Source organism: Camelus ferus, chromosome 6, assembly GCF_009834535.1.
Source record: "Camelus ferus isolate YT-003-E chromosome 6, BCGSAC_Cfer_1.0, whole genome shotgun sequence".
Taxonomy (NCBI): Eukaryota; Metazoa; Chordata; class Mammalia; order Artiodactyla; family Camelidae; genus Camelus; species Camelus ferus.
In genome coordinates, this window is record NC_045701.1 from 2,344,900 (window position 1) to 2,581,794 (window position 236,895).

A 236,895-nucleotide genomic window follows, 5' to 3' on the forward strand; every position below is an offset into this window, starting at 1 on the left:
CGCACTGAATGAAAGAAATTCCGCTACCCTCATTGGCCCGGGGCTGGGCGCCATTCCCCCGCGGGGCCGAGGGGACGCCGGCGCGCGGGTCTCCCTCGGGGGTTCCCACGTGTGGCGCTGGCCTTGTGAGCCTGCGGTGGTGCGAGTTCCCCAGGCGGGCCCGAGTTGTGTGTGCGCTGGGGGAAGGGCGGTGTTTGCAAGAGAGGACTCAGAACCCTTTGCTGAGCTTTACCTGGAGCCAGGTACTGTTGTCTCCTCTCCCTCCGGGAGCGGCGGTTATTCTCCCTAGTGGAGGGCCCGACTGAGAAGCTTCCCTACCTCCATCCCCTACGGCTTTGGCCAAATCAAAACAGCTGCCTTGGGCTCAGTTTCTTGTTTAAAAAACGGGGATGATGATGCCTGACCTGCGTTCTTCAGAAAACCATGAAGATCCTTGGAGATAGTGCATTGTATGTGGACAAATCGCAAGCAGGGTGGATTTCCACAAGTGAACGAAACACCTGTGTAACCAATACGTAGAGGACAACAGACCTGCACCCGAGAAGCCCCTCTTGTGGCCCCTTTTCGTTCACTTCTCGCCCCGGGGGAAATTCATCTTGAAATGCAAGAAGAGGCTCACACAGGCACTTCTACGTAGCCTGCTGTTGCCTGTAGCAGTGTAGCTATGAAACTTTCTTTGTCTCTTAAAAAAATACAAGGAGAAACTCAATGTAATGTAAAGTATTTTCATTCATCAGAGTATCTGCGAATTTCAATAATAGCTTGCGCTTACTGTGGGGGAGGCAACGCTCCAAGCATTACAGCGGTTTCAGTCATTCCACAACAACCCTGATAGGTACTATTATCTCCATTTTACAGATGAGGAAACTGAGGAACGGAAACCCGCTCATTTAATTTGCCACTGAAATGAAGATAGTCTTGAAAGTGCTAAGATGCTAAAACCAGAGAGGCAGAAACCAGTATGTGCGCTCATCCCAAAAGCTGGAAAGCTGAGTGGGTCTGCATTGCCCAAGCACACTCTTTAGGACAATGGTTTTTCCAAATGTGGTCCCTTGGACCTGCTTAATCAAAGTGTTACGCCGTGAGGCCCCAGACTCCATATAAAAACACTTTTGGGGTAGGCATGGTTGATAACCACTAGTTTACAGTTGAGGACACTGAAGCACAAAGACCTTAAGTAAATTGTACAAGATTGTAGTTAGTGGCAGAGGTTGGATTTGCACCCAGCCAGCTTGGCTAAGGGGAAGGAGTGTGTGTGTGTGTGTGTGTGTGTGTGTGTGTGTGAGAGAGAGATGGGAAGCAAAGAGAAAGGGAAGACTGCAGGCAGATGGGTTACCCCTCAGGGCTTCCACCAGTGCTTAGCATCTACCCCTGGAGGCAAATCTGTGAACTGTGGCTCCTTCCCTCTCTGTCCCTGATACCTCCCAGAGGTTCAGGTACGAGGGCATCCTTTTCTGCAGGGTTCCTGGGGGAGCACCCTGAGGGATGTCAGGTCTGGGCTTGGCGCCTCAAGCCAAGCGGAGACTGAAACAGTAGCCTTCCTGGGGAGAGCTGCCTTCTTCCCTGGACAGTGATTCAGACAAAGTTTGCCTTCTGCTCTTGCTCACCCGGAGATGTGGCATGGTGAGTGGGGTCCCATTAGGTGCCAGCTGGATGGATGCCTGGAAACCAGAGTCTGATAAGCTTGAGTTCAGTACTGACCCAACTTAAATCCCCCTCAGCTCTATAAGCCTCGGAGTTCTCATCTGTAAAATGGGAATAGGAATCAGGCTCAAGATGGTTACCAAAATTAAGTGACCTGAGGTCCCAGAGTCATCCCTCATTCCAGGAAGACTGTGTCTCAATGGAGATCCTATCAGAAAGGGGAAAATGGTGACAATCAGTACCACTGTCCTTGGATTCCCTGGGCCCGTCCAGCCTCGCGCCTGCCTGCCTTGTGACCACTAGAGGGTGTGTGTGGCAGTGCCCAGAGGGCAGGGCCTCGGAGCTTCAGCCTAAGGGCACCCTCCTAAACTGCCCCTCTGGAGAAAAAGCTCCAATCCCCTGGGGGTGCAGAAGAGGAGAAAAGTGGTGCCCCAGCCGCTGCTCCTCAGGTCTCCACAGCCAGGTCACTCACCAAGTAACTCACCAGGAAGTAACTCTAACCCTTCAGATTCAAATCTGCCCCCTCCCCATTATTCTGGTATTCCCCCAAAGCCCCTGGGTGCTTCCCCTCTACAGTGCTTCTCACAATTCATAAACTATGCAGTCCTGTATCTGTTCTCCTCTGCCTCTGGAATGTAAGCCCCACGTGGGTAGAGATAGTAAGAGATGGTGAGTGTGGCCACCCACAGCCCCACTCAGCGACTAGAGTCAGATACCATCAAATATATATAAGCTAATTTACATAAGAGCACCCACCCCCATTTCTTCTCCCTAGTCCCTAGCATAACAACTGTCACTTGGTGGGCACTTAATATTGACACGGTTAAATTAAAATCTCTTGCTCCACCAAGCTCCATGCTCATCATCATCCTATACCCAACATGCACTATTTCAGCAAATCCCCCCCAAAACACAGAGAGGTGAAGTAATTCCTCTTTGATCACACAGCCAACAAGTGGCTGAGTTGGGACTTTAACCCAGGGCTGCTTGAGATTAAGATATTAAGATATTGAGATATTAAGAGATGAATATTCATCTTCTTAATATCTGGTCCTACAAAAGAAAACATGGTCTTTTGCCCTTGGGAAGTTTCCACATTAGCTGGGAAGAAACAAAGTATGAAACAGCAGGAACCATACAAGGCAGAGGTTGCTTCTTGGTGGTGGGAAGAGGCGGGCTGTAGGGGGCCCTGCTTATGAACGGAGAGGTCCCAGAGGGAGTCTGGGCCACCTCTTGCTGTGGTCAGATGGATTGACAGGAAGACATTCATCCTAACCCACTTCACGGAAAACTAATGGGTAAACCAAGGCCTCACTTATTAACTCTCAGTCCAACTGGCTAATTGGTACTGTCTGCCCCTTTAGAAGGGGCAACTTACTTGGCCAACATGGCCCCAAATGGGGGAGCTGGGGCACCCTTCAGTGGTAGACAATCCTGAGACTTTGATGAATGCTGTGGACCCTCTCTCTCTTGGAAAGTGCCCACATACATGAATGGAAATTTGTATTCATTCATTCGACACATACTCTTTGAGCTCCCTTTGGGCCCCGGGCCACGTTCTAGGGACTAAGGATTGTGCAGTAAACAGAACGCAGAAGTTCCTGAGCTCAAAGAGTCTAATGGGCTTGGGGAGAAGAGGTCGGGTCCTGGACATGTGTGAGGCGAGAACCAGATGACCTGCTGCTACTTATTTCAGAGTGTGACAGAACGTCTGAACGGTGTACACACCTTATGGATGCTTCTTACTTCATTTTAAAAATCAGTTAACCACTTTTATTTAGGAGTAATATCCACGGAATCACAAATGCACTAGTTACATTTATCACTTTAAAATAAATCACAAAATAAGAAGTGTATCTGTGTATCCCCTGAAATTATCCTGATATTCACCTGGATACAGGCAATGTTGGGAACACCGGTTTAACCAGTTCCTAATCTCCCCTCCTTTTAGGCTTTTTTGTTTGTTTGTTTGCTTTTTACTACTTTCTCTCGGAGAGATGGATTTTTCCTGAGACCTATTACCATTGTCCCTATGAATCAAAAGCTGGCTTTCCTATTGCCACTCCAGGGAGCCCGTGCTTGGGCAGCAAAGAGTAATGTTTCTTCACCATGATTTTGTTGAACCCAACAGATCTGGCTTCAAATCCTGTTCAGCTACCTTGTAGCTGTGTGACCTTGAGCAACTTACCCAACCACCTACAACAACGTCCAGTATGGTGCTATGATTATTCCCAGGTTAGAGATTACAGATGGGGAGCCTGGGACTTCACTGGTAATAATAATATTAGGAGGTTATTTTGAAGATTCAAATGTTTAGCCCAGTGTCTGGCACCTAATAATTGCTCAGTAAATGAGAGCTATTATGAGTGAAATGAGCAAGGAGTCAGTCGTTACTAGGTTAAGCCACTGAACTAACAACAAATTATTTAATCTCTGAGAGACTCAGTTTCCTCATCTATGAAATGGGTCTGCTTGACCGTGGTGGGAGTTGAATGAATAAGGTCCTGGCACATTGTGGGAGTCAGCATCTCCAGGGAACCAAGTGAAATGTCCCTTCCCAGTGCTACTGGTCACACCCTGTGGGCTGCACCCTCCGCTATGTAAATAGCCTAAATGGGGGGGAAAGTATAGCTTAATGGTAGAGTGCTTGATTGAACTCCTGGGTTCAACCCCCAGTACCCCATTTTAGAAAAACAATAAATAAACCTAATTACCTCCCCCCCAACAACAACAACAAAATCATTAAAGAGCCTAAATATCTCAGAGTAGAACAGGGCAGGGAGGGGGGCCAGGGGAGATTCTAGGATCAGGAAAGGAGGGTGATTGGCCCAAGATCACAGCTGAGCTGAGGTTTTCTGCCTCCCAGGGCTCTTGCCCCTTATCCCAGTGCTTAAGGCTTCTTACCCCAGCTGCGCAGTGTGCACAGTAGAGGAGGTAAAAGGGCAGGCTTGGGGTCAGACTGCCTGCATCTTAATCCTGGCTCTGCCCCTTGCAGGGTGGCCTTGGTCACTTTACCTAATCTCTCTGAGTTTCAGTTTCCCCATCTGTAAAATGGGTTTAATAATAACAGTACCTACCTCATAGGGTCATTGCAAGTACTGATTGAGATAACGTGTGCGTTTAAAGCTGCTACTGTTACTCTGCTCCTTGTGGATGTCATGAGAGAGGGCAACGTCCTGCACATGATCAGCCTTCAGAAATACCAGGTGAATGAGTGAACAGAGGCAGCACGTCTCCTGGTCGTTAAGAGGGCTGGCGGCTGCAGCACGGAGACCAGAGTGAGGACTGTGGCATTGCTGCAGTGAAAGCAAATTGCCTGCACCCCTTCTTCTCAAACTGGGTGAGCAGGGGGCCCCCAGAGTCAAGGGTTTTTTGGAGGGCTAATTTGACTCAAAGATGTTGGGAAATTACTTTTATATTATATTGGTAATACATCCCATTTGATTAATTTTTTTTCATAGAGGTACTGGGGATTGAACCCAGGACTTTGTGCATACTAAGCACATGCTCTACCACTGAGGTATTTAACCTTCCCCCCAATATATCCCATTTTAAAAGGAAAGCTAACCTAGATGTATTAGGGACTAGAATGTAAAACTCAGGTCGGGGGTTGAACGGAGATGAGAGACTTCTGAAGAATGTTACAATCACTGTGAGCAGCATCGGACCATGACCCCAGACCTGACCCTAGGCATCCTGGAGGAACGTCACTACCCTCAGCCTTCAGGGGAATACAGGAGCTCTCATTTCAGACACAGTGCCCGGGAATATGGCTCATTTTCATCTTTGGCTGTAATTCAACCGCTTGTTTCTACTGGGCACTTGCTATGGGCCAAAGGCCTTTAGTGCAGGGAGCCTGCCCTTCAGGGACTAGGATTTTACTAGAAGAAATGTCAGCATTCAATCATCCCTCCACACCAGGGCCAGAGAGAAGCTTCTAGAATTTCCCTGTCACCACAAGGCTCCCAGACTGAGAACCCTTCAATGGAGCCTGTAACCAACAGGTCAAAGAGTCGCTTCCCAGCCCTGATAGGTGCAAGGCCCATCTCATCTCCCCTCCCACCACAAGGACCCTGAACAGGAGAAGGTCTGCTCCCTGGAACACCCCAGAGGTGAACTGCATCCAGACACCCAGCCTTTGCATGTGCTGGTTCACCTGCCCGCCATGACCTTCCTTTTTTCCTCTGAGCAAACATTTTCCCTCTCTCTCACGAGTGACAGGTCCGTGGCTGTCTTCTCTGCACTGTCCCGGCATTTGTACAGCCCTCCTTCCCGGGGCTGCGAATGAATCCTCCCTATCTGAGAGCCCCCACCCACCCCAAGAGCAAAGCCTGAGTGTTCCTCTGTACTACGAGCCCAGAACCCATTAGGTGCTCCAGAAATTGTCTGGGGAGAAGGGATTTCATTCAGATAAATCTGGCCAAATTGGCCTCCCCATGGAAGTTGTCCCAACTTCCCCTCCCTGCAGCCATGCTCACACCTGTTGACTTTATGCATACACCACGCATGCGTGCTTGCACATGAGGGAAATTACGTATAAATCCAATTACTTAATGCACAAGTGAAAGAGTGAGGAGTTATGCTCCGTAAGATTACTTTAAAAGAAAAGAAAAGATATAAAATAAAAAGAAAGAGGTTGGAAATAACCTTATCAATAGAGGACCTAGTTAAATCAATTATGGAATATCATCCAGCTGTTGAACAAGAATAAGGCAGCCTTCGCCATGAAAAGATCAAGATTTTAAGTGACTAAAAACAAACAACCTGATGAAAAAAATGGGCAGAAGACCTAAACAGACATTTGTCCAAAGAAGACATACAGATGGCCAACAGGCACATGAAAAGATGCTCAGCATCGCTAATTAATTTAGAGAAATGCAAATCAAAACCACAGTGAGGTATCACCTCACACCAGTCAGAATGGCCATCATCAGAAAGTCTACAAATAATAAATGCTGGTGAGGGTGTGGAGGAAAAGGGAACCCCCCTATATTATTGGTGAGAAGGCAAATTGGTGCAGCCACTATGGAGAACAGTATGGAGGTGACTTAAAAAACTAAAAATGGAGTTTAACCTATGATCCAGCAATCCCACTCTGGAGCATATATCAGGAAAAGATGAAAACCCTAATTCAAAAAGACACATGCACCCCAATGTTCATAGCAGTACTATTTACAATATTCAAGATACAGAAACAACCCAAGTGCTTATCAATAGGTAATTGGCTTAAGAACATGTAGTATATATGTGGAATACTACTCAGCCATAAAAAATAATGAAACATTGCCATTTACAGCAATATGGATGGACCTAGAGATTATCATACTAAGTGAAGTAAGTCAGACAGAGAAAGACAAATATGATATGATGTCACTTTTACATGGAACTTAAAAAATAATGCAAATGAATCTATATACAAAACAGAAACAGACTCATAGACATAGAAAACAAACATGGTTACCAAAGAGGAAAGGGAAGGGGGCAGGGATAAATTAGGAGTATGGGATTAACAGATACACGCTGCTATACATAAAATAGATAAGCAACAAGGATCTACTGTATAGCACAGGGGGCCAGGTTGAACACCTTATAATAACCTATAAATGAAAATGATATTGACTAACGATAATGTGTACTGTGTGCTACAATTTGGGTAAAAATTTTTAAAAGCTTATTTGCATAAAATGTCTTTGGAAAGACACACGATAAGCTGGTAAAGACGGTTGTCACTGGGGAGGTGGGGGCGATGGGAATGCTGGAAGCCGGGTGAGAGGGAGATTCACTTTTCAACCCAGACCTGTTTGATTTTTGTTTGCTCGCTTGTTTTCATCCATTCTATTAAGTAGGTGATGCTTGCACATGGTACAAAATCTAAACAGGACCAAAGGTTCGGTACAAAAGAAGCCTCCATCCCTCCCTGTCTCTCTCCCCTGCCTTTAGCCTTCTTTAGAACCATCTGAGTTTTTGCACCGTGGGCTGAATTACTCACTCAAAAACAATTAAATCCAATATTTAAAAATAACTATTATTAAATAGTCCAGTTTTGTTGAAGGAAAAAATCAACAGGAGAATAGTTTGAGGAATTAAATACGTGAAACAGTTCAATAACCTGCAAAGCAGGACATTAAGTGACAAATGAGTGACAAAAACAAGAAGAGGCAAAAGCAAGAACTGATAGCAGTGGAAGAGGGCATCCTGTCTTGTCCTGCTCTTGGTTTCCTGTGTGCACGTTGTCAGTTCCTCGCCAGACTGGGACATACTTTGTGATCTTGTTTACTTCCCAGAGCTCGGCATACAGAAGGTATGTTGTAAGCATTTCTTGCCTCAGTCCCCACTAGCACTGGCCACGCTCTGGGAAGGGGCTGAGGGACACAGCGGTCAGCGTCTTCCAGGGCCCAGGACTGTGTGCCGGGCTGCACCACAACTTCCATGGTCCTTAGACACTATTTTAAAAAATACGTATTAAAAAGTATATTTTACAAGTGTACTGGCACCAAGACAAATGTAATCCAGGCTGGATTCGTTGTTAGATATTCATCATTATGATTTTTTTTTCCTTCTGATTTCAAACAAAATGAAAAAGAAATCACCCTGTAGGCCCTAGGCTCTGTGTCTGCCGTACCTGGTGGATAAGTGGGCCCCAGGCCTGTGCCCTGGGCACGGCCGGGGTTCAATAAACAGGCACTGTTTCCGGGAGCAGCCTGGCCAGGGAAATGCACATGGGCTTCGGATGCCTAAAGCCTGGATGTGATCCCAGCTCCAACAGTTACCCACGGAGGCTCTGAAGGCCGTCACTAAGGTCCCCTGAGTTCACTTTCCTTCCTGCTGAAATGCAATGTTGAGATGAGGATTAGAAATAACATATATATGTATATGCCAGATATTAGACAGAGCGGGTGCTCTGGAGGTGAGCTAGAGAGGTGACTGGCGTCGATGACGTTCAGGAGTCTGGCTCCTTCAGAAGGAGAGGCGGAAGGAAGGTGGTGGGAGGAGGCACAGTCACCTGACCTACTCTTGGTACAAGTCTGGAGCCAAAAAAGAAAGATGAAAATTCAGAGCCAGGCTTCTCCTCAGGGCTTCTTGACCTTGACTGTGTCTTAGAATCACCTGGGAGCTTTAAAAAATACTAAAAACTCAATCCCTACCGCAGACCGAGCAAATCAGAACATCTGATGTGGGGCCTGGGTATGTGTTTTTAAAGCTCCCCTAGGTGATTCTAATCTGGGGCAGGGCTGAGCAGTGCCCCGGCCGTTCTTATGGATGGAAGGAGTGAGCTGAGGAGTGATCTGTCTTGTCCAGCAGATGACTTTCCACCCTAACAATCTCTAAGACCATGACCTCTTAGTGGCTGCCAGAGGTAGACTGAAAGTGGGGTCACTGTCACTTGCAGGAGGCCCTTCTGAGGCCCCGCATCCAACATGTCCTTTTTCTCTGGGACAGCTTCTTAAATTGCACGGCTTCAGGCTGCACCCAGCTTGGATCCACCCCCATGGGTGCCGCTCTCCGACCAGAACCTTGCTGGGCCTTGAGATGAAGGGGCCAGAACATGCTCCTACCTGGCCAGGGAATAATGAAGAAGACAGGGGACCGTCCCCAGCAAGCACTGAGTGGGCTTCTCCAAGGGTGGGCTGCAGGCCCCCTCCACTTGAAGACCTGGATGCTGTTAATCTGCCCTCCTGGGCCACCCTAGAGCCCCTGAGTCAGCATCTCCAGCTTAGGCCAGAGGCTGGCTGCATTTTTCACATGCTTCAGAGGGGATTCTCATGCACAGAAATATTTTTGAGTCAAGAGAAGACCCATATTCTGTATCTTGACTTGGGAGGGGGTTACACAGTGTACACATGTGTAAAAAATCATCAAGGTTCACACTTAACACGTGTACTTTATGCGCCCAACTCAAAAACAAAAACAAGAGAACCAACATACCAGGTGCCTGGAGCTTTAGGAAGGAGAATCAGGGGAGGCTACCTGGAAGAGGGGCTCTTTGAGCTCAGTCTAGACAAGGGGGAGGAACAGGCAACAGGGCAGATGGAGTTGAGAGGCCCATGGGGAAGAGACTTGTAGCCACAGCCGTGGGGGAAGCAGGTAGCAATGGAGAAAGTTTGGCTCTTGTCAGGCAGCTGCCTCATCCCCACCTAGCAACAGGGTGTCCTTGGAGGCCCACCGGCTGCTGGGGTCAGCATAGGTAGCCCATGAAAACTCCCAACTTGCCTCCGAGTACATCCAGGTCATTCTCCCCAACAAGACGGCATTGTTTGGGGGTTCCAATGCAGGGCGAGAGAAACAGAGAGCCCAATTGTCCCTGTCATAATGGGTATATCATTTATAATAATGTCAGCCATTAAAGGATTTTTAGTAATTAACTGACAGTGGTGTGCTATTTCACTGCATTTTTGCCTGCCGTAATGATCCTGAACTTTGCAAGACGGTTTTGAACTTGCTGGAAATAAGTACTGAATACAAAGAAGGGCGGGATCCGAGAGGGATAAGAGAGGTTGGACAAAATAGGGCTGTTCTCCTCCCAGGAAGAGGGGTGAGCTACACAGAACCAGGGGGACCTCAGGCCCGCTGTCTGCAGCCCACTGAGCTGCACAATCAGTAAAACACCTACCAGGCCAGAGTGGTGAGTCAGCTGTTTCATAATAGTGTGTTAAGTTGTGTTTTTTCAACATACCTTGTTTGCATGATATATACCAGAGAAATATGCCTCCAGTCTCATTTTTCTTGAAACACTTGACTGTCTTAGTATAGCTTTTGCTCTTTTAATTTTTAATAGAGACATAGTGTAGGAAACATTTCTTTTTCCTCTTGAGTCCACTAAGAAAAACAAAAGCCAACACAAGCTTAATGATAAATAGCAATTGATCACCTAAATTGTAAGTCAATTACATTTCAATAAAAAACAAAATTAAAAGGAAAAAATAGTAATTGACACTGAGTGCTGGAGAGGCATCAGGGAGTGGTGGGGTCTGTGGGAAACTGGTGAGCTCAGGCCCAGTGTGAATGACGCATCTGCTACTCCACTCCAGACAATCGGGACTGCAGGCCTCTGGCAGAGACTATTAAAAGGCAACCTCAATTCTTCCCCTTTCTATGAAAAGCAGAAGGACAATTTACTTTTAGTTGAGCAAATTTCATCTTGGGGGAAAAAGACAACTTTGGTTGGTTTGAACATAGTCACATGACTATCTTTATCCTCCCTCACAGTTAGTATAGCCATGTGACTAACTGGACAATAAGCTGTAAGTAGAAGTTTGTGTAGGAATTCTGGGAAGGCTGAATCAAGAGAGCTGGCTCAGCTGGAGTTCTCCTTTTTGCCTTCAACTTTTCCCTCTCTGGCCTAGAATGTGAATGTGATGGCTGGAGCTCTGGAAGCCATCATGGACCATGGGGCAACCTGTGCAAGTGGGAGCTATACACTGCAGACATCAAAGCAGAGAGAGAGACCTAAGCCCCTGATGGCTTTTTGAATCCACCTCCCCAGGGCTGCCTGTTTATCTCCTGGCTCCTTTTATATGAGAAAAAACCATTTAGCTTATTTAAGCTACTGTTATTTTGAGCTTTTCTGTTATAATCTGCCCAACTTAATCCTAACTAATACACCTGGACTCTCTATCACCAGCTAGTCCAATTTTTCAAATTAAGCCAGATTATACAGATATGTATATGACATAGCTGATGTCATACATGCTGGAAACCTTATAAAACTATTTTTAAAGTTGAACAAGCCAAACAAATCATGTCTAAGCTGCATTCAGCCCAAGGCTGCCTCCAGCCAGCCCTCTCTTTTCTGGGAACACAGTAGGATTGTGTTTCTCTACCCAACTGAACTCCAGTGTGTCTATGTGACTTGCTTTGCTAATGAAATATAAGCAGAAGTGATGTGAAACCCTTCTGGGCAGGTGATTTAAGAGCCAGTGTGCGATTTGCCGTATTCTCCTGGCAGCTGTTGTTGTGGAAGCAGAGCAACATGGAGCTCCCTACAGCTGGATCTTTGAGTGATCTGGAAGAATACAGCACCCTGATAACCCACCCTGTAGTATGTAAACATGGCTGTTGTAAAGCCACTGGGATTTGGGGGATGTTTGTTACCACAGCATTATCTAGCTTATCCTGACTGATAGGCCATCTGCACCCAGGATATTGACCATTGGAAATTTATAAAGCCCTCCTTCAGCCTGTTCCTCTGTGGGTAAAATTTCTTCATCTTTTTAGCCCTCTTACTCACTCTTTCCTTTTTTTTCTTTCACTCACTCATTCATTCATTCAATACATTTATATTTCAAATACCCAGGGAAGGGGGAGACTTCTATGTGGCAAGTCAAGTAATGGCTATCTGGGAGCTCACATCCTTCCTTTGACTGGATTGCTTCTCTTGCCAACATCCTTTTGGACCCTTTCCAAACTCCATCACATCCAACCTAGAGGCGGAAAGGGATAGGACAAGTGAGAGATGAAGGCCTTTGAGGGCAGCTTCTCAGGTCTAGGATTTCTGTTAGATAAAAGAAAAACAGAAAAACACTAATTTAACCTTTACTGCATCCAATGAGAAAATCAAGGCTCAGAGAGGTTGATTAACTTGCTCAAAGTCACACAGTTAGAAAGCAGCAGACTTAAACTTGAAGCCAGTTCTGATAACCTGCAAGGCCTATGCCCCCACAACTACCCTATACTACCTGCCTCCATGGAAGTCTCTTTACCGTCGTCATTGCTACTACCAGGAGCCATCTGTAACTACAGGGCAGCATAGCAGATAAGAGCTGATCCCCTACTTCTGACTCTTTCATCATAAACTGAAAAGCATTTGAAACTGCACCGAATCTGATTCACCTAGTACCGCCTGAGGTCAGCAGAGGAAAACAGGAGGACTTGCCTACAGTCTACAGGAGCCAAGAATGCCTGCACATGGGCTTGGAGATGGCAGATGGCAGCTATGTCCATTAGAAAGCTTTGGGCTGCAAGTAACTGGAAAGTCAACTCAGACTGGTTCAAACAATGAAAACCTTAATTATTTCATGAAATAAAAGAACCCTAGAAAGAGAGCTGGTTCTCAGAGCAGTCCCACAAGGTTATCAAGGACCTAGTTCTTTCTATCTCTTTGCTTTTCCATTCTCAATGGGTCAGTTTTGCCTTAGGCTGGCTTCCCTCACAGTCACAAGATAGCTGCTGTGGTTCCAGACATCACATCAGATACAATAAGGAACAATTCTCCTGGTATCTCCTTTCTAAAAGTAAAGAATCTTTCTCCAGAAACTCCCTAGCAGATTCCCCTCAAATTTCATTTGCTAGAACAGGGTCACTGATTGACTTAAGCCGGAGAAATGTCATTTGCTATACTTCAACAAAATTTTTTTGAAATATTTTTATTTATTTATTATTGTATTATTTAATTATTTCATTTTGGCAGAGGGGGGAGGTAATTAGGTTTATTTATTTTTGGAGGAGGTACTGGGGATTGAACCCAGGACCTTCTGCATGCTAAGCATGTGCTCTACCACTTGAGCTATACCCTCCCCCGACAAATTTATTTTTTTAAAGAAAGAAATTTCATTTGTTAGGTGGCTAAATATCTTCCATTCATCTTATCCTTCTCCACCCTCTCTGTGTCCTAATGTGTCTGGACTGCATCAATAGGCAACTTTACTCTCTGACTTCATTTTGGACTCAGCCAATAAGGGACACCAGAAAGTGCTCCCATAACAGGAAGAGGGGACAGTCAGGGTATTCAATCCCCATGTCCCCCATGCTGGGTTGCCATGGGCCATCTGCATCTTCCACCAAAGGCCACAGCTCCTGTAATGCAGCCTTCTCAGTACCACACCCTCTCCTGGTTCTGGTTCCTGCTCCCTCCCTTGGGGCCTTCTCATTCTAGGGGGTGATAATAGCTCCCCACCATCACTAGCCCCAAGTACTTCACCACCCTGCCAGCAATGCCAAACCCTTCATGAACCTTTGTAAATAGTCCTTTATCCATCTCTCTCAGTTGCCCAGCCTGAATGTGCTATTCTCTACTCTTCCCTAGAGCTGAGGATACACTGGGGTGGGGATAAAGCTCCCTTTGCAGTGTTGAATCACTGTCCCTTGGGCCTCTTACCAGAAGCTCTCTTTAGCACTTGACCCTCTATCCATTCCAAACAGCATGCATCTCCTTACCCCACCTGCTAATATCCCCCTCTCTGTCAAAAGCACCACCAACCATTCAGTCTCCCAGGACTGAAACCTAGGTGTTGATTTCCACTCTCCCATTGCACTGCCCTCAACCCACCCAATCCAGAACAGGTTCCACTGATTCCACCTCTGCTGTCTCTCTCCCCTTCCTCACTCCTACCCAACTTTAGGCCTCCATTGCTGCTCATCTGCCTCCTGACAGCAGCCTCCTAAATGATCCCTTGCTCTGATCCATGCCATTCCTTGCTGCCACAGGAAACGTCTTTACCCACAGCTCCAATCATGATCTTAGTCTCTTACTCAAAAACTTGCTCCTGATGCCTGCAAATTAAACTCCAGACACCTTAATCTAGCATCAAAATCCCTCCATATTCAGGCCCCTACCCAGCTTCCTAGCCTTAGTTGCTACCATACCCATAACCCTCTGGCTATTCAGGTTATATATCAATCAGCTATTGCTGGGTATAAAGTCACCCCAAGACCCAGTAGCTTAAAACAACTATGTATATTATTGCTAACGCGGCTAAGGTCAGCAGAAGTTCTGCTGATCTGGGCCAGGCCCAGCTGATCTTAGCTTGGCTCACTCACACATCTGCAAGCAGCAAACAGGTTGGCTGGGGGCTAGCTGGTCTAGGACAGCCTCCCTCATGTCTGATGGTTGTCTGACTGCTGGCTGGATGAAAGGAAGTGACTGAGCCAAATGTCACTCATACCCAGCAGGCTAGCCTGGTGATGTTAAGTTACCTGTTGCTGCGTAACAAATTACACAGCTAAAACCAACAAACTTATAGCTTCTCAGCTTCTGAGGGTCAGAAATCCAAGCACCACTTTGCTGTGTATCTTTGGCCCCAGGCATCTTACAAGGCTGCAAGCAAGGTATCAACTAGGATTTCAGTCATCTCAAGGCTCCAGTGGGGGAGGATCTGCTTCTAACTTCATTCACATGGCTTTTGCTGGCCCCAGGTCCTCACTGGTTGTTGACCAGAGACATCATTTCCATGCCATCTAGGCTCCTCCACAGGCCTCTCACAGCATGGTAGCTGGATCCCCTCAGAACAAGCCAGCAAGAAAGCAAGAAAGGGAGAGCAAATGGAAGTCACACGGTCTTTTCACAACCTAATATCAGAGGGTCGGCCCATCTCTTTTGCTGTATTCTATTCATTACAAGCGAGGCATGAGGTCCAGCCAACACTGGGGGAGCTGCCTAGTTACACTGCAAAGGGGAAACAGCCAAGGACGGAGAATTGTGTCTGCTTTTGCAAAGAACCACACACTGAACCCCAAAATGTCCTGTGCTTTCCAACCTAAAGGCCGCTGGGTGTACAGTTTCCTCTTTCTGTGTGTCCTAGTCCCACCTCTGCCCTTTTCCATCCTGCCAGTCTTCAAGGACCAACGCACATCCTGTATTAGTTTCCTTTTGCAGCTATAACAAATTACCACAAACTTAGCAGCTTAAGTCAAATGTTATTACCTTACAGTTCAGGACGTCTGAACAAAAATGGGAGTCAGTGGGCTAAAATCAGAGCGCTGGCAGGGCTGCAAACCTTTCTGGAAGCTATAGAGGAGAATCCATTTTCTTGCCTTTTCCATCATCCAGAGGCAGCCCACATTCCTTGGTTCATGGCCCCCTCACCCACCTTCAAAGCCAGGAATGGCTGGTAGAGTCTTTCTCACTCACATCACTCTGACACTGACCTTCTCTCCCTCCTTTTCTCACTTATAAGGACCCTTGTGATGACATTGGGCCCACCTGGATAATCCAGGATAATCTCCCCATCTCAGTCAGCTGATTAGACACCTGAATTCCACCAGCAGCCTTAATGACCCTTTGCCATGGAACCTAACACAGTCACAGGTTCCAGGAACTAGGACATGGACGTCTTTGGTGGTGGCAGCATTATTCTGTCTACCACCCCCGCTCTCACCCCCATGAGCAGTATTTATTGAGCACGTACCATGTACCTGCCAATGTGCCCAGCACTTCTTTCCCTGAACCATCTCATCCATTCTTCACAGCCCTGCAAGGAAGGTTCTATTAGCATTCTCATTTTAGAGACTCAAAAAGGTGAAGAAATTTCCCAAGTCTATCCTGTGAGTAACTGCTGGATACTGGAATTTGAATCCAACTCTGTTAGTTTTTTGGGGTTTTTTTGGGGGGGGGGGGGTTGGGGGGTAATGAGGTTTATTTACTTATTTATTTGTTAATGGAGGTACTGCGGATTGAACTTAGGACCTCATGCATGCTAAGCACTGACTCTACCACTGAGCTATGCCCTTCCCGCAAGTCTGTCCAACTCTGAAGCCAAGAGTCCCAACCACTTGCTCTTGCTGCCTCCTCTGAAGCCACCCAGCTCCTTCCAATAGATGTCACCCCTTCCCTGGGCTCCCATAGCTGAGTGATTGGGCCTCTCTTTTTAAACAATACTCCTCTAATCCTCTGAAGCGTCAGTTTTAGGCAGGCCACCTTCCCCAACTCGGCCGTCAAAGTAATAAGTAATTATTTAATGAAGTAATTATTTAATGAAAATCTACCGTGTGCCAGACCTTTCATGTACAACATCTCTGACACCCATGCTAAGGCAGGTCCTGTTTCCACTTCCCAGAGGAAGAAACTGAGGCTCAGAGAGGTGAGGGTCAGCCTCAGGGGTCATTAGCACCAGTGCTGGGAGTTGAACACAGGCCTAATTCCAAAGCCAGTTCCTGCCTCTGCAGCAGCAAACACCCACGGCCTTTGTAAGCAGGGCAGAGACGTACATATGTCTGGCTGGCTTTAAGTTGGCAGTACAGCCCGGTGGTTAAATTGGGGATTCTGGAGTCATCCTGCTGGGTTCAAATCCCAGCCCTCCCACCTTCTGGCCATGTGGCTTACACAAGTCACTTAACCTGCCTCTGCCTCAGTTTCCTCAGCTGTAAAATATGTAATGACAGCATCTCCCTCATAAAGGCCCTTGTGAGGACTGAATGAGTTAATATAGCTCCAGTGCTTCTGACAGTCAATGCCAAACTGCAGGCAGTCTGTAAGTGGTAGCTATTATTGTGGGGAGCCTGGTCAGCTGAGGGTCACACGGGGCCCCTGGCCCAGTGTCGGGCCATGTCGTTGGTCCTCTGCTCCAGCCTTGTTAGGCATCTTCTGTGAAACATCACAACCTACCTAAATGGAAGGTTATCTGGAAGAGCAAGAAAGATAAATGTTGAGAAGACACTTTATAAACTGTAGAGTGCAGTGCCCACATTGGCTAGTACTGATCTCTATGAGGTGCTTAACAATCAGGCTCGAAACCATAGACCCACTTGAAGACCCAGTGTCCGCCTTCTCAGTGCGGGTCCCAGGGGAACAGAGGGCTGGCAGCTGTCACATTTCCTCCTCCCCTCCCATCTCCACACCCTCCCGCCCCCATCCATCCTGGGCTGCAGGAATGCGATGGTATCTCAGCAAACAGACAGTCTGTTCCCAGAGGAGATGGGGCCGCCCCCAGGAGGCCCCACTCTCCCGGCCACTGTAAACACAAGGGTCTGTCCTCTTTATCAGCTTGGCTCAGCGGCAGCGGAGACAGTCTGCCCGCTGGAGAGTCGCTGCGGAGCGATAAGCCGCTGGGCCCCTTGTTGGCTGCCCTCCTGGGGCTGCAGCCGAGCTGCCCCAGAATCGGAATCTTGGGGCCTACACACCTCATCCAGGGGCTGGGGGGCTGAGGGTGGGGGGCTGGCTGCCCGTGCTCGGAGGATGTTAGCCGCTCAGATGAAGGAAACAAAGGCCCAGAGTTGTGCCAAGGGGCCAGGGCACCCAGTCTGCAAAGCCTCGAGGACTCTCAAAGACTTCTGAATCCATTAATTCCATGGCTTTGCAAGATGTCTTTATCTTCCTCCTCCTCCTCCTCATTGTCTTTACAGACCAGTACACATTGATGATAGTTTCCCATCTAGTGTTCTGCAATCCACAGTCCATTCAATGAACTAATGCATGTGAAGTACTTAGCACTGGACCTGGTAAGGACTCAGAAAAAGTTACCTTGCACAGGCCCAGTGTGGTACCATTCTTGTTGTCATTCTAGTGGTGCAGGCGACCCCTGGTGCCTTAAAATAATAATAGCTTTTATCTGGGACGGTCACACCTATTATGTCCTCAATTTCTCCACTGATTGGAGGTGGCAGATACTGGAGTGAACAGCATCCCCATTTGACACAGGAGGAAACTGAAGGGCCCAGAGAGGTGATGTGCTTTGCTCACCCTGCACAGCCAAGACACAGCACAGCTGGGACCAGCCTCAAGCCCTCAGACTCAAAATCTGATGAATCCTTTTCCATCCTGGCCACTGCCTGCCCTCGGCCAACCATGGATGAGCCTGGATTGGGTTGCTGGTCCATGTCTCGGATTCTTTCTAGGGTCAGACAAAGGCAGATCAAGATCCTAGGGGCGTGGGACTGGCTGGCAGCTCCTCTCCAGCTCCCACAGCACTGGAAAGCAGCAGTGAGTCGGTAGACCATCTCTAAAACAACCAGTTTTGGGCAGCAATGGACCCACAGAATGAGCACTTGGCCGGGAGCCCAACAGCCCTGGGTACCAGTCCCAAGTCTGCTGCTTCCGGCTGCTGACCTGGGGCTGGGCACTTGCACTCTCTGGGCTTAATCCCAAGATCTTTTTTATCTTATCTATAAGGTAAGTCACCTCCTCTGCCTGGGCTTCCTCCTCCCAGAGTTGCTGGGTGAACTAAATGAAATAGCACACATTAAAATCCCCTGGTTGGGAGCTCCTGATTAAAATGTCTTCTCCTCCTGATCAACTGACTTTCAAACCCCTGACCATCCTTCAGTGCCCAGTTCAGATGCCTCCTCTTCCTGCAAGTCCTCTCTGGTCTCCCAGCTGGGTACAACCATAGCCTCCTTGGACCTAACACATCCCTCTTGGGGTACCCCCTCCCTTGCATGAGGTCAAAGTTCAGGACTGATTTTTGTGGCATGCCCAGGTCCTAGCATAGAGTCCAGCACACATTAAGTGCTTAATAAAATATAAATAAACAAATGGACTACCGAAGTGAAATGGCCACTCTGTCCTCCCCCTCTGTCTACAAGGCTCATGTCTCCTCCTCTCCTTTGGACCACTCACACTGATTAAGACCCCTGAGTGGCAAGTCTTCTCGAATATAGCTTCCTCCCTTTGCCACCTCCTACTCTCAGCTCCAGATCCTCGCTTGTCCCTGGAGCTCCCAGGATTCTATCCTGACTCCTTGGCCTGGCTTTCGAGGCCCTTCCCAACCAGGCCCCAGTGTCTGCTCAGGCTCTTCTCTGGCCCCTGGTCCCAAAAGTGCTCTCTGTCAGAACCTTGCTCTCTGTTCCCCAGCACTCACAGAAAGATCTCTGCTCTCCCTGACTCTACCACCGAGCCACCGCCATCTCCATCTCAGGGACTTCTGCTGCCTCCTCCCTTCTGAATGCACCCCCCACACCCCCACAGGTACCCTCTCCTAGCCAGGGGACCTCCTGATGGCCTTTGTTTCTCATGAATGGGTCCACCATCACCTCCCCCAACCAACCAGCAGGGCCCTCACATCTCACCTCCCCCGCATCAGCAGGCTCTGAGTCTCAGGGTGGTGGAGGGAAGGGATGGGTGCTGAGCTGGAATCTGGGATATACAGAATGGCCCCCAAAATGTCTCAGGTTTTCGATTCCAACCAAATGACACTGTGGAAAAGGCACAGCTACAGAAACAATAAAAAGATCGTGGTTTCCAGGGGTTTGAGGAGAGGGAGGGAGGGAGGAATGAATAGACGGAGCACAGGGGATTTTTAGGGTTATGAAATCATTCTGTATGACACTGTAGTGGTGGCTACATGTCATTACGCATTTGTCAAAGCCCATAGAATGTACAGCATCAGAGTGAACCCTAATGTAAACTGTGGACTTTTGGATAATAATGTGCCCATGTTGATTCATCGATTCCTGTACCAAAAATGCCACACTGATGAGGGATGTTGAGGGTAGGGGAGTGTATATGTGTGGGGAGGGGGGGCTATGTGGGAACTCTGTATTTTCTGCTCAATTCTGCTGTGAACCTGAAACTGCTCTAAAAGAATAAAGTCTATTAAAATAATTATAATAATGATTTTTTAAAATAAATTAAAAATACATATATATAAAAGCGTCTTCTCTGTTTCAGCTACTGCTCTAAGCACTGTGAGGGGCAGGGGGAGGACACAGCAGTGAACAGACAAGGACCCTTCCCTCAGGGAGCTTTCATTCTAATGAAGGAAGCGAGGGAAACAGTCAATTAAACAAAACAAGTGAGTGAAATACAGAGCATTTTGTTCGTTTTATTACAGGTAACTTTACTATCATTGAAAGTAAGGGTTTTGGCTAAAAATAAAGCAGGGGTGCGTTTGGGGAGTGCAGGGTGGAGCTGCTATTTAAATAAGGAGGTCGAGGAGGCCCGCTTGAGGTGGTGACATTTGCTCAAAGAGTTGAAGGCGGGTGGGCTTTGAGGACCCTCGGGAACAGCATTCCAAGCAGATGGCACGGCCAGGGCCAAGCCCACTGCTTGAACTCACGTTCCCTTTTCTGTGCAGCCACGTTTTTCATCCCTTTATTTGGCCCTTAGCAGAGTTCAGGAGTGCCAGAGGAAGTTGTTTGTTTGGCCACTTGTCCTGCTGCCCCAGGAGCTCCTTGGGGCAAGGACCCTGTGATGGTCAACTTCATAGGCACCTCATACCCCACCCTGACATGTCCAGACACACAGACACCCAGACCCACACCCTCACGCCCAGACATACACACCCAAACTTGTATACAGAGACCCACACATTATGGCCAATAGAGAAGGCCTCGGTTATTGTCTATTGAAATGAACTGAGTGAAGAGTAAATAATAATTAAGTGCACCCAGCCCCGTCTAGTGTACAAAGGTCTTCCTTGTGCCTACTCTTTGAGCTTGAGAACTGGGTGGTCATTAAAGTGAGGCTCAGAGAGACCCAGGTGACCAGGCTGGTAATTGGTATTTACAATACTGGAACCCAGCTCTTCTGATTACCATGCCAATGTATGTTTTCATTTTTCAAAAATAGGTCAGATGTGAATACGGTACAAAATTCAGAATGTCCATAGAGGCAAGCAACCCTCTTCTCCCCAGTACAAAATTCCTCCCCACCCCCCAGCTAGGCACCCAGCCTCCTCCCTGGAATCAGTGCACTTACCAGTTGACTTCCAATGCAGACTTAGACTCCTCTCTCTCTGTGAAGACAACCTGCTTTGCAAATACGTCTGAGAGTATGAACACAGGCCAGGACCCCTGACTCTGGAAGCGTCTCCTCTTTGCTCCTAGAACCGAGGCTGTCTGGAGCCAGGCTTAGCATCCACTTGGTGTCCCCAAACCCACAAACCTCTTGGATTGATGACATGGTCATTGCATATCCCATATCTTAGTTCCTGGGGATGATCCACTCATTGTGAGGAACCCCTCATCCTCACGAGAGAGGAAACAGGGAATGAGGGAGAAGAGGGGAGGAGTAGGAAGTGGCTTGGGAGGGGGAAGGTGAGCACTGCAAGAAATCACACTATGCTTGAGTTTCTTTAAAATGAGGCCACTTAATGACCTCTGTATTCTTCCCCAGAGTTTCAAAGCTGATGGACCCCATGAAAAGCATGGAGCTGGAGGGGACCACCCCTATTGCACCCCAGCTCAGGCGCCCCAAATACACTCAACCACAACTGTGGAGTATAGTGCATGCCTTTCCTTTACTAGGAGCAGATGAAAATGAGTCAGCCATGGACCTGCTCCCAGGAGCTTATGGCCTAGGGGAGGTCTCACACACATATATCTCCGTGGGACAGTGTTCAGGGAGCCTTGGGGGACCAAAGGATGCTGCTTCTCCTGGAGTGAGTGAAGGAGAGAGAAAAAGGAATACACAGGGCCCCCAGCAGAGGGGCTGGCATATGCAAAGAGCAGGGACACTTAAGAAATGCTAAGGGGAAGTTTGGGCTCGGGTGGCAGAGACCAAACGGGAAGGGTCTGTTGTGGGTCAGAAGCAAAGGGCCTGGACCTCAAGGGGATCTATTTGAGTTTGTAAACGGAGGTTTTCAAGCAGAATTATGGCAGGATCTAAATTGTCTAGTATTTGGATCTTTCACAGACTCATAGTGTAAGAGGATGGGGTCGGGGAAGGAAATTCTAGAGGTTTCCAGGACACAGGATATGAGGGTCTGACTAACGTTGAACAGAGAGAATATATTTATAATGCTCTATTTCTTAAATAGGGTGATGGGGACACTGTTTCTATTCTTTTTTTATATGTCTGAAATAGTTCATAATGAAAAGGAAATTTTAAATAAAAATGACGAAGTCAGTGAATATAAGTTCCAAGAGGGTGAAGATAATAATTAATAATGAAGCTTGTTACGCACTTAATAGGAATTCCTAGGGCTTTACAAGTACACAGTCACTTAATCCTCGCAACCCTGTGAGGTGGGTGTTGTACTCCCAAATTACAGACGAGGGTAAGGCAGCATAGAGAAGCTGAATGTCTTGCCCCAAGTCGCCCAGTCAGTAGGATGGAAAGCAGAGATTCAGGGATCACACTGTTAACCAAGGCTTGTATTGCCACGAGGCTCCTGTTCACTACCACATCTCCAGCACCCGGCACACTCCACGTCTATAGTAAACCTTCGTGGAATGAAGGAAGCCCAGAGAGGTTCAGCAAGTTCCTTGGGTCACACAGCCCAACCCTTCAAGATTATGCCGCCATGGGGAGCCCGGCTGGTCCGCCTCCTGGTCCAGCGATCCTTCCCCGACTTGGCCACACCCTTTCCTCCTTCTCCTGTTCCTTCTCACTGTCTCCAGTCCCAGCCATGCCTAGTCACTCTGCCGGCACCTGGAGCCTGACTCAGCCAGACCAGCGGAGCCAGGTAGGCGGCCGCACTCGCCGGACTAGGCTGCGGGGAGGCGGGGCCGGCGGAGGGCGGGGCTCGATGGGGGCAGGACCTGTCGTGGGCGGGGCTAGGAGGAGCGGGGCCGACGCCGAGCGTACTGGCTCTGTCTACAGGGCTTAGCTGTCCCTTGCTCAGTCTGAGACACCCCGGTATTTGGGGCCCGTTTTCCAACCCCAAATGGCTGTGCCCTCCCAAGGGCCCAGGCCAGGTGGACCGGGAGGAGGTAACCCAAGGAACTTTTAAGCGCAGAGCGCTGGCTGCCATGGGAACCGGGGCCCAAGTGGGGAGCCATGCAGGCTTCTGAGCAGTGAGAGGGTCGACAGACCTGAACCTGGACGGTGACTAGCCATGGAGCGGCGACAGGAAGCTGCCTCAGCCCACCCAGACCCCTGCCTCCCTGACTCCATCCCTGGCTCCGCTGCCCGTGGTTACTCCTGACGTTCTTGCTCTTCTTGGAAACATTACAAGCCCTTTCTCACCTCAAGGCCTTTACCCTTGCTGTTCCCTTTGCTAGAAAAGTAGGAGAAGGAAACACTTGTAGCCCTTACTCATGTGCCAGGCACTGAGGCTTCACATATATTAAGGCATTTAATCCTCTCCACAACCCTATAGGTAGATAACTATTCTTACCCCCATTGTGCAGGTGAGCAAACTGAGGCATAGAGAGACCTGGCTTGCTTGAGGCCTCACAGTAGTGGCAGAGCTAGGATGTGAAACTGGTATTCAACTCAGCCTATTTGAATGGTTTGCCCGTCCCTTCACCATCCAGTATAAAAAGCCTCTCCAGGCACACCTCCCACCACTGATTACCCTCTGTGGTTGTCATCACAGCATTTGTGTCCCCCTGACATTTTGCATGTCTTTCTTGATCTCTGTTATCTGAGTTGTCCATCAGATTGTGAGTTCCGCTCCATGAGCTCAGGCAGGACGTTATCTCATTCACAGCTGCAACCTTTACTCCCAACACCACGCCTGGGACATAGTATGAACTCAGTCAAGGTTTGTTGAATGACTAAAGGAACAGGAATGTGGATGTGAGATGGGGAAACTCAAAGCCTCACTGGACCTCTCCTTTCCTGAATCCCCATCCCCAAGAGAAAGAATCCCTGCCTCCTGCTTTGTGTTCTGCATCTTGCCCCTGCACTTGTGGGCTCACAAAAGTGTGCCTTCCCACTGGATCGTTCACCTAAAGACAGCAAAAATGTCATGGTCATCTTAATACAAATAATAACTCACATTTTTTGTCTTTATTACGCGTCAGGCACTGTTCTAAGTGGTTTACCTGTGTGAACTCATTTAATCTTTCTAACAATCTTATGAGGTATGTACCACTCTCCCCATTTTACCGATAAGGAAACTGAGGCAGCGAGAGGTTCACTGTCTCGCCCACGGTCACACCCTTAGTAAAGGGCAAATCCAGGCTTTGGATGCAGGTCCTCCAGACTGCAAAGCTAGCACTCTTATTCCCATGCAGCACCTGGAGGGGCTGCTTACCACCGGGGCCCTGGGTGGAACTCTGGCCTCCTCATGGGCTGGCCAGCATCTCTTCCCAATTACCCACAGGCCTGCAGGGCCTCAGGGTCAGCACACAGCAAAGTCAACACACGGAGCGTTGGTGGACACGAAGCCCAAGGTGGAACCTATGGCTCTGAACGTGCTGGCGTGTCCAGTACAGGGGAGAGAGCTGGCAGGGCCAGAGCTCCTGGGATGTATTCATTTCTTATTGCTGCTGTAACAAATTGCTGCAAACTTAGTGGCTTTAAATGACATAAACTGGATTATGGTACAGTTCTGTAGACCAGAAGTCTGACATGGGCCTCTAAAATCAAAATATCAGCAAGGCTCTATCCCTTCTAGGCACACTAGGAACTCACTTCCTTACCTTTCCTAGCTGCCTCTTTTTATTTACTTATTTTTTGTGGGGAGGAGGTAACTAGGTTTCCTTTTTAAATTTTTTAAGAGGGGGCACTGGGGATTGAACCCAGGACCTTGTGTTTGCTAAGCATGTGCTCTACCACTTGAGCTATACCCTCCCCACTACCATTCCTAGCTTCTAGAGGCCTCCTGTATTCCTTGGCTAGTGGCCTCTTGCTCCATCTTCAAAGCCAGCAACAGCAGATCAAGTCCCCCTCCTCTCTGACTCTGCTTTCTTCACCATGTCTCTTTTCTCTGACTCGCTTCTGCCCCCCCCACCCACCCACCGCTCCCCTTGTAAGAACTCTTTTGGCCCTTCGAGATCATTGAGAATAATCTTCCCAACGTCAGGTCCCCTGAGAGTAACCTTAGTTCCATCTGCAAACTTAATGCTCCATTTCTCGTAACCTAACAAAGTCACAGGGTCTGGGAATCAGGATGTGGATGCTTGGTGGGGGAGGGGAGCATTATTCTGCCTCAGATTGTTCCTCAAACCACCTCATTCCTCAGTATCTGTAAGATCATTGAAGCAGCCCCCCAAAACCTGCACAGTGGGACAGTCTGGGCCTCTGTTCCCTCAAAATCCCTAGTGCTGGAGGCTGGAGTGGCGGAGGTAAGCAGCCCCTCCAGGTGCTGCATGGGAATAAGAGTGCTAGCTTTGCAGTCTGGAGGACCTGCATCCAAAGCCTGGATTTGCCCTTTACTAAGGGTGTGACCGTGGGCAAGACAGTGAACCTCTCGCTGCCTCAGAGAAGCCCCTCACAACCCACAGTAAGAACACATGGGGGTCGGCTGAGGACTTGCAGCCGATTGCTTGAGCAGAAGAGAGTGGCCCCTCAGAGCAGGTTTCACCTGTTATCAATAGCTCAGTAATCCCCAGTGGGAGGCCCCCGGGAAGAGACTCACATCCCCATTTTAAAGGGCAGGAAGGTGAGATTGAGAAGTGAGGTCAGAACCCGGCATCTCACACATGCTCTGAATCGTGTTTTCATTCAACCCAACCTTGCTTCTCACAGTGGGGTATTCGCCTCATCCTGGTAGCCATGGGCCTGGAAATCAAATAAATATGACCCTTCTCCCTCACTGTCACGCTTTGTTGAGCATAAGTTACCTGAAACACATCATCTTTATTTAAATAGCACAAATATTAAGTAATATCGTTAAACCAAATTAAATCAAGAAAATCAAGCAAAAGCTATTTGAATTTTTAAGAAAAAGATAGACCTAAGAAACTCAGTAAGGATGGGGCGTTGCCATGGGTCAAGTCTGCCGAACTTGACATTCACTTTTCTGCCCCCCTAATCGTGAGAGGCATATCAGAGAAGTAAGGTGCTCCGTGCACTGACAAAACACTTTTGCACACGTATGTACACGCGCGCACACACACATTGCCACCCTCCAAGTGTGACAAGGATATGGAACAATAGTTCTTATTTTCTCACACTGCTGGCTGGAATGAGAACAGTACAACCTCACTGGGAAACAGTTCAGCAGTTTTTTTAAAAAGTTAAACATACATCTACTATATGACAGAATCTTCCATTCCCTGGGTATTTACCAGTGAAAGTTTATATTCCTACAAAGACTTGTACACGAATGTTCATAACAGCTTTATTTCTAAGAGTAAAAAAACCTGGAAACATCCCAAATGCCCATCAGCAGATGGATAAACAAATTCGGGGACATCCATTCAGTGGGATAGTCAACAAAAAATGGAATGACCGATTGATACATGCATAATATAAATGAGTCTCAAAATAACCGTGCTGAGTGAAAGAAGGCTTTACACACAAGAATGCGTACTGTCTGACTCTGTTTACGTGCAATTTTTGAAAATGCAAACTAATGTATAAGGACCTAATGCAGATCGGTGGTTTCTGGGGGGACTCAGGTGAGGGGTGGAGAGAGAGGGAGAGAGGAAAGGATTACAAAGTGGCAAGAGGAGAGTTTTGGCCCTGATGGACGTGTTCATTTTCTTGATTATGGTGATGGTTTCATGAGTGTAAACATATGTCAAAACCTATCATGTTGTACACTGTAAGGACGTGCAATTTCTTGTATGTCGACCGCATCTCAACAGAGCTGTTTTTAAACCACGAAAGAAAGAAACAAAGAGATAACTCTGCCCTGGACTCTGCTTCCAGCACCCTTGCAGGGACGGGGACGAGGAGGAGGACTGCGCATTGTAACCTAATCAAAGCCTGGGGCTGGAAGGGCGGGGTGTAAGCGCGGAGCAAGGGCAAGAACTGAGATGAAGACCCTGCGGTCAGCCTCCCACGTGAGAGGCTGGCTCTGCCTTATCTCCAGTGCCTTCTCCCTCCAACATTCTTTCATCCTAAGAACTCCCCGGCCAAAAAAAGACTTCCTGAAATTGGGCAGGGCAGCCTGAGGAGGGAAGAACAATAGGAGGGCCCCCTGAACACTTTATCTTCTTTAACCCTCCCATCACCCCAGTGTAAGCTAGTGATGGAGGTCCCATTTTACTGATAAAGAAGACGGGGTGGGCTGGGGAGTGGGGACGGAGGCTGAGAAAGGTGAAGTGACTACCGCTCCAAGGATGAGAGCTGACAGCGCCCCCAGCCACAGCACACCCCCGGGGTAGGGGGGGAAGGCTCACTCAGGGGCTGGAGGACCAGTGGTGAAGTCTTTTCTCATCCCCAAGCACTCTTATTTTTGAGATGCCCCCTGAACACACACAGACACACACACACACCCCATATAAGGCATATGAATCCTACGGATCCTGTAGCGAATATGATTTTTACTGTGATAATTCATTTCATCTGCAGTGTTTTCGTTGCATCTAGGAGCCAAGATGTGTTCTTTTTCCCAGTTTCTAACATTGTCCTACGCTCTAAGGCCGAAGAGGCCCTATTTGTTGGGGGACCTTTTCAAGGGGTGTGATGGGGATACTGGCTTTGTGGGCGAGGAGGGGGAGAACCAGGAAGAGGCCCTGGGCTGGAATACGGGGGCGTAACTGGTTCCTGGGGGTAGTCGGGGGTGGGGTGGGGGGCAGTGCTCCCGCGAAGCCTGGCTTGGCACACAAGCTCTGAGGTCAGAGATGTCTGCTGCACATCCTGGCTCCAGTGTCATTCCTGTGTGCCTGTGAGCACGTCATCTCGCCTCTCTGACCCTCAGTTTCTTTTTCAGTGAAGTTGGGACATCTACCTCTCAGGGTCGATGACTATGACACGTCTGGTTGGATGGTATTCAGGGTCCTTTGCGTGTGAAGACACTGAGGACTCAAGAACTGATGTCTGAATAGGTACCAGAAACCTTGACCATTCAGCTGTATCGGCAGCCTCCTGGACTCTGCTGTTTCCCTTTAGAGTCATCTTACCTTATCAAATCACAAGTCCCTGAGTCACCCCCAGCCCCGTGGCCAGCTCCCCGGCTGTCCCCTCCCATGCTTCCTGTGACTCTCCTCCGCCCACCCACCCCCCCATATTGTTCCTTGCCCCACCACATTCAGGGACATTTTGTCTCCCTGGGCCTGGCGACTGTGAGCCGCTGGGAACAGGAACCGCTTAGAGGCCCCTGGTCATTCCCAGGAAGTCCATGTGGAATGCGAGGGGACGTGTCCAGCGGCAGGCGGCTCTGCCCAGCCTGGCCTCCAGCTTCCAGCCACTGCCTCCCCTCCCTCCCGCCCCACGTCCGAGGGCGGTAACAAGATCAGAACAAGGGACACCAGCCTGGCCTCGGGCCCTCCCTCTGTGCCTTTATTGTCACAATGTCACCCACCGTTCTAGCAGGGTCCTGGACATGTCATTAAGGTTTCTGGATCTAGGGTGGTCCAGGGCCTGAGGGAGGAGCCAGGCAACCTGAGCACTGGAGAGGGGAGGGGAGCATCGGTCAGTATAAGTTATTTGCAACATGTATATAAGCTCATCAAGGTTTTAACCACGGTCGGTGGGACGGCTGTGCCCACGCATGCCCACTGAAGGTCAGCCCTGCAGGTTCAGCCCCCTCTGCCTACTCAGGTGCCACCCCTTCCAGGAAGCCCTCCCTGACCCCACCAGCCAGTACTGGGGGCCCTTTCCAGTGGCTGTTTGACCCCTGTTACAGCACTTGTCACGTCATGACTCCCAACACCTATTCCCTTATCTGTCTGTCCCTTGAGATACTCAGGGGAGAGGGCCTCAGGCTCTCTTTCCCATCTTTAACTCTAGGAAAAGGGCTGCATTTTTATGTTAAATGAATAAAATGCATTAAATCAGTTCTGAACCAGTCAGGGCTGAGTCTACATCCCCACTGCCCCTCTCATGCTTATGGGCTCTTTGGCATTTGTAAACCACCTTGTGCCTCAGTTTCCTCCTCTGACAAATGGGGTTAACAGTGGCTGCCTAAAATGTTGGTTGGAACCATTTAGGCAAAGTGTCTGTCCTTCTCTTTTCACTAACCTTTAGGTGAATCTTAGGTGACTGCCTGTCACAGGACCAGACAGAGGCCCAGACACAGGGGTAGCTTTGGCTTTCTGGTTGGAGGTCTCCTGAGAGACCTTGCCCGAACTTGACTGCTGCTCCACCCCTCCTCCCTCTGCCAAATGCAAGACCCACCCCCTGCCCTGCTTGTGAACTCCCAGGCCTTGAATTGGGCCATTGACACATGAAAGGGTTACTGTCATTATAATGGGAGCAACTGACATTTACAAAGGGCTTTGAGAGTCACACACCTATTCCTAATTAACCCTCACAAGCACCCTGTAACATCAATCACAGGAGCCTCCCATTGTACAGATGAGAAAACTGAGGTTCCAAGAGTCCCATAGCATGAACTACAGGCCGATGACTAAGGGTGCTCAGGGATCCCGCCCGCACATTTGCATTTTGACCTGAAGGTAAGCCAAAGGCAGATGGAATGATTCATAATGGTGGGATTTCAGGTCAACCAGGTCGGGGAGGAAATGGAGGGATGGCGAGCGGGCTTTCCCAGGCTTTTGAAACTCAACCCCACAGGTGACCACACCCCCTCTGCCTGTAGTTCCACCTGGAAAAGCAAACAAATGTCAAGCCCTTGCTGCCTCCAGGCCAGGGGAGGACGCAGGGAGAGCTTGGCTCTGGATCTGTACAGAGCTGACTCTCCACCCTTCATTTTTATAAGTTTGGGCAGGGGAAGAGGCTGGGAGAAAAATCTGCTACTAATAAGGAAATCAATTAGTTGGTGTGCGTGTCACGAAATACTTCAATAAAGATCTGCCTTTCAGGGATTTTTTTTCTCCCCCTTTAATTTTTTCCCCTAAAGAGACCTGCTGGGGCCAGAACGGGTTTCTAGCACCCTCCCATCACAGGGAGGCTGCGTCTGGAGCTGATTACAAGATGGATACGCTCCGCTGCCCTGCTGGCATCATGGGCGCCCATGGGGTCCCCTCCTCTGCCTGGCCGGGCCACACCCATGGGCGGTCACGGAGGAGGGGTCGTGCCCACTCCAGGTGCTGATCAACCAGGCTTAGAAGAGGCTTCATGGCACCCCAATACACACGATGACACACATACGCACAGTCACTCCAAACCACGCCCGCACACACACGTCCACATACACACGTACTTAGACAGTCCAAATGGCACATACATGCACACACACAACTACACACATCCACTCACCCCCGAACACACATATACACATTCACATAGACACACGTATATAATCACACACACACTACACTCATGCATCTACAGCCACCCACACATAACCCTCCTCTCACACGTGCAGTCATCCCCACATACTCACCATCCCCAGCACAATCACACACCTAACCACAAGCAGTCACTCACAGAGTCACGCACACCCCTAGCTGCCTACAGTCGCACACACAATCACACACATGTACTTGATGTCAGCATCCAAGGACATCTGAGCTAGAACGGAACTTCAAAGCCTTCATTTCCAACCTCCCCTCACATGACCGGTGGGGAAACTGAGGCCTGGAGAGACAGCATGAATCGCACAAAGGGCGCCCCTCTCTCTTACCCACCCAGTGAAAGATGTCTTGGGATGAGAAATATCGACTAGGGGCTCCAAGGCTGAGGGAAAGCAAGAGAGAGAAATTCACCTGGAGCCGAGCCCCCGGAGAACTTCAGCCAAATCTTCTAGTGAGAAAATGTGAAAAAATAATCAGGAAGGAATCCAGACTGCCCCATAATTAACTCGACCCCTGCCCAGCCTTACTGGGGGAGACAGATCAGGCTTCCTGAAACTTGGCTCTGCCATTCCTTTGCTGGGTGACCTAGGGCCAGGTAATTCATCTCTCCGAGTCTCAGTTTTCTCAACTATAAAATGGGATTAAAACTGACCTCACAGGGTTGTGGGAAGGGACAAGTTAATGTCTCTGGAGCATCCAGCACTGTGCCTGGCAGCTAGCAGGTAATCAACCCAACCAACTTCCTTTTCCTTCAGTCCCTCATTCAGGTCACAGTTTTGCTGTGTGATCTGGGTGAGTCCCTTCCCTCTCTCGGCTCTGGACTCTCCATCTGAAGGGAACTCTAAGGCCAAACAGCAATGAGCTGCTTGGCTGAGAGCTGGTGAGCAGAGTGGGCCTAGGTGGTAACCAAGGCGATGGCCTGGAACTTGCCCCTGAGACCCTGGGCCTCCAGGTTCGAAGAAGGCAGAGCTACTGGCCTTCAGAGAGCAGGCTTGGAGGGGAACTCAGGCTTTGTCAGCCCCTGCCTGGTGAGGCTGGTATTTGAAATATTCTTCTGAACAGTTGAGAGACGCTGGGAGGTCTGAGGGCAAGCTGGGAGGAGGGATGCGGTTGCCTAGGAAACCATGTGTTTTCACTTTTCTGAGAGAGGGGGTGCCTGAAGAGGAAGGGCCTGGGGTGCACACAAGTTGGGGGGAGTGAGGGACAAGCTGAAGAGGAAGGGAGGAAGCCAGCTGAGAAGGGGCTGAGTGAGAGGCTTGAGGGAAACATTTATGGACCCCAAATGCCTGAGGGCAATTGGCAGACCCACAACCACCAAAATGCTTGCCCAAAATACAGATTCCCAGGCCCTGCCCAGGACTCACGAAGTGGGAGGGTAGGATGCTGAACATGGGAATGAAAATCTGGGTTATTAACCAGCTCCTGGCTTGGGAACACAGGAGGATATCAGGGGTATCAAATTAGAAAGAAGGACAGTGGGGCCAAGCCTGGTCTCTCTCGGACCTGGGTGTCCTTGTCCATAAAAACAGGGTGGGAGGAGGGCAGGGCAATCTGGCCCGGGGTTACCTTTCCATCTCCACGTACCCCGACCCCGTGCATCCTGCCACCACTGGGCCTCCTGGCCTTTGCCTGTACTGGGCTTTCTGCCTTTCTCCTCTGACCTTCGTCTGTTCGACCACCCCAGACCAGCTCAAACATCCCTCCTGAGTGCTGCCTGGCTTCCCTCCTCCCCTAGGACGCCACAAGTCCTGCTCCATCCCTGCACAAGCCTTTCACCACTGCCCCTCAGCCCTGCATGCCCCTAGGTGCCACCTGGCACCGCGGTGGGCAGGGAGTCTGCTGTTGGCTGCATGAATTCGGGACTCAGACTTACCTTCAGGTATCCCGGGCGGGGCTGACCTCCCTTACAGCCCCAGAGGGCAGGTTATACCACCTCCCCCCCCCCCCCCCCCCGTGCCTGCACCTGCAACCTCCTGAGTTAGTTCAGGCACCTGCAGCAGGGAGGGGGCGGAGAGGGGCTTTCTGGTCCTTTTCTGTGTATAAGATTCTAGTCCCCCCATCACCTAGGGGCCAAAGGTGGTATTTGGGGGGCACCTTAGAGAGAGGAAGTATTCCTGAAAGCAAAGATGGAGAGGGCATTCCAAGCAGACGGGAGCAACCAGAGCAAGGGGGCGGCTGTGCTGAGAACAGAGACCCAGCTAGAAGAGGGGACTCGCTGTCTCCGTCCCCACTGCTGAAGGAACCCAGCCGTCGCCGGAGCATGCTGGGGCTCAGCTGGCCCTGCCGCCTCTTTGCCCCTGGCACCCAGGCACTGGGAAAGGAATGCCCTTCTAGACCCGGGATGGGGAGGATATTGATGGGGGTTGACGGAGCGGCTTTGCCAGTTTCGTCCTCTCTAGGCCTCCAGTATCTCTTCTATAAAATGGGGATGGGGCAATCTCCAAAAAAGGCCCTTCGGCCTCCAAGTTGGCCAGTTCCTCCCACATCGGCTGCCAAAGGGGTGATCAGGGCCTCCCTGCCCCCTCGGAGGCCCCTGCACCTCCCCCCAGCAGCCCCACCTCCCTTACCCTCCCTTGGCCCAAGGGGCTGGGGGGCCCGCTGCTTTGCAGCGCGGGACATCCTTACCCCAGCTTTGCCCTCGGGGAGCCCAGAGGGACCAGCCCGCCAGCGTGGAGCCGCAGCGGGTTGGGGGGGGGGGGGTTCGGGGCGGGGAGGCCGGCCAGCCCGGGGCCGGCGGCGGGAGACAGCGAAGAGACGGGGCGCGATAAGGCTGCAGCTCCGCGGGCGGCCCCTCCCCAGCCCCGCCGGGTCTCGGGAACCTAACTCCAGCATTCGGCGGGGGTGGGGGGGCCGGGCAGGGCCGGACGCTGGGGCGGGTGGGGTGCACGGCACTCCCTCCGTGGTCTCAGTTGGGACCCTGCCCCCGCCTCCCGGAGCCTGGACGTGGGGGCCTGGGGGTTCCACCCTGCAGCATCCGACTCAGACAGGCCGGGGACGAGGGTCTCACCCTTGGGGGCAGTGGGGCCTGGGAACTGGGGCGAGCTAAGAACTTTGGACGAGGAGTCTGAAGCCAGCAGGCCCTCCCACCCCACTGCCGGCAGGCTGTCCTGAGCTAGGGGAGGGGGGCTGGCCTGGAGGGAGCTGTCCGATTGGGGTGCAGGACTGGAATTGGCTTTGCCTGTTTTAGGGGACTCCCCATCCTGAAATGATGCTACATGCGACCTTGCCCCTAGCCCACCAGGGGCTGCTCTTTAAGACTCCAGAGGTGGGCAAAGGTGCAGTTACCAGCATTGACTGGCCACACATGTGCCCAACAATGATCATTAGTATCCTTTGAAATGGAGAGACTGGCATGGCTTGAGTAAGGCCTCTGTCCCCTCTAAGCATCACACGCCATCCTTTGACAACTTCTCAGTCTATAGCTTGTCCTTGCTCCATATACTTCCTTTAATCCTGCTGTATCCATGTTTTCCTTTAATCCCTTTGTATCGGGTGTTCATTCATTAATACACATTCATTCAAACTGACTAGTCACTTACTCTGTGCCAGGCTTCGTCCCTGATGTGGCAATTTATGGAGGACACAGCAGAACTGGCCTCTGCCATTACAGTCCTTCACGTTCTAAAGAGAAAGACAGATAAAGAGCATAATTAACAACTTATTTACAGCTTTGAGGAGTATTTTGCAGCAGGCTACAATGTGAATAGAACAAGAGAATTGCTCTGTTTGGGGGTGGGTGAGGAGTTCAGGGGTACTTCCTTTAGGAGACAGTTTGTCCAGAGGTCCGATGGCTGGGCAGACCCAGGAGAAGAGGGTGAGGGTGTGGATCATGGAGGTCTCCCGTATGGAGGTGCTAAAGCCGGGGTGGGGGCTCCCAATAGTCAGAGAAGCTTGAAACAGGCCCCTTTTCCAGAGCAGAAGCCCCAAATATGAATGAGGAGGGGGATGAGGCCAAAAGTCACCAGAGACTGGTGGTCCGTGGTAAGGATGCAGGTGGGATGGCAGAGAACGTTAGAAACCTGGGAGTGCTCTGAGCTGGGGCTGTTTTTAAGAGCCCTCCAGCCACTGTATGGTGACTGGTTTGGAGGGCCGAGGACGGAGTGGGGAGACCAGACAGGAGGCGGCGGCAGGTGACCACACAAGAGATGCCAGGAGTTTTCTCAGTTGGTCCATCTGGCCTCTGCCTCATCCCTCCACTGAACTGCTCTGACAGGTTCATAGGTGACCTGCATGTGGCCAAACTCCACACACACCCGACCCCCCTCCCCCCCAGCACCCCTCCTATCTCAAACTCAACCCGCTCTTCTTTCTCCCCAGAGCAACAGCTTTCTAAAACACAGATGTGATCTGTCGTCTCCTCTCCATGCTGGTTCTCTGGTTCCCCGTCAGCCCGGGTTTCCTGGCACAACTTCCACGGCCTCAGAAGTCCAGGACTGACAGTCACGTCTCCCACCAGCTCTCCCCACCTCTCACCCTGCCATTCTCTAGACACACTTGCACAGGCTCTTTCTTCTGCCTGGTGATCTGCAGACTCTACTCAGATACCCCTCCTCCGGGAGGCCTCCCCTGATTCCTGGCTCTGTTAGTTCCCTGTATTTCGCCAATGTGGTGTTCGTGATGGGCGGGAAAGACAGAACGTTGCCCTTCCTACATGGTCAAGACTACCATGAGGAAGAGGACAAGTCATAGCCACAGAAAGATGGGACATCAGAGACAGATGGAGAGTTACTAGCACAGCCCTAAGCTAGACCAGCAGGCTGATTGCAGTGGGAGCCTGTTTAAAGCTGGGGACATCCCCACTGGCCCGGAGCCCTTCATGCCCACTGGACTGGCTTACACGGAGGTGCTGTGGGAGGCCTCAGGAAGACCTCTAACACTGCCCGTCTCTCATCCTGAAAATCCCGAGAGCTCCACTCCTTTCTGATAAGCATTGTCCTCCTGTCTTCCCTGATCAACTGCACACCCTCCGAGAAGGGACAGACACGTTGAACAGACACGTCTTGCTAGATCGCTCTTAGGGATCAACCTCCAACATGTAGCATCCAAACCTGATAAGCTGGTGAGCCGTCTAGGGCTGTATTGTAGGAGAATATTTATGTTTCAACCCTCTATGTACACAAAGCAGGACCCTGGTGAACCCTGCATTCACAAACACACGTTGGAGGGATTGCCTGGCAGGCTATTACTGGAGCGGGTGGCCAGCTTTGCTCTGCAGATAGCTTGGCGGATAACATTATTTGAAATTCCTTCTGTTATAGAGACTGGGATAACCCAAGGGGCCTTCATCTCTGCCTCAGCTCTGGGGTTGACAGAACACTCCTCAAACAGTACCGTGAGGGCACAAAGGGCCCTCAGAGCTCACCTGGTACAACCTCTCTTTGACAGATGGAGAAGCTGAGGCCCAGAGTAGGGCAAGGGCTTGCTCATGGCTGCAGAGCAGGCCAGACCTCAGGATCCCCGGCCAGCGTTGCCTCAACACCCAGGCCTGGAAACTTTCAGAATTCAGTGGAGCTGTGTCTTCAAAAGGCACCAGCGACTTTATATTTGGTTAGGTTGCAGGGAAGGAAGACTGAAGGGCCTCTCTTCAATAACTTTGGGATAGGGGTCTGCTGCTTAAAGAATGATACGGCTGGCCTGGAGGAGGGTGGACAGAGATGCCTAGAGACACCCAGAGCTGCAGAAAATGTCCCTGTGATTCATTTAAAATCGCTAGCACGCACACATACACATCCGGTGTTTTCGTTCAGCTGATTTTATTATACAAGTCTTCCATAGTCACTGAAGACAAATTAGACAATACAGATAAACAAAAACCAAGCAATGTAATTCAGCCCCAAGTCCACCTCGAGCAACCAAGAGGCAGTATTGTCAAGCAGCCAGGGATGCAGCACAGGTGTCTGCTTCGATCTGAGTTCACTCTTGGCAGCTGTGTGACTTTCAGCAGGTTGCTTAACTTCTCTGAGCGATAGTTTCCTCACTTATAAAATGGACTCTGTTCTAGAAGCAGAGCACTTAGCCTCATGCTTGACATGGAACAATCACAAGACAAAAGGCAGCTATGGTGATCCTCTCTGGGTGTGTGGCCTTCCAGACACCACCCGCATTTTTTAGGACAAATTGTTGAGAAAAAGAATTCACAGAATTGGGCCAAGAAACCTTCGAGTTCCTGTGCCACTCAGCCTCTAGGATCCTAGTATGCAGATGTTGGATTCTAGTATGTGGATGTTGGGTTCTGGGGCAGGGGCCTTCTTGCCTCCAGGCCTCAGTTTCTCTGTTTGGATTCTCAGCTCAGGGCTGGAACAGTTGCTCTTAGAGTCATATCTGTCTGCAGGCCAGGTCTGGTGGCCTCCAACACCAGCTGGACCATCTCTGTGCCCTGGCCCCTGGAGATGGCCAGGAGGCTGGCCCAGGTTGTTGGTGACCCGGGCAGCTGAGTGCAGTGAGAATCTCTAAACCATGGCAGGCCTTTCCCATCCCACTTTCCCAAGGCCGTCGTGAGCTTTTTTAGACTAAGGCAGCATTGTGCACCGTGGCAGGCCAGCCAAGCCAAATAAACGGGTGCACCCAGCCCTCCCAGCTAAGCCACATCAAATAACAACTGTAGGCCGATTACACCAAGATGCTGAGACAGACATCGGGGGAAGCTTTCCAGTCCACTGACCCTTAGGGCCTGGGGAAGAAGGGCCATAGAGATTCATCCACTTATTGACTCATTCGCTCACTCACTGGTTCATTCATTCAGCAAACTCCCAGCCCATTGTCTCAAAGTCAGGAATTGTGCTAGTGCCGGGGATTCAGACCGAGCAAAACAGCGCCTGCTTTCAGCTCGCCCCTGGGCTGGCAAGGACATAATTCCAAGAGGTGCCGTCAAGACACCAGCACTTGCGAGCTGTGATCCGGGAACAAGGCATGAGTCCTCCTAGCTTGTGAGATCAGGGAAGACGTCCCAGAAGCAGGGACCTTTGAAGCAGGCCTTGAAGGGTGGGTGGGAGCAGGTCAGATCTAAAAAGAGAGGTAGGACCGCCCCGGCAGAGCGTACAGCGCGAACAAAAGCTGTGTCGATGAGTTGATCGTTGAAATCACAGAGTGACAGAGTGAGCACTGGAAAAAGATGAGAGATCAACTTGTCCCGTTCCTTCATGCTACAGGTGGGGAAACAAAGGCCTGGGACGAGCCCAAGGGCAGCTGGCATTGCTTTGCAGGGGGAGGGACCTGAAAACTTTGCTGCAGATGACGTCAGTCACCAGACTTAGCGGTCCAAGGCCTCGAGGTTCAGGGGCAACTGGAGACCGGAATCTCGGGCCAAGCCTGTCTCTTCCCAAAAGACCTACAAAGAGACAGTGTGTGCTTGTTTCTCACACCTGTCTTTATTTGGTCAGTTACTTATCTTTACCAATATAATAAGCACCCAGGGACCTGGAGTTCTTTTCTACTTTTAGGTAGCAGAGAGGGCAGGAAAAAGTATGTTTGAGGGCTTTAAGGCAGATGTGAGGAAGAACTTTCTGAGAGTGGACCAAGCTGAGCATAGGAACTCAGGCCAGAGAAGAAGCCCCACGGGACCCAATCCTCTCATCTCTCTGAGCTCCCTCTCCAGTCCCACCACGGTGGCTGCCCTGCTACCCTCAAGGGAGCTGTGTGGCCTTTTCAATCATGAGAAGGGCCCGAAATTCTGGGGGTTCTCCTGGAGCCCACAGGGGTCCAGATCTAGGACATGGACCTGTTTGGGAGTCTAATGAAGACTGTCGACCCCATCCCAGAAAATTCCACCTGTCCAGATTTTATCTGCTGGTTCAGCAGGTCCTGAAGCCTGTCTGTGGACCCCAGTGTGGAGGGAGGAGGTTCAGGAGGACTGAGTTCCAACACGGTCCCCACCACTCACCAGCTGCGTGACCTTGAGTCACGCGACAGCTCTGGGCTTCGGTCTCCCATTATGAAAAGGAGGGTAAGAGCACCTGCCCCACAGGGCATGGCAGGAAATTGATGCATGGAAAGCACTGGGCACAGAGGCAGAGGATCCCTGCGTGTGCCCTTCCCTCCCTCCTGAAGGGCTGGAGACATAAAGAAAGAAGAAATGCCTGCAAAACTTCCCTTCAAAGTAGAAGGCTGGGGCTTCTGTTCACTCTTCAAGGCTTTCTGACCTTTCTACAAAGAGCACATGTCACGTGCATATAGAAAGGCTATTACAGGGGAGAAGGAGAACCAAAGAGGAATTATGAATAAGGTTGCCCCGTGAAGCCACCCTAGGTATGGTGGCCCTCCAGCCCCTGCCACCTCTTCGCCATGGCTCCTGTTCCAGTCACAGCACTCAGGCACACTTTTTGTGTATTTGTTCAGGTGGTTCTCTCTACCTGGCCCTTCCTTCTGCTCTTTTCCACTTGAGAAACTCCTATCCACCCATCAAAGCCCATCCCAGAAGGCCCCCTGCTCTGAGTTGGACAAGCTTCCCACTGCACCCAGCCTGCCCACAGGGCTTTGGTCTCCCTCCAGTCCAGGCCATCACACTGCACTGCCATTTGCCTTGACTGTTGAGAGCAAGAACCCAGGTCATTGCCAGCTGGTACCCTGCTCTGAGGTGTAGCTTTGTGACCTCGGGCCAATGTCAAATGAACGAATGGACAAGTGAGTGAGTTTTCCATGTCAAAACTTGGCTCATCTCATTGCTCATTCCCGGGAGTTTTTGAGAAGATGAGCATAACCTGATTCCGGATTTTATAGTAAAGCGTGTGCTGGATGGAACCAGCCAGAGAAGAGAGGAAAAGGTTGCGCTGAGGGACAAACTAACTGAACTCTAACTCAAGGCTAATGCTTCTCAACCTTTTGTTCATTATCACCCTCTGCCCCTCAGAAGCCTTTATAGACAGTTTCTCCTAATCCCTTCCCACTATAAAATTCTAATATCCCAGATACACTGTATGTCTGTTTAAGTACCGCATGTATAACCATGATTTTACAGGGACCAGTTTTTGCCTCCTGGGGACCAGGAAATGCCTGCTCTAGGGTGGACAATCATTTGTACTGTGGCCTTTAGCCTTCAAAACAGTCTGTGGGGCCGGCACCACTATCCCCATTGTACAGACTTGTAAACTGAGGCACGGGTGTTAGTTGTGAGTGGCGGGGCTGCGATGCACAGCCAGGACTTTCAGGACGCAGATCCCTTGACTTGCCTGCTGCCTTGAAGGAGAGGACAGGCAGCTGCGCGCCGCTGGGAAGGAGCCCTTAGCTGGAAGTCAGGCCCTCCAGCCACTTCCTGCTTCTGGGCCTCAGTTTCCTCCCTCCTAAGTCAGGTATCATGAGCACCCCTCAGGCTTCGAGCCTGAGCCTCGGAAAGGGAGGCTTTGGAAGCCAGGGACACTGGGTGGCCTCCCCTGAGGCAGGAGCTGCTGGGGTCAGGTGGAGGGAGGGGATGGCTGAGCTGCCGAGCCCAGAGACCCAGACGTCTGCTGTGCTCCTGGCTGGCGGCTTCCCAGGGGTGCTCGGCTGGGAGCCTGGCTGGCCCCGGCTTTCCCCAGGGCCTGATAAACCAGAAAAAAAGAAAGCACGCTGTGAAGGGAAGGAAGCACCAGCAGACAAAGGAGGGAAGGGCACGCTGATTCCATCGGCTCCAAGCCCTCAGCCACCCTGGCGGGCTGGGTAGGGCAGGACGTGCAGACGGGAGGCCTGGGGAGCTGGCGGCAGGATGCTGGGAGCCGGCTGCCCAGGGATCACTGTGCCCGCCTGTCCTGGTGTCCAAGCTGACTGGGGTGGGGACTGGGGCCAGGCCAGCGGGGATAGGCCCCTGCTCACTGGCCCTACCGTCTCACTGGAGCCTCCTCACAATTGTCCCCACGTACAAATGGTATCTTGGAGCCACTGATGGGGCCAAAGTCCCACAGCCAGTCAGCAGGGAGCCAGGCTGGGATCTGGTTCTTTGGCTCGAAACTCCATGCTCTCTCCCACCTCGTTCCTCACTCAAGCCTGCCAAAACCTGATTCTCTTGTCCACCCAGAACACAGAAATCAAATAGACCCAGCTCACGATGTACCGGACAATTTCTACGTTATCTGACTTAACCTCCGCAGGGCCCCTTGAGGTTGGTTGGGTTATCATTCCTCCTTTACCAATGAGGACACTGAAACGTAGGGAGCCTGAGTGCCATGCCCCGGGGAACCGTGATTGGAGTCCAAGCCCATGCTCCTTGCGGCTGAGTCTCTGCCCCTGTAGGGAGCAGCTCTTCCCTTGTCTGCGGGCTCCGGGGTCCCAGGCTGGGGGCAGGACGCCGCCTAGACCCCGGCCCCTGAACTAGGCAGCCTTCCCTCAGGGCTCGAAGGGGAAGGGCTGAGAGATGGGGAAGAATAACTAGACTTTTTTTTTTTCCTGAAATCAGTAACCAGAAAAGATACCCTAAAACCTGCCGACAGAAGCAGAAAAGGAGTGAAGCCTGGCGCCTCCTTGGGGACCCAGTGGGATGAACGACACCTGGGTGGACTGGGAATCTGCAGGGGGAGGCACAGCGTCCAGCTCAGCCACTTGCCTTACTCAGGACAGGGCAATGCATCCCTAGCTGGCCGGGCTGGTGAGAGGAGGAGCAGAGAGAATCTGGCCAGGGGCTCTCTTGCTTGGCAGTGCCGGGCCCCATCTTGAGGCTTCACCCGGGACAGTTGGGTTCAGCCTGAGGTTTTCAAGGTACGCCGGCCGCAGCTTTCATACACTGACTGTGATCCCTGGGGACCTTCCTCAAAGACTCTAGCCTCTCCCCGCAAAGTCAGAAATGAGGCACTGGAATGACTGAAACAGTGGAGGAAGGAAGGAGAGCAAACCTCAGGGATGTTAACAAGTGAGTCGCCGCCGTGGGCAACTGGGCTTCATCCTGCTGGGACCCTCAGAGGGCAGAACGCGGCTCAGACAGGAAGGGGAATATTATCCCCTTGTTCCTATCACCTGGGGCCAAAGGAGAATGATAAGTGAGCTGCAAGGCAAGGGGCCATCACTATACACCTGTTCAGAGCGAGCTGCCCTGGTAGAAGCTGGAATAAATACCCAGGTAAGTGGAGGGGATGTGAGGTGGGGCTCAAGTGTTACCTGACACCCTGTCCCCTGAGGCATCCCCTTCTCAATCAGAGGTCCCCGGGCCAGGGGTACCCAAGGATGGGTCAGACCTGACGCCTGCCCTCCAGGAACTCACAGCTCCTCACATAGATCGTCCCACCGGGAGACATTGACAAGCAGACCCACCATTCACACAGCACCTCCTGCGTGCAGGGTACCATCAGAAGCCCTTTAAGACAAAAAGCATCTCCATTTGGCGGAGTAGCACACTGAGGCTCAGGGGGGTTAAGGACAGTCCCAAAGTCTCACTCCAAGCCTGAAGCCTTCCCAGTGTTTCTGGGTGGGGACGGGAAGTACTGGAGAGTCTTAGAGAAGGGAGGCTGCCTGGATGAGGTGGTGCTGGGTCTGTACCTTGGAGGCCATGCACACCTCAGCCCCTGACTGCTCTCCGTGCCCTGTGTCTTCCCACAATCACGCCACTTAGAGTCCCCAGGAGCATCTCATGAAGGCCTAAAATCACAGCTCATCAGGCTGGAAGGGACGTGGGGCTGGCTGGCTGGCTCAAGTCCTCTGCCACCTTCCTGTGACAAAGCTGAGGCCCAGAGAGGGACGAGATGTGCCCAAGCTCACAGAGCACGAGGTGGAAAGCCAAGGGAGGGAACCCAGGTCTCCTGACTCCCAGTTCAGTGCTCCCTCCCACACAGGCAGCACCAGCCAGGTTCCCCAGGGCCCCGTCTCCACTCTCAGGAGTAGAGCTATCAAGGTGACTCAGGTTCACACCTTTTTTTCTTGTTCTATGGCTGAATCTCCTTCCTGTTGTGTGCTGGGCTCAAAGCAGAAAGTTGCAGGGAACTGGGAAAGCCTCAGCTTGCGCTGGGGTGCAGGAGGGGCCGTGGGTGAGAAGGGGGCAGCAGGGCAGGGCTAATGGACCCTGCATATTACAGCCAGGGAAAAAGCAACAGGCTCCCCCTTCCGCCCCTGCTACCCAGATGTCCCCCGCCAGGTCATGGGGCAGAGGACCCCCCCACTCACCGGGGCGCTGGGGTATTGAAAACAGTGTTGGTACTGAGCCTGTATGATCTAAAGTGCCAGAGATAGGAGCTGGGGGAGAATCCAAAACACAAAACAAACACATAACCGCCCCCGGAGGAAAAGTCCAGAGTCTGAATTTTAAACAGGAAGAACTAGGCGTCAGACTCAGAGGAAGATAACAGGGCCCGGCTGAGCAAAGAAACAACAGAAAAAGACGGAGGAAAGCCGGGGGAGGGTATTCCTGCCTGGAGTCTGGGCCTTTCCCAGATCTCCCTCGTCACCAGGGTGCAGGGGTGCCGGGATCCCAGCTGCCACACGGTGACGGGGCACAGCCCACCCGGGGGACCGTGGGAGGCCTCCTTGGAGAAGCACTTGGGTGTGCACAAAAGAACATGGCTTGGGAGTGGGGGCAGGCAGGCAGACCAAGGCTGGATCCTTGGGCAGGTGGCTTCCTGAGCCTCTGTTTCCCCTTTTGGAGAATGTGACTAAAAATGCCATCCTTGGAGGTACAGACTAAGGAATACAGGAATGGCCAGGGATGGGCACACAGTAGGGCTAATTTTATCAACCCAGAGATTCCCAGGGCCCACTGGCCCAACAACGGAGGACTCTCTCCTCTTTAGGAAGCAACAGGGGCTCCCAGGTCCTCACCCTCTGCAGGCCCTGGCAGCCTGGTGAGTCAAAGACAGTCCTTATGGGACCAGACAGACAACCTCTAACCCATTCGTCTGCTGGGACTGCCGTAATAAAGAACCGCAGATGGGATGACTTAACAGAAATGTATTTTCTCACCATTCTGGAGGTTAGAAGTGTAAGATCGAAGTGTCAACAGGGTTGGTTTCCTCTGAGGCCTCGCTCCTTGGCATCTCCCTCTGTCTTCACGTGGTCCTCTCTGTCTGTCAGTCTGTCCTGCCCGATCTCCTCTTCTCATAAGGACTCCACTCATTTTGGATGAGGATCCACCCTAATTATCTCCTTTTAATCTCATTACCTCTTTAGAGACCCTATCTCCAAACACAGCCACTTTCTGAGGCACTAGGGGTTAGAACTTCAACGTATGAATTGGGGCAGAATGGGGCCGGGGGGTGGGCACAGTTCAGCCCAAACCCCAACCACATGCCCCTCTGCCAAGTCGCTCCATTCCAGGCTGCATCCGGAATCCTCCATTCTGGCATCGGAAGGAGCTATAACCATCCTCAAGTCCAACTCCTGTTTTCCCAGAGACGGTAAGTGATTAACCCAGGTGACAGAACAAAAAAACATCCATCAGAGCCAGGCTCCTGGAGGAGGGCACATTCCAAGAGACAATGATCGAAAGAGGACAGTCTCCTGTCCCTCGGCTGAGAGCCCCCACAGGTGACACCATCACATCGCGGAGTTCGGCCAGCTCAGAAGACTGTGGGCTGGAAGGCTCAGGTGAGGGCAGGGAGGGGGACATACGTCAGCCTGCACCTTACTGGGAGTGCCAGAAAGAACACAGCGTGAGTTTGTGTGTCCTTCCTGTGCGTGGCCACAGCTCAAAGTGCTTCACGTGGATCAACTTGTACAGGCCTCACAGCAACCCTATGGAGTATGTGATGAGTCTTAGAAACATTTTCAGGAAGGGGAAACTGAGGACTGGCGGAGTGATGTGACTAGCCCGTTGCCACACCTCTGTGAGTGTGCGTGGCACTGCCGGGACTCCAACCCAGGCAGCCTGGCTCCAGGGACTCCCGTCTCAGTGGCAGTGTTTTACCGCAAGCAAGGTGGCATGGAATGATCCCTCAGCTGGTCATCCGACCTGCATTTCTGTCACTTGCCGGGGAGGCCTTAGGCCTCAGTGTCCACACCTGTCATAGGACAGATAAGATCAGATGCCTTGAGTCCAAGACAGACGAGCCCCTTCCCTCTTCCCGGCCCCTTGGAGGCCTTCCTCGGGTCCAGAAGAGCAGTCTTGGTCCTCGCTGCCAGGGAGCAAAGTCGCAACTCAGGGACCCGGGGTCTAGAGGCAGAGCAGGGAACGAGGCCAGCTGCAGCCACCGCCACCTCTGCGCATCCTCCACCGCCCACGCTGGGGTGGCCCTGGCAGGAGGGGCTGCCATCTGCTGGCTCAGCAAAGTGGTAAAGTCTTCTCTGGGGGAAAACCATGCCTAGATCACGGATCAGGAGGCCTGTGGGTTGGTCCTGGGTACGGCTGGCCCTTCCCTCCCCAGGCACCACCCCTGGTTCCCCCCCAGCCGGCATTATCAGGGGACAGACCTCACCTCCAGAAGGCCTCCGCAGCCTCTCACTCCACTCCCAGCTCCCCACCCGGGGCAGAGGCCTGGAGGTAGGAGCCTCGGGGTGGGACGGTGTCTGTCACTTAAATGGCTCCGACCTATGGTGGCTGCCTCACCAAACCACAGTATCCCCGCCCCAGAGAGTCCCCAAAGCCGTGAGAGGGAAACGGGAGCCGCACAGAAAGCTTTGGTGACGAGGAGACGCGTTACTGAGATATTGGCAAGTAAAAAAAAGAGAAAATTGTATAAAATTGTATAAAACAATATGTGAAATATTCTATAGTCTTCAACACACATATACATGTTGATATTTTAATACACGTGCGTAGAAAAAAGAAGCTTCACCAAAATGTTAACAATGGATTTCCTTTCTTTTTTTTTTTTTTGCTTCTGTTTCCTTATGCTTGTGGTAAGGTCTGTTTTGAGACCAACAAAAATTAATTTTATAAGTAAATATACACAATAGAGTAATGTCAAATACATATATACAGAGCTTGGACACTTCCCATGATAACCTCTCTCTTTGGACGATTGTAACCCCCTCTAGTCTTTTTTGAGTTCTCATCATGGACTTCACCCGTGCCCTTCACTTCATAATTTTCAAAGAAAAATCTCATCCATTATGTCAGTCCTCAGTGGGTGAATGAGGGCCGTGAGCACTAATGCATTATGCAGATGAGGAAACTGAGGCCCAGAGAAGAGCCGGGACTTGTTCCCAAGTCATCCTGCAAATGAGAAGCAGAGGGGGCTTCACCCCCTGCTTCTAGATCCCTCTGGACTATGGGGGGTTCCCTCAGGGACTTGGGGTGCCTGGGCCAGGGCTTTGGACATCAGAGGGCTGAGAGCAGAAGGCACTGGCACGGACTCTTCTGGACCCAATGAATCACTATCTTGCTCTGAAACTCTCTGCCTCAGTTTCCCCAACTGCAGAAGCACAAGCCTGGCTTTCTCCCTCTCCACCCCTCCATCTTATAGTGGATGGAGGGACCCCCCTCCCCCGGAATATGGTCTGGGTCTGAGCCACCTCCTGTTCTCTGTCGTTTGCCATTCTCCCCACCATTCTTCTTGGTGCCCACAGGGCGCCCCATTTCCCTACAGGGCCCTGGATCCTTCCTGGAGGTGCGGGAGGGGCTCACTGTGCAGCCCAGAGCAGCCAGCCAGTGCCCCTCTCTGGGCGGCGGCTGCCTCCTCCGTGACCCAGGAGGATGAGCGACGCGCCTGTCCGGTCCTGCAGGACGAGCATTAGCTGAGCACAGAGCTGCCCCAACAGAGACTCGGGCTAAGTTCGGGCAGCTCCGTGGCTGCACTGTGGACCCAGAGACAAGTCCGGGTAGATGACTGCGCAGGGCCCGGGAAAGAGCTCGCTCGCCACGGAACAGCCAGCAACAATACGGTACTTCTCTGGGCCTCGGGTTTCCTCTTTGTGAAATGGGAGGTCATTCAGAGGGCCCCAAATGGCCAGTTTGTATAAAACAACCACTACAGGAACCACAGTTTCTCTGGCTCGGCTCCTGGCCTGGGGGACGGAAAGGCGGAGGTAGCCAAGATCAACAGTGGGCTTACGTGGGCCCAGATACCCACTGTGACTGCTGTCCCCGAAAAACTTGCTGAAGGTTGGGTGCTTTTGCTGAATGAGATCCCCAGAGGGTACGTTTCAAGGAGGGAGGGGCAGGGCCATATGGGAGCAGAGCGCACCTGGCCCCAGGCCAATGTGGCCCCCGGGGCGCGGGAGCTGCCCTCTGGCTCCACACACCGAGCAGTGTGGCCACAGGATAATAATAGTGGCATTTATAACAACCCACACTATGAATCACTCACCTTGTGCCAGGAATGGTAAGTGCTTTATTAGGATTCACTCATTTAAACGTCAGACAGCCCTAGGAGGGAGGTTCTATTTTCATCCCCTGGCTTGCAAATGAGGAAACTGAGGCACAGGGAGGCCAAGGAGCATGCCCAAGGTGAGGCAGCCAGCAAGGGCAGAGCTGGGATTTGAACCCAGGCAGCCTGGTGCCAGTATTAACCCTTTAACCACTGTGCTGCACTGGCGCCCAGGAGACCCTCGCTCCCTGCCCCAGCGGGCCAGCCTTCCTGCTGCTCCTCTCCCTGTGCACAGGAAGCACTTTCCGGGCCTGACTGGGACACAACAGAGCGGGGGACACATTAGGAACACAAGACCAGCGTCCCCTTGTTAACCCCCACAACGGCCCCATGATGCTGCGGTGCCGTCTGTCTCCTCTTTATCCCTCTACGGGTGGCTTTGTGAGGCTGAATGAGGCGGTTGCCATCACACACCATGCAAACAGCATCCATCACTTGGCTCCGTGTATGTGAAATTGAGTAAATGGGCAGTGGCACCAGAGCTGAAACTTGAAGCCAATCATTGGACTTTAAGTCCAGCGCTCCTTCTGCTGTGCCCTGCTGCCTAGAAGGACTCACGGTCAAGACTGAGCCCCCCGGGAAGGGGCCAAGGGCATGGGCTCTAAAGCCAGGGGTCCAGACTGCCAACTATTGGTTGCTCTGGGCAATTTACGTCACATCTCAAAGCCTCAGGCTCTTTGTAAAATGGGGACCAGAGGGTTAATCTGCGGCTTTTAGAATTGTGCCCAGCACACCATAACACTCCGTGGGTGAGTTATTATCAGGGAGCTGCAGGAGAGAGAGAAGGTGAGGCAGTCAGGAAGGCTCCCTAGAGGAGGCAGGAGGACTGATGGATGGGGAGGAACTAGACAGACACACGGCAAGCAGGGGATTGTTCCAAATGGTGGTCATAGGGAAAGGGCACTGAACAAGGAGTCAGAAGGTTTCAGCCCTTGTCCCAGTGGCGCCACCAAAGTGCTGTGTATCCTTGGGCAAGACACACCCCATCAAGTAAAACAAGGCGGGCAGCTCAGATGAGCGCTCAGCCTGGCCAGTTGCCTGTCCTGGTTCTCACTTCCAGAGCAAAGGTTTGAAGGCTGGACTAAGCCAGGTGACTCAGGCAAAGGGGGAGGTGAGGCAGGGAGGGAGATCCTGGATGGACAGAGAGACAGCAAGCCAAGGGAGACATTTTGCCAGAATCAAACTTTTTCATTCCAGTGCGGAGAGCTTTCTCAGAGGAGAATTAGAGTTTCAATATTTTGGTTATAATGAATCTCCAGGCAAATGTTCATGGTGGCTTTGTTCCAGCGGAGGGACTGCTGGTGGCTTTTTTTTTTTTTTTTTTTTTTTTTGCTTATCTCTGTATGCTAGCATCTTGACAATGACCTGACTATATGTTGCTGTATGGTAAAATATATAATAATAATAATAATAATAATAATAATAATAATAATAATAATAATAATAATAATAATAATAATAATAAAAGCAATAAGTTTTCAAAGTTATAAAATTAATGGCAGTATTAGTTCTGATTCTTACTCTAGGGCATAAAGGCTTTCTTTCTTTACATGGACAGCCTCCCTGTGACACGGTGAGACTGCTCCTGGGCTGGTGCCAATGTCATCTCCTCAGTGAGGCCCTCCCTGATGACCTGGGGGTGCTGAGAGCTCACAGAGAGGGGAGAGAGGAGGCCACGGCCCGGCAGCAGCAGAGTAATCCTGCACTGGTGTGCGTCCCAACGAGACAGGGAGTTCAGCCAGGGTGCTCGGGACGGCGGTGACAGCGCTGCTCCTGCTCCAGCCCCCAGACTCCTCCAAGGGAGGCTGCAATCTGGCCCCAACTCCTGTTCACAGCCTTTCGTGTCCTCAGCGATGGTAACTAGCATGACCTGTGCTTGCTATGCTCCTGGCAACGTGCTAGTCTAACCACTTCCAGGAACCATTTTATTCAACCCTCACAACTCCCCTCTGAGATGCCCAGGACCCCTCTAACCCTTGCAGGGCCCGGGGCCCACTTACCCTAGGTCTAAGCATTTTGAAGTGATAAGTCAAATCAACCACGTGAAATGTCCCATCCTCCTGCCTTGATAAAGTAGCAGATGGGCCTTCAAAATGACTGGGAAGGAAAGGGTCACATTTAGGTTTCTTGACTGCCTCAGAGCTCCTCTCCAGGACTGGTGGCTCCCACCCCAGCCTTTCACTTCTCTTTCCACCACCAGCCCCATACCTCTACGAACAGAGGCCCCTAGGGCAACCTCCAGCCGAGGGGTCCTCACACTGGCATCCACGTCTGCCCTCAGGAGGACGGGCCCCTGGAGAGGGCGCAGGGCCACCTGGGAGGGAATTCTCAAGTCCCTGGGGCTGCAGTAGGGCTGGGGGTGGGGTGGGTGTGGGCTCTGGGCGGGCACATCCTCTGGCCCTTGGGGCTTCTCACTCCCTGAGAAGGACTTGTCCGGGGGAAGTGTCAGACCTTGGCATTACTGCAGGTAGATTCAACCCGCTGTCTCCATTCTACAGCAGGTCTCTATGCAGCCGTGATAGGGCTACCCCCTGGGCAGAGGGGGGCTGTTGCCCTAGTCTACAGAAAGAGCAGAGAAAGGATTGGGGCTCAAGGAGCTCCCTTCTAGGCTCACGGGGACAAAACATCAGAAGAAAATAACTCCAATGCCAGGCAGAGGAAGCTAGGAGCTGCGTTCAGCAAGCCTCTGTATTTCAGATGGGCTGGGAGGGCAGGAGAGGCTTTGGACCAGGGGAAGAGGTGGGGGAAACTTCAGGCAGAACTTAGAACACAAAAAAAGGCTGAGAACGAGCAGGACCATGTCCCTGACTTCTCCACCAAAATGGGGTGCCATCAAACCCAGACCACAAAGGGAGCGCCCTAAAGAGGGAAGCCCCACACCCCCAACTTCCCTGTCCTCAGCACTGGGTCTGTTCACCCACTCAACAAACATTTCTCGAGCTCTTGGCCATCGTGCGGTCACGCGCCGGGGCACTGGGCATGCGCAATGAAGGCTCTGCCTTCCAGGAACACCCAGTACCACAAAGGAGACAGACACACTCATAAATCAGAGCCCTATCTACACGGTCCTTGCAATTATGGGGACCCAGAGCCACATGGGAGCCACAGGGGAGCGACCAGTGCCTGGGAAGGAGGCAAGGGTGGGGAAGGAGGAGTTCCAGGGGAGGGGACAGAAGGGACAAAGGCATGGGGGCCTGAAAGACACCCCACCCAGGTTAGAGAGTGGCAGCGAGACTGAAGCAATTCGGGTTGGGGGGTTGATGAAGTAGATGGGGCTGGGGAGGCAGGAGTGCTTCAAAGGCCATGCTAAGGCGTTCAGACAGTCCCTCTCGGCAGTAGGGAGCCATTACAGGGTTTTTAACAGGGCTGTGAAGGCTCATATTGCATTTTGGAGAGTGGAACTTGGGGAATTCTGGAGAAGAGAAGGAGGAATCTGTGTGTGTGTGTGCGCGTGTGCGTGCAGGGGTAGGCAAGGCTGGGAGCAGGGGAGTCCTGTTAGGGAACTGGGCTCAGGGTCCTGTTAGGACGAAAAGAGGACTGACCCCTTGAGGGGATGGAGAGCAGAGCCAGGCTGGGGAGATAGTGGGAGGCAGGAGTCACAGAATTTGGTGACTGTCCCTGGGGAGTGAAGGGCCAGCAGGACAGATTCTAGCCTGGGTCCAGGTGGTTAGTTCACCCCTCTTCAAGAGCTGGGGCAGGTCTGAGGAGAAGTGATGAGTATGTGGTCAGACCAGCCTCGTGGGAGAGCCTACAGGAATCTGCGAGTGGTGGGGGCCAGTCCCAGGCCTCCCCTCTGCCCCGACTGTATCCCCCATCTCCAGCCTCCAGCCTCCAGCACTTCCTGTCCCAGCTACCCCATGACTAGGGGGGCTTCAAAGGCCCCTCCTCCTTCCCCCCTTCCCTCTCCCAGAACTACCCCCAACCCCAGCCTTGGTTTGGCCCAGCGAGGTCAGCCAGGCTGCAGTTTGGTCTTTCTGGGCAAGAAGCCAGGGGATGCGCTGTCTGGGGACCAAACCCAGTAGGAGTTAACAGGCCTTGGGGGACTTAGGCAGTGATCTGAGTGGCAACCCCATCGCCCCTGGTTGGACCTCTGGGATACAGGGAAGAGAGGTGAACACAGGACCAGCCCGTACCCCTTCCTCCCTGGGCTCACAGACACACGGAGTCCCTGGCCCATCCTCACATTTACCCTGAAGGGGAAGCAGGGCCGGCATGTCTGGCCCCATTGCTGAGATGAGGACACTGAGGCCCAGGAAAGCCAGATGCTGCTTTTCTGATCATGCTTCCCCTCTGGCTTCAGTATCCCCACCTCTTACAGAGGAAGTGCTTCAGGGCTCCTGAAAGAGAGTGGGATGGAGCCTTGGATCCAGCCCTGCTGCTCCCCTGCCCTGGGGTCAAGGACAAACCTTTACCAGCTGGGCCTCAGTTTGATCATCTGTATAATGAGCACGGCGGTGCCTACCTCCCCAGGGGCCATGAGGACTCCACAAGGGCGTGTATGTTACAAATACAGCCCAGATCTGGTACCCTGACAGGTCCATTTCCAGAGAGGAGGAATTTAGACCTCACATACTGAAGAACTGCCTGATGATTCTATAAGAAAAATACATTTTTTGGATGACTTGTATAATTTTAAGAAAATATCAAAAATTAATTCTTTAAAACCCCAAAGCAAGTCTGCAGCAGACCAAGCCCTGGGCCCCAGTCCTGGCTCTCCACACTCACCAGACACCCCCACCGCAGACTGACCCCTGGGAAAACAGCCCCGCCGGCTCCCCACCCCGGCCCAGTGCTGTCCCTGGCAAAGGGCTGGGGGCCACTTTCCCAGCAATGAGGCCAGCTCAGTCGGGTGGGACGCAGTGGCGACAGCTGATAAGCCGGCCTGTTTAGTTCTGTCTGCGGCAGGCCTGGGGGGAGGCCCAGGCGGCAGACAGTGTGGCTGTGGCCTCTTCCCCTTCCTGGGCCGGCTTGGTGCCCCTGGGACTGGCTCAGCCCTTGCCAGGGGGTCCTGCAGCCACTGTCTGCGGGGCCCCTTGCTGGAGTGAGCTGGGCGTCGGGGTAGGGATGGGCAGAGGCAACCGTGGCTGTTGTTTTAGGCTGTTTTCTCTTTTGGTGTAGGTATTACATTCTCTCCGTTTTAAAAAGCTCCATGGGGTTTCTAACCCTCATCTCCGGTGCCCCCTCCCCCAGGAGTCTCCCTAGAGGCAACCAGGGTCTAGGAGCAAATACACACTTGTGTATCCCCGCTATGCTCCCCACCCCCACCCTGAATACTTCCCAGTGCCTGCATTGGGGTGTCCTGATGGCCTTTGCCCGTGTCTCTGGGTACATCTTGGTCCCCATGGGCCACGTTCTCACTGGCCTCCAGCTCTGCCCGCCTATGTCCCTCTGCCAGGCACACTCCCCTCTGCTTCCCTCTCCAGCACCTTCCCAAGCCCCTCCTTTCCTTCTTCCATCAGCTCATTCTTTCTCATCCTCCAGGTCACAGCCTAAACACCCTCCCTCCAGAAGTCCTCCCTGACCCCAGGCTTCAGTCCACCCCTGCTCAGTGCTTCCAGGACACCCGAACTTCTCGGCCAGGCCGACCTGGGATGGCTTGTTAATTATCTGTGTCCCCACTGGACAATAGGGTGGCCGACCTGTCCAGCTCACCACGGACTTTCCCAATTTGGGCACTGATAAGCCCACGTCCCAGGAAAGCCCTCAGGCCCAGGCAAAGCAGACAGCTGGCCACCCTGGTAGATGCTGAGCTCCTTGAGGGCCAGGACGAGATCTGCCTTATCCATCCCAGTACCCCCCCCAACCCGGGTACCCAGAAATTCCATAAGTATTTGCTGAATTATAAAAATAATAGCCCACTTATGTAGCAATTACTCTGTGCCAGGTACTATTCTGAGCACCCTACACATACAAATTTATTTAATCTTCACAACAATCCAATGAAGCAGAGAGAGGCTCTAGCAAGATTAAGACACTTGCCCAAGGTCACAGCGCAAGGGTGGGGGTGGAGCCAGGGGTTCAAGGGTCTTCACTCTTGGCCACCCTGGGTACACGGCTGTTCCTGGGTCTCCTGGCCCGACCTGCACAGGCTCTTACAGAGAAAGTTGGACAGGAAGAAATCCCCCTCGGGGTTCCCGCAGCCCTGCGGTGGGCAGCCCTGCCGGGAACACAGGACTGGCCAGAGCTTGAGGGAGAGACCTCATGTTAGGCCCGTGTTGCTGGAGTGGGGGGTCCTCCTGGGAACCGCATCCCGATGCCCCAGGGCTTTGCTGCCAATTTGGGAATTCTCTCTGCGATTGGAAGAGGGGGAGGCTTGGTGAGGGAAATTAGGGGAGCAATAATCATTGTCCCCATTTTACAGGGGTGCTTACAGAGGGTTAACGACCTGTTTTCTGAAGGCCTGAGAGCTCTGTATAGCTGCCCCTTCAACAAAGGACCCCCTTTTGCTTTAAAAAAGAAAAAGGGCTGGGGAAGCCTTTCCTACACAGAAAGCCTCCTCTCCGATGTGGAGTCCTGGGGCCTCAGCCCTGGCTCAGGGTCCTTCCCACTCTAGCTGTGTATCCATGGGCAGGTTCCTAAGCCTCTCTGAGCCTCTTTCCTGTTTCGTAAAGTACCTACCTCATAGAATTGCTTGTGGATTAAATGAATTAATAAATACAAAGTGTTTAGAATAGTTGTGACACAGAGTGAAGGCTGGGTAGGCACTGATGGTGTTATTTCATGTTTATGTCATTCCGTCTTCCTATAAAGCCCTTCCCCACAGGTCCATGAAACACTCTGCAAGACTTTCCCGCCCCTGTGACTCAAGGCCACCTCTGTGTGTCTGAGATCAGGGGACACTCTGCACCTTAAAGGTGTAGCCTCATTCATCATTCACAGTGACAGGACACCGAGAATACAATCAACCCTTAACCTAATCAGTTACAATAAACCGTTGGAAACACAATGACAACGATTGTGGAGATCTGGCTGAGTGGCTTCTGTCAGGAGGCTGAGGGTGCGGGCACGCCTGCGTGGAGTCTGGAGCAGTCGGTGGTGATGAGGAGCGTGGGGGTCAAGGGTCTGACGTCTGGGTTTGGATCCCAGTTCCTTTGTGAGCTACCTGTGTGAGGCTGGGCTCAGGGCCGCCTGCTCCTCGTCTGGAAGATGGGGGAAGCAAGCACTGTCCTCACAGCGCTGTGAGGAAGACACGCTGGGGTGATCCACTCGAAGGCTCAAGAAACTACAGCTGTGAAGCCTCAGGCAGGTACTAGCTGGCTAAACGTCAGTTTCCTCATCTAGAGCTCTACAGGGGAGCAAATCCACCCAGTAAACCCAGCTCACATGGTGCTTTAGAGCAACGCGCTCAGCACGAAGCCGGGACAATGATGAATAGGAGTATGAAAAAGGACATATATATATATATATATTTATATATATATATAAAACTGACTCACTATGCTGTATACCAGAAATTAACCCAACATTGTAAATAGACAATACTTCAATAAAATAAAATAAAATAGACAATGTGGTGCTGGCATACAGAAAGACATATAGACCAGTGGAACAGAACAGAGAGCCCAGAAATAAACCTACTCATGTATATGGTCAAAGGATCTTTCAACAGAGATGCCAAGACTACAAAAGGGGAAAGAATAGTCTCTTCAACAATTGGTGCTGGGAAAACTGGATCTCCACATGCAAAAGAATGAAGTTAGATCCTTATCTTACACTATATACAAAAGTCAACTCAAAATGGATGAAAGACCTAAATGGAAGAGCTGAAGCTGTAAAACTACCAGTAGGAAACAGGGGAGAAGCTTAATAGTGTCGGGTTTGGCAATACTTTCTTGGATATGACACGAAAAGCACAGGAAATAAAGGCAAAAATAGACACATGAGATGGCACCAAACTTACAGACTTCCACAGAGCAGTGGAAACAATCAACAAAGTGAAAAGGCAACATACAGAATGGGAGGAAATATTCGCAAACCATGTATCTGATAAGGGGTTAAAATCTATAGCAAATCAATAGCACAGAAATAAATAAATAACTCAATTTAATAGAATTACCATATGATCCAGCAATTCCATTTCTTGCTATATGTCTTAGTCCTTTCAGGCTGCTGTAACAAAATATCATCAACTGGGTGGCTTATAAACCACAGAAAATTATTTCTCACAGTTTTGGAGGCTAGGGCTTCCAAGATCAAGGTGTCGATATGGTCAGCTTCTGGTGAGAGCCCTCCTCTGGGTCGCAGACTGCTGATTCCTCAATGTGTCCTCACAGGGCAGAGAGCAAGGAGCGAGCTAGCACTTTGGTTTCTTCTTAAAAGGGCACTAATCCTATCATGAGGGATGCACCCTCATGGCCTAATTACCACCCAAAGGCCCCATCTCCAAACACCATCGCATTAGGATTAGGGTTTCAACATGTGAATGTGGAAGGGCACAAGCATTTGGTCCATAGCAGTGTATATCCAAAAGAATTGAAGACAGGATCTGGGGGAGATACTTGCATATCCATGTTGATTACAGCATTATTCACAGTAGCGAAGAGGTGGAAGCAGCCTAAATTTCCTTTGAAGGACAAAATAAAACATAGTATGTATGTATACAATAGCATGTTATTTAGCCTTAGAAAAAGAAGGAAATCCTGTCAAACGTTACAACGTGGATGAACCCTGAGGACATTAAGTGCAATGTCAGTCACAAGAAGACAAATATCGCATGATTCCACTTACATGAGGACTCTAAAGTAGTCAAACCAGTAGAAACAGAAAGTGGACTGTGGTTTCCAGGGGCTGAGGGGAGGGGGAGATGAGACGTTCAGCTGGTTTAGAGCCTCGGTTATATGAGATGAAAAAGTTCCAGAGATCTCTTGTATAGCAACAGGCGTACAGTTAACACTACTGCACTGCACACTCAAAAATGGTTAAGATGCTAAGCTTTATGTTATGTGTTTCTCACCACAATAAAAAAAATAAAAGCCACTCTACTCAGCTATAAAAAAGAATAAAATAATGCCATTCGCAGCAACATGGGTGGAGCTGGAGATCGTCACTACTAAGTGAAGTAAGCCAGAAAGAGAAAGAAAAATACCATATGATGTCACTTATATGTGGAATCTAAAAAAAGGGGACAGAGACAGATGAACTACTTATTATTTATAACTTAGATGATTGATTTTTTGAATATGCGTAAGCACATCTGACTGTCCTCTGTGATTGGATTACTGTATTCTGTTGATTCTTATTTTGTGGTTGGCTTTATGCCTTTGATAACTATGTAAGTTTAAAAAGCTAAAGCTCTAAACCAGTCTTCGAAACAATGAGCAGTACATGCATGTAAATTTTTTTAAATGTTCAGTATATTATATATATGTATTTACATGAAATATGTTGTGTATGTGCAAATTATAACAATTCTACCTGATAAAACTGAAAAAAATGAAAACATAAATAAATAAAAGGCACAAATCTTAATAAAAAAAAAAATACTGGCAGGGAGATCCCCCCATTCTAACCCAATTTCTGGTGCTTGTCCAGAAATTTCCTCCTTGTAATCACAGCACACAAATACCACTGTATGCTTCACGGGAAAAAATACTCCATTGTTTTATCCTTGCAAAAGCAATAATGCTTATTGTCAAAAATGCAAACAGGAGACTGTGCAAAAATAAAACCCCCTGCAGCACACCGCACTGCTCAGAAGTGACCTCCAACAGTCCCCCACATCCCCTCCCACCCCTTCTACATATTTGCAAACACAGGCTATTCCTTCTCGCAAAAACTGAACCCACAGAGTGCATACCGCCTTGCAAACTCTCTTCTTTTGCTGTGCGAGATCAAATCGATTGAACTGCAGTTTTTCCAAACTACAACAACACATGCTGCAGTGGCAAACTAAAAGTCACAGAGATATGGGGACCCCGAGAGAGTGCCACCCCTCTTCTTCCCCCACCAGGAAATCCAGAACAGGCTGGCAGGAGCCTCTCCACGGGCTCACTTGCAGGGAAGGAAAGGTTCATATCCCTCATATTCAGAATTCCTACACGTGAAATGGAAAATGTCAAACTATAGAAAAATGGGCAAACAGATTGGCGGTTGCCAGAGGCAGAGGGTGAGGGGAATGGAGGAAGGTGGTGCAAAGGTCCAGACTTCCAGGTACAGGACGCGTGAGTTCTAGGAAGGTACCAGATGGCAACTAGAGTTAACGATGCTCTACTGCGTATTTGAAAGTGCTAAGAGAGCAGATCTTAAGAGTTCTCATCATAAGAAAAAAACAGGTAATTATGTGAGGTGATGAATGTTGACTAAATTTATTGTGGCAATCATATGTATATATGTACGTGTATGTATACATATATAAATATATAGCATGCATATATAATTATGTGTTACCCCTTAAATGTATACAATGTTATATGTCAATTACATCTTGATAAAAATGGAAAAAAAGAAAAATGGGCAAAACCACTGGCTACTTTCTTTTAATATTACACCCACTTTTCTTTAGGTTCATGCGAACATTAACCAAGTTATTTATCCTGGAGAAAGCTTGGGGGCTTACTTCTGTCTCTGTCTCTGTCTCTGTCTCTGTCTCTGTCTCTGTCTCTGTCTCCATCTCTGTCTCTGTCTCACACACACACATCACTTCTTTAAAGCACAAAATGCAATCATACTTCACACACTACTGCACAATTGCCCCTTTTCTGCCTGACAGAACATCACAGACAACCCCGCAAGTCACCGCATACAGATTCAACCAGTGCCTTCTCAGTGGTCCGCAGCATCTGCCAGCAAGGGTGCAACCAAATTCATCCCCCGCCCCCCATGCCCTGGAGGTGGACGCTGGGATTGCCTCCATGAAGAACACTACAGTAAAAAAATCTGTATTTTTTATGGCTAGCATTGAAATTGGGCAATCAGTGGGGCAAAGGGCAGGCCCGTTTCTATTTTAATCGTTAGTGCTTGGTGGAGAATGGTATCTTGTTTATGGTTTTATTTGCATTTCCCCAACAAATGGGGAAGTGGTATCCTTTCTCAGGACTGCATTTTCTCTTCTGTGAAGTGGTTTTGCCCATTTTTCTATTCTTTGACTTTTTCCAGTTGATTTATAGGAATTCCATATGAGGGGTCATGCGGGATATGAGGGACACGAAGCTTTTATCTATTTGCACATAGTGGTGGGGAAGGAATAGCTCAAGTGGTAGGGTGCATGCTTAGCATACACAAGGTCTTGGGTTCAATTCCCAGTACCTCCCTAAAAATAAAATAAATAAGTAAACCTAATTACCTCTCCACCAAAAAAATTTTAAAAATAAAATATAAAAAATATTTATACATAACAAATACTTCTCTCCATCTACTGTCTATTGTCTCTAGACTTGTTTCCAGAGTCTTTTACCATGTAGACATTTAAAAATCTGATACGGTCTAATCTGTTTTTTCCTTTATGCTTCTGGTTTCCTGGGGTGCTTGAGAAGATCCTCCTTACCCTCAAGATTATTCAAGACTTTTCCTCAACTTTTGTTTTTACGTCTTATACTTTTACTTCTAATTTTTCATATTTAGGTCACTTATCCATATGGACGCAACCGTCTTTTTTCACTTATCACGTACATCCTTCCTCATTAGTTTATATTGATTATCTTACTCTTTTAAAATGCTGCATCATGGTCTATGAAAGATACACCAACTTATTTCACTTGGACTATTTGGGGGTTATCAAAGTTACTTCTTGTTTTAAATACTATTTACTACTAATAGTAACTACCAATTATCCAGTGCCTATTACATGCCAGGCACAGACCTAAACACACTCCACGTACTACCTCATTTAACCCTCACAACAGTTATGGGTAAAGTCTATTTGCTTTTTTTTTATAAATGAGGAAACATACATCTTGTCAAGATCACACAGCTAGGAAATAAGTGGTGAAGCCAGGATTCTGATCCAGTCCAAGGCTGAAGGACTCAAAAATCCCAAGCTCTTAACCACCACATGCACTTTCTCTAGTACTTACAAATGTGACTTGAAATACCCCATAGTTTTATTTCTGTAAGGATGAAGAAAGGGGGAAATAAACATTTCTTATGTACTTCCTCCTCCCCCAAAACCCTGTCCTAGAGGCTTTCACAAGCCATCTCCTGAAATGCTTACAGAAATCCTCTGAGTGGTGGGGTTATCCACTTCTCAGACATGAAAATGGAAAATTCAGAGAGATTAGGACACTCACTCAAGGTTCGTCAGTGATCGTGGGGGGTTCAAATCCAGTTCTATGCGACTCATGTATTCCAACTTTTCACTCGTAAAGATAAGCTCATTAGCTTTACAAATATGTTGATGAACCCGCAGTTTTTTGTTTTTGTCTTTTTCTTTTGCTGCTGTTGAACTATTTCCTTGGGACACATTCCCAGAGTGAGATTACTGCGTCAAAGGCTGTGAATACTTTTACGGCTTTCCATCTACACTGCCAAATTGTTATTACGAAGGGCTGCACCCACATTTTCTGCCACCAGCACTTTGGGGAGCTTACAGATTCAAATACTCAGGTAGGGAAACAGCTTCCAAAGGCTGTTTCACTCAACACAGTAAACCCTGAGCAGGAGCATTTTAGAGCGATCTGGTGGATAAACACTGTTTTCACACACACCCCCAACCCCTCCATCTCCCCCTCCCCCACCCAGAAGTACAGTGGGTTTAGGGGTTGGGTGCTGTTGTTTTTTGTTTTGTTTTGCATAACTTTTCCTCTCTTAGGAAATCCTTTAAAAAATGACTAAAATGGGATTAAGCACAGTTAGGTTTGTCTTTTAAGAAAAGGACAAACCTGACAAAAACCCTTTTCTGATGCAGTGCCCCTTGGGGAAAGTGCTCCCTGCAGCTTGGAGCTGGAGGGGCTACTCTGAAAGGGGCATCTGGGGAGGGGGCCGCCCTGGGAGGGGGCGTCTGGGGGAAGAAGCATGTTGGGGAGGGGGCCGCCCTGGGAGGGGGGGTGTCCTGGGGAGGAAGCATGTTGGGGAGGGGGCCGCCCTGGGAGGGGGCGTCTGGGGGAGGAGGCGTGCCGGGAGGGGGCTGCGCGGGCAGGGGCGGGGGTGGCCGATAAGGCGGGAGCGGCCCGTCGCCACGGCGGCCCCGGCCCGGCAGGAAGGCGGGAAGGGGCCCGGCCGGGAGAGAGCAGATAACGCCCGGCGCTCGGGCCGCCGAGACTCGCAGACGCCGCGGCCGCGGGAGATAGAGGCGCCCGGGCGCGGGCGGCTCCCGGCGCCCGCAGCGGGCAGGTCCGGGGGCGGCGGGGCGGCGGGGCGGCGGGCGCGCCCACGGCCCCGAGGGTCTCGGGACGCGCCAGGTCCGGGGCCGCCGCGCGACCTCCGCGCGCCCGCAGCGCCGGGTCACCAGCGCGCCCCCATCAGGGCTGGGATCCTGGCCCCGGCCCAGGGCTGCCCCGGTGACCCCAGACCAAAGTCCTCCCTTGGACCTCGGTACCCGCCTCTTAAGACGAGGGCACTGAAGAATCGTTAATAACCTCTCAACCCAGGGGGTGTGACAGGCTCCTCGCAGTGTACGAGGGCCGCTCTCTGTTACCGAGCTGGGCTCTAGACGAGAGGGCTGCTGACACGGCCCGCTTTTCACAGATGGGGGTTAAGGAACAGGCCCTGGCCACCTGGCCGTTGAACTCCGAACCGGGTCCAGGACCCAGAGCACCACACTGCCTTACCCCACAGACAGGGGCTTCCTACACCTTAGAGGTTGACAAGGAAATCTCCAACAGTGGCATTTGCATTCTGCCTTTTCAAATTCCTCAGATTCCCCACATAAAGTTCAGTTGGCTGCCAGACAGCCAGGGAGGAGGAGGGCTGGGAGAGGCTGAACTGGGGCAGCCAGGAGCCATAAACTGGCCCCAGCTCTCCAGCGGAGAGACAGCTTTGGGGGTGGGTGGAAATTCATACACACACACACACACACACACACACACACACACACACAGAGGGAACCTCCCTTTCATCATGCCACTGCCAAAATTAAACATCTCCTGACAACAGCAAGTTGGTCCTGACGTCTCTGCCTGGCATTCAAGGCCCTGCCCATCAGGCACTGACTCTCCTGCACCAGCCCGGCCTCCAGAGCACCCCTTCTGTTGTATACAGTTTGCCTGTTGCAGCGTCTCACTCGCCCTTTTGGCTCCTTGGCAATCCTACAGCCGTCCTCTTTCTCCCCCACTCACCCCCAGTAAGGATTTAACTCTTCGTGGCACTGAACTAAAGGATTTTCAAGGGTTTGGTTTTTATTTTTTGTTCTGTTCTGTTTTGTTTGCATTAAACAGCCTTAAGAACCATGCCCCAAGTAAGACTTGACTCCTCTGTAACACAGCCACCATTGATTGCATGCCCACTGTGTGCCAGGCTCTTCAATACAGAATCTAATCCTGTCAATAACCCCAGGAGATAAGAGATATCATTCCCATTTTACAGATAAGGAAAACTGAGCTTGGGGAGGTCCAGGGTCACAGAGCCAGGAACTGGTTTGGCCTAACTCCAGACTCAAGCAGCTCTGAAAGGGGCATCTGGGGGAGGGGACCACCCTAGGGCATCTTGGCGAGGAGGAATCTTAGGGAGGGGGCTGAACATAAGTAAAAAATGACTAAGAGACCTTGGTTCTTCTAGGCATCTTGTCACTAACTCAGCGTTTGGACAAGTCCCTCTCTTTGCCTGAGTCTCAGTCTACTGGGATTAAAGTGGAGATGCCAATTCCTGCTTCCCAGGGCAGTTGTGGGGCTCTGCAAAGGGATGGACATGAAGCTGTGCCTGGAGGCCAGCCCCGCCTCCAGGGCAAACTCCAAGTTACAGTTTGCCCCTTTTTCCCCCAAGTGGAAAGCACTGACTCATGGAAACTGAGTTATCTGCATCCTCTGCCACCCAGATGGGCCTCTCCTGAAAGTCAATATTTCATTTTCTTCTGGTGCTGGGGCAATACTGTCATTCTCTGGGGCCCTCAGCTTCCATACTCTGTGCACAGCCCTGACCCTCTGCCCTGTTCCTCCTCACTCCACCCTGGGCTCTCAGGTCCCCTCACTCCTCCCCCATTCAGACTTGCTGAAGGAAATCCACTCTATCAGCCCCTTACAGTTGAGTATGAATGAGGTCGTTAATAGCCTGTTAGTTTCAAAATAAGTGTCTTATCAGCCTAGGATTCTGGACAGCTACTAATTTGGGGTAATATGTCCCTCCCTTTCCCCAGGCAAGAAGGCCAGTCCTGCCCAGTGCATCTGGAGTTCCATATTTTTATATTTTTATTGGTTTCCCCCCCTGCCCTCCACATCCTGAGCTGGGGGAGAGGGTTTATATGAGCCCACTAATTAACAGAGAACAGAAGCCTTGTTTCATAAATAAAAGCATAGATACACTGTAGGAATAGAAATGCAGCCTGTTCCCGGGAGAGTGTTTAAACTTTTAAAAATATCCCTCCCCACCCCCGCCCCCGCCTCCTGGTCTGGGCAGGTGAGCCCTGAGGGGCTTTTCCACTGAAGACCTTGGTAGGGGAGGGGTGCTGGCTGTCCCTCAGACCTTGGGCAAGTCACTGGCCCTCTCTGGCCTTTCCTTCCTCTGAGGAATGGAAGGCACAGTGACATGAGGCTTGAGGTCTCCTCCCACTCTGAAGTCCTGCACTGCAGTTTATAAACGAGGCTGTTCTGGGAGCTGAAGGCAGATCCCAGAGCTCACGTGTAGGTAGCCTGCAGGCTTAATCCTCAGATCACTTCAGCTGTGGGCAGCTCCTCATCTTCATAACACAGAACAGCCTCTACTGTTATACCAATTTCACAGATGTGGAAACTGAGGCTCTGTGTTTGACCTGCCATAGCAGACCCCGTGAAGAAAACCAGGCAGAAGGGACTTGCATCTTTCTGCAAATGAGGAAACTGAGGTCTTGAGAAATCTAGCAACTCTTGTCACAGTCCTGGGGCCTTGCTCAACCAGGGTAACAAGCCCTGGGAAACACAAAGTGCAGGCCGAGTGCCTGTGGTGAATTGCTGCCCTTCCTGGGCTGTCTCCCCGCGACCCGAGGCTAACGGGTGGATGGACTTGCTGGCTGGGAGCGGAGTAGCCAACTGGCCGGAGACCCACCTCCTCTTCCCTGATAGCACAGAGGCCTGTGTGGAGCCACCTGGTGGCCAGGACTCATCATTGCAGGAGTTCCAGAGGCCAGGGACGCTCAGGGTGTCCTGGTCAGTTTTCCCAGTTTCCAGAGACAGTCTGCAAGAAGAGTTTTGAGCTTGGATCATGAGGCAAACTGAAGAATTCACAGAAGCTGGTTGGTCTGCTGGAGCAGCTTCCACTCTGACCCTGACATAGGAGGTGCTTATTCCAGGAATCTGGAGAGCTGGGCTGCTGCAGAAGCATCTTGCATCCCCTCCTCACCCCCTGCCCCAGAGATCCCTGTGCCCATAGAACAAGGGGAGACCGAAGCCAGGGAAATTCAGCCCTTCACTGCAATCACATAGCAAATAGGCAAGAAGACAGGCCTCAGGATTAATTCCGTGTTGACCGTGCACATCGAAGCCTAGCTTGCTGTGTGACCTTGGACAAATTATACACCGTCTCTGAGCCTGTTTCTTCCACATGGATCAAATGACATAATGTGTGCAAGATGCTTTGCACGTGATAATGAGCTGCAATCATCATTATATATTCTGGCAGATGTTTCCACCATTATTTCTCTTCATCCTCTCCATGGTGAGGGGTCCACGCAGCCCCATTCACAGAGAGGGACACAGGACTTGAACAGCTTGCCCTGGAATGCACTTAGTGGCCAGTCAGAAATCCAAGCACTGGCTGTTTCAGCAAATGCACACGGAAGGGATAAAGGGCACAGAGGTGGGATGCTGAAAGTCTACTTTAATTATTTTTTAAATTTAATACAATTTTTAAAGGCTACACTCCATTTACAGTTATTACAAAATATTGGCTGCCTTTCTCCTACTGTAAAATACATCCTTATAGCCTTACACCCAATAGTCCAACTCCCTCACCCCTGCTTGCCTCTCTCCCCCTCATTGGTAACCACTAGTTTGTTCTCTATATCTGTGAATCTGCTTCTTTTTTGTTATATTCACTAGTTTACTGTATTTTTTAGATTCCACATGTTAAGTGATATCATGCAGTATTTGTCTCTGTCTGACTCACTTCACTTAGTATACTGCCCTCCGAGTCCATCCATGTTGCTGCAAATGGCAAACTTTTGTTCTTTTTATGGCTGAGTAGTATTCCACCATACATATATATCCATATCTTCTTTATCCAGTCATCTCTCAATGGACACTTAGGTGGCTTCCATATCTTGGCAAATGTAAATAATGCTGCTATGAACCCTGGGGTGCACGTGTCTTTTCAAAATAGTGTGTTTGTTTTCAGATATATACCCAAGTGAAATTGCTGGGTCATACGGTCGTTTTGGTTGTTTTAGTTTTTTGAGAAACCTCCATACTGTTTTCCACAGTTGGAAACCTGCTTTTAGACTGGTTCCCCCCAAAAAAAGAAAATATGAGAAAAAGAGAATGATGAAGCAAAATGGGACAGAATATAAACAACTGATGAATCAGGCTGCAGGTTACACAGACGTTCTCTGTTCTGTTTCTGCAACTTTTCCATAATTTGAAATTATATCAGAAGAAAATGTTTCAAAGCCCAGCTACTTCAAAATTCTACCTAGTTTCATCTCCCGCACTCCTGGGGAGCAGATGGCGATCCCCGCCCTCTCAGCATTCTTTGCTCCAGAAGATGGCCCCACGCCCGAGTTCTCAGGGGGAGCATGGCTGCTGGCTACAGCCCTGCAGTCCCTCTGCACGAGGCCAGAGGTGCCCCTGCCCAGCAGCTGGTGTCACCCTGGTCCCCCAAGCCTTGTTAGCATCGCTGTTTCCCGGTGCCCCCCCCTTCCCCGACTTCACTCCTGCCCAGGTCCCAGCCTGGCTGTGGTGCGAGGCCGAGGTGGGGTTTATTTATAAGTTCCCGCTGATTATGAATCACTGGAGGAACTGCCTGCAGACTGGAGACAAAAGTCTGGGGCCGCCCGGCCGGGAGGAAACACTCTTTACATTTGACTTTCCCCTTGGCACAGGCCACCCCGCGCCTGGCCTGGCCAGGCTCTGCCAGCCCCTTCTGTTCTCAGAGGCAGAAGCGCATTTGCCGCCAAGTCCTGTCGGCCTGTCCGCCTTGCTGTGTAAACAGGACCTGGGGCTGGCGGCCCGGCCCCGCACTGGAAATGAGCCTGCCTTCCGCAGCCCGGCCACTTCCTGCTCACATCCGGAGACTCCTCAGAGTTCAGATGAGGGCTGGTGGGCAGGAATGAGGAGAAGCTGGGTTTTGCTCTGCATGGTCTTCATCAGCCTTGATGGAGGATCCGTGGACACACGGAGGAGTGGAGGACTCTTAGGCAGCCATCAAAGCCCAGTATAAATGACCCCTCCTCTGGGAAACCACCCCACATTGTAGTCTGTAGTTTAGTTACATTCAATTAACATGCACTCAGCACCTACTCTGTACCGGGTTCCGTGCAAGGTGCCTGTGAGACGGAGGTGCCTAGAGGTATCTTATTTGTATCATCATTAATTCTTTTGACTCAACTATGAGATTCTTAAGGGCAGACAGCGGTAATGAGTCACCTGATCCTGCACAGTGCCTTGCATGGTACCTGCACATAGCAGAAGCTCAAAAAGTCTCTGTTGCATTGACCTGGATTAAACGAGGGCAGAGAAACCAGAAGGAGCCCAGGGTCCAGCTCACTCCCCCTTCAGAGCCTCTGTCCACAACCTGCCTTGGCATTCTGTGACCTGGGAGCCATATTCCTTCTTGGAGCAACATGGTTTTCCCTTTATGAATATCTGAACCAGGTTTTTCTATCTGAGTAACAAATAACGTAGGAGATTTGATTTCAGGAGGTGCTAGAAACTTCCGCATACCTCACCCTGCAACGTCTTCCCCACTCCGCCGAGATGTCACCCACTTTGAGGCGTTCCTCTGGGTTAAGCACTGCCTCTCCACAGGGTCATCCAACTGATTGTGAACCTCCTGTCTGGTGGGTAGCACCTCCAGGTGAATGAAGGGAGTTCACTCTGGGTGGTTGGCATTAGATTCTCAATTTACAGATGAGGAAACTGCAGCTCAGAGAAGTGACACACTTGATCAGGGCTGTTGCAAGGGAGAGACAAGTTTTGAGCTCAGCTATCTGCAGCGGATGCCCAGAGTTAAACTATCTCGTCTTTATCTGATGCCACCTCTCAGCAGGAGAGAAAGGGGGAAAGCTACGTCTCCCCAGAGGGAGGGAAGAAAGAAAGTCAAATGCTCCAGGCTGTGCCCAGTACAATCCTCCCGTCACAACATTTATCAATATCCCCATTTAACAGATGGCAAGATTGAGGCTTGGAGAGGTTGTGATGGGCTCAAGGTCATCGAGCTAATGGTGGCAGCCGGAACCCTTACCAGACCCCCAGCACTATCTAGACATGCCGGGTTGGTGTAGTTCCACAGAAGAGCTAGGCTGCCAGCCCAGGCAAGGCTGTGGGAACTGCAGACAGAGGGTTTCTGGGTAGACGGGATGGCGGGCTTTCTTCTAACGGAGAGTGTGGGAGAGGGGCAAACATCTCAAGGGTGTTTTATTCCGGTGGCTTCTATTTTACCTGCCTCAAGGCTTTTGTAAGAGGTCTGCACAGCTGTAGAAAGCAAAGCTTCCTTCTTTTCTCTAATGAGAACCTTCACCCTCCACTACCTGGTTCTGGAAGCTTCCCCAAAGGGGTCAGAGGTACCAGCAGAGGCTAAAATCCCACTCACCGACTAGTTCAGGGGCCTCGGGGAAATCTGTCCAAGGGTCAGTTTCCTCCACTGCTCATCTGCAAAATGGGGATAATGTTAGCAAATCGCAGAGTGTCTTTGGGATGGAATGATTTAAGACGTGAGGTATCTTCATAAAAGGAAATGTGAGCAGCAATGGTCACTTACAGTGGCTTGTGCCGGTCTCATTATTTCACGCAGAACGGTCCTTCCTCACCCCCAAGATCCTCAAATACCGAGGGGGGGAGAGGATGGGGAAGGGGACAGGACCTCTCTGTCCTGTTTTTCATCTGCACCTTCCTCTCCTCTCGTTGCTCCCCATCTGTCCCTGCCCACGGCACTTAGCAAAATAGGGTGCGCTCTGTCAGTTCTGGCTGGTGACCCAGAGTGATTAGACCTGGAGGCCAAGGAAGGGGCTTGAGAGTTTCCAGGTCCTGTGTGCCCGGAGAATTCTGGGAGCTGAGACCTCCCAAGTGAGGTCTCTTAAAGCCTCTTGCCTCAGCCACTGAGCAGGGTTCTTTCACATCCATTGTCCCACTTAAATGTCACAGCAATCCTATGAATTAGACCCCATGAGCCCCATTGGCAAATGAGAAAAACAAGGCTCAGAGAGGCCAATCAACTTGCCCAAAGTCACCAGGTTAGAGGGTGGTTTCAAACTGAGCATCCAAATCGAGGCCAGGGGCTCGGTGGACTCGGTTCTGAGGACCTGGTGCTCAGGAAAGACCCAGCTCAGAATCCTGGCGCAGACTCCCCTAACCTGTGTGACCTGGGGCAAGTTCACTCACCTGGGACTACGTCTCAGTAAATGAGGATGATGACACCTATTCCTTGTTGGGAAGCTTAAATGAGACAACAGATGCAGACACCCCCCCCCCCAGTGCAGTGCTTGGCATGAACGGGGCCAAATCAATGTTTGCGGTCAGCCCCCCACTGCCCCCAAGGCTTACGCACTCTAGAGTCTTCCCCGGGTGATGACCTCAGAGTCCCAATCAAGAGATGCAGGGAGATTGTCACCAGCTCCAGGTACCGGGGGCCTGGCTGGAAGATGTGGACCCATTGGCCACTGGGCTCCAGTCTCTCTCTGTGTGCCGGTGTCTGGCAGGGTGCCCGCCTGAAGTGGGTGCTCGGTAAACAGTGCTGAATGAATGGATGTTGTCTGGATGCCGGGAGGTCGGCGCTGCCGCCCGTGTGCTGTTCCAGGGGACAATGGGGCAGCCTCTTTGGAATGGGGGGCTGTCCCGGAATGTCTGAGGGGTGAGGTCACTGGGCTCGTGTGCACTGCTTACAGGAAGCACGCTAACTCAAGCACGCCTGATGCCAGCCAGCAGACATTTCCTGGCTGGCAGCAGTCCCCTGCCTCCTCCTCTTCCTCCTCCTCCCCACCTCGGCCCGCATGCCTGCTCCCTGAGCTGCTCTCCTGGCCTCAGGTCCCACCTCGGGACTGGAATGCCTGTGGGTCAGCTGGGATCCTCACCTCCCACCTCACCTCCTCCGGACCCAGCACCACCTTGTCCACAGCAGAGTTAGAGGGACCAAATGATGCACCCACGCTTCAGAAAAAAACACTCCCAGCAGCCCCTCCAACTGACCAACAGAGGGGCAAACTGAGGCCCAGAGAGGTTACAGCAGTTTCCCAGGGTTGCACAGCAGTCCAGACTGGGGGCTCCTGCCAAGAGCTGGGATCAATTCCTGCTTCTCCAGTCTTCAGGCAAAATCCTCCTCTGGGCCTCTTTCTCCTCTTTTTTCTCTGAAAAATGAGCAGCCTTCTGCCCCATCCAGCCTTCTGACTAGAAGTACCTCCTGTCTTGTGCGACCCGCCAAAACCACTCACCCATTGTCTCCTGGGCTTTTCCCAGTGACGGAGACTGGGGCTTCAGCTCAGGAGTGCTGATAGTCCCTCACTTGCATAAACAGCACAGTTTTCAAAATCACTTTCACACACAATACTTTAATTTTCCCTTCATCGCATTTTACAGATGAGGAAATTGAGGGGCTGTCCCAGCGGGGCTGTCCCTGGAGCTGGCAGAGCTGGGATTTGAACCTGTGCCCGTGAGGGGCTGTATCTGATGCAGTCCCTGCTCCCTTGGCCGGCCGCAGGGCCAGGCACAAATCCTATGCCCAGTAAACGTGTGTCGGGCCCGAAGTGCCCATTTAAACCAGGGTCTTCTGGAGACCAAGCCCCTCTCAGGGGATGGGTTGGCCCTTCAGACCTATAGCCAGTAAGGAGGCACTTGTGGCCACCCATGGCCCCCGGTGGTCACCAGAGCTGCAGAGAAATTCCCTCAGTTTCTCCATCTATAAAATGGGGATAGCAGTCATGCCCATGGCATAGGGGTGTGGGGATGTGTTGCTGCCAAGTCGCCTCCCTCCACTGGCCCCAGGCAGCAGGGCTCTGCCAGGCTCCAGGACAAAGAGGAGCCAGCTCGGGGCAACCAAGGCAGGCTGGGGTCCCCACACCCCTGTCTCCCAGCCTGGCTGGCCGGAGAGGGAGCCGCCGAAGCCTGGGCCTGATGGGATATTTGCCCTGCAGCCCTCAGTGATTGTGGTACAGTGACCATGGTGGCCGGCAGAGTCAAAGGGGACCCTGTTCTCTGAAGCCAGGGCTCCCCTGGGGCGGGAGGGAGGCAGCTACCCACAGCCTGAACTCAGGCTGGCTCCGGGCCTGGCCCAGGCCTCCACGCTTCACACGCGTGACCTCATCTCATCCTCACGACAGCCCTGCCAAAGCAGTTTGACTGTCTGCACTGACGGACAAGCAAACTGAGGTGCTGGGAGAGGAAATGACTCGCGTAAGGTCCTACTACTAGCGGGGGGAGTAAACCAGGTCTGTCTGACCCCACGAAGCATGACACCTGACTCCAGCACCAAGATCTGGCCACAGTCTGTTTCATGGTGAGCCTCCACCAAGGGCTGGACTGGATTGACCTGAGCACCTACTATGTGCCAGGCCAGCTGCTTTGCTTGAATGCCTTTTGACCTCAAAAGTGAATAACAGAGAAGGAGGCATCGCGAGTGAGGCTCGCCCAAGACCCAATTCAAAGAGCCACAGGCCCGGGGAAGTCTTTAGGAGCCGAGCAGGGCCTCATCACCCCCTTCTTCCTTCTGTGTTAGAAAGATTGCAAAAGGGAAGGGGGGTTGCACTACGGGTGAGGGGTCTAAGAGGTACAAACTATTCTGCACCAAATAAGCTACAAAGACATACCGTGCAACACGGGGAGTATGGCCAAAATTTTATAACTATAAATGGAGCATAACCTTTAAAAATTATTGTGACTCACAATATGGTACACTTGTAACTTATATAATATTGTACATCAACTAAACTTCAATTAAAAAAAAAAAAGAGGGTGAGCAAAAGCATCCAACAGCATTATGCTCTTGCCTCCCAAATAGCGCCCCTATGTGTGGCCTGTCCTGCCAAGCGCGGCTGCATTAGGGCTTCTGATCCTTTTCGGCGTCTCGAATGACCTGGTCCTGTCCCCTTCTCCTTGGCAAGATCATAAGTGTATAGCTCGACGAATTATCAAAAAGCAAATACAACAGTGTAACCTCCAAAGCCCGGCTTTTGAAAATAAAGATGTTCTAAGCGGCACAGAAGGACCCGGGGAAGCCAGACTGAGGGAATCAATGGGAGACTCTGCATTTCTAAGCAGCTGCCCGGGGAGGCCAGTGCTGCCAGCCTCCTACGGCAAGTGTGGTCCTGGACCCACAGCCTCTGCGTCACCTGGAGCTCACTGGAAATGCAGAATCTCAGGTCCACCCCAGACATGGAGCATCAGTCAGCCGGGAGCATTAAAAGCTATTGAGAGCCCACCTCCAGGGGCTCTGATCTTCTCATTTAATTGGCATCCGAGTTCTTGATGGCTCGCAGGTGCCTCCGAGGCTCGGTGAAGGCTGGAGCTCTACAGGGCGTGAGTCCTCGGTGCTGGAAAGGACCGGACTCATCACTCTGTTCTACCCCCGCCTTTTATGGAGGACGAGAAATAGTTCCCAAGAGGGACAGCGACTTGTCTGAGGGCAACACCATGTATGAACAAACTCATCAAACATTAAAACAGGAAGTGACCTTGGAGTTCAACCAGTTCAACCCCTTCATTTTGTGTTTAGAAAAACGGAGGGAGGGAGCTGACAGCTGGGAGGGGCACCAAGGTCTAGGACATCTCTCCTCCACATCAGATATCAGATTCCAGATCTAGCAAAGGACAGGCCCTCTGCACCGCTCACTCTTCAGCCACAAATGGCAAAACCCTCTCTCCCCTAAATCTCAGTATGTGATTAAGGATCTTCCCAGTCACTGAGGTTATACTATTAAAAAGGCAAGAATCCAGGACTCCGTGAAGGGAATACTGATAACTGTTACTACATATAAATTTTGGAAATGAAATCTAAATCAATAAAACAGAAACAAATTAAGAAAAAATATTCACTAGTAATTGTGGCAAACCAAAGATTAATTTGATGATGTCCTTCATATGTAAAGTACTTTTTACAATCAATAAGAAACAGATATGGATATCAGGAAAAGTATACAAGGCCCAAAAATATAAGAGGAGGTGTTCAACTTCACTTGCAGTTAAAGAAACACAAATTTTAAACCCTGAGATACAACATTCACCTATCAGATAAATAAAGATGGGAAAGATGGCCTGGCTGCGATGTGGGGAAATAGGCAATTGCACACACAGTGTGTGAACATGTAAGTGTACAAAAATTTGGTTTTGGAAGTCAGCTTGGTCTATGAAGTCTACGAATGTTTTAAATCTGTGTATTCTTCGACTCAGTCATTCCACTCCTAGAAAATTACCTTGCAGATAAACACATACAAGCACACAGATTAGGTACAACGTATTGTATCAGCACTATTTGCAATAATGGAAAACTGGAAATGATCCAAATGTCCATTATGGTCATGCAAACAATGACAAAGCCTCACATGTTCCCACTTGGAAGGGTCTATGTGTTGCAGAACAGAACGTAGATTATAATTTTATTTGTAGAAAAACATTGTACAAACGTTTGTGTGCATAGTTCATGTATGCACAGAAATGTCTGGAGTGATGCACTAAACTGTTAGTATGAGATAATGACATGGAGGGGGATAGAGTTCACTTTTGAAAAAAAACTCATATAATTCTGCAATGTTCATCCGAAAGCACATACTACTTTTGTTATAAGTAATTGTTAATGCTGTTGAGTTGTGCTCAGTACGATTTCGGTGGTTGCTGGAGACAGGGCAGTCCTGGTCGGGGTTGGGGGGCGGACAACACATTAGAACTTCTCAGAAGGACACAGGGAAATCTCGTATTAATAGTCTTCGGTCACCAGTACAACAAAATAATGCTCTATTACTGATGAAATCTATTGTTTAAGTGAGACAATAAAACACATCTAATTATATTCCTAGATATGTCTTGATATCAGGCTATAGGTGGAAAGTAGTGGTCAGCTCAGTCCCAGAAGAAATTCAAGGAGAGAAAGATGAAGTGGCGGAGGGGGGAGGGTGTGGCTCAGCAGTAGAGCACATGCTTAGCGTGCATGAGGTCCTGGGTTCAATCCCCAGTCCCTCCTCTAAAAGGGAGGGCTGGGACAGAAGAGGGAACTCCTGTGAGTGGCGGCAGAATGTTGCCCACAGTCTCCAGTTGCCGAGCCCTGGTCTGCTCTTCCCATAGGATGAGCGACCCCTGCCGTGCCTCCATGACATGGCAGCCCCTCCAGGTCCCTTGCAGCCTACCCGCCCCCCCACCCCCGACCAGGATTCTCATGCCCATTTCTCCTCTCTCGATCAAATCCTGCCCTCAGGAGTTGGTCTTGCTTTCCACTGATGCACAGGGTGTTGGAGCTGGATGGAGCCTGGAGACCCCCTGGGCCAAACCCCTTACTTTATAGTTGGGATGGCAGGTCCAGAGAAGAGAAGGGATTTGCCCAGGGTCACCCAGAAAGTTGGTGGAAGAGCTGAAACTGGACCTTTGATGTGCGATAAAATGTCACAGCCCCTCCCCACACTTTTCTGGATTATGTCTGGCTCCCCCTTCTCCGTGGCCCCATCCGTTAGTCAACAAATGTTTACTGAGCAGCTGCTATTGGCCAGATAACATTCTAGGCTCTGAGGACACAGCAGTGGACGAAAGAGAACTCCTTCTGCCGTGGAGATGACGTTCTAGCTTAACCACATCACCTACCTGTTCCGTTTGAAGGGGACACACATGCTGTCTGTCCTGCTGCAGCCCGGAAGTCCTGATCAGCACAGAGTGCTCTGTCCATGTCTATGCTCTGCAGGCCAGAGGGCCTCGGCCCTGGAGGAAAAGGAACATGAGTCTGGAATGGCCCAGGGGTCTCCCCAGTGCCCAGCTCTGCAGGGGTAATAGCCCTCCACCCCTGAGAATCCTCTCCTCTGATTCTCTGAAACACCCTCCAAAGCAGATACTCATATCCCCATTTTACAGGTGAGGAAGCTGAGGCCCAGAAGGTGAAGATGCCAGGCAAGTGAGCGGCAGAACCGGGCTTCCTCCTGCCCTCAGACGGGGGTCCTGGACACCGCTCAGGCAGGGGCGGGCCGGGCTGGGCAACGGGAATGGGGCATCTTCTGCAAGGTTCCCACTTTTGGAGAGGAGAGTGGGGACTCTGCTGGCTTTTCCTCAGGGGCTCAGAGAAGTTCGCATTGCCTGCCCTGCCCGGGGGGCAGTCCTGTCCTGGGACTCTGGTACCCAGGGCAGAGTTCCTAATCATGAGGGGGTAGCAGCCTTTTCTGTGATACTTAATGGAAACCATGGATCCTCTCCCTAGGAGCATTCTATGTGTCCCCATCGTAACATTTTGCATACAAATTCCTTGAGGCTCACCCTTCACCACGCTGGGCAGCAGTAGGCCCTCCTGAGGAGTCTCCCTTAAATGGGGGAGTTATCACACTATGGAGTTTAAAACTCAATGCCCCCCAGGGCACCACCGCAGACCATCCTGGGAGGTAACTCTGGCCAGACTGTGCTGCCCAGACGGCGCATGAGTGCCCCCTGGGGGCAGCTCATCCAAGTGTTCCAGGAAATGCGGAGCCATTCCCTCCCCAGGCATTTAATTGGATGCCAAGATTAGGCAGAGAAAAGTTGTCATTTAAAATACTGTTTTTAAATTTCAGTTGTCAAAGATGGTGGGTACAATGCTCCAAAACGGCTTTTACTCTGCTCTAAATTATAGGACAAAACCTTTCAAGCTGACACAACATTGTGTCACTGACCATATTTCAATTAAAAAAAAAAAAAAAGAAACCTTTCAAGCTGCTTTAGTCTCCTGAGAGTAGAAGCTTGTTCTGCCCTGACTTCAGAGGGGTGACCACGTAGTATTTCTGTCTCTCTGCCAGGTTTTCTCAGCTGTAAAATGGTCATAATGAGACTTCCTCCCCCCGCAAGGCTCTTGTGAGGATTAAACACATGCAAAGCGCCCAGAACAGAGCCCAGAGCAGAGTAATCTCTCAACAAACGCAATCTGTTATTACTATGACTACTGTCACTGTTATTATTATTGAAGGTCTTAGGGGTTAAAGTCCAAAAACCTCCACCGGGGCCAAGCCCCCCACTGAACAGAAGGACCCAGATCGAAGCTCCACACCCATCAGGAACCCAGGCTCCACACACCCCCGCCCAGCCCCCCAGCCACTCCCCACCTCCCACCTTCCCCACTCTAGAGGGGCGCCAGAGCACACACACACCCTTCCTCCAGCAGCTCGGGGATGAGCCACGGCCTATGACACCCCCCTGTTTGTGGGGTCCTGCCAGATCTGAGGGGCTCAGTGCTCCTGGTTCAGGAAGCTGAGGGCTGGGGAGGAGGAGCCACTCCACGTGATGAGCACTGAGTAACCGGAGGCAGACTGAGAAGGGGTGAGACAGCCTGGGGAGGAGCCGGGAGATCAGGCGTCTAACGCCCACTCTGTCAGCACTTGCTGTGTTACCTTGGGCAGCCCACTTGCCCTCTCTGGGCCTCAGTTTGCTTCTGGCAGTCAGGAGGGTTGGACTCACTGGAGGAGTCCAAGTCCTCGGAGGCCTTGGCGCTAACTGCCGCCCTCTTGGTACTGGACTAACATATATCCTTTGTCCAGACCCACGGGCAGTGTCCTTCCCAAAGTCTAGTAGCTCAAGACTTTGGCCCCTCCGGACTTCCCAGGGCTCACAGGGAGAGCAGTCAGGGTTCTCACCCATGTGGGCACAAATGACAGTTTTGAGAGCTGTGCGGGGCTCAACAGACCCTCTAAACCCGACCCTCCATTTCACATCAAGGAGACTGGGGCGAGAGGGAAGGGAAGTGACCTGCCCAGGGTCACAGAGTGAGACAGGATGGGCTCTGCCTCCTGGGCCTATTGATCCATAAGCCCCCAGGCCCACCTTTAACGGAGGCCAGGCATGGCAGCCCTCCAGCATGGGGATAGGGGCACCAAAAACAAACCTTACTCCTTTACTGGGGGTGGGGACAGTGGAGAGGGCTGGAGCTGGTCTCACCCAGGAGTCTTGTCCTTTCAAATCAACTTCCAAGGCCAGGTCTCCCTAGCACCCTTTCCCAAGCATAGAGCACAGAAATGGAGGGCCTTTGACCCCATCCTCCCCTCCCCAGGCCTGTCATACCGGGAGGAAGGGAATCAGGGAGGGGAAAAGATGGAGTGACAGCTCATCTTAGTTTACCCAGGATGGTCCCAGTTTGGGAGCTGAAAGTCCTTCATCCCAGGAATCACCCCCTTTCCAGTCTGGGCAAACCAGGACTCCCCACTCTCCTTCAGGGAAGCCAGCCAGCCCCTCCTCCCTGGGCCTGATCAGGGAAACTGGAGCCCAGAGGGCTTCCAGAGTCTAGCTGGGTCATGGTCCCCCATGGCCCTGGGGACACACAGTTGACTAATGATACCACAGCAGTATGTGACCTGCTCCCCAAGAGAGTGGAAGGTCACCTTGACCCTTGGAACACAGCAGCCTTACCCCCTCAGTGGAGTGAGCCACACTGGTGGTGTCCTCAGGAGTCCAGAGGACAACCTCCCTCACTGCCCATCCAGCCCCCGGACCCTGGGCCACAGGGAAGAGAGACGACAGAAACCAATGATGAAATCTAAGATGTCCTGGGAAGCTGCTAAGCCCAAGGTACGTCTGTGGGTCCAGGGGACCCTCCCAGCCAGGGAATTTCTGGGGGAGCACATCTGGACAGGGCCATGAGCCCCCCTCACCTTGCTGGGTCCCAGAAAGACCTCAGAATGGGCAGAATGATTCTCAGGTCCCCGATCAAGGCAGTAACATCAGAAGAGAGCTGCCTGGTGGCACTGAGACCACCCGTTGGGAAGAAGGGAAGTCCCACTTCCCTCTCGGGCTTCCCCTCCCTGAGGGGGGCTTACAACAACTAGTTAAGTGGAATGACAGAAAAACGTATTTCTTCGTCTTGCTCACTGAATTGCTGGCCTGAGACTTACTCCAGCCACATTGCCCAGCTCACTCCCTGAAGTCCTCCCTCCCAGTCCCCAAACTCCATCAAACAAATCTTTGAAGGAAGGATTGGGAAGCCGAGGGGACCCCCATCAGCAGGCACACTGGCAACACGGTCCCAGGGTTGGAAAGCTGGCTCTTCCGCTTAGCAGCCAGGAGCCTCCGCCTTGCCCATAAAGCTTCTGCGTTCTGAATGAGCGAACGCCCACAGACTGACCCTGAATCCAAATGCATTTCCTCCTCCCACCCTCGGTTTGCCCCTCTGCACCTGAGCAGGCAGCATCATGTGGTCACCCTCGTGACCTCCTGGCTCTGCGGTCAGCTGGCTCGGGCTGGCTTTTGGTACCCACACGGGGCTCGTGAAACTGCGACCTGGGATAGGGCACAACTCCAGCCCACTCAGCCCTGATTAAATCCTGCCGAAAGCTCCAGCTGGTCCCGGCCAGTTCTGGCCAGGCCCCATGCCCACCACACACCTGTCAGGAATGAATGACCCCTTATACCAGGCTCGTCCTAGAGAGTCCAGCCATCAACTCTGCACCCCAGACAGTCAGCCCCCAGTGCCTCCCTCAGTCTGGGAGTCCCCCTTTGCAAACTCACACACATTTTGTGAGTGACTGTTACTTCTGAGTGGAAGGGGCTAGTGTTTGAAGCCACAGACAGGTGGCCCGGCTGCATGTACGGGTCACAAGACACAGACTGGGGAGGGGCCGCCCGCAGGTAAGGTCAGGCCTCCAGGTGGAGGGAATCCAGCCTCTACCATCATTTGTCACTTCTCGGGGCTGCTCCTGCAGAGCCAACCAGAGCCTGGGCATTAGGGGAGAAACAGGCGTTTTCAGTGGGGGCACTCACCTTAGCTCTGGGAGGGGACGTGAGAGAGAAAAGGATGGACAGAGGTGCTGACAGGAGAAGGGAAGAGACCCAGCTCTGACCCTTTCTTCTAGAAACATTCCCTGCTGCCCCATCACGGGAGGGGGCTGCCCCCATCTGGGACTCCACAGGGATGCAGAGCTTGGTTCTGTGTGGGCCCTTCCAGGGTCAGACCCTTCCCCCATATCCTCTGCCGTAGCTCCTCTCTGAACTAACTACCCAGATCATAGTATCTAGTGTATATTTTCTGAGTTCTTCAGATGCAAATAACCATCACCAAAGGGAAGAAATTGACTACTGGATGATCCAGAGCACGTGGCCCCCGACCTTCCTGCGCCCTGGGGTTGGTAGAGCTGACCACCCTGTTACCTCAGCATCAGCCAATCTGAGAACAGTGCACCAGCTGATCGCTTACTCTGTGAGCCCCCTCCCTTACCTGGCCTTTCAACAGGCTTTGCTGAAACCCTTCGGGGAAGTTCGAGGTTTCCTCCGGCATGAGCCACCCTGTCCTCCTTGCTCGGCCCTGCAGTAAACCTGCCTCTGCTCCAAACTCCAAAATTTCAGTTTGTTTGGCCTCATGGTGCGTCGGGCACAGGAACCTGCCTTGGGTAACAGTTCAGAGCTTGGTTCTGCCAAGAGCCCACAGCCCTGTCCTCCTGGGTCATGGACAGCCCACAGCAACCCCCTCCCCCTGTGCAGCCACCTGGTTCTCTTCTGGGGCCCCACCTTGCAGCGTCTCCTTTTTGACCCTCTCACACAGAGTGCTGCCCACCTCCCACTTGCTGGATGAGACTTGGTTGTCTCTTCCAGGCCCAGAACTGAGATGGGCGTGAAGCTTCCAAATGGCACAATCCTCCTTGGTAAAGTTGCCGCTTACTTCTTCTCTGAGAAATTGATGCAAAAAAAAAAAAAAAAGGAAGAAACAGCCCCAGGTTTACTCTTCAACAGGGCCTTCTATTATACTTACCTTTTCTTCAGGGTTAAGGGTTGGGGGTCAGGGTTAGGTTAGGCCTGGGCTGTCCAAAATGGGGGCCACCTGCCATGTGTGCCTACAGAGAACCGGAAATGTGGCCATTCTGAGCTGAGAGGCACTATTAGTGTAAAATGCGTGTGAGATCTGAAAGACTTGGTAGATAAAAACGAATGTAAAATATCTCATTAATAATTTTTTATTAAATTTTATTAAAAATTTTGAGAGAGGAGGTAATTAGGTTTGCTTATTTTTAATGGAGGTACTGGGCATTGAACCTAGGACCCTGTGCATGCTAACACACACTCTCCCACTGAGCTATACCCCGATGATCCTTTTGAGGTCAATTATACTATCATCATTTTGCAGAAGAGGAAACTAAGGCTCAGAGAAGCCAAGTGACTTGCCCAAAGTCACACAGCTACAAAATGGCAGGACTGAAATATATCTAATACATTTCACCTAATTTGAAATTCCAAATGTGTAAATGAGTGCAGTATAAAGGCAAACTTCCAACCCTGAGTCCCAGCCATCTAGTTCTCCGTCCTGGAAACAACTGGCCTTGTATGTCCTTCCAAAGACACCCTATGCATATTTAAGCAAACATGAAAAAAAATACACACATTTATTTAAATAGATAGCTAAAGATAGATATCCTTCCTTCCCCATTTTTGTTCTTTACCCAAATAGTTGTAAACTATATACATTGATCTGCGTCTTGCTTTTATCAATTACAATATTGTTTAGAGATCTTTCTACATTAATACATAGTAACTCCATTCTTTTCCACACAGTATCCCATTTCATAAATATATCATAATTTATTTACCCAATCCTATATTGATGAACATTTGGGTTGTTTCCAGTCTTCAGCAATTACAAAAGTAATGCTGCCGTGAACAGCCTTGTATATTTGTTGCTTCACCCACGAGTTTAGCCATAGGATAAATTCCTACAAGCAGAATCACTGCGTTAAGGGGCATATGTGTTTGTAGTTTTGAAAGATAATGCCAGGTAGTCTACAACGGAGTTGGATCCAATTTACAATTCCATTGGGAACATGTTGAGCGCAGAGTCAGGATCCGAATTCAGGTCCATCTGGCTCCAACGCCAGGGCTTGTTCTGCTGCGCCGTGACCATCACTACCATCGTGAGAAAGAACTTCCTGATAACTTAGGCCACTTCCAACTCTTAGATCGCCTGCAGTGCCTACCTCCTGCTCTTGGAGAGCTCAGCCCTCCCCAGTGCCCCCATGCGTGAAGGTGAACTGCTTCCCCTACAATCCTGTCCCCCCACTGTGGGTCCTACCTTGTTCCCAAGCATCTAACAGCTCTCTCCTTATCTCCTGGAGGTTACTCTTTCCCCTCTAATGTCCCTGCGAGGAAAGAAATGCTGCCACCCATCTGCAGGCATGCTACCTGCCCTGTGGGGTCAACTCAATAAATGTCTGCTGAATAAATGTGCCCAATTGTCATGCCAGATATGTAGACACTGTCCCTGATTTCTCCTTCTCCTTCCCCCTCAAGACTGAACTAATGCCAAATCCTGTTGGTTCCCCCTCCTACATATTTCTTGAATCCTTCCACTTGTCTCATCCCAGCTGCTCCCTCGTAGTCTAAGCCACCATAATCTCTCACTTGGATTATCACAGTGGCCTCTTTACCTGGCCTCCCTGCCTCCACGCAGGCCTCTCCACATCTCTTGCCTTGTGGACCAAACTGCTAGCTGTTCTTCCAATATCCATTCTTAACCCCTACATCTTGGCTGGGTGCCTTTCCCAGCCTGCCCTGGAGCCAGGTGGGACCATGTGACTGAGCTGGGTCTTCACAGGTGAGCAGAGTCAGCACTTGTGATGGGCGTGGCTTCCATCTGCCCTGAAAGGGGAAGGGCACACCTTCTACCCCGCTCTACCCTTCCCACTGCTGGGACATGATGAACTTAGACCTTGAGTTGGAGGCTGGACCTGGAGAATGGCAGAGCCACAAACTAGGAGGAGACTCAGGAGGAGGCCTCTGGGCAAAGGGCAGGTGACCTGATAGGGACACTCCAGACAGGAGCCCTGGTGACACTGCCCACCCTCCTTCACACCTGAGAGCCAGCCAGCCAGCCAGCCAGCCAGCGGGGATACGGCAGGAAGCAAGACTCAGTGTCTTTGAATTTAAAAATTTCTTGGGAGTTGACTTGGAGCTCAGCCATTGAATCGTCATTCTCCTGGGTTCCCACTCTATACACACACACGTGTGTGTGCTCATGCCTGGCAGCTCTCTGCTAGGAAAGAATGCAGCCTTTTCCCCTCCGTCCATCATCACGCGCTTTTCAGACAGCCTGCATTCCTCCTCCCTGAAGTCAGCAGCCTCTTGCTCTGGCCAGTCACAGAGGACCTACCCACACTCAGTGACCCATCTACTGGGCCAGCTCTCTGCTGTCTGCGCCAGAGGAAAAGTGGTAGAGACAGTGCCCCAAAAGATGCTCAGCACACACACATAGTAAGCATGGATGCATATCCTCTTTGTCTATAACTAAGGATGTCCACTATGGGCTGGGCACTCAGCTGGGTCTCACAGGACTCATGAACAGAAAGAAGCAATGGCTTCTGCTCTCAGGAGAGGAGGCCACCATTGGTGGCATCATGTCACTCAGAGCTCAGATCTGTGTATAACCCATCCATGCTTCACAGGCTGTGGTCCCCACCTGCCAAGGCCACCTGTCCAATCCTTTGGCAAGTTCTCCTATGTCACAGGTTCCCAAAGCCTATCTCATATGATCTCACGGGAAAGAAAAGTTAATAAACATCCATTGTCTACCTGCCTCCTTCTTTTTCTTTCATACTGTAGCTTTATAGTAATTTTGAAAACAGGTGATATAAATCTTTCAACTTTGTTCTTTTTCAAAGTTGTTGTGGCTTTTCTAGTTCTTTCTTTTCTGTATAAATTTTATCTTTTGAAATTTTTGGGGGGGGTGAGTAATTAGATTTATTTATTTATTTATTTAATGGCGGTACTGGGGATCGAACCCAGGACCTCGTGCATGTTAGGCACGCACTCTACGACTGAGCTATACCCTCCCCCCCCCCCGTTCTGTATAAATTTTAGAATCAGCTTGTTAATTTTCATCAAAAAATATCCTGCTAGAACTTTAATTGGAATTGTGTTCAATCTATAGATCAGTTTGGGACAATTTGACATCTTATCAACCTTGAGTCCTCCAATCCATGAAAATAGTCTATCTCTCCACGTTCTTAGGTTTTCTTTGATTTCTTTCATCATTTTGTAGTTTTCAGCACACATACCTGGCATCTAGTATTTCATGGGTTTTGGTGCTGTTGGAGATGATGCTTTTTAGATGCTTTTTAAATTTTTACTTCAATTTCCAATTGTTCATTGCTAGTATACAGCATTAGGGTAAATTTTGTGTGTGGTGACCCTGTGCCCTGTGATCTTTCTAAACATATTAGTATTAGTAGTTTTTGTAGATTTGGGGAGAAATTTCGATGTAGACAATCTTATTATATGTGAATCTCTCCCTTTCCAATCGGTGAGCCTTTTTTTTTTTTTTTTTTTATCTTGCTTTATTGCATTGCCTGAAACCTCTACTACAATGCTGAAGAGGACAGTAAGAATGGACATCCTTGTTTTTGGCCTTCCCTTGATGCTTCATCGCAGAACGTCTCTCCTTCAGCTGTTCATTGATGCCCTTGGTTATTCGTTGCTTGCTAGCTTGGTGATGGGTGAAGGGGCTCACGTTTTTTATTCTCAGTGATCCTGTCCCTCCCTCAGCAGTAAGGGATCTGTAATGATCTGGACCCACTCCTTTTTCTGTCTCTGCCCCATGGATACAGGAGTCTTTTTCTGTTCCCTTCCCTCAGTTGCACTAGATCTTCCTCTGTGCCCCGAACACTGCCCTTTGTTCCCTAAGCAGCTTTTGTTTTGTAGCAGAGAAAGGGTGGAAGCATCTGGGGCAGGGCTTTGTCCATTTCCTAAAGTGGCTTCTAGACATCTACCCCAGACCTTCTTTTTCAAAAGTGTTTTCTATCCTTTGTGAAGGGTACACTTTTTCCATGGCCTCCAGTGGCCAGATTTAGAAAGCCCCCTGACTCAGTGACAACCTAAGGACTCTCATTAGTGCCCTGGTGCCCCTTCCCCTTTGAAAACCAAGCTTTGTCCTGGACTCTGTCCCTCAGCCTGACTCCTGTCCAGGATCCTTCTCTGACCCTTATGCAGGTGGGTCCCAGGGCCCCCTCCGCAGCTCTGCTCCCCAACACATCTGCATCTCACAGCTGCACCAACTCACTTTAGAGCCCACACAACACTGAACGTCACTTTCCCCATTTTGTCCATGAGGAAACAGGTTCAGAGCAACTAGGTGACTCCCCCACAGTCACATAGCCAGGCAGCGCCAAAGCTGGATTCAAGCCGGCCCTCTCCCCACAGTCCTTATCTGCCACCATCAGTTACTCCATCAGACATCTGTAAGGTGGGATTGAGACAGCAATTTTTTAGGACTGAGCAAATGAAGAAGGTCCTCGAGTTTGTGTGATCGCAGCAGCGGAATAGGGCTGGGATTGAAGATTCGGGAGAAAGGGGGATCTGAGGGAGGGAGGTCGATGTGGATTAAGGAGACATTTAAGTTGGAGTAGCGGGGAGAGAGAGGGAAGAGCTTATGTGCTTAGAACCATGACTCCAAAGTAGAAGCTTCTACCTTGGCCTCCATTTTCTCCAATGTTAGGAGGCACAGGGACCAAGGCTGGAATTTGAAGGGCTATGATCAGTGGTCTCCCCAGGCAACTTTCCCTAGCAGCCTTCCCAGCCAAGGAACAGGATGGTGATGAGATATGGCCCCACAGTGGGGTGAGGCAGAGGGATAAAATGCTGTCAGAGGGGCAGGTCAGACCATGGTTGCCCAGAGGGACCATGCCCTGCTGCAGGCAGTCTGGGAAGGCTGCCTGGAGGAAGTGGACCCTGCCCATAGTATAGTCAGTCAATAAATATTTTTCTTAATTGCTTTAAGTGTCCCAGGAGACATCCGTAGATGAATTTTCTGAATCCCTGGCTGGAGCTGATGGTGGAGATACTGCCACAACTTTGCATGCCTGAGCTCAGGGATGGCAACTCTGTCCTCCCAGCAACAGGGAGATGTCTGTTCCTGGGCCTGGGAGAAGGTGCAGGATGTCTTCCGTGCCAGGTGGCAGGAGGAAGAGGGATGGTGAAGGCATGGAGAGACCAGGGGAGAGAAATGGCCTCAGCATGAGGGCCTTAAATGTCAGCGTAAAGCCAGCGACTCTGTGACCACTGCCCGAGCACAGGCGGGATGTCAGGTGTGCTGCTGCGGCCCCGCCTGCACGGGCCATCTCTGCCTGTCATGTTTGCAGCCGTATCTCCAGTGCCCAGAACTGCACCTGGCACAGAGCAGGTGCTCAACAAATGTCTGTTAAGGAAATGAACACATTTAATCCTCATAGCATCCTTCTGTGATGCAGTTATCCCACTTCTGCTGCTCCTGGGTGGAGAAGACGCCCTCACCAACACAGTAGGCGTCATCCGATCCACCGAGGGTCACAACAGCACAACGATGCAGAGGAAGGTGAAACTGCTCTCTGCTCCAGCTGGGACATCCATCTCCTCCTGCTCCTGGACTCAGACTGGCGCTTGCACCATTGGCTCCCCTGGTTCTCAGGCCTTGGGGTTTGGACTGAAACTTCACTTCACTCCATTTCCTGGGCCTTCGGTTTGCTGGCAGCGGACTGTGGGATCTCACAGGCTGCTTAATTACATGAGCCAACCCCTCATAATACATCTGTCTCTACACCTACGTGTGTATCCTATTGTGTCTGTCTCTCTGGAGGACCCGGACTCATACAAGGCCCTCCCAGATGCTCCCAGTAGGCGTGACTCTTCTGTCCCCGTGCTCACCTTGTAGGACTTGGGCCACACAATTCAGCAACACCGCTCATTACCAGGCGCCCCAGGTTGGGCTCTCCGAGAAGACTCTAAGATGGAGTTTAAGGTGCAGGGTGTTTATTAAGGGGGCCCTTGGGATCAGCCCCTGTGGAAAGAAGACGAAGCAGGAGTGGGCAGAGGGAGAAGCTGAGCTGTGCTGAAGGTCCAACATCTGGGTGCTGTACCCTTCAGAGGTGTCCTGAGAGGGGCTGAGATGGCCAGGTCTTATAGTTGGTTAAGTCAGGGGATGTGGCCACCTGGGGAAGGGGTGTAACCTCACTGATGGAGCTCTGGACAGCTGGGGCCATCCCAGGGGCCTGCCAGCACTCCCAACAGCTGGGGCAGCAAGTCCTTCCTAGAAGGAGGATCTGGGCACTGCATCTCCCTGTCCACCATTGTGTGACAAGTGGCTGTCACGTCCTCCACCTGCTCCAGGCAGAGAGTCCGTGGAGGGAAGGGAACCTAGAGGCCGAGTCAGCCCTGTATCCTTGGCCTCCCTTCTCCCACCCCAAGCAACCCACAAGGCCACCACCCCTGGCACAGACCCCAGGGCTAGCTGAGTTCAGATGGTGTCTGTGAGCTGGGGATGGGGTGAGCCCAGGCTGCGATGCAGGGGGCTGAGCTAGAAGCCGGGACTCTGGGTTCCCTGTGTGGCCTCCAGATGCTGACCCTCCGAGAGCAGACACTGCCCCCAGGACACGTTTTATAGAGCTGTGGGTTTGCAGGTTGGTTGTCACAGTGACAGGGCATGCGGCACCATGAGTGGGCAAGGCGATGGTCCTGCAACAGAGAACCGTCCCGGGTCCCAAAGTAATGAAACACCTGTTTCTAAATCTCCAAGCTGAGACCCTGACTCTGTTTCACACATAAACACAAAGGGTTTTGTGTATAACAAAACAGCTTTAAGAGCACACACTAAATTTTCTAGGAGTGGTTGCATTGCCACGTAAATCAAGGGAAGATGTGTACTTTGTTTAGTTTGGAATTTTATCAAGACATAGTCCTCTTTCAGAAAATCATGTCAAGTATTTGACTCAATAGAACAACACTTCTATCCACCTGCATTTCACCGGTCACATATTCTAGGCTTCTATTTATAACTAAAAGCCAGGAGTAACTCAACATGACAAAGTCTTCCTAACACAGTGATGCTTAAATGTAACAGACTGAAATATATTTGATTTTATTTTCAACGGCTTTCTTTTCATTTCCCATTTATATTCTATTAGGGAGTATATTTGTTTTTTAATTCTATCTGGATTGATGGTAATATCTGTGAATTTGTTTAGGATGGTTAGAATGGGAGTCCACAATATTTTATATTAGAAGGAGGGTGAAGGGTCTGACAGGTTGAGAACCACTGACCTGGGGGAGTGCCTTCCTCTTGGGGCGGACCTGTCTCCCAAACACACCCCATCACACCCACCACCACCACACCCCTGGGGAGGTGGGCTCTGGGACCTGTGGAGGAAGGGTGCCCTCTGCAGGCTGTCAGCCCTGGATTTGATGATTCAACCTGGGACAGAGTCATCCGGAGGAGGGCGCGTTCTCTCGCCATGTCTGTTTCCAGAACTCCCTCCAGCTTCACCATCCGGGTCCTGAGCCCTCCTGCCCTCTGGGGATCTGTGTGGAAGGGCAGAGGGGTGATGGGGGAGGGGAGAGGTGGAGCTGGCCCCTCCCCCCTTTCATAAGCACCTGCAGGGGATTGGGGGCCAGAGGCAGGCCTCTCCCAGCCTCCCCCCTTGATGGGCACAACTTCCAGGCTTAATCTTTTTTCTACTTACTCTCTGAGGCCATTTCGAGGCCGTTGTCTCTTGCAAGGCCTCCATGGGTGCTGCAGCCAGGGTGCTGGACCCAGGCTGGGCCTCTCCCAGGGCACAGGCAGTAAGCCGAGCGGACCTCACCGAGTTTTCAACATTAGCGTGTGTATGCGGGGGCGTGAGTGTGTCTGAACAACCAGGAAGATGCCTCAGGACAAAGGAGGAGGGTTACCAGGTAACATACAGGATGCTCAGTTCATTTCGAGTTCAGATAAATGACAAATAATGTTCTTAGTATAAATAGGTCCCATGCAATCCTTGGAACATACTGATACTAAAAAAATAAAAGTTGCTCATCTGAAATTGAAATTTAACTGGGTGTTCTGCATTTTTATTGGCTAATTTTGACAGCCCTCCTGGGAGACCAAGCCCACATGTCTGTGTGTGACCCAACATTGTCAGTGTGACTGAGTGAGTGTGGGGACACTGCGTGTGTGCAGGGGCTGCACACAAACCCCACAGTCACTGTGGGAAGGCAGATCGGGAGGATGATACCACAGTGATGGCCAGGCCGGTGGTGTGTGCCTGTCAGTCAAAGGGGGTGGACACCCTGTGTGGACCCAGCCCCGAATCCTGGGCCTGTAACCCCAGGGGATTCTCAGCCCCAGTGGGGCTCCAGTGTCCCCTAGGGTTCAGATTCCCAGAAGTACCCCCCCACACACACACACCCACCCACACACACACAAACACACCCAGATTCTGGCTCATTCAGCCGAGGCTGGAGCCTGGGCCCTGTTTCTCACACTCACTTCACTGCTTTGCCAGCTTTATCGTCAGTTTGAGGCCTGGATCTGGGCCTTGAGGAGTGGGAAGCGGGCAGGGGACTTCCTCGAAGGTGAGAGGGCTCAGACCCCCAGTGGCTGCCCTGGCCGGGGCCCAGGTTACCTTCTAAGGTCAGCAGTCCAGCCTCCTGGAAAAAGGCCATGCCCTGCCCTCCCAGCTGTGAGGAAGGTTCTGGTATGAGGTACACTGTTCTGATGGAGACACTGAGGTCACAAGACAGGGTCAGGACTGGAACCCAGCCAACCTGAGTCCAAGCTGATGGAGGCCGAGGCTTCAGTGTGATGGCCACCAGCCCCAGCCCAGGTCTCCTCACCCCCACCCCCACCCCCACCCCCGAGGACATGACGGCCACTCGTTCTGTGTTTCCCAGCCTGGCCTGGCTCAATGCTGTGCCGTCCCTTCTCAGCCCACGTGTTCCAATTTCCCTACTGTTTCCTCTGTGCTGTGTTCTGCACAGCTGGCCATCCCTGCTCTGACCGCATCACATCACGCTTATTGCCTCCCACTGCAGCTGAGCAATTGGAGGGGCCAGATGTGGCCCCACTCACCGCTATGCCCCTCGGCACAGAATCCCAGAAGTGTCTGAAGAATGAATGAGGGGACCAGTCTCATCAAGCGGCCACTAGAACCGACTTCTCCAACTGTCCTCAGGTGCCTGAATATCACCAAGAAACCCAGGAGCTGCAGGCACCGCCTTGCAAACCCAGGAGCTCCCAGCTGTGCAACGTGAACCCTGTCTGATTACAAACGAGCCCGAACAATCACAGGCCAGCACGCGCCTACACAGCCGCACAGGACGAGGCGTTGTGAGGGGCAGAACCCCAGGTCTCCCCCAGAACGCCCCGGGCAAACACAACAGTGCAGGGAACCTCGAGCCCCCACTTAGCCGGTAATTACATTGTGGGTCATTCAGAAGTCTTGAAAGTTCAACGGAATGGATATTTGAACATCTTAGGGTCACATAGAATTCAGAGGTCTTAGGGTTCAGTGAGAAATTATATTTATACAGTGTTATTACTTCCCTATTGTTTCCGTAACAAATTACTACAAACTTAGTGGCTTAAAACACCACCAATTTATTACCTTATATGCTGGAAACAAGTTCCAAATGGGTTTCACAGGGCTAAATTCAAGGTGTTGACAGAGGCTCTAAGGGAGAATCTGCTTTCTGACCTCCTCTGGCTTCTAGAAGCCGCTCTCATCCTTGGCTCATGGCTCCCTTACAGCCAGCGACCACATCACGCCAACCTCTGCTTCTGTGATCACATCTCTCTCTCTGACTCTTCTGCCTCCCACTTTCCCTTGTAAGGACCTGTGATTACATTGGAGTCACCTGGATAACGTGGGCGACTCTCTCCATCTCAAGATCCTTCACTGAATCACATCTGCAGAGTCCTTTTTGTCACGTAAGTTACATAGTCACAGGTTCTGAGGATCAGGTTAGGGACACCTTTGGGGGGTGGTATCATTCTGCCTACCACGCCTAGTTTAAGAGTCAAAATGCAATCAGGTTATCAACCTGAGAGGGGAACTGCAGCAGAACCGGAAACTGTGTGTAAAATGTGGCACCAAGGATGTGGGTTAATTGACCGTGACATTGATATTTTTGTGTTAAGAGGTAATCTGTATACATGTTTGGTATTTGTAATGTTTGTAACATATAAGATCATTTTGTCTTTTAGAGTGACAGCCTTTTAACTAGTAATTGAAACTGTATAACTGAATAATTTAAGTTGAATTCTTACCGAGTTTATATCCAATACTAGAACATAGAAGAGAACTTTAAATTCACCGAATTTCAATTCTTACTATTATTTAATTTAGATTTTTATTTTTTATACGTTTAACTTAATTGGTTTTATAAGGCTTACTTAATAATCAGGAAGGAAGCTCTTGCTGGTTAAATTAGAAATAGGAAGTCTCATTTTTAAATAAAGTTGAAAATACTTTAAGATATTGGATTAAGTTTAGAAATACCAAACATTATTCCAAGATCTCTCAAAGGAAGTTGTTAACATTTGCTGCACATAAGGAGGAAAATAAGATTTGCAAGCTGAATTTAAAGCCTAGAAGGGAACCCTTGGTTTCACTTGCCCTCGTAGCTTTAGCCTGGAGGGGAGATGTGTGCCGGGGAATCCACCACAGCCTGAGGACAGACTAGAGCGAGGTCCTGAAGAACTGCACAGACTGGGCCAGGTCACCTCAGGTGACACTGGGTGGATGGCCCTTGCTGCATTTTTTTGTTGTTTTTTGCTGTTGCTGTTGTTTTGTTGTCTGTTGGTTTGAACTTTTGGGAAGGGATTGTCAGAAAAAGCAAATAAGTATTTTTTTAGGTACCACATTTCCCATTTAAAAGAACAAAGGGTACAGATATAGAATCCAAAAATTTGGTAGGAATACTATCATATCAGAATCAAATTGACGAGGACCTCTCCTTCCCGTAAAGGCAGACTTAGATGACTGAGACCCACCTTGTTAATGAAGGTAACTTAAAAAAACTGGCCACAATATTTCAAGTAATCTTAAAAGTGTCAACAAGCTAACACTAGATGAAGAAACTGCCCAGCTAGCAAGCCCGACATCGGGAGGCCCTCTGGTCATGGTGGAGTTGGCTGATCAGGGAGAAGCAGCTGAGAAGCTGGGCGGAGATTCTGAGAGCCTTGATGGGGGTCAAGGAACAGAATTTAGAGCAGATAACTGGGAACCATCCCTACTCGGGACTGGGAAATCCAAATGACCACAATTTAAGAGTAAAGGCGAAGCAACCTAATGTCCATTGACAGAAGATTGGATAAAGATGTGGTATATCCATATAATGGAATACTACTCAGCCATAAAAAAGAATAAAATAATGCCATTTGCAGCAACATGGATGAACCTAGAGATTATCATGCCGAGTGAAATAAGTCAGAGAAAGACAAATATCACATGCTATCACTTACATGTGAAATCTAAAAAATGAGACAAATGAACTTCTTTACAAACCAGAAACAGACTCACAGACATAGAAAACAAACTTATGGTTACCAGGGGGGAAAAGGGGTGGGGAGAGAGAAATTGGGAGTTCAAGATTTGCAGATACTAACTGCTATATATAAAGTAGATAACAAGTTTATACTGTATAGCACAGGGAATTATATTCAATATCTTATAATAACCTATGATGAAAGAGAAATTGAAAAAGAATGTGTATGTATATGTGTGACTGAATCACTATGCTGTACACCAGAAACTAACACAATACTGTAAATCAACTATACTTCAATTAAAAACAAAAAAGAGTAAAGGTGAACCAGAAACGAACTGGCCTTCTCAAGTTCTACAGTCTGTCTTTGATTATCCAGGTAAGCCACAAAGTCTTCAGCCTTGAAACTGAACTAAGGTTACCCTGGATTCCTAGTGCCCCGGATTTCTGGCAGAAGCTAACTAACGTCCTAGCAGAAGGACAATGACATCTTTCTGAGCCTCAAGTGACCTCTAAAGGTAATATTTCAAACAAACGTCCATCCTACCGTCAAAGATAACCAGACAGACAAGGAGACAAGACAACACAACCAAACACCAGATGAAATGGTAGGTACTGAAAACAGATCCATGAGACACGGTCTGATCGGGTCACACTGTAAAACAAATGTGCTTGCTGTTCTTCATAAATGGAATCATACAGGGCATACTCGTATGTTCACAAGGGGAAGGGCTGGAAGACTGCTGGCCTCTGCACACTGGCCTCCTGCCTGTCCCGTCCCCTCCATTCACAACTCACACCCCAGGGGACCCTGGCAAGTCTTGAGTGCAATTTCCTCCCTACCTTTATGCCTTTGTTCCTGCAGTTCCCTCCATCTGGGGTTCCCAGACCCAACTGGGGCTCCCTGGATGGATGGATGCCTGTGTGCCCTTTCCTACAGGAAGGCTTTTCTTCTCCCACCAGCCAGAACACATCTCTCATTCCCCTTTTATCTTCCTCTCTTGGAAGCCTTTTATCCCCTTGCCTTGTATTTTGGGCCGTGATGTTCCTGCCTTTCTCCCACTGGACCAAGAGCTCTTTGGGGGATGGACCAGGGTGAGTGCTGTATGTATCTTGCATCTCCTCTGCTCAGTGCTGGGCACTTTGAAGCATGACCATAGCGGGCAGGAGATGGACTTGCTAAGGTTCTAGCACATCCATCAGGTCCCAAAGGCCAAAGGAACCAGCAGGTACCCCACTTCTGCCCGAGCCCTTGCATGGGGGGACATATGAAGACGTGTTGCACTAGTGTTTACATACTCAATGTGACTGAACACATCCAGGATCGCAGCTGTGTCCCAGCGACTGGGGAAAGTAGGCACCATTAGCCCCATTCAGCGGAGGGAGACTGAGGCTTAGGGAGGTAAATGGCTAGCCCAGCGCTTATCAAGCCTGGATGCTCCTTGGAATCACCTGGGGAGCTTTTAAAAATTAAATCTGAATCGCTGGGGGGGGGGAGGAGTGGGGTGGAGCCCAGGTGTCAGTATGTTTTAAAGCTCCCCAGATGATTCTAAGATTCTAAGACCAACCTGGGGAAGCATGAGATGAGCCCACAGCCCACAGCTGGTGAGAAGCTGGACCAACTCAAGAATTCCAAATCGTAAGACGGCACTCTTTCATCCCAAGAAGTGGGGAGGTCCCTGGACCACTGGCTCCTTGGGGTCCTACAAGCCAGAAGGCGGTGCTGGACATGTGGGCTCCGCACGCAGAATTAACTTCGGCGAGGCCAACGTGCTCCCTCCTTGTCCTCCCCTGACTCCAGAACTCGGGCCCAGACAGCCAAAGCTCAGGGGACAGCGGGTGACTCAGACACTTCCTGTTTTCTTGGCCACAATGACAAGGGAGTGGGAACAGCCCGAGCCGGGGTTCACGGCTTGAGAGAGGGGTCCTGGAGAGAGGAGAGGGCCCCCTGCCCCGAGATGCGGAAGGAGTGAGCCAGGCAGCGCCATGAGGGGGTGTAAGGCCTGGGTGGGTGGAGATGAGGTGGTTGGCTGAGTAGGCCAGGTCAGCAAAGGGAGGGAGGATTGGCGGCTAGCTTTTCTTGAAATGTGAGGATTTTCTGAGTCCTCAGGGGTTGAAGGGAAGACAGGCTCTGCCTGGATGTTTGGTGCAGGCAAGCTGGGAGACAAAATGGAGGAGACAGAAGGAGGAGCCCTTCACAGGGAGGCAAAGGACCTGGGTCGTCTTGTCCCTGCCCTGCTGTGAATTACCATGTGACCCTGCACACAGCCCTGGCCATCTGCTGCTTTCTCTTCTACGAAATGGGGAGGGACTGAGCTCTGAGAAGTCCTGGGATTCTAAGAAAAGTCCTAACCTCTCTCAGGCTTCAGAGCACTGTGCTGACTCCAGGGGACTTCATTTATTTTGATTTCAAGTCGGACAGTAGCCGGAGGGGGAGGCGGGGTAAGTACCATCATTACCTGACGGCTATTCGAGACGCTGATGATCGGGGAGACCAAGAAAGGTGTGGCCAAGGGTGTGTGGGAGTGGGGACTCGGATGCTCCTGGTGGCCCAACCTGATCACTCCCTTCTTTAGAGGACAGCAGCTTGGGGATGTTTATGAAAAATCATACAGGTTTGAATCTTGGCCTTGATCATGTCCCTGCTAGGATCACCCTCAGGAATTGATCCTAAATTCAAAAAAGGCTTGTTGGACAGGAAGATGTTCACGAAAGTGGATTTTGTATTAACGAGAAGTTAAACACAGCCCACACATCCAGCAATAGGGAACTGGACACCACAGAATGTGTATCAGCTACCTATTTCTGTGTAACAAATGACCCTCAGATTTAGTGGCTTAACAAACAAGAATGCATTATCTCAGAGTTTCTGGGGCTCAGGAGTCCAGGCATAGGTTGGCTGGGTGCCTCTGGCTAGGGCCTCTCAGGAGGCGACAATCTAGATGTGGGCTGGAATTGCAGTCATCCCAAAGCTTGGCTGGGAGAAGGTCCACTTCCAAGTTCACTCACATGGCTGTTGGCAGTCTTAGGTCCTTGCCACGTCTTGAGGGGAGACACCAATTGCTCAACTTGTGGGCACCCCCATCTCCATGGCCCAGCTCACAACAGGGCAGTTGGCTTTCCCAGGGCAAGTGTGCCACCTGGAAGGCACTCAGACCTTCCATAACCTGATTCCCCTCATTTCTGCAGTATTCTGTGCCTTAGGAGTGAGTCATTAGGTCTAGCCCAGGTTCAAGGGAAAAAGATAACACAAATGTGTGGCTACAAGGAGGTGGGAACTGTAAGGAGAGGGAAAATTTCCCCTGATCCTCTGAAGGTCCCTGAATGGGTCTGAAAATTAAATGGACAAAAACGGATTAATGGGAGAAAAGTGTGCAAATTTATTTAATATCAGTTTTACATGACACAGGAATCTGCACAAGGAGGTGAAGACCTGAAGAGGGGGAGGGTGTAGCTCAGTGGTACAGCGCGTGCTTAGCATGCATGAGGTCCTGGGTTCAATCCCCAGTACCTCCATTTAAAAAAATAAAAAGGAAACAATAAAAAGATCGTGGTTTCCAGGGGTTTGAGGAGAGGGAGGGAGGGAGGGATGAACAGATGGAGAACAAGGGATTTTTAGGGCAATGAAATTATTCTGTATGACACTGTAGTGGTGGCCACATGCCATTATGCATTTGTCAAAACCCATAGAATGTACAGCATCAAGAGTGAACCCTAATGTAAACTGTGGACTTTGGTTGATAATAATGTGCCCAAGTCGGTTCATCAATTGTACCAAATATGCCACACTGACGAGGGATGTTGAGGGTAGGGGAGTGTGTATGTGTGGGTGGGGAGGGCTGTGTGTGAACTTTCTGTATTTTCTGCTCAATTCTGTTGTGAACCTGAAAATGCTCTAAAAGAATAAAGTCTATGTTTTTAAAAAATGGAAATTAAAAAAAAAAGACTCAGATTCTTTTTGGTGTCCCTTTGTCTTCAGAGATAAGGGTGGTCCTTTCTTCCGGCACAGGTGGGACACCTCTGATATGAGGGGTTTATGATGTGTTTCAGAGGAGAAGGGCAGGGGGAAGGTCACAAAGACCTTCCTGCTTCTGCTGTTTTATCAGACTCCTTCAGCTTAAAATATCCAACATTCCAAGGGGCCATATTGGGGTAGTGAGTCCTGAACCCCAGCAAGATCACTGGGGCCATCTTGGAAGCTGCCCGCCATACAGCGGATGTGAAATGTTCATGATCTTAAGTGAAACGAAGACAAGATTCGAAACAGCCCACACAGGGGGATCACATCTGAGTTAGGACAATACGGAAAAAAGATGGGAAGAAGTTGGTTAAAAGCTCCTATACACCCCTAAAAACCAAATGGGGTCTGCACGATCAAGCACCTCTATATACTAGGTCTTCTTTTCTGCATATGAATTCATTTATGCATCTTTTCCATCTATTTATCCTCTAAACTTAAGTAACTAATTTTCTGGCCCTTGGGGGGCCAAGGAGCTGAGGAGGAAGGAGTCCAGGACTCACCATCTGTCCTTGAGCTTGCCTGAGCAACAAGCTATGAATCTCCGCTGGGAGAGCCTCAGGGATGTATTCCAAGCAAGTCTGAATCTTTAATCGCATTGCATGTTCCTGGGTTGACTGGAGCCGGAGGAGTTGCCTTTGGGGTGATGCTGAGGCAGCGGTCGTTTGGGGAGGGCCTGGTGTAAGGGGCGTGGCAAGGAGCGGAGAGACGGAGGAAGTGGCCCAGAGGGAAAGGGGAAAGTTGTTGCCACAGTGGGAAAACACTGGAAAGCTGGCGTTTCAGACCCTGCTCGCGTCAGTCAGTCACTTAGTGTGGCTCTTTCAAGCCTCCGTTTCCTCATCCATAGAGTGGGATGGAAATGAGCAATATTGCCCTTCCTTGTTCAGTGGAGTTAAGAGAGATCGATTACGCAGAGAACTATAGCCTGCGAACTGTAAAACTCTGGGCCAGCGATGATCTCCTCAGGGATTAACTAGAGCAAATAGACCCGCCTCGCGTCACTGAGCATCCGACAGGAGTCAAGTCCTTCCCCGACCACGGGCAGAAGGAAACGGTGGCTCCCACATCCTGAGCCACCGTTCCCTTCTCATCTCTAACAGGTTAATGTTGGTGGTGACTTTGCTTCAGTTAAAAAGAATGAGGTTACTGCTAAAGAAAGACGATTTGGGAACAACCATAGAAAGCGCAGTCGACAAGGCAACTCCACTTTTAGGAAGAGATGTGCACACACGGGTATGAAATTACATCTAACAGGCATGTCATCGCGGCATTCTTTGTGAGAGCGAAGCATTGTAAAGGAGAAAAAATGTCCATCCGCAGGGGACCGGTTAGATCAATTACGGAGCATCCAGACAATGGAATGCTGTGAAGGCATTAAAATGAATGAGGCAGCGCTGGGTGCGCCGATCCAGAAAGATCTCCAACATATATTATAAAATGAAAAAAGAAAAGCGTGTGGCCAAACAATATTATCACTAACGTAGAAAATCAAACAAAACGGCTGATACGTGTATGTACCCAAGGTGCATGAAAACACGGAAGAAATGCAGGGCGGGCCACTGGCCAGTGGTCAGAAGTGGTCCCCTGGGGGAGGGAAGGTGGGGGGAGGGGGCAAGGAGAGGGGTCTTACCCTTTTTAGCTTCATATACTTCAGGGATGGTTGCCATTTCTTTGTCATGTGAATATATTCACGTGTTAGATTTTTAAATATATATACAAATTTATATTACACATATATATAATATATACAAGCCTTAGACTCTCACTGTCTCTGGAATATTGGATCCCTGGCTGACTTCTGAGACATCACTGGGCCCTGTGGGTACTTCTTCCTTAGCAGGGAGTCAGCAGCCTTGACACCCTCCCTGTAGAAGGACCCAGGCTCCCCTCTTCCCAGACAGCACCTCGCCCCGGCTGAGGTGCTCTGTGTAGCTCTGAGGTCCTGTCACACCAGGACCCCAGCCTCCCCCGAGGCCTGCTCCCTGCCCAGGGACGAGCCCTGGAGCTTGTTCTCACACCCTCTGGATGAGGGGGGGAAAAAAAACCCACCTTCATTCATTCATTTCTTAAACAAATAGTATTCAATGGTGGATAAAGACAAGGTTAAGTCTAGTAAAGAGGCAGAGTCAGTCTTCTAAGTAAAAGTGAAGTGGGGTTTGCAGTGAATGCTCTGGAAGGCAGCCCCAGAGAGGGTGCTGAGGACACAGAAGCCTCCGTCCTTTGCACTGAGACTCTTCCCCTCTCCGCACCCCCCATCCTCACCCTTCGCCCCCCTCTGTGACCTGGAACCTGAGGGCTTGTCTGTGGGTCTGTAGCATCTGGCCCAGGGGCTCCCCATGAGTGAAGATGAGGGGAGAAAATGCAAGGCAAGACCTGGGAAATGACCAGCGGATGAGCTGAGACCAAAGCGCTCCGGTCGGGAAGCGCTGGCTGGGCAGCCTGGCTCCACACCTGTCACCATCATCCTTGCTTGTTCGCAGACACCAGCTTCCAGCCACCCAAGGCCAGCCATCGAAGGCCACCCTTCACGGCACCATCCCCTCCCCACCTCTGCCCTGCAGGGGTCCTGGGCAGCAAGACCACCGCTGAGTGTGCTATTTTGGTTTGGAATTGATGGTTTCACTGCCAATGCCAGTATCTGGATCAAGAAAAGAATTCTTCCTCTGTGCGCGTACGTGTGTGTGTGTGTGTGGGTGTACACACATACTCTACTCACAGGTTCATACTCTGTGGATAGGGTGTCAATTCATTCCAGATTTACTGGCACAGCCTCAATTTCACATATTTGGCCACCACAAACCATTGAAATAGCTTGAAAATTCCACTATGATTATTTATGCAGAACTCCTTCGGTCTCGTTCCAAAAAAAGGATTTGAGAACCAGCTTTAGTGTTGGTTGTATATACTTCAGCAGGGTTTAAAAATAACAGACCAAAAAAAAAAAAAAAATTCAGGGAGAAGGGAGAGTAAGGTGACACAGAAATGCATAGCTCACGTCCTGTGCGCGTGCTGGAGGCAGGCCACAAACGTATCTCAGAATTTCCAAGCAGCCAGAGCTGAGATGGAGAGAAGATGACATGGATTCCTCCTCTGGAGACCTGCGGGAATTCCCCCCAAAAGTCCTCCGAAAGATGCGGTGTGACTCAGAGTTAGAAAGAAACAAATTCATGCTCTGTGTCTTAAGAGTGGTTTGGTTACACATGACCGCATGTGTCGAAACTCACAGTTTTGCAACGGAGATTAAAGATTAAGATTAAATTTTGTATTGAAGATTTGTGCATTTCACTGCAAGCAAGTTTCACCTCGAAAAGAAAAGAACCGGAATGTAATTGATGATATGCGTGTGTTTGCACATTTTTATAAGGAAAGGTAGGGGCTCTGAGAAATGAAGGGGAACTTGGAAGTCACCATCAACACTCAGGTAACAGGCCCTCAGTTTTGTTCACAGAGCCAGAGCTAGCAGCAGCCCTCAAAATCCACTGACCCCCCGAAGCATCTTGCCCTCAGGCAGTGACCAGGGTTTTGGGGTGCAGAGCGCTGGCCTCAGGGGACAGAGAGGCTTGACTCCTGCAGGCCCCACAGCGTGGAGGGATTCTGGCATCTCCCAGACCAAGCTCTCAGATCATGGAAACCCCTTGTCGGGCCATCAGGGAGCACTTACCCTCTGAGACCCTGTGCCTCGCCCAGAGAGCCCCTGTGAGTGGCAGAGCTGAAATTCACAATGGTATTGATGACAGAAGTGGTTCACTGGGGCTTTTCTCTGTGCCGGGCACCGCATTAAGCATTTACATCATGTCATTTAATGCATAAGTGACCTTATGAAGCAGGTAAGCAGGTATTATTGTCATCCCTATTTATGCATGAAAAACGGTTCAGAGAAATTGAGTAACTTGTGTGTGACACTCAGCTGGCAGATGCTGACCTGGGATTCAGAGGTGTTTTGACTCCAGGGTCTTCGATCGTAACCACTGCCCTCTGCTACTCCACAGGCCACCCTCCTCACCCCCCATCCCCCTCCTTCCCCACCATCTCCCACGATGGCCTGTCATGGTTGACTTGTCTCTGCCCCCTCCTCAGGAGAAATTCTGACTTGGGCCCAGAATGATCCTTTTAAAAAATTTTTTTAAATTTATTATTATAACATTTAATTATCATTTTTTTATCTTGGTGTTTGGGGAGGAAATTAGGTTTATTTTTAGAGGAAGTATTGGAGATTGAACCCAGGACCTCATGCATGCTAAGCATACATTCTATCACTTGAGTGATCCTTATAAACCAAGCACCCCACTCCTGCCCCTCTACTCCTGCTCCCCAGAACAGCTCAGCACCCCGGGATGGGCTCTTTTCCCAAACACTCCCTGGAGACACACACACACACACACACCCTCAACCCCCTGATGGGCTGAACCAGCCCCATTCTCATCCCTTCAAATCCCCCACCTCCATCCCAGCCCAGCCCCTGCAGAGACAACTTGAAAACAGCCTGTCACCTCTTTAATAGAACCCCAGAGCTAAGGAAGACTTCAGATGGCTGCTAGCCAGCCTCCTTTGTTTTCACAGAAGAGGCAACAAAGGCCCAGAGAGGGTCATGGCTGGCCCAATGACACACAGCACTAAACCTGGTCTCCTGGGACTTGTCCCTTAGCTCAGGGCTGAACAGGGCTGAGTTGGGCTGCAGAGCTGGGGGGTGTGGGGTGGATGGGGCCTAGAGACCCAACCCCCACCCCCGGAGAGAGAAAGAGTAGCTCCTCGGGCCAGGGAAGAGAAGGGCTGGGCGCTGCAGCGTCAGCTGGGAGCACCTGAAATCGTAGCTCTCGTTCTAGATAGGGAGCCTCAGTCCCAGAGAGAGGCAGTCCTATCACTGGATCCCACAGCCAGCTCCTGGCAACACGGAGGAGGCAGGAGTCTGTTTTCCTGAATCTCTGGTATCCCTCCCACACCTGCCCCTTGCTTCCCCCTATAGCATCCTGTGAGGGCTGAGTTGGGCCTCTCCCATACCCACACCCACTGCACCCCCGGCCTGGGACCCATCATTGCTCCCCAGGACGGAAGACCAGAACTTTTGCTTTTTCCGAGTCCCTTCCTAAAATTCACAGAGCTTGGGCTCTGGCCTGGGACCTGCAGAAGCTGTTGGCAGAGGGGCCCCCACCCCTGCAGCCCCTTGCAAGGAGGGATGAGGAGGAAGCTACAGAGGCCTGTCCGTCCTCAACATGATGCCCCAGGGACTTCGGACCCCGCCCTCCAAGAGAAGGGTTCTACCCTGGTTGTTCCAAGCAGCCCTGGAGTGGGATGGGGTGGGGAGAATTCGGGGGCAGGGGTCACCCATGTCCTTCCAGTTTGGAGCCTGTGAGGGAGAACGAGGGTCAGATGGTGGAGACGGTCTGCACACAGACCCCAAGCAGCAGCCCTGGTGTGCCAGGCTGACCGGCACCCCCTCCCCCAACACAAACACTCGGCCCCTGGCTCTGAGGAAAGGGGGCATTTTTCAGAGGTGACATCAGCTCTTAAAGTTTTATGTTTCTTGCCAACCTCAGCCCTCAGCCCGGAGAGCAGAGTCCCCAGGCCTGGTGAGGCAAGCAGCAGCACCCCTGCAAACAGCACACCACTGGCCCTGGACACCCACAGCAGTCCACCCACAGAAGAGATGGCCATCGGGGTGGCTGTGCAGTGGTCTGCTCACCCTGAGGACACAGCCCAGCCTGGTCACTGCAGGGCAGATGCAAGAGAAGATACCAAGCTGCCAGGTCCCCAGACACACCTCAGGGCCTTTGCACATGCCCTCCCTGCTCCATGCTATCTAACAAACACCTCCACACTCAAGTATCTTGTCCAAAGTCCCCTCCCTGTGAAGGCAGCCCTACCTCCTTGAGCCCCTACAGGGTCTCTGTCCGTCTTTCCATCAGAGCCCTGATCACTGGCACAGTGTTTAAAATCACCTTGCTTCTCCTCTCCCTCGTGCTTCCCTCTCCTACCAGACTCCAAGCCCCTGGAGGGCTCAGACCAAGTCCCCTTTCACTCTGGCAGGAAGAAATTCATCAACCATGAAGGGGTAAGACCCGCCCAGTTAAGGGGCCACAGTGAGGGCTTAGCTAAAAGCAGGGAGGCTGGAGGCTGAGTGAGATGAAGGGGGCTTCAAGGGGGAGAAGGGAGGCGGGGAGGGAGTGGGAGGGGGTGCACTGCAGTGAAGGAAGCACAGGGGGGACCTGAGAAGATGGGGCTGGGCATGGAGGGGAGCAGGAGGTGCCGAGACTCCAGGGAGGGGGTGTTTCAGCAGGCAGTCCTGGTTGAATGAGTGAGTAAAGGAATGAATGAGGGGTCTAAAGAGAGGCCGGCCACCCCCACCTCGAGCTTCGCATGCTAAGGTGTGCTGAAGGTGGCCCATCAGGCCCAGAGGGGACCAAGGAACTGGTTCGCTGCCCCTCTACCCTGGGAGGGGGCTGACTGGATCCCCAGGCCCAGGGCCAAGCTGTCCGGCTGCTGACTCAGGCCCCGCTGGCCAGCTCAGCATTCCTGCCCTCCCCACTGAATTGGGGCTATTGAAGCTCTTTGTAGGGGGGTTAGGCCACTGGTCACGCCCCCAACCAGAGCCTTCGCTGTGCTGAGGGCTCTACTCTCAGGGGGCAATGCAGGCCCCCAGGGGTGAGTCTGAGAGCGCTCTGACCACCAGCTGCTGCTCTGGGGGTGTCTGGGACCGAGGACAATCCTGGGTAAGCTGGTGAGGCTGGCATCAGAGAGGGGAGCTGAGTGGAAGGGAATTGACTGAAGACCCTGGGATGGCAACCCTGCCCATGACCCCCAGCTTGGAGAGGGGTCTCTCTCTCTGCACAGGCCAGAGTGTGCAGGTGAAGGTGTCGCAGGGGCTCTGTGAGTTGCCCTGCCTCCTTATCAGACTGGAGCTTCCCTCAGGCAGAGTGGTTTCCCCATTAGATTGGGGCCTTCACAGGGTATAGTCTGGGTCTCCCCCATCAGACAGGGACCAGGGATGGGTTAAAGCCTTGCCCATCAGATTCGGCCCTCCCCAAGCCCAGTCTTTGTCCTCCTCAGTGATTAACTGGGGCATCATACCTGGTGCCCAGCCTCAACCACCCTGTGCTGGTGGGTCTCAGCAGAGCCACAGACCAGCTGCCCCCAGGAGAGCCAACGCTTCTATAGATAAAGTGCCCCCACCTCCTCCCCTCCTGCCCTTGCCCCCACGCAGGGATCTGGTCCCCCCAGCCCTGGCTGCATGCGCCTACACCTCTCAGGTGTCCTTTTTCAGGTATGGGGGAGGGCCGGGCGCCATGAAGCCAGTGCGGGCTGTCACTCTCTGGTGGGTGCTGCTGCTGGTGTCCGGGCTGGGGGCCACCGGGAAGGGATCCCCAGAAGAGGCCTCCTTCTACTATGGAACCTTCCCGCTTGGTATGTCCAGCCCTCTGTTGGTCTGTCCGTCTGTCCGTCTGTCCATCTGCCTGTCTGCTGGCCCACCTTGGCTGGCTTGCCAAGTAGTTTGGTGTTTTAGCTTCCTTACAGCTAGGATGGGAAAAATGACTCCATGACGCTGTTCTGAAATAAAAGACACTCCTAACAGATTTTTTAAAATTACTACATAGATAGTAAATGCTCATCAGAGCTAAAATAGTGCAGATAAGTGCTTTTAATGTGTTAATGTCTTCTCCCACCCCTGCCCCATATACTCCCACTCCTAGGGAGGCGGGGCAGGCTGCTGGGCAGGGGGCCTGCCCAGTGGCCCGGGAGGCACCTTCCAGGGTCCCAGTACTGGGTGGAGCATGGGAGGGGGCTCAGGGCCCAGCGTGGGCTCCGTACTTGCAGGCTTCTCCTGGGGCGTGGGCAGTTCCGCCTTCCAGACCGAGGGTGCCTGGGACCAGGATGGGAAAGGCCCCAGCATCTGGGACGCCTTCACGCACAGCGGGAAGGGAAACGTGCTTGGGGACGAGACAGCAGATGTGGCCTGTAACGGCTACTACAAGGTCCAGGTGAGTGAGGGATGCGCGTGTGTGCGTTGAGCATCCCCTAGTGAGAGTTGGGCAGTGACATATTGAAGAAGCCCAGGTGACAGCGTCAATCAAGTGCTCTGCTAAACACCCCCTGCCCCAGTGCAACCCCGAGGGGAGGGGCCGTGGTGATGGGGCTTCAGGGAGGGGGTGGGGGTGCCAGGGTGTGGGAAGGCGGGTGTGGGAGGAAGGGAAGCAGGGCCCCCTGAACCTTTCCTTAGTCAAGTGATGGGTAGGTGGGTCCTGCATTTTCCTCGACTCTTGGCATATCCCCAGGAGGAAGCAGGGGCAGGTAGTATCTACTGCGTAGATGAGGAGTAAGGACAGGAGGAAGCCTGGGCTGGCGCGGGTGACCTGCCCCGTCCCACCCCTCTCTGTACAGGAGGACGTCGCTCTGCTGAGGGAGCTGCACGTGAGCCACTACCGGTTCTCCCTGTCCTGGCCCCGGCTCCTGCCCACGGGTGTCCGAGGTGAGCTGGGGCCACCCCTCCCCAGCCCGGGCCTGGCCCTTTTGGCCGTGTTGGCTTTGCAGGGACACCAGCCGTCCGGGGCGGGGAGAACAGCCCCCCCGCCACCTCCGCGCGCGGTTTCCCGGGCAACGGGTCTAATGCGATCCGCACGTAGTGGGGCCCCCTGGAGTAACTGTCCCACCATCTGAGATCTGATGGTGCTGAGGGTGCCTTCAGGCCTGTGAAAGATCCCCAGGGCCCAGAAATACTGAGCTTCAGAAGGTCAGAGCCAAGGTCCTTTCTTGTCAATTGCCCTTTTATTTCACCTTCAGCTGACCAGGTGAACAAGAAGGGAATCCAATTCTACAGCGACTTCATTGACGCCCTTCTGAAGAGCAACATCACTCCCATTGTGACTTTGCACCACTGGGATCTCCCGCAGGTGAGGCCGTGCCGGTTCAGAGGCCCCAGAGAGCTCAGCTCAGCAGTGGGGAGCTTGATCGGGGCCCCTGGGGTGGCCGAGGTTGGGGCAAAGGCTGGGGTCTGGGCTCTGCTTCAGGATGGGAAGGTAGGAGGGCGTGGAGAAGAAATCTATCAACTCATCCACGGCAGGAAGTTCACACAGGTTTAACCGATGTTTGTAATAAATGGTAAGTGCAGATTTCAATGGTTTTCAAAACATTTGGCCTAGAAACAACAATATCAAACTATAAAGAAAGAAGCATCTTTTGAGTAAGAGTTGATGGAATAATTAACAAGTTGTTTAGCCTTTTTTCCTCCAGTTTGTTTGAGCTAGCATGGGGCACGCTCATATATGAGCTCCCTTCCAAGCAATTTCCATAAAGTCGCAACATGCTTAAGAACATCACAGTTAGACATCGCTATTCGAGCAATTTTTTTTTTTCAAGCAATTCTCTCCTTCAGCAAGGCTACATGGAGATCATGACCCAGCCAGCCGAGAGGCCATTTATGTAACTCTCTGTGACACAGGGCGGTGGGAGGTCAGAGTATGAGATACTGGCTTCAGGGAGGTGTTGGGGAGAAGATGGAGTCCGATCAGGGCTTTGGAGGGTTGGGGCATGAGGTCGGGGGAAGGGGTGCTCTGGCTTGAGAGAGCCTGGCAAGGAGGCAGGGAGGGGCTGGGCAGTGATTCGGTTAGTTTGGGAAGCAGGCTGGCATGGGAAGGATAGCGGTTGGAGAGATAGTTAGGGGGGCAGATAGACAGAGATAGAAGGAGATTCTCCACAGGCCACGAAGCTGGGGCTGGGGGCGTGGAGCAGGCTTCAGGGAGATGATCTGAACACCACCTTCCAGCTTCTTCCCTGGTGAATCGCCGTCACTGACCTGCCCCTTTGCATCCCCTCAAACCCAGCAGGGAGGGCTCAGCAGGTAACCTCAATGGACCAAAGAATCTTGGGAAAACCCCTCCCTGGTAAGCAGATGGGAGAGAGCCCTGCGCTGAAGGAAGCAGAACCCACTCTCACGACAGGCTGCTGGGAGGTTCCTGACCCCTGCGCGACCCTCACAATCCTAATCAGAGTTTCCACGCCCAGTGTCATATGTGATTTCTTCAGAACTTATATATTCAAGATTCTTTTCCTATGTTCAGACCTCTTTCCCCTGGAAACTTTTCTTAAATATTCAATCCATCAAATTCCTTTTAAGCATGAGAACTTCAGGCTTCCTCTGCTCCCTCCCTCTTGTTTGTATAAGGCACGTCTCCGCAGTTACGTTGTCTCACGGTTCATCGCCACCACCATCGAGTCTTAATGCCCAAGACCCCGCATCTTTGCCCCTCTTTCCCCTAAACATCCTCTGCAGCTGTAATCCCCCATGCTTCTCCCCTAAACTTGGCCAGTCAGCTCCCAAAGTCTTTTCTGGAGATGGGCCCTCAGGGCACCCGCTTCTCTCTCTCCTCCTCTTTGCAGCTGCTCCAGGTCAGGTACGGTGGGTGGCAGAACGTGAGCATGGCCACCTACTTCAGTGACTACGCCAACCTGTGCTTTGAGGCCTTTGGGGACCGGGTGAAGCACTGGGTCACTTTCAGTGATCCCCGGGTAAGCAGGGCCCCCTCCAGGTGGGAAACCCACTTTCTGGCCAGGAGGCTGCCTGGTCACTTCTCACGGGTCCTGTGGTCCCCCACTTGCCATCTCTGCAGACAGTGGCAGAGAAAGGCTACGAGACGGGCCACCATGCGCCAGGCCTGAAGCTCCGTGGCACTGGCCTCTACAAGGCGGCACACCACATCATTAAGGTGAGGTGGGCCCTTCCGGGAGTGAAGGCTGGGCTCCAGGTGGAGGGCGAGCCCCCGTGGCAGCTCAGCCTGAGCCTGAGCTCAGTCCTCCGCCACCTCACACCTCAGCAGCTTCACAGCATCTTACAGCATCCCCTTCCCTTCTGTGAGGACAGATGGGGCATGTCCTGCCGTCAGGGCTCTCCTGCACACTGTGGCCCGGGTGACACAGTCACTGCTCCCTAGAGCTTGCAATCTAGCCAAGGGGCTGGAGCACACGCATGTGGAAACTTGTCACCTCCAGGTCCAAACTGTCCTGTGAGGAATGGGGACTGGAGGAAGCGGGAGGGATGACGGTGACCTCGGGGGTTCCAGTCTCCAAGGAGTGAGCGAAAGTGACGGGAGGTTGGTGAGAGACAGCAGTAGGGAGAGATTGGGAGCGCTTGTCTGATAGCATGGGCTTCAAAGGACCTGCGGGTTTTGAAGGAAGAAGGAGAAATCGTTTGAAAGTACGACAAAGAGCAAGGCAGACGCTGCCCCCGAGGTATGTGGGATGTGCGGGAAAAAGTGGCATCTGGTGGAAAGAGCTGCAGTGGAGGTGGTCTGTAGGGGCAGCCGGGCTCAGTGAGGGCAGGAGAGTGAGGACGACATGGAGGGGAGATGCCAAAGCTGAGCTCCAAGCCCATCAGAAAGGCTGGAGAAGCGGGCGAGGGAATTGGGTCAGCCTCCAGGACACATGTGAGGGTCCGGGCGATGACGACTGGGGAACAGGAAGCGAGGCATGATCGGCTGGCCCTCCTGGACTCTCAACAGAAGGTGAACGATCTGATCAAGCGGGCAGGCAGGAGACCACTGGGGATATACCAGACCCTCAAATTCATGTCAGCAAGAGAACGTTCTCATTTCTTGACTGTTTGGCTTGGGATTTCTTAAACCGTGGACATCAGTGGGTGACTGGGCAGGAATATGGAGAGAAGACAGTCCGTTTCTCAAGACTGTTCCAGGTGCTTGGTCTTTTCCTAACTTCGCAAGCACCTATGGTGAGTGCACTGCCTGGGTGCCACTGAGGACAACCAGGAACAAAACAAGACATGTTTGCAAAAACCTTAGAAACGATAAATAACACAAAGCCGTGGTGCACGTGTTTATGCCAGATTTAGATCCTGTTTCCTCCATGGTACAAAGAAAAGGGAGGTCAGAGGAAGGGAGACTATGGATCAGGTTAATCAAGGCTGGATTCACGAAAAGGATAGGACTTAAACTGGGTCTCTAGAGTTAGGAGGGAGAGACAGGTCAGCTCGGGTTGCACGGGGGGAGAGAAGTGGACGAGGCAGGCACCTTGCATGGCTCCTTCCTCTTCCAGGCCCACGCCCAAGCCTGGCACGCCTACAACAGCACATGGCGCAGCAGGCAGCAAGGTGAGCTCTGCCGCCGCGTGCGCTGGGGACAGGCAAGCGACCGGAGGAGCAAGGTCACTCCTGCCTGCCACCCCCTTTCCTTTCTCTTATCAGGTCTGGTGGGGATCTCATTAAACTGCGACTGGGGCGAACCTGTGGACATGAGCAACCCCAAGGACATAGAGGCTGCCGAGCGGTACCTACAGTTCTGCCTGGGCTGGTTTGCCAACCCCATTTACGCCGGTGACTACCCCCAAGTCATGAAGGACCGTATCGGTGAGCCACATCCAGATACCGCAGCAACAGTATTGAGCTCAAACGAAATGACCAAAAGGCAAGGGGTTGGAAGAACACACTAGGTTGGTTTGGGTGAAGCAGTCAAGGAACAACCCAGCCCCTAAAGAACTGAGAACTGGTTATTCGAACTGGGAGGGCAGGGGACACCCAAACACATTCCTAGACCTGGAAATTGAGAATTTCAGAAACCAGCGGAGGGGAAAGAATTAGCATTTCCCTGGGCTGCTCTCTTGTATTCCATTGTCCTGTCTCCTCCTCGCCCTAACCCTCCACTCTACTCCATCCAACTGCAGTGAAATAGAAGTGAGAAGTCAAAGACAGTCATGGGTGAGGTCAGTTCTATTGCTGGTTCTTTCTGTCACCTGAGAAATACTTTCCAAACTCTGGTTTCCACAGTGTCAGAGAAGAGAATAAAGACAGAGCTCACAAGGCTGTATTAATTTGGATGCTTTTAACCGCCACATAACAGAAAACTCCAAATAAAATGGCTTGAAAAGTAGGGGATTTATCATCTCACTTGAAATCCAGGAAAAGGTGGTCCAGGGCTAGTTAATCCAGCCCTCAGGGATGTCTTTGAGAACCCAGACTCATTCCATCTTTCCACTCTACCACTTTTAGCTAGCCTATCAGCCACTCCCTGTGGCCACAAGATGGCTGCAGCTGCTCCAGGCATCACATTTTTACACATCAACACCCTAAAGCAGAAACAAGGGAATAGCACTGTATCTCATTTTTAAGAACAAGGAAAATATTCCCAGGAAACAGCTTCTACTCCCAGCTGACTTCCCTTTGTACTTCAAGGGATGGAATTGTCACATGCTCTAAGGTGCCCTAGGCCACCAGGACTAGGGCCTCAGAGGCTGGGGAGGGGCCAAGACTCCCATAAAGGATGTGGCCCTTTGGAAGAGGGTGAGGAAGAGGGCCTGGAAGAAGACAGGCATGGGACTCCTGGGTAGACCAGCAGTGTCTGGTCACAGGAATCCACACAAATAATTGTGTGACTTTGAGATATCAGCCCACAACCCCTTAACAAAAAGAGACAAGGATGACATTGAAATAGGTTATAATCTCGCACATCAAGGCTATTTTAGATTAGATTAGACTAAGACAGAACGTTTGAATCAACATTTCAAAAATTTCCATTTCTCAAGCACAATTGATCAAACTTATCTGGGATAGGAGGCAGAAAGTTCTAATTCCAACTCTGCCGCTAACCAGTGAGTGATTCTGGGCAAAGTGCTTCACCTCTTTGCGTCTGTCTTATCACCTGAGAGGAAGGGATTAGACAAAATAACCTCTAAAAAATCTGTTGACAATAACCAGTTGTGTGACACATCTGTACATAAACACACACACACACTCAAAATCTTGAGAATGATTTCCTCTTCAAAGCCTTCAAAATTCAAAATCTTGAGAATGTTCCTGTAGACACACCTCATCCTTCACAGGGTACATGTACTCTCGTGGGATCCCTATTGCAGGCACCACACCAGCGTTGTACTAAAACGCCAAACTAATTATTTATCACAGAACAGTTCTTGGGCTTAAAGCCAATAATTCCAGACCCCACTGACTCCAACTCTGCAATAATTCAAGTGGGAACAGGGCTCAGTTTTCCCCCGGTACAATGTGGAAAGAAAGATCCTATAAGTAGTTTTGTTTTTTCTTCCCCCCCTCAGGTTTATTGAGTATAATTGACAAATGAAACAGTTAATATTTTCTTTAGTAATGAAAACATTCTGCCTGAAATCTCATTCACAAATTACTTCCAGGCATCTCAGAAGCATCCTTTCATTCACAACAGATGTATGAAGAAAGGTAATTCTAGACCAGCGCTATCCAACAGAAACTTTTGGTGATAATGGAAATGTTCTGTATCTGTGCTGTTCAGTGTGATAGCCCGTAGCCATTTGTGTCAATTTAAATTCAAATTAGACAGAATTAAAAAACTCAATCCATCAGTGTGACTGAGTTAAAGATGCATTCACACTAACCATATTCCAATAGCCACATGTGGTGAGTGACTATTGTGTTAGACTCTCCAGTGACAATTCCTGTGGTTTTTCTCGAGTTTAAATGTAACTGAAAGTAATAACGTGCTAATTTTTTCAAGGGATTTAATAGTACAATCTTTTCACTCATTTAATCTAAACCAACAGTCTCTTTGGAAACGTTTTATGGCTGTATTTTAGATCAACTCATAAAACGGTACTTTTCTTTATACGTTTATTTTAAGCTTTTTTGCATAGATTATACAAGGATGTGTTTCAGATTTTTTAAAGCACAAAAAGAGTGAACAGTCACGCTCCCCTCCCTCCCCTCCCCACTGCTCCTGCCCTCCCCACAAGGAAGCCACTTCCAGAGGCGGCTTGTGTGTGTGTGCGTGTGTGTGTGCGTGTGGGCGTCTGTGCACGCGTGTGTGCATGTACTTGGACATATATCCAAGATGCTCTGCATCCTTGTTTCACTTGAACATCTCTCTTGGCACTTTTCCATGCTGCTGTGTGAAGCACTGCCTCCTTTGCTCTAACGGCTGCAGTGTACTATGGATGCATACTCCATCATTTAAGTAACCAGTCTCTCCTGACAGACCTTATGTTCTCCATCTTTTGCTACTGACCCTTAACGAAGATCCTGGTATATATATCCACTTACATGAGAGAGTACAGTGTAGGATAAGCAGATTAAGAGCTGGTCAGTGAAAGGACATACACTTTTACAATTTTGAAAGATAGGACAACATTGCCCAACACAGAGGTTGTACCAGCTTAGGCTACAAGACATGAATGTGACCGTGTCTCTCCCCAGTTCCCTTCCTGGACGCAAGCAAAATGACCAATTTTTGATATAAGGAACAACCTAGAAATCCAACTCTACACTTTTTTTTTTCCCAGATAGCTACACAACTGTCCATACACAACTTACTGAGTAATCTCTGTACCAAAATGAAAAAAAAATAAAAAAAGAGAAACCAAAATGAAAAAAATAAAAGGAAAAAAAAAGAAATCAAAATGAAAAAAGAATAAAAAGAGAAACCAAAATGGAAAAAGAAAAGAAAAGTAAGGAAAAAAGCCAAAATGGTTAAAAAAAATTTTTTTAAAAGAGTTAGTAAATATTACTTTTAAGCAATATAAACTTAAAAATTTTTGGATAGTATTCATTGTTGTCAAAATTCTAGTTTGAAAGGCCAAGGTTATACTTTCCACGTAGATGAATCCCAAAGTCCAGGACGTGGGTCACAGCTTTTATGTCAACATACCAGTACCATCATGGTACATGACAGCAGAATGACTGCGAGAAGATCGAACTTGGTTAAACTGTTTTCCTCTCTCATTAGGAAGAAAGAGTGCGGAGCAAGGCCTGGATACGCCGAGGTTACCGGTGTTCTCCCTCCAGGAAAAGAGCTACATTAAAGGCACATCTGACTTCCTGGGACTAGGTCATTTCACGACTCGGTACATCACGGAAAGGAACTACCCCTCCCGCCAGGGGCCCAGCTACCAGACCGATCGTGACTTAGTGGAGCTGGTTGACCCAAACTGGCCCGATCTGGGATCTAAGTGGCTATTTTCAGTGCCATGGGGATTTAGGAGGCTCCTCAACTTTGCTCAGGTGATTATCTCATTAAGCTAAAGGACATTTTTGACCTGAATTGATGGTTTTACAGCTTAAGCTCAGATGCTTACATTTTAAATAAAAAACCCAGTTACTCATACCTCAGAAGCTACCAGAGATAAGTCTTAAAGAAAGACTAGTAATGCCTAGTAACTTCAGCTACAATTCTAATCTCATACTCGGTTATTTCGCTGCCCTTCTCACCTGTAATGGAATGTGTGGGAAAGAACAAGACTTGAAGTTTATTTCCTCTAAAATGATACTTTGTCAAGAAATATATCCTTTCATCCAAACTTGCCTCCTGCCTACATTCATCTCTAAATAAACAGGTTAACTGGCATCTACTAAACATAAACACACCCAATGAGAACACAGCAGGCTTTCAATATGTGTCCCCGTGATTCCTTTCAGACTCAGTACGGCAATCCTCCCATCTACGTGACAGAAAACGGAGCGTCTCAGAAAATTACACTGCACCCAATTATGCGATGAGTGGAGAATTCAGTACCTCAAAGGATACGTAAATGAAATGCTAAAAGGTGAGACACAGACCAAGACGGTCTTCACGTATCTATTTAACTCGGACTGACTGAAACTCATAGATGAAGACATAAAGGAAAAAGTACCTTCACAATATTAGTTTTCCAAGTAAGTAAAATATCTTAAAAATGGAATTCAATGTCTTTACAGCTATCAAAGACGGTGCTAACATAAAAGGGTATACTTCCTGGTCTCTGTTGGACAAGTTTGAATGGGAGAGAGGATACTCGGACAGATACGGATTCTACTATGTGGATTTCAACAAAAGAAATAAGCCACGCTATCCAAAGGCTTCGGTTGAATATTACAAGAAGTTGATCGCTGCCAATGGCTTTCCCAATCCGAGAGAGGTAGGAATGGTTATTGATGTTACTCATCCTAGATTTTAGAAGAGCCAGGCAGCTGGGGTGTGCCAAGTTTGGCAAGCACCCCACAGCCCTTTGACTCTCCCCAGCTCTCACCACCTCTCTGCTTATTTGCTTAGAGTGGGGTACAGACACCTTAAAATGCAATTCTAGCACACAGAGCATGAAGGGCAGTCTAGGGGTAGTTAAATGTTAACTATGTTAATGTTACAAACAAATGCTCCCTATTCTCCAACATACAGGAAAAGTAAATCAAGTATATAACGTAATTTTCACCTCTTTCCCCACCAAATGGCACAGCCATACAGATGCACTGGTTCCAAAATGAGATTAAAAATAGACCTCCCATTTTTAATAACCTACAGGTTTTTTCTCCCAGCTCTCTATTCTCTATTTTCTGTTGCTGCACCTAACAGCAGGTGCCTCACATTAGGCAGGGAATATAAGTTGTAATTTAGAGTGTCTTTAAAAAAATTATTTAAAAAAATCCTCACTTGTTTATCAGCATTTTTTCGGGGTGAGCCTAGTGGGACTGTAAGTAGAAGCAGTGACTGATAGCTGTCAGGCGTTGAGTAGTTCTGCATGACTAGGAAATCACTAGGTCACAAGCTCAAGAATAAAGAGTGCTCTTGGGCTCCCTCACAATGATGCAGATAGGTGTTCAATAAATAGTAACTCATTTAAACTACAAGTAGATTAAAAAATGTGTCTTACCCCATATCCTTCCCAAAAAGATTTTAAACAGTGTAAAACTAGGACAACTTTACTTATCAAGTGGGTTTTTAATTAGGTGGAAAGTTGGTACCTCAAAGCCTTGGAAATCTGCTCTATCAACAACCAGATGCTGGCGGCAGGTGAGTCTGATTCTTCCCTTTGATAATTAAACCGTGTAATCATATATAATGGCATTACCAAAACCTCAAAATGTGGACCTACCTTAAGTCAATCTTCCAAAACCACATGCTTAGAAATGGATTTTTTTTTCACCTTTACTTTCAAGCAATGTCAAATTGGTATCAGCATTTAAAATATTTTTTAAAAATTTACTATGAAAAAGAAGTATTTTATCTACTCTAGTTTGATCCTTTCTGAATCATACTGTAACTTTATAAATCTACCCTTGTGTTATACAAAGCGGGCTTTGTTGGAAGGAGGGGGAAATTCAACCATTATACCAAATGGAACAAAGGAAAATCAAAGAACCCGCCATATATTACATTCATTCATCCCACAAGTAATTATTAAGCAGTCACTGTTTAGCTCAGGGGTGTTTTAAGCCCTGGCGACACAGCAATAAACAAAACAAGGTCCCTGCTCTCACAGAAGGCATTTCTTATGCAACAGGATCTAAAAAGCTCAGAGGAACAGAATGACCAGTCTGTAACCACGCATCAAGAAATGCCAACGCGCATCATTTGTTTCTTTGGATTTTGTCTTTCTCGCTATAGAAGGCCAATCAAAGAAATACACTTCCTGTTTTAACAAATTCATCTTTAATGTGATATCAGAGGCGGAAAATGCCGGACCAAGTCCTACCAATGCATCTCTTTTTATAGGCCATTATACCACTGTTCCCCCACCAACCTAAAAAACCAAGCAATATTAAAGATGCATGTTCCATTAAACTAAACTAAGTTTAATGGAAAGACATGATGTAGAATTTACTGTTGAGCCCATGAGCTCCACGAGAGTGAGACCTGGGCCTTACCTGTGTCGGTAACCGAGGCGTGTCTGGCACAAAACCTAAAAGCAGGTATTACAGACAATAAGGAAGCAAGATGGCGGAGTAAAAGGATGCTTGTAGCTCACCCTCTCCCACAAATACACCAAGACTCACATCTACGGACCCACCCAGCCAACCAGAGCACCTGCCCAACTGCGACAGAAAGAACATCGCCCTCTTCGGAAGACAAAGACACCAAAAATCTGGTTGAAGTAGAAGAGAACAGGAACAAAAGTAGTGAACTGAAAGGATCAGAAACCATGTGTGATGCAGTTATGATAAAGGATTAACTCAGCAGAGGAAGAGGGGAAAAACTGATGACCAGCAGTTTCCTGCTCTGCAGAAAGGAGATTCTGATAGCCTGCATATGAAGGAAGTAAAGAAGAAGGAAAGTGGAAAACGGACATTAAAAGCATCTGTGACTTCACGTGTATTTGAGAAGACTGCCTCAGTGGCTGGTGGTCTCCTACACATGAATGACAACAGCAGTTTAAGTGAAGGAGATCAAGGTCGTGGCAGGTCTTCAAAAGAAAACATCTAGTAAAAAGGACAAGGTCAAAGAGCAGATTAGTTCTGTGGATGACCTTGACGACTTAACTGTCACCGGAAACAGCTTCCGAGGATCGCGAGTTGCTTTACTCGACGTATAAGAATACCCTGTTGCTAATCAAACAACTTGGCCTGGAGTGTAAAGACTGTTAGCTTATTGAAAATTCAGGATGCAGTTCATTTATTCAGAAGATTAACAGAACCTAAAGAAATCAACTGTGAACTACTTAGAAGAAAAATTTTTAAAAATGGAAGATAAGGTTAACAGGCTACAAAAAGACCTGTTGGAAATGAGAAATGAATTCACAGAATGTCAAAATGTGGAGTGGGAACGAGAGCTCTGCAGTGTGAGATTCACATTAAAACAAGAAACAGAAAAGAAAAAAAATTGCTGATATATTATATGAAAAAACTAAGGATGATTTAAAAAGAAAAGACAAACAATAATATGAACAAGTTCACCTGAAACAGCAAGTCCGAGCACTAGAATTCGAACTGAAGAGCTTAAGGCATAAACCGAACCAGGCCTGTGTGAGACAGCTTCAGCAAGGACTGACTGACACCCGAAAGAAACAGCCCATGTCGAAGGCCTCCCTGGAGGTGACAGCGCATCATCAGACTCCTTTAGAAAATGAGACACAGGATTTAGAGAGGAAATTACATCAAACTGCAAATCAAAATGCTGATCTTACAGCAAAACTGGACTCTACATCTTCAGTATTTCTCCATCTGAATGCAGAAACTCAACTTCTTCTAAAGGAGTTATTATCTAAGCAAGAGGTGCAAAACAAATGTGAAAAACTAGAGGAGGAGAAAAAGAAGTTGGAAGAAGTAATGAACCTCAAACGTCACCTAGAAATGAATACCGTGGAACGCAGTCAAGTGCAGCAGGACAAACGGGAGACTGAAGAGCGAGCAAGACAGGGTGTAGTAGAAAAATGGAAAGGAATCAGCCAGTTTTTACAGGCACAAGCACCACCTCAAGAAAACGTGAGAGAATAAAAATGCTTCAACAGGAAGTCAAAAATGGAACACAAAATTAAATATCTGGAATCTGAACTCTCCAGAAGTAAACCTCTGCAGTTCAATTCTAACAAAAAAGAATTAGAAAAATACAGACAACTGCACCTGGAAGAGCTAGGAAACAGAATGCAATTGGCAAGTCAACGAAACTCGGCTAACGAGAGGCTGGCAGAGATGAACACTGAACTTCAGATGGAGAAACAGCACAAGAGCTCTTTTCTTGGCACTGTTCCTACAAGGCCTGTTGACGGGCCACCTTCTGCTGAAAATTTTAATAATAGCTTAGAGCCCAAAAGGATTTTTTCCAACCCTTCAGCTAGCACGGGCGACTACTTGTTCAGGATGCAGAAGCTGGAAAATAATATAGCTGAGATGTCAAAGAAGCTACTACTGAACTTCACTCTGAATCCTACAGACTTTCTCTTGGATCTACGGACGAGTCAAGTCTAAGTCAAGATCTGGTTTTGAAAGCACGTCAAGAATATGTGAAGGTTTTGAAGAAGTAGATGATCTAAAAAATAAATGCGAAAAATTTATCTGCTGCACTGTTAAACATTTTTGTTACTTCCCGTTAAGTAAGATATTCACAATGCTTATTAAAGGGAAATATTTTTGCATTGTATGTGCATGATTAAAATTTACGTAGTATTTAAAAAATAAAATAAAAGCAGGTATTACATAAATGTCCACAAAATATGCTTATAACTCTTTAAGATTATTTAGCTATGTTAAGACCTACCATAAAAAATGTCAACATAGAAATCCCTGTACCTCTTAAGATGCTCACTAACATCTTTGAAAGGCTGCAGGTGTTTCCCAAGGAATTTTCTTTCATCAGTCCCCGCAGTGAGAGTTACAGGAACTGTGGAACATGGATGCTAATATTCTGAGTAAGCACAAGCATTAACACACATGCAGACTTTAATTTCTGTACCTATGGAGGAATCCAATTTAAGTATCCTTTATCCACTTAATTCACCGGGTTCTCTGACGGCAAATAAGAATAATTAGAAAATATGACGATGCCCCTTTCCGAGCTTTCCCAGACTGGGGAAGCTTTCAGGAGGAAGCCACGATGGCCGCGTTCTCACCCGCCATGCCGTTCTCTCCCCTCCGCAGAGCCCCTGCTGAGTTACATGCAGATCATGACGGAGATCGTGGTCCCCACGGTCTGTACCCTCTGCATTCTGATCGCTGCGGTTCTCCTGATGCTCCTGCTGCGGAGCCTGAGCTGAGACAGGCTCCCCCGTCCGGCGGCTGCATCCCTCACAGGGCACCTTCAGACTCTTGCTCCTTTCTCTGCTCTGAAGCTTTACATGCATCTCTGTTTTCAGGTTCTGTGATAATTACCTTTTTTTTTTTTTTTTTTTTTGGCGGGGGGAGGAGGGCTTGTGCTGGGATTTAAGAATTAGAAAATAAAAATAAGCACAAATGAAATAAAAACCACCTGTAATCTCAGCCCTCTCAAAGTCAATGTTAATATTTTGCTGTATGTTATGCACCTATTTTCCTTTTGCAAAAGGGGACCATAGCGTACAAACTGCTGTGTGATTTGGATGTTTCATTTTAAAATCTCCCCAAATACTATTTTAAAGAAAAATGATTGCCACATCAGCACTGCCCTACAAACAAGAGACAGTCAATCATAGATAACAATCCTTTCCTATTAGGCAACCAGGAAAAAGCATTAGGTGGGTGCCAAGCAAATGAGCACGTATGCTTTTCTAAGAGAAATTTTCTAATGCTAAATTAATTTCCTTTACTCACTGAAATACCTCAAAGAAATATTATACATTTAATTTATGAATCTTCTCTGTAACTAGGTTTTTTTAAAAGGTCCATTTTATTCTTAACTATGCTAAAATGCTAAAATTAATAACCATTTATTTGGGTACAAAACACAGCTTAAGAAAGAATGATGTTAGGCATTTTATTCGTTATCTGACTATTTAATGCTGTTTCTGAAACACAAAAACAGTAAGATAGTAGAAAATGCTATTCCATTAATTCTTTTGGTTAATACTACCTCAGATCAAACAGTTTAAAAAGGGTGTTTACAACTGGGGCTCAGTCCTACAGCTGGTGGGGGTTACAGTTGTTTTTAACAAAACTTCGCTTTCAATGTCAAATCAACATGCCTACTTAGGGTTTTTCTCTTCCAACAATGGTACTGAAACCAAACTCTCTTTCTACTATAGATACAGATTTCAAATGCAAAGACATTACTACTTAAAAAAGTTTTTTTTTCATTTCTCCGGTTTTAGGATTAAACTGTTAGGTGACTACAGAAGGTAGAAAGGAAATTAAAGACTTGCACTGCTCAGTAACACCTGGTAAGCCTTTTATGTGATTACTAATAATCCATATTCCAAATGTATTAAATCAGCATTTACGTTGTAGAAAGAACGAAAACATAAGGTACTTAATATATTACAAAGTATTAGGAGAGAACAAAAAATTAATATACTACCTTAGAGTGGACCCCAGCAGCACACGTCACTTGAAATGCACCTGGCTGCAGGTGACCATGTTAGTAAAGAATATTCTTTCTTCCAGGCTACTGTTCAATGTTAACTCAGAAAAATCTATAACCAGAGAGACAGAGAGATCAGAATCGTTTACCACCCTGCTGGCTTTTCTACTATAAATTCTGCTGAATTTAACAGTGATTAAGCAGCAGCTGAATGACACGTGTCTTCTACTTTCAGAGAATTTATCAGACAAAAATCAGCAAAGGCGATTCCTTTAAACAGTAAACCCTCCTGATGTGTCGAAAACATGACTAAGCAAACTAAAAAAGCAAGCAGATTTTTTTTTTTAAACTTTTTAATCTGGGCATCTACTGCTTTATTTTTTGTGCTTCATCCTACAGTTAAACAACTGTCTTTTCCCCATCCTAATATAGAGTTCAGAAAATATTTTCTACTTAGGATTTATAGTCTGAGGGCTAGACACATAGCCTTTTTTCTCCTGAAGACGACTGTTTTTCAAAAATAAGTGGTACAATTAACATTTAGATGAGATAGTGTCCACTTCCTCGTGGGTCGGCATTTTGGTTTCCATATACCCACCATTACCAACGACATTTGCCGAGCGCCCACTGGGGTGAGCAGCACTCTACTGGACACGGTTTTTCTCCCTCATTAACTCCAAATCATTATTCTCTCTTCCCAGGGCAGCTAAAAGTACCCTCTTCTCTCTTCAGCCTTCCTGCTTTTGATGTCAACTGTTTTACTCAAGAGCATCGTTCCATTAGACATCTTACAAAGCTAGTATCTGACCTAAGTGCTCGGTCCAATGACACAGTCTAGTTTTGTAAATGCCTATGATCTGGCCAAAAAAAAAAATTATTGGGCCTTAACATTTATAACTGAGGCTTTGTTTGAATAACCCATGACTTTTATGAATGAGATCCTCCTTCAACAGTGGGCCTTGCTTTGGGCCAAAGTTCACTGGATAATTTCTAGACAAACACATCAAGAATACATGATGGGTAGAAGAGGTTATAAAGTTCAAGTCAAAATGGAGTTTGAGTTTGTTTCCAAGCATGCAAATATATTATTTCATATATGATTTCCTAAAAGGAGTCTCTAGACCAATAGATGAGCAAAGTGTTTTAACTCTTAACATTCAAAATAGCTTTCATTCTTTTTTTGAAGCAACCTCATCAGAAAGACTCTAGAAGACATGTTCAGCATACCACACTATTTCAGCATCACTGGGAAAAGGCATTTAATCTTGTGTGAATCTCCTCATCTCAGAGGTTTAATCTTTATGTAATAAAGTTTATTTTTAAATGGCATTTTCCAAAAATGTATCACATTTATTCATGTGTTTAAAACTTCTTTTAAGTCATAAAATACATTTCTTAAAAAAAAAAAAAAAAACCTGAAACAACAAATGGAGATAAAGTAAAATGTATAAATTGGTGGGTTTTTAATCTTAGTCGCACAATGGAGTCACCTGGAGAACTTTAAAAATTATTATGTCCTGGCTCTGCCTCCAGTGATTCTGATTTACTTGGTCTGGGTATTAGAACTTTAAAAGCTCCCCAGATGATTCTAATGTTCGATTAAAACTGAGCACCACCCTCCGCCCTCACCATTCCACACCTCAAGGTTAAGCTTTAATTGTCTCCTTTCAGACCTTTTTCTATGGTCCAGGCCCCTATTTTTGCTACTGCAAACAATACCACCATTAATAATCTGGTCTGTAGGCCTTTTTGCACAGGTCTGGTTATATACGTGGAATAAATTCTTAATAATGGAACTGCTGGGCCAAGGAATGTATTCTTCAAAAATCTGGTGAATAGCACCCTCTACAGAAGCCACACCCCTTCACACTCCACCCGGCAGTGTGTGGTTTCTCCCAAATCCTTGCCAGCACTGTGACACCAAACTTCTTGACCTTTGCTAACTTGACAGATGAAAGATGATATTTACATAATATAAATTTGCATTCCTCTTATTATAGGTGGGGTTGAGCACCTTTTATTTTTAAGATGACATCTGAATTTCCTTTTTGGTAAACTGTTCATATTACTTGCCCATTTTTCTACTGAGTTACTTATATTTGTCTCAGTGATTTGAAAGTTCCTTATATACTAGGGAAGGTAGCCCCTTTTCCGAACATGAGCTGCAAATTTCTTTTCCTAGTTTATCATTTGTCCGTTGCTTTGCCTCTGGTATTTTTTGCCAGGCAAAAATATTTCTATTTTTATATAGTTGATTTTCAGTTTTTTATAGCCTCCAGGTTTTATACCACACTTAGCAAAGATAGCATGATTTTAACTGATGGTTCTCAGGAAAATTTGGTTTCTCTAGGACTTTAACAGTTCAGCCATATGAAGAGAGGAGTTTCCATTCTGGTTGAGAGAAACTTCCATTATGCCTGAATCAAAATATATTTGGAGGGGGGCAAGTATAAACATTTTCTGGAAATAATTTTGCAAGATATTAATCACTATAATAGGACTATTTGTATTCCCAGCCTTTCAGATCTTCTTGAATTCTGTTTAAAAACTATCAGATTTTATTTTGGACAATCCTTGCAATATTTGAACCAGCCATTTAAGACTTATACAAATGGAGAATAAGAGATGTCACCACCATGTGGTCCATGTGCACAAAGGTAACAGTTTCCATAGGTACTTACGGAAGGAGGAAGACTTGGTGGGTCAGCTAATTATACCAGGGGCTAAAAGACATTCTTTGACTGACATGGACCATGTTTGACCGAATACTACAAACTAACCCTTTCTCCACCACACAGAGGGCATCAGGGCAGAAATACCATCACTGTTTTAAACAGTGCACAAAGTATAAAGTATGAGCTGGCATTTCCATTTTATAACCTTATTCTTACACCTATGTCCCTATGGCTTGACCTCTATTAATAAGTTCCTCTAGCCAGGATAGTGAGAAAAAGCGCTCTCTCATGATCTTTTTCCCCCAGAATAAACAGGTTTATACCTAGAGTTGAGGAAAATTATTTAAAACTAGGCCCAAGAGCTCTAATAATAATATCTACTAGTAAACTTAGTTTATTTTCTATTGGAATAATTAATGTAGAGAGACTACAAACCATCCTTACCGGGTTTGTGAAAACTGAGATGGTCTACAGGTGGGCTGTCACTCAGTTGCCAAACTGTTTTCACCTTCTTCTGACCGCTATTTATCTCCACTCTCCATTTCTGTGGCTTCTCACTACGGAAAGAAAAAAACATCAAAGAAAAAACCCAGTTCCTTCTATAGTCAGTGAAGTCCTGATGTGATAAGCAGTGAGGAAGAGGTGGAGAGGTCACAGTTCCCACCTCAAGAAGCACAGCAAAGAGAGGGAGAGAAACAAGGTTGTAAGTGACAACAATTCAGTGCAGCCGCTACGGAAAACAATACGGAGGCTCCTTAAAAAAACAAACTAAAACTAGAGTTACCATGTGATCCAGCAATCCCACTCCTGGGCATATGTCCAGAAAAGATGAAAACATTAATTTGAAAAGATACATGCACCCTAATGTTCACAGCAGCACTATTCACAATAGCCAAGACACGGAAGCACCCTAAATGTCCATCAACAGATGACTGGATAAGGAAGACGTGGTATATGTACAATGGAATATTACTCAGCCATAAAAAAGAATGAAATAATGCCATTTGCAGCATCATGGATGAACCTAGAGATGATCATACTGAGTGAAGTAAGTCAGATGAGAAAGACAAATATTATATGATATCACTTATGTGTGGAATCTAAAAAACTGATACAAATGAATTTATTTATAAAACAAAAACAGACTCACAGACACAGAAAACAAACTTGTGGTTACCAAAGGGGAAAAGGGGGGAGGAACAGATAAATCAGGAGTATGGGATTAGCAGATACACATTACTATATACAAAATAGATAAGCGACAAGGATTTACTGTGTAGCACAGGGAACTATATTCAATATCTTGTAATAACCTATAATAAAAAAGAATCTGAAAAAAATATGTATAACTGAATCATTTTGCTGTGCACCAGAAACTAATACAACATTGTAAATCAATTAAACTTCAATAAAAATAAATAAGTTAGTTAGTAAATAATTAGTCAATTTTGAAAAATGCTATAATTGAGAAATACCGGATGTGGGAGGGGACACTAAAAGAGGGGTAAATTAACTTAGAATGGGAATGTAGAGTTGGAAAAAGAGTCCTCAGAGACTGTGGCCTTTGAAGGAAATTGTAAGGCAGAGTTAGTTAAACAGACAAGGTCCAGGATGTAGGAAGGACATGGGTGTGGGCACTGAGGGCTCAGTGTGGGGCGCGCCTGAGGAAACACAGCCAGTGACTCAAGAGGAGACGGGGAAGACGCGGTGGCACGTGGGCCAGAACGGCGCAGAGGCCTCACAGACCACACTGAGGTGCTGGAACAGTGTCCTAAAGGTAAGGGAATCACTTAACCAGAAGGAAGTCAGGTGATGGGATCTGAATTTTAGGAAGATGACGTCGGCAGTGACACAGAGAAGGAGGATGATGGAGGTGGACAGAGCAGCTAGGAGAAAGGATTTAGCATACAGAGCCTACATGCGAAATAAGGCAATGATGACATGAGGATGTAGAGAAAGGAACGGATTCAAGAGCTTCTAAGACCCCTGGTAACCATTTAAAGAGCGAGGAAGTGACAAGAGCAAGGAGAAGGTAAGTGTTTTGGGCTTCAGATGGAGATTAACGATGACCGCGTGGGAGAGGAAATACGGGAGTAGGAAAAGTGTTAGGAAGAAAGTGAGGAGATTGGATTTAGAGTCTGAACGACCTATAGGAGGTTGAAGTTGAGGATTCACGTCTAACAGACGTTTAGAAACACGGGTGTGAAATGCAGAGGAAGCAGGAGGTAGGGGTTATGAGTTGTCATTGGCCCAGAGGAACTGAAGCCTTGGGTGTGAATGCAATCACCTAGGGAAGACAGAAAGGAAGAAAAGAAGACAGAGAGGGTGGAGGTCTGGTGAGAACTCACAGATGAAGGAGAACTTGAAAAGGGAACTATTCTCAGTCTTGGAGGTGGGCCAGAGAGGTAGAGTTAAAATTAAGATAGAATATTATTCGTGAAAACAAAGGAAGGGGCTAGGTTCAAGAGAGCAATAGTGTTAAATGCCAAAGAGTCTTACAAGTATTTAGTGAACAGGAGAGAACTGGTGGGCCAGCTAATTACACAAGGGGCCAAAAAACACTCTTCTGGAAAGTGTCCTCTGGATTTGGCGATGACCGGCAACTTTTATCAAATAATTTCAGGGGGGGGTGATGGGGTTTGGCTAAGCGGGATCTAAACAGAGGGAGGGTCCAAATCGAGTACGAGAAAAATTTCAAGTCTGTCATATGCTAAGGGGAAGAGTCAGGAGAGATCAAGATTTGAGGCGACCGCACTGTCTGGGTGGATGGCTCATCTACCATCTTAGCCTCAGTTCCACCCCTCCCCACATCCTCCTCTCTCTCCCTCCCGCAGCCATACCCTTGACTTTGTTGTCATTACCCCGATCGCTTTCCTCCTAACCTGTCACGTCCCTTCTGGCTAAACTTTCTGCCCTCTTCCGTAAAGGAATTACAAATTAAGAGCAAAATCAAAGAGTAGAGAACCAGTAGTCTAAAGAGAACAGACAAAAGGTCTGGGAGGAGGAAGAGGCAGGACCCTATCAGACTATGTTCAGAGAAAGAGAATCAGAGGATTATGGTCAAGTAGGTCTGGGTCATGAGGTCATGAGGAGCCGACACTGAAAATGCCTACAAATCATGGCTGGACTTGAAGTATATTTAGTTATTAAATTGCATACCTTTGATATAAGTTTTTTACAGCAGTTGGTCTGACTGGCAGCTGAAAAACGTGTTGCTCATCAAGAGGATTTTGTTTGTAATATTTTATGCAGGATCTGAAAAAAAAAGAATCACTGGAAAAAGATGCCACTTGGAGAGAAAGGCTTTCTGGTCGCCTAAAGCTCATAAGGGAAACATGAAACTCACCCTTATCAACAATACTTAGGTTATTTTTTTTTTTTTTCTTACAAAGGAAATTTCATTCCCTTTTAAAAAATTAATAGTTCTCATAAATGGAAAATATATTTAAGTTGAGTTCAAGTCAGGATTTAAGTGGGAGAAAAAGGTACCAGAAAGAAAACAAAGAGGCAAAAGATCCAGCCTCCACTGTTTTCCAAATACAGGGAGTCAAAGAGTTAGCTCACGTAGACTACTGATCTTTAATGCGGAAAAAAAACCCAGTGACAATTTCAAACTTTCCCTTCACAAATGAGGCAACTCTCATTTTGGAAAAGGCAATGGTGTATCTCCTTCTACAGGGAAAAAGAAACCTATTCCTTCCACTCAACGGTTCACTTCCAGTTTGAAGTCTAAAAAAAAAAATACACTTAAGACACCAGCAATCCATGTGTAAGGATTATTCCCAACTGTTTTTAGTCCAACCAATCGACAGAATTGCTAAAATTTCAGCAATTACTATTGACAGAGGTCTGGTAATAAAATTTGATTCCATTCAGTTACCATACAGATGGCTGGCAATTAGTTTGACCCAAATTTTACAAGGATGTTAAGAAAAGAGAAGGTGAGGAGGGTGTAGTGCAGTGGTAGAGTCGGTGCTCAGCATGCACATGGTCCTGGGTTCAATCCCCAGTACCTCCGTTAATAACAAACAAATAAATAAATAAACCAATTACCTTCCTCCCACACCTAAAAAATACTTAAAAAAAAAAAAAAAAGAAGGAACTATTTATCAAGCATCTATTCAGTGTCAGGCACTTTATATATATTCCAACCTTTTTATAGATGAAACAAGCTGCAGGGAAAAGCAACTTCCTCAGAAAGTCAGGATGGAGCAGCTCCAAGTGTCCAACCTGATTCCTCCCGAATCCCAAGCCTGTCCTCCCACCGCAGGGACTTAGAACCATCCTGCTACTGTGAAGACGGGGAGCACAAATTCCATCCTCACTGATAGTTTAAAAAAAGGTGCTCATCTGGCTACAACTATTTCAGAAGAGAATACATTTTAATATAAGACAACAAGAGAGAGACACTTACTGCGTTAAGGAAAAGAGGAGCTCGTGTTGAGGTTTGATGAAAAGCCTGCAACTGACTACTATTGCAAGAATGTGGTGGAGTTTTTGGACATGATAAACTTGTTCTTGTATATCTACCGATGGAGAAATGAAATATTCCTGAAATGAAAAAAAAAGGAAAGGCAAACAGGGAGTTAATGAACAAGTGGGATCTTTGGAAAGACTGTAACTTGCCCGCTCGACCTACATGTGCCCGACTGATTAACAGGCCTGGGGTGGGGTCGGGGGAAGACAGCAGGCAGCCAGACAGCTTTCCTCCTTTCAATGACACTCCTCAAACTAAACCCTAAGTCCTCACTGAGAATGTTCTGAGCCAAGCACATATCCTCTGGCCAAGGGAAATCACAGAACTGCTTCATCAAGGAGGCCCAAGGAGGTAACTAGGATCCACCCACCAAACTCTCCAGAAGGAAGGAAGGGCAAATCCACATCATTCTTAACTTCAACACACTTGCTAGGTTGATGGGAGTACCCACCCCTAAAAATACATAGTAAACTTGAAGCACCAATAAATTAAGTAAGTACATCAGCAAGCTTCCACTAACATGTATTACTGGTATGACCCTTTGAAAAACAAACTTGGCAGTCTTACGCCAAGCATCATAAAACGCCGAGATCTGTTTCTGAGAACCCGTCCTAAGGAAACATTCCATGATAGATACGGTCAGTGGAATTCTTCCACAACTCGCCCCTCACTGGAATACGTATCTTGTATACTCCCTTCCCCTTGAGAGAGGCCAGACCTGTAAATGTGATGGAATGTTACCTCCACGATTAGGTTACTGATGGACTTAGGGTTTTTTCCTTTCCTTTTTTTTTTTTTTTTGATTGAACCCAGGACCGTGTGCATGCTAAGCATGCGCTCTATCACTGAGCTATACCCTCCCCTACTACTAACTGACTTTGAATTAATGAATTGGTCGTTAAGTATGACCTAGTGAATGAGCTCTTTAAGGAGGTGAAGCATTAGAGATGCTCTCCTGCTGGTTTTGAAGAAACAAACTGCCATGCTGTGGAGAGGGCCACGGGGCCAGAACCCACAAGCAACCTCTAGGACCTGAGACTGCACCTGGGCCAACAGCTAGCAAGAAAATGGGGACCTTCATCAAAGGGCCACAAGCAAATTAATTCCACAAACAAGAAGTGAGGGAACTTGAAAGTGGGCCTTTCCCTAGTCAAGCCTCCAGATGACACCTTGATCTCAGCCTTGTGACACCCTGAGCAGAGGACTCAGCTAAAAGGCACCCAACTCCCAAAAACTGAGATAAGCTGTGTTCAGTTAAGCCTCTAGATTTTGTTAGGCAGCGACAGAAAACTAACACAGGGAGGGAAAAGCCATAGCCATCTCTTAATTAATTGGGGGTAGTGGCAAGGAGGTAGGAGAGATCCATGGATAATCCTAAATTATAGTTTAAAAGACCCCGCTCACCACTGGCTACAGACTACAGCGTTCCTCGCACCTGCCGCCCGTATTCCCAGCGGTCCCCGGGAAGTGGAGAGCCCCAGGTCTTTCTCACAAAGGAACAGACCCAGAGTGCCTTTCCCCTCTGACTCTCTCTGCTCTTGCTACAACCCAGGCTGGTCCACCTGGGTTGACCTGGGTGACACGGCCTGATTACCTGGAGGCGGTGTAGCTTCGTGAGGGTTTCTCAAGGTGTGGTCTGCCATGCTATGCAGACGACCACCCCCAGAAGACGTCCATGTCCTAACCCCAGAACCTGCGGGTATGTTGCATTTATGGCAAAAAGGAATTAAGGTTGCAGACGTATAAGGTCATTTGACCTTGAAATAGGGAAAGTGTCCTGGATTATGCAGGTGAGCCCAATCATATGCGCTCTTAAAATCGGACGAGGGAGGCAGAGATACAGCATGAGAAGGACTTGACCCCCTATATAGCTGGCTTTAGAGACGGAGGAAGGGAGCCAGAAGCCAAGGTATGGGCTGGTCTTTGTAAACTGAGAACACCCCTCAGATTACAGCCGGCACAAAAAAGGGACCTCAGTCCAACAAGCACGAGGAACTGAATTCTGCCAGTAACTCAAAGGAGTAGGAAATGGACTCTCCCCTACAGGCTCCAGACAAGAACACAGCCTGCCAACGCCCTGATCTGAGCCTAGTGAGACCCAGCCTGGCCTTCTGAACTACAGAACTATAAAGTAATACATTTGTGTTGTTTTAAGACACTAAGTGTGTCATAATTTGTTATGGCAGCAATACAAAACTAATGTACCTGCAAATCCCCTGCATCCGAATCATCCAGAGATGGAGATAGTTTGTTTAAAAAGATGTATTCTTCCCTGCATATCCTAGTTCTAGCCAACAGCAACTGACTGAGAATCTGATAAAGCCACAAAGGGTTCATCCACCCCCTCACCCTCCAATAAAAGACGTATTCTGAGTCACTGGGGCCCAGGAATTAGCATTTTAATAAGCCTTCTAGGAAACTGTCAAAGTTTAAGGACTACCACGTCAAGTCTGAAGCCAAACCGAATTTTAAAAAACAGGCATATGAAATGACTTGAGGGGAATTCATAAAAAAGTACTCACATTTGAGTGATGAGATCAAGAGTATATTTGCAAAAATGTTATTTAAAAAATGTATACCAAAAATTTGCACTAAAAATATATACTCTTAATAAAATGTTTAAAAGCTGAATAGCAAAAATCAATGTCAAAAGAATCCAGTTGTATCTTCCTTTGCATAACAGATAAAGCTAGAGGTTTCCTATCTTGTATTTTTATAAGAAGCCAGATGTCATTTGAAGATTCATTTTCTAAAAAAATCCTCCAACAAATGTCAAGGGTCCATACAGATGCCCTTCAATCTCCTTAACTTTCTAAATCAATACACCAAGAAAACACAAAAGCTCATGATCATGGCCCTGAAACCCACAAGTATCTTTTGAATCAATATGTTAAAGAACATAGGAAATTCTTTGGAAAGTAATCCTTAATGTGTAACAGAAATGGGTCAAGTGAATATAAAGCAAATATTCCTTTAGAGGGCCTGTCAAAGAAAGGCATTCCCTGCCATTTCAGACAGATGAGAGTTGGGGGGTTGGGGGGGTGCACTGGCTTGAGCAGGATACAACTTTATGTCAGTATCATCAATTTACACAGAACAAGAAATGACACTGTACAGGCTACTTTTTTGGTCTGCCTTACCAGACGGTATAATTAATTGACTGTCTTATTTATCTGTTTCCTAGGACCTAGGACAGAGACTGGCACAGAGCAGGCACTTAATAATGTTATGCAGAATGACTGAATAAAAAATCAACTTTAGAATGAAAAAATAAACTCACCAAATGATTCAAAGATGCAAGTTCCTGACCTATCAAGAGAAAACCACATATATGCACATAAGCTTTAGGCATTATCTATTACCTGTTAAGCCACCTAAGAAAATAATTTCATAGTTCATACATGAAAGGAATCAAGCTAAACAATTTCTCACAAAAGGCCAAATTTTCTGCTACGTTACACCATAAACATATACTAATATTTATTCTAAAAGTGATCACAGTTTGCCCCTAATCAAATCAGCCAAGTGATGTATATTAAAATTACATCTCATAAAAGCTTTTTATTTACTACACTAACCTCATAGAATCTCAAAATGTTTGAACTAAAGACAAACAAAAACTATAGTTATCTTTAACATCTTTATTCAGGGGAGAAACAAAAGCTCAGAAAATGGAAGTCTCACAGTGAACCAGGGGCAAAGCCAGCACTCCAAACAACAAGGGAAAATGTAGATAAAATCTGAGAATTCCTATGGCTGACAGCTGTGAGGCAGCTTTCAATTTTTTGAGCTGGGAAAGGGACTTACCTATGAAAAAACTGATGTAGTCTTTCTTCAGTTTATCCAAACCAATTTCCAAAACCATCTGAACTGGAACAGTCCCACTGAGAGGAACCACGTCCATGGGTCCATGGTAAGACTGATGAATGAGCTTACTTAGCAAGCTGTTACTCCCACTATGAAGCTAGGCATCAAGAAAAGTTTATAAAACCACAAATAAAAACAAAAAAGAAGTCCAGTGAGCAAAAGAGAAGCAAACTGTATTAGCTAAAAGCTAAAAATTATAAGCTTACATTTTTCATCTCATGACACTACAAATTGTTTGACTAAAACCCCCAAGTCACAAACCCATCAGTTTCTAAAGTGCCATTCCTACCTCATTTGCTTAAGTCCAAAGCAATTAAGAAGGGTTTAAACACATCCAAGACACAATTCCCCCAAAGAGAAGGCAGAGTTGGTCCTTTGAAGCTTTACAACTAAGAATTCTCTCTTCCTGGCCCATTAAGTGCTGTTGGGCATCTTTTCCAAAACTGAGCATCTTCAACTACACTACACATCTGCTGCTGCTCCCGCAGGGGTCCATGCCCGTGTCAGGAGGACCTCCTTATGGGCTACAATATCCCACATATTAACTCGGTCTTTTGAGAACTAATGAGGGCTGTGAACTTACAGATCTAACATGGGTTACAAATGTTAAACAATTTTAAACCAAACTAAAATATTTGACACTTTCTTGCTACTGTCTTTTTTGTTATCTCCAATTTCCACCACAATCTTTTGTATTTGGTAGGGGCATATGTGTAAGTATCTCAGAAACACTGAAACTCTCAAGAGAAAAATTCAATGGCCAAGACTAAAATGCCCAGAATGACTAACAGCCAAATAGGGGTAGGGTTTGCATGCCTCTGCTCCAAAGCGTATCTCTATTCACATCTATGAAAGTTTCTAAGTTTTGTAGTCATGAACTGGCAGCTGCATTATTTAAAATAATTCCTATTAAATGAGGAATCTTCTTGTTTCTAGCTTTTAACTCCAGTTTTTCTTGATTATAAAAGCACAAAATCATTATGGAACATCCGTAAAGTACAGAAATATATAATACAGTTGGAGAACCTCATTTGATTCTCATTTCACCCTGTCTCCAGAGGTGATTGCTATCACATTTTAGCATTTTTGTTTCCAGGCTTTTCTCTCCAAAATTTGTATTTTTAATACAACAGTGTACAGCCCTTTCCTTTTTACTAAGTATTATATGCATTTCTCCACATCATCTGTCAGCATCATTTATAGCAACTATTACATGTGCCATTATGTGGCTGTGTCATTATTTACTTAGGTATTCCATTAACGGTGAAAATTTTGGTCATTTATAATTTTTGCTATCATAAATGAGGCTGTAATGATGATTCCGATACATAAAATCTTGATACGTATTTCTATAATGGCCTTAGAATGGATCCTAAGGATTCATAGGGCATGGTACATTTTGAAGATCTCAAGACATTATCAGAATTGCTTTTTAGAGAGAAACTGGAACAAAACTGCTTTTGTTCCAATTTGTACTCTCATCAGTAGCTATGAGAATGATCATTCATCTCAAGTAATGACAGTGTTAGTAGCTTACAAACACTGAGCACTTAACTATGAGCTAGCTAGGTGCTAAATGTTTCCTTCACATGAATTAAGTTATTTAATCTGAAAACAACACTATGAGGTAGTTCCCATTCCCTACTTCAACTTGACAGATGAGGAAACTGGGGCCCAGAGAAGCCAAAGAATCTGCCAGAGTTTACACTATTTTTTAGGCTATATTTTATACTATATTTTTAGGCTAGAAAGGAGCAGAGCTGGAATTCGAACTCAGGCCGTCTGCTCCAGAACCTGAGTCCTTACCCACTGTGCTGTGCTGCTGAGAACATGTTTAACCCACACCACTAAACCTACCCATGGCTGTATGTCACCGCGCTGGAGGCTCTGGATGATCAAAGTGAAACACTTCACCAGGTCTTGATATGAAATCACACCTTGGAAAACAGGTCAGTCTAACATTATTTTCATGGCTACTTCTGCAGATCAAATATGTCATTAATCTTAAGGATACACAAATGAAGTGGAAGATAAGTATCTGAATTTTATGGATGTGAGACAAGGAAAGCAACCAAAACCAAAAAAAAAAAAATTTATGTATTTTTTTAAGAAAGAAATTAAACTCATTTCCATAAAATAACATACCTAGAAAAATATTATGAAATATCTTTTCCTCTTTCTAATAATTGTATTTTCACTAAGGTATGTTTTGGTTCATGTAAATATAGCATAAAAACCACCTAAGTCTTGGTGGGAGGGTATAGCTCTGTGGTAGACTGCATGACTAGCAGTCACAAGGTCCTGGGTTCAAATCCCAGCACCTCCACTAAAAACAAATAAATAAATAAGCCTAATTACCTCCCGCTGCCAAAAAAAAAAAAAAAAAAAAAAACAACCATCTAAGTCTTATACCTCAGGCAGGAGAAGAGAAGAGATTCTACGAGTTGCCTTGTCTTAGGACAATTCTTGAGTAGAATGTGCCAATGTATTATTAGACATGAATTTCATAAAATGGGAACCAGATGTCCACACAAGACCAGCAGTGCACACTGTATTGTTTCCAAAAGGCTTAAAAGTAAACCTAAGGATAACAGGAAACATTTTATTTCCCAGTCCTGATGGACACTTACTACTGCTCATTTTACACCACAGCTGCTCAGCAAAATCCAGGTCACCCCGCACTGTGAGAAGACACTCCATGGACCGATCAACCGCTGCGGAGTCGTGCTTCACTGCCTGGAAAAGAAGTGAGCGTCAGAAATACTCGTTTATTTTTTCAAAAGTGAAACAGTTGAATGCCAATAAGTTTTCAAATGCCGCTCTGAGAAAATGCGGAATCACGAACACATACAGAGGCATGAATGCATCTTCTGAAACCTCATTCACTAATGAGCTACAAATCCACAGACAGTGAGAAACTGGACCCCTAAAATTGTTCTTAAAGGGTGATGCCTCAATCAAGCATTCAACTTTCCTTCCATGTGAAAATATTTAATTAAAACACCTTTGTCTCCATTTTCCTATTTGTCAAATGATAACATATTTAGCTCAATTTAATACCACCTGTGGCATATTAACAAACCATCTCAGAGCATTTCTCACGTACTACAGTAATATCACCTCACCGTATGTTAACACATCCATTTCTACTTCACTGCAGTTAAGCAATTAATAATCAATGCATATTTGTTCTCTTTATAAATATTCATCAGTTCTCAGCAGAACAATCACCAGTGCTGACTTTAAAGACCAAGCAAAAACTACCCTCAAAACATTGTCTTGCCTGGACCAGATCCATTTGAGACAGCAGGACATAAAAGACAAGAGTGCAACTAGACTTTAAAAGCTATTTCAGTGTACTTTTCTAATAACAATCACTCACCTCTGTGTCTTTTTTTGTAGAATCACCAAGTCCATCCAGCTTATTTAAGTCTAGAAAATGGTAAAAGCTTATCAACTCTGAATTTATTTTTCTGCCTTCCAACTTATTTCTAGCCTAATCCTATTTTCAAATGGCAAATTAGGATAGTAGAAGGTGTAACTGGGGATTTTAGCAAACTGCTTAACTCTCCAACGAGGCTATAACAGATCCCCACTAGGTAGGGTAGTGAGGATGCACTGAGGTGCAATGAAAGCCCCTGGCACAAAACATCAGGCACATGGTGGGAGCTCAGAGGTACCATTCCATCCCTCTTCTACAATCTCAAATATGATTGCAGTACATGAAATAGAAATTTAAAACTTTTAAAACCTTAATTAATTAATTTATCTTGGGGGGAATTAAGTTTACTTATCTATTTTTTAGAGGAAGTACCGGGGATTGAACCCAGGACCTCAGGCATGCTAAGCATGCACTCTACCACTTGAGCTATACCCTCTCCACTAGAAACGTATTATTAATTCTTAAAATTACTTTATCGTTAGCAATTTAGAACAAAAGCTGTCCCTCTCACCATGACAGACCTCATAGCTTTATCTCTATCCCAACCGAAAAGCATACCAAGCCTAAAGGGACAACTTATAATTAAACAGCAAGTTTAAATCATCAATTAAGAAAAATAAACCAAAAAAACCAAGTGTGAGTTAGGAAAACAAACACCATTTAGAAATTCCTGCACAAGTTCAACAGCAGATTTTGTTTCCAGGGGCTCAAGCCATTCAGTTACACCAGTCCTCAAACCATCAGCCAAAACCTGTAAGAAATTTAAAAAAAAAAAAAAAAAAAAAAGAAAAACCCAAAACTTGTTAGCAGAAGATATAGCTTAATCAGTAAGACGTATTCAATAATATTAGTCGCTATATTTCTTGCACGTTTAATCAGATGCTGGGAACTGTTCTAATTGTTTCACAATGCAGTATGTTATTCAATCCCCACAAAACCCCTATGAGGCAGATACTACATTACTCCCATTTTATTGAGCCTAAGAGAGGTTAATTAACTTGCTGAAGGTCACACAGTAACTGACAGTGCCAGGACACATACCCAGCAGCCTGATGCCAAGGATGGTGTTGCGAACTCTCATTACGTGCGCACAGATGCTACCGAGGATACAAGAGCAATAAGCCTGCTTTGAAGATGCTCCTAATTTTGGTTAAAGACTGATAATACAGATGAAATACCTGGGCAATGACAAATGTGAGACTGAATGGAAGCTTACATAAAAGTAACATGTACGTGTATGCCTACATGTATAATATCTAAACTGAAGTAAGGAAAGAGGTCAACACAGGCCGAAAGAGCCAGAGGAACAATGCGAAACGTCAGCTCACCAGCTCAACTCAAATGTGGGGACCACTGGCTACAGAGCAGAGAAAGAGTAGGGAGTAAGATGAAGAGGGTGGGATGATTCCAACCAGGCTGCAGAAAACACGCAGGCAACAGTGGGAAACGGGACCACAAGGATCCAACTTATAAAAAAAATAAGTAAGATTACAAGGAATAGGGGTTGGACAGGAGCCCCTAAGATTAAGTGATCTTAAAACTTAAAAAGGTTTTGTTATTTCACATGGAAGACAACAGCCATTGTTGGGTTTTGGCAGGAAAATGACATGATCAAGCAGCTAAGAATTCCTCTGTCAGAAATACCCGGGATAGATTCTAAGGAAAAGAGAAAGTACAACGTTTCTCAAAAGAAGTGAGATCCTCCTCCTCTCCCAGGGGGGTCTTTGGGAAAATGTGAAGATAATTTTTGGTGTCACAAGGACTGTGTGTACAGGTGCACTTCAGGCATTTAGATGGGTGGGAGCTAAGGATGCTAAACATCTTGCAACGCGTACAATGGACTCAAAGCACAAGGGATGATTCCGCCCAAGATGCTGAGTGTGAGTCCCTGTTGAGAAATAATGAAGGATCATTAGTGTGGTCCAGGAGGGAGTTGGTAGGGGCGTTAACTATGACAGGCACAGGGAGGAAAACCTCAAAAGAAAAAACAAGAACAGTATATTTGAGAAGCAGAGAGATAAAGAGAGACAGACAGACAGAAATATATGAGGAATAAGTCAAAAGGAAACATCCTACCCATTTAAAAAAATGCAGGGGATTGAACCTGGAGAGACTATGGCCATGTGCACAGCTAAGACTCTATGACTTTATATAAGGGAGATTATAGCAAAGCATGGACTTTCAAATCAGACAGACAGACAGGCATGTATTTGAATGAGCTTGAAACCAGCTCTTCCACTTACCCGCTGCTGACAGCTTAGGCAAAAGCACCGAACTATCTAGCACCACATGCTGGGCGCACAGCAGAGTGGCAGCTCCTAGCTGGGGTAGTTAGTGGTGGTGGCAGAGGCTGTTCTTACTGAAGTAAAATATAAGGTTTCTAGCCTGGGAAATTGAAGGAATGGTGAAATCACAGAAAGAAATGGGGGTCTTTTTAAACGGATTTAGTCTGGAGAGGATTTCAAGTTTTATTTTGGACATACTGAATTTGAGGGAAGAGCCCTCTACTCAAGTGGGAAATAATTTGATGGAAGCGGGGAAGATGTCACAGATGCTAACCCAGCAAAGAGACAGCAGAAGGGCACACTAGGCAGATCAAGGCACACACACACATCAGAAGGTGACAGTGTGAGGGACTGGAGCTACACAAGCAGAGAGCACAATATGGCAAAGCAGGGCGCGAGATTGAGTGTAAAGAAATAAGTAATAAGTAAGATAAGTAGGAGCTGATAAGAATATGAAAAGATGGTCAATGTCATGAGCCATCAGGAAAATGCACATCAAAACCGTAATGAGGTACCACATCATCCCCACTAGGATGGCCATAACAACAGAAAAGACAGTACCAAGCATCGGCGAGCATACAGAGAAACTGGAGCCCTCATACGCTGCTGGTGGGAACGTAAAATAATGCAGTCACTTTGGAAAAGGTACTGTTTGGCAGTTCCTCTACAGGTTAAACGTTGAGTTACCATATGATCCAGCAACTCCCCCCAAGAGATATGTAAACATATGTCACATAAAAACTTATTACATGACTATTCATGGCAGCATTGTTTGTAAAAAGCCAAAAACTAGAAACAACTGAAATGTCCATCAACCGATGAATGGATAACCAAAATGCAGTATATCAATATCCTGGAATGTTATTTGCTAATAAAAAGGAACAAAGTACCACAGAGGGTAGATTAGTGCTGCCAGGGGCTGTCGGGGGCGGGAGGTAACTGCTAATGGGGTTTCTTTTTGGGGTGATGAAAATGCTCTAAAATTAAATATGATCATGGTTGTACAACTCTGTAAGTACACTAAAAACCATTGACCTGTACACTTAAAATAAGTGAATTTTATGGGATGTACTTTATATTTCAATAGAGCTATTTAAAGAAAAAAAAAAAAGAACGAAGTAGGGCAGGGACTGGATATAACTGGCTTTGTACGTCAACCTAAGACATTTGGAATTTCTACTGCATTAAAATGAGCTCCCCTACTCACTTTGAGATTCTATTTGTAGAGTGGAGCTAACATGACTGAAATATGAATTTCTCAAAACCCATGCTCATTAATCTCTAGCATCAATCAAAATCCCAGTTATTAACAAGCTGATTATATACGTATTTGGGATAAATTGGCAGCTGACTCACCAGGAAAGAGGGGACTCCATCATTTGAATAAAACCCAAACGCTCCAGTAGAAAAGGCGGAAGAACTGTTAACTATTAACTAGCTAACGAATGCTCCCTTTAATTGCAAGGACAACTACCACATAGTTAAATCAAACTGCACAAATTGTCAAGAACATAACATTTGGAACAAATTTTGAAGAACACAGAAGTAAATAACAATGATACTAGCCAATAGTTTCATGAAAACATGGAATTTAATGCACGTAACAAATTCCGAAACGATACTCACAAGGAGGAATTTCAGTTCTCTGTGAAGATGATTCAGAGGACCTCTGGGCTCTCCGGATTCCACCTTGATGTTCTAAAAAGTTCCCAAAGTCAGTTTTCACTGGTAATCCCACCTTCTCTGCATGAGGGTCACAGTTACTTGCATCTCAAACTACCCACACATTTAAAAATATATTTCATAAAGCTCTGAATTGAAAAAGTAGAACACTTTACCCAGAGATGCCACAGACCCTGCCCATCCCAATACAGTACCCCAAATTCAGGCCACCACACCCCACTCTCTATACCACAGCTGTAACTACATGGAACACATGCTCTCCTGCTCTGTCCCACTGAATTTCCAAGAGGACAAGGAGTAGAAATACAAATAAATACGTGTCAAGACCCAGTGACAAACTTGGCATTACTCCACACCACAAATACCTGCCCCCCAAAATACTGGCTCATTAGACTCCTAACTAAGGCAACAGTGAGCCGTCTTAGCCAGGGGTCAAAGTTTTACAAATCTAAAACCTTAAAAAAGGGGGAGGAGGGGCGGGTAGGGGAATGAAAGAAAAGAAAACAAGAAATGTTGTATGCAAATTCCTACTGCAGGAAAAGAGTATTAAGAATATTATTATCCATAAGGCCTGAGGGAACTACTTCTAACACTATCCAGGCCTTTGTGTACACATTTTTAAAAACCATAGTTGAGATCCTACTGAACATACAATTTTGTACTTTTGGAAGCTTTTTTTTTTTTTTTTTTTGCATAGTAATAAGCATTTCTTCTCATTATTAAAGATGCTTTATTTATTTCTGTATTTATTAAAGATACTTTAAATCACGTTTTTTAAAAAATATATACCATTCATCATGGAAATTTATTTTAATCATTTCCCTACTGGACATTCAGTTTTGTTTTGTTTTGTTTTAATATTTCGGAAACACAGCCCTATCACTGCATTGAATATCTTTGTACATTTATTTTTGTTACTAATTCTGATTAATTTCTTAAGGCGGATCCCAGAAATGTAAATATAGGGTGAAAGGGCTTAAAAGGGTAACAATCCCTGATGCGTTGCCCATATTATTTGCACTCAACAGCAGAGACTGTAAGTCACTCTGATGAGTCCATTTGAGTCCCCACTCCAAAGACTTTATTAATCACTGGAAAATTCTTGTTACGTAATTGCAGCACTGTGGATAGCTTACAGATCAGATCAGCTGGCAAACCCTCCGCTGGCTGCGCTGCTGAGACTCAGGGGCAAGCTGAGCGTTTCGGGGCTGTCCAGTGAGGGCAGGGACGGGGAGGGGACGCGGGCGGGGCTGGGAGTGTGCGGCACCAGCAACAGGCAGGTTAAAAGTGAACCCAGTCTGAGTAAACACAACAGAAAATAGGGTTCGTCCTACCAGAGCTGCCGTTGAAGAAAGTGGAGGGATCTGGAGAATCTCGTCCACAGGACTCCAGGAAATGTCCAACGTGATGGTAGTTTGGGATGTGGCAACTGTGTCATCCAAGGCAGTGGACTTAAAGAGCTCATACTGTGCAAAGCCCCTGGCTGTCACCTGCAAAGAGGACATCCAGGAGACCATCAGCTATGCCCCCCCAAGGCCAGAGGCCCATTATCAAAACTACTCTGAGGGGCGCAGGGTATGGCTCAGGTGGTAGAGCGCATGCTTAGCACGCACGAGGTCCTGGGTTCAATCCCCAGTATCTCCTCTAAAAATAAATAAATAAGTAAACCTAACTACCTCCCCCTGAAAAAAAATTAAATTAAAAAAAATGAATAAACAGTATTTTTTTTTAAAAAGGCTACTTTGATTCTTTTCCCACAAGAAGAAAAAGTGCCATGCTTTTATCTCAAATGGAAAAATAAGACAATTCTTTTTCATCACAAAGATAAGCTAAAAGGTGAGGGATATATTTTTAGTCATTAGTTGATATGACAATAAATACATTTTGATACTACAGGAAAACTCTAGTCATACTAGGAGTGAAAAACCTTTGAACTGGGAAGGTAGATTGACAATAGTTTGAAGAAAACAAGAATAGAAGAGAAACACTTACAGCAGACAAGTGATGTCTTTTCTTGTGTGAATTTTTTAGGTCTTCAAGATTGATAGAATAATTTTTATCAGCTACAGGACATGAATGAAAGAAAAAACTTTAGAGGTACAATTCAAAATCACATCATTAAAGCTAAAAAATTATGATCCCTCAAATTTTGAGGGTACCACAACACTAATAATTGTTGAAATCAAATTTTAAATCACAGATGAAGGAAATGTTTGTAAAAGAACGAAAGTGGAACAAAGGCCAATGCTACTACCAAAAGTGTAATTAAATGTTTACAATGAGATTAGGATTATATAGCCATTATATTCAACTTTTTTATCCTTCAGTGAAAATTTCCCAAAAATACCCACACATAGATGAGATGAAACCCAAACAAAACAGCCATAAACTCCTGTTCTGACGTTTGGAGATCTGCTTCTAGAATATCTCCTACATGCTGCCAGTTACACACTAGAGTAGATTCATGGTGGCTAACATAAGTTCTGTTGTGCACTTCTCTCTTAATAACGAGTTTCAGAAAAAATCACAAAGAAATAAATACACACACTCATAAAAGAGTGAGCTCTCACCTTTACAGCTGACCACATACAAGACAACTCCTGTAACGCTGTTACTGGTTGTGAGAAGCTCAGCTCCCAGCCAACAGGTACCTTCAGGATCTGAACTGTCACATCTTATCCAAAGGGGAGGAAGGGCAGTGACTGGCTGATTCATCTTCAAATGGGTCATATTAGGATTGTGCGCCATGGTATAAAGTCCAATTAACCGTCTTGGGAACAAGAGTAGGAAGAATAAATTGTAAGTAGAGATTGTCGACCAGTCAAGAGTATTCTTTTCCATGAAGAGTTACCTTCGATTCTGACCTTGGTCGTACTTCTGATCGCCAACTAAGATTCTACACCCTGTTCCAAAGTGTAGGGTTTTTCCGTACACCAAGCAATTCTCTGACACTAGCTGGGTATCCCACAGTTCAGTTCAATTCTGAACTGTTTACCCAAAGAAGACATCAACTCCTCCAGGTTAGACACTCACTCCTAAAAGGCTGACCCCCATCCTCCCACTTCAGATGCCAGTTCTGAGTCCAGACTGTCACCTGTGCTTCTGACTGACCAGCTATCGATGAGACGTTCCAACAACCCCTCCTTGGGTTCAATTAATTTGCTAGAGTGGCTCACAGAACTCAGAAGCATTTTGATAGATTACCAGTTTATTACAGAAGGATATAACTTAGGAACAGACAGGTGGAAGGGATGCACAGGGCAAGGTATGGGGACAGGGCACAGAGCTTCCACGCCCTCTCCTAGCAAGCCACTCTCCCTGCATCTCCCTATGGTCACCACCCAGAAGCTCTCCAAACCCTCTCCTTTTGGGTTTTCGTTACAGTCACAACTGATTAAATCATCTGCCTTTGGTGACTGGGCTCAACCTCCAGGCCCTCTTTGGTCCCTAGATGGTGGGGTGAGACTAAAAGTTCTAACCCTCTAGTCACATGGTTGGTTCCCCTGGCAACCAGCCCCCAATTTTAGGTTACCTAGGGGCAGTCCAAAAGTTATCTCATTAACATAACAAAAGACATCTCTATTGTTCTCAAAACTTAGGAAAATCCAAACGTTTTATGAACTAGGTGCCAGAAACAGTGGACGAAAACCAATTATGTTTCTTATTACAAACCACAATATCACAGTATCCCAGAAACAAAAATATGGAAATTCAGTGGCAAAAACCATAAATATCTCACCCAGTGCAGAAGTGGGAGAAAGGCGCACCAGGCAGATCAAGAAAGGGACAGAATGCGACAGGACCGTAACCACGCCAAGCAGGGAGTTCGATATGGCAGGGACAGAGGGTCAGTGGAGTGGATGCAGGCTGAGAGATTAAGGAAAAACAGTAAGTAGCGTATGCCAATTATATCTCAGTAAAGCTGAGGGCTGGGAGAAAGTGGAAGCCAGTAAGCATACGGTAAGATGGAAATTTGAAAACAGCCTGTGAATTAGGTAGTAGTGTTGTCACACTATTAAATTGCCTGATCTTGGTGTCTGTTCTGTTATGTAGGAGAATGTACTTGTCCTTAGGAAATACACAGTGAAATACACACTTAGGGGTAAAGGAGCATGATGTTCCAACCTATTGTCAATATTTCATTTAAAATACGTGCGTGTGAGGTATGGGTATTTACACAGATGGGGTGGGGGAGGGACAGGAGGAGAAATAAGAGAGAGAATGACATGGCAAAGACAGCAAAATGTAAATAACTGTTGACTCTGGTTGAGGGTCCACAGAAGTTCCTGTACTATTAACTTTCCTGTGAATTTGAAAGTGTATCAAAATTAAAAGTTACCCCAAAATATGGCTTCAAATTTTTTCCCCCAAAGAGATGAAAACTAAATTTATTACCAACAGATGTTCAGGAAAGGCATTTCTAAGGGACTGAACTTCAAAAAAGAAACAATAATCCCAGAAGGAAGGTCTGAAATGCAAGAAGAAATGGAGAGCAAAGAAATGATAAGCCGATGGATAAATCCAAACAAACATGGGCTGGAGAAAAACAATACAAATAAATAATGTTCAAGTTGTGGGAGAGGAAAGAAAAAAAAGGGGGGGTGGGGGGACGCCAAACATGACTTAAAATCAAGAAGCCTTGAGAGAAAAGACTGATTAATTACAAAGCATTTCTACCCAGCAAAACAATAAAAAATCCACCATGAAGGAAGTCACTTTGTGAACACTGTTATTATAGTCATTATTCTCTAATGTTACTGTATACATGACCAGATCCTCCGGAATTCCTTGATGGCAAAGATTTTTTTGGTTTTGGAGTCGAGGGGGTCTGGGCAGAGGGAAAGTCACACGGCTGGGCTGGGGGAGGGGCAGGAAGTGAAGCTGGCAAAGCGCACAGAAACAGAAGGGCTTCTCACAGGGAGGCTGCCAGCATCTGGGTTGGGTAACTCCTCGTTGGACAGGAGAGCCCCACACACTGCAGGACACTTACCATCCATGGCCCCTAGGCCAATAGCTCCCCTCAGTCACTGTGACATTCAAAAAGTACCCTTGCATATTTCCAAATGCCCACTGGGTATGGCACCCCTGGTAGAGGACCACCGGACTCGATGTTGAAAGTTCCTCATAAGACGTCACTCATGAGGAATGTGGATTTTTATCCTGAGGCAAAAGAACCACTGAAGGATTTTTAAGCAGAAAAGCAACACAATCAGGTTTTCATTTTATTATGATCACTCTGGCAGCAGTGAGGAAAAAAGGCTGGGGAGGAACCAGATTAGAAATAAAGAGGACAATTACAAAGCAACAACAGGAAACAGCATAGGGGGATGGAGAGAGGGAAGACCTGTCATCTCAGTCAGGCTGGACACCTATGAGACATCCACATAGAGCTATCCTTATAGCAACGGGTACACATCTACAAGGAGGGGAAAGAAGGGAGGGAGGGACCTGGGCCAGACATATATTTCTTTCCCAACGTTTGTAAGAAGAACACTTCAATTTAAATCCTACCTTCCACCCCTACACTAAGAAAAAACTTACCTGGCTCTCCCAACTGGTAAAGCAAATGGTCCTACATTTTCACCAGTAGAGAAATCAGAAATAGCAGTTTCTTCAGATTGTAGTTCTTCAGCGTGACTTGCTTCTTCCTTTTCTAAAGGCTTTAAACATGTTTAATTATTTAATGAGGTAAAAGGACACTTAACAGTCAACTCTTTACTACACTAGAACATAACGTACCGATTTCTAAACCCACGAGCACAAATGACTGGATTACGGCAAGAATCACAGCTACAAACCAGTTTGGTACCAACAGATCTTGCCATCAGAAGCATTTCCACCGTCCTATGAAAAGATATTGATCTAAGTTGCTACTGATAAAAGAAGCATCTGATGCCATTGGAAAAGAAAAAGCTCCATCACGTACAAAACGATGAGCTGAAAACAAAACACCAAGGGAAACCCAAGGGAGACTCCCTGATTTTGTCACTCCCCAAAACTGGAAGGTCCACAGCCCTGACTCCTTAAGTCTACTGCTCTTAGGGCTATCAGCTCTCATTTTTGTTTCAACAGTCATGTGTTCAAGCAGTTAAACAGCTCTGCTCTGCCAATAACAACAATTACACAAATAAACATTTCCTGAGCATTACTATTTACCAGCTACTGTTCTAAGCTTTCTTTTTCTTCTTCATAGAAACCCTGAGATAGATATTATTATTATTTACAGATGGGAAAACCGAGCTAGTGGATGGTTAAGTAACTAGAATAATACAGCTGCTTAGTGGCAAAGCCAACATTTGAATCTAGGAAGTCTGACTTCAAAACTTGAGTCCCTATCCATTAAGCTCTTCGAGTAGTAAACACATAATAGGAATCAGCCCCAGATGTTTCTTCAAGATTGAGTTCCTTCTGCCAGATCTTCAGATTTTTTTCCCTTCCAGGCCTGGATTTCCAAATAGTTCCTAGAACTGAAGTATCCAAGAAATGTCATTTTTCCTTCCAGTCTACTTTTCGATATCCATCTACCTGAAACTCACGCTTTAAGCTCTACTGATCTTTGCGGAAATAAAGACCATTTTAATTGTTCCCCATCCCAAGATGCCAGGGCCTTGGGGGGCGGGGGAGGGTATAGCTCAAGTGGTAGAGCGCATGCTCAGCATGCACGAGGTCCTGGGTTCAATCCCCAGGACCTCCTCTAAAAATAAACAAATAAACCTAATTACCTCCCTCCTCAACAACAAAAAAATTAAAAACAAAATGCCAGGGCCTCAGTGAGTCCTGGTAACTCCTCACGACTCCAAGCTGCATTCTCACTAGTATCCCAACTGATTTCCACCAATCCTCTCTGCTCATCTTTACCCTCACCTAGGTAACTCATCTTCACCTGACCATCTTAATTTCTTCAGCTTTTGCTCTACACTTTCCCTTCTCCCCATAACAGAAGTCTAAATTCTACCACATAATTTGCCTATAATTATTTTCCAAGCATCTGTCCGGCATAGATAAGCATCATTAATATAAAAGACAAATAAAGTTGGTCCCCTCCTCAGACAGGCGTTTCCATGTGTATTTAAAACAAAGAGCTCCCTGTTCATTCATCACAATGCTCGTCCAGACAGAATGCAGGTCCTAAAGCAGACAGAGGTGTTCCTTCTAAAGGAATATCTACCCTCCCCTATTAAATCCTGTTCCTAACTACTTGGGGAACCAATGTACCCAAAGAATGAGTCCTGGCCCCAAAGCAACTGTGTAATATGACAGCATTATCAGCACTCAGTAAAAATCAGTTACTGCTCTGCCAAAACAGTTCCCATATTTAAAACACAAAGGTTGAGGGTTATAAATATAAAGTGACGTAAAAAATAAGACGGTCCCTCCTGTTACATTTCACAAGCAAAAATTAAAGTAGAAATTCATGAGTCATAGCTGTTCATGCTGGGCTGTTCAACACAGTAAATTGAGTTTTTTATCCACCCACCAGACACATGTGGCTTCTGAGCACCTGAAATGTGGCCAGATCAAATTGAGATTTAAGTGCAAAATACACACACAGATTTTGAAGATGTAGTATGAAAAAAAGAACTTAAAATATCTCATTAATGATTTTTATACCAATTAAGTAGGGAAATGATAACACTATATATCTTAGATTAAATAAAAAGCACTATTAAACATAATTTCAGACCCAGCAATCACAATCTTAGGTATTTACTGTTCAGAAAACTTGTGCTTATAAAAATTTCTGCATAGAAATGATTACAGCAGCTCTGTAATCATTACAGACCACTGAAGACTGAAAACAACCCAAATGTCCTGCGAAGGATGAAAGGGTAAATCAACGCTGGTACACACATATCACAGAACACTACTCAGCAATGAAAAGAAATGAACCACTAAAACACATACAACCTGAATGAATCTCAAAGGCATTATTACACTGAGTGGAAGAAACCAGACTCAAAAGGTTACACTTTTGTATGATTCCGTTCATGACATTCTTAAAAAGACAAAACTACAGTTAGGGAGAAGAGGGCCTGACTTTAAAGGGATAGGACAGGGAGTTTTTTGGGGTGATGGGAACTTTTTGTGTCCTGATTATGGTGGTGATTACCAGATTCTACATGTGTGTTAAAATTCACAGAAATGTACAACAAAAGCAAGAAGTCAATTTTATGGTATGAAAATTAATTACATTTCTTTTTTTTTAACAAGGCTACTAGGAAAATTTTAATCATGGTTTTTATATATGGTTCACATTGTATCTCTATTGGATGGCACTGTACTTACTACTAAAGGAATCAGAACCTACTGTTACTAATGCACTGATCAGAAAACATGTACACTTGGGATTATCCCCAAGAAACAAAATCTGGTTATTAAGAATTAACCACTACTACTGTATATAGCACAGGGCACTATATTCAATATCTTGTGGTAAACTGAAATGAAAAAGAATATGAAAATGAATATATGTATGAATATATATGACTGAACTATTATGCTGTACAGCAGAAATTGACACAGCATTGCAAACTGACTAAAAATCAATTTAAAAAAAAAATCACAATTAAGAATTAATGACAAAGCCCAAGCACTACTTACCACTTTTTCCACGATGAACACTCTGTCATTTTCATTGAGAATATTTTTCAAAGGGTTTGGTTGCCCTTTGCTGATCAGCTGTACTTGGACATCAGCCTATCAAAAGCAGATTAAAGTCAAGCAATGTTATAGAAAAACACATAGGTATGTATAAATATTTAAATATATAAAGATCAGTTCTATGCAAGTAACTGGAAAAGAGAACCTGAACACGACATCATGTTTTGCAAGTAAGATTTTCATTTATTCTCTGCCCATGTTTTTCATGTTGAGAAAAAGCTAGCTCTTGTATCTTATCTACATGCCTCAAGGCCCACCTACGGTGCACCCTGCCTTGTCAGCCCTTCTTTTGATTAAGATCTCACTGACATCCTCTTCTCCTAATCATATTGGATTTACTGTTAGGTACCACAAAATTAGCACTTCACTAAATATTATCCCTTTTTCTGACTGTACCACGGAATTTAGAACTTGATCAGTTTATAGGAACTGCGTATTTCTTCATTCTGATTGCGAAACACATTTGCTGCAGAAGTTTGAAAACAGCTAAAAGAGATTTTTAGAAACACATCTATAATTCTACTAGCCAGAGCAGTCACTACTGCTATTAAGACTTTTTGGTGTTATGTTTTGGCTGATCTTTTTCCAGACATACAAATAAACCTATTTAAATAGAAATGTATCTATTATTTCGATAACTCGATAGGATTTTAATAAAAAATACAATGTTCTAATAATTTCATATCATGACTTCTTTCCATGCCATTAAATGTTCTTAAGCTGTCTAGTATCCTGGCTCTATCATCATATAATTAATTCCTTATTATTCAACACTTGCATAGTTTCAAGTTACGTGCTGTAATAAACAATTGATAATGGACATTCTTGAATTATTTAAGATGAATATCTAAACATCACGTTGATATTGTCAAGTTGCCTTTCAAATATGTCATAACCACATATTTGCATCCCCATCACTCATGTCAACACTCTATCTTCACTGCTTATTTTTACCATCTCAGCAAAAAACAGTATCTTGTTATTGTTTTAATTTTCTTTTATTTGATTACTAATGAGGGTGAACAGTCCCTAATATGCTTACTATTGACAAATCTCTCTCATTATTTGAATCTCTTTAACTTCTCAGTTTGGGTATTGAAATATTTTTTTAACAGAGGTATTAGGGATTAAACCCAGGACCTCGTGCATGCTCAGCATGCCCTCTACCATTGACCTATTTTTCTCCCCACTTGAAGCATTTAGATACCAAGTTCAGAGAGCAAAGAAGGCTGTTAATCTAATCTTAGTACCATTGTGGGTTGCATTATGTCCCCCCAAATGATAAGCTGAAGTCCTAACCCCTGGTTCCTCTGAATGTGACTGTATTTGGAAACAAGGTCTTTGTAAGTGTAGTAAGTTGAGGATTAACTTGGATCGGGGAGGGGGGTGCTAAACCCAGTGACTGGTGCACTTCTAAGTAGTAAGATTTAGACACACAGACACCCAGGGAGAATGCCCTGTGCTGACAGAGGCAGGTGTTTCTGGAAGCCAGGAAATAGCAAAGACTGCTGGAAATCAACAGAAGCAAGGAGGAGAAAAGGAAGGATCCTTTCTTAGAGTTTCAGCGGGAGCATGGCCCTGCTGCCACCTTGATCTCAGACTCCTTGTCTCCAGAACGGTGAGAGAATATATTTCCGATGTTTTAGGAAAACCAATTCGTGGTATTTTGTGATAGCAGCCCTGGGAAACTAGTAAAGGCATCAAGCTGTACTAATTCAGGCAGGGTGGGGCTAATACTTTCCCTGGAGACACCTGATTCCTGAGTTTGGCTAGTGAGAATTCAGATAGTGAGACATAACTCTACAGTTGGCCCTTGAACAAGGGTGTGAACTGTGTGGGTCCACTTACACGCAAACTCTTTTCAGCAGTAAACACTATAGTACTACACAATCCACAGTTGGTTGAATCCACGGCTGTAGAACCTTGGGTACGAAGGAAGAACACAAGGGAGAACCAACTGTAAGTTATGTGCAGATTTTTGACTGTGGAGGGTCAGCACCCCTAACCCCCCCATTATTCAAGGATCAGCAGTATTTGTATTTTTCTTTCATGATGACTTGTTTGTATCCTTTGCCTATTCTGTTATGACTGTCTTTTTCTTCATTGATTTTTAACAGTTTTTTTATATATTTTATTTTTATGGGTATTAGCCCTTATCATATAAGACCATTTCTCCTCAGCTTGTCTTTTAGAATATAATTATTTTAGCGTGCTAATTGTTTTAAGGGATTAAGTTCTATGGGGAGCTTACCTACAGAACACTTGGCATATATCGGATGCTTAATAAATCCGTGAATGTTTATAGCAGCTTTATTCATAACTATCAAAAATTGGAAACAACCCAGGGGGGAGGGTATAGCTCAGTGGCAGAGCTCATGCTTAGAATGCACGAGGTCCTGGGTTCAAGCCCCAGTACCTCCATTGAAATAAACCTAATTACCTACCCCCTGAAAAATAAAATAAAATAAAAAATTTTTTTAAAAATTGGAAACAATCCAAGTGTCCACCAACTGGTGAATGGATAACCAAACTGCAGTACATCCATACAATGGAATACTGTTCAGCAATAAAAAGGGATGCATTACTCATACACACAACTACATAGCTGAATTTCAAATGCATTATACTCATTGACAGAAGTCAAACCCCAAAGGCTACAAACTATATAGATTCACTTATATGACATTCTGGAAAAGGCAAAACAGAAGACAGAAAACAGATTAGTGGTTGCCAGGGACTGGGAGCAGGGAAGAAGGGTTGACTATAAAGGGACACCAGGAGATTTTTGGAGGCGATAGAAATGTTCTGGATTACAGGGGTGGTTATATGACTGAATACATTTGTAAAAACTCATAGAACTTTACTCAAAAAGGGTGAAATTTACTGTATGTAAATTAACTTCAATAAACTCAGCTGGTAAACACTCACAATTTTCAGATGATTGAGTTGTTTAAAAATCAAATAAACTGTTCGTACCTCATAGATAAATGGGTCTTTACAGATTCCTTTCTTCTCCTCATTAAATTCCCTGAAATGCAGAAGAACCACAGGTAATAAATAAAGCTACAGTATTCTGTCATTTAAACTCTGGAGTTAGTTATCACTTTCTCTCTGCATGACACCAGAGAGAAAAGCAAAATGCTAAGTATTCATGGCAGCCCTAAAGTATACTTGGGAAGAGAGAAAAAGGCAGAAAAAGAGTACTAGGTTATCAAGGGAAGAGAAAAAATAGATGTGGTAGAGATTAATAGACAGCTGCCCAAAACTGGGTACAATTGCTTCTAAGAGACAGCAGGAAATTTGGCTGCCTGCCTCCTGTATCTTTTAAAACACACTACCAGTTACTATGGAAATGTAATTCACTACATGACTTTTTGGAAGTAAAAATGACTGGATTCTGATCTGCCACCGAATCAGTGTGTAACCACAGAGAGGTTTTTTAAGGGTCCCAGGCCTTAGATTTCCACTGGCTGAAATGGAAGCATTGATCCTGTTTTCATAAGCTGTTACCAAAAAATCAGTAAATTTAATAATGTTAAACAATTTCCTGTCTCAAATGTAAGCACAAAACTCTAAGATACTCAATAATTATCATTTTATTCAAGAAAGCTGATCCCAAAGCATGTAAACTACAAACTATTCACATACCAAAATGCACATCAGCCTGATCTCTGAAGGAGAAAACTTAAGAGTCCTAAAGGAACCCAAAGGAACAGTTTCAGGAAACCATATATTATTTCATCTACTCTATGACTCACTGAAATAAAAGCTAGGGCTGAGACTGATTCACTTTGGCCATTTTGGACAAGATTATGATTTATTCTTATAGATGTTTATCTTTTGTAGACGCATAACTGAGGGATGTTATTCAATCAATCATTCAACAGTCATTTCTCGGGTATGTATACTATAGGCAGACACTCTGGACAAAAAAATGGTGCCTGTCATTCTGGTAAACAACGGAGTGTTGCCCGCCATCAAGCCATCAGCCACTGCAGCTGCCCAGTGCACCCTGAGGGGAATTCAGGAGGGAGAAAAACAGGACACTGGCCCTAGACAGTTCAGGTGCTTATCAAAAAAGTAAGTTCAATGAGCCCAGACTCTTACATCTTCCCATAAACAGAAAAGCACTAAAATCATTAACCTGAGACATCTGTTTTTGTGATTAGCAGTACACCTTTGATGTTCAACTACACAGGTTTTTGGTGGGTTTTTCAAATTTTTGTTTGTTTTCAGCAAAAACTCTTATATATATATCCTGGCTCCTCCTTTACCTCTTTGGAACAGTTCCTCACAGCTATTTGAGAGGCCAATTCCCAGGCTTTGGTCCTCACTAAGGTCCCTAAATAATATAACTCAACTTTTCAGCGTATTTCTTTCTTCAGTCGGCAGTTCTTCCTAGATGTCCAAGATAGGAAACAAATGCATGGTTCCTGGTTCATAGTCTTGACTCAGTCCAACTAGCAATCCAATGGTTACAAAATCCGAGTGATGAATGCCCCAACAGAGGCAAGTGGAGGTGCTGCGGTGGCACAAAGGAAGAGATTTTGCTATAGGATTTGAACCTTATTCTATAAGCCAAGAGGAGCTCACTACAAGATTTTAAATGGGAAAGACCTCTCTGACCTTCTGATGTGGAGGCAAGAAACTCATAGGCCAGGAAGATAGCTGTGAATAACTTGTAGCACTTCAAAGAAGTGATGGTGGTGAACAAAACAGGAGGGAGGGAGGGAGAACAAGGGCACCTGGGGACTGGCTAGATCTGGTGGGGGTGGGGATGATGGAAAAAAGAAGTCACAGTCTTGGACTTGAAACTAACTCAGAGGCAGAATTCAGGAAAATGTCAGGCTTCACGGAAAAGATGAATTCGGTTTTCCACATATTGACTTTGAGGTCTTATTTGCAAATTCCCAATAGGCAGGTGGCTACACAGGCATTGTGAGGGATTCAAGAGAAGAGACTTTTGGTGCTTACAAGTGGAGAGAAAGACTAACACCTATAAAACAATTGGGAAATATAAAAGGTCTAAATAAAGTTGTATCAACAAGAGACTGGTTAAATAAACACAAAATAGCCATACAATGAAATATTATATAGCAGTTAAAAACAATGACAGATCTATAGGCTGTCATACTGAAAGCTGTCCAAGACACTGTTAGTTTAAAAAAGCTTGTGCTCTTTCTATAATGTTGGAAAAAACACTGACAAGCATAACCACTTTCGTAAGCAGGAAAAAAAAGCAATAAAAATAAACAATGAAACAGTATGGCATTTAGAAAATAAGGGGTTAGATTACAGCAATGGTTATCAAGCTGTGCTGTCAGGCCAGCATCATGTTTCACCTGGAATTTGTTAGAAAGGCAAATTCTTTGGCCCCACTCAAACCTACTAAATAAGAAACCCTGAAGTGGGACCTACAATCTGTGTTTTGGTAATCTGCCAGGTGGTTCTGATGCACGCTCAAATTTGAGAACTACTGGATTAGACTTTTACGGTGAATGCAGAACTGAGTGGAATCCCCTTTGGTACTAGTACTTCACTATAGGAATAAAATAAAATGAAACAAAAGTGGCTTAAAGAGCCAACACACCAACACGTTATCATTATAACTGTTGCTCATGTGATAACTATCTTGAATAGACTATAACAATACGAATCACACCAGCACGGCTTTCAAAAGGTGAAGCATGTCAACATCTAGTTTTCTCTATCCTGGGAGGTGCCGCTAACATACCACAAGTTGAGCATAATTATCTGAGTGAATAACGCGCCCCTTGGAAAACTTGTCACCTTTCACCTCGAGTGACAGCGTACGTCTGTTTTCTCCTAAACAGAATTATAAGCAAGCCCCACAGGGCCAGTTCCACCGTGGAGCAGGTACCCAGTCTATCCCCAGCTCCCAGACCCCAAGAAAACTGACTGAGTCTTCAACAGAACGCGCCGTTGGAAACTGACAAAATGCGAATCCCCAAGGCTGCAACAAGAGGCTCGGGGCGGGGATCGAGATACCCCGAGGGAAAAGTGCTGTCCTAACAGCCAAACCAAAAGCAGAGGCTAAAACTCACTGCAGGAGACGAGCGTAGAACTCCTCAGCAGCTCGGTTCATTCGCGGCCACATCACGCCCTTGGTTAGTTTAACTGCAGACCCGAAACCGCCAAACTGAACTGCGCGCCAGATGCTGACGCCCGGGGTCATAACCCCCCGCCGGGACTACTTTTACCCCAACAGGCCTCGTTTGTCGAAAAAGTTAAATTTTTGCTTTAGCGCACACAACGGCCTTTCCTGTCCCAATAGTTTTCCACTCCTGTGTGAAAAAGTTAAAATAAGTTGTACTGGTTGAAGGGAAAGAAACTTCGTCTCGCGAGAGTTGGCCATGCCCCCTTATGGATTACTCCGCGAAAAGGAGTCCCTCGTTTCTAAGAGCTCTTTTTGGCTTTGAAACTCAATAGATACAGTAGTTTGACGCATATAAGGAGATACTACGCTATTTTTTATTTTTGTATAGTGGTAGAGAGATATTTTGTCTCTCTGGATTGGTTCTGAGGCGGGGCAGGGTGGGAGACGAGTTGAAGGTTACATATACAGTGGGAGTGCTACGCACTTCCTTTTCCTGTGGGAGCCGCCGGGTTGAGAGGAGCGTGGCTCTCTCCTCTCCCCGCCATGGTGAGTGGAAGTCCTTTCCGCTTGGCTTTCCTGTGCTATCCTGGCTCGGCAGGAATGGGCTTCGGGGTTCGGGGCAAAGGATCTTTAGGAGAGGAAGCGAGAAAAACGAGATGGGGACCCGAGGTGTCTGTTTGTGGCTGGGGCCTGGGTAGTGCGGCTCTATGGCAGCCATCTTAGACGCAACGTGTGCGAGCCGGCGCTGGGCGCGCCTGGAAGCCACCCAGGAGGACCCTCAGGTCGTTCTCGGGCGCAGAGAGACCTTTGGAATTCTAGTTTCTCTTGCATCTTAGAAGGCATGGGTTCCACTGAAGACTTGGAAATTCGCGGGGCTAAGACTGAATCTGGGTGAAACAGTCAATTTGGGGCCTTGTATCTTCCTGCCCTGTTTAATAAGGAGTATTTTCACCTTAAATAGGTATCATCAAAGACAAAAAATTGTATTTTCTTTTTATTCCGAATTATTGTATGTTCAGTTTAAGAATTGTTTCTGAAAACATTCTAGTTTTCTTGCCTTAAAAACCAGTTTTTGTATATGTACTACATTTCCACACATAACGTCTGTATGTGTGCCGTGTTCCCTGGGGAGTTCAGTGAACAAAATAGGCAAAAAGCACTCTCTTTATGATGCTTGGGTGGTACTTAGTTGGACAGAACAGATGAACTGTTCAGTGGTGGTTAAGTGCTGTCGACTTAGGGAATTGGAGAGGAGGCAGTAATTGGGCTTCGAACAGAGTAATCAAGAGAAACCTTAAGGTGGCCTGAAGGAGATGAGGAAGAGTATCAGGTAGACGACTTGTTACCTTAGGGGTAGCAGGGGGCTGGCCCTGATTGTATGTCTGAATATCTGCAAGAAAGTATGGGAGGTGAGATTGAGCAGGTGGTGTAGTCACCCTCTGGGCCTTAGTTTACTTTCAGGTAAGTCCTTGGAGAAGATTGAACAAAAACTAACATGGCTGGTGATTATACTAGTTAGTTTTGGAAGGTGTGTTTGGAATGGGATGAAGAGGGCAACGATGGATGTTTGGAGGAGTAGAGCAGTGGTAGATAAAGATTTGCTGACATTTGGGATGAAAGTTCGGAATGTGGCATTGAACGGCGTTTTCAAACTGTACAGTATGGTTTTGGTCATTTTGCTTTGTAAGACTTGATTTGAAAGTTTAATGACGAAGCATTCTCTTTGATACTAATAAAAATTAATGTGACAGAACTTGAGAATTTTGTCCTTCAAGTATTGATATTAAGTGTTGGTAAGTTAGTCTTTGTCTTCGGTGAAAGTGTTATCTACCTCACCAAACTATGTAACAATGTTTAATGCTTTTGTTGCATGAGAAGCATGCCTTTACGTTGCTTGTAAACAAACATTTCTTCCTTTTACCCAGGCGTGTGCTCGCCCACTGATATCAGTGTACTCTGAAAAGGGGGAGTCATCTGGCAAAAATGTCACTTTGCCTGCCGTGTTCAAGGCTCCCATTCGACCAGATATTGTGAACTTTGTTCACACCAACTTGCGCAAAAACAACAGACAGCCCTATGCTGTCAGTGAATTAGCAGGTACGGATTAAGATCTTTCATGGGTTGATGTTTTAAGAGCTACTTCACAGCGGTGATGAAATTCCACTCCATTGGTCCGTGTTTCTGAACCACATGATTTTCCTGGATGTTCTGATGCTGTTTGCTACCATGCATCATTGTCATAGAAGAGTATGGTTGGGTAGCTAAAGCTTGTGTGTTTCTTGCCAATTTCAGGTCATCAAACTAGTGCTGAGTCTTGGGGTACTGGCAGAGCTGTAGCTCGAATCCCCAGGGTTCGAGGTGGTGGGACTCACCGCTCTGGCCAGGGTGCTTTTGGAAATGTATCCTTTGAATACTGTGTTAAGGTTAAACATTGCTCCAGACAGATTAGAAACCAGGAAGATTTTTCTGTCAAATTAAAGACAAGTTACTACATTAGGTTTTGCTTGCAATGATGTCGTAATTTGCGTCTTACTCTGTTCTCGGCGACAGTTGCCTGCTGTCAGTAAGCTGGTTCAGAAGACTGACGAACATTCTTACTGAGCAAGACATAACCTGTTTTTAATTCTTAAAATTTGAGAAATGTGATTCTTGACTGGGAAAATAGATGTGTCGTGGGGGGCGCATGTTTGCACCAACCAAGACTTGGCGACGTTGGCACCGGAGAGTCAACACAACACAGAAGCGATATGCCATCTGCTCTGCACTGGCTGCCTCGGCCTTACCAGCGCTGGTCATGTCTAAAGGTTTGTGATATTTTATATTCTAGGAGTCATATAAAATACCCCTTTTTTCGCTTCACCTGAACTTTTTTGTTGGTGGTGATAGCCTGTGTGAAATCTCTTCATCCCAGGGTGCCCAGCTGAATTTCCCTCTGCTAAGTTATGGCTACTTCAGTTTAACAAGTCATTAGTGAATACCATGGAATTGGGGGACTAATTCAAAATAGTGATTTGGTGTATTAGAAAACTTGCCTTTTTGTCATATTGCCTACTCTTTAACAGTCAAAATGATGAGATTCCACTTAATTGGTCCGTGTTTCTGAAACGCATGATATTTGGAAATTCTGATTTGGTAAATTGTGTACTGTTTTGCTTTTGTGGGTTAGATTCAATTTTTTAAGACTTTCAGGGTAAGCAGGTCAGTGTTAATTGATTTTGTCAGGTCATCGTATTGAGGAAGTTCCTGAACTTCCCTTGGTGGTTGAAGATAAAGTTGAAAGCTACAAGAAGACCAAGGAGGCTGTTTTACTTCTGAAGAAACTTAAGGCATGGAATGATATCAAAAAGGTGGGTTTTGTGGTCCTTCACAAAAATTCCAAAAGATTACTGGAGGGATAGTGTGACTGAACCTTGGTGGATATGAGAGCAAGGACTCGACCATGTTACCTGTGTTTGAATCCTGACTGCCGTTCATCGCTGTGTGTTAGTGTTAGGCAAGTCATTTGTGCCTCCAGATTTCATCGTCTGTAGACTGAAGTTTTTTTTAATATGAAGATCTATTTTAGAGATCACATCTCAATCAAGATACCAAACCTTACTTTGTCAGGTCTATGCCTCTCAGCGAATGAGAGCGGGCAAAGGCAAAATGAGAAACCGGCGCCGTATCCAGCGCAGGGGACCCTGCATCATCTACAATGAGGACAATGGTATCATCAAGGCCTTCAGAAACATCCCTGGTAATTCTTGCACCTCTTACATGTGTCTTAATGACCCATTGACCCATGCTATCTATGCAAGCCTACTCAGCTCTTATTATGATGAGATTCCACTTTATGGTCCGTGTTTCTGAAACACATGATTTTTGTGGAACTTCTGATTCTTGGCTGAATGAGTGCACCGTTAATGGTTGAAATTCATGCTTAAAATACCTCTCAGGTGCCTTGTATAACACGTAAGCCGTAAAGATGATTTGTGTTTCTTCTGTTGAAATACAGCCTTCCTAATTATCCTTTTCCCTTTAAAAGGAATTACTCTGCTTAATGTAAGCAAGTTGAACGTTTTGAAACTTGCTCCTGGTGGGCATGTGGGGCGTTTCTGCATTTGGACTGAAAGTGCCTTCCGCAAGTTAGATGAGCTGTATGGCACGTGGCGTAAAGCTGCCTCCCTGAAGAGTAACTACAAGTGAGTGTAGATCATGACCACAAATGTGGATGCTGTGGATGCTGTTCACAGTTGGCTTGTATGTTTTCTAAATACTGTCGTTTCCCCCTTGTGTGCAGATGCAATGTGCTGAAATGATGAGAGACTCCGAGAAGTGATAGTAGGGTGGGAATTCTGGCTGAATTCTGAAGGGCTTAAGTGGTTAAAAATCATCTTTTGAGGTTCATGTTCTTTAGTCAGTTAATGAGAAATAGAAATTGAGGCTCTGTTGTCAACATTTTTTTTTCTTTAGCCTCCCCATGCACAAGATGCTCAATACAGACCTTAGCAGAATCTTGAAAAGCCCAGAAATCCAAAGAGCCCTCCGAGCACCACGGTAAAGTTGTGATACCTACAGTAATTCTCTTCCACGGCCTCATGTTATTTGGTTATTTCACGAATGTGGGTCGTTGTAAATAAACTGTTAATATATCTACCTTTTTACAGCAAGAAGATTCATCGCAGAGTCCTGAAGAAGAATCCACTGAAAAACCTGAGAATCATGTTGAAGCTAAACCCATATGCAAAGACCATGCGACGGAACACCATACTTCGCCAGGCTAAGAATGTAAGCTATAATTTGGGTTTTCCTGATAATGCTGAGTTTTTGGTTTTTTTTTTTTTTTTTTTAAGAAAGATTTGACTCTTACATCTTCCTAATCTGTTGCAGCACAAGATCCGAATGGATAAAGCGGCAGCAGCACTACAAGCCAAATCAGACGATAAGGGGGTTCCAGGCAAGAAGCCTGTGGTGGGAAAGAAAGGAAAGAAGGTTGTTGGTGTTAAAAAGCAGAAGAAGCCTGTGGTGGGAAAAAAGGCTGCAGCGACCAAGAAGCCAGCAGCTGACAAAAAGCCAGCAACTGACAAAAAGCCTGCAGCTGACAAGAAGCCAGCAGCTGATAAGAAGCCAGCAGCTGACAAGAAGCCAGCAGCTGACAAGAAGCCTACCACAGAAGAAAAGAAGGCTGTTGCATAAACTTAAATTTGTTTATTCCGTGGAGGTCAAGTTATTTTGGACAGCTAAGTTTGAATAAAGTTCTGATCAAAGTGGTAGTGAGAAACATGACTTGGATATGTTGTGTAAATCTTGGTTAGAATTTTTTCACTGGCATTTTTTGCTGTACATAATTCAAGCCTTTTAATTAAAAGTTCCATTTTATAGTCTAGTGTAAAATGGAGCATTGGATATATACTAAGTACGTGAAGTTTAATGAGGGATGCTCCATAAATTGGGAGATGTAAAATCCATTTTCTAAGTAACAAAATGTTTCTTGAGAAACGGATGGGTTAGAAGACTGTTTCAGAAATAGGGAAGCTCTTAGGATTTAGCCTTCTCTCCCCAAAGTGGAAAAAAAACACTGTCAAATCTGTATGGAATTTCATCCATTTTCCATTCAGTAATCACAAAGGGCAGAATCAAAATACATGTTTAAGTACAGCAGTAAGAGGTAGTTCACTCAGAAATGTTACAACCTTACGTGATAGAATACAATTGATGGAGGAAATAAATACTTGCTCCTCCCCCTTTAATACCTGGAACCTTGGTGTGAGAAGTGCCGTGTTTTTCCACAACCATTTGTGTTTCAGTAGGGGCTGAATATGTTGGCCAAGTATGCTTGTGCAGACAATGTGTCCAAACGTTTTTCCCAAATCTGCCATCATGCTTTATTACCTTAGAGGTGACCTGTCCTTCCCTACGTCTGGTCTCGTGTCAGGGTCTTGTTCTTGCATCTGGTTTGTTTACCATTTGGCAGTCTCGTTAAAATCCACAGCTGGGGTGATCTATCCTCAAATTTGCAGGTCAAGAGGAAGTTCCTTAGCATAAAGCACCGTTCCCTTAATCTTCCTGCTCTAATTTGCCGTAGTCTCCTGGGAAACCACTTAAACGTGCCTGGGAAACCTTGCCTGCATAACGGCACAGGGGGGGCTCCTGGACCGCTGTACCAGACGCTGATGTTAGTCTGGCCTTCAAGTGGGTCTGCAGCTTTCGTGGGGCTAAAATAGCCAGTTCTGCAGCGCCACTGGAAGAAACGCGTTGAACGGCGAGCTAGCTGACCATTGCTCTCTCCAGGCCTTTTACAGCCCCAACGCCCTTCGCTCTAGGAATCCTCACCGAGTTTTGCTTTTTGCTTAAGAGCCCGTTTGCCCGTTGCAGCGAGGAGCGACGAGCACCGACGCCAGCCGGAAGCGCCCGCCCTGCTCGCTCTTCCGTTTCCGGTGGCGCGGAGGCCGTGGCGTCATCGCTGAGCGCCCGGCCGGCGGCCCGCGTGAGGAGAAGAGATGCTGAGCCGGCTTCAGGAACTGCGCAAGGAGGAGGAGACGCTGCTGCGCCTGAAGGCGGCTCTGCACGACCAGCTGAACCGGCTCAAGGTGACCCCGCCGCCCCCCGCCCCTCCATTCCGCCGTCCGCCTGCTGCCGGGTAGCCCTTCCTCACCGGGTCTTGCCGGCCCGACATGGTGGCTGACAGCACTTGGGGGGCTGGTTTTGAGATTGTGGGTCCACCCCTCAGAGAATCTTGATCCTGCAGGTCTAGGCTGAGGCCCAGCAATCTGAGTTTGGCGAGTACACCACCCCAGGCCCCGGACCCCCACAGCCCCGTAAACACAGGCGGCCCGCACCACACGCTGAGAAGGGCGACCTCCCGAAGGCTCGCCTGGACCTTTCCTGCCCGCCGTCCTCGCCTCCCGAGCCCCTGCAGCATCTCCTAGCTTCTCTTACTAGCTAGTACCGGCGCTGGAAGCGGCTGTGGTATCGCACAGCCGGCTGACTCGCGGGTCCCCCTACTGTGCGAAGACAGACCGCGAGGCCCTGGGAGAAGAGACCTGTCACGGAGTAGTTCGCGGTAGCTTTTCTTCCCGGGTCTGTTACCGACTCCACGGCCCTAACGAGGAGTCAAGATTAAAACCCACCAGGGCCATTTCTCAGACCTGTAGGGAAGTCACCTTCTTTAGCCCCAGTGAGGTGCTCCTGATAATCCCTGCTCCTCACCCTTCAGGATCTTTAAATCCAAGTGAGATGAGGGTTATGAAAGCCCTTCGTAAACTGAGAAGCATTGTCCAACTGCGACATGTCAAAATAGTTCAGTCTCCCTCAGGACGCATGTAGCGGCCTGTGCTTCATGTTGTGTCACCACAGCACGTGTACAGCTGCCTGCGTGTTGATGACAACACCGCCAAAGCCGAGATTCCTTTATGCTCCAGGAAACTTCCATTTTCCATTCTTCCTACCTTCACTCGCTCATTACTGGGTAGACAGGCTCGGGCCTGTGGAATCAGAAGGCCCCTGGCTTTATTTAGGGCACACTTCTGTCTCCCCTGAGTGGCTTGCTCTGGTGGAGTGAAAGCCTTGGCTCAGCTGAAACAGCTGTTCACCCTGGAAGAAAGGGGCTGGAGGCTTTCTGTGCTCTTTCCTTAAGAGGCAGGGGGAGTTTGAGGAGCCTCCCCACTTTCCTCTAGAGCTTCACATAGATTAGATTACACTGTTTTCAGTTCCTCTCATGATGCCGACCTCTTACAGCGTGCTCTGTGAATTTTACCTCCATCAGTAGCCCAGTGACAGTAAGGAAAGTGTCCTCAACTCTTCTTTTCTAGGTTGAAGAACTGGCCCTCCAGTCAATGATTAGTTCTAGAAGAGGGGATGAGATGCTGACTTCTCAGGCTGCACCTGAACAGTCACATGATGTAAGCTTAATCAAGGGTGGGCCCCGAGGGAGAAGGCAAAGTCCACTCTGCTCTTAGGCTTCTTGGAGGTCAAAAGTTGTAAATTGCATTGTCAAGCCCAAAGGACTCTGGGAAAGTGCTGATAAGAACTTTCTAGTTTAATAAACTGGCTGGTCTGTATGACTGTTTTAAACAGGGAACAGCCCACCTATCTACCAGCTGGCTACACTTTGGTTGATTTTCCTGTTATATTGCCAACACCTTCCTAGTCATCCATTCTCTCCAGTCACTCCAGTGAACCTGGGGAGAGTGTGGAGATCTTTGTAGGAACATGTCAGAACTCTTGCTGCTCTGAGAATAAGTAAGCTTAGGATTCGAAAATAGAGTGTAGCTTCAACTCCAAAGCCCAGTGCTAAAAAATGAGTTCTTGTCCTCATCATGTCCTTGTCTCACCAGATGCCCCCAGGTCAGTCAGTAAAACCATCTCTCTAAATATACCACATTTGATTAGTTCTCTCAGATGTGTTAAGCGTTTTTAACTATTTGAGAGCAGCACACCATAGCCAGCATAATTTTTATGTAAGAACCATGTTTGTAAGTCAAGTAACATTCTATCAAATCTCTGGCATTTATTCTGCTCCCATTTTGGCAGTGGGGGTCAGAGTAGAATTTGGAGAAATAGGAAGAGTGGCCACACCTGCTAGTGGGAAATATTGGCGATGAATATGCAATTGAGATTTTATTTTGAAACATTAAGAACTTGTTTTGAGGCCAGTGTTCTTGCTACTAAAACATAGTGTCCTTGACCAAAGCAGATGCTGGTGCATGTAGACAATGAAGCATCCATCAATCAAACTGCACTGGAGTTGAGCACAAGGAGCCATGTGCCGCAAGAAGAAGAGGAAGAGGAAGAGGAGGAGGAATCAGATTCCTGAAGGGGCGAAGAGCCGGGGTTAGTCAAACAAATTAAGCTCTAAGTCTCAGGAACTTTCTCTTAGTTCTTGCCATGGGCCCTGTGGCCTGCTTTAAAAGGAAGCAGGAACTTCAGTAGGATGTGGATTTGTAAGAATGGTTCCATCAGTAATTCAAGTTTCAGAAGGCTTTAACAAAACTTAGGGACATGCAGAGACGCAGTGTCTCAGTATTGAGCAGTATGTGTGCTGCTGTGTTTATGTTCTGGTCAGATTCAGTAACTGTGTTCAAAACAAAACATTTCCTCTGAAATGCTACTGAGAAAGTCTGGCATTTGCAAAAAGGGCAGAGTTTAAAGACGGCCGTCCTTTCCCATCAACAATGCCTCTTTTAAGAAAACCAATTAAAGGCTGTTTGCATGCCATTGAACCCTTGTGAGCAGAGCAAGGCCACAGTCTGGGAGAGAAAGAGGACAAAGAGGAGGACAGAGAGCCACTTGAGAGCACAAGCTGTTGCCACCTCCCAGTGACATCGCAAAACACTGGCTGCTAACATGCTTTGTGTGGCCATCATCACAGCTAGGTTGAGACATCACTGGTAAAATGTGCTTAGAAATAAATCCTAGATAAATAGCCACCTTGCAGCTTGCTGCTTTCCGGACAGCAAGAGAGACGAGGCTTAGTTCCTCCCCTGGGTGAACAGCACAGCAGGATGCTTTAAACCCTACTGCTGGACTCAGCAAATGTGCCATTGAAGCAGGACCACTAGGCTTGGGAGACTGGGTTTTTATAATAAAGAGATGACAGTTACAGAATAAGAGTTGTTAAACATCATGTTTGAAAAAGGTTTATTTCTGCATACTGTCCCTTTTCCACTAAGTGTACAGTTAAGTAGTTGCTTGGTTTTGTAAAAGTAATATGCTCTGGCCAAGCAACAGAAAAGCCAAACAAAACACAGACAAACTCCTCAAGCAGGACACTTTACCTAACTGCCCCACAAGAGCGCTTGGACATACCCGTCAGTCAACATTTCATTAATGTTATTTTGAGCTACTCTTACAGGAAATAGCCAGAAGTTTAAATGAGCGTGTTTCTTGGAAAACACCAGTGTGAAAATTTATTCTGTGACAAAAAGCATCAAAGTATACAGTTTGGGGTCTAATTTAAAATACGAGCATGGGTTTTTAAGAGCTGGAAAAGTTGGGTGTGAGTTCTAGCTCGACCACTTACTGGCCACTTGCCTCTTTGCAGCTCTCGCTTTCCCAGCTGTAAAGTCGGAGTCTTGGTATCTGCTCTAGCAGTTTCAAAGGGTGGTGTTAGGTGCTCATGACATAGCATTTAAAAATGCAGCTATTACTGGTGTGTCAGGAGGAAGTCTGAGGAGGGAGTTTGGCTTGGGGAACTCAAAACACAGCAGGACTGAGGCTGGGAACAATCATTCTTGAGAACGTGATCATTCTTGGTGAGAATTACTAGGGAAAAATCTTTTGACTTTGTGTGTCTGTGTGTGATTGGAGAATTTAAAATATCCCTCAAGACAGTGAGCATGAGAGTGTTCAGATCCTAGCAGACACCAAGTTACACCGTTCCTTCCTCCTCAGATGCAGTTTGAGCATTTTAATGTGACATTCTCAAAGCTGGTGGCATCTTCTCTGTTAGTAAAAGACCCCGGGTGTGAGGAGGGTATGGGTCTGAAACCTCTTCTTAACATTTGCATGTTGAAAACTTACATTAGACTGTTGATACAGAACAAGTGTTCTCACCTCACAGCGAGAAAACACTGACTGGCCGAGGCAGCTGTATATATAGAACTGACTAGGTGTTAAAATCCTGGCTGGATCCCAGGCTCTGCTATACAGAATGGAGCTACCTGCTCAGGAGATTTACCCAAGTTCTGGTTTTAATTTGCAAGTGAAATAGGCCTTTTATTTTAAAAATACATATTTACTTTGGCTTTCTATCACCTGGTCTCTCAAAGAAGAAAACGAGGGGAGAGGTGCTGACCAGGCAGCCTCACATACACCTAAATCTCAGAAGTCTTTTTTAAAGAAAGAAGGGAGGCCATCTGGGACATGGCTTTGTTTTCTGTGACTTCACTCCATCCCACAAGCATGGTAAAGCCAGTGCCAGGCACATCTCTCCTCTCCAGGAAGGTGTGTCAGGTGTAACTGGTAAAGAGGGGAAGCCATTGCCGGGTGGAGCAAAGCAGCACGGGACAGTCCCCGGCGGAAGCTCGAGCGCCACCCAGGCCCTCCTGTGGGCGTGCTGGCCACCCCCTGAGCCCACCCCCAACTACTGCCGTCCCATAATGAGATGGAGGGAATTGATGAGATCTAGTCACAGGTCCACAGAAAGGGTGGTTGGAAGAGTCACAAATAAGTGTGTTTGGTGAGAATTGGACGAAATCCACAGATTAGAATTACAGGAAGTGTCATTAGTCCAAAGCCCTGAACTGGTCCTCGGTGTGGTATTTCCACCTTCCGGCCTCCTGCCTGTCTTTGCCTTTCCCCTCAATAATGTGTGGCTAAATCATTTGATTTCTTATGTACTAGAGACATTGAAAATCCTACCACAAAAGTAGAAATATCTTTCATCCTTGGAATTTGATAGTATATTTATTAGAATAAGAGAGTAGATTTGTTAAACATCTGGATTAAAGTGGTAAAAGGATTTTCATACAGTTTTTAGGCACTATACACACTTGTTTACAATAGCATCAGTACTTGGGTTTGGGGAAAGATAAATCTCATACATTTTAATGCCTTGATCCATTTATAATATTCAAAGTAACTCCACCATTTTAGAAACACGAATCCAAACTCAGACATATCACTAAATATCTCAACATGGTATATTTAAAAATAAATATAGAAATACAACCAGAAGTCTACAAATCACCACAGCAGACAGACTGGTGAAGCCCCAGCTATCATGGCAGTGAAGGGCCCTGGCTAGATTTTGATGGAAATTGCTGAACTCTACACCAAAAGCAAAAACATAATAAAATATCATGATACACACTTTCTGATGCTCATTTTCATAGCAGCAAAGCATGCTTCACATGCACTGCCTGTGAAGGATCTCACAAGGCCCCTTCCTACTCCGACAGAAAGAAGGTGCGCTTGGCAAGAAGGAAGTACCACCAGGTGTCAAAGGATCCTGAAAATAGGGGGCGACTAGCCAGTCACGGTGCAGGAGAGCAGTGCAATTTTCAGTAAGAATGACTACCCACAGTCACCAGAGTTTCACTGTAATTCAACACTGCACATGTTTTGATCATCGACATACACAAAAATAGCCCCAAGCACAAAGCCAATCCACTTAGGGGAGTAACAATCGTGATAAGAATAAAGACAATAATATTCAAATGACATGAAGAGAATTTTGGCACATGCTGTGTTCTTCCTCATCCTTTGTCATAGGTGAAGTGCACGTCTGAACAGAGACAGGCATGGGAAAGGGGCCCGAGCGCAACACGGCACGCCCCGCGCGGGGACTCTTCCCGGTGCTTAGACGCCAGCTGCGTGGGTGGGCGTGCTGGGCTGGTTAAGGCCGATGGTGGAGCAGAGCCAACCTGCAAAATCCACTTCCTCAGCATCAGATCTCTTGATGAAAGCGTGAACCTGTGTGCGAGGAAATGGAGACAAAGCATGTTGAAGACCCAAGAAGGAAAATTCAGGAGTCCTGGGCCTAGAGGTTGTGCTGCCTTTGGAAGGAGCTCCCAGACCTTGGCAGGGCCAGCTGCAGGCCTGAGACAGACCCCGCTGTGCCCGGCTTTGCTGGCCTCGCCCTCCCCTGAGCCCCCTCTCCGGCGCTGGGGACAGTGGCCCTTCCCACAGTGCCTCACAGGGTTGCTGAAGGAACAAAGAAACTGATGGACTTGAACATGCATGCTCCACTGACCAGGCTACACGGCATGTGAGTTCACACAGTTACTTCCCACTCCTCCCCCTGCACCAGTTAGGAGACAGGGAGTTACTGGGGGAGGGGCTGAATATAAGATAAGCCAGTCAGTGCTGGAAAAAGGCCCTTCCTTTCCCTGGACTCCCTCCCTCTGCAGGGTCATCCCAGCTTTTCCTCTGAACTGATGGGAGGACAGGAGACACGCTTGGTATCCTGCGGCCCCCAGGTCAGCTGGGCCACAGTGCAGGCAGAGCAGCAAGGGCTCAGGAAGGACTGGATGGATGACTGGCAGAGACGGAGAACAGATCAATAAGCAGGTGGCAGTGTAAGAATCGGAAATAAATGCACTTACCATGAGTTGCTTCAAATCTGCTCTCTCGGCGGGGTTTTTTATTAAGCTTAAAGGAAGAAAGATAATGTGAGAGCTACTGCCTGGCGCTGGGTCTAGCTCAGATTCCTGATGTGTGCCTGCCCGTCCGCCCCGCGCCCCACAGGCTCCGAGGAACAGTGCCTGCGCCTTTCCTTCGTTTCTTAGCACAGAGTCACACCCGCCTTAAGTTAATAAATGCTTGCTGAATTAAACTAAGGCCAGGAGGCGGTATGCCAGCCCCTGGCCCCTGCCCAGCAGATGTGGCGCGCAGCCGCTGTCTGCCCCCTGCTGTGCTCAGGCCGCCTGGGTCCTTGTGCTCTGGGAGGAGGGTAGCAGCTAAGGGGTCCTCAGGGGGGAAGGGAAAGCTGGCGTGAGGAGCCTGATAAAACCAAAGTACCCTTCCAGAGACCAAGGAGGTGACTTACCATTTATTCACAAAATCTTGAAATTCCAGACTGAACACTCCACTGGGCAGTTTTGGTGGAGGCTGCAAATACATGTGAAGACATAACTGCCTGGCTTCCTGTCCTGCCCGTCTCTCCCCTCCCCACCTGGCCCTGGGCGCTGCTGCCCTCATCCAGCCAAGGAAAGGCAGGGGTGAGAGGCCAAGGGCTGCTACCAGGTCACCCCATGGGAACCATCGGTCCCACAAGCCAGTGAGAACTGCGGCCAAGTCAGTGTTCTGACCGCTCCCTTGTCTAGTGACTGAATAAATCACTGTCCCTCTCTGAGCCGTTGACCCTTGTATGAAATGAAGGAGGTTGGGCTTAACGCTCTCTGGGACCACTCGCAGCTCTGAGGCTGCCCCACTGTGAACCCAGGAGTGCGGCAGGGAAGCACAGCCAGCAGTTGGAGCAGCAGCAGCCAGGGGACGAGCAAACCAGGCACAGTCCAGCCCGGACGACCCCTGCGGAGGTCACAGACAGCTGGCGAAGTAAGAAAATGCTTACCCCAGCCTGAGCGCTGAAGGAGCACGGAAAGGTTAATGGAACATTAACTGGCAGAGGGCGGGGTCAGGAAGAATGTTCCCTGCACGCTCACTGCAGCAGTGAGGTGGTTTGCAGGCATCGGGCGAGAACACTGGCAGTGGCTCTCGTCTTTCCAGGCTGCACGGTGGAGGTCACAGGACCAGGCCCCAGGCCACCCTGCTCATGGGCCACATGGCCCCAGGAAATGTCCCCGACCCTTCATGTGACCTCTGCTGGGACTGTGTGCAGCTTCCTTGTGAGCTGACTCCCAGACACTGCCCAGGATGTCCCTGCTCTGATGTGTTAACACAAATTAACAGGTGACTGGAGGCAAAGTTAAACACTGACACAACCCTGAGTGCCTTATCAGAACAGCAGATAAATCAGCCTGATCTGAGGTCAGGGACTAAAACCCAGCTCTTGGGGCCCACTGTGCAGACTGTCCCTGCTGCTGAGGGGAATGAAGGGAACACTGGAGGGACATGCCAGCAGCAGGCCAGCCAGCTTGACCTCCAGAGGCCAGGCCAGGCCGCCTGAGCCGGAGGGGGCCGGGGAAGGGAGGGCTGTGCGCCAGCAGAGTGAGGTGCAAGCACCTGTCCTGCAGCCCAGCGTTCCAGGAGGTAGGGGATGGGGGCCTGGGTGGGTAGGCACTGGGAGGAGCTGGTGGGAAGGAGGAGCACTTGGTGGGAAGGGCCTGAGCTGCTTTTCAGCTTGGAGCCTCACTTTCCCCTCAGTTTCCTATATGAAGAGGATGATGAGGGCAAGCTGGCCCACAGGAGCAGTGCTGGATCACTCGCAGACAGTGAACGTGGAAATAGGGAAGGGAGCAGTGCACACCAGGAGCCGGGCAGCTATCCGACCTCAGCCATCCCTTCCCTTACTTCATGTGGCTCCCTCCCAGCACCGCCAGCTTAGGTCCCGGCAAGAGAGGACGGCTTTCCTGACTGACACTAATGCAACACTCCGCCTGCCCGGAGTCCTGAGGCAGCCTGGATCAGACCCTGGACTTCCTTTCCGTGTCCCACGGTGCTCAGTGCAGAGCTGTGTAGACAGTAACATGAGCTGAGTTAAGCTCCCTAGTAGACTGTCAACCAGTGACCATGGTTTTTTAACTGCTGGGGTGAACCAGGGTTTCCCCTGTTGAGTTTATAGTGGACAAGGGGACCTTTTTGAGCCTTTGGGGGTATGGTTTTAGGGAGCAATGAAGTATGAAAAGTGATTCCACTTGACTTGTCTCTAGGAAGAAGAGAACAGGGTGATGCCCTTTACCATGCATCTCAGCCAAGGAGGGGCCTCCAGCTGCCTCCCAAACAGGCCAGAGCTTGCCCCTTCTCTTCCTCCACCCACGCTGCTCCTGCTGCAGGGGTGCCAGCCCTGCCGTCTGAAATCCCTCCTGACCTCCAGCGCCTCCAGCCCTGCCCCACCCTCCTCTGAGTCCATAGCTTCCCGCTCCCCTAAACTCACACTTGATGAATACTTGTCAGTGTCTTCTCTCACTGATTAAATCACCTGTGATCCCACCACTTCAAGATAACCACTGTAAATATTTCTTTCCAGACTTTAGATGCATATATCTGCATGCACAGATTTTTTTTTTAAAGAACTGACCAGAGCATACATACTGCTTTGTAACCTACTACTTTCAGGTAACAATTTAGTGACTACTTCCCACGTCTGTTTCTACACTGCTACTGCGTATGTTCATTGCTTTACAGGGAGAAGACCGCGCACTGCAGTTGTATATGCATTTGCTGTGTCTCCCCCACAAAATCTAAGTCTTCAAGACTGGAGACCTGTTTTTCCACTTTTGGATCCCCCACCTCGTTCCTACTGCCACCCGACAGTGCTCAGCACATAGTAAGTGCGCAAGGATGCTTGGTGAATGGAGGAATGAGAATGTAAATGGGCGGGGGGAGGTTCCTGGATCTGAGGGGAGGAGGGAGGGACTCAGAGCAACCTAAAGATGGTCCCTGGAAAAGGACTTCTGCAGCCGCTAAACCAGCCACTCAGTTCCCAGAGCGTGATACACGAAGCAGGACACACAGATCCTGGAGCCCAAGCTGCCCATGTTGTGGGAGCAACACAGGTTTCCCGGACAAATCAACTGTGAGTTTTTCCTTCAGAGGAGCAAGTAAATTCCAAGGTCAAAGAAGCTACGCAGTACCTTACCTCATTGACTATGTAATCCAACAACTCGAAGATTGCCATGGGAGGCCGGCTGTCCATTCCATAAGCTACAAATGTTATAAGAAGAAAAAAGAAAATGCTTCTCAGAAACACACAGGAGGTTATCGGCCAATATGAGGCTGGGGGTTGGGCATGGATCCCAGGGACGTGAACAGAATCGTGGATAATAAAGACACAGAAGAGCCACAGATCAGGCCTGAAAACGGGACCAGCGAAAGCCACAGTCAGCTTGCCTGGGTATGAGGCCGGGCTCTGCCACAGCTGAAGTTTTTGACCGTGGGCAAATGTTTTTGCCTAGTTTTGAGTTTTGTAAAATAGAGATGGGTAAAAATTATGTTCGCCCTTCCTCCTTCATTAAAAGAGGAGCAAATGAGATAATAACTAAATAACTAGCAAGGACTTAGTTTTAATTCTCCCTGAACTTGGCCTCTTCCTTTTACACCCCAGAGTCACAGGCCCACCTGGGGCCACAGCCACCAGCCCCTCCAATGGCCCGCCATCGGCTGTCCGTGCCCCCGTTTGTCCTTTCATGCTTACCCCCCCATGGGGGCTAACGGAGGTAAAGACCAGATCGCCCTGCTTGGACACGGACGTCCTGGCAGGATAACATTACATCAGAGGATGATGGGTGGGCCAGGCTCCTCCAAGTACCATGTTTACTTTATGGTTCAGAGAGGCAGGCGGACCTGCACGCACAGTGCTCACCACCTCAGAGTCAGACGAGGCTGCTTACCAGGCTATGTGGCAAGTCTAGCACTCTATGCCTCAGTTTCCTCATATCCAAAATGGAGATTACAATAGTGCTCACACCCGACTGCTGTTAAAATTACATAATGCGAGGCAAATCCATGGAGACAGAAAGTAGATTGGTGGTTGCCAGGGGGTTGAGGGTGGAGGGAGCTGGGAGTGACTGCTAATGGAGATGGTTTTCTTTGGGAGCGGGTGCTGGAAATGTTCTTGAATTACATAGGGGTGATGGTTGCACAACATGGAGCAATATACTAAAACCCACCGAACTGTACACTTTAAAATGTGCATTTTGTGTTATGTGAATTTTATCTCAATAAAAAGTCACGACTTATAAAAATCAGGTAACACATATAAAGTGCCAAACGCAGTGCCAGGAACATAGTCAGCACTCGGCAAGGGGCAGGAAGTTGTTGGTAAAACAGTAATTTCCTACACGTGGAGACCCCTGCGCTGCTTCCCGCTTTGTCCTGGCATCCAGAGACAGGGAGTCAGCCCTCCAGAGACCTCTGACAGTCAAGGACCACCCGCAGTCCACGCCGGGTCACACAGGCCACTTACAGCTGAGGGGCCTCCCGGGGGTCCGTGGCCTGGGCAGGGTCTCAGCCGCGTCTCCCTCCACCTGGCACCCAAACATCAGCTCCAGCTCCTTGGCATCTGGAGGAGGGATGGGATACCTCCCAACCGCCATCTCAACCAGAGAGAGCCCCATGCTCCAGATGTCCGACTGCACCGAGTAATGAGTCCCCTGGAGCCTTTCTGGCTGCAGGAGAAACAGAGAGTTACCACCTGTGAGCCGGCCTGGGCCCACACAGAAGAGGGATGGGCGAGTCCTCGTGAATGCCTGCACTTCCCGCCCCGTTGAGGTGCTGCGAGAGAGTGGGCTGTCCTGCCTGGTCCCAGCCCTGCGTCTGCTGATGCATTTTATCTTCCTCTGCCTCTTCCTCTCAGGAGCTCACATCCTGTTCCAGGACCTCCACTAACCTCTTTCTGGCTTCCCACCTGTCCCTAAATATTGTGTTTACCCAATCCTAGCTGGCTCCTATGGCTCTGACCCCTCCTAACTGCTGTCTTCCCTGTAACCTGCCCTGAACTCGCAGCATCCAACCCAGCCAGACCCTGGCTGCCACTTCAGCTGTGGCCCAGCTTTACCCGGCCTGGTCACTCACTGTCTTGCATGTGCAGGACAGCTTGTCCAAGCCCAGCTTGAGAGGCTCATCTTGTTACCTGAGTCCAAAACATGAAGCTTCTGGAGCCTGGGTCGTGAATGAGGTATGCAGTGGGTAGAAAGAACACTGGCCTTGAGAGTGAGGAAAGCTGAGTTCTCAGACCAAGCTCTGCCACTGACTCACTGTTCCTGAACAACATGGAATGGCAGAAAAGGCAGAGGATCTGGGGTCAGGAGACTTAGGTTCAAGTCCCAAGCCTGGGACTTATAAGCTACGTGATCCTGAGCCTCAGTTTCCTCATCTATAAAATGGGGCTAATGATAGCTCCATAACAACATAACAAAATAGCTGCTCTACTGACCAGGGTACTGAGAAGATCAAATCAAATGAAAATGTGTATCAGACGTTGCAAAATGCTATACAAATAGGAGTTGTTATTGGTGGGAAGAGTCAAAGAGAAAAAAGTATACAGTGCTATACAAAGCGTTGTTTTTACTGAGCATTAACTGAAATAGCACATGTATTTCAAGAAGCCTATAAAAAAACTTTATTCTGACCGTCATACATTTATTTAGACATCAAATTAACTTCTCCTATAGGAGTTTTCACTAACTCCCAACACTGGACTATTTTGGAACTGACCATGTAACTACAAAAACCAAACCCACTAAACCCTGGATCAGTAAGTCCCAGGGCCTGTTAACTGATTTTGAGTGTGACGGTTGGCAGCTGAGTAGCCCAGGGTACTAGCCGCTCAGTTTTCAGACACTGAGGGAAGAAGCCGATGAGCCCGCGAGTTTCAGATCTCTTGAAGACTGCAGGTCACTGGAGGGGACGGGGTGGGGATGTGGGTCAGCACTGGGTCAGTCATGGTGCCAGTGGCTGAGTCACGGTGTAGGGAGGGACAGGCAAGAAGAAATGAGGATGTGAGCATAACTTTCCACATAGGGAGGCCGGGGTAGCTGTCTTACCTAAGAGGCAAGTGACAGCGTGCAAAGGGGGACTGACTGGCAGGGAGGGAACGTGGCTTTCAACCCCAGCTCTGCAAGGTGAAGTGGGCAGGTCACTTCACCTCCCTGAGTCTAGATTTCCTCATCTCTAAAATGGAAACATTAATCTTTACTTCATGGACAACCATACAGATCAGGATGTGGAGGTGCTTGAAAGAGTGCACATGAAAACCTACAGGCTAAGTTGCCCTGGTCCCCTGTGTGGCCCCTCCGAATCCGTTCCAGCTCTTCCTTCCCCCTCCAGGAGGACGGCCCACTCACCCTAACCAGGCCCCTCTGTCTGCCCCACATCAGCACTCACCCAGAGCTACGTTTCCTCTTTGTTAGCCATTTACCCACTCATTCGGTCAACCAAACATTCGCCAGCTCACCAAGCATTCCCTGAGCACCTACCATGTGCCGGGCCCCAAGCCAGACCCTGGGGACAACAGAGACACCTATGGCCCCATCTCTGCCCCTAAGGGAACTCGCTGTATGCGGGCAGCAAGAGAACATGCTGATGCTGCCATGGGCATGCGGGCAGCTGCACACAGAGCTCTGGTGGCAGTGGGAGCCGGCCGAGCTGGAAGCAGAAGGAAAGGCCCCAGTGACCGGGGGGTCAGCTGGACTAGAGCAGAGACTCCAGCCAGGGAACCAGGCAGGGGTGCTGTGGTGAGAGATGGGCAGTCCTCGGGAGACGTGCAGCGAGGAGGGGGAGAGAGGCTGCACTGGGGAGACAATTCTGAACAGACTCACGGGAGCAGGGGGCCACCAGATGCTGAAAGGATGGGGAGCGGGAAGGGAGGTTAAAGGCTGATGCTCAGGAGTCTGCCTTGGAAACTAAGGGAGCAGTGATGTCACTTGCTGCTAATGGAAAAGAAGAGGTGGTGCAATTTGGGGTGGGGGCATGTCCGGCCTTGTCAATTTGAAGGTCAGAAGACAGTCAGGCTGAGGTCCTGGGGGTAGCTGGAGCTCAGTCTCCCCAGAATGCAAGCCAAGCTCTGGGAAACAGCCAAGCGCTGGAGGTAGCTAAGGCCAGGACCCTGCTGTCTGTGCCAGTGCCCCGACTGTGCTCCAAGGCCTGTGAAAGGCCAAGACATCTCCCCATTAGACTGTGATTTCCTCAGCGAGGGACCACAACACCTCACCCCTCATTTCCTTCTCCTCCACCCCCACCACCCATCACCCAGCACAAGGCTCTGGCTCCACAGAGGAGGCACCCACTTGGCTCCTATATTCCTGATCAGACAAGAAGCTGGAATACGGTGTTCATACCGACATGTAGGACCTCGTGCCCACGAAGGAGTTGGCCATGGAGTCGATGAGCTGCCCGCTGACCCCAAAGTCACAGAGCTTGATCTCCCCACGGGAGTTCACTAGGATGTTGGAAGGTTTGACATCTGCAGGGAGAAGAAAACAGAAAAGTAGAGAATTGACACAGGCAGGTTCCAGAGGGAGGGTCAGTGCTCCCCGGACAGACCAGCCCTGACCACGAGTCCCACGACACACTCCCGCCCCCATTGCAGAGCCAGCCCCTGGCTTACAAGCCCTTGCTCCCTCTTCATTCAAGGTTTGAGGAAGGATGGTCAGCAAAGGAATGACAGGCTGCTGTAGCAGCAAGACAGAAAGCCAGTGGATTCTACTCTTTGAGAATCCAGACTTGGCCACATGACCCGCAGGAAGGACTCAGCTACCAAGAATAATCAGATTTCAGTCTGTTGCTTTGACCAACCCTGTTGGCAAGACATAATATCCATCGTTGGATCATAAGGAAGAAATAGTAAGACGTGTATGCTTGTTGAGGCTACAGACCAAAGACTAAAGGGGATGGGATAGAGGCGGGAACTCCTATTCTGACGTCAGCACCAAGCACAGAGCATGGGTTTCATGACTATGTGGCAGGGGTTGGGAGCTGGCTTTTGATTTTCTGTCACTGAAGTCATCTCCCTGACAGCCTGCAGAGCTGCACCTAGTTGTCAGTCAAGGAGAGTCTCCTGCTGCCTGGGCCGGAGAACCAGGCAGGCCTGAAAGCTGCTCCCCAAGGTCAAGGCTGCGCCCCGGCACCAGCCCCATCCCCTTACCTGCACTCGGACCATCCCCACTTCCCACCCTGGCTCCCGACACCAGTGTGAGTTCAGTGACCCTTCCCTTTGCAGAGAGGTAAATCTCCATCTCTATTTTCCTACCCTCTCCTGATTCAAACAACTTCCCTGTGAAGAGGGCAGAGCAGAGCCAAGAATTCTCTTGGTAAAGGTCCCCAGGCCAGGGCTTTGTGGACAGACATCAGCAGACAATGAGTTCCACTCAAAAGGAGGCCAAACCCAGGAGCAAAATCATAAACCCTGACAGGGAATCTCTGATGGGAATAATACAGACACTACACAGGGTATTTGGAGAATCAGAGAAAGAAAAAATGGAATCCCCATAATTCCAACCTACCAGAGCCACTATTCACATTTTATTTTTTCCCCTTCATATTCATGAGTACATTTATTTATTCTTAAACAGATTCTAACAGGTCTATTTAAGTATCTTTCCAAGGGAAAACTGAAAATAAAACCCCACCCTCTCATATCCCAGCAAGTCCTTCCCTGCCCACCTCCGCCGAGCCCCTCAGCATCCCCAGCCTGGGCCAGGCCAGAGCCACGGCCCCCAGCCACCTCTAGCCTCTCGCCACCCACTACAGGCTCCGCCAGGCAGGGACACTGGCCGTCTGCCTCAGCCCTGGAACCTCAGAGCCAGGGCAGCACCTGGCCCACAGGAATGTCTGCGAATGAATGGATCTAAACTCACCGTGTACACACGCACGTCCTCAGAGCCACGGGTGCTGCCTGTCTAAGATCCAGCCCTCAACATGTCACAGGACACGACAGGACAGGATATGAGGCCTTTCCAAGCCCTTTGGCAACCACTCGTGTCTCCCTTACAGAGACTCTCAGAACACAGGCATCAGAAGTAGCCTTAGAAGGAATCTGGCTCCTCCCCTTCATGGTGGAGATGAAAAGTCGAAGGCCCAAAGGGGTCCAGGGACTTGACTGAGGTCACACAGCAAAAACTGGGTAAAGCTGGAACCAGAACTCAGGCCTTCTGATGCCCAGACCTGTCCTCTCCCCACTCACCCTGCTGCCACATCACTCAACTGCTTCACTCATTCCCAAGTGTCCCCGAGCACCTGCTACCTGCCAGCGCCATGCAGGTACCAGGGAGATGACAGCCAGCAAATTCATCAAGTTGCCGTTCCGCGGAGCCGGCACTTCAGTGCGAGGAGACAGACAGAATAAACCGACACAGCAACGTGCGGCATCAGGCGGTCTCAAGTGCATGAAGGAGATAAAAACAACAAACCGTGTAAGAACCCAGGCAGTGAGGGGTGCCAGTGAGACAGGGCGATGAGCGATGCCCCACATGAACTCAGGGAGCAGCCGTCTGGCCTCTGGAAGAACCATTTCAAACACATGGGAGACGATAAACCTTGGGAGCTCAGGGGCTACCTTTTGTTTTGTTTCTTCCCGAGCCTGGCACTAGGACAGGCCTTGACAAACACTTCCCCAGGGAGCCCCTGGTCCTCACCTCCACAGCTCTGTGGCGCTTCTCCACCAGACAGAGCCTGACCCCGGAGGCCGGGTTCAGTGTGTGGAGAGCGAGGCTGAGGGACAGGACAGAGCGGGAAGGGCTGGGCAGCGCTCTCCCCGCAGGAACAGCGGGGAGCACGGAGGCGCTCCGACACGACCCCCGCCCCCGACACGCTCCAGCAGCATCACAGCCTTTCATCCCTGTGGCTGCACCATGAAGCCCTGAGCTCCTCACCCTTCAAATGTTCCCAGGGCCTGCTGGGAAGTGACCTGCTAGGCCTTGCCATACAGCAGAAGAGCGGCACTGCTTACAGAGACAAGAGACCCGCATTCAGATCCTGGCCCTGCCGCCTGCTCCACGTGCGGCCTCGCTTCTGCAGTCTGTGGTCTGCAGTCTGCAAATCAGTAAAGTGGTGATAAAAACTGCAGCTCTCACAACCTCACCAAATGGAGACCAGGATCAATCTAACAAACTGTGGGCATTTAAATAGCACACATGCACGTTACAGGAACACAAAGAAGGATTCTTTCATGGGTAGCCCTCCCAGATTGGCAAGTTCACAGCACCAGGCATCACCCCCTCCCCGCCCCCTGTCCCCAACAGAGCAGCCCTCCCCAGGGCCCGGGGACTCTCCCTGCTGCTCAGACACATCTCTCCAGGCCACAGCTGCTGCTCAGGAGTGGCTGCACTGCCTCTGTGACCGTTCTGATTTCTATTCACATGGCAAGCCAGCCTCCTTTTTTTTGCGAACTTACATAACACCGCTTTCCTCCCTTCCTGGCAGTCAGCTCCAGCTTCCTCCACCTGCTCCAGGGAACAACACTGCCCGGTAGGCTACAGAGATCCATGGGGGAGGGCAGCAGAGGGAAACCCTCAGGGGGGTTCCTTGCTTGGACTACATCCATCCTGGAAGCCAATTGCATGCACACGGCCCCTCCTGGTGACCCTGATGGCCTGACAAGAAGTTGGAGACCGGGGCATGCTAAATCCCTCCACTCCAGAGTATGTGGCTGGAGCCGCCAGACAGGGACATGTTCGTCCCTGGCAGCCCCAGCCAAGTGGGGCTCTTCTCTGGGGGCAGAAATGAGGTACATGTCAGATAAGGCCAGAGATGGTGTTTCCTTCAATTGTCAGCATTCGCACTTGCTTCCCAGAATCGCCGCCCCTCCTTCCTCTGCTCCAATCCCCAGCATCTTTCTCCTCCACGCTGTCCTGCACACTGACCAGCACTCCTCCAGTGGGACAGCCCCTGTACAGAGCCTGCAGTGGCTCCCGTCTGCCTCAGAGTGCCGTCCAGGCCCTGTGGCCTGCCTTCCCAAGCCCTCCACTGCTCTGCTTACCTTTCCAACTTCCTGCTGCAACACGTCTCCTTGTTCACCTCCCCCGGGCCCGGGCTCGCCTGCCTCTCTAACTGCTGGTTTTGTGCTGGTCCCTGCATCTAAAACATCGCCCTTTCCCTCTCACCTCTACATCAGGTGCCTGGTTCTTCTGAGTCCCCCTCCCAATGAGGAATACTGCCCTACTCTGGAGCCCTGGGAGGTTTAATCGGGCTTTCCGCCAGCATCTTCCCTCGCAGCTACCTCAACCACTGTTCACACCGCGGGCCCAGGCTCTCTCTACTTCCTGAGGCCTCCCCAGGCCTTGGGTTCTCTTTCTGACCCTCCACCATCAGGAGGAAGAGGCTGAGAGGAGCCCCAGCACGTGGTAGGCCATGCTGCATTCCAGAGGGAGCATCCGCCCCCGCCCCAGGCTCCCAGGCTGACAAGCCTCCCACAGAAACCTACAAGATGCTAAGGTTTGATACCCAGATCCTGCCCAGACTTTGCAACAATGAAGATGGGTAAACCTTTCTTCAAAAACGAACAAGGAGGTTTTACGAAAAAATTAGGTGGCAGGAAGTATTTTGTTCTCTGATATTTTCTGCCCCAGAAATAACCACTGTTCAAAGCCTCCTGATTTTCCCCCCATGAGCACATGATTTTAACCTGACTTCTAAACATTGTCTACCCCTCTAAACAAGGGGTTTGGATTAACACATCGATCGCCACATCACCCAAATCTGGGTGATAGTTGTTTCCTCGGAGCACCCGATCCACAGTGGGCAATCAACGTGTTACAGAATTCACTGGGCTCACCTGTTTATTCTATAAACATGTAGCCTGCATGAGCTATGAGTGAAAAGGACAAGCCCTTGTCCCTGTTCAGGCTGTCACCACCAGGGGAGACAGAGTACAACAAATAACAAGAAGCCAGCCAGCTGAGGAAGACACCACCCCACCTCTGGTTCACTGAGCACCTGCTATGCCAGGCCTTTTAAATACACTGCCTTCTTTAATCCTTACAACGATGGTGTGAGGTGAGCATCCTAAACCCCTGCGTACAGGTCAGAGACACTGAGGACCTGAGTTCAGGAGCTACCTGTCCAGGTTACAAAGCGAGCTACGGGCAGAGGCTAGGGTGGGCTCACAGATCCTTGACTGTTTATCCAGAGCCTGGCTAATCGGGGTCTAAAGAAGACAGCAAACGGCAAACCATAAACAGCTGTCCCGCAAAGCTTCAGAAAAAGCTGTGAAGTTGTAGCTGGAAGCGGTCAAAGGCACAGACCTCCAGGTGCAAGAGAAGTGAGTCCTGGGGGTGTAATGTGCAGCAGGCCCACTACAGGGACAGACACTGTACTGTGCGTTTGCAAGCTGCTACGATAGTAAATCCTAGAAGTTCTCCTCACGGGAAAGAAAACTATGTAAGGTGATGGAGGTCAACTAGACTTACTGCGGTGATCACGTCACAATATTCACGTGTATCCAGTGTGTATACTATGCTGTGCACCTGAAACTAATACAATGTTGCATGTCAGCTGGATCTCAAAGCTCCAGGATGGTGAGTGAGCACTTCCTTGTCAGCTCCAGCTCCTTACGCTCCTTGACGAGTTTAACTGCAGATGTCTCGTGCTGACAGCAGGAACTAGAGGCTGTTTCCCACCTCCTGATTAACAAGTGAGTTCACACAGTGAGCCTTCAGAGCACGCGGGCCAGGTCCTAACAAGCAGCTATTTTTATCACTCCACTTGCAAGATTTCTGCATCCCAGTCCAGCAACTGCATTTTAATTTTCTTCTTCCCTTCCAAGATTCATTAGTTTTGAAATGCTTTCATTTCTCTACCTTTGTGCGCCCCTCTCTGCAAGTGCAGTGTTCAGTCCTGACCCAAAAGGCACACAAATGCTGACAATTAAACACAAGATGATGTTGCAAGAGTTCAGGATTTGCATTTTATCAGCACACATCATTCAAAGAAATGGTCAAAATGTTAAATCAGGTTGTACTAAAAGCCACAGCAAAAGGTATGGGGTAACACTAAAGAGGTGGGGGGAGAAGGCGGAGAGAGAGAAAGAGGGAAAAGGAGGCAGGAAAGGGCAGAGCTTATGGATCCTGGATTCCCTGACCTTTCATTTCTAATGACTCATAATAATACGGCAGAGCAGCACCATTTTATACATATGGACATTAAGGCTCAAGTAGAAGCCCCCTGCCAAAGACCGCAAAGTAACCTTTCCATTAAAACAACCTGCCTTGGAGCAGTGAGTGCATTTCCCCTCCCAGGCGATCTGGGGGACTTCAGAAGACAAGCAGGCATGCCATCTACCACAGAGCCCATCAACCACCTGGGGCAGGAAAACAAAGGCGCTAACCTGGGTGCTTTTTATCTGTAAATCAAGGAAGAGAAATTAGTTAAAAACCTGTTTTAGCCCCCTGAAAGCTAATTTTGTTCAGCAGGAGGGATGGGGTGTTGGAGGGGAGAAAACGGAAAAAGGAAAGATAGAGATACGCCGGAGATCTGCTCATTTTTAAATGGAGAGTGGGAATTTCTAGGACCATCACCACAGTAATGGTCACCTACATCCTGCACCATGTTTTCATGTGAGAAGGAACAGGACATGGCTCTCCCGGGATCACCTGTCAGCCTGGGGCAGGGCCTTTCCTAAAGGAAGCAGGTACCTTGGGCCTCAGGCCCCTTCCTCCACAGCTGCCATGGGGAGGGCCGCAGGGCAAACCTTCCGCTCTCTTCCCTTGCCCTTCCCATCCGTCCACACACCTGGCCTCTGCTCTCAGGGGCTTCCCAGGATACAGTCTCCCAACCTGTCCTCCTGGCCCTTTGCTCGGTGACTGCCCTGTCTCAGAGCCAAGTTCTCACTTCCAGGACCACAGCAACAGCCTCCTAACTGGCCTCCCCGCCCCCTCCCCTTGGCTCTTTCTCACAGGGCAGCGCCCCTCCCTTCCCCGCTCAGGAGTGCGCCTCTGTTCCCCACTGCCCAGGTTAAATCTAGTCCCCACGCACACAGTGAAGACCCTGCTCACTCGCTTCAACTAATCTTCAGGTAACTCCCACCACTCACCATCAGGAATGCTTCGTTTCAGACACCCTGAACGACTTGCTACTCGCTGCAAGGACAGACACATCAGTGTTTCCCTGCCTCTGAGCCATGATTCATGTGTTTCCCTCTACCTGGAATTCCTCGTGCTGACACTGCCATCTGCATGACTTCTCCCTCGGCTTCAAAGCTCAGCCCAAATACCACCTCCTCCATGATGCTTCCCTAAAGGGATGTGAGGAAGCACTTTCCCTCCTCCAACGTCCCATCTGCCTCACTTGAGAAGCTAAGAAACAAACTTGTCTGGAGGCACAATCCACCACTGTGGGTCTAGCACCAAGGTAATTCTAGAGAACGTGACGCACATTTCTAACCAGAGGCTACATACCGGATTCCAGCTACTGATCGGCCACTCTCCATTTCTCTCCATCTGTAAGGTAGGGCAGTCTAGACAGAGTCTAAAGGAATCGGTTCTCCCTTTAAATTCACTGCCCCATCGAGGCTGTCACCACATGGGCGGGGAATGAGGCTGGTGGGCAACGGAAGCAGAGACACAGGCAGGGCCGCCCCCTGGACACCACGGGGCAACCTACGGGTTGAGGCATAGATGGCACACCCCGCCACACACAGACAGGGGCTGTGCTCAGGACAGAGCCCATGCACAGCCCCAGGGGCCACCCTGACTTTCCTCAGGGAAGGCTGGCAGGGCGTCAGAGAAGCCCTGGCAGGCAGCACAGTGCCTTGTAAGGGTCAGAGAAGCAGCCACTCAGAAACTCATTACATGTGAGTCTGCCACCAACAGCTTGTAAAACAACAAAACAAAAACAAACTTGGGCCACTTCGGATCTTGCCTATCAGTGCCAACAGCAAGTCTGACTTCAAGCGAGAGGAGGACTTCAGAGGCTGAAATCCTGACTGCTGTGAGGACCCTGTTGCCGGGACCCCCTCAAGGCGCCAGCTGTCCCCAGGACTGGGATTCACACACACCTGTCGTCTCTGCAGAGGACAAACCTCACTCTGACCCGAGAGCTCCCTGGTTTCACAGAACTCTTCACCCTGGGCATAAGGCCCTCTTTTGGACGGTGCTCCAAGAAGGCCCCAGGTACAGCCCAGCTGAGGGTCCCCTCAAAAATCTAGCCTGGCTTCCTCAGTACACCGCAATACGGGAAGTAACTCTCAGGCAGGTTACACGCTGCTTCATCCAACAGAAGGGAAAGAGAAACCAGCTAAGGCATAATTTCACACTGTTCTTAGCATTTACTAACCTTCATCGGCCAGCAACTCCAAGGCAGAAACTATTTACATGCCAAGAGGAATGAACCCTGTACTGATCGAAACCATATAATGCCTCATCAGGGTCTTTAAGAAAGCTCTTGATGATGCGGGGCTAAGGAGCCTGGTGGGCTGGCAATGCAGGTCCCGGCTCTAAATGGCATGCAGCAGAGCAGTATCCTCACCCCTACACAGCCCTGAACTCATAGCCTAACCACGTGGGTCAGCTTTGGATGAACTGGACCCGGGGCCTCCTGCCACAGAGGGAGAAACCTTTGTAGCCAATTCCTCTCAGAGCCCCGGGGTCAGGGACACACCCTCTCTCCTACCTACCTCATACACCACGTTTTCATGGAAAACCTAAGCTGCTCAACTTAAAGCCGACTTCTGGGCTTAAATTCTAAAACTCCCTCAGTCGGGGGCTTCTTCTTCCCCTTAACTCAGGGGTCAGGAAGCTTTTTCTGTAAAGGATCAGAGAGTGAGCATTTTAAGGCTTGGAGGGCCACACGATCTCTCCTCCTAGCAGCTATTCAGCTCTGCCCTTACAGCACGAAAGGAGCCACAGACAGCACTCAAATAAGCCTGGCTGTGTTCCAACAAAACCTCCTCATGGACACTGAAATTTGAATCTCACACAGTTATCACATGTCACAGAATTCTGGAAAACAGTTCTTTGCTTGCAGGCCATACAAAAATAGGCAGCAGGCTGTGGGCTGCCAATTTGCCCACCCCGGCCTTAAATGCTTAATTATTGTTTTGATCTTGTGTTAGCAGCTTTCTGTCTTTCTGACCCAATGCGTACTATTATTTATAGTGAAACAACTTTCCCCCCCTTATTTGCTTGTTTTCAGAATCTGCTCCTCCCATCTTTTCTAGTAACAGAATCTTTTTCATTTGGGATTTGCTCCCCACAACAGCAAATGTTTCTGTGAGGGTAACAATAAAGGGGCCTCACCTATCCTGCCCCAGGGGTAGACTCGTAACCTAGGATGGCCAACCACACTCCTCTTGTCCTCTCGACAAACAACTGGTCCAGGACTGTGTGGGTCTCCAAGCCCTGACCTAGATGCTGGGGAGAGTGGGCGGAGCTTTCCCTGGGACAGGGAGCACTATGGACCAGAAGTGCCGGGCTACTGAGGTCCCTGCTGCCCCCAGTGAAGAGCAGGTGACTGAAAAGGAAGCCCACATAAGGATTAAAGCCAAGAGCAGACCAGAGTCCTGAGACTATCATTTCACCCCATACTCATCCCTGCCTTCAGACCTCCTGGTCACGCAGCCAATACGTCCTAAGTTAGGTTTCTGACGCAACAAGAGAATCCTGACTAGTTATATATCACATCAGTCTATCTGACAGTTGGCAGGGTGGCGATTCATGCACAAAACAATGACACTGGTGGTGTTCCACCGCGCACAGAATCACTCACAGGTATGTCTCTTTCCTCGTTAAGACTCTAAGCTCCTGGAGGACACATTTCATTTATGACCCATCTTTATCCCCTCCATACTGACTCACCCAGTACCTTGAACTTGATAGGTACACAATGAGTATTTTACAATTTAAATTATTTTACTTGGTTGGGGGAAGTGACTATGAGGAGAAGGGAAAAGAAACACGAGGGACATGTGCATGTCCCTCCCCATGACCGTCCACCAGGATGTCACCCAGAGACTTCACAGAAAGCCTACACTTTCAGAGGGATCCCAGGTCTAACATCTACCTCCTGAATCAACGCCCCACACCCACATACACCAGGCTGAGCCACACGACTGCCGCCCCCTTTGAACACCCAGGGGAAACAGGATGCAACGTCTGCACAGCACCAAGAACAGATCCCAGTGGGTCAGTTCACTGTGGATCAAACCCAGAACAGCTCCCAGAACTTCAGACAGTGGGAATATCAGCTGTACTTGTCTCACCCGAGAAGTCCTGCTCCTCAAGGGCAGAGACCAATCGCTTCAGGAACGAGGGTGAGGACCTGCTCCCCTCTAGGCTCCCAGTCAGCGTGGACGTGCTGGAAATGCAGGAGAGCTGGCCACACGCGCAGCCCCAGCAGAGGAGCTCGCTGGGACCAGGGCACACCCACCCAGGCGAGGGAAGGACACTGAGAAACGTTCAAGAGGCCACTCCCTAGCTGGAAAAACAGTACCTAAATGGCACCTGGAAACAGCGGTCTCCCTACAAACACCATTACTGTACTTCCTCTCATTTAAAAAGTAACTTGTAAATGCAGGTATGCCTAATTTTGTATCCCCAACGTATTTCTTTGAAAAAAAAAAAAAGTCTGAATTAAATTGATGTAATTCGCTTGCCTTTTTGAAGATTCTGTGAGAAGTTATATTTGAAAAAGCCCGTGGCAAATGTCTTGAAAAAGCAAAGAAGTGCCCCCAGAGCAATTTTCGCCGTGAGTTATTTTTGTACACTACTTTTACTTAAAGCAGGGCACACCTAGAAATCACTTTCAACGTAATAATTTAAAACACTGTCACCTCTGCATACGGATGTGCCAACCCGCCCCCCACATGCAGCGGGAGGGATGGTGTCCCTTGATACCTGCATGACTGTCATGGGAGTGTATGCTTCAGAAACACTGACCGTGGACCCCTCTGGGAGGTGACCGAGCCTGCAGCCCACCCCCCGGTGACGCTTAGAAGGGCCAGCTGGCCCAGCAGTGGCAACCTTGTGGGAGCTGTGGGCTCGGGCAGCTCCTCATCTGCCTGAGCTCCCCAGCTTCCCAACCAGAGCAGCCCTCCCTGGTCCCTGCCCCACGGAAGTTTGTGGGTTCAGCTTTTCAAAGGCTTCTCTATACTCTCCCAGGCTCCTCCTAATGAATACCTTCTGAGAAGCTTAAACCAAGGCAGGCTGGCTTCCGCTGCTGGCAATCATAAAAACCTGCTCATTCGCCTGCTAAGCAGTGGCTAACATTAAGGGTTACTGTGTGTCAAGCACTGTTTTAAGTGCTTTTTAGGCATGATCTCTGTCCTCACAACCTTTAGGGAGGCTCTATTTTCTACATTTTCCTGAGGTTTGTAGAAGTTAACTTGCCTGACGTTACACAGTGAGCAGCACAGTCAGGATTCAAATGCTGAACTTTTTATCACATGTCATAGGGAAAACTGGCCATACCTTGTAGCTCCTCCCAACAAGAGAAAGAGTGTGTCCCTCCACTTTGTGAATCTTGGCTTGACCACGACTTACTTTAGCCAATAGGACTTTTAAAAAGGAGAGGCTTAAACGATGCCTGAATATTGGGGTTACCCCCTCTTGCTGATGGAACCCTAAGACCATCATGGGACGAAGCCAAGGGTTTACCTCCCAGAGGATGACTGAAGACATGGGGAGGGAGGCCCTGCCAACCCATAAAAACATAGAAAGCAATAAACTAGTGTTTTAAAACCACAAAGTGTTGGTGTGGTTTATTACACAACGAAAGATAATTGAAATAATCACTAAACTGTTGCCAACAAATCAGTATCAGCTAGGAGAAAATTTTTTTAAATGTGAGGCAGAGGAAAAGCCTCTTTATTCTTCCACATTTTTCCTCAAGGACAGAATGAGAAGAAACGGAGTTTAAGTTTCATCAGGAAATATATTTAGAGCAGAGGAAGAACTTACTGGCAGCGAGGAAACCTAAGGACAGAGGCAGGGAGACTCTCCCACCCTCACCCTAATTCAGGTTCCAGGAATCATCTACTCATTGTGCTTCTTGTTCAGGAATCAGGTTGTGCAAGAGTACCTCTCCCCAGGCCAGGCCTTACAGTGCATTCTTTCAGGATTCTTTCTGGAGAAGACCCACCAACAGCAGGAATCTGAACAGCTGAGCGGCCAGGCCAGGCCCGCCAGCACACACACTGCTCAATGGAGCAGAAGTCCTTCCACTGACTCCTCCCTTCTCAGCTGGGCAAGTAGCAAGCTCTCCACCAAGACTCTGTCCAGGGGCCTGTCTGGCTCACAAAGCAGCTCTTTATGCCAAAGAGCAATAAATGGTGGAGCACAGAAAAGAAATTCCTGGGTAAGTGGGGGCAGCATTGGAAGGAAGGGGAGAGTAAGCTGGTTATTCCAGGAATGAGCTGAAACCTTCCACTCTTTGGAACAGAAATAAAGTTAGAACTCTCCCTCGACAACACAGAGCATGGTACATAGAAGGCACACGGTTGGGGGAAGAAAAAAAACCAGGACTGGATTCATGACTGCTGTGAGTAGGAGACATGGGTTCTCGGCCCAGGTTTACTGTTGATTCCTGTGTGTTCGGCACAAGTTAACCACGCCTCCACCCATTTAGACTTCTTAGGAGAAGCTAGTCTGTTATTACGTTGGAGACGGGGATAAAAAGATGTATAGACGTGTTCCCTGATGTGAAGAAATTCACAGACTGGTAAGAGAGAGGTATATAAACTCTAAACCTCTGAGCTTTGGTTTCTATAAAACAGGAAAAACACACCTGTTTCATAAGGCTGTGGGGAACAATAAATGAGGTAAGTGGCATAAAGCACATAATACAGCACTTGGCACATAACAGGTCCTCAACGAGTGATCGTTATTTATTACAAGAAAGGGATGGAGGCTGTGCCAAAGGAATAGAGAGGTTAATGCATTTTGCAAAGGGGTTGGTTCCTCCAACAGCTTCTTGGAAAGAGATGTCTGAGCTAAACAGTAACACTGTTACTACTGGCCAACATTTACTGACTCTGAGAAAAACTAATTTTCACACTTACATGAAATAAGTATGTAATTTGTAAGTATTGCTCTTGGGCATGAATTATCCTTGTCTTACAGATGAATAAAGAACTCAGTGTACATACCCTGTCTGTGTGCCGTGGCACTTAAAATAAAGATGAGCAGACTTCCTTAGTCTAACAAAGGTATGAGTGTGAGGGAGTGGGGCGGGGACTGGAAAGCCATACCGTACCTCCTGTTGACACTTTAACTGTCAGTGGAAAGAGGACAAAATGTAGCCAGTGCAGTTAGAAAGCAGAAGGCTTTCTAGAGTTTTGCATTTTAACTGTACAGTTTGATGCATTTTGAAAAACGTATAAACCTGTGAACCCACCACTAAAATCAAGATTTAACACTCTGGTTACTCCAGAAAGTTCCATCATGCCCCTGTGAAGTTCACGCTCACTCCAGCCCCCCAGACTTTCAGGCAACCGCTGATCTACTGTGTTACTGTGTTACTGTGGATTAATTCTGTCTGTTCTAATGGGATCGTACAGTATGGACTCTTCTGCAGGGCTTCTTTCCCTCAGTATGTTTCTGAGATTCATCCAAGTTGTATGTATCAACCATTTATTTTTATTGTTGAGCTGTATTCCATTGTTTGAATATATCAAAAATTTGTTTACTTACCTGGTGACAAATACTTCGGTTGTTTCTAGTTTGAGGCTATCATGAATAAAGATGCTTAGGAACATTTGTGCACAAGTCTTCCTTCAAACAAATGTTTTCATTTTTCTTAGGTCAATACTGAGAAGGGGAGTTGGTGGGTTGTATGGTTTCATTTTAAAAGAAACTACCAAACTGTTTTCCAAAGTGGTTGTTTTTTTCCATGGATGCTTTTAAGAATCCCTCTTTGTCAATAGTTTTCAGCAACTTTTTTTTTTTTTGGTTTTATATATGTTATTGGTATATAATTTTCATACAATAAACTCCATATACTTACAGTGTATCATTTGATGAGTATATATATGACCATTCCCACAATTCAGATTACAAACATATCACCCCTCCCAAAGTTCCCTCACACTCCTTTTTCACTCTTCCCTTCCTCCCCTTCCTTCATTCCCCAGGCAACCACTGATTTGTATTCTGTCACTACGTTAGTTTGCAATGTTCAGAATTATATAAGTAGAATCACACAGTATGTGCTCTTTTTTGTCTGACTCTTTTAGTCAGCAACATTCTCTTAAGATTCATCCATATTGTTGCTTTTATCAATCGTTTATTCTTATTATTGCTAAGTAGTATACCACTGAATGGATATACCACAATTTGCTTATGCATTCAACTGTTGATGGATATTTGGGTTGTGGCTAGTTTTTGGCTATTACAAAAAAAAAAAAAAACCTACTATAAACATTCAGGTACAAGGGCCTGATTGGACCTATGCTTTCATTTTTTTCTCTAGGGAAACTCCTAGGAGTCAAATGGTTGAATGTATAGTAGATACAGGCTTAACATATCATGAAACAATAAGCTGTTTTTCAACATGACTGTACCATTTCACATTCCTATCAGCAGCGTCTGAGAGTTCCAGTCACTCCATGTCCTCAATAACATACGGTCAGTCTCTGCAGACACTCTAGTGGACATGTAGCATATCTCACTGTGGCTTTAGCTTACATTTCCCTAATGACTAATGATGTTAAATATCTCCTCATGTGCTTATTTGCCACTGGCATATCTTCTTTAGTGTCTGTTCAAATCTCTTACCCATTTTTTAAACTGCACTGTGAGTTAAGTTGTAAGAGGTCTTTATATATTCTAGATAAAGTCCTTTGACTTTATATGTTTTGCCAATATTTCCTCAGTCTGTGGCTTGCCTTTTCATTTTTGTCACAGAGTCTCTGGAAAAGCAAATGTTCTTAATTTAGATGAGGTTCAACTTATTGATTTTTCCTTTATACTTTGTGCTTTTTGTGTCCCATATTAAAACTCTTTGCTAAAACACAGGTCACTAAAATAGTCTCCTTTGTTTCTTTTTGAAGTTTTACAGTTTTAACTCGTACAATTAGACCTATAATCCACTGTGAGTTAACTTATTATATGGTGTGAGGTAATGGGAGAGGCCCATTTTTGTGCATATGGATACACAATTGTTCCAGCATCATTTGTTGAAAAGATTCTTCTTTCCCTATCGAACTACCCTGGAATATTTGCCAAAACTTAAGTTGACTATATATGTATCCATCTATCTCTGAACTAATCATTCTGTTCCATTTGCTCTATTAATGCTTAGCTTCACACCAACACAACATTCTATTGATTACTGTGGTTTTATAATAAACCTTGAAATCAGGTAGTCTAAATCCCCCAACTTTGTTTTTCCTTTTTAAAGTTGTTTTGGCTATTCTAGGTCCTTTGCATTTCCATATAAATTTTAGACACAATTTATCAACTCTACAAAGCCTACTGGGATTTTCAGTGGGTTGGCCTTGAATCTATAGATGAATTAAAGCAAAACCAACATTTTAATAACACTCATCATGGTAGCAGTTGCCTAACAATGTGAATGTACTCAATGCCGCTGAACTGTACATTTGAAAATAGTTAAAATGATAAATTTTATGTTATATATTTTTTACAATTTTAAAAAAACTGAGGGGGAAGGTGTAGTTCAGTGGTAGAGTGCATGCACAAGGTCATGGGTTCAATCCCCAGTACCTCTATTAAGTTAAAAATAATAATAATAAATAAGTAAACCTAATTACCTCCCCCCAAAACAAAACAAAATAATTTTTTGAGCTTTTTAAAATTAAAAGAACAGTATCTATTTTAAAATTTAGACTGTTTCACCTAATATATAGTGGCTCGTAAGCTGGCCAGTCAATTTCACCAGTTAATTCCTCTCCTCCTCAGCCCTCCCTCCTTAGACCTGTTACTATTAGCACATTGCGGCTGAAGGGCCATGGCTGAGAGCACTGTTTTCCATTTGTCTTTCCTCTGGCTTCATTGTTTGGTTTTTTTTAATGGAGATACCGAGGATAGAACACAGGACCTTGTCCATGCTAAGTACTCTACTACTGAACTATTACCCTCTTCCCACATCTTTTTTTAAAATCAACTTTATTGAGATAAACGTATAAACTGTAAAATACAACCACTTCATTGGAAAGTTTGACTTCTGATAAATGCATATACCCATGTATCTGCCACCACAATCAAGATACAACATTTCATCACCGCAGAAAGTTCCATCATGTCTCTTTGATGTTAATCTCTCCCTAAACCCACAGGCAACCACGCTTTACTTTCTGTCACTACAGATCAGTGTTGTTTTCTCTGTCATTTTATATACATGGAAACAGTTTGTCCTATTCTTTGTCCAGGCTTCTTTCATCCAACATTAAGTGTTTTTGATATTCATCAAAATTACATGTGTCAGCGGCCTGTTCATTTTTATTGCTGAGTAATTTCCTATTGTATGGATATACTGGAATTTGTCTCTCTGCCTGTTGAAGAATATTTTAGTTGTTTCTATTATGAATATAGCTGCTTTAAACACTTGTAGATGAGTTTGTAATGGACAAACGTTTCTGTTTACCTTTAATAAACAGCTAATAGTGGCGTGGTTATAAGGTAAGTGTGTATATACCTTGATTAAAAGAAGCGAAAGTTTTATAGTCAAACCCAGATCCAGTCATGGCTTTGGCCCCGTGCACAATCTAGTCCAGTGGGCAGACGTGACACTGGGGGTTGGGTAACTAAGTTCTAGCTGGGGATCTGGCCTGTGCTTACGGGGTGACTATGACTGCCACAGCCTCAGGTAACTGATGTACCACAGACCAAAGAGAGGGTGGTTCTTGCTGCTCCAGACATCAAACTAGTCAAAGAGTTGCAGTAAAAATTAAAAATACTATTAAGTGGCTTTTATACCAAAACAAACCACAAAAGAGAATGCAACAACCTTTAGATTTCAGCTAAAATTCAAAACATAATGAGCAAGTAATGTCTTACCTCTGTGCATAATCTTGTGCTTCTCTCTCAGGTACGTCAGGCCTTTTATTACCTAGAGGAAAGGAGAGGTAAAAAAGATGGAAACTGAAAGAATGGTGTTTAGAAAATACTCAACTTTTCTACTTTAAAATGACCTAGAATATATTTCATCTAACATCACAAATCTGTCTTCTTCCCTTGTTTTTTATTCTTTCTTTTGTTTGATTTTTTAACCTTATCAAGAAACCATTTTTTTTAACATGGTATTTAAACACTATTTTGAAGCAAAATTGACTATTGCAAGTTTAGACAACTTTAAAAAAAAACTTTGCTTGAATTAATTTTTTCTGAACTGGCAATCAAAAAAGAGGCTTTCTGATGCTACAAATTGAGAATTCTTTTGGATACCCTGTCCTGTTTTTCTAGACACAGATTTTAATACTTTTCTAGTTCTAGTGAGTGAGACGCAGGGGGGAATACTGTATCCAGAAATAGGGCAAACTCTAGAGAGAACCCCACTTTTCTTACAAACTTTGTTTGCCGACTTCCTACCTTCCTCTTTGTCCATTTCCTACTGACTCATAAACTTGTCAATGAAGTGACGTGGAAGAAAAACTTATCAATATACTCACAGCAATGCTAACTTTTCCTAAAATTTGTTCAGGAATTCTTCCAGCTTTCTTCAGGACTTGATCCAAGGAACCCCCATCCTAAGAACAAGAATACCAGCCCATTTAGTGACAATGTTCCTATTCTTTCAAGGGTTAAACTTCAGCAGGAAAGTGAATCTCACACATGACACATCCTCCGAGAAGGGAACCCTTTGGTTTGTTCCGCACATCAAATAAGATATGAATACAAAACCTTGTGGGAGCTACCAAATGACTAACAACTTAAATTCCGCGAATAATCATGAAACAAATTATAAATTCAGTGGTCAGAAATTACTAGTTCAGTGGTCAAAAATGACTAATTTAGTGATCAAATGACTAATTCAATGGTTCACTATCCTGAAATAACAGAACAGTGTAGCAGGTAGGAATGCAAACTCTAGCGGCAAACTGTCTAAATCCCCACCCCAACTCTGTCACTATCTTGTGGACTTTGACCACATTACTCAACTTGTAAGATGGAGATGATAATCATAAGGCTGTTATAATAATCATAGGGCTACTGTAAGCATTAAACTGATACATATAAAGCACTCAGAACAATGTCTAGCCCATAGTAAGTAGCTCAGTAAGTGTTTGCCATTTTATCACCATCACATAAGTCACAACTTGCATTGGGTGTTATCCTAACAAATTATATTTCATAAAATCCAAAGGAAACGTCAAAAAAAAAAAAGCAATAATTCATTCCACAAACCCTACAAAGTGATATGCACAGTGTTAGGTTCTCTGGGGGACAAAGATAACAAAAAAGACCTAGCTCTTGTCATCAATAACTTTATTATAAACTACTAGAGGCAATATACAACTCTTTATAAAATATAACAAATCAGAATAAATGTATAATAAAAGTGCAACAGACACATCAAGGAAGGAAGAATTCTGACTTCACTTAGAAGGTAGCATTTGAGCAGAAATCTTGCTCAAAGAATGAGTATGATTTCTATACCCAGAAAAGGGGAGGAGGAAGGGGAGAAAAGAACAGGGTATTTCAATATGATCAAAAGTAGAGAAGCATTCGAGTGTTTAGTACTCCTGGGATGACATGTGCTTTGTTCACTGCAGGTTGTTTGAAGAAATGCAGTGATGGGTCAGGCTGGAAATGGCCATTTGCAGCCAGATCGTGGACCCCCACCAAGGAACTGAGACTGGACTTTACAGAGGCAGAAGGAAAGATATCCAAACCAGAGCAGCTGAGAGAAAGGAGATCAGCAAGGAGCTGATCAGGGGAGATGACACGCCTGGGGCAGAGGTGGGGAAGGGAGCGCACAGGAGAGGATATGCGTGTGGTGTGAAACCAGCCTCCGCAGGGCTCACATCTAAGGGCCTTCCCACTCACGGAGTCCACAATTTAACCTGAGATCTTGAAAAAATGCTCACTCAAGGAACCTTTATGCACTGAGACAGAAATAGGTTCACACCTCTATGGCTTCGGGTGTAACCAACTACCAGCTGCAAAATAAAAGTACCCTAGAAGTAGAGAGAATTCCTACAAACTCAGACTGGGTTTCTAAAGTGTCCTGTGTACACTGGGCAATTACTGTCATCAGCTATCATCTATTAATCACCTCTGTGTAAGGCACAGGTACATGTGAGGAACTAGGAAAGGAAAAAACTGTAAGTACAGAATAAAATACACTCTGTTTAAGGAGAGAGAACATATTCATAGAGGCTAGGCACCTTAAATCCTCCTCTGAAACAAGGCAGGGAACAAACAGCTGAATGAAGAGGACAGACATTGCTACAGGTCCTCAGAGAGGAAGTGATTCCTGGACACAGCGGCCACGGGAAGGACTCACGGCAAGAATGACATGGAAGCTGAGCCTTGGAGGTGGGCGAGATCTGGGTAGGATAAGCAGGGAGCTGCTCCCACAGACATCCTGCCACCAAAATCGCCCAGTATCTACGATGCAGCCATGGAATACAAGGTCATAGAGCAATAACATGACAAACAAAAGAAGGACCGAGAATAATCCCATTTTTATAAAAATTTGTAAGTGTTTATATACTCACAGAAAACCAGAATATCAAAAATGTTCCCAATGGTTATTTCCAGCCTAGATAATAAGATTGTCAGGGATTTTTTGTTGTATGATAGTTTCTCCTTCGTGCTTTTCTATGGTTTATAAATTTTCTACAATGAATAAAGGTTTTTTTACCTTTTTAAATTACTGAACTCTGCAGGGTGGGTATAGCTCAGGGGTAGAGCACATGTTTAGCATGCATGAGGTCCTGGGTTAAATCCCCAGTTACCTCCATTAAAAATAAATACACAAATAAATAAATTACTGAACTCACTTATGAAAGTGGAGAATTAAATCTACAAATCAACTAACAGATACTCTGTGAGCACCTGTTTTGTGCAAAGGCACATTTAGGTAGATATAACACTGCTTTCTTTCTAAAGGAGGTAAGAAAGTAAGTTAGACTCATTCAGGGATGCAGACCTTTTGGGAAATGTTACCTGAAACAATGCTAAAAATAGATTATCAACTTAAAAATTCTTTGCTTATAAAAACATAGTTTGGACCAATGCCTTTCTATCCTGATCAACTTTGGATCACGGATGCTGATGGAAAAAGAAAGCAGTTCAGGTGTGTGCTCAAACGTACACTAACACCCCTGAATACATTAGCCTTTCCAGCATGATAAACTCCCTAACACGACTACCTAATGGTGAGCCGGGCAACCAAGGAGCACAGGGGAGGATTTCAAAATTCAACCTAAAATTCAAATATGCCATTAACTCCACACAGATAGGAGAGTGGGATTATTAATCTAGACCCCAACAGAACTCCCCTGTGAACACACTTACTTTCCAAGAGCCCTTGGAAAAGCCCTACCCAGTCTGTGACCCGGGCCTAGGGCTGCGTCATCCTTTGAGCCTGGTTGCCTTCACAATGCCACAGGCCCCTGGTGGCCAAATCAGGACAGCACCACAGCCCAAGGAACCGCACCCAAGTCAGCAGGCCCCCAGGAACGCCACAGCACCTCTCAATTTCCCTTCCTAGCGGGAACAGACACTCCAGTGCACATCTCCCGGGCCCTTTCTATTTTGCTTCCAACTGAATGAGGTTTCAGACTCTCTGTTTGAAAGACTTGGCCTGATTACCAGGATGGACTGTACATTTAAAACTGAGTAACAGAGCAACTCCGTCAAAATCTGACGCAAACGAGGTAGAAAAGCTAGTCTGCGGTTCTCAGGTTCCCCGGCCAGGACAAGGGCCGCCCTGCTAACTGTCTTGGTTTACCCTTTCCCTGGGGGCTGCGGTAAACACTTCTGTTAAACGTGAAGAAACCCTAGCTGTCCCCCTTTAACCTCCTCCTGAGCGACAAGCAGAGTTACACTGTGAATAACGAGATTAGCAGGTTTTAAGAAGCATGAACCGCAGCCAGGCTCACCCAGCGTTGCTGGAGACTCACCTCACAACCCCTCAATTCTACCTCACTGTTGCCAAGGACCTGCCTTCACTGACTAAGGCTGCTGGAAATGTGCTTATTTTTAGAAGCCAATTATTAACTAAGTCAGTGGTGCTTTTGTGAAGGTTTTCTATAGGAGAGACAAATGCTTCATGGAAAAAAAAATCAGAGAGAATGCTCAGAAGCTTTTACTTCTGCATGACAAACACCAACCCTGAGTCTCCTGTTCTCCAGTTGCTCAGCTGCCACCTGAGCAGGAACTTACTTCCAAAGACAAGAACATTCCTGTTCTGATCAGGCAGCATCCATTCACCCCTTAGGTCTCAAAATCCAGACTGGGCAGTGCACACACAGCTTACTTCTAGGAAAGGTCAGCCCCTGACCAAGCGCTTTAGAAGATGGGGCTCAATGCACGCTGATGACAAATTTACTTTAAAACGCATCCAAAAATATGATCTGAGCAATGGACAGGTGGACAGCGTGTGGTAAAGCAAATATGGGAAAACTGCAGAATCCAGGTGGTGGGTTTAGAGTGTACATCACACAAGTCCTTCAACTCCCTGTGCTTTTGAGATTTTCCATAATGAAGTGTTGGGGGAAAATGTTAATGACGAGGAACATCATGCAAAGACTGTGACACAGAGAGGGCCCAAGAACCTCAGAAGCTGGGATGTGGCTAATAAACACAGCTCCACATGACAACACCTTTGAAATGTGGAAGCTGAGGCAGAGCAGAAATCCCCAAAGAGAAGTGGCAGCCAGTGGTCAGAGACTTCCTGTCACAGGTAGCCAGCGAAGGAGCTCTCCTCCAGGAGGACCTGCTCAGGGACCGAGGAAGAGGAGAGAGTGTCCAGGCCTAGAGCAGAAAGCTGCTCTGGACAAGGCCTCTTGGACTTCAGGCCATAACTGCTTCCTTACAGGGCCGCACCTTCACCAGCCCCGAGCCTATCCTCTCTCCACTAGCATTAGCAGACAGTCCCAGTTGCCCTCTGGGCCTGTGGACACCCAGGGACAGAAGGCCCTAACTCTCTCTTGAGTCCCAGGCCTGACCCCGTCCTCCCTGACCCTCATCTCCTTCATTCAGTCATTCAACGCATATCACCTAATAGGTGCCAGACACTGTGCATGGCCCTCAAAATAATTTGACCCTCCCAGCCTCTGACAGCCAGTTTTCCAGCAGGCTCAGGCTCCCTAGGGTAATTCCAGAAGCATCTTCTGCTTTGGGGGCTTATGGGGAAGGACCTCACAAAGCCAAATCCATGGGGGGAAACAACTGACCTGCAGGTACCACAAATGGGCCACGAGGATGGGAACCAACCCTTGTCACCTCCCGTTTCACCTCCTCCTCCAGGAGGGAAAGGCTGGACAAAGGCAAGGCGCATAAGGTTGTGATCAGTATCTATGTATCCAGGATGAAGAAAGAAAACTCAAGTGGTAGAGTGCATGTTTAGTATGCAGAGGTGTTCTGGGTTCAATCCCCAGTACCTCCTCTAAAAATAAATAAATGAATAAACCTAATTACCTCCCCCCTCAAAAAAAAATAGAAGAGATGTTCAAAACAATGGGGGCACCAGCAAGGGACGAACCTCCTAAGAGGGCTCTCCTGGAGTCCATTAAGACCAGGCACTGGGACTCTCATTCCAGAGGTGAGGGTAGGTCTAGAGAGGCAGGAAGGAAATGAGGAAGTTGCTGAGGGACACTAGGCTGGACTGAAAGCAGAGAAACCACGAAGTATGTGGACTCAATCACGTTAGCCCTTGTCTCTGAACAGTCAGCCTCCATGAGAATAAAGCAAAAGCTAATGTTTGCAGATGCGTGCTGAGTCAGACAGCGTGCTGATAGACTTACATCTCTTATTTTAATTAATCCTTACCACAATGAAGCAGATATTGTAACGGCCATTTTACAGATGAGAAAACTGAGAATCAGAAAGATAAAGAAACTTGTCCAAGGTCATGATGAGAAGGTGACAACCTGTAAACAAATAATCATTGAACACCTGCTATGGTTTTGGAGACAGAGTGGCAAACAAGATAAAGTGTCCACTTGGATTTTTGTGGAGAAGAGAGATATGAGTAAACGTCTCAGATTCCAAAGTCCCTGTGCCACGCTGTCCACTGGGGACAGAAAAAACAGCAACCATGAAGCCAGCCTCTCTCTGAAATTCTGGCCAACAAGGATGGAAACAAGGCTCAACCACTATCCAGCAGATTCAACAAAGTGCACTGGGGTCAGACAGCCTTGGTTTAAATTCTACCAATTCCACTTCCTAGCTCCTTGACCTTGGGTAAGTTATTCCATTTCTCTGAGCCTCAGTTTCCTTATTTATAAAATGCAGATAATGCATCCAACTCAGTAAGGTTGCTGGAAAAATGCAATTGAATATTAATTTGCTTAGGGCAGTGCTCAATACGATACACACCTGATAAATATTAGTTTATCATTACTAGTTTTGCTAACCCGGCTCTTAAAGCAGATTATAAACTCTCTGAAGGCAGGAATTGTCTCATTCACCTTCATAACCCCAGAACTGTGTACCCAGCACACAATATCGCATGTAATAAATGGATTTAAACTATACTAACCAGATTTTACCTCCATCAAAATCTTGGGATCAAGAAAACTGGGAGATGTGCTCTAAGCACACTTGCCAGGGAGACCTGGCTGCTGCCACCTCTCTTTGAAGAGGCAGGGACCTCAGAAGGAAACCAGTCATCTTTTTGGCTATTCCAAGTTCTACAGGGAGGCTTCCCAGATGCCCAGGACAGTGATGGGGATCCAGGGAGGAACCAGGAAGTGCTGGTCACATTCCAAGCCAAAGACTAGCCCAGAGCCACCCAACTACCAGCCCGGGGCTCCTGAGGCTGCCAGGCGGCCACATACCATGTGCTCCATGCAGATGCTGATCTCGCCGTCGCTGTAGAACGCACCATAAAAGCCCACGATGTACGGGGAGTTGCACTCATGCAGAACCTGAAGCTCCCTTATGATCTGGTTCCGGATTGCAGGCTTGATCTCCAGGTGAATTAGCTGGGGAAAGAAAGGTGGGAGGAAGAGAGGCTTTAGAAACATTTGGATGGATGGATGGATGGTTTGGTGGGTGGGTGGGTAGAAGCCTTCTTAAATGCTTAAGCTCTTAAAGGTAGAAATAGAGGAAACAGGCAAATTTTAACAAACGAGATTCTGCCCAACCAGAGCACTGAGTGCCAACATACCAGGGCAGGTGTTGACACTGGAAGAGCTGTAACCAGGGGAGGGCCAGCTGGCCCTCTGCTCCTGGGGGCTGAGACTGAGGAAGTAGGGGTTCACCCTTCCCAAGAAACAAAGGACCTGGGAGCTGAGAGATTAGGGGAGAGTGGCCTTGAAGACTTAGTTGGTACTTAAGGTTTGTGGGACTAGAAGGGTTTGAGGAACTGGGTCAGCAGACCCAAGCTGCCCAGGAGATTTCTCCTTGACCTCAGGAACCTGATTTAGCCAAGCCTCAGGGCTCCTACGTTCCCCCTTAATGCAGTGCCTTGTTTCAGCTGGGGAGACAGGTGAAAGACACATGAAATCATTACCAAATAAGGCCGAGTTTCTAAAAAGAGCCATGGACAATGAGTGGCAGAGAACATGGAAGCAGTGGTTATCAGTGTGGGCTGGGACGGCTAGTGAAAGCTAGACAGGAGGTGGGCCTTGAAGACGGGCACTGACTGAAAAGATGGAAGGCGTCGCATGAGCAAAACTGTGTGGACAGGAATGAACATGGAGTGCTCCAGAACATGGAAGAGCCCAGCCTCGCTGTTCAGGAAGGACCCAGGGTCACCAGGAAGGGATGTTCAGCTCAAAGACTGCCTGCCGTGGTGGGGAGCCGAGCTGCTACACTGCAGGGAGATGAAGGGGAACCACTGGCAGGGGTGGAGCTCAGAGAAACATGAAATCCGTGTTTTGTGTGTCCCTGGGGCCAAGTGAAAGAAAACAGCTACTCCTGCTCTTGAGAACTGGCAAACGAATGGCGTCCCAGCTTTCTTTCCAGAGCACACAGAAAGCTAATGAAGGGTCATTTGCCATGTTTTCCAGTCTGGGGAGAGGAATATATCACTAACACATCATGAATATTTATCTATAATCTGACGGATAACTTGAGTTCAAAAAATCCAAACAGCACAAAAGGGTATTGAATGAAAAGTAAGTCTTCGTTCCATCCTTTTCCCTAGGCCCCCAGGTCTTCTAGGAGATAATTCAATTACTTATTTACCAAGGCAAGCTTGATCCAGTCTTTTTTTTTTTCAAAGTGGCCTCACCTTTCTGGCCATGACGAGGCCGGATGGCTTGTGGGAGACCTTGAACACCACACCACCATTGCCGGCACCCAGCTCACTGATCTTCTCAAAGTCGTCATCCTTCAGTTCCCCCACCTTCTGCTTCTGGGTAAGAAAGGCCTCGAGGCGCTTCCGCTGCTGTTCATCCAGCTCCAGCTCCTCCAGCTTCTTCTGCAAGGCCTCCAGATTGGTCCTGTCCCAAAGTGGGGAGCACAAGTCAATACTGTCATCAGAGAAGTCCACCTCGAGTAGCACGGCTGCTGCGGAGAGCTCCAGCTCTGGGGCCAGAGAGCGCTGACGGAGGAGGCTCAGGGTAGGGCTCCGTCTGCCGTGGCTTTGCCCCTGCACCCCGCCACCCACACCACAACTCTCCAGGCCTGGTCCCCGCCACCCCACACAACGCACCACTGACACACCGCACCTCTCCAGGCCCGGTCTCCTCATTTGTAAAAGGGAATTAGTTCTCCCTCAGTGTGCTCCGAGTCTACAAGAGGAACCAAAGAATCTACTAAAATCTACAGTGAGCCACCTTAATCCACTTTAAAACTTCAGTTTCAAAAGTCCCACTAGTGTTGGTTTTAACATCACCACATACAAAATAAAATCTGGTTCTTAAAACCACTGAACTGAAACCAAAGCAAATCATCAAAACAGGCTCTAAACTGAATCACAACAATAGAAACACTCCAATGTGATCAGGTCAGGAACCAGGCCAATCGAAACAGAGCAACAAGGTACACCTAGAATTTTTACTTTTTGAAATATATACACAAACATACATTCATTCACTCACCTTTTAAAATAGGGCAAGGCCTTTGAGTAAGGATCCACTGGTAAGAGCCTCACCTCATTTTTATTACATGAACCAGAACATAATACAATGTCTATCATTTCCTAACATTTCCAAATCCTGTTTCTCTAAAGTGGAGTAAAAACGTAGACACTTAAAAAATAATTCCTGAATAAAATTTTAAGAGTTTGTTGATTTTCCCCAATTTTAATGTTCATCTAATTTGACAGTAATACTTCTTAGTGACTTGGTCTTGAGTCTTTCCAAGGCTTTTAACTAGTGTTCACAGTGTTCATGGTGGGGGGGGAAGAAAACCACTTCATTTGCAGTCATATTTGTCAGTGTATCTGATATTTAAAGATCCACATTACTTACATTACAACACTAGCTACAACTGTACAAATGGGTTTGGGAACGAACTGGCTCTTGGTAAGCACATAATTCAACCAGTAGGCGCTTGGACTGAGTGGGTATGGCAGAGAGCGGCCTGCTAGTGTGTTTTACATAAAGAAATGAAAAGTGTTCATTGCTCGTGGGAGCTTGTTAAGAGGAGGGTGGTAAAGAGAGCTTCCACCGTGTTTCATTTGATTTTTGTCCCTAGTCTAAACAACAACACAGGGGACAAGACAGGTCGTCATTACACATCAGAGTGGTGGTGCCCCCTCCCCTCAACATACACACCAATTCTGAGCCTGGAGGGCAGGAGCAAGCATGGCCTTCCACTCTTCATTCACACTCTATCCCAAACCCCAAGGAGGCAAGGAGATGGAGACCTAACGCCTCCCCTGTGCATGGGGAGATCCAGTGCTGCCATACAAATAACACAGCACGTGGGGCCAAGAGGATACAAGGCTGACTTCCCCACCTCTCCTCCCTGGGGAGCGCTCGGGGGAAGAAGGCTGATGCCATGGACTAAACTGTGCCCCTCCACCAATTCACATGTAACTATGAATGTAACCCCCACTGTGACTATGCTTAGAGATAGGATTTTTAGAAGGTAATTAAGGTGAAGTAAGGTCATATGGGTGGAGTCCTAATCAGACAGGACTGTTGGCCTTGTGAGAGAGGTGGCCTTCCCGCCCCACATTCCATGTGAGGACACGGCAAGAAGGTAGCTGGCTGCAAGCCAGGAGGAGAGGCCTCACCCAAACCCAACCACGCTGGCACCCCCAGCTTAGAATAGAAGCCCCCAGAACGAGGAGCAAATTAATTTCTGTTGTTTAAGCCACCCAGTCCCTGGTGTTTGTTATGAAGCCCAAGCAGACTAAGACAGCTGGTCAACATTCTCATTCTGCTAAAAGGCTCGACTCAGTCTCCCTGTGGCCCCCAGTCCTGCAGGCGTGGGGACCGGAACAAGTGTGGTGTGAGTGCACAGTACACACCTGCTGGTTTCCTTTCTCTAAAGTCTCTCCACAAAGGAGCCCATGGATGACAACATTTAGAAATACATGTCAAATGCAGACAGACACCACAGCTAAAACCTGGATGAGGTTACAGTTGCCTGGAGGGTTCAGCAGTCTGGCTGGAAATGCAGACTCCAAAAGATCCTGTCACACTCACTCACACACACACCCACCCACCCACCCACCCACACTGAGCATGTATGAGGAAGAGAGGGAAGGGGGCTAGATGGAGTGGCAATCACTCTCCTCACAACACTGTGAACTCTTTTCAGTGTTTTATACATATTAATGCATTTAATTCACAACCTTACAAATACAACAGACAGCAAATTCAAGCACAGACAGGTGAAGTAACTTGTCTAAGGTCACACAGCGGTAGAGCAAGGATTCAAACCTGGGCAGAGAGAATATCTAACCTTAATCACGATGCTGTATTACCTCTTCAAAGAGTTCAGTACTTTCAAGGGAGGCAACTTGCAAACAACATGGGTAAGATCCAAGTGTGGGGCATGTAACACACCAGGGCTCAGCCATGAAGATGGTGTACCTACGTGAAGTTTTCTGCCCCAGATGCGATCCTGTCTCTCCTGTGTATCAATCAGTCTGAACACTGCCTTGCAGGTAACACTGGCCACAGGAAACCACGCCCTGGGGGGCGGGGGATGCTGACTCGGCTCATTTTTTGACTCCCTGCAGAAATAAGGAATTCTCCCACCTTCAGGAAGGAAAACCAAGTCTGGGCTCTGTGCCACCTTCCTCCCACCTTTCCATCCTATGCTCTGTGGTCTAACCGCCTACCCCACTGGCTAAGGAACTGGCTTGATTTGTGCTTTCAGAAGGTGGAGCCAGGGAGAGAAGAGACATGGCAAGGACTATAAGCTGCAGTGGCGACACTTTCCAAAGGACTGGGGGTGAAACAGTGCTGCCAAATTGACAAGTCGTTAGTAATCAGGAACCCGGGACTCTTCCACCAAATTAGTCGTCAGCTAGCTGTGGGGCCGTGGACAAGTCACTTCACTTGACACATCCCAGTTTTCTGTTTGGTAAAATTGAGTAACAAGATGCTTACTTCACCAGGAGAGGATCAAACAGAAAATTTATGGGAAGAAACACTGGAATTTTGACACATTTCTGCACAAACGTTAGGGTGAGTGGGAGCGGGCTGGACAAGGAAGAGCCAGAGCAACAACAGCAGGATGCAGGAATTACTGTCTTTCCTGTAACTTAGTAAGTATTAAAAGCCTCTAAAAGTTTTCAAAACACTGTTTCAGAAAATGAAAGGCAAAGATTTCTATCTGAAGGTGAAAGGAAAATCCTGGCATCAAAAGGACTTTCATGACTCATTAAAAAGAAATCAATCAACAACATATCAGTATTCAGTACTGCTTCCTCCTGCACAGGGAGTGGGTGGTGTCCAGCGAGGCTCACTTCCACCCTCCCAAGGCGAAACGCTTCACACACAGGAGAGAGGAGGAGGGGCCCCTCCCCTCAACCACACCACTGATCTCCAAAACTCGAGGGCAAGAACTGGCCTCCTTCACACTCTTTGGTTTTAACTGAAATCAGCAAAATCAGATCTAGGGACTGAGAAAGGAAACCAGAGCCCAGCACGATACATCTCTGACACTCCAGGAACCAGCTGTGATGGCTCTGACTCCCGCCACACTCCCCACGGCACAGAGGGAACGACACACTGTAACGTGAATTCTGCACCAGGGCTGTCTCACAGTAAACACAAGTTCATCCAGATACAAGCAGATAATAGGCTTGAAATAGGAACAGAGAGGAAAAAGAAGGAACTTGGAGAAAAACAAGGGTTGTCATTTGTGTTCTGAAAACACCAGGAAGGCACAATGAAGTGGGTGGGGAAAGGATGATGCTGTGGGCAAGAACATCTCCTTCCCTCTCATCTCAGCCATCTGCTAAGCCTAACTGCACTCCCACAGCTGGACTCTCATTTGTGGCTCAGTGGTTCAAGTCAAGAAGCAGTATAACATGTAGCACAGGGAGGGACCTCAAAGACCACCTGACCCAACCCATTTTACAGGTGAAGCAACGGAGGTCCAGAGAGGACAAGGTCACACAGCTTACTGGTGGCAGATCTCCCAACTCCTGAAACAGAGCTCCTTTCAAGGCCCCATGTTGCCACTTCCAACCCGGGTGGTCACTGCAGTGGGAAGCTGACCCAAAGGAATGACTGAAGGGGCAGGGAGGTGATGTCCAGACCAAGGAATGGGGTCTTCAAACTGCCATCCACCAAATAGAAATGGGCACAAATGCATGTCAAACATCAGCCAGCTGTCCGCTGCCAACCTGAGCAAGGCTGCTGTAGATGGCAGGCCCTCCTCCAGAAGAAGAAGGTACAGAGGGATGAGCAGAGGACGATTACCAATCACTGTGCTGGAAGGTCGGTGTCCTCACCAGAGAGCCGAGGCATTGTGAAGTTCTTCCTCCCCTGTGGCATTTGGCAAGTAGGGCAGGGAAGGGAAAGAGAAGGAAAGGGAAAGACCCAAGCTAAGAGGGAACAGCACCCAGAGACTAAGGCTGCAACCCCTTGCTATCTGCACCCTATACCACTCCCCAGCTGAGAGATCTTGGGAGTTACCTCCTCTCCTGGTCCTCAGTTTCCACAACTACAAAAGAAGTATACAGGGAGGAGGCAGGGGTGAGTTGCCTAGATGTGTAAGGAAGTTTGTCAGTGTGCCGGCCAGCTGAGGAGGTGCAGAGTAAGGCTGAGGGTGTGTTCAGGTTGAGGGGCTGAGGAGCTTCAACTGGGGTGGAGGGGTGTGAGGAAAAAGAGAACTAGCATCAGGGGTCAAACCATGGACAGCAGGGGATGGGAGGGGTGACAAAGAGCAGTAAGAGAGGAAAGGAGAATGGGCCTGAATGAGGAAGGCAAGGGGGCCAAAGGCACAGCTTACCAACTTCCGGACTCCAACCTAGACCAGCCCATCTGTTAAGAGTTTAGATGTGCCAACTAGGGCCAGACTCAGACAACATGATGGAGAGGGGCTTAGACCCTCCCACAGCTGAATCCTATAGGCTGAGAAGGGCTGGTTAACTAGGCAATAAAATTCTAGGATTCTGTATACAGGCTCTGTGAAAGAGATCAGATGCAAAAGAATACATACTGTGTCATTCCATTTATATAAAATTCAAAACTAACCTATGCTGTTATAAAGTTAAAAAGTGATCATCACCCTTTGGTGGGGGAGGGTACTAAAAGGGGGCATATGATGGTTAATTTTATATGTCAACTTGACTAGGCCACACTGCCATGATATACGGTCAAACATTATTCTGGATGTTTCTATGAAAATGTTCTTTTTGAGGGGAGGAGGAATGAGATTAACATTTAAATTGGCAGACTTTGAGAAAAGCAGATTATTCTCCATGTTATGAGCCTTACCTAATCAGTTGAAGGCCTTACTAGAACAAAGCTGACTTCCCTAAAGAAGGAGGAATTCTTCTGGCAGACTGTCTTTGGACTCAAAGTGCAACTCCTCCATGGGTCTCCAGCTTGCCAGCATACCCTGGAGATTATGAATTTAACAGGCTTCCACAATCGCATAAGCCAGTTCCTTAAAAAGTCCCAGTCAGTGTCTGTCTCCTCTCTCTCCATCAGTCTCAATATCTCTTGACAAACAGACAAATTGATCAATCAATATTGGAAGCTGGGTTCTGATTTCCTTTTTTTTTTTAATGTATTTTTAAAATTTATTTATTGTTGTATTTCTGATTTCCTTTTATTCTTTTTTTTTTCCCTTTAAGTTTCAGCTGGGATAATTTCTACTAACCTACCTTCAGGGTCACTGATTCTTTCCTGTGTTCTGTCCAGCCTGATGAGCCTACTAACCTGTGATGTCATATTCTTTGAAACTGCTAACATTTCTACTTGAACCTATTTTTAGTTTCCATCTCCTCTGCAGTTCCTCATTTGTTCATGTATGCTGCATACCTTTAAGACATAAATCATGGTTATTTTAAAGCCCCTGTCTGATAATCCCAACATCTGGGTCATCTTAAGTCTGGTTCTGTTGATTACCTTCTCTCTTGCTAATAGATTGTTTTTTCTCTCTTGATTTTTGTGTCTTGTAATTTTTGGTAAAATGCTGGACATTATGCCAGAAGAAGAGACTGAGGTAAATTGTCTGTATGCTTGGTAATGGACACATTCTTCTGTCACAGCGTTAGTGTGCATTAGGCTATTAGTCAGAAGTTGAGCTGAGTTTGGGTTTTCTTGCTAATATTAAAGCCACAGGCTACAAATTTCTCCAGAAAAGGGTCATTAACACATGCTCAGTGTGAAGCTTGAGCTGCATAGGTTTTTCTTCTCAGTGTTCCTACTCCTCCTCCAGTTTTTAACTGTCCCTTAACGCCTGGCCACAGAATGGAGTCCTTCTCCATGCTCATGCCCCTCCCTCCAGGGGCAGACTGCAATTGTTTTTTATTTAGTGCCAGGCTTGTGGTGAGGGTAAAGAAGCTAGCTCTTGTTCAGCCTCAGCCTTAAGCAGCCCTGTGAGAACGTACTTCCCCTCCTCTCCATGGCAGCCAAACTCTACCTCGTATCTGTGGCAGTTTGTGGGCAGAAGAGTTTCCTCTACCTCCTCCAGCAACAGCAGACCTCTGTAGACCTCTCCTTGCTGGTATTGAGCCCAGTTTTGGGCTTAAATTTTTAAGCAGCTATGGAAAGCCATGCTTCAGTACAGCCATTCTTACGTGGTTCACAATATGCTTCACCGAATTTAGCAGAGGAATTTTTTTTTCTTTTCCTTGATGCTGGCTGCTCACATCTCGTCTCAGCTTGCTGACAGATGTGTAGGTGAGAAATTCAGTTATTGTTCTTGAAAGCAGCCCCCAGACCCACTTCCAGGACGAGAGACATACACAGGAAATCTGCTGCTTCTGGGTCAGCAAAGAACTGGTCTTTGACAATGCCACATGTAACTACTAGAAAGAAGAAAAACATGCACGTGGCTGCCAGATACTCTGTGCTTGAGCAATAGGTGTGAAGGCTTTGGGAGTCAGAAACGCTGGGTTCAACTCTGTTACGCAGTCTGTGAACTTGTGCAAATAACTTCCCATCAAATTTTCTCATAAATAAAACACAGGAGCTAAGCTAAGTGGTCTTTAAAGTCCTTTTCAGGGCTAAAAGTCTCTGATTCTAATATCAGATTCTTCCTGTAGTATTCTAAGGCTACAGTTCTGCAGCTAAGTACCAGTGCCATAAATGTCTGCAAGCACCATGGTTGACTCCCCATGCTACGTGGCTAGAGCCTAGTCATTACTTCCTGTCCACATATAAACTCAGTGGACAGTTATCTCATCCTCATGGCTTTTTCCTTTGGAACTAAATCGTTTCATCTTCCTATCTCTTCTCTGAGAATCCATGCATTTTGACACTTACAAGGCTTTTAGAGAAATAGTGAAAGGAATACAGACAGCTAAGGGCAGTTTAAGACAGTGATGTAATTTAAGTAAACAACAGATGACTGTGGAGATTAAATGACAGCACAAAGTAAAAAAAAAAAAAAGTTGGAATCACCAAAAGTGATAAACAAATATTTAATATTATTATGTTTAGAATAATTATAGGTCAATAAGAATAACATTTAATTTGACAGCACTTGCTACTGATTCACTGAATACCTGCTGTGTATCAGGTACTCTTAGCTAAATACAGATGGGCTCCTTTAATCTCCTAAAACCACCATGATGTAATTTCCACAGTTAGCCCCATTTTACTGATGAAATTCCTGCATTTTCATGTTTTCATGCAATAAATAAGTTATCTAGAAAAAATGCACAATGAAGTTAAACACAACCTTTATTGCCTTTAATTGGTTTCACTCCTACTCCCTAAAAAGACTGAAGCAAAGATCACAGGTCCCCTAATTCTCACAAGGGGCCTAGGACGCAGATGGCTCTGTAGTTCAGGATATGCTGGAGTTAATCAGAGTAAGATCTGCAGGATTTTGAGACCTGAATTGGTCTAGAAAACGATATATAAAATTTAGATAGCAAGAAAGGAGGAAGAGCATTCTTGTAGGGTCTACTCTGTGGACAATGCTATAGAACTGGGATTAAGAATATTAATAGCAAAGAGTATTGGGAAATAAAACATAAAAGTAAAAAAAAAATTAGTAAATGAGAATTGCAACAAGTGTTTGTCTTTAATTTCATTTTAAATCAAGTAGCTTCCAAGCCAATAAACAAATGTTTTTAAAAGTCAAGAGGATAGGTTTATTTAAAGAGACAAATAAGAATCACGTATTCCTATCCTTTAAAAAAACAAAAACCAAAAAACCCCAACTCACACCTTGTATCAAAGAGCCTTCTGAAATCATATAAATTACCTTCCCACAGCATGTTTCTGCAGACAGACACGCTGAAGAACACACACACACACACACACACACACACACACACACACACAGGAACCTCTGGAGTGGTAGGACCACCCACTCACATAGACTTTTTTTAAATATTGAACAATATCTTTAATCAGAGAGGGGGTGTCACATTGTTGCTTAAAAGAACTGATAGCCTATGGTTCCTCCTATCTCAGTGGACAAAATCTGTTTCGTATTAGTCCTAAAGAATCAGTCTTCTGTAGAAGTACAAAAAAGAAAGAAAAAAGTAAAGGAGTTTGGAGGAAGAGAAAAAAAAAAAAAGATCAGAAAACAGAGGACAAAAAGGAATGTATCATCTTTACTTAACAGGGACAAAAGAGGGATATGACAGTCTGATAAAGAATGAAAATTTAGATTCAGTTAAGATACGAGCTTCGTAATTGCTAGCCATAGTACACTCATTAACTCATTTAATCCTCACAACATTTTAAAATAGGTATGTTGTTCCCATTTTACAGATATGGAAAGGGAGGCCAGTAGTTAAGTAACTTACTCAAGGTTAGGGATTGGAATTCCAAAGCTTGATCTTTTCTCCACACCATGCCAAAGAGCTCCTGTCCTTCAAACAAACTTCCCACTAGCTCATCCTGAACACCAGGCATTTACCCCATAGTGACTTATTCCTTTGAGGTAAGAATCGTGTTCTGCTGGAAGGTAAAATCCCTGGGAGGACAGTAAATTAAACCGACCCAAAAAGACACTCCTTTCAGAGGAATATCCATGGCTGATACATTTCAATTAGGGAGGGAAGTGAAGGGATAGGACACTGCCCACATGAAGCACACTGTAGAAGCAATAAATACTCTGGGGGCCATAAGAGAGCCAGGGCACTACTAAGGGAGTGAAGGGTGGAGAGAAGCAGGCAGGAAGTGTTGAAAGGAAGAAAGCACCAAAGACAACCCAGAGAGAAAACCCAATAAATGTGCGGTCATCATCAGAAAAACAAAGTTAGCCCTGGCTCTGGTGGTGGCCATAGAAGAGGAGTGGCTGACTTCCTGGAAGGACAAGCTGGTGTACTGAGGCCTTATTAAGATGATGTATTTGACCCCACCCATTCCATGTTCTAGAGAAAGACCTTTAAGAAACTCCCTGAGTAATAATGGTCTGCTGCTCTGTGAATCAGAGGAGCAGGTTGCTCTTCAAGAAGAAAGGACCCAATGTGACCATAATCTTAGACCTAATAACCCAGAATCATGAGGACAGCTGAGTCCCCAGGGCAAGAAGATCAGCTGCCTGTGCCCAAGCACAACAGCAGGAAGACGCAGTCAGAAGAAACACAGCACTCAAAACACAGTCTCCAATTCTAATCCACATAGAGAAATCTTCAGTTCTACACACCTGTTTACCCCCTCAAATACACAAACAACATGTTTGTGACAGCTAGACCCTTCTCCTTGCCCAAAGTACACACAAGAGGGGTCAGGAAATCTCACCTCTGAGTTCACCTCTGGAGAACTCTCTAGCGACTCTCAGGGAATCATTATCTCAGGATCAGGGCTAGCAGCCCACACAAGTGCTCACTTCGGCATTCAACCTCCTAGACTAGGGTGTGAAAAGCTACTAGTCAGGCTCTCCAGTTAAGAGCGGTTGGCCTGGTCATACTACCCAAAGCAATCTGCAGATTTAATGTGATCCCTACCAAATTACCCATGACTTTTTTTTTAAGAGAACTAGAACAAATAATCCTAAAATTTATATGGAACCATAAAAGACTCAAAAATGGGGGGAGGGTATAGCTCAGTGGTAGAGTACATGCCTAGCATGCACAAGGTCCTGGGTTCAATTCCGAGTACCTCCATTAAAAAAATAAACAGATAAATAAATAAATAAGTAAACATAATTACCTCCACCCAAAAAACAAAAATAAACAAACAAACAAACAAATAAATAAATAAAAGACTCAAAACTGCTAAAGCAATCCTGAGGAAAAAGAACAAAGCAGGAGGCATAACCCTTCCAAGACTTCAGATAATACTACAAAGATACAGTAATCATGACAGAATGGTATTGGCACAAAAACAGACATATGGATCAATGGAACAGAACAGAGTCCAGAAATAAACTGACACATCTATGGTCAATTAATCTTCGACAAAGCAGGCAAGAATATATAATGGAAAAAAGACAGTCTCTTTGGCAAGTGGTGTTGGGAAAGTTGAACAGCCACATGTAAATCAATGAAGTCAGAACACTCCCTCATGTCCATTGACAGATGGATAAAGAAGACATGGTATACACATACAATGGAATATTACTCAGCCATAAAAAAGAATGAAATAATGCCATTTGCAGCAACATGGATGGACCAAAAAATTATCATATTAAGTGAAGTCAGAGAAAGACAAATATCATATGATTTCACTTATATGTGGAATCTAAAAAATGACACAAAGGAATGTATTTACAAACTAGAAATAGACTCACAGACAGAAAACAAACTTATGGTTATCAAAAGAGAAAGGGGAGGGGAAGGGATAAATTAAGAGTTTGGGATTAGCAGATACAAACTACTGTATATAAAACAGATAAACAACAAGGTCCTACTGTATAGCACAGTGAACTATATTCAATATATTGCAATAAACTATTATGGAAATGAATCTGAAAAAGAAAAAAATATATGTATATAACTAAACCAGTTTGCTGTACACCAGAAACTAACACAACATTGCAAGCCAATTATAATTCAATTAAAATAAGAAAAGAGCAGCTGGCCCAGTAGGGTCAAAACCTAGTTAGTATAAGTAATATCATGGACCAGACAGAATGAAATTAAATTAAAACCAAAACTGATAGTGTTTGTCTTCTGAAAGGTAGAGAATGGGGAAATAACTGTGCTAACAAACTCCCCCAGAGTGGAGAATACATGGAGGACCATAAGGCTGGCCCATAGTTTAGAAAGGCCTGCTCCTGAGCCTGGGCATAGGCAGAAGCAGTCCTAAAACAACACGCAGAGGTGGAGCTGGAGAGCTGAAATATGTTGCACAATAAAACAGGAGAAACTTCTTTTGGGAGTGGCTGTGAAGCAGCAAGAGAGGAAGAAAAGGATGCACCATGGCAGAGTGGCAAAGGTCATTTAGGACCAAAGATACCTAATACCACTGGATTCTAAGCTGTCTTTATTGCTGTAATACACGCTCCCTACCCCAGACCTTCAGCCCAGTCTGTCATCCACACAGCTTTGAGGTATGTTTTGTTCTTACTGCTGTTTGATGGAAACCAGGGAAAGGGGGCCAAATTCCAAGCTGGTTCAACACAGAGCAAAAAGAGAAAAATCACAGGAAGGGAAATGTGAGTCTCAAAGAAGCAAAAGTGACCATGAGAATGTAAACCCCCAGGACTGGGCCAATCTAGAGGAGGGCAGGGCATAGGGAACTGGAGCAGACATCTAGCTTACACCCATTTATGTCCACAGCTGTGAAGATGCAATGCAGATTCATTATGGAGCATCCACTGTGTGACCGGCACTATCTAGGCTAGAGGCTAGGGAGGTGCAGATGAGGAAGGCAAGGTATCCCTGTCCCCTCACCTGGCAATCTGTGCGTGTGTGTGCTGTAAGAGTCAGGGAGACAGAGGTATTGAGATGACAGAGAGAGACAGACACAGGGAGAGATGCCATGATGCAAGCCAAACACAGGGAAGGGTACCAACAAGCACAGCAAGGACTACAGGGTAAGATCGACCATAATGCTGGAAGTGAGGCAGGCACAGGGAGCTACGGGAACAGAAAAAAGGCAATTCCATCTAAGACAAGGAAGCAAAAGTGAAGGTCAGAAAACGTAATGCCCAAGTTTAGTCCTGAAGGGTATTTCTGCAACACAGGGAAAAGCTCTCCACCCAGGCTTGGGCATGGACATGAACAAAAGGGCACTGAAAGTTACAGGTCGTTCCAAACAGCCACAGAATGGGTACATCCAGGAGGGCACCCAGATGAGGCTGGAGGGTAAGCTGGGGCTGGATCATGAAGGGCACAGTGCACTATGCTAAGTAATCAGGTTTGGGGAGAAAATGGGGAGATGTTGGTCAGGGTTTAAACTTGCAGTTAGAAGATGAATGGGTTCTGCAGATAGAATGCACAGCCATAGTGATTACGGTCAACAATATTGTGTTACATGCTTCAAAGTTGCTAAGAGACTAGATCTTAATGTTCTCACCACACACAAAAAAATGATCATTATGCAACATGATAGAGGCGTTAGCTAATGCTAAAGCAGTAATCATAATGCAATACATAAATGTATCAAGTCAGCACACTGTATGCCTTAAACGTACACAATATTATATGTCAATTACATCTCAATTAAAAATAAGTAAAAATCTTAAGTAAAAAAAAAAAAAAAAAGGTTCTAGCTCGCCAGCCTACAATGACACAGGATGCTGTTTAGGGTTCAGCAAATAACAGCAGCCAGACATCTCAGCTTCTAAAACATGCCATAAGAATATTTGTTTTAATATTTAAACATCTAAAATATATGTAGGATATCACAGTTTGACCAGAATGCAATTTAAGTATGCAGTTTTGGGGTCATATATACCAATAATGTGTTCATGCAAAGCAGACTTCTGGATAAGTGCAAAAATTCTAGTTTGGGGATGTGACCGCCAAGGGGCTAATATTCAAAATATACAAAGTGCCCAATCAAAAAATGGGCAGAAGACCTAAACAGACATTTTTCCAAGTAAGACATACACATGGCTAAGAGGCACATGAAAAGATGCTCAACATCACTAATTTTAGAGAAATGCAAATCAAAACTACAATTCGGTGTCACCTCACACCCGTCAGAATGGCTATCATCAAGTCTACAAATAAATGCTGGAGAGGATGTGGAGAAAAGTGGACCCTTGTGCATTGCTGGTGGGAATGTTAATTGGCGCATTCACTATGGAAAACAGTATGCAGATTTCTTTAAAAACTAAAAATAGAGTTACCATATGATCCAGCAATTCCACTCCTGGGTATATATCTGGAAAAAACTGAAAACTCTAATTCAAAAAGATACATGCCCCCAATATTCATAGCAGCACTATTTACAATAGCTAAGATATGGGTGCAACTTAAGTGTCCATCAACAGATGAATGATTAAAGAAGCTGTTTGTGTGTGTGTATGTAAATATGTGTATATAAGACAAAGGAATACTATTCAGCCATAAAAAATAATGAAATATTGTCATCTGCAGCAACATGAATGAACCAAGAGAATATAATGCTTAGTGAAATAAGTCAGATAAAGACAAACACTATATGATATCACTTATATGTGCAATTTTAAAAATACAAATGAATCTATACACAAAACAGAAACAGATTCACAAACATAGAAAACAAATTTATGATTGCCAAAAAGGGGGAGCGGACAAATTAGGAGTATGGGATTAACAGATACTAACTACTATACCTAAAATAGATAAGTAACAAGGGTTTACTGTATAGCACAGGGAATTATACCCAGTATCTTGTAATAACTTACAATGAAATATAATAGCAAAAAAAAAAAAAACTGAATCACTATGTTGTGCACCTAAAACTAACACAATATTGTAAACCAACTATACTTCAATTTTTAAAAAATCTCTAGTTTGGAACCTTCATAGAATTAGAGTGAAGGGCTGCATAACTCAGGAGATGGTGGCTTCCTTGAGAGAAAGCGTAAGTAGAAATCTGATGTCAAAAAACTGTTGAGTTAGCTTTCCTGGTCCTTGGAAGCCCACTGGGTACTTCTTTTTTAGATAATGAACCTCTCACTACCTGTTCCAAAGACTGGCTCAAAGAAGCCTTTGACAGTAGAGTCAAATCCAGTCCATCGTGCATACCAGCTCATTGTTAGGACAGAAGTGTTTCTCTCATATCAAACCACAGTCCTGGAGCCAATTCCTAAACCCAACACTGATTTACATTATTGCTATCTATGCAATACGTTTATAAATGATAGTTGCTCTTCCAGTGATGTTGAAGCTTACTAAATTCAGTTCACCTATTTCATTTCATATATGCATTACTGAATCCCTGAGGGCTATTTTTACTGCAAAATTGCACCCTCTGTCAATTTGCCTCACTCAAATACATAACCATGCTCTTAACAAAAGATAACAAGACTGGAAATAACCCTGAACGTGAAATCAGGAGGTCTGGAGCCCTCCATCAACTGTGCTGGTAACTGGTCATCTAACCTTGAACGAGATCTCTTCATCTACAGTAAGATGGAGGCATACTCTTGTCCTGTATTACAAAAAGCTGTTATGAGCACCTGGACAGAGAATGGGTGAGAATGTGTTCTGAAACGAAAAGCTAAACACATTAAAGAGACACTTTTCTAAACCAAACAAACAAGCAAACAAAAATATCTTTCTTCTAACTCACTCTTGGTTAAAAAAAGAGTGTGACTGGATGATGCCTCACATTGTGAATCCGCAAAGAACATCAAAGAGTACACCAAAAACCAAGATTAGAAAACAAAATCTACCAAGACAATACTCCACTGCACATTGAACTTGAGTTACCAGCTGTGGAGAAAAATAGGACAACTGCAAAACCAGCCTTATTAAGCATTCTTTAGGACCTTGGTCGCTTCGGGTTAAAATTCTGCAGGCTCTGCTTGGCATTCAAAAGAGAAGCAATGCTCTTCAAGCTTCAGCAGATAAAAATGATCTGTCCACTAGGCCCTTCTTCTTCACTTCTCCCCACCCACTTCCTTTTCTTCCAAAGGAGTACGGCTCTCATTTACTCACTGGTTTGCCACATCCTGCCTCGGAAGCTACTTCCTGGGAGCTGCTTGGCCTATTTTGAGAGGAGCTTTAACTCCTTCAGGCCCCTAGACCCTAGTACATTTATGGCATCCCAGCCCATCACCATTGTTTGCAGTCTAGTTAGTAACTAGACTCTCTCTACTTGATCAGCTAATACTCCTAACTTCCTCCATGCCAGGCTCAGAATTAAGCACTTTACCTACAACAAAGTCAGGCTGGAACCACATCTCTTGGTCCCATCGGGGGGCTCCAACTAGCTGAGCTTTGCTTAATCAGTAAAAAAGGACAAAAAATAGAAAAGATTCAAGCACAGTTACCAAGAATCTCAGTGCACGTAACAGTGCAGTTGACACCAGTGAAAATCCAATGGAGCCAACCTCCTGTCCCACGGGAGTTCAGTAAGCTAACACAGACATTCGTTCACTCCATGTTTACAGACTAGCTACCACATGCCAGGCCTGGGCTAAAGATGGGGCATCGAAACTGAACTCTTGATCTCCAGATGCTCACAGTGCAGGTGGTGAAACACAACAGGTATGTGTGAAGATCGCCACACACACACACACCCTCCCCAAGTGGGTTGTCTCGAGTAGTTCATGGACAGTATGGCTAGGGCTTTTCCAAGGGAGACCACACAAAGTTTCATGGTCAAGATAATACCTGACTTCAGCCTACAAGGAGGGATAGGCTCCCAAACACTGGCAGTAAATGTGGACGAGAGAGGCTAAGTAATAAGCCCGATCAAAACAACTGTTTAGGTGTGGAGCTGGGACGCCAACCTCAGCCACCTGCCTGCACAGATCACTCCCACCATGCAAAGCACGAGCAGAGTCTGCACGTGTGGAAGGGGCTGGTCATGGTAGGAGCAGGGCATCATTAGCTACCTGTGGATCCTATGGAGAGATCTGTCATCTTCTGCTGTGTTACACCTGGGCTTCCTGCTCTACACACCAGCCGGTGCAGGCCGACTGGCCCCTCTGGCTGGCCAGGCATGTGTGTCCCTCCCAAAAATTCCCAAACAAGGAATAGGCCCACCTCTGCCAGGGAGGACCAGAGACCTGTCGACGGCACACCTGTTGCTGAACTCCCAAATATCCCCAAGTCCACCAGCAGGAGAATGCCAAACACTGGAGCTTCTATGACAAATGAGAAGTATCATTTTTTTCAAGCTCCAGACTTGGACCTATTGTTACCTTTTACCAGTCTTCAGCAATCCGAACACCTGACTTTGGATTATGTATCTATCCACCATATTTAAAACATCAAAATCTGATGATTTCTAGAGTCAAAGAGCCAAAGGGTATATACCATGAAGGGAAGAATTAACAATAGTTTTTTCTCTCCCTTCACATACAGTTATCACTCTTCCCTCTTTCTCTTTTTTTCCCTAAAAGTTCAATCCTAACAGTCAAACCATACAGGGTTACCTGTAGGCTGCAGCTGACTCTACAGAAATCTATCAAGCCTTTAATGGCTGTTACCAAAGATATGTCAAGAGAGGCTGTGAGGGTTGACAGAAAATGAACTCACTCTGTGCTAGGGGGCCTTCAACAACGAGCAACTGGTCACCTTACTTCATTTTAAACTGAACTTAGAGACTTTCCCCTACTTGTAAGACAGACTGAAGGGCAGGTATTGGGACAGGGCAGAAAACAGCCCTGCTCTAAAGAGCAGTCAGGGGCCCTGGATCTCGATTCAGGTCTGCACCAGCCATATAACACCAAGTAAGCTGCCCAGCCTCTCTGGACCTCAATCTTTTCACAATATATCCAGGAGACTAAACTATCAAAATCTTTTCCACCTCTAAGATTTAAGGACAGACAAGTGGCTACACTCCAGGGAGAAGGAAGGAAAGGTGCTGGTGGTGAACAGGATGAATAATATAATAGAATGCTATCCTGGATCCAGAAATAGCCTAGTTAGTGCTGCATTCACCTTATCAGACTAGATTTTTTAGGGGAGGGCAAGAGGGCTGGTGGGAAGGAATCACAGCCACCCACAGTGAAATTAAACTCTTCTCCCAAATGAGTTCTGAAGTGTGATTTATCCAGAGTGTTACAGAACTTACCAGCAGTATGAAACCACGTTACCAAAATTGTGTTATTGCACAAACTTAACTTTTCCCCAAATGTGATTTGCAGAGAGGATGCAGAGCTGAGAATCCTGTCTATGGCCATCTGTCCTATCCCTGTCCCTGGGGAGGCGTAGGGGGAGAGTGTGAAAAGCCACAGGTGCCGTGTATATTCAGACACCGATGTCACACATCCATCAAGCCCAAGGATAAGGGATAAGTGTTCAGCTCAGCATGCAAAAGAGGCTTGCCAGCCCATCAAGCCCCAAATGTTCCCTGAGCATTCCTCTGTGCCAGGCATGGGGGCTGAGGGAACACTAGGGAATGTCACTGCCAATTTCCCCACTGGGCTAGGAAGGGACTGTTGGCTGAAAAAGCAGTACAAAGGCCTATAGGCACTTAGCTCCCTGTCTCCCTGTGTGACAAACACACATGGCCCTTAACCAGGATCAGTTTCCTCATCTGTCGGGTAGAGATAACACACATCCTGTCTGCCTTCTGCGGTTGAATGAAGAAATAAATGGATGTAAAAACAAAGAGTATACAGATTTGCAGAACAAATGCTACAATTACCACAAACTGTGGCCGTCTTGTGCCAAGATACTATAAACTAAAAATAATCAACCACTAATTAAGTCAAGTCAGACCTCACAGGGATTGTCACTCTTGTCCGTAGGAGGGGGAGCATCTCCTGCCCTCTGCCTTTACTGCCACCTCAAGGCTTAAGTTATTCAACAAAATTTTACCAAACCAGATGGAACATGATATGCACTGGAGATAATGAGGAGTAAGACCCAGTCGCAGGCTTCCTCAAGTCCAGTCCAACTGGACAGCATTACACAAACAACTAACGTGTGATGGGATACGTACAGAGTGCTCTGGAAGGTGGACAGATGTCCACTGCCTGGAGTTGGGTAGAGGACAAGTCTGTGATGGATTTACAGAAGAAGTGACCTATCAGTGGAACTTGACACAAGCCAAGGATCTCAATATGAAGGTGGAGAAGGGAAGCCCCAGTAGAAGACACAGTCTGAGCAGAGGACAGGGCCCACTGGGGAAGACGTTTGGAAGAACGATGAAGGAGAATTTGAACCCAAGATCTACCTGGAACTGACCCACAACATCTGATCTGAGCCACAGGAAGGGAGTGTTGCCTTCCCTTTATGTCCCTTTACTACCCTTCCCTATTCCTACACACACACACACACACACACACACACACACACACACACACACACAGCCTAGGAAATCCTCCTTGAACTCTGGGAGAAGAAAGCCGAGCTTCCCGGGCGGTGTCTGTCTGGCAGATGGCAGGCCGAGAAGCCGGAAGGAGTCTATATCAGGCTGTACTGTGGCAGTTGTTTCCGAGCACCTTTTGCAGCCTCCCGTTTCACTGAAAATAATTCTGCTTCCTGCACATCCCCAAAATTGCAAGTATGCCCGGTGTTGTCTCTATTCTAAGTCTGTGTGGATAAAGAACAGCTGAAGAGCATTGTCACTGGAAGTTCTTTGGGAAGCGAGAATTTTCTCTCCTTCTCACCTGATAGAAAATAAGGCACCTTGGGCTGGGAACCTAGTTCTAGTACATGAGTCCAGTCAATCATCAAAAGCAGCTTACACATACAAAGTGTCCATGAACCCTTTCTGCTGAGTGGGTTTTGTTCCCATTTTACAGACATGGAAACAGACCCAAGGATATGAAAAAACTTGCACCAGATCACTAAAAAAAATAAGAGGTAGGGTCAGGACTCAAACCTACGGCTGCTGGTAGCCTTTCCACTGTGTCTCACTGTCTCCAGGCTACGCTTACTCAAAAGTCACACTCACAGGTCAAAATAGAATCTGCTGTGTAACAAGGTCAACTTCTGTTAAGGTTTCTTTGCAGTCCAGTTCTCTACCTGCCCTGAGATAGGACTGCAACAAAGATCTCCAAGATCCCTTTCAACAATAAAATGTAATCTACTTAATATCTACTAAAAGTTTGCAAGTATACTCAGTTGGGATTTACACGGCCCTGCAGAGCTCATTACATAAACCCTGGAAGGCAGGGAGGCATTACCATCATGCCCACCTTCACAGAACAGAAGCAGGCACAGAATGGCCATGTGGCAAGTTAACAGTAGAAAAGGAGTTCAGATCTCACACTTTTGCTCTGCATAATGTAGTGTTATTCAGAAGCACTGCAGGCTGAAAATTCTGAAGACTTTCAGACCCCTTTGAAAGAGGGGTGAGACTCTGCATTCAAATGAAACACTTGTAGGTGGGGTAGGGGCAGAAACATTCAGTCAAAATCTGATCAGGGAGCTGGGCTCTTCATGGCACTGACACCAAAATACAAGTAACATTCAGAGGTGATCAGTATGGCCTTCTGAGACCATTATGCAGTGGGCCTGCTGACTCCAAAATTCTCATCATCGTATCTTCAACTTTCTAGGAAGCAGACCCTACTCTAAAAAACAATATAGGAAGTCCTCTGGACATTCTGCCTCCCCCACCAGCCCCCGTGAGCTCAGGCAGTCAGGAAGACCAGATGTCAGAGCTCCCTGAGATCCCTTCCAGCTGTCCCACCGTCTTTAAGGTCCTCTCCCTCCCTGCCTTTGTGGCTCTCAGGGAAGACAGGCACTCTCCTGCACACTGTGCCATCGGTCAAATTTGTTTTTAGTCTCTCTGAACATACTCATGCCCATGACTTTAACATTTCCTTAGGGAAAAAAGCTAAAACTTCAATTTCTCAGTTTCTGAAAGACAATTTTCTAAACCATGAGTCTGTTAGACTGAAATCAAACATCACATTTAGGCTTCCTAAAAATATTACCTCAGCACAATGCCTCATTTTTGTTCCCACATGCCCGTTCCCCAAACGCACACACACACTTAAGAATGTCATTTAAACACTGGTGTGTATAATTTAAATGTCTTTAATACCATCTACTAAAAGGACATTTCCATGTGATTCTTCACTTCAAAGCTATGATCCAAACTGGAGCTTTTATTGAATTTCAGGACTAAACAGGTAGATATGTGGAAGGCGAATACCGACAATAAAATGCAGAGATTTTAAAATGCATTCAACTCAGTCATAACATTGGCATCTTATTCAATTTTCAGCAGAAGTCCTTCTTGTCCATTTCTCAGCCCGGTGCCTGGTATCAGGTATGTACTAAATATCACTTAAATGAATGTTAATGCATCTTAATCTTCTAAACATGCAAGTTAGAAATCTATTGCTGTAATTCTGGTCATAATCTGAATCTATTTGACCCTAAGACAAATGCCACTGGAATAAACAGCAAGTCACAAGCAGCTGCTGGCATTCAAAGTATATATACCTCTGTTATTTGAACTGTTTTGAAGTTAGCCTTGTTTGGAAGACAAATGGTTGGCAGCTGCGAGTTCAATCACAAAGTGCTTGGTAGGAAGGCAGAGAAAGAACCAGAGTGAATCAAAGTGCTATTTCATACACTGAGCATGGAATGCCTTTCCAACAAACATCTTTCGTTTCCCTGGGGCAAACTACTCACATTAAGCCCTCTGAATTTGGGAAAACTCAGGACTGTACTTTGGGAGGAAGAATCTAGGTTGAAGGCCAGGCAAAGCTGGGAGAGTGAGAGTCACTCCTTTCACACAACTCTGTTAATATGTTTTAAGGAAGAGGGTGGCACATAAGAAAAGCCACCAGGCAACCAGTCCAAAGGCCTCAACTGGATGTATGACACTAAACAAATTACTTCCTTCCTTTGTCCTTCATTTTCTCCTTCGAAAAATAAAGGTGCAAAAATAAAAATGGTAAAATTGGATGGAATTCTCTGCAATGATGAAAATGCCATAATCTGTGCTGTCCATCAATACAGTAGCCACTAGCCATATGGGGCCACTGAGTCCTTAAAGTGTGGCCAGTGCACATTAGGAACCGATTTTTAGCTTTATTTAATTTTAATTCATTAAAATTTAAATAGCTACATATGGCTAGTGGCTACAGTTTTGGAGAGTGTAGCTCTAAGAGGACTGCTAGCATTTTGAGCAATCTTTGAAGGGCTGTGTGGGAAAAGCATGGGTGTGAGAGCACAACAGACTTGGGTTCTAAACCTAGTTTTCCACCACTGTTGTGCAACCTTGTGCAAATTATTTAACTTCTCTGAACTTCATTTTCCTTATCTGTGCAATAGAATATTATGACCTTCCTTGCAGAATTTTAGTGCACATTCAAGATAATGGATGAAAATAGACCAGACAGGCCCTCAATAAATGGTAGCTATTTCTCCAGTTACGATGTCCTCCAGGGATAAAAGTTTAACGTCTTTTGACTTTATTGTACTTCCTGACCTAGGACCCATACTTTATTACCCCACAACTGGGTGCTACAGATGCAGCTCTTATCTTTCAAGAAAGCAACCTGCTCAGAATGTTCCAGATCCTCAGCTGTGGGTGAGCCTCCAGTAACCCAAGACCTGTGTGGCTCCGGAACGGCTGATTTCCGCTTCCCCTGTGTCCCCTCCACCTCACATTTCAGGAATTCACAAAACTCTTCCCTGTGACTACAGACCAAGCTGAAACTGTGTTCAATGCAACCAAAACACCTGTTGGTGGTTTCTGGTACTTTCCTCACTAACTCTCCCCTTGACTTCCCCTAATAAATATTTTATTGCTTCTTTTTTATTTGGAAATGCTTTGTGACTTTTTTTTTTTTTGATAATTGCTCAGTGATTTAGAATACTCAGAAACAGAAATGCAGCAAGCTACATTTAATGCTAACCCAGCATTAGTTTAGTTACCAAAATAAAACAAGGCAAAGGAGACTACCTTTTAAAAGGAGTGTTCCAGTAAAATAAAAAAAGTGTCGCACCGTCTATTTAAATTAATATAATATGTTATGAGCCAGGTCCAAATGTTCTGCTGGTCCTTCCTTCAGTGAATAGAATCTTTCTGAGGCTCCAATGTCCAAGTTTTATCAGTGGACACAAATGGATGCCTAAGATAAGAAGGATGTATTTTCCACTGTTAATAATTATTGGAATGTTAAACTACCCTCTTCTTGTTTCTCCAGCATTCTACAGACTTGGAGAGAGAGACAGAGAGGAACTGAAATACAAGCTAACATTTTGGTAGGATTTCAATCTGGATTTGAGTAAGCCATTAGACAAAAGGTTTACAGTTAGCTTGGAATTCCAGCTAACTTCTGAGGCTTCTCCTCCAACAAGGACATTCTTGAAGGATTATTTACTGAAGGATGGTATGAAATCAAATAGGGCAAAATAATTTCGACTCTGAACTCTCACGCTTGGTGACAGTTTAATTTTTAAAAAATAACCTGAGTATGTAAGTTATAACTCAGTAAAGAAACATAATTAATCTGGATCCAGACAAACCTGTATGACAATCCAGTCATGTCTTCTCCTCATAACTCCCCAAATTTCAAGATTTAATCTGAATCTGGAAACCATGTGGATAACTCACTCAACTCAATTGTTGCACTTTGTCTGAAAAGTAAATGCACTTTCAAGAGCATTCCAAATTCTGAACCATTCTTGGTAACAGTTAAACCCAAAATAGGTCAACTCCAGAAAGGCATTCATTTCGCAGTGACTTTTGTCTGTGGTTATTTTGAAAACCACTGCTTAAAAAACTGACATTATGAAGCTTAAAAATAGACCCTTCAACTAAGGATCCTGGACTAAAATAAAATACCCTTTCTTCCCTCTATTTCCTCATTCCCTTGTCCCTCAAACACCTTAGGAGAGTGGAGATATAGAGGGGTACCCTTTACCAGAGTTTTAGATTATTACTTGAAAAAAATTTCTATAAATTAAGAATATTAGGTAAAGTTACCGAAGTTCAGTGCTGGGTAAACCTGGAAAATTTTCAAACCAAGTAAGTGTTCCAAATGAAAGCATGTAATATATACACCATAAGAAAATCTGAGTCGGGATAAAAGTTCAACCACCTTCTTCCACTCCAGCTGTGCGAACTCCCAGCAAGCTCCTCCCCCTCTCTGGATCTGGTTTCCTCATCTTGCAAAAGGAGACACAGGGCTAGAGGATCTGTAAGGTCCCACACAGCCCTAACAGGCTCTGCTTCTCTAAAGCCAGGGCAGCTGCTTCCTATTTTCATGACTCCTTGGAAAGAGCAGAAAAGTCCCTGGTCCAGAAGGTCCCTGGGAAGCCTGGTTATACTTTAAGTGTTCCCCTGGGACATGAGAACTGCTCTTGAGAGCAACACCAGCTGAGATGGAGATGAAACAGAAATGGTGTTGGGGGGGAATTAAGTCATGTTTTGCAGATGACACTAGTAAATCCAGAAACACTGATATTCAAACAAAAAATTACTAGACAGAATAAGTGGTTTTTAAATAATTTGTACAAATCAAACCACAGTCAAGATGGAAAACATAAATTTAAAAATGTTCAATCACAACAGCGTCAAATGTTAAAGTCTCTGAAATATGAACTCAGGACACAAGAGAACTATTCAGAAGAAACAATAACACCATACTATTCAAGAAACAATAACACCATAACAGGAAAAGAGGAGACACTAATAAATGAAAAGGTAAGGTACACCATGACAATTTTTAAAGTTTTCTTTAACCCTACCCAATTTAAAAAAAGAAAATAAAACTATCAAAACCACATATGAGTTTAAAAGAAATCTCATAAATAGGTAAAAATACCACAAAGACCAAATAAAAGTAAACCTGAAAATACAACAGATGGATAAAAATCATATTTAATAAACTCCATGAAGACAATAGAATTCATTGTGAGAAAAACTATCTTAGACCCACACTTCACATCAAACACATTAATTAATTCCAGATGGGACCACATAAGGGAGAAAAAAGGCTAAAAGAAAATGAAGCCATATAGTCCTGCTAGTGATGAAATGATGACAGATGTCTAAATACAAAGAAAAGGAGGCTATCACATACAAAAGACATGCTTCGGAAGATTTTTTTGAAAATAAATGTTTTTTCTTAAGTAATACAACATAAAAGGAAAACATCCCAACGAGATGATGTAGTAGCCACACATTTTATAAAATTTTAAAATATAAAGCACAGCGACCTATTGCTTCAACAAACCAGAAAACAAGTTAATTGTGTACTTGTTAATAAAAGACATGAACTCACAAAAAAATGAATAAAATACAAAGTACATAAAAGCTAAGTAGATATATCTATTAAAAAATGGTCGGAGAAGAAAAGTTTGCATGAGACTTTAAAAAATGTTCAGCTGGTACCACAAAACCATCCCACCTACCGCTCCAGCTTCATCCCCTGCGACCTGCAGCCATGCACCCAGTGCACTAAACCACTTGCCAGCTCCTCCACATATCCCAAGCTTTCCCACATGTGTGAAGTCCTGAGCTCTCTTCCTGCCGTGCCCCCTCCCCGCCATTCCCGTGGAAATCCTAGCCATCCTTCAAGACCCAGCTCAAATGTCATCTCCTCTGTGAAGGCTCTGCTAATCTCCCCATGGACGTGCCTTCTTCCTCCTCTCAATGAGCTCTGACAGTACTTTCTTTGTACCTCTTCTCTTGGGGCCCTTTTCCTACTCTGCAGCCATTTGTTTCCTTCTTCCTGTTTGCCTGCAACTTCCCCTTCCCCTCCTTTGTGAGATTTTAAGATCCGTGGCGGCAAAGACAATCTTACTCACCTAGCTTTAGCATCCAGCATAGCAAATTACATTCAGTTAGCATTCATTAAGTATTAGTTTAGACAGAATTGATGAAATACAGAAAATTCCATTTCAAAAATACAGCCTAGCTAACAAAGTAAAACATACTGACCTTAAAGGAGTCCTATTAAAAGATCAAAACTCACTAAACTTACAAAAAAAAAAACCCAAAAACTTCCTGAAGCTTAAGGAATCAGCTGAAACATACACTGTAAATTGGTTCTGTCTTTTTATGGAACATATTCAGTTAATATTTAACTACAGCAGTAACATGGTTCGTTGCCTCTGATTCAGTGTATGAATTAATCTAAAAGAACAAAACAAATTGGTTCAAAACATTCCTAAGAGTATCAATAAAATTCTGAAAGCCACCTAAATAATCAACAGTGTCATTTGTGAAGCCTAATCCTATTAAATTCTACTCTTCAGCCAAAAATAGATGACAAGCATGAGAATTTTGTCCACACATAAAAATTGGAGGGTGGGAGGAGGGGGACACCCATCAACTGGTCATAACTATTTATATATGTACATAATGGAATAACCAAAAGTTAAACTGGAAAATTTAACGTCTGGAAGTTCTTTCTTTAAAGGATGTTGATATATCAAAAAAAAAATTTTTTTTTAAGTTGGGCTTAAGCAGAAAAATGTTCAAAAAAAGAGCTGGGGGGAAAGGAAGTCACTCTACCTTTGTCCGATTTTTCTTCAACACTCTGTAATCTCTTCTTAATCTGATACCCTTGCTGACATCAAAGCAGGATGCTCCTGGGAGCTTCACCGAGAAATCAAAGGCAGGATCAGCAATTTTAGCAGTAGCCCTGCACCAGGATTCAGAGAACATCTGTTTTGGGGTTTTTTTTGGGTTTTTTTTTAAAACAAAATACAATTCATCTTGCGAAGTGTTAACTTAGCAAACAGGTCTGTCAGCCTCCAAACAGCTCTCATGGGCTGTCAGGCAACAGAACTAAAACACAGGACAAGAGGGAAAAAATCAAGTAACAGTAAAAGACTAGGATGATTTTTCAAAATTGGCAGCTTCTAGAAGGGAACAAGGAAACAAAAGTGGGATCCTAAGCTTTCTTTTCAGGTACACCTCATATTCTTCCCAGCCTGTGGGTTCTCCAGGTTTTCTCAACATGTCAGACAGATTCACTATTACTTGACCTACGGGTGTGGCAGAAATAACTACCAACGCATACTGAGGGAAGCTAGCAAGGAAGGGTTTTTTGGGTTGTTAGCAGTAGTTTGTTTGTTTAAACATTATTTTAGTTTTGTCCAATCTACCAATAATGATTTACTGTATTAAAAGAATAGTGTTGTAGGCCCAGGGGTCCAAAAACGCATGGTCCCTAATAATCAAATTAATGAAAAAAAGACACATAAGGAACATTTAGTAAGAAAGCATATGACTCTAAAATTATATTGCATTTAACATGATGTTTATTACACAACACAGACCAGAGTACAAAAGGGAAAAGAGAAAATGTGAGTTAACATTAAAAAGGGTGTAAGACTTAGGGAGAATTTTATTCTCTGGGTACTTTTTAAAAATTTATTATAAATTTTTCCAAACATACAGAAATATGGAAAGAATAGAACAGTGAGACCCACAAACTAACAAACCAAACAACTGTGAACAATTTTGCCCCACAGGCTTTATCTACTTTGTGTGCATATTTTTTTCTGAACCATTTGAAAGTTTCACGCATCACCTATAACATTCTCCTACATAATCATACGATTATTGCACCTAAAAAATCAACCATAATTCTCTATTCAAATTTCCCTAATTGTCCCAAGAATTCATTTTACAGCTGTTTCATTTTTTCATTCGGTACCCAATCAAGGATCACGCATTCCACTTGGTTGGCATGTCTCCTTAACCTCTCATTCTCGAACAGCATCAGTCCCCTCTTTTCCCACATGACACTGACTTTTTAAAGAGACTGTGTCAGTTGTCTTAGAGAATGTTCCACATCCTGAATTTGTCTGATTGTTTCCCCCTGGTGTCATTTATCTTGCTCCTCGGTCCCTGCATTTGCTGTAGACAAGAAGTCAGATCTCAAGGCTTGATTAGATGCAGGTTTGGGTTAAATTTTAAAGGACAGGCAGCATGTAAAGTGTCCAAGTCAACATGATTTATCAACACATTTGCAATTTGGTATTAAGGATAAAAGAACAATCAGCTGAGAGGGAAGAAATCAAAGCTGGCATCACTAACTACACTTCCCATTTGGACGGCATTCCCACAATCATAAAGTGCTTTCATATATGTTATTTGGGATGACACTCACCTGCCCTCCTTCCCCTACAGGTATGTTGTGTTATCGCCCTTATTTTACTAATGAGGAAAACTGAGGCTCACTGAAATTAAATGACATGCCAAAGGTCACAATTAAGAGGCATAACTAAGCCTTGAACTCAGGTTCTCGAATAGCATGGAGTTACTGAGAAAAGGCTACATGAGAGATGAGCTTTATACTAGGTCTTGAAAGATGGGCACATTCATTCATTCCAAGTACTAGACCCTGGGGAAATATCAGTACACAACACAGTCAGGATCCTTCTCCTCACCTAAAGTGTGGTGGCAAATACAGAACAAAAATAAAATCACACAGGAAAGTGGAGGAGGGCATTCCAGACAACGGAAACCACGTGAGCAAGACCAAACAGAGGTAAGCAGTGTGCTGGGGCAACGGGCCAGAGACGCATCAAACTAGATGGGTAAGGCAGGGGCAACACCTACTCTGCTCAAGTATTCTCTCCCCTTCTTTCAAAGATGCATAAATAAGTGAAAGCATAATGTTTTAAGTGTTTATGTTCGAACAAGAACCCCACACATCTCCTTGCCATGGGAGTCATAAGTCATCTTTATGAATCTTTTTGCCATTTCTGTATCTTCTGCAACAGTAGAGACATTGTTCCCAAGGACATAGGCTCCAATTAGCCCTGCTTTTCACCTGAAGCTGTTCTCAAAAGATGGCACCAGCAGTAGATATTGCAGCAACAAACCAGCAGAAGCACCCAAGTTCAGAACTACAAAATCAGTTACAACCACTTCAGAAGCTTCTAGTTATCACGGCAAGGCCATAAGAGAGCCCTCAAAAGCACATCAACCTGTCTCAACCTTTCTGTCCCCTTCCTTAAGGACCATCACATTCTAACAGATGTGTGTCCCTTACAAACCTAGCAGAACTGCTGATGCTATGAACTGGGCTCTGAATGCAATTAATTAAGTAGGTCTGAGGGTTTCAGGGTTACACTGAAACAGCCCAAAATCCAAAAGCTGTGACTGCCACCAACACCAAGCAATGCACCTTCTTGTTTATTCAGCACCTTATGGCCTTCAAGGCATTTCTGTATGTGTTACCTTGCTTCATCTTCAAGGTACTCCTTCAGGGTAGGAACCGTTCAATCATTAACCAACAGAGATCTACTTGCTACGGGCCAGATAGTGCTCTATTCACTGAGCAAGGAACAAACCAAGCCCCCACCTTCATGAAGCATACATTTTAGAGGGTACAGGCAAAGGGGCAAATACTTATAGACATTGCAATGTTGATGCTATAAAGAGAAACAGGGCAAAATGAAGGAGCAGAGCATGACAAGGACTGCTGTAAGCAGAGGGATCAAGGATGGCCTCTGTGGAGAGGTATTTGAGCAGAGGTCTGAAGGAAGTAAGGCGCACGTCACAGGGGTATGTGAGAGAAGAGAATTCCAGGGAGAGGGAATGGCCAAAGCCAAAGCTCTGTGAAGGGAATGTGCCCAACCTACTGAGGAGCAGCACAGGGAGCAGTGTGGCTGGAGTGCACGAGTGAAGGGGACGGTGGAGGAAAACCAAGAACCTGAAAGGAGGGCCCTGTTGGCCACTAAGGCAAAGACTTTGTGAACCGTTCTCATCCTCACTCTATAGATAAGGAAAGTACAAAGGACTTGCCTAACTAAGGTCAAAGAAAAAGTGAGGTCTTGGGAAGTACCCTGCATTGCTACTGTGATTTCTTCTCAGGGCTCAAATTTCTCCTCAAAGAGATTAAAAGTGTCCTTTAAAACACAAAGGGATTAAGGATGTGCCTAATCACGGAAGGAGACACAAGGTACCCTAAAAGCCAGCAATCCCATTTCTGAGTACATTCCACAGGGAACTCTTACAGGAGTCCAAAAGACATACAAGGACGGTGATGGCCGCACTGTTTGAGGCAGCAAGGGGTTGGAAATGACAAAAACGTGTTATTCTAGTGGAATAATAAATAAAATGTAGTCCACGCACATGACTGACTGCTCTGCAGCCAAAATAAATAATGAATGAGATATACATATAACATCATGAACAGAACTCAGAAACATGGTATTTGGTTAAAAAAAAACAAAAAAAAGAAATACAAAAGTTTAGGATAGTCGTTGCTCTGTTCAAATATTCCCAATTCTCCTCCTTCCAAGAAGGCCCCTGCCCCGTTCGAAGGTCAGCATGGCGATGTGATTGGCTTTGCAAAAATGGGAGCAAAAGTGGTATATGTCACTTCTGGGCAGAAATTTTACAAGCCAGAATGTGGTTCACAAGAGTCCCTTCTCATTAAGCATATTTCAGATATGGTGCCTCCATCAGTCTGGGTCCCTAATGGAATCCAATCAAACAGAGCCCCCAACTGACCCACAAGTATTGTTAAACTATTGAGATGTTCCAGTGTACCCCACATGATGCAGATTTACAGCACAACAGCATTTTCAATAAAAACTGAATATATTTAAGGTGTACAACATAACAATCTACACACATAGCAAAATGATTACTATCATCATGCTAATTAATATACACATTTCCTGAAAGTTATCACTTTTTGTCTGTAAGAAGAGCACCTGAAATCTACTTTTAGCAAATGTCCAGTATTCAAAACAGTATATTAACTACAGTTATCATGCTGTGCATTACAGCTCTAGACTTCATCCTATGTAACTATAACTTTGTATCCTGTGACCAACATCCTCCCATTTCCCCCACCCCCTGACCCCTGGTAACCACTTATCTACTCTCTGCTTCTATGTATCCCACTTTTTTAGATTCCACATATAAAATAAGTGAGATGATACAGTATTTTTCTTTCTGTGTCTGGCTTATTTAGCATAACATCCTCCAGGTCCATCCATGGTGTCACAAATGGCAGGATTTCCTTCTCTTTTAAGGCTGAATAATAGCACAACAGCATTCAGCACGTTAAGCACAGAAATACACAGAACAATACTATCTACCTCCCAAAGGCACACATATCCCCAACAAATGGGTGGACTTATAACACCATATATTAAATATCTAGGGTGCCTGTGAAAAAAAGGGAAATAGGGAGGGGGGAATGAGAGTAAAGGGGAAAATTAAAGAAGAAATGAAAAGGTATTAAAAGGTTTGCTAAACACATTGTGCAAATATCAGAAATTTCATTCACTCACTGATTCACTCCACAAACATTTGTGCACAAGCACTATTCTAGGTACTACTTACAGAGCAGCAAATCAAAAAAGGCAGTCCTATGCTTATAGTTTATGATGTGCAGACGAGAGAAACATTTAAAATACCCTAATAAAAAATTATGGAGTGAATGAGTGCCATTAAAAAAAAAAATCAGGTGACATGCGAAAGAGGGACCTACTTTAGATTAGGTGGTCTGGGAACATCTTTGAGGAAATGACATTTATGAGAAAGGTGAAGACTGCTTCCTTCCTAGCTTGGGAAGAGGAAGGGATGATTCATTCCAGGCAAAGGGAACTGCATGTGCAAGGACCTGGAGGGAGTAGGGACCATCCTATGGAGGAAGTGAAAGAGGACCAGTGTAACGGAAGAAAGGAGAGGCAGGAAATGTGGTTAAGGGGGGCTGGCGGGCAGGGGAGCGGGTGAGATACAGCAGGCTCAGCCCAATATAAAGAGTTTGGATTTTATTCTAACTGCAATGAAACCATGAAAACATTATAAACAGGGGACTGATAACGATCTTATTTCCAATTTATTTCATTCTAACACATAGCACCCTTGCAATATGCCCATGTATTTTCGCAAAAACTTGCAAAAGAACTATTTTTGCACTATTTTTCATGGACCCTCAAAACTTGCATAGACTTGAGGTCCCACATGGCTCAGCTCTGAGTGAAAGAAGTGCTATGTTACAAGCCAGTCCCAAGAACTACATTAGCCAGGAGCTACAGGGAAGTAACCTTGCCAATTTAGCACCAAGAGTTCTTTAATGTCAATGCATTTTTTTTCTTCTTTAATTTACATTGTATGCTAATATTCAAAATCATGCCCTGGTCCAATCACAGAAATCCTGAGTACAGCAGCCTTGTTTGAGAAAGGTGAAAGATGAAGATGTGTTCAGCTTTCCCCGTTAGTGACAGGAAATGTAGGGGAACAGTCCCTGTTTGTCTGAGACTGCCTACACAAAGATGCCTCCTATTGTAACAACCAATGAGTCAGGGAGGTAGATGGCAGATGGCACAGAAAACTGAGCAACGGAGAGTTGTCTATCCGTAAGCTAAGGCACCTTAACACACACATTTACCATCACGATTGGAAATTACCTTCTGGTTTCCTTCAGCCTTCTCAATATTTACCCAGCAGCAAAGGTACCAGCAGCTAACATTCATGGAAGGTTTACTATTATCAGCTCACTTAATCTTCACAACTACTCTAAATAAGTTCTATCATTAGACCTATTTTCGCAGATGAAAAAACCCTAAGCCTCAGAGAGATGGAGAGACTCGTCCCAGGTCACAAAACCACAGGTAACAGAGCCAAGGCTTCAAATTTAGCCTGACTTCAAACTCCAATCTCTTAACCACTGTTTAGAATCTCCCAGTCCCACCCAAATATTTCTGCCACCAACTCCAAGGCTGTTTCTTCTCTTCCTCCCTGTATTGTTTTAAGGAAATTCCTCCCCTTTTCAAGAACACAGCTGTGGTGTCAAATTAACAACAGAAGGGCTACAGGCACTTCCACTCAAATCAAATGGGAGCAGGATGATCAGGCCGCAACATTCAGCCACAATCCACTGTGGTCAAAACCTGTCCTATCCTGCCCTGCCCTGCCCTGCCCTGGAGGGACTTTCAGACTATTTTAAGTGGATAAAATTCTGTATACAAAAACTGAATGAATGTTTGCAAAGTAATCCACTAACCTGTTCAAGTCACCCTGCAAAACAGACACTACAGTACTGAAGGGAGTTTGTTGAGAACATGTCTATGGAATGTGGTTGAGCTCACATCACAGGTCTCTCCACCACTGGCCTTGTGATCATTATAGGGATGGACAGAGTCACCAAGTCAACAGGACCCCCAACTATTAAAATCAAAAGAGACAAAGGAAGGTTACAGAAGTCACCAAAGGGCAGAAGGTCTGGGCCTAATCTATTCATTTCAACAGCCAGTTTCTTAAAGCCTCCAGTGTGAGGGTAAAAAGATTAAGAACTAAATCTTTGCCAGTTATTTGTCCAGCTAGCCGACTATCTCCCCCTCACAGGACACAAAAGAGCTGTGGGAACTCAGAAACACCCATTAAACAACCTTATCACTGTTTAATGACATAAAGTGCTGGTTTGTGAGCAACACTGGAAGCTGCAGAGATGGAGGACCTTGTGTGTGATTTCCAAGGCCCTGGTGTTCACATCTCAGGTCAGAAGTTTAGGGCTTATGGTCACCTAAGGAACCCCAGGAGAGACTGATGAGAAAAGATTTCTTGACTGAGTGAATGAATGAAGAGTCAGATGAAGAAAAGCCGCTCCCTTGGAGTCAGATAGTTTCCAGGAAGAAGGCCAAGGAATGGGAGCCCCCAAAGTCGACAAGGGAAAAGCCACGGGGATGTCGGTGTACACATCCCCCGCTGGCCAGGAAGCGGCCTCAACGAGGCACTCCCAGCCCACAGGTGACAGGCACAAAGGTGAGGACCGCCCACTGGCCCCAACTCCACACCCTGAGCTGGTCTCGAAAACGCAGATGTGATCTTAATTTTTCCAAAACATGTGCTCCCTTCTCCCTGTTACAGGCCAGAATCCCAGATGACCTAGGGGAAACAGCTGGGGAGGGGCGGGCGATGAACCACTTTTTATTTTCTAGGAAGAAGGAAAGTGGCAGAGGTCAGGGGTGACTGAAAGGGTCGGGAAATGGGTGGGGGTGGGGGGATCGAGACTTGCTGGGTCCACCGACTGCTCTTGAGTCAGGAACACAATCAGTGCTTAGTCACCGACACCTCGGCGGCCGGGAGTTCCTCGCGCCCGGCAGCCCGCGACATACGTGACGACCCAAGCGGAGCCCCGCGAGCCGCACACACCCGGCTCCGCTCCTGCGCCTCCGCGCGGGCCCCCCCCCCAGCGCTCGCCCCCCTCCCCACACTTACTCTGCCGAGCTGGTCCCGTTAACCGCGGAGCCGTCGGGAGCCGGGTTCAGCTGGATGGGCGTCGGCTTCTTTTTGGGCATTTTGGACCGGGGAAAGGCGCTTCCAACTCCGAGGGGAGGGCGGCCCCTCTTGTTTCCTCTCTCTGAGCTGCCCCGCGCCCGCTGCGCGGGGCCACGTCAGGGCCGCGGGCCCGGGGGCTGCCTTCGGGGGGCGCGTCCCGCTCAGGGCCGAGGGGGCCGGTGGCGGGCTCCGAGGGACCCCCGCCCCACTCCCGGCGCACCGGGAACCAAAGGGCTTCCCCGCCGGCGCAGCTCCGCAGCCCGGGATTCCCTCCTGCTCCCCCTCAGTCAAGCGGTCCCTCGGGCTCGAGCGGCCCCACCGCGCGCGCACCACAGCGCTGCTCCAGCTCCAGCCCGGGAAACTGCGCCGCCGCCGCCGCCGCCGCCGCCGCCGCCGCCGCGTTCCAAGCAGCTCCGCGCAACCGTCCCAGACAGAGACGGGGGAGGGGGAGGGGCGGGGACGGGGGAGGCCTCGCCCCCCCCCCACCCCGGGCGGCTGCGTTTTCCACACACCTACTCGGCCCCGCCCCTATTGCCTCGCCGGCAGCCAATGGGAGCACGCCTCGGCGGCAGATGACGCGGAAATACGTCACGGGGGCGCGGCCCGCTGCCCTGGGGGCGGGGGCCAACTCTGGCTCCACTGCGCCCTCTGCCGCCCAGAGGCAACCAGGTGGGCACACCGGGAAGGAGTGGTTCCCACAGCTAGTGAGGAGGTTAGCTTGACCCCGCTGGTTGCCACGCGGTCTCCTTCACTGCGGTGACTGTGGCCCGTGGACCGAGTCCCGTTGAAGGAGACGAAGTGATAAAATGAGTAAAGAAAAGAACCCCTTCTCACTTAGAGAAGCAGCGTCGGGGAATAGACAACTTGTCAAGAGCCTCCTTGCGCCTAACAAACTGACAGAGATACAGATACATATGAAACAGTAATACACACTACTGATCTACTGACCAGGGTACAGGGAGATAGGTACTCAGTGCTGATGAGACTATAAATTGGGGCAACCGGTTTTGAGAGCAGGTTGGGAATATATTTTTAAAGCCTTTTTAAAAAAAACTTTCATAAACCATACATAACAAAAAAATTTTTAGAAGAAAATGTTAGGGAATATCTTCGTGACATTAGGGTAGGCAAAGATTCCTTAAACAAGACACACACGCGAAAAAAAACAAACCCTGAAGAAAAATATGATAAACTGGAATACTTTAATGTTAATTCCTTTTGACCTTCAAAAAGGGTAAAAAGACATTTACAACACATATTGGAAAAGTAACTCAGATTCATAATGTATAAAGAATTCTACACGTTGACAAGAAAGACATGAAAAGATGCTGAACTTCTTTAGTTATCAAGAAAATGCAACTTCAAATCACAATGTGAGTACCTAATGCCACTAAAGTATTGAAAATGGTCAAAATGGTAAAAATTTTAGGTACACTTTACCACAATAATAAATACTATGATACTATGCTCACTAATCTGGCTGAATTGAAGAGGATAAGTAGTATCAAATGTTGGTAAGATGTGGAGCAATTAGGACTTTCTTACACTGATGGTGGGGGTATAAATTTGTGCAATCAGTTTGATAAATTGTTTCGTAGTGTGTACTAAGGTTAAACTTACATCTATCCTATGACCTAAAGAGTCTGATCCTGGGCATATACCTACAGAAATCAACATATATATTCATCAGAAAACATATACAAGAATATTCATAACAACACTATTTGTAGTAGTTATTAGGGAAACAACCCGTGTCCATCAACAGTAAATGGATGCACTGTGGTAAATTCATGCAATGGAATGCTCTACAGCACTGTGAAAATAGACTGCCACTACTTGCAACAATATGAATGAATCTCACTAACATCCTGTTGAGAAGAAGCTAGACACAAGAAGTTTACGTGTGTGTGTGTGTGTGTGTGTGTGTGTGTGTGTGTGTGTATGCTCAAAACTGGAAAATCTAATCCATGGTGGTAGAAGTTGGGGTAGTGGTTATCCTTGAGGAGGAGAGCAAAAGGAAGCTGAGTTGAAGGAGGCTTTTAGGATGCTGGTAATGTTTGCTTTCTTGATCTGGGTGGAGATCACACAAAAATGTGTTCCAGTTTAATTTATATTATCTTTTAATAAAACAATCTATGTTCTGGATCTATGTTACCCTTCCATAAAATAATTACTAGAGGAAAAAAAGAAATTTACTCAACATCACTCATCATCAGTGAAATGGAAATCAAAACCACAATGAGATCACCTCACACCTATCAGAATGGCTATTACCAAAAGCACAAGAGATAAGTGTTGGCAGGGTGTGGAGAAAAGGGAACCCTTGTGCATTGTTAATGGAAGCGCAAATTGATACATCCACTATGAAAAAAAGTATGGAGGTTCCTCAAAATAACATAAAAATTAAAAATAGATCTACTAAATGATCTAGCAGTTCCACTTCTGGGTATAGATCCAAAGGAATTGAGATCAGGATCTCATAGACATATCTGCTCTCCCATGTTAATTGCGGCATTATTCACAATAGCCAAGATAAGCAAACAGCCCTAAGTGTCTGTCAACAGATGAATACACAAAGAAGACCTGGTGTATATATACAATAGAATATTACTCAGCCATGAGACAGAAGGAAATCTTACCATTTGCAACAACGTAGATAGACCTTATGCTAACTGAGATAAGTCAGACAGAAAAAAACAAATACTATATGATCTCACTTGTACGTGGAATCTGAAAAAGCCAAACTTAGAGAAACAGAGAGTAGAGTGGAGGTTACCAGGGGCTGTGGTGGAGGAAACAAGGAGATATTGGTCAAACAGTACAAACCTCCATTTATAAGATTAACAAGTTCTAGGGATGTAGTGTACAGCATGATGACTGACTACAATCCTGTCTTATATACTTGAACATTGCTAAGAGTAGATCTTAAATGTTCTCACCACAGAACAGAAATGGCAATTATGTGACAATATGGGAGGCTTAACTAATGCTATGGTGGTAATCATTTTATAATATATATCTGTATCATATCAACATGTGCATCTTAAACTTACACAATGTTATATGTCAATTATAGCTCAGTAAAGCTGGAGGATATAAGTAATCATGAGAAAACTTTTCTTTTTCTCAGAAAATAGGTCAGACCAATCAAAATGTATTTTTATTTGTTCTGTTTCATTTTTTAGGTTGAAAGAATAACATCTGTCTTCTTCAATTAAAACAGTTACGTCCTCTGAGTATTTTGGGGTTTTTTATGTCACATCCTGTGGATTTTTTAAAAATTGTGTAATTAATACCAGCTTATTATTCGGGGGGGGGGGGACTAGAATAGTATAAAAAAGATAATAAGAATCGTTCATGACACACTATTCAATGATAATTTCTGTTTACATGATGGATTCCTGTGTTCACCTTAGCCATAGTCAAGCAGTTGATATCACAAGATCAGTGAACTTTATATTATCAATGTGTGAATTTTATTTTAGAGGCAAGTCCATATTTGCTTCTTACAAATTAAGATATTTTATTCTCTTACTAAGGAAAATTCAGTTGGGAAATTCAAAATAAAAAAAAAAAAAAGTCAAGTTCTTGTAACCTGAAGTTAATCCACATAAAGACATTCCACCTTATATTTCACCCTCATTTTAATACCACATTTTCCTACTCTCAAGTTATGAGAGAACGCTCATTATTAAAGGCTTTTACTATCATTCTCTCCCTTTGTCTACAATTTATTCTGTTCCGGGTGGGGCTGATTTTTTAAATGGTTAAATAAATAGCTAAGGAGTATAATCCATTGTCTAGATTTTTAAGCTCCTCTGAGTTTGGCAGCTGTTCCCATTGAGTAACTGAGTGAAGGGTCACAGTGTGAAGGGTAACACTACCCTCCCCTCTCTTTTCAGAGGACCTACATCCGCTTCCCCGGCTCTGGATGTCAGACATTCCGAAAGCACTGAAACCACTGGGTTATTTTGGGAGCCACTTTTAATGGTCGCTTGCCCTTCATTTAAAGGAAAAGGTGCCTCAACAAAGTGAGGGTGGATGCAATTTCAATTGCTCTCTAAGGATGTGGCTTCAACCAGACAGGATGTCAGATCTGGCACCTTTTTCTGGAGGGGAGTGGGGGTAGGGACCCCACCCTGGCTTGGCATCCGTGAGAGGTATTTTGCTTTTCGCCCTTGGGGAGCACAGTGAAAGAAGATACACTTGGGACATACCAGCTTCCTAGAGGGCAGCTGTGGAGAAGGAAGTCTTAACTTCCTTTACAGTCACAGTCCAGGATCCTGGATGTTCTTAATCTCTAATCTGGTCGGAGATGAAACAGATCTTTCCCAGGACATTAATTTGAATGCTTGTCATCATGGTCTTTTTTTTTTTTTTTTGCCCCCATGCTTTCTTCTGCTCAGTGGAAAACCCCTGCATCATCCTTTTCCTGCCAAGTGCTTTGCAAAGATTACAAGCAGGAAATTAAATATGAGAGTTACCATTTAATCTACAGAGATTTGGAAGCTGTGATAAGAGCATATAGGGTCTACACAGGCAGAGCCATCAAACATCTGACTATTAATCTTTTTATAATTCACACTCTTGCTCAGAGACCAGGTCACCTTACAGAGAGCTTGGCATTTGCCTAAAAAGGGTTTCATTTCCAACAATGAACTATGCAAGACATGCAGTCCTGGGTTTATGTATATTTCAAGATATTGTCAATTACTATTAGTGATACATCAATATGTTTTTTAGTTTTATATATTCCCAGGGAGCAAGTGAATCTCTTGTGTGATGTGCCAGATTATTTTAATTGTACAGCCTCATAAAATAAATTGATACTGTCATTATAAAGATAGCATTGCTATGTCATTATAATTACTACTGAACCATACAGCTATTTATTCTTGCTCCCGCATGTGCTTTCTCTGAATAGATAGATATTTATAACTAGATCCTAGACTGGGGCTTCTGCATACAGAGAATAGGAGACTGAGTTCATTTTAGAATTTTAGAGCTAGACCATAGAGGTCATTGGTGTCCCATCACCCTGTCTTATAAATAGCAAAACTGAGCCTCAGAGGGTTTAGTGGTATCCTTTGAGGTCACAGCTAGATCGGGGTAGAACAGGAACATGTCTCCTGATTCCCAGGCCAATGATCCTGTAAAAAGTCCTGGTACCTTGCCAAATAGTAGGTAGGTAGGTAGAATTAGTTTTGCTTGATGGTCATCAGGTAAGTTGTTCTGGCTGTGACATTTTCAAGTATCTCCAATTATAATGACACTAAAAAGCTTGGTCATGCCATAAATCACAATAATGCGATTGTTTTTCCTTTACCCATCACCTCTTTCTCTAATTTTGATACTTATCTTCAATTTCAAGTCGTATCAAACCATATTCGGCGTAAGTCCCATAGATCTGAATAGATCAGAATCCACACTTCTTTTGAGTTCTATTAATTTGGGGCCAAACTTAGAAACTGACAAATCTAGATGTCATTCAAATTTAGTTTATAAACTGTTGGGGAAAGAAAGCAATTTCATATAATGTCCATACTGCATACAGTTCAGGTTTATTTTGAGGAAATAATCAGAGATGTGCATTGAGATGTATATACAACAGAGATGTGTATTTCAGCACTACTCATAATGACAAGGTGTAGACAAATTAATTTTTCTTTTATATTCAACTTATGTGCTTTTACTGAATTCACTGTTATTCTTTTCTTGGAAGAAACTCCAAGAACATGTTAACAGTAATAACTTTTAGAAAGAAAGACTGGGAAGAAAAGCTCTCACTTCTCATTTTGTACGTTTTTGTGTATTGTTAGATTTTTCTATCCATATAAATGTACTGCTTTATTTTGTTTTATTTTCTTCATCAGCTGATATTTCCTAGGTGAGAAGATTATGAGCAAATTTTGGTTTCCTTCTTTGAATTTCCCTATGCCAAAAAAGTAATAAATTATATTACCTTAAAAAAGTAATGTCCAAAAATAGAGGATTTTATGATACATCTACCTGATGAGATTCAAGGCATCAGTTTAAAAATATATCTTTAAAAGAGTAATGTAATGGCATGGGAAAGTATCGCAAAAATAGTAATTGAAAAAAGTACTCATAAAAATTATGTACATAGGAGCACCATTTTATTATTAAAACACAGTGTAAATGTATATGAGAGGGAGAGAGAGACTGAGAGAGAGAAAACAAAAGAAATAATCTCAAAATGTTAAGTGTTTATTTCTAGGAGATGAAAGTATGAGCGAGACTATTTTATTTTTTATGTTGTGCCTTTCAGTATTTTCCAGATTTTGTGGGTGAGCATGTATTAGCTGATAGTGCCTCGGATTCAGTCCTTTTTTGGTCTACATTCTCTGTTTAGGTGACCTCCATCGCCTATATGTTGATGCGCTCCCAGTGTTGTTACTGCTGGTCTAGCCCTCCCTCCTGAGTTTCAGACACACAGCCAACTGCCTCTTTGGAATTTCTACTTGGTTGTCTCAATGGGCATCTCACACTCAAAACAGCTAAACTGGAGCACTGGATTCCACTGTAACCAGCTTGATTCCTCTCTTTCTAACACCACCCCGATCCAAACTGTGAGAAAACTCTGAATAGCCCTGCTCCGGCCCTGGGCTTCAGGAGCTCCACTCCGGCCCTTGTCTGGCCACACCCCTCACCACACTGTGAGGAGTCAGCAGGGCCAAAGGGTCACACTGGCACAGAACCTGTGCCTCTGCTTCTAGACCACCATCTGGTCACCCAAGACTCCAGAATTTCCTGGCCAAACAGTGCAGAGCTTGCTCCCAGGGCTTGCAGGGGCCTCTCTCCTTGATCCATCCTTCTAAGAACATAATGGCACACTGCACCCAGGTGTGGGCTCCCCCAGGCTCGAGGGGTGGCCAGGGACCTATTTGAAGGAGGTGTGGACAGAGCTTGTCTCATGGACTGGATGTCCACGCACGTGTGGGTGAAGGCCTTTGTGGTGTGGGTAGGAGTTGGAGGGGAGAAGAGAAGGGGGAGCAGACAGAGGGAAAAAGTCTGGGGGCCAGCTCTCCCCATGTTGCATTATGATATTCCAAGGAATCTGAGAAATCTAAATTCCAACCTGGACTTCCACATTGTTACGAAAGTGTATTTTTCAAGAGAGGAAGACAGAACACATTTTATTACATGGACCTCAGCTTAACTGGTAACTTTTGCATATGTAAGCACTGGTATTAGGCCTCCATTTATTCCCTTCTCGGGGCCCCGGAAACATCAGGGGTGAGCCTGCCTTTAAGTTCTATCTCCCAAACTGGCCCTCTGCTTTCCCTCTGGCCTCTTAATAGTCCATTCTCCATAGAGCAGCTGGAGGATCTTAAAAAATAAACAAAGCAACGTCAGTCGCCTGCTTAAGGCCCACCAGTATAACCATCTCCAAAACTATGTTTAGAACTTCCCAGATCTGCCTCCACCAGACCTCACCTCATCCTACTTTCCCTCTTAGTCGCTAAACTCTGGCCACCGTGACCTTCTTTCCTCCTTCTGAGCACACCTGCTTGTTCCTGTTTACTCAGTGGGGAGCAGTCTTCCCTTGGCTCTTTGCTTGGCTGCCTGCTTCTTGCTGTAGACTCTGCCTAGATGCCACTTCCTCATCGTTACTACATTGTCCCTCTAGTCACTCTCTGTCATGTGACCATTTTCTTTTCTCCTTTAACTATCTTCTTTATTTATTTACTTCTTTATTTTCTGGTTCCCTGTTGGAAGAGAGGGACTTCATCTGTCTTGCTCTCCATTGCATTGCTGGTTCTGAGAACCATACCTAGCTTACAGAAAATAAATATTTGTTGAGTGGATAAATCTCTCTTCTCTTTCTGACCAGCTCCTGTAAACAATGTCTCAGGGCATGTAAAGCAAGTAGCATGATCCAGTGTGATCTGGTTTTTCTTTTTTTTTTTTTTTTTTTAATTTATTTTTTTCTTATTTATATTTTTTCATTTGATCTCTGTTTTATAGAAGATATTGGTAGCCAGAAAAGTTTGGATTACACTGTAAATCAGTGGTAAATATCAGATAGAACCCAGGTCTAGCATCTCACCAGCCCAGGCACTGCCTGAGAGCTCACTGAAACGAAAGTTCCATCCTTCTAATGTGTGTTTCTATCCTTTCTGTAAAAAACACCTATTGAATTGTACTATTTTAGAGAAGGAAAGATCCTTAGCAAGTTTTTTTGGTTTTTTGAGCGTGCTGGTTATTAGGTTTAATTTACTTATTGATGGAGATACTGGGGTTGAACCCAGGACCTTGTGCATAATAAGCATGCATTCTACCACTGAGCTAGACCCTCCCCATTCCTTAGTGAGTTTCTAACAACCTCCATCTGTAACACACCGCAATGCTTTCTTATGAAAAAGAAATATTCCTAGGCTTTTACTTAAAACTTTATTTGTTGTAACTTTTCTTTCCTCATTGGCAATAAAAAAAATATATGATTTCTTTTCACATGAAATTATTTTGTCTTACTTCAAGCCATGTAGCCAATTTGCAATGTAAACATAGAAAAGAAGCACTCTCACCTCAAAGGGTTAAGACTGTTGGAGAGAATAATTATAAAATGAAATAATCAGTTAATTCACATGGCCCTTCTTCTTCCCCCTCTGATAATGGTGGTACTTCTTTTATTTGTTTGATTTTTGTCGGGTTTTGTTTGGTTTTTAACACAAAAACATTAAAAAGAAGAAGAAAAGTGACTACTTACTCAACTTCTGTAGGGGAACAGGCCCCAAATTCAGTGCTAAATACCCCTGAGAACTGGAAACACAATAAACATATTTAAATTAGTTTAAATACTACTGGGGGAATTTTCTTCTGTATTTTAAAAACATCTCTCATACTTTGAATCTTTTTTGGACAGATCTATTGAGGCATAATCACATAAGACAGATGGCATACATTGAAAGAATAAAAATTGAATGGTTTTGACCATATATGGAGAAACCATCACCACAATCAAGCTAATGAACACATCCCCCAAGTTTCCTTTAGAATTCCTCCCTCATCTGCCCATTGCCCCCACTACAGTTTGCC

General features: G+C 46.8%; 5 protein-coding genes and 6 non-coding genes across 13 annotated transcripts; 8 read left to right on the forward strand and 3 right to left on the reverse strand.

The window, feature by feature from the left end:
• Positions 1–80,556: 80,556 nt before the first annotated feature.
• Positions 80,557–80,628, reverse strand: TRNAV-AAC. Its single transcript has one exon. It is a non-coding gene; the product is annotated as a tRNA-Val (tRNA).
• A 19,738-nt stretch (positions 80,629–100,366) lies between these two features.
• LCTL (lactase like) lies at positions 100,367–114,503 on the forward strand. Its single transcript, XM_006184033.2, is given in 14 exon segments — positions 100,367–100,484; positions 100,896–101,059; positions 101,460–101,547; positions 101,859–101,968; positions 103,455–103,583; positions 103,685–103,780; positions 105,123–105,177; positions 105,271–105,432; positions 108,791–109,065; positions 109,480–109,530; positions 109,532–109,607; positions 109,759–109,958; positions 110,764–110,827; positions 114,388–114,503. Coding segments are annotated over 14 exon segments (1,704 nt in total).
• Positions 112,213–149,179, reverse strand: ZWILCH (zwilch kinetochore protein). 2 transcript variants are annotated; one of them, XM_014558674.2, is made up of 19 exons: positions 148,897–149,179; positions 145,808–145,859; positions 142,772–142,867; positions 139,712–139,830; positions 136,741–136,940; positions 136,163–136,233; positions 135,505–135,660; positions 134,114–134,185; positions 130,860–130,953; positions 130,143–130,192; positions 129,391–129,496; positions 128,618–128,697; positions 126,701–126,857; positions 126,174–126,202; positions 122,831–122,967; positions 121,576–121,671; positions 118,861–118,973; positions 115,739–115,853; positions 112,213–114,662 (listed from the first exon to the last, which is right to left on the reverse strand). In XM_014558674.2, exons 1-18 carry the CDS (start codon positions 149,025–149,027, stop codon positions 115,765–115,767), a joined length of 1,848 nt encoding a protein of 615 aa, XP_014414160.2. In that variant the 5' UTR covers positions 149,028–149,179; the 3' UTR covers positions 112,213–114,662; positions 115,739–115,764. The 2 variants fall into 2 exon arrangements, with proteins under 2 accessions (XP_014414160.2, XP_032336794.1); XM_032480903.1 differs by lacking the exons at positions 145,808–145,859; positions 148,897–149,179 and adding an exon at positions 144,680–144,698.
• Positions 145,181–145,252, forward strand: TRNAS-AGA. Its single transcript has one exon. It is a non-coding gene; the product is annotated as a tRNA-Ser (tRNA).
• Positions 149,180–149,400: 221 nt separating the features above from the next.
• Positions 149,401–154,209, forward strand: RPL4 (ribosomal protein L4). Its single transcript, XM_032480905.1, has 10 exons — positions 149,401–149,495; positions 150,875–151,046; positions 151,242–151,348; positions 151,615–151,753; positions 152,172–152,296; positions 152,556–152,685; positions 152,974–153,130; positions 153,402–153,485; positions 153,596–153,716; positions 153,819–154,209. Exons 1-10 carry the CDS (start codon positions 149,493–149,495, stop codon positions 154,122–154,124), a joined length of 1,344 nt encoding a protein of 447 aa, XP_032336796.1. The 5' UTR covers positions 149,401–149,492; the 3' UTR covers positions 154,125–154,209.
• LOC116664512 lies at positions 151,095–151,165 on the forward strand. Its single transcript, XR_004321040.1, has one exon. It is a non-coding gene; the product is annotated as a small nucleolar RNA SNORD18 (small nucleolar RNA).
• LOC116664513 lies at positions 151,455–151,553 on the forward strand. Its single transcript, XR_004321041.1, has one exon. It is a non-coding gene; the product is annotated as a small nucleolar RNA SNORD16 (small nucleolar RNA).
• On the forward strand, positions 152,012–152,081 carry LOC116664511. Its single transcript, XR_004321039.1, has one exon. It is a non-coding gene; the product is annotated as a small nucleolar RNA SNORD18 (small nucleolar RNA).
• LOC116664510 lies at positions 152,759–152,829 on the forward strand. Its single transcript, XR_004321038.1, has one exon. It is a non-coding gene; the product is annotated as a small nucleolar RNA SNORD18 (small nucleolar RNA).
• A 1,155-nt stretch (positions 154,210–155,364) lies between the features above and the next one.
• SNAPC5 (small nuclear RNA activating complex polypeptide 5) lies at positions 155,365–165,481 on the forward strand. 2 transcript variants are annotated; one of them, XM_032480907.1, is made up of 4 exons: positions 155,365–155,518; positions 156,740–156,829; positions 157,621–157,760; positions 164,676–165,481. In XM_032480907.1, exons 1-3 carry the CDS (start codon positions 155,429–155,431, stop codon positions 157,741–157,743), a joined length of 303 nt encoding a protein of 100 aa, XP_032336798.1. In that variant the 5' UTR covers positions 155,365–155,428; the 3' UTR covers positions 157,744–157,760; positions 164,676–165,481. The 2 variants fall into 2 exon arrangements, with proteins under 2 accessions (XP_032336798.1, XP_032336799.1); XM_032480908.1 differs by having other exon boundaries at positions 157,624–157,760.
• On the reverse strand, positions 160,316–228,307 carry MAP2K1 (mitogen-activated protein kinase kinase 1). Its single transcript, XM_032480906.1, has 11 exons — positions 227,776–228,307; positions 194,289–194,499; positions 192,889–193,035; positions 186,547–186,624; positions 185,936–185,987; positions 169,328–169,452; positions 166,456–166,657; positions 165,130–165,194; positions 162,418–162,479; positions 161,975–162,020; positions 160,316–161,342 (listed from the first exon to the last, which is right to left on the reverse strand). Exons 1-11 carry the CDS (start codon positions 227,853–227,855, stop codon positions 161,229–161,231), a joined length of 1,182 nt encoding a protein of 393 aa, XP_032336797.1. The 5' UTR covers positions 227,856–228,307; the 3' UTR covers positions 160,316–161,228.
• Between the last annotated feature and the right edge of the window lie 8,588 nt (positions 228,308–236,895).

What these genes read in the sequence shown, in the direction of transcription:
- ZWILCH (XM_014558674.2), bottom strand. Translation starts at nt 149,027, where the DNA reads ATGACCCCGGGCGTCAGCATCTGGCGCGCAGTTCAGTTTGGCGGTTTC. An exon ending in GAGAACTGAAATTCCTCCTT is followed by an intron (nt 130,954 to 134,113) that starts GTGAGTATCGTT and finishes AATTTCTTACAG; the next exon opens with GTTTTGGCTGATGGTTTGAG. An exon ending in GCGGTGACATACAGCCATGG is followed by an intron (nt 126,858 to 128,617) that starts GTAGGTTTAGTG and finishes CTTGATGCCTAG; the next exon opens with CTTCATAGTGGGAGTAACAG.
- RPL4 (XM_032480905.1), top strand. An exon ending in GGCCTTCAGAAACATCCCTG is followed by an intron (nt 152,686 to 152,973) that starts GTAATTCTTGCA and finishes TCCCTTTAAAAG; the next exon opens with GAATTACTCTGCTTAATGTA. An exon ending in TACTTCGCCAGGCTAAGAAT is followed by an intron (nt 153,717 to 153,818) that starts GTAAGCTATAAT and finishes AATCTGTTGCAG; the next exon opens with CACAAGATCCGAATGGATAA.
- SNAPC5 (XM_032480907.1), top strand. Translation starts at nt 155,429, where the DNA reads ATGCTGAGCCGGCTTCAGGAACTGCGCAAGGAGGAGGAGACGCTGCTG. An exon ending in ACCAGCTGAACCGGCTCAAG is followed by an intron (nt 155,519 to 156,739) that starts GTGACCCCGCCG and finishes CTTCTTTTCTAG; the next exon opens with GTTGAAGAACTGGCCCTCCA. An exon ending in CACCTGAACAGTCACATGAT is followed by an intron (nt 156,830 to 157,620) that starts GTAAGCTTAATC and finishes CCTTGACCAAAG; the next exon opens with CAGATGCTGGTGCATGTAGA.
- MAP2K1 (XM_032480906.1), bottom strand. Translation starts at nt 227,855, where the DNA reads ATGCCCAAAAAGAAGCCGACGCCCATCCAGCTGAACCCGGCTCCCGAC. An exon ending in AACGGGACCAGCTCGGCAGA is followed by an intron (nt 194,500 to 227,775) that starts GTAAGTGTGGGG and finishes ACTTTGGGACAG; the next exon opens with GACCAATCTGGAGGCCTTGC. An exon ending in TGGATTACATAGTCAATGAG is followed by an intron (nt 162,480 to 165,129) that starts GTAAGGTACTGC and finishes ATGTATTTGCAG; the next exon opens with CCTCCACCAAAACTGCCCAG.